General features: G+C 31.5%; 9 protein-coding genes and 1 long non-coding RNA gene across 12 annotated transcripts in view; 5 read left to right on the forward strand and 5 right to left on the reverse strand.

Annotated features, from left to right (window-relative positions):
• Positions 1-2,361, forward strand: part of LOC136981689 (uncharacterized) — a 6,541-nt gene extending 4,180 nt beyond the window's left edge. The window contains exon 2 of the mRNA XM_067278030.1: positions 2,231-2,361. Coding sequence (XP_067134131.1) covers positions 2,231-2,361 — 131 coding nt within the window. The remainder of the gene's footprint in view (positions 1-2,230) is intronic.
• Positions 2,362-32,708: 30,347 nt separating this feature from the next.
• Positions 32,709-36,448, forward strand: LOC136981690 (patched domain-containing protein 3-like). Its single transcript, XM_067278032.1, has 3 exons — positions 32,709-33,396; positions 33,472-33,786; positions 35,361-36,448. Exons 1-3 carry the CDS (start codon positions 32,709-32,711, stop codon positions 36,446-36,448), a joined length of 2,091 nt encoding a protein of 696 aa, XP_067134133.1.
• A 16,345-nt stretch (positions 36,449-52,793) lies between these two features.
• Positions 52,794-56,977, reverse strand: LOC136981691 (patched domain-containing protein 3-like). Its single transcript, XM_067278033.1, has 3 exons — positions 56,062-56,977; positions 55,669-55,983; positions 52,794-54,016 (listed from the first exon to the last, which is right to left on the reverse strand). Exons 1-3 carry the CDS (start codon positions 56,966-56,968, stop codon positions 52,794-52,796), a joined length of 2,445 nt encoding a protein of 814 aa, XP_067134134.1. The 5' UTR covers positions 56,969-56,977.
• A 29,894-nt stretch (positions 56,978-86,871) lies between these two features.
• Positions 86,872-238,436, reverse strand: LOC136981696 (patched domain-containing protein 3-like). Of its 3 annotated transcripts, none has more exons than XM_067278039.1 (3): positions 237,594-238,436; positions 237,201-237,515; positions 86,872-88,099 (listed from the first exon to the last, which is right to left on the reverse strand). In XM_067278039.1, the coding sequence occupies exons 1-3, from the start codon at positions 238,279-238,281 to the stop codon at positions 86,889-86,891; spliced, it is 2,214 nt and encodes a 737-aa protein (XP_067134140.1). In that variant the 5' UTR covers positions 238,282-238,436; the 3' UTR covers positions 86,872-86,888. The 3 variants fall into 3 exon arrangements, with proteins under 3 accessions (XP_067134140.1, XP_067134142.1, XP_067134141.1); XM_067278041.1 differs by lacking the exon at positions 86,872-88,099 and adding an exon at positions 173,983-175,186; XM_067278040.1 differs by lacking the exons at positions 86,872-88,099; positions 237,201-237,515; positions 237,594-238,436 and adding exons at positions 173,983-175,186; positions 177,830-178,144; positions 178,224-179,227.
• Positions 91,791-92,853, reverse strand: LOC136981697 (patched-related protein 18-like). Its single transcript, XM_067278042.1, has 2 exons — positions 92,112-92,853; positions 91,791-92,032 (listed from the first exon to the last, which is right to left on the reverse strand). The coding sequence occupies exons 1-2, from the start codon at positions 92,797-92,799 to the stop codon at positions 91,791-91,793; spliced, it is 930 nt and encodes a 309-aa protein (XP_067134143.1). The 5' UTR covers positions 92,800-92,853.
• LOC136981688 (patched domain-containing protein 3-like) lies at positions 131,862-150,334 on the reverse strand. Its single transcript, XM_067278029.1, has 5 exons — positions 150,250-150,334; positions 139,137-140,183; positions 138,743-139,057; positions 134,889-135,850; positions 131,862-131,990 (listed from the first exon to the last, which is right to left on the reverse strand). The coding sequence occupies exons 1-5, from the start codon at positions 150,332-150,334 to the stop codon at positions 131,862-131,864; spliced, it is 2,538 nt and encodes an 845-aa protein (XP_067134130.1).
• LOC136981687 (uncharacterized) lies at positions 209,408-210,148 on the forward strand. Its single transcript, XR_010881759.1, has 2 exons — positions 209,408-209,503; positions 209,838-210,148. It is a non-coding gene; the product is annotated as an uncharacterized lncRNA (long non-coding RNA).
• Positions 238,437-252,297: 13,861 nt separating the features above from the next.
• Positions 252,298-255,291, forward strand: LOC136981695 (uncharacterized). The gene is made up of 2 exons (XM_067278038.1): positions 252,298-253,366; positions 253,437-255,291. The coding sequence occupies exon 2, from the start codon at positions 253,628-253,630 to the stop codon at positions 255,143-255,145; it is 1,518 nt and encodes a 505-aa protein (XP_067134139.1). The 5' UTR covers positions 252,298-253,366; positions 253,437-253,627; the 3' UTR covers positions 255,146-255,291.
• LOC136981692 (uncharacterized) lies at positions 252,337-253,593 on the forward strand. Its single transcript, XM_067278034.1, has 4 exons — positions 252,337-252,577; positions 253,046-253,366; positions 253,437-253,496; positions 253,571-253,593. Exons 1-4 carry the CDS (start codon positions 252,337-252,339, stop codon positions 253,591-253,593), a joined length of 645 nt encoding a protein of 214 aa, XP_067134135.1.
• A 9,167-nt stretch (positions 255,292-264,458) lies between the features above and the next one.
• LOC136981693 (patched domain-containing protein 3-like) lies at positions 264,459-265,565 on the reverse strand. The gene has a single exon (XM_067278035.1). The coding sequence runs from the start codon at positions 265,563-265,565 to the stop codon at positions 264,459-264,461; it is 1,107 nt and encodes a 368-aa protein (XP_067134136.1).
• Positions 265,566-288,358: the final 22,793 nt, after the last annotated feature.

Raw genomic sequence — 288,358 nt, forward strand, 5'->3', positions numbered from 1 at the left:
CCAGAAACGGCTGCCGGTGGTCAGTGTTGTTATCCATTCAGCCACTGATAGAGCCGAGTTAATGATAACTTATTTATTGCATACTTCATAATTTTGAATCACCTAGAGTTAGAAATAACTTGGTTAAATAAGTTAAAATCTACCTTTCATAGTTTATTGTAATGTATTAATAAGTTTAAGTGCAGGCTGCACATAATATACAAAAAAAAAACCATAAAAACTTTCAAATGAAATCTTATTTACCATAAACATTTTCAGTCTTTCTGGTTCGTAATCACATGTCATTACTTTAACAGATAATTACAACTTCTAGTTCTGAGAGAATACTACAAAGTTCTTAAACTCTGATATTTTATTATTAAAAATACAAGTCAGAACCAAAATTTTACACATCAATATTTTCTTTCATTAAATAATCATGTTACATTTTATTTCTGTAAAAGTGTACATATTGATATATCTAATAAATTTCAGTAATTTCATTTTATTTCATCTATTGTAATTTCAGCAAATGATTATCTATTAAACATTTTTTGAAGATGTAGAGTTTTTCATTGAATTTGTTAATATTTAGGAGAAAGTTGTGAGATCTCACTAGAGCGCGTCGAAATTCTCAATGTAGAATTTTGTTACAAAAATATCACACAAGTCAATAATTTTAACTTTTATTTAAAGAATATTTATTTCTTTTTAAACAACTTTATTTTTTCTACAATACAAAACTTGATAATATTTGAATAAATGCAATATGATGAGGACTCCACTAAATATAGTAAATGTTCTGCAATATAACAAAGTTTATTTAAAGTACTTCAACATTTATAATTTGGTTTTATATCATAAATATCTGTCGCTCTGAAAAATGTCCAAACAGCAGAACTTATTTCCTGCTTTAAACATTAGAAGAGACTTTAATCTCACAGTTACTGTTCTGAATTGTAAAAAACCATCATCACCCAGAAGTGAATCCAATTGAATATCCACATAAACACTATCAAAATTTTATTAAATTACTTAATACGTTTTTTTTTTTGACCCACCAAGAAGACCTATGAAGCCAGGGTCATCCTAGCGGTTTTTATATTTTGAATACTGATGATGAAAATATACAATGAAGGTGATGTAATAAATAGAATAATGTATAGAGCAGTGTTTCTCAAACTTTTTGGACCACGACCCCCCTTATGCACTAAAAAATTTCAAAGGACCCCCGAAGAATAAGTGTTCGGGGGTCCTTTGAAAAACATCCCGGAGGGAGGGGCTTAGGCTCGTATTTAAATATTTATATTATTTTTATTATTTATATGTGCAATTTATTTAAGTAAAAATTATTTTATATACTTTTTATTTCTATTATTTCTAAACATGAATCCATAGTAAATTTACAAAATATTTGAAAAACTTGATCTGGCATCAATTTTTCAGCGACCACCCAAATATTTTTCACGACCCCCTTGGGGGTCGCGACCCACACTTTGAGAATCACTGGTATAGAGAATAGAGAAGAAATGGAAATTAGGATAACCGTTGAAGATAGAGACATTAATCAGTCCAGTGTGCAGTGGAAGTCCCCCAGCAGTGGCTCCCCGGCAGTAAGTCCCACCCTAGTGTTGATACCGCAGACCAAGTGCAGTATGGTGGCACCGACGGTATCGGGGCTTAAACTCCACAGGGGAGAAGGAATCGAACATGGGACCCCGCAGGGGAGTACTTAATACGTTAATTAATGTTACGCAAACAATCTACATTTAAACAGAAGTTATCTATACATATCATATACATACTGCGAATGTGTTGCACAATTAATCTGACTAAAAATGACCAAAAAAAATCTAGTGTACTATTTTGGGTTAGCTTCTCCTATACAGTATAAGTAAGAATGGAATAACGGTGACTCACTGCTATTAAGCTTGTTTTAAACTCAAATATATCAGAATATATTGAGTCTGGGTGTGAATGAAATAAAGGACTGTACAATATTGATTAAAACAAGACGACGACTTTAATAAAATCAACGATCAGGGCTAACAACAGTATGATTGACGGGTATACCACGTTTACAATAATAAACAATTATAATTAATACGATCGCTAATAAACAATAATACTACAGTATTTACAATAATACAATATTTTTACAGAATAATCAAACAAATAAATTATTGAAAATGAATATAACACGTCACAATAACAATCTTACTTCGTTGTATAAACTGTATACTGTCCATAGGTGCACACCACGAGGTCGAGGATGTCCTGTCTTCACGGATGGAAACGGATTCTCTTCACGACGAAAAAACCAGGAAAGAAAGGTCCTTCAACACGTGCGACGGTCCCTTTTATGTTACCCGTTATGCATGAGTGCTCCCTTCCTCACGTGACTTATCCTTGGCCAATCAGGCCACTCCGACTGGTGTATACAGGAACGGTGACAGTATACTATTCCGCGAACAAACATACAACAAGTAGATCCCGAACGATGTTTTTTTTTACATATACAATATAATTATACAAACAAAACAATAAAGTAGCGCAGCACTACATACCTCCCTTGCAAAAGCTACTTCCCAAAATGTAATTTGCAGAAGTCTTTCTTCCCCGTAAATTATAATGCCTCTCATTACTCGTTATTCCTTCCGGCTCAACCACATTATGTTCACCAGTATCATGGGAACGATTACCAATGCACTTACTCCAAACCACACGGTGGTCGGAGATCTCGTCCTTGTCCTCGGTTACAGTCTCTTTTATATTCCTCCTCCGCCTTAACTTCCTCTTATTAGGTTTTATCCACCCATAACAAGGTTTAATACGGTCTACATGGACCGTTTCTACATCCCCACGATTGCACCCCTCAACGCGATAAGTTGTGGGGCTCATTACCTTGGTGACCCAGAACGGCCCCACATAATTATCAGAGAACTTTTTCTTGACCCCGTTTCTTTTCACCCATACCTTCTGACCTACATTAAATTTAACCAACTTCCTCCCTTTATTCCTAAATTCGCGACTCTTCCGATTCTGCCCCCTTGCATGATATTCTGCTAATTCTCTCAAAACACGAAATTTCGTAGTAAGAAACGACCTACGCTCATCTGTGGTCATACACCTAGGGACGCTATCGATGTTCGGGGTCCTTGGGTCAATCCCAAATAAGAGGAAAGCCGGTGATTCGTTAGTGGTGGAGTGATAAGAATTGTTATAAGCGAAGCAAGCCGATGGAATTAGGTCGTCCCATTCGGCGCTTTCATCACTTGATGACTTCGCAATCATGTCAATTAGGGATTTATTAACCCGCTCACATATACCATTAGAACATGGTCTATAAGCTGTCGTCACATTACGTCTACTTCCCAACCAATTGCAACAATCCATGAAAAGTGATGATAAGAAGTTTGTGCCTCTATCTGATATTATTACCTCCGGGGCCCCATATCTACAAACAATCTCATCAAATAGTACATTGCTTATGGACCACGCCGTCTGATCTTTCAATGGATGAGCCTCCACAAACCGCGTGAAAATGTCTATGATAACTAATATGTAACGATTACCTTTCTTCGATGCACGAATGGGACCTATCACATCGACAGCTATCTTTTGAAAAGGGGCGCTAGCCGTTTCATTCTCTTGGAATGGGGCCTTGCCCTTGTGGATGTTATATCTTTGACACTTTGCGCAATCCCTCACTATCTCCTCCACCTTACGCTTTAAGTTCCTTATGAAATAATTCCTCTCTATATTTTTAACAGTTTTTAATACCCCCCAATGCCCCGAAAGTTGGTTTTCGTGGATCGCTCTCACTAGGTCCTTTGCTAAATCTTCCCCCACGCACATTTGATCAATGTGTTGGATACGGGACTTCAGGTATCCCCTTCTGTACAAACAATCATTTATGATAACATAGTCAGAAATCTTATCACCTAACTCACCGTTACCATCACTCCGAAGCAAGTCTCGTTTTATAGGACCAAATATGCTATCACAGTCCTGTGATTGGCAAATTTCATACTTGCTCGGGATCTCCTTTCTTTCATATTCTAAGTCTATGTGATTTACACCATTCACATTTCTGGATAAGAAATCTGCAACAGTATTATCAACACCCCTTATGTGCTCTACCTCAATTTGGTAGTCCATGAGTTCCATAACCCAACGAATTAGTCTTCGACTACCATTTTGAATATTGCCCATAAAAACTAGCGGTTTATGATCTGACAGTATTATCGTCTTATGCCCCAAAATTAAATATTTAAAATGCCTCAAGGCTAAGACTATCGCCAGGCATTCCTTCTCTATTGTAGAATAATTCAGTTCAGCACCCTGGAACCTTTTGCTATAATAGCCTATCGGGGCTAGCTCCCCATTATGTTTTTGTTCGAGGACTGCTGCGGCAGCTTTATCGGAAGCATCTGTGTGCAGATAGAACGGCTCCTTGAAGTCAGGATGGGTAAGAATTGGAGGGTTAGTGATAGCAGTTTTTAATTTCTCAAAGCTCTCCTGACATTCCTGACCCCATAAAAATTTCCTACCCTTCTTTGTTAATTCTGTTAATGGATTAGCGACTTCCGAAAATGAAGGAATGAAGTTACGAAAAAACCCCACTACACCGAGGAAACTACGGACTTCTTTAACGCTTCCCGGTGGTTTAATATTCTTAATTGAATCAATATTAGCCGGGTCTGGGGTCACACCTTTCTCATTGATTATGTGTCCCAAGTACTTCACTTCCTTCGCCAAGACTTGACATTTCCTTGGATTTACCTTTAAGCCCTCATTTTTCAGGGTTCTAACCACCTGTTCGAGTAATTCTAAGTGGTCATCTAAATCCTTTGAAAAGAGCACTATGTCGTCTTGGAAGACAAAGCAGTTATTTCCTACAAACCTAGCAAGGATTTTCGTCATTACGAATTGAAAAAAACGTCCACTATTTTTGCCACCCTGGGGCATCCTACATAGTTGATATTTTCCCCAAGGTGTTGAAAAGGCGAAGACGTGCCTAACCTTGGGATCTAAAGGTATTTGGAAATAACCTGCTTTCAGGTCTAAAACCGAGAAGAATTTATTACCTTCCAATTGTGACAGGATATCATCTATCCTGGCCATGGGGAACACTTGGGGCTCTGTGATTTCATTTATTTTACGTAAGTCGAGGGTAATGCGGATTTCGCCTGAGTCCTTGGGGACCACGTGTATAGGCGAGTTCCAGGCAGAGGAGCTTTCTTCACAAATACCGGCCTTCACAAGTTCGCCGACCTTTCTCTTAAGAGCAGGTAAGTAGTTGCAAGGGATACGGTACTGCTTTACATTCACTGGGTAGTCAGATGTTAATTTAACAGAATGCACATAATTTTTTGTGCCAGATATATCAGTCATTTCTTCTGCGACCGCGTCAGGATATTTCCCAAGCACCTCAGTTACTCTTCCCTTAATTCGTTCATCAAGGTGATCCAATTTCCAAGCGTTAACCTTTCTCTTGTTTTCATTAATATTGATATAAAACCCGTGGCTGCTACTCCTACTAGTCTCAAGTACCGGCTGCACCTCAAGTAAAATTTTCGGATACTGACTAATAATATTCATCCCTAATATTAAGTCATATTGTGCCCTTGTCGGGAATTTCACACTAGGAATCCTCAGTTCGATTTTGTTCTCATCACAAAAGCCACACCTTACTGCTAGGGCCTCGTCACTCTTAATGATTGCCCCTGACATCCCGCTAATGCACGACTCGTTCTGAACAATCCAACCCTTCCTCTTAGATTTTACCCACTCAGTGAGTTCACTACTAATAACTGTCCTTTCGGCTCCCGTATCTATCAACCCACTGACTCCTCGTCCCACTAATTTGCCGACGATGACCGGTAGCCCCCTCGTATTCACGTGCACATGCTTGGTCAGTTCCAAACTAGCCAGCAGGTCATTAGCCTGACCTCCCAAATGACCGCCAACTAGTTTAAACCTTCCCTCTTTTTGCATTGCCGGGCCAGGTGACCCTTCTCACCACACGAGTAACACCTCCTGTCTCCCCTCGAAATCCTATTTGAGCTCCTCTCTGCCCTGACATAATCAACCACCGAGGACATAGAGTCACTCAGTTTCTTTATCTGAGCCTCCAATTCGGTTATCCGGTGACCTAATGGTCTTGCTGCTCATTAAGACAACCTCATGTTCTACACTAATACATATTTCACTTGCTCCCCGCTTGTTGCATGCAGTTTCTATTTCCTCTTCTCCCTCAGCCTTAACTATTGCCTCGTCCAAAGTTCTCGGCCGACCTTGCATGACCTGCTTACGAATTTCGGGCATCAACCCTTTCATAAAGCAATCCTTAACAGTATTATCTCTCAGCATAGCCAAGTTGGGGTTACGTGTTACGGCACGCGAAAAAAGGGATTTCACCCGAATGCCATACTCACAAACCCTTTCCCCTTTCTTCTGGGATATTTTTAGTACTTGATCGAAATGATCCTTTTCCCTTTCTTTATGCCCAAAACACTTTACAAGCCCTTTCTTTATTTCTTCATATCCCTCAATCCCCTGGTCCCTTAAATCAAAGAATACAGACAAGGGCTCACCTTTCAGACGTGCCTGGACCACTGTCACCTTCACAGTTTCGTCCCAACTTGCTAATGAAGCTACGTTCTCCAAGTCTGAAAAAAACGGCACACGTCCAGCACATCCCCAGGTAGATTTGAGAAGCATGGAATCATGCCCATAAACCCGGTCACGATAGGCACATTTCCAACATCTACCACTCCTGATTCTTGTGAACCACTGGTAATTTGTTCTTCCATCTTTCTTTAACAATTAGTCGTACAAAGAATATGGCAATAGGCACAGTTTATAAGACTACAAAAATATATTACATACAAATTAGTACCTAGCCAATAATATCACAACTCACGTGAAAATAGTCCTTTTACAAAACGTCACCCAATTACAAAAGAACAGAACTAATCCTGTCGCGGACGCCAATGTTTTAAACTCAAATATATCAGAATATATTGAGTCTGGGTGTGAATGAAAAATAAAGGACTGTACAATATTGATTAAAACAAGACGACGACTTTAATAAAATCAACGATCAGGGCTAACAACAGTATGATTGACGGGTATACCACGTTTACAATAATAAACAATTATAATTAATACGATCGCTAATAAACAATAATACTACAGTATTTACAATAATACAATATTTTTACAGAATAATCAAACAAATAAATTATTGAAAATGAATATAACACGTCACAATAACAATCTTACTTCGTTGTATAAACTGTATACTGTCTATAGGTACACACCACGAGGTCGAGGATGTCCTGTCTTCACGAATGGAAACGGATTCTCTTCACGACGAAAAAACCAGGAAAGAAAAGTCCTTCAACACGTGCGACGGTCCCTTTTATGTTACCCGTCATGCATGAGTGCTCCCTTCCTCACGTGACTTATCCTCAGGCCACTCCGACTGGTGTATACAGGAACGGTGACAGTATACTATTCCGCGAACAAACATACAAAAAGTAGATCCCGAACGATGTTTTTTTTTTACATATACAATATAATTATACAAACAAAACAATAAAGTAGCGCAGCACTACAAGCTAATTCGCTTGTGCGTTTCCTGACGGTAAAGTTAGTTGTTCGAAAATATTTTATAGAAACTTGTTAATAAAGTGAACTCCAGTAAAGCACCTTATTATTTTATTATATTTACTAAACTATATAACCTATCAGAATAAATCCATCTGTTCTAATGCTAAAGAGGGAAAAGTTCTGTTTGTGGGTTTAAATTCGTGTGGGTTATTAACTACTGAAAGAATGGGACTATAATGCTGTTGATATAATACTACTCTAACTGGTGTATGCTCTGCAAATGCATCATTCGCCAACTGCAGAAAACCGCCTCTAAAAGTTTCAGAAAGTTCTTCTGAATTATTTACTGTATTTAAAAACATACCTTTACTAGACCTCATATCTAAATATATGTAAATTGGTCGATCTAATGCTATTGCGCAACTATAAATGGATATAGAATTAGCCCAAATATCTGTGTGCGAAATCGATGGATAATGCTGTTTTGCCACATTAAAAAGTCTATTGCTAACACTTATTCCGCGGGCCATATGATCCAAAGTTACCTGCATTTGATTTTTTTCAATCAGTAAATGCATGCTGCTTTTATATTTAATGAAATAATAAAGGGTGCATAATCTTATTAATTCAACAAAAGTATTATCGCCGAACAGAAGAACTGACACGGAAGAATAAAAACAATCACCGTCACCTAAAACGGAAACAGGGTGAAATTCAGTTAAAAATAAAGGGTGCAGTATCTTATAACTGGGATAATCTATTTTATATTTCACCTTATCAAAAGCACTAATCCTAGCATTTCGAAGTAATTTTATCATTATATTTTTCGAGACTTGCTGATACAGTTAAAGTACTAGTACATAGTAATTCTTCTAAAATATTTTTTGCATCAGTTTTTAATTCATTGTTTTCTATACTACTTTCTTGATTTTTATTATAAACTATATTACTTTCTATATTTTTATTAGGATAAACCTTATTTTTTAGTTTTTTCTTAGCAACTACATTATTTTTACATTCCCCAAAATTATATACATTTAATTTTTTAATCTTACAGGCAGGTTCATATTCTAATGACGGCAATTGCCTTTTTGCCTTTACCATTCCTGGATATATTTGTTTAATATGATGTAGGAATGTTTTAATTCTAAATCCAAAATTATTGATAAATTCCCCTTTTTCATTTTTAAAATACCTCTCAAAATATAAAAATGTTCCTAAATACTGATCCACCATTTCAGACTCATAACTACTGACATTACTCTTAACAGATCGCCAGTGACGTTCAATTGTGTTGGTATGAACATCTTTGTTTTTAGGGTGGACAAAATACTTTTTGTGGCAAACGGTGTAATGTTCCATAAACCCATACTTTTTTAGACCCTGATACACTCTAGCACTATCTGTAATAATTACGGACTGCTCATCCACATATTTTAAAAGGAGAGGCATAAGTGTGCTTTCCTTCCTATCTGCAACTCTAACTAAAAAGCTTTCCCTACTTTGCCTGCATATTCCTCCAAAAATCCAATCTTGTTCGGATATTAAACTCCTGCCTCTGTTGTACTTCCTAGTGCATAAATGTGCTTCGTCAACTTCTACTGTCAAACCTTTACCTCCAATTTTTTTATTTTCTAAGTTATTCATCATCGTTATTACACACACTTCCCTACAGAAACTGTACCAATCTATAGCTGTAGGTTTAGAAATGTTCGTATGTAGTGCAGCCTGTGTAACGGGTAATCACAAATAAAACAAAAAGTTACTTTTAATACTTCTAACACAGTTAATTTTGTCTCCGAAAACCAAGTGTTTTCTAAAACTGAAATTCTATTATTACATTTTATCCCATCTATTCTATTATTACAAAAGAATCTGTAACCAAATTTGGATGATTGATGCTTAGCAATTCTCATATTACCATCACATTTTGGACATGGTATAAGTAAGGTAGAGTCATGGAAATCTGGCATTAAACCAAGTTTAAAACATATTTCTATACAGTTATCATCATTAAAATTTTTACTAAAAGTAAAAAAAGTTAAACCCTGAAATATTGACTCTGCATCCATTATGAAATTCTAAATTATAATCCTAACTTTCAAAAGTTATCTACTTTTTTTGTAATTATAAATACAATTAAACTATAACTCTAAAAGAAACTAAATCATATATATTTTTAATCTAAACGTTATAAATCTTATTACTTATTCTATTTATTATAAATGTAACCACTAGTGTCTAAAAGATCGATTAAATTAAAAAAAAAATTAAAATAGATTAAATTAAAATATAAAATATAATAAAACAATTTAAAAATGTATATATTGGGTATTACTAATATTAATATATACTAAATTTAAATTATAAATAATATAACCACTATCTTATTATATTAAATAATATATAAAATCGTCGAATAATTAATCTTCAGGTTTCTTCACAATAATATCTGCAATAAAATATAGCCGATGTATCAAAGCACTCAATCCTTGGAAGGTGTAGGGTTTGGAATTCTCTAGGCAAGCGATTTCCGCCCTGTTTTAATATAACGAACTTTCATAACGGAAGAAACGTTATAAGGACCGTTAGGAAGATCCGTTAGAAACAGCCGTTATAAACGTCCGTTGGAAAGATCCGTTGTGTTTCAAATCGACGACAGACAGACGATTGGCCGGCGGAAAGTGACCGTTGGCGGCCGTTGGGGAAAGATTCGAATTTGATTGGCGAAGGGTTCGAACGTTGGACCCTATTTACGTAGTACGGAGCAGCCAGCATCTAGGGTAAAAGCTTTCGTCGCTGTATAAGTGAGATAAAAAAGGCGTAGGAAGGCTTTAACGACGAGTGTGTACTATATGCACACTGTTTAAACCCCTGGACGAGAAACAGTGAGGAAAGAATGCGTATAAAACGCAATTATAGCTGGATACCTTTTGCTTTACTTGTGATGGTCGTAGTACAGAGCAGCCAACATCTAGGGTAAAAGCTTTCGTCGCTGTATAAGTGAGATAAAAAAGGCGTAGGAAGGCTTTAACGACGAGTGTGTACTATATGCACACTGTTTAAACCCCTGGACGAGAAACAGTGAGGAAAGAATGCGTATAAAACGCAATTATAGCTGGATACCTTTTGCTTTACTTGTGATGGTCGTAGTACAGAGCAGCCAACATCTAGGGTAAAAGCTTTCGTCGCTGTATAAGTGAGATAAAAAAGGCGTAGGAAGGCTTTAACGACGAGTGTGTACTATATGCACACTGTTTAAACCCCTGGACGAGAAACAGTGAGGAAAGAATGCGTATAAAACGCAATTATAGCTGGAGACCTTTTCGTTAACTTCTGATGGTAGAGTACAGAGCAGCCGGATATCTGGGGATAAAGAGCTAAAGACGTTAATGTTGTTACAAACACGTGGAAAACTAAACTTGTTAGTAAATTTTTACTTTTGTTTTAATATATAAAATTTATATTTTCGTGTCAAGTATTTTTGTTACCGCACACGTGTGTGTAGGGAATTGTGGAAGTGACGTCACGCTCGACATGTTCCCCACCGGTGAGGGAAAATTTCCCTGCGTCAGTTGTAGCTAATGGCTGTCGTGCGTACGTGCGTTCGCGGGCTAACGACACTATTTTAGCATTTTTATGTCGCTTTCTCTCGTAGATGGAATGTATTATGGTGAATTAAAGTAATTCGTTTTGTTAATATCGATGAGTTCCTGCGTATTTCTTAATAAAGTTGTTCTTAAACGAAGCAAGTAGCCGGAAATAAAAAATCGTTCGTAACTTTTAAACGGTTGATCGTAAGTAATTTTTTTTAATACCAATCGATTCAGCGTGTCAAATAACATCTAAATATGTCTATGTCTATTCTTTAATATTTAGTTTAAGACCTTTTTTTAGCTGGATACCTTTTGCTTTACCCTAACTGAATTTAGACCAATTTTTACTAAGAAATATTTTATTTCCACTTTATTAAATACATCTGAAGGTTATATCGTCACGATATAACCTTCGAATTTACTATTTTACTGTTTCTATGCAGCAATCATACATGTGGAATAAGTTTGGAAAATATCCAAATATAAAAAAGTTTAAAGTCAATAAAATTTAAATTCAAATCTAAATGAATAATTAGTCATGTGTATAATTTAAAATGATTTAATATTTAACATAAAATTGCTTTGGAGAATTTATCAAGCACGTACACTTTTTTTGATGAAAAAAGGCTTTATATTCTACTTTTTTACGAAACAAAATTTACTTCGGATCGTTTGCCTCTCCATTAGTCATTGATTTATAATATGATAAAACTGAAATATTATCTATTGATAACTGCAGGAAGAACTAAGTACAGTAGAGCATCGTTAATCCGACCCCCGATTAACCGACTTATCGGTTAACCGACCGCTTTCTAGTCGGCAAATTCAAATGTCCGCTAGTGATGTAACGCTACAATATCTGGTTATGTCTTGGCTACTTTAATATTATTTTTGTTAAATTTTTGCATGTTTTAGCTGGCAGCACTGCCTCGATCATAAAAGGGAGGCTAGTGTTCGAACCAGGCCTAATACACTATACTAATAATGTATTTTTTTTATACTTTTCGGTTATCCGACTTTTCAGTCATCTGACCAACCCCAGTCTTCAATTAAGTCGGATAATCGATTCTCTACTGTATTTCTAAAACGTAAGGAGTATATCAAGTAATACTGTAAATTTAAAAAAATAAAACTTGCTTAAATATAGAAAAATTCGCAAACAAAAACTGTAAAACACTTGAAAATTTAAAAAAATAAAATATACGAACTGCTTTACTGTACGTTTATCAGGTGAGCCTATTTGATAAAAAAAAGAGTTATATAAATAAAAAATATATAAAAAATAGAAGGAATTAAATATAAAATTTAAAGAATATTTTGGAAATGAAATCAAATATTTATTTTAAAAATTTGTTTTGAACGGACACTTGAATCTGACTTTTTTTAATTTTCTTACTTAAGCGCGCTAAAGTTCTAAAAATATACAGTGATTCAAGTATCATCTCAATGATTTTTTTACTTGATTCCATTTCTGAAAATCTTTTAAAATTTTTTACTTTCTATTTTTTATTCCTTTCATTTCATTATGTATGTAATTTTATTTATAAAGATCGATTAAAACAAACAAGTAGTACGAAATAAAATTATTTTATGCAAATTTATTTAAGAAGTCTGAAACTTTTTCTGGGGTTTTTTTTAAAGTAGTTTTAATTCTGGAATACTTTACACAGTTTTTAGATCAAACTGTTGAAATATGAAATCTTTTCGACTCTGTTTTAGAAACTGCTTATCAGAATTTCTGAAGAGAGGTTCAAACCTGAAACACGTAAAAAATGAAAGAAAAAAAAACATTCCAAGTGATTAATTTCACTGTTTTAAAAATCTTTCTTAGTTCAATAATTGGTAAGTTAAAAATTTAAGAAATAACCTACAATAATATCATCTAGTTGTTAATTCTTACATTTGCTGATACTAAAATTAAAACTACTTTAGCAAATAAATTTTATATATTAACTTCGAACGAATAAAGAAAAACAAAAAAATATTCTTATTACATATGCGTGTTGAATTATACGTAATTTAGAATAAACAGTCAGACAGGTTTTCTATTAGGAAACTTTTATAGCTATTGAATAAAATGTAATTTTTTAAAATGTTGAATTAATTAAAGTTTGGTCTTATTGATATTCTACTCATTGCTCTCCTCCTTTTAAAAGTACAGCAAGGACAAATTATTGCTATACAGTTACAGATACATCATTTGTATGCACGTCCCAATAATTATTATCAGGAAAGTAGAAGGTAAGTAAAATAACATTAAAATAATTTTAAGTGTTATTTAACTTCACATAGTCTACTCCTCAATTAGTTCTATTTATAATGTTACTGCTGGGGGTCGGAGACGTCAAAAATTTGATTACGCAAGTTTAGAATAGGGTCCTGCCACCAGTTATGTTTTGTCGGACATCCCTCTGATTTAGACAAAAACAAATAGTTTAGGCGCGAGGGTGAGAGTCACTCCTAAGTCCAGGAATGAGCCTCTCAGGAGGATGAATGCAAAGTCAAATACAAATGAAAAAGAAGTTTATTATAATAAAAAAAAAACGTACTGAACAAGGTTATAAAATCTGATTTAGGAAATTGGCCTATTCTTATTTGTAAAACAGGGAGAAGCTAATGGGGGATATCCGAACTGCACGACTCATAACATACCAGGAAAAGAGTTTTCTTCTCCTATTTCTTTACGTCATCTTGTTCCTTTACTTGGTCCTCCACTAGGTCCTTCAGTGTGTCGGTTGTCGCTTGTCTGGTTAATCTTTTGTCCAGCCAGTCCAGTCAGTCTTAATCTTCTCTCACTCTTCCAATACTTTTTTACTCCCTCAGTTCATTTTCACTCTCAGTTCAGTCTCACTCTTTCAATTCATTTTCACTATTTCAATTATTTCTCACTTTGCCAATTTTCTGTGTTACTTTTTTGTTAATTTTGTCACTTCTTTCTATTTTTCTTTGTTTTCGAATAATCATGCTTTAGTTCAGGAGGAAGGTGAAGTAATTTGTAAAATGCATGACTGGTCATCTAGTTGTCTTCCTCCTCTCTTGTCAATGAAGAATGATGTATGTCCATGTGAGATGGATAGCATACCATCCGTAATATAACATTATCAAAAAGGGTGAAAGGACAAGCATCCCCTCATCTTCTCCTTCACATGTTGTGAGATTTATAACTATTAATTAATTATTTTTTTGTTTTATTTCGTTTCTCTAAATTATCTTAAGTCGATATTACAAAACTTTTGGAAAGGGGTTCTTTAAAATTGGAAAAATAGGTGAAATTCCTTTACACCTTTACTTGATAGATAAACAATTGATATATAAACAATTTCGGTGACACGTTTACATACGCATTGTCTCTTCGAGATGTGGGTCTCAATGGAGTCTTGTATATAGCTAGCTAACAGTTTCCCCTTTTTTATACGACTAGACAGAACAAAAAAAATATAAAATAAACAGAGTTTAAAATACAAAAACAAATATTTAACTGAGTAATTAAAGTAAATACATTATTACCAAATGGATTAAAATAAATTAATTAAAACTAAAATTATACAGATAATGTAGTATAAATGGCAACTCACAAATATATATTCCTAGCAGATAGACCCAGCGTTGCTCGGCAAAAGTAACGATAACGAAGATTAAGATTATTACGTTATAGTCAATCTTACTCTTTTCACAGAATGCAAGAATTGGGTCCCCCCCCTTTTCCAGACTAATCAGAGAACTTTTAGGTGGGTTTAAATATATGTTCAATTTCCCCGTAAAAACGAAAAAAACTGCATTTGCGCCTTGCACGTCGCTTTCTTTTAACACTTCCATTGTTACTTGACACTTCCGTTGTTACTTGACACTTCCATTGTCACTTAACACTTCTATTGTCACTTAACACTTCCATCAACAATGAAAGTGTTAAGACTTAATCCTGTCCCTCTCCCCCGTGGGAAGGAATTTCAAAAAATCCCTTCTTACTGAGCGTTCTCGTGATGTACCCTAATTATGTACCAAATTTCAACTTTCAACTCCTAACCGTTTAAGCTTTTATCATTTTCATTGTTACATGACACTTGCAATGTTACTTGACACTTCCATTGTTACTTGACACTTTCATTCTTACTTGACACTTCCATTGTTGATGAAAGTGTTAAGACTTAATTTTCTGCCTTTGCCCCGTGAGAAGGAATTTCGAAAAATCTCTTCTTGTGACTTACCCGAACTGTGTACCAAATTTCAACTTTTAACTCCTAACCGTTTGGGCTCTGTGCTGATTATTATTATGTTGGGTTAAGTGAGATATACTCGGTTAACACCGGTGGCTGTGTACTATGCCGGACCAAAGTCAAGGCATAGTAACCAAAACAGAAATTAAAGAAGTGTATCAGTGTGTGTGTCTGTATTCAGGAATTTTCTCACAATATGACATGTATTCAATATAGTGGCCTTCTGTAGTGTGATGTATGTGTTTCTATTCAATTCTAATGTGCCCAGGCTTTTCTGTAGTGTGTGTGGTATGACACCTGTAGAGGAAAGAACAACAGGTACAATAAGCACCCTATCCATCCTCCACAGATGCCTTATTTCATGGGCGAGTTCTGTGTACTTGCTAATTTTTTCAGTGCATGCGTTTTGTATATTGTGAGTGTTTGGAATGGATATGTCTATAATGTATGTGACTTTATTGTGTTTGTCAATGATTGTGATGTCTGGTCTGTTGTGGTAAATTGTTTTATCTGTGATTATGGCTCTGTTGTAGTACATTTTGTGCATGTTGTTTTCCAATACTGTCTGTGGAATGTATTTGTAGTATGGTTCGTGGATGTCTACTAATTTTTGTTTCCTTGCAAGCTCTTGGTGTATTATATTTGCTACTTGATTATGTCTGTGTAAATAATCTGTTTGTGCCAAGAGCTTGCAACCAGAGGTGATGTGTTGTATAGTTTCTGGCATGACGTGACATTTTCTGCATGTGTCATTTGTGAGTGTTGTATCTTTGAGTATGTGTATTCTGTAGTTTTTAGTATTTATGACCTGATCCTGTATGGCGATCATGAATCCTTCCGTCTCCCCAAAGAGGCATTCCCGAGCTAACCAGCTGTTTGACGCAGTTTTGTCAACAAAATCCTGGGCCAGATCATAAGGATGCCTGCCATGGAGTGCCTTTCGAGCCCACGATTGCTTAATGGTGTCTATGCTTTTTATATGTTGCTTTGTGTCCATATGATGTGAGTGTAAGTTTAATGGTGTGTTATTTGAGTCTGCTAGAGTTACTGCTTTATGTAATTGTGATGTTTCTTGTTTTTTGTAGAAAAACTCTCGCAGTGACTGTATTTGTTTGTAGTGAAGGTTAACTATGTCAATCAGGCCACGTCAGCCATCTTTACGTGGAAGGGTTAATCTTTCTGTGGCGGATTTAGGATGATGTTGTTTATGATTAGTAAGTGTAGTTCTTGTTTCCTTTGGAGTTGCTCGAGATCTGTGTAAGTCCAATGTATAACTCCAAAAGAATATGTAAGTACTGGAATGACATATGTGTTTATTGCTTTGACTGTATGTTTTGCATTTAACTGTGTTCTGAGAATAGCATTTAACCTACTTTGGTATTCTTTAATTAATCTTTGCTTTATTTGTGTATGTTCTGTTAGTTTGGCCTGTTGGAATCCTAAATACTTGTTAAACTCGCCCTCTTCGATGTATTCAATAATGTCTCCATTTCCAAGTGCAAAATCTTCTTTCTTCAGGATTCCTTTTTCTATGTGAACTGTTTTGCATTTATCTAGGCCAAATTCCATTTGTATGTCCTTGGTGTATGAATGTGTGATTTGTAGGAGTTGATGAAGTTGTTTTTGTGTGGATGCATAAAGTTTTGTGTCATCAATGTACATGAGATGTGACAGTGTAAACTGTGTTGTTTTTTTATGTCTGATATTGTAACTATATTGCATGTTGTTTAACATGTTTGATAATGGGTTCAGGGCTAAGCAGAACCAGAGAGAACTCAAGGAATCTTCTTGAAAAATTCCTCGCGTAATAAAAATTTGGTTTGTTTGTATGGAAGTGTTACTAACCCTGAGATGTAGTGTTGTTCTCCAGTGCTGCATAGTGTTTTGAAAGAATGCAATGAGTGATGGATGTATTTTGTACATGTGTAAAATATGTAGCAGCCAACTGTGTGGAACGCTGTCGAATGCTTTTCTGTAGTCTATATAAGCCGTGTGTATGTTTCTGTGTTGTTTGTGTGCTTGCCGTAGATTGACTGAATCTATGAGTAACTGTTCTTTGCATTCCCTGTGGTTTCTACGACAACATTTTTGCTGTTCTGTTAGAATGTCGTGTTCTTCAACGTGTTTGCATATTTTGTTTGTGATACAGGATGTCAATAATTTGTACAGTGTTGGAAGACATGTAATTGGTCTGTATTGTGTGGGGTCTGTGGTATTGTTGTTTTTAGGTTTCATGTAGGTGATGCCCTGGGTAAGAAAATTTGGCATGTCTTGTGGATTGATGATGATGTGTGTTAGATGTTTAGCTAGTTCCTGGTGCAGTGATGTAAACTTTTTGTACCAGAAATTGTGAATGTTGTCTACACCAGGTGTCTTCCAGTTGTGTGTTCTGTTAACAGTGTATTGGAAATCATGTATGCTTATTTCAACATAGGGCATAGTTGGTATGTTGTGCAAGTTTCTGTTTTTTTCCTTGATCCAGCCTGCATCAGCATTATGCGTGACAGCACTGGATTAAAGAGAAGACTAATATGTTGTGAGTTCTTCTTCTGTTGGTGTGCCACTGTGCTGTGTAACAGTGTTTGCTTTGTTATTGATTTGTCTGTAAAAGAGTTTTTCATTGTTTGTAAATAATTTATTTTGTTGTTTTCGTAGTGTACATGTTTTGTATCGTTTGAGTCTACGTGCATTGGCAGCAAGTTTTTGTTTTAGTGTATCAATGTATTCTGTAATGTGTGTGTTGTGATGTTCATGTTTTGTGTGTGTTTTTATTTTCTTGAAAATGTTTTTGAGCTGTTTCCTTAATTTGGGTGTTATGTTGTTTTTAGCGTATTGTGTCAGCCTGCCTAATTGCTGTCTAATGTCATTTATTTGTATTTCTATTCTTCTCTGCCAGGCAGGCTTGTGATAGAATTTTGTTTTCTGTGTGTTTGTCTGTGATTGTACTTTCAGCCCATGGTGTGTCACTACTGTGACTGCTCCAGCGTAAACTAATGTATGAATGTCTGCGAGTGTAGAAATTGAATGAATGTAGTGTGGTAGTAAGTGAGTGTTTACGTAATTTAGTGTTTTTCCTACTTCCTTTGATGTGTTGATTTTTGGTATTCGTGGTCGTTGTGTGGGATCTGTGCCTGTATATTTAGTGAGTGTTTCCTGAAATATATGTGAGAGCGTATTAACTAAATCCATGTCTATGTTATCAGTGATTGACAAGGAAGTGTCTGTAGTATCATTAGTGGTAATTGTTGTGTGTGTTCATTTACACAGTAATTTTATACGTGTATTAGCCCGATGACGACTGAATTTTTGAAAAAAAATGAGAAAAAACACACGCCTTGAAGCTCGGATTTTTTGTAAAATAATTTAAAATTGCCATATTTTTCGTAATTTTTGCGTTAGACACGCGCTCTCTTTTTATTTTGTTTACAAACACTTCAGTCTCTCTGATTATCGTATTTTTTTATATAATTGACAAGAAAAAGTTTTTTAAAAAGTCAAAAGTTCGACGTATTTTCATTTAAAAAAAATTAATTTAAAAAATTGTATTGTTTAACATACTGATTACAAACTTGAAGTGTTTTTACGTCTATCAAAACAAACCGCGTTATTCTAGCTGCAGTAGAAGGCCAGATGTTTACGTTCAAAGTTGTGATTTATGACAGGGGAGTGTCAAGTTACACGCGCTGTCATGGCGGCGGCTCCCCGCTGTGACAAGCGATACTTATTTTTTATTATTTTCAAATATGTAAGATTTAATAAATGTTCACAATAAAATTACTTGGATTGGCTTTTGTTCAGGTTGTCTGACTGTACACCAACAAATCAGTTCATCTCTAGTCAAATATTCCCGGGAAACCACCTTCCTATATTAAGTCTATGGGAGACTTTCTTGCCGTTAATTGGCTTTAAATTTCTTGTTTATACGCCTTTTACTCTCTAATTAGTCATTTCTATCATGATTGAATCTATATTAACCAATGAGCGTTCTCTCAGAACCGTCTATTCAGGATTTTCCCGCGAAGAACCAATGTCTTTCAAAGTCACGTGAGCGGAGTCAGACCTAAACAAACGTTGAGAAATAGCTATTTTCTTCATATTATTGCTGTAATTTTACTAGTTTTCATGTTATTTGACTTTATTTAGACCAGAAGATTACATATCAGAAACTTCCAGTCGAAAAATTTACTCATGACTTCCGGATGTTGCCTATTCTCTGGAAAAAATTTATTCATCGCTAATTATATTTGAATATTGTAATATTCGTTTAAAAAATATTTATAGTGTGTTTAACATATACTTCTCGAAGCAAAAATACGTTTAAAACTCGTTAATGGACTTAACATGACCTAGTTACCCCACCACTCCCCCGTTGAGTCAGGAAGTAATTATAAACTTTCAACCCCGGGACGCAAGAGACGAGCGTTTGTTTTCTTTGAAAGTAAACACATTGTTTGCGTTAAATAATCTCGGCAAATAAAAAAACGTATTTTAAAAATGCTTGTTTTGGATATAATCGTATATACTGGTAAAACTACAGAAATTGCTGATACATATAAAGCTTTTGGACATTCTGGAAGTGTAGTACTTACGCTCCTGGAGGATTATTACGGCAGAAACCATAAATTATATATCGATAATTATTACACTTCTCCTGCACTAATAGAACGATTAAAAATAGAAGGAATTCAATCATGCGGAACTGTCCGGCAAAACAGGAAGAATTTGCCAAACGATAGAAAAAAATTAGTCCGAGGAGAAGTGTCCGTTTTCCATACGGATAGTATGTTATATGAACGATGGGTGGATAGGAGAGAGGTGAGAATGCTAACAAACTTTCTCCCACATAAAATGGAAACTGAGGCATCAACTTCAACGTCTACAAGTACCACAAAACCACTTACAGTACTAAAATACAATGGAAATATGGGAGCAGTTGATAACCTTGACGCGGTCCTGAGTTATAACCAAACACCCAGGAAAACCGTCAAATGGTATAAAAAGTTATTTTTTCATTTTTTAGACATATGCACTTATAATTCTTACATCTTATATACAGATAAACATCCAAACAAATATAGACATTTTTCAGAATTCAGACTCGAACTTATACAGCAAATTGTCGATAAATACACTCCTTCATATGATTACTGTCATACAAAAAGTGGACGTCCGAGTAAATATGAAAATCCAAAGAGACTAAAACTAGAAAAACATTTCCTCTCTCTTATACCACCCACGGAAAAAAGCAAAAAACCATACAGAAGATGCCACGTTTGTGGAAATTCAAAAATTAACCCCAGAAAACGCGTTCAAACCCGATATGAGTGCAAGAAGTGTGATGTTGCGCTATGTGTAACTCCGTGTATGGAGATTTATCATACAAAACTTGTATTTTAGTTGTATTTGTATGTTTTTTTCTTATTTTTTTACTATTTTATATAATAAATAATTTTGTATTGTATTTAAAAATAATATTGTATATATTTTGTATCTTTTTTCTTATTTCTTTATTTTTTGCATTATAAATAAATGAATAAATAAAAAATAAAGTATGTTAACAAACAATTTTTTAAAATTATTTTTCGAACTTAAATTTTTATACACAGAAATAATTGTTAAAAGTACAATTTCAAAATATTTTATATGGTCTCAAAAAACAATGTTTTCAATATTATTACGTAAAAAAAACTTTGACACGCGCGTCACGCGTTACTCAGCGCGCGCCACAATAAAATAATTGTTTCTGTCACAGCTACTGTCCTTGAAAGACGTTGTGTACACGTGTTAAAGTTAATTATAGCTCTGTAAACACTAAGGGCCGATTTAGCGGTAATATTATCACGTACAAAAAGTTTGACAAGCATGACACACGCGCCGCGCGCGTCACGCGTCGCGTGGCGCAACGCTTATCGCCTGCCACAACTCCTGTCTCAGCTAGTGTCCTTGAATGACCGTTTGAACATTCTTAAGAGTTATTTTTAGCTCTGTAAACAGTGGGGACCGATTTAGCGGTAATAAATGTAATAAACGAACCGGAATTGCAGTTTAACAATTTGATACGCGACAAGGGACCATAAAATCGGTAATTAATTGAAATAAAGCAAAAAAATCATTCAAAAAACGTAACCTTAATAAGATTCCAACGAAAGAAGATTGAATAAATCGTTTAATACACGGTATCCTACCGCACGGCTTTATGCAAATTAAATAAAGTTTATGACCAGAGCCTCAGGACGTATGACGTCAACGGTTCTACGTCACACACGTGGCTTGAGGCCCTGGACAGATGTCGTCAACGGATTAAGAATACTTTCTATCGCCCTGTGGGCACTAAGAGGGCCTCTTTTAGTAGGCCCATTATGGGTTCGGCCAGGCCCACAATGGGGCGACCGGGTGGTGAGGGACGGGGCCCGACATATCTGAACGGACCACCCCCCGAAAAATTCCTGGGGATTATTCGACCCGTTCGGATTCGATCCCGGGTCCCCCAGAGCGGTAGGCTGCCACCTTTTCCGCTCGGCCATCCGGCCGTCTAAGTATGTGTGTTATTATCAATGCTTGTTGCTGGATTATCCTGACAGGTTACGTAATCTTCATTAATGTTAGATGTTTCTGTCTGTTGATGTATTTGATCAGCAACCTGTTGTTTGATAAGTTCAAGTGTTGTTTGTGGAATAAGGTTGTTGTGTATAATTTTTTTTTTTTTTGATCAACAACCCTTTGTTCGGTGACAGTGAGATGAGGATACTGTTGTGTGAATCGATGGCGTAGTTGTTGTCTGTATGCTGTCATGTTTGTTTCGAGTTTTGTGATTGTGTAATAAGTACGGATGATAAACTCATTCATTTCTACTGTCCATTTCATTCGTTGGCGTGGTTTTCCAGCCTTTGTGGTCTGCGGATGCATTGCCACAGAAACACCAAGGCTGGGTTGGTTCCTCACATCTGTTGAGGGCATTGCAGTAGCCATGCTTGGGCCGGTGCTGCTTTCGCCACCGGTAACCAAGGGAGACTGTAGCCTATTTTTCGAACGTGAGCCTCTGCCTAACCCACGAACGTGGACGTTGTTAACCCGGGCGACGTCCAAGCCGGTATCACATTTAGATCTAGTTATTACCATAATAAATATCTCCACAGAATGTGGGTGTGGTCACTCTTAGCTTCATTTTTCCCCATAGACCTTACTGGCATGGGTGTCTTTACCAGGAGCTTGTGCTCCAGCCTGCATTGTCTTATGGATCAGTAAAATTACTAGGCTCTCCCACCACGACCAGGTGGTGACCACGGGAGAGTTATTATTATTATTATTAACAACTCCTCTCGATTATATATATAGACATAGATAGATAGATAGAATAATAACAAAATTACAGGGAATATGATGAACTTTACATCACTTTGCTTTTTTTTTTTTTTGTTTTTACTGAGATCGTTCACAATCATCTTCTTGTCAATCACTTGTTATCGATGTTCAACAGTTGCTCGGCATTCTGAGATGGTTGGAATAGGAAGAACATGTCTTACAGAAGGAAATTTTCACAAAATAAAATACACAGTTTTTCTTTCATTAGACTGAAGTTTGTTGACTTAAAGATGAAAGAATAGAGTGAGAACTTATATTTTACAATGTATAAGGGTGTGCACTCTGGTAGTTGATCCTGCAATTTTTGATGACGTTCGTTCTTTAAATTTGATAGTTCAGGACGACGGAAAAAATTTGAATCTGAAAAAAATAGTCTAATAATCTTAGGTTTACATCACCTCGCACACACATCACAATTTAGAAAAGTTATATTTTATCGGTGAGCTGCATTTAGAACTAGTGGTGCGTATTGCTCCACTTCTGCTTTCTCTCACCCGTAGCAGTGGAATTTCTTCTCTGGGTTATGTTTCTCGCGGTACTGGTGAATTTATAATAGGGGTGATTATAGGTGTCGGGATTATCGGATTGGAATTTCTGGTCCTTGATTTACGTCTACCTCTAATAAGTACGTAAATAACGATAAAAGTGATAGCAACTATAACAGCCATGCTGACACCAATTACGAAGTTATGATTTTGGATGCCTAATTCACCTTAATCGCGCGGATGTGGTATTTCAGGTATCTCTTTCAATGTTTTTAACTGATCTTGAACATCTTTCAAAGTTATACTAGCTAATTCTAAAGGAAATCTAAAGTCATTCAATACGTTCAATTAAACTTTTCTTTTCATCTGACAAGTTATTGAAAGACTTTATCATTCAGTGTTGTTTAGTATGTCCATAATTGGAGGAACAACTAAATGTTTTTGATAGAAATCGAAAAAGTGGATTGCGATTGAAAGTGTGATGCCAACTGCACTCCCGCTACAAGTCCTGTACATGTCATTGGGAGGGTTAAAAATTTTGTATTAATTAATTTGATTATTTTAGAATCTGATTGTTGATTCTGATTTTGTTGACAGTCCACAACAAAAGTTAATGGAGTTGGAGTGGAATAAATCCATTTCCCTTCAGTATCAACTCTACAGAAGATTGGCACATGACCATGAGAAATACGATTTTGACAAAGTTCTTTGATCAAAGGGTCATAATTTGAATATAATGCATACTCGCATGTTTGATGCAGGGGTTTGAATGTCGGCGTTTCTAGAAAACAAATATAAATCAAATTTGGTTTGCATTTTTGCAAATCATGAGCTTCTAATAACATACAGGATTTTCTACTTTTTAACAATGCTACGTATGGATAATTTGTTTGATAGAATGCAAATATGGAAAAAACGCCATTGGAAAAAACGCCAGTAGACTAAAAATTTCATATAAATCAAAGATTCATTCTGCTGTCACTAAACGTTTTTCAGCAAAAAGACCTAATTTACTGGGCAGTGCTTCCGAAGTGACGGTTATTAACTGAGAAAATTTAAACAGATACTCTTCGAGAGGTGATTCGATTAACGCCACTGAAGTCGGAAAGGAATCTTTTACGACCAAAGGAGCCTCTAAGAGCACTTTTCTCGGGACTAAATATGAGCTGAGTCGTCCATGACTGAGAACATCAGTTTCTTTCATACCACTTGTGAGATGAGATCTGGATTTTGCAAATGCACTCTCTATAAATCTCTGTGGGAACGCCGGAAGGTAGGACGGAGCCATACCTCTTTTTTGTCGGCGTTCAGGTCGGTAAGACCCACCCCACTGTCAAGGATGGCTAAATTTTTTTGATATCCCGACTCGTCGGGATTGGGTAATTAATTGTCAGGTCAAGTGGAGGAAGTGTGTGGGGTCATCGATAAGAAAAGGCAATATCCGTAATAACAGGACAACACAGATAATGGTTTATTTGAATATAGAATTTACTATAGAGAAGCTACGCATTCTGTCCCTAATCGCGGGAGAGAGAGAGTTCACAATGGTTAGGGGCATCATACCTTGTCAATGTATTGATAGCGATCGCCGGTTGTTCTTCGGCGCTGGCGGTGGGTTCGGCGGTGGGCGGAGGGGTGGTCAGGCTCGTCTTCGGCGGCGTCAGCGTCTTCGTGTTGGCCTTCGCTTTCAACTCGGTTTCGACGGGACGTTTTCGTCGTCCTATGTTCAGCCACACCGTTCTCAGATATCTCCCCCCTATTTATACTTCTGATCGCGTCCGCTACGTTCACCAATCGCGACAGAGGGTGATGATTCGGGCTCCGTGACTCAGAAGTCGGATCTGGAGAGGAGGGAAGCGAGTTTGAGGGCGGAAGACTGTACATCCTTCGAATCTTGATCGTTATCTCTCGAGAAGTTTGAACGATAAAATTTTAACTTTTGATAATTTTCATTTATTAAATGTTAAAATCGGACTGGCCGGCTTAATTCTGTCCTCACATCTCAAAGACGAACCAGTATAGAAAGCATATTTAAATTATTGTAAAATGCCTTCTAAATGTTTTTGTTTCTCTACTAAAAGACTGATTCCCTTCGAATTATCCTTTAATATCTTAACTGTTTCATTTAAGACTGAAGTTTGCGCTTCTAAAATGTGTGTGATTTTCTGTTTTGTAATGTCTAGTGTGTCTATATACAATATATATACAGTATAGCATCGATTATCCAACTCCCGATTAACCGACTTATCGGTTAACCGACCGCGTTCTAGTCGGCAAATTCAAATGTCCGCTAGTGATGTGGGGCTACAATATTTAGTTATGTCTTGGCTACTTTAATATTATTTTTGTTAAATTTTTGCATGTTTTAGCTGTCAGCACTGGCTCGACCATGAAAGGGAGGCTATTATTTATAACAGGCCTAATACACTGTACTAATAATGTGTTTCTTCATACTTTTCGGTTATCCGACTTTTCAGTTATCCGACCATCCCCAGTCTTCAATTAATTCGGATAATCGATGCTATGTATATAATCGGTATATATATATATATACATACATCTAAGCAGAAGAGTTCCAATAGACACTACTACTCATTAGTTTTTATTGTACATTTAAAATAAGGTACAAAGTCCTGCCCTGCAGTGAGCGTTACAGGAGAATATTCGTTACATAGTTCTAACGAGTTACAGTATGCACTAATGAACAAAGCAAAAGGAAAGAAAAATTTTAAAATAATTAAAAATAATAAAAAAATAATAAAAAATAAAAAGAAAATAAATGAAATAAAATAAAACACAATGACAATTAAAGACCGAACAAAATATGCAGCAGCATGCTGCAGCATATTACAGATACTTATCAGCAGGAATATTTTCGCGAAAAAAGGTCACAGTATATACAATAATTCTGACAATAAGTGTTTAACAGCATTTATCCCGTGCAGAAAATTTGCAAGACAAAGATTTGAGAATCTTATGAGTCCATATATTATATGCGTACAAGTCAAAAACAGAGTCCACACAGCTAGTAATTGTAAGTATCAATTTCAACACTTTAAACCCAAAAACAGAGGAAGATGATGAAGCTTACATATTTCTTACGGTCAGCACACACAAATGTATATAGAGAAGCGATGATCTGCTTGTATCAGTTGGTGTGCTAAGAAGCAAAGGTAGTGTTATGAATTAACCAATTTGTGCTCTGTAAAGATTTCCATAAGACATTAAGGTAAATAGTCAGCTGTCTTAATATATAAGGCTTTTGCTTTAACGTAGAGTGGACACTCCTTATCCAGTGTGTTATGTTTATGTTTATCTAGACCGCTCCTCACACAATTCGCACATTTAGGCTTTTCGTTTTTCTTTGTACATGTCTTAAACAAATGATCATCACCACAATGGCTACAAACTTTCTTCGGTGATGGGCAACTTGCCTCCAAGTGTCCAAAAGCAAGACGTTTGTAGCACTGTCGTACAGGGAAAAAATCATAAACATTGCACGTTTTCCACTGAACATAAAGATATCCTTGCTTTTTAGCCATTGCCCTAACCTCCGGTGACATCTCTAACACCCATGATAAAAACTCATTTCTCTGTTTGATTGAAAATCAAATGTTTAAAACCTTTTTAAACTCTTCCATCGTGTACTTTAGTAAAAAATTGTTCTGTTCAAACAGGTATTCTAATAGGTCCTCTTTGGTGACTAAGTTGGAGACTAAAATCACTTTCATAAGAGGAAGACGCCGTCTTACGTTTCGTGCCTTTAATCCCTCTATTTTGTCTAACTGTTCTTGAAAATATTCAGCGTCCTCTCTGATAGGAAAACCAATAGCAATTCCACCCTTGTTAATCTTACGAATACGCTTAATAGGCATTTTATGCAATCGTTGATCAAAAGAATTAGTAAGAAGTGTCTTAGTCTCTTCTGATGTGCTCTCCTTATTATCATTGTAAACTAGAACAATATACGTTGGTAACGAGGACTCCTTTTGAGACTATGTATTCTTCAAAGAATTAACATCGTGTTGTAAAATATCTCTATATGTCAGAACAGTAGTCCCTTGGGACCCTTTCACTCCTACAAGTGAAGGTTTCTCTAAGACACAAATAGTCTGTTTCACTTCCTGAATAGCTTCTAAATTTTTGTCACTCTGAGGAACAAGCATCTGTTTGACATCTTCTTTCGTTGCCAACAAATCAAATTTCTGAAGCAGGAAATCTGATATGGAATTTTTCCTAATTACCTCTTCAGCGCTCATTACTAAGGTAATAAATTTTTTTGTAATAACTCTAATATGTTTCCCAGTACCCAATTGCCCTTTTGGGTTATTACAGAAATATCTCTTTAAATCCTCAATGGCTTGTTCAGATTCCTCCAGAAATTCTTCAATAATTTCAATCGCGATCATTGAGTATAATAACTTTTTAAATTAATAATTTCCAAAAATTAAAAATATTGTCTTATAAATATGCTTAATGTCTTCCTTATGATCTAACGATTCTAAAAATATAATATTACTATTTAACTATGAGGAGGAAGAAAGAAATACTATTTCTGGTGAAAATTCTGGAATCTTCTGTGGTAAAGGTTACTATGGTGACGGTTGTTGAAGAAGAATGTTGAAAATTTTCATAAATACAGTCGAGTGAGCATAAGGCGACACCCTAAGGGGAATTGGAAATGTGTCGAGTTATCCAATGTGACGACTAAAGCGAAGTTGGGAAAAAAACCACAAAACTACAATTAGGAAAATGCAGTAGTGCGTTACACAGTAGTATAGGTTTACAATACATTGTGTCCTCCATTTACAATTACTGTGTAGATGAAAAACTGAAAAATTCATTTAGTGTTGTTTGTTTTAAGCACTTAACTGTCTCGACTTTTCTTTTTCAACGATCATGAATGCCTTGAAAACATCATCTTCGCAATTGTCAATTGTTGGCAAGTAACGTCTGAGGATTCTTAATGCTGTCGCGTGAGAAAATTCGAATTTGGATTCTGGTGTGACATTGATGTAGATTGTATATTTTCTTTTTGTTTATCTGTTATTATTTTATACATAAAAATACATAAAATGTTAAGGCATTTTTATTAATATGTGTATTATACACATATTAATTATATATTAATAAATAAATGGACTCCTCCTCCTGTAAAAAATGAGTTCGCACCACACGTGCAGAGTAAATTCATTTTTTCAGGAGGGGTGATGACTTATCGGAGTGTGGGACAGCAAAAGTATGTCGACTTATCCAGTAGTGATGAGTTAAACGGTGTCGAGTAAACCGGAGTTTTTTAACTCCGGTTTACTCGACACCGTTTAACTCAAATTAGTGCCTATGTAAGTCGGCCAGGTTCACAGAAAAGGACTACTTAACCGATGGTGTCGAGTTATCCGGGTGTTGACTTATGTGGACTCGACTGTAGTAGAATGAAAATATTTTAAAACCTGTTGTAGCAATGAACTTCAAATTAACAAGATAATTTACGTCTGGTATTCTCTAAGAGATGGCTAAATATTGTTTAAAGCTAACAAGCCGGAAGCCCCGGTACAATCCACCGAAAATACACCAGAAGTGAGTGATAAATCCTTAAATTCTGATCCGAGGACCACAAATGTTTACACATGTATTCAGGTTATAGATGCGAGAGATTATCTATTTTTTATTCCAGTTAATCCGTGCTGAGAATCCGGTAAATCGAGTCCAAATATTCACAATTTTCAACAAAGAATAACTTCGAGAAAAATTATCTTAGGTTGAAAAACTAACAAATTCTTAGTCCACGCGAAAAATGCTATCCAGAAATATATAACACTTATAGCTTAAAGTAAAAATTTCAGCAAAAACTCAATTCGAAAACAGAGCAAAATTTTTCTGCATTTATTGACTTAACCGTTTAGCGCCCTCTCTGTCTAGTGTGTTTATTTTAGCACTTAATTCTGTAAATTCGTTCTGTTGCGACACGGAATAAAAATTTTAGCTCGTGACCTCCAGCATCAAATAAAGGGCGCTTAGGTCTAGTTATCATTATCAGGGATTTCAAGTTGGTCAATTTATTCTCGAATTCTCTTCACATTTGTTTCAAGTGTTGAACTTCTTGCCGTGAAATATCCCACAATGAGTAAATGGGATCACTTTCATTATGTCCGAAGTTTTCAGGATGTGTAGCAATTTGTTCCAAATACTGGACGTCACACCCAGTATTTGTTGATTGCTTTAGGTTAATTAATTGTTGATTGAACGTATCCATCGTAATGTCTATTACTAAAGTCCATGGACTAGTGATTAACAGAAAATTTATTACTTAAATAAAAAATAACTTATATTTCAAATATCAGGAGTCAAGGCAATCCACTTTTTCAAGTAAAAAAAACTACTGACTCACTATATATATGGAAATCGGATTTGCCAATATTCGAGGGTTGACTTCTCCACCTACCCAAACACCTGAAGTAATTTTAAATCTGGTCCGAAAGAAAATTGTCTTCTTAGGTAGTGGGCTAAATTTCAAGATTTTCTGTAATGCTGTCGCCGAAATATAAGAAATTGAAATGCGCAAAATACATCAAGAAAGCTTTATTTTCTACTTCTTCTCATCCTTTATCTTTTTCTTCATCCGGCACTACGGAGGGTCGCAGAGAAAAAAAAAACTACTTGGTTCAGAAAACTCAAATTTTACACAAGCGCTTCTCTTTATCGGTGAGAGGCAAGCGAAACTTTCCAGTCGATACATCAAAGTTCACAACTGTTTTCGTTAGAGCTAATTTAGTTTTACCGCTTAACTTTATGATTATAAAAATAAAATTACATGGAAACCAAAGAATTTTATTTAAAATGTTCTTGAGAATTACGTAAGGAGAAATTTATGCCAATTAAAACTTTTTATAACGATTTTTCTAAACGGCTAATGGAAAGCGTTGGTCTGTATCGCGTTCGGTTGGGAACGACCGAATTGTCTGTCATTGTCTTATGTTTTGGCGTAATAATACAATTATTAGACAAAAGTCAATTCATATCCAAAGAAAAACATCTGAGATGTAAAAAACTTACACCAAGTACAAACTTTTGACAATTTAGACTACAGTTAACATTTTAATTAAGAATTTTTCTTCCGTAAAGATAAACTTAGCGCTTCGAAGCTATACCCACAAGATCTTTAACTAGCGGCCGGATGGCCGAGCGGCCAAGGTGGCAGCCTACTGCTCTGGAGGACCTGGGATCGAATCCGAACGGGTCGAAAAATCCCCAGGAATTTTTTGGGGGTGGTCCATCCGGATACGTCGGGCCCCGTCCCTCACCATTCGGTCGCCCCATTGTGGGGTTGGCCGAACCCATAATGGGTCTACTAAAAGAGGCCCTCTTAGTGCCCACAGGGCGGAAAGAGTGAAAAAAAAAGATCTTTAACTGTATTATAGTTTCCTACATTCTGCTCCCAAGCATCAAGTTTGTCTTTACCATAAGAAAAATTATCACCGTTGTCTATATAGTCATAAATTTTTAATTGGCGAAATTCTTTACATTTTAGATGTTGTTTGTTTGGATTTCTTTTTTATAAGTTGTTTATAACTAATAACTATTAAATTATAATTTATTGCTTATGCTTCATAAGTCTTAACCATATTTATGTATATTTATTAATATAGTATTTACAAAATCAAATATCCGACAAATTGTATGCTTCTTAAGCGTGCAAAAATTGTTTAGTTTCTAACACCCAATTAACTGCCGCCATACTGACGTGTGAGTTTTCCTATTTCAGTCGCCTGTTTTACGTAATGTATACTTATATACAATAATTTAAAATACGTTATACTATACTCTCAGCCTCATCGTACCCTCGGCCGAATTTCTCCCGGTTGAAGTAAAAATGACCTTGTTAAAATGGCTTTGATAATGTCCACAGAACGGGAAAAGTTAAAAAACGCAATTATTGCTTTGTTTACCGATCGTAACAACTAAAATACTTTCCGCTGAGGCTAAAAATCTCATTTAGATTTCTGTAAGAGAAACGAAGTATTGCTATTGTTGTGTTATACATCAATAGTGTTCAAAATATATTGTTTCGTACGAAATTCTAAAAACTATAATGACAAAAAATACATGCTTACTTCTTTTGCAAGCATGACATATCTTTACTTGAAGATATTTGAGGAGTTAAATATCTCCGATTCTACATTTTGTCTTGTCTTCTGGGCACAAAGTTCTATCCATCATTTTACTTTTCCTGGTATTATACATATAACACGGGAAAGTATTGGAAACTTGTCAAATTTGAGCCTTTAAATTTTTTCAAAATCTCGAAGTCTTGAGATTACTATACCGTAATCCGTAATAAAATATCGATATAAACTATCTTGCAAAAGTATACATGTATATATGATTAAGTGTGTATGTGTATGTATGTTACTGAATGTGCAATTGTCTGAATATACTAGCTAATATTTACATTTTTGTTATAAGAATTGTTATATCTAAAATTGTCATTTTTCATACAAAACAATAAACAACTATAATCGTTGTAAAAAAGTAAAAAAAAATTCATACCATTCTAATAGTTTACAGGTGACAACCCCAGCACAATTAAATAGAACGAATTTATAATTTAAAAAAAACATAACAGACTATTAATGTCTTTACTTTTCGCCATGTCCAAAGGGATTACGTTTTTTAATTGTGCTGGGGTTGTCACCTGTAAACTATTAGAATGGTATGAATTTTTTTTTCTTTGCAGAAGCGTAGCCTCTAGAGAAAGATTGTCTTTGCTGTGAAAGACTTGTTTCTTGTGATGGGATATGGCGTAAAGTAAAAAAAAATTTAGTCTTTGTTACGTTTCTTTAAACTATTATTTTGTCGCTATCTGTAAACACACTTCTGATATTTTAATTATTATTTAATAATAATTATGTATATTATAACCTAAATATGAGTTTTGATCCTAAAAAATTGCTAACTGAAGAGGTATTTTTAAACACGAAATACATTTCACAAAATTATTATTGTGTGTTAATTTGTGATAAAGCATGAAAAATATCAAGGAAAACTTGCATAATTCGTTACTAGTTGGTTGAAATTCTGTTCATTTTTTGCAGATAAGCTTTCCGATAACCGTACTGCTCGTCAAAGACAACTGCAAAATGAAACTGGATTGCGTAAGAAAAATTTTTTGCCGTATTTTCAAGAAATTAGGAGAAACAGTTGGACGGCATCCGTATTACTTTATTATTTTACCAATATTTCTGTCCATTACACTCTCCATATTTATCAGAACATTAACTACCAGTAAGACATTTAACGATATAATAACTTCGGATACAGGAAAACTTTTCACAGTAAAGAAATTCATAGAAAATACATTCTCGTATAACTCATCTCAATTTTCTGATCAGCTAAGAACTCCTAATGTACCGAATTGTCTGCTAATATATTTGGTAAACAAAGACGAAGGAAACATGTTTGAAAAAAATGTTCTTTCAGAAGTAAAATTGGTCGACGAAATCATACAAAATATAAAATTAGAAACTGACGGAACGACAATACAATATACAGATCTCTGCCTACGTACACATAAAAATTGCTTTCAAAATCCTATTATCGAAGTGATATCAGAAGCGGGAATTGATTCCATACTACAAAAGAGAAAGAAGCTGAAGTATCCTGTGGATATAGATTTACTGTCTTTCACTTATAAACCCTATTTTGCAAATTTAGGTGGTGTTATTGAAGATAATCACAATTTTGTGGACAAAGTCAATGCTGTTTCGTTATTTTATGCAACTGATGATAAAAATGAAGTAAAAAAGAAATTATTTACAAAATGGTCGGCTCATGTTTATGAAACTATTCAAAAATGTAATTTTTCGTATATCAAAGCTGTCCCATTTTCTTTTCCTGCCGTGGAACAAGAGTTTCGAAAAACGTTTGATAAAACGAAACCTAAAATTGGAGGTTTGGTCGCAATTATGATTGTACTTTCGATGTTTCTCAATATGAGCAATAGCTGGGTGAAAAGCAAACCTCTTATAGGATTAGCAGGTGTAATCAACGCTGGCTTGGCTGTCTCATCGGCTTTTGGATTAATGGCTGTTTCGGGTGTTGAATTCACTTATTGGAATGCTACCATTCCATTTTTAGTTCTTGGTAAGTAAATCAATTTTGGCGCAAACGTATCTTAGCGATAACGCCGATATATTAAAAATTTTATATGCATTTCAGTGACCGAGATAGACGATGCTTTCGTATTAATAGCATGTTGGAGAATCACCGATCCCAAAGATTCAGTTGAAAAACGCATGGAAGTTACATATGGAGAAGCAGGAGTTTCCATTACTTTGACTTCACTAACTAATTTCATTTCGTACTGCATCGGGATGATGGCTCCTTTTCCCTTTATTCGAATATTTAGTTATTATACTGCTACTTGTATAATCTTCAATTTTATATATCAGATAACGTTTTTCGGGGGAAGCTTGGCTTTGAGTGGATACAGAGAAGAAAAGAATCTTTATTTCAGACAATTTGTTAGATGTGGTAAGTTCGAATTTATTTGTAAAAAATAACATTTTACTAAATTAATAATTTATTGTTTAATATATAAGATAATGTTTGAAAAATATTTTTAGATTAAGAAAGTAATATCTGTTGTCTGTATTTTTTGTTTCATAAATTTAGTTAGTTAAGTTATGTTCTTGCATGTGAATTGCATATGGAATATAAATGTGCACATGACGTTCTGCATTATATTACAAAAATTGTAAATAATATACAATTTATATTTTATTGTACATTTATTCTGCTAGATATATTTTTTATTTATCTATTCTGCATAGATTTCTTTGATGTCGGGAGCAATACCATCTCCCAAAAACAAATCACTTAAATACATAGAATATAAAATCACAAAGAAATATATACAATGAATTACTATATTAGAATTAACTTAAATTTAACATTAAAATTAAAATATGGGAACATCTGTTTAATAATATATGAAAAATAATACTAATCAATTGTTATATAAATTTTAATTATTAATAAGAATATTTCTTACCTATAAAAAAAGAGAATCTTTGTATCGATGACAACACTGACAGATGCTCCGAAAGAACACTTTCTTCTTTTTTTCGTCTTCGCTGGGTTTATACCGAGATTATAGTCTTAGTTCGCTTTTTTTCCGACTTGCGTTACCGTCTACCCAAGTAAATAGGCCTGTTCGTAAAATGTATCTCTCGAATGTATTCAAATGTTTTCCCAAGGAACATCAGCAACGAGACCAAATTTATAGCAGAGGAATCACACCTCGTGGAAAAAACATTACATCTAAATATGGCTGCACCGATTATTATTCTTTCATTTAAAAAAGGGTGAAAATTTACACTTGCTGTCTACATTGTTTACAAACCGGTGAACCTTGAGAACAGCTGGTGTCGACTTTCTTTGTTCGTTCTCATGTATAATGACGTATATAATAATAAACCAACATATTAAAAACAGAAATTTAATGCAATTGCACACTCATTACACGCCTATTACAGAAGCATGAGTGTGCTCATGCCATTTATATTATTCCAGTCGAAAGGCTCGATGCAGGCATCGCGACATATTAAATTAAAAATAAAAATAATAATATACTAAATAGTATACTGTAAAAGTATAAAATAAAGAAAAAAATAATTTATTTTGTTAATTTAAATTAATTTTAATAATAGATAGGGCGCTTCTAATCGCCATTTTTGGCATACCGTAACAGAACCCAGTTTTTCGGCTTTTTATATAGTAGTCGATCTACGGCTCGGAGTCGGCTTTTTACGTCGATCTTAGAAAAATAAAATAATAACAAAATAACTTTAATTTCGTTTCATTACTATTCATGTGTCAAGAATTAAAATATTCTTCCTTTTAAGCAAATACCACTTTTTTTACAGTTTACACAGAATCGGTCTACATCATCACCTTCACGATTTCCATATGGAGATATCAGCTTAAATTCACGAGCTAATAAAAATTTAGAAAAATAGCATAATAAATTTTACATATTTTACAAATTTTTCTGATTGTTCAGTATGCTTTCGTTGATATATAAATTTCGATCACTTTCTTTTCAGAACAAAGTGATGAACATAATAACCAGAATAATAACGACAAGGAAGACGAGTTTACTATGGCACATTTTAGAGATTCATTAGGAAAAGTAATTTCCAATCCAGTAGTGAAGATAAGTATTATCATAATTTACATCATTAATTTGTCATTCGGAATATGGGGCACATTTCACATGGAACATGGTATTAAGTATGAACATTTATTTGCAAAAGACTCTCTAATTACAGAAGCCAATAGAATTATTTTCAAGAACTTTAGACGTTATTCATATCCATTTCACATAATTATTAATGAAACGTTGGATTACTCAGATATAAATGTACAAAAATCGATAGAAAATCTGTTGACAAAATTCGACGAACATCCAAATATTGCCGGGGAAGAATTCACTGTGTCTTGGTTAAAATTCTACAAAGAATTTCAAAAAAGTCCTGTCGCAAAATTTTCGTTACAAGGATACAATATGTCAAACAAGCAGGACTTTATCGATGGACTTCGCAATGTGTTCTTTAATATCCGAGCCGCGCAGTCACTGTCTTATGACGTCGTCTTTAACAGTAACAATACTGACATCTTATACAGTAGGTTTTTTATTATGGGAAAAAATTTGAATACTTCATACTTAGAAAAAAATACATTAAGAGATTTATTAAAAATTGCTGAAGAGTACGACATTCCTGTAGTGGTGGATTGTCTTTTGTCAAGTGTAATCGAGCAAGGAATTATCATTGGACAAATGATTTACCAATTGTTTTGGATTACTGCTCTATTGATAACAGCAATTTTTTTATTGTTTGTACCGAATTTGTTAGTGGCAATTATTGTTGCAATATGTGTCGTGTCTGCAATGGTAGAAACATTAGGTTACATGTCTTTATGGGGCGTCAACTTGGATATTATATCAATGATGAGTCTCATTTTGTGTGTGGGATTTAGTGTGAATTATCCTTCCCACATTTCGTATGCTTATGTCATGTCACAAAGCAGAACACCAAACGAAAAATTAAAAGATTCTCTATATCGTATAGGCTTTCCCATACTTCAAGGATCATTGACCACAGGAATAGGAATATTGATTTTTATATTCTGATGTATATTTTCTGTTGATATTTGCGAAAATTGTAATACTTGTTGCTATCGAAACGGGTTTTCATGCTTTGTTTTTCATCCCTGTTATTCTTTCTATCATTTATGCCATTCTCGATATTAAATAATTAATTTGTTGCGATGTGGGAAATCTTCATCTCATATTAATTTTTAAAAATTGTAGGTAAATAGGTTAATGGTTGTAATATTTGTTTGTATAGCCTATTATTGTTAATATCTCAAATCATAAATTAAACAAAAAAAATTACACTTCAATTTATATCACGAAAAATTCGTTAAAGTTTCCTTATCGATGCATTTAATCGTTATATAAAAGTTGTGTATTTATTTCTTTGGTGATGGCTTATGTTTTTATTATTAATTTTTTCATATTCATAAATAATTGTTAACAAATATACAACTAATTACGATGAATGAAACAACTCCAGTAGACAATTTTTAATTTAATATAAAAAACAAAACATGTGTTCATTTTATTATTAGACTATTAGGAAAAATTTTTACATTAAATATTTTAAAAACCTCATTATAAATAACTGTTTAATTTATTGCTACATAAATTTTTACTAATTGATCGTGATAATGAGAGTTTAATTTTTTAAACCCATTGTTTATTTATCATTAAAAAAGTAATTGCAAACATAGATTTACTGTATATGTATTTATGTATGTAATCTATATAAGTATATGAAATTTTAAATTGTTACATTATAAAAATACAGTATTATTTCCAATGTTCACAATTGGTTCATAAAACGCTATTTTATGTAATTAAATATTTCTTATGATTAGATACAGGGAACAAATGTTACGCTATATTAACTATGGATTATGGATATGTGTAAAAAATTCCTTAACCCGTTGGGACTCAGGATTAATTAAATACTGTTTACTTTTAATGTAATTAAACATAAAAACGAAAAAAACAAAAGAAATGTGTTAATTTTGAAGAAAAAGCTTCAAAGTAAAATTTGCTTTGTCTCGCCTTTCCCCGAAATCTGACACAGATGAGTCATTGTTTACACAGCTGGATTACCTTGAGAACAGCTGGTGTTGTCTTTCGCGGGACATTCTGATAAACGTCTCAGGAGAAGAAGAATAAAAAGTAGGATGAATACTAGGTGGCGGTATATTTCTAAATATTTTTTTAAAATTACGATTTTAATTGAAATTCCCGACCCCCCGACTTAATTAAACGTATATATAATAAAATCTATTAATTAAAAAAATTAAAAAACTATTGGATGTTGTTTTTGACATCAGAAAATAGCTTTAAATAACTTTACCGAAGTAAAATCCACGCACTAGAACTTTAAAAAGATGAATGAAGTTCCATAAAAAAATCCCATAAAAAAATATTAAGCGTTAATCGCGCGTCATTAAAGGTTAATTAAAATCGCAATAAAATTTTTTCGCGCAGGTAAAAATTTTTCAAAAAATTTGGACACAGAAAACATCCGAAAAATCAAAAAAAAATTTTTTTAGGGGCCCAAAGTACGGATTGTTTGTAACGCTATGTAACTTGCCCAAGATAACTCGGGTTAAGGTCTTAAGGGTTAATTAAGTAAAATTACGTGGAACGAAGTTTGGCTGGACTCACACTTACAGAATAACAGCCCTGAAACCGTAAACTGAAAATCCAAAACCAAAAATTTTATGTCCCTCGCATGTAAAATTTTTAGAAAATCAACTCGAAAGGTGCTTAGTGGAAATTATTTTTTGGCCGTAAAATGTAGATGTTGATCAATGAAATGACATGTTTATGACGTCACTGACATCGCTGTTGTGCTGCCCAATGCTGAAAACGGGAAACCGCTTGAGCTGCCCAGAGGCCATTTTTGACACTTGTTGATAGTTGCATCACTGCATCAAAATCATGGAAACCTAGAAAGTAAAAGAGTCATACGTAACCAAAAACCATGTTTAGCTTGAATTGGCGAGATCCAAAATGAATATAGTTATAGCGCTGCTAGTAACACTTGCGAAAAGTTTGCTATTTTTTTCAGTTTTTTCATTCATTCACAAATTTATGTGCGAATCACGGAACTAACACTGAACGGAAAATTGCCATTACCGTTACATGAGCTTCTTTTCTCTGTTAGTGTGACCCTACCTTTACCGTTTTAACATTTTGTGACATTAAAGATATTTAGATATACAGGGATTCGACTCATTGGGCTGCAATTCGAAAAATTACAGACCATCTAAATTCTCACTGTCGTCTGTCTATGTGCCTGTCTTTTTTTCAATCTCGAGAATGGTGTTATATAGTGGAATGATGAGACAAGATATGAAAACCGTACCATGAAGACCATGCCGATAAACTGTACAGGAACTTACTTTCTTTCACAAGGTGTTAATATGGAATGTTCAGCACAAGTAGTCTATGTACTCGGAATAGCTTGTTTTTAATCGCTAGGAGACCGAAGTGCCAGTTTCATGTAGAGGAACTTCCGATGCTAACTGGATGTCATGTTATTTCAATTCAATGATTTACCCCACCCCCAAATGATTGTGAATTAAATAAATTTCAAATATGATTAAAAATAGTAGCTTAGCATTTTCATGATGTCACAATAAATAATTACTCGTTTCACTGTAATGATCTATAGACTTGTATAATAGAAATAAGTTTTTCACAGAATAGATATTTTTAGCTACTTCTGGAATATCACTATCATTCAGTCTTGTATTAAGTTTTTTTAACATTTCAATAATGTAATTTAATACTATTTATATAAATAATTAAAATGTTTATTTGTTGGTATGCAATAATTAAAAACAATAAATTTTAATAACGCTATAACGTTTTTTCAAATAATTGCCTTATAGCAATAATACAAAGTATTGCTACATGTTTCAATAATACTATGTGTTGTAATTTTTTATCATAAAAATAAAATTGTATTAATATTTAGTCACAACTTTGGTGGTTTTTGTAAATTTTCTTAAAAGAAATGGTCGAAAAATATTTTAATTGGAACGCAACGTTTTTGGAAAATGCAGTCCACATATTTCCAATATTTTAAGTAAAGATACACTGCAAAAAAAGCTATATCGTATTGTATATATATAGATATAGACAATACGATGTAGTTTTCTTCACATATATATATGTTACAGTCAAAACCCGTTTTTTTGTTAAAACGCATCCTAACTAATAACTGGTTTTGACTGTAACATACAGTAATTCGGGGTAAGATGGTAAGTGGGGGAAGATGCCTACTTTTGGATATTTTCAAATGGTGACGTCAGATATTGTCATGTGTTTGTGTGATGAATCGTTGGGCCAATATTGAGTGCAGAAAGCTGTAGTTGGCTACCGTCATCTCATTTTCTACATCTGAGAAGAATAAAAGCAAGATAAGAACAAACTTTTTCATGTAAAATGTTTCTAGAATCATTTTAAAACTAAAAGTTAAAGTAGAATTTATTAAAAATTGCGAAAAACAATTAATGTGTGATGTAGTTAAGGTTCTAAAGTTTCCATTGTGAGCTACCGCAGATCCCAATCAGACATGCTGGAACACGTTACTCCACTAGGCATCTTACCCCGACAAATGGGAAAGATGCCACATTTTTCTTGGGGTAACATGCCTAGTTTTTGTTTATTGAATTCTAATATGCCTATTTTAAATAAATTTTTGTTTTTTCATTTTATTGCAGAATATGCATAGAAATTATATAAGGACTTCTCAAAAAGATTTTTGGACTGAAAAGAGCTTTCAACTAGCTATAGAGCACGTTAGAACCGGCAGAAACTTAACAATACTTATACTGCGCTGTTATACTTACTATGAAGTACTTTGTACTACATATTCAATAAATTAAATTTGGTTAAAATATTCGAAAATTAATTTTATGCAATTATATTTGTTATCTTACCCTAATGGCATTTGGCATCTCACCCGGATACTTGGTGTGAGATGTCTAAAATGCCAGACATTAAAAAAGTCGTCATTGCAAACACAATATACAATTATTTTTCATATAATCCAAAGTTTTATTTGAAAAACATGCTCAAGAATATGATATTCTCGTTAGAGGCCTCCAAAACCCAAATTATCGCTATAATTTCTTTCATAAGCAAGATGTTAAGAATGTTCCGCCGAATCACTATACATAACTTTATTTATTTTCCCCAAACATATTTATGTAGCTAAAATTAATTTTAACTAATGTTAAACGTTAAAACTAGTTTTATCTAAAATCAAAACATGTACAGCAGTAAATTACTAGAAAAAACTAGAATTTACTGCTAGTCAAAAATGAATTTGAGTTAGAACTAGTTTTAACTAGACAAAACGGGTTTTAACAAAGACATCCAGTATAAACTAGTTTTAAGTAGTTAAAACGCGCTCTAACTAAAAACGGGTTTTGACTGTAACATATATGTGGAGAGCGAAACCCCATGGGGGGCCATCTGCCGACGAGACGAGACAAGACTTGAGGAGAGTAGCCAGAGGACGGTTAAAAGAAAAGACGGGAAAAAGATGGAAGATGAGTCCAGGCAAGACTTTTTCTTCTTCACTAAGACGAGACGATTCAATTTTAATGTTCAATGTTTATGCCGTTAATTGTAATGTTTAGTGTCACAATTAAACGTTAGCTTAGTAAGCAGTTAAGTGTCTTTATTGGGCTAAGCACGAGCGATGTTTCAAAATTAGAAGGCAAGACGAAAAGAAAATCTTACATATATCATCGAGATCGGCGAATTCAATGCAATTTAGGTAATTTTCTTTTTTATCGATAATGCTGTTATTCTTTAAAGTTGTTTATAAGTCATATAAACGATTATTTAACATATAACGGTTTGACTGTTGATAACTTTCCCGGACCGATCTATATGAGAGAGGGAAATTATGGCGGTCAGTCAAAGATGACATCCACGTTTTTCATATTTTCGCCTTAGAGAACCTCTAAACTTCGAGAAATGCAGAAATCATTAAGAATTTTATTCTGCATGTATGGATATTTTTGTGTGTCTGTGTTTATGTGTGTAGGGGTACGACTTTGTTTACCCTATTTAAACCTTAATAACTCCTGGGCTTTCCATTGAAAATTTTTGAAATTTTGCAAAGAGGTTTGTATATTTGCCCTAAAATATTATTATGGGTGAAAACTCGCCCAATCAAAAATTTAAAACTTTCTCATTACATTGAATTTCGTTTAAGGAAGTCAAAATTTCAGCTGTTTTTCATTTTTGTACGTGTGGAGAGGTCGTTAACAAGAAAAAAATTTTCATCCATACCTTTTTTGTTTTTTATAGTTTATATAAGAATGAGTGAAATTTCACCCATGATAGTAATAATGCAAGTTTTTTTTTATCGGTGACTTTTAATTACCATCACAATTAGTTTTTAAACACAAGAAAATAATATGTTTCAACTTAGTATATGTGTTCACTATTTAATAGACTGCTTATCGGATGGTTGTCACACTTATTAACGACAAAAACTGATGAAAAGTAAGTAGCAATATTAATCATGTTGATAGCAATTTTGTTCCTCAATTTTTAGTTATTTCAAGGTTCATTTTTTGTTTATAGTGTTTTCCAAATACAAATAAAAGAGTATAGAATACTCATATAAAGTAATTAACATTTTATTTACAAAGTACATAATCGAGATAAGGGTGAATTTTCACACATGATAGTTATAACTCTCAATGAAAATATGATAGTATTCTAGGTTTAGGAAGATTTATGCTATTAAATTTTGGTAATGAAATGTCGAAGTAGAGAGGAGATAAAAGAAGGTCGTGTGCATGTCGAGTAGGTTCACACTTCATAACGATTTTCCTTGTCTTTACCATTCACAATCTCTATAAAATCTGTCCCACCCAAATTAAACTTTCTGCCATTTTTTAAAAATTATAATTATAATATAAAAATTAAAAACCAAAACTTTTTAAAAATAAAATATTGTTGTCAGGAAAGCGGTTTGTGGCTAGATTTTTTCTTGTTTTTTTTCTGTTTTTTTTAATCAGAACGAAAAGTATTGTTATCTTTTAGATTACTGTATAATCTTTTAGTTATAAATTTCGTGTTTAACTCATTTAAAGGTGTTTTTGTGGTACAAACGATTCGAAGATGTGCTGCTAGGTGATGCTCGGCACTTCTTTAGTTGCTGATAATCTTATTTATAAAGAATTTATTTCAGCAAGCAAAAATGTTACTTCCCACTTTTGACTTTGTTTGCTGGAACACTCTTTCGCAATAGGATTGGGCGCAAACCTATTCGGCTTGAACTGTGCAGCAGTTTTTAGCCATTAGAGAAGTGTCCGTGCTCTTTTATTCATCATATTCGGCTGACCGTGCTTCTAATGAATTTTGCCTCTCTCCACTGCTGAAGATGCATACGTAAGGTAATCATTACATCAATTTACAAGACATTCAAATTAAAGTAACGCGAGATTTGAAGACGTTTACAAAAGAAGAATTTTCAAGCAGATTTTAATGATTTATAAATATTGTTAACATATCATCTGGGTGACTGGCAACTATTAAAATTCACAAAGATTAAACACTTTTCTATTCAATTTCAAATTTTTAGAACAAAATTTTCGAAACTTTTTGGACACACGAAGTATTAATTTCACATACTACTTTCGATTTATTTTAAGTGGTGTGAAATCATTTCATTTAGATTCCTTTTTAAAAAAACAGTAAATGTCTTATAATGCATATGAATTTAGCCAGCGACAAAGTAAGCACATGCATATTAAATTTAATTTTTAATTGTCATGTATTATATTATCAAGAAATTTTACTTTTGAAGGTTAGTTTTATAGAATGGCTATTTTTTACTTATAAATAAATTAAAATTGCAATTAACTAACAATTTCGTAATTGGTATTTATTTCATCAAGATTTCATTTAATTTATTTTGTTTATTTATTTATTTAATTAAATTTTCAAAAATACCATAATAGTAAATTAATTGTTGATTATTTAAGTAGTTTCACTCACCTTTAGCAAATGTAAAAACGAAGTTGTCATAAATAATTACGTTATTTTTGGAAGAGTGAATAAATCATCGTTTACACGTACATTAAACAGGTATATCGTTTACGTGCCGCATTGTGGAATTTCACGAAATATTTTAAATTATTTAGACGTTGCTCAGTTTATTATCACAGAGTATTTTCGGGTTTTCATGCACGATCTAATTGCGCTACATTTAATTGGTCGTACCGTATAATACAATTAATTTCTGGAAAAAACTTACTAGTAAAGTCATTTCTCAGACAATTGTAGAGAATCGGTGTGTAGCCTACTCATTTTCATACTTTTGTGAAGTTTTAAGATTCTGAATTTAGTTTCTTGTCATCTGTTTGGAAAATAGATGACAAAAAGCTAAGAAGCGTGCGTAACACTCTGTTTTGGCTGTAAAACAAAAAATCTTCTTTACAGCCAAGAAAAGGATGTTAAGCACGTTTCCAGTAAAAATGGTGTAACACATTACTGTACATTAGCTGAATCTATTACGATTCTACTGTAAATGTTTCTTCTTGTTTTTGTCAAAAATGCAGAGAGTTTTCTGATTTGAAAGGGTTTAATTAAATTGCGATTTACAAATTCAAAATATTATTATGTGACATTGAAAATTTTATATCACTTTTCGATTATTATATTATATTAATTAAACGAAGTTATTTAAATGTGCATCAATCGTTATAAAATCCATTAAATAAAATAATAATTTTACAGATTTTCTGAGTGTATTTGTTACGAATGAAAATTGCCATTATAAATGTTATGAAGAAGATAAAAGTATAGAGACGTATCTCACCACAAATATTTACTTTAATAACCAATAACGTTAAGTTTAAACAGTTGGTAAATTTTAGATAAAATATTAGATATTGATATTCAATACGTTAGGTATATAACAATCTATTTTACAAAACTATACAAATTGTATAGTTATCATTTATGTTGAAATTATAAAATCATTTGTAAATGATATTAACACATGCACATAAACGCAAAAGATAACGAAATAATTGTAATTGTAAAATATCAATATTTGTTAAAAGTTAATATCATTTATATTCAAAACTTGTAACGAGAAACTTGCAATGTTAATTGTTTCTGATATTAAAATACATAAACAGATTTTTAAATATAAATGGTTTATAAAAGTCATTTAAGACCATTTATAAATCATTTAAAATAACACATAAAACAGAAATGTTCGAAAAATATATAATAAACTGAGTAGTTTCTATAATTTGCATATTACTTATTTCCAATACTGTAATTTTTTAAACAATTAAACAAGTTATCAATGTATATTTGTTTATTAACGTAACAAACTTTTGTATTATTTGTATTATTTATTTAAAATCAATTGTTTATTCATATTTATTTAATCCAAATGAATAACACAGCCTCGAGTAAGCTTCACATCGACGTCTTGGAAAAATGTGGATTCCGTACAGAAGGTATTCCGTGCAAAGCGACATTCGGGTACATCAAAAAATTGTGCTGTATAAAAACTGGTTACCACTTAGCTGTTAAAATTTTATATAAATTCGATAAAAATTCTTCGAGAAAAGAGATCATTCTCAAGGCCGTACGTATTCCTAATCATTCCAGCATCATCAAGTTTATAAATGTCGAAACGAGAAAACAGTGTGTTGCTTTAATTAACACTTATATTATATTTGACCCTCTATAATATCAATTATATAAAATGTTTAATTTTAACAAAATCAGCTTTTTATCCTCTAAAATTTTGTTATGGATCTGGATTTTCGTAAGCATTTCAGATATGGAAACTTTTCTTGTGTTGATTTTTTTACAAAGAACTCATTTGTTCTCATTTAATACTGAAAGAGTTTTACAGCGTCAAATCAAATAATATTCAAGAAATTATAGCGTACAAAGCCTTTCAAATTTAATCTTATAGCTGCACGTATCAGGCAACATGAGTTTTACAAAGTACTAAAGGTTATCATGAATACGAAATATAATAAATGGTCTGGAATTAGAAGAATATTATTGTATATTTTTTCCTTTCCGGCCATTATATAAGTGGAAAAGTGTTTCGATGGGATAAAAGATGACTTCCTAAGATCTTTACATTTTTGATCTGAGGGCATTCAAAGGTCCAGAAATTCATGCAGTTTGGATTTTTCATTATATGTTTCGCTCAATTTGAAACTAAATAACTCTTGCTATTCTCGAAAATTTACGAAATTTTTCAGGAAGATTGGTGTATTACTGTAAAATTTCAAGAAATTTTCAAGAAAATCAGAGAACTGGAACGTCAGATATGGCTTAATATCTATCTGAAAAAAACTCAAAATTGAAATGTAGTGATAGCAACTAGTAGAGAAGACAACAAATAAATTATGCCGGAAAAGTCTAGCAACTATGTCCCCAACTTATTAGTTATTTTGTTATAAGAATTAATACGGTCACGTTAATTGTAAAAATAAATTAACAAATTAGTTGTTGTCGGCGTTTTGCTGCAAGATCAGTATTTATGTATCGTATTATCTTCATAATATAAACAGGTAGATCCACGAAATAACTGTCAAAAGGGTTTCTATTATGTACAGTACCATTGAAAAACACACGTTTCACGCAGGAAACAGGCATGGGGGTATATTTATATATGGGATATATATATAAAACATACGTACCCAGTTTATGTATACCCATTCAGTTTTTCAAATGTTCCGTAAATGTTCATAAAATGGTAAATGTTCTTATTTAAAATTGTAAAACATTAAAATTTTCAAAACACTGTTGAAACACGAAAGATCCACTTATGTCATGCATGTGATGATGACTGCACATTTTCCGAACGCATTTTCCTAATAATGAGTACTTTAAGAACATTTCTCGCTTTAAGAAACACGTTATATGTTTTGAATACGATCCTATTGTAATCCGTAAGTGTGCGTAGGATTTGCAGTGTAGTGTAATACGTTATATTAAAGTTTTCGATACTTAATCCAAATTTATAATTTTTTAGTATATTAAAGAAGAAATAACACTACACTTTCTCTCTCAGTGTTAATTTATACACCAAGCATTCGATATTTATCTTAAAGAAAAATGTTGAAATAATTTGTAATCTATTATTTATTGTGCCGGGCTTCAATTTTGATGATATTTTACTTTATTCAATTTAATATATATACTCTACCTCAAATTAATAGTGGCTTGCCCGTGTATATCATATATTTTCTTTAACAATAGAATTGTGCCGGTCATCTCTAACACCTTTCGGGAGAAATTTTTTGAATTGAGAAAACGTGACTTTCGTGTTGCATTAGAAATTCCTATATCTTAATCCGGGCCGCCTTTCCCAAATGATTTTCACGTCTGTTCCCTAATAATTATCAAAGCGATTATACCTGTCAAGATGTTTACAATGCAAGTATTTTTGTCGTTTTTTTTCGATTTTTTAAGATATTTTGTATTTTTTGTATGCGAAACAGTTTCCGTGACAGTCATTTACCCCTTTGCAAAATCACAATTACAATTATAAAGGATTATATTTTTTCCTAAGGGCTATCAACTGCAGCTTAACATTGATACTATTTATTCAGATTATCCGCTATATGAAACGGTATGAAGAAATGTTCTTGTAGCTCTCGACAGAAGACTTTTTCTGTTCAAATGAATAAATTCCTCTTTAAGCAATTTATTCCATTACTAGCAGGTAGGCCCGGCGTTGCTCGGGCAAAAGTAACGGTAGCGAAGATTAAGATTATTACGTTATAGTTAACCTTACCCGTTTTCACAGAATGCAAGAATTGGGTCCCCCTGTTTCTAGACTAATTAGAGAATTGTTAGATGAGTCTAAAAATATGTTCGATTTCCCGCAAAAACGAAAAAAAAACTGCATCTGCGTCTTGCACGTCGCTTTCTCTTAAGAACAATAATGGTCTAACATAAAGTAATAAATAGAGAAGTTTTCGTATACAAATTCTTACCGCTGTACTAATGTAATGATGTACTTTATAATGTAATACATATATTACAGAAAATCGTGGCTATTAAAAGATTAAGTTAATTACATTAGTAAGCAAAAATAAATACAATTCTGATTAAATAAATTACACTGCATAACAACAAAAAAGAGTTTTTGAATGTTTCCTTTATTTCATGAGTTAAATCTTACTAATTTTGAGGTGATAGAATATGACAAAGAAAAATTTTTATTAGCTCTAGTTTTTGTGATATACATTAGGTGGCAGCGTGTGATTTTAATGGCTTAAGAGAAAACGATACATTTTAATTACATATGCTAACAACATTGAAAGTGCTTTTGAATTTTTTAAAATTCAAAAGCACTTTCACATTAACATAATATTAACATTAACATCACATTAACATTAACATAAACATTTCATTAAGCCATTAACGTCACAGCAAACAACCAGATTGTTTTTCTTCTCAAAAAAGGAAGCAGATCCCTCTGACGTTCAGACCCTGACATGACGTTGGAGAAGATTCCATTGCTGTAGTCTTGACCCTAGCCTTATTCTTTGGTCTTGAGTCTTGAGTGAGATCACTCAATTCCACTTGACTCAGTTTGTGTGGTGTATCATCTTTTACTTCAAATTCAAGATCATGGAATGTGGAAGGCTTTACTGGGTTCTTCTCCCACACTTTCTTTATATTCTTCTTCAAGCTCATAATGTTGGGGTGGAGTAGAAACTGGTAAACTATCTGAATGTGAAATAAGTCGAATAGCAAATGGAAGATTTAGGTAATGAACTGTTCCTTTTTTCTTCATTGATAATCCTGTACAGATGGAGTCAAGCAGAAATAGCAGTCATCTGTATGATTTGTAGGCTCCCGCCAAACCTTAGGCACAGCAGAAGCTATAGATCGTTTTTTATTTTTCAGCCATTCTCGTACTATAACTGAACAAGAGTTGAACATATATTTGGAGACCTTCATATTTAAATAATGGTGATAGGCAGTCTTCACAAGAGGCGACTGATTGCATTTCTGTGACTAAAATGTTATTTCACTACAAATATAACAAAAATTGTTCACTAAATTTACACATTTTCGTGGCATTTTGGTATAACCAGAATTACACTTCAAAAGCACTCCAAAACTTGGAATATTAACCAAAAAAAAAAAAAAAAACAGAAGCAATATTAGACTCAGAGTCATAGCTACATTTATTATGTTTATAACCTAGAAACATATGGTGAACGTTTTGCTATGTCAGTTGAGAGGTGTGACAACTCCCAAAAAATAAATTTTTCCCAAAATACAAATGTAGACTCTAAAAAAATGACATCTTCACTGTATCTCCAAAGAAAGAGCTTATCGGTCATTTTATGGTGATTTTTGAATTCAGCAGGTAGGAATACATAAGAATACGCTAATTTTGAGCCCAAAACATTTTCATTGTTGTGCAGTGTTATTTATGTTTTGACTGTTTCTTGCAGCAAGGATTACACCCGAAAATATTAAAGAATCTTTATTTTCTCAATTAAAAATTTCTGACGGAATTAAATAAGTCTTAAAAAAGTTTAAATGATATTTTCATTTTTCTTCACTAATATAATCTCACGGCCGTAAGAGTAAATTAAAAAATCTCTATTTAATTAAAAATCGGAGTCAGAATGATCAATGCTTGTAGTAGTTCACTTGATATTTAAAAGAATATCAAATCGCACGGACCGACTTTATAATTCTGTCTTTTATAATACTTTAATGATTAAAAATAGAAGAAATTTAATAACAGCGAGTGAGTTTTTTTCATTGAATAACGCTGTTTCCCTATTAAAAAATCAATTTTCACTCCGACATTTTAATTAAAGGGTAAGCAATTTAAATGTTCTCTAAGCTTTTCCGTATGCATAAATGTATATTGTGTAAATGTGTATTTAGACAGAAACAATGCTTGAAAATGTTTTATTGGTACTTATAATATTAAAATGGACTAAATTCCAATTACCGTATTTACTCGCATGTAAGACGAGATTTTTATTGATTTATCACAGCTTCAAGTTCCTAGGTCGTCCTATACGAAAGATTCCTTGCGTTTTTGCAAATAATTTTTGTAAACCGTGTATTCGCATTCTTTATCCTCTTCTATTTGAAAACATAAATATTTTATTTGGGTCGTTTGAATCGTTCCTGTATATTGTGAGGAGTAAAGATAAATAGCAATAGGAAAAGCAAAGCTTTTGATTTGAATTCCAGTTTGAAATTGCAATATCACACGGGTAGCACAATATAACTTTTAATTCATTTCCACTTAAAAACAAATGATTATTCGGAAATCAGAATTCGGAGAAACTCATAACTGTAATCGACGGAGAGTGGATTCGACTGTTAAGAATTGGCAAACAACGGTTCCCGATTGTCCAGCTTTACATGAACAAATTCTGTTGTCCATTTTACAGTATTTTTCCTTAAAATTTATAATGCTAGTAATTTTTGAGGACAATGTGTGCATTTCGTTCATTTTATGATTTACTTGTGATTAAACGAAATAAAATTAAAATTGTATTAATAAATCTAATTTCCTTTACTTTGATCTTTAAAGTCATACCTCGTCCTATATGCGAAATTGTCTTATGTTCGAGTAAATATGGTAATTAAAAATCTTGAAGAACTTACAAATACAGTAAATTAATCAGAAATTCCTAACAATGGTTGTTTCATATATAAAAAAGAATATTTACTTATACAGATGTTTCCTATACTAAAGGGAAAATATGGCAAACGATTAAATAATAACCCATAATATTTTTACATTTTTGAACTCGGGACCTTGAAACGTTAAGGAATGAGAAACAAATTCGGATATTTTTTATGCATGTTGGTACCTTCGGTGTGTGTGGTATATGTGTGGTCCTATATTAAAAGTTAATAACACTTGTGATTTTTGTAGAAACATTCTGAAATTTTTCAGGAGGGAATTCTATTAGGTAGATTGATGCTGTTAAATTTTGGCGGTTAAAGGTGGAGTTTCTGGAATGATAGATGAGAGCATAATTCGAATAACAAATAGGGTCACGTTAAAAAAATTTACTCGTTAATAACATTTTAAAATTTTTATAAAATTCACATTTTTCCTCGAAATTAAACTATTTGTTAATTTATAATATTTAATAATATAAAAAGTTTTTTAAAACATAGTATTATAACAGATGGCGCTTTGCTAATTATACATGTTTTTGCCGAGAATGTTAACCAACTCTTTGCAAAATTTTTAGCCAAGTATTTCATGTTTGCTTTTAGTTGTCAATACTTCAAATATATATATTATATTTGTGTACTTTTTAAATTAATTTTTGTGATTCTTTTTTGTTATAATATTGTTACGTATCAGAATTTCGGCTGCATAATGAATGTGTGAAGTAAAAAATACACAAGATACATTTTTGGCACTATTTCCTAATTCCAAATATATCAGATTCAAAGATGCCAAGGCATTTAATTGACTTGTAAACTGTATTTAATTTAACAACAAACTACTTCCAACAACCTTTACTCTGCAGTTAAATTATTTCTTTAATATAACGTTTTCGGTTAGCTTTACTAACCCTCTTCAGGATCGACAAAAAACCGTTTTTTCAAAAAATGCCTTCGAAAAGATCTTTACAATTTAGAATCTAAATTGTAAATTGTAAAGATTCTAAATTGGATTCTAAATTATAAAGAATTTTTCGGTAGCATTTTTTGAAATAACGGTTTTTTTTGTCGATTCTGAAGAGGGTTAGTAAAGCTACCGAAAACGTTAGATTAATGTAATAATTTAACTGCTGAGTAAAGGTTGTCGGAAGTAGTTTTTTGTGATTTTAATAACGCAGTTTATATAGTAATTAATGTATTTTATTTCCATAATAAAAAATTATCGATCCTTAACAGAAATTTAAGAGAATATTTATCCGTTCTAAGAACTATTTTTCCTTCATAGAAGTTACGGTTTGTATGAGATATATTATAGACAGTCTTTTACTGTATTAATAAGTATTTACATATCAAATTCTAAATATTTGTAAATCCATCAAACAGCTGGTTAGCTCGAAAACGCCTCTTTGCGGAGATGGAAGGATTCATGATTGCCGTAAAGGATCAGGTCATAAATACTTAAAACTACAGAAAACATACTCAAAGATACAAGTTATACAACAGTCATGAATGACACATGCAAAAAACGTCATGCCAGAAACTATACAACACATCACTTCTGGTTGCAAGCTCTTGGCACAGACAGATTATTCACGTAGACACAATCAAGTAGCAAATATAATACATCAAGAACATGCAAAGAAACACTGCAAAGAAACACAAATTATTAGATATCCACGAACCCTACAACAAATACATTCCACAGACAGTATTGGAAAACAACACGCACAAAATGTACTATGACAGAGCCATAATCACAGATAAAACAATTTACCACAACAGACCAAACATCACACCTCATTGACAAACACAATAAAATCACATACATTATAGACATATTCATTCAAAACACTCACAATGTACAAAACACATTCACTGGAAAAATTAGCAAGTACACAGAACTAGCCCAGGAAATAAGGCATCTGTGGATGATGGATAGAGTGGTAATTGTATCTGTTGTTCTATCCTATACAGATGTGATACTACTACACTTGTACATAGCCACCGGTGTCAACCGAGTATAACTCACTACACTCAACATAATAATAATAATAGTAGTAACGATCAGTGCAGAGCCCAAACGGTTAGGAGTTGAAAGTTAAAATTTGGTACACAGTTAGAGTACGTCACGTGAACGCACACTAAGGAGGAATTTTCGAAATTCTTCCCCATAGGGGAGAAGGACAGGATTAAGGTTTAACACTTCCATCAACAATGGAAGTATTAAAAGAAACCGACGTGCAAGACGCAGATGCAGTTTTTTTTTCGTTTTTGCGGGAAATCGGACATATTTTTAGATCCATTTAAAAATTCTCCAATTAGTCTAGAAACAAGGGTACCTAATTCTTGCAGTCTGTAAAAACGGGTAAGGTTGACTATAACGTAATAAACTTAATTTTTGCTGTCGTTACTTTTGCCCGAGCAACGCCAAGCCTACCTGCTAGTTTTAGGATAAAGTATTATTCTTACACTAGAGTTTCAATTGCTATATTTCAGTTAATTCAACCGACATTAAAACGTATACAAGACAATAGTAAATTGTTATCATTATTTTATAAAATTACTGTTATGATGAATTTAATACACACATCTTTCGAAAGATATCAAAACGATTTTTGTCAGTTTGGGGATGGAAAAAAATCAATTAACTTCAAAATTCCGAAAGAATGTAAGTATCAATAAAATTATCATTCCAAATTTAACAAGAAATTAATTTCAACTTTTTGAAAATAGTATAAATGATGGAAAGAACGACGGGAATAAAGAGTAATGCATGAAAAGCAGTTTCTACAGCAACAAGAATTACAATTTTCGCAAACGTGCAAAGAAAATATGCATCAGAGTATAATATCAATATTCCTAATCCAGTGGTCAATGATCCTTGAAGTATGGGAAAACCTATACGATACAGAGAATCTTTTAATTTTTCGTTTGGTGTTCTGCATTGTGACATGACATAGGCATAAGAAATGTGGGCAGGATAATTCACGCTAAATCCAACACACAGAATGAGACTCATCATTGATATAATATCCAAGTTGACGCCCCATAAAGACATGTAACCTAATGTTTCTACCATTGCAGACACGACACATATTGCAACAATAATTGCCACTAACAAATTCGGTACAAACAATAGAAAAACTGCTGTTATCAATAGAGCAGTAATCCAAAACAACTGTTGAATCATGTGTTTAATAATAATTCCTTGTTCAATCATACCTGACTTTACGCAATGCACTAGTACAGGGATGTCGGATTCGTCAGCAATTTTCAATAAATCTCTTAATGCATCTTTATCCATGTGTGACGAATTCAAATTTTTTCCCATAATAAAAAATCTACTGTATAAAATATCAGTATTTTTACTGTTAAAAACGACGTCATTAGAGAGAGACTGGGCTGCTCGGATATTAAAGAACACATCGCGAAGTCCATCGATAAAGTCCTGCTTGTTTGACATATTGTAACCTTGCAATGAAAATTTAGCTACGGGACTTTTCTGAAATTCTTTGTAGAATTTTAACCAAGACACAGTGAAATCTTCGCCGGCAATATTTGGATGTTTCTCGAATTTAGTCAACAGATTTTCTATCGATTTTTGTACTTTTATATTTGAGTAATCCAACGTTTCATTAATAATTATGTGAAAAGGATATGAGTAACGCGAAAAATACTTAAAATTATTATTTAATGCTTGTGTAATTAAAGAATCTTCTGGAAATAAATTTTCGTACTTAATACCTTCCTCGGTATAAAATGTGCCCCAAATTCCAATTAATAAGTTAGTGATGTAAATTACAATGATAAATATCTTTACCAGCGAATTGCATAATGTATTTCCTAATATATCTCTAAACAGTACAATAATAAATTCTTTTTCGGTGTTATTATTCTCTTCAGGATATTCATCACTTTGTTCTGAAATAGAAAAAAGTTTGAATTTAATATACTAAGAATGAAATAATATAAAATCTGAAAGCCTATGTTAAATTAAATATAAACTTTGTTTAAAACTTATGTTTATGATCTGTGTTATTATTTTGAGAATAATCTATTTTTGCTCATTCTTCATATCATATATTACGTTATTGTTTTAGCCGTCACAGGCCTTGTGGATAAAATTATTGAAATTAGACTCTTTTTGAGAATTTCCTTGATTTCGGTTAAAATGTCTACTTCATCCCATAACTTATAAAAAATTTTAAAATTATTGAGGCCTGACAGTTGGTTGTGTCTGGCGTCTGACTATTTTGTTAGCTTTCTAGACGTTTCTTGGTTTCCATCACATGTCCGTACCGAAATAATAACTAGTTTCCTGTATAAAAATTTTCGGAGGGAATCTTACTGGCTGTTCTCCCATTTCTTGCATTGCCATAGTCATCAAACTAAACCTTTGAGTTTTTTAAAACTAATACTGTAAGACAATATACACGTATTTTTTCAGAAAGAATGTATTAGACATTGTCAAATTTGATCATGTTTAGTTATTAACTCTTTTCGACATAGAAATCAAAGAAGTTTTCTATACCGATTACGTATTCATCAGGACTCAAAGTAGGGTGTTGATGAAGAAACATCTTGATAAATCAGAAGCAGTTGGCTTACGAAGCGATTTCGACTCGTTGTCAACAGAAATAAAACACGCCGTGTTGACTCCATAAACTGTTCTGTCTGCAGTATATCAAGCAATTTCTCCAGTGAAATAAAGGTTAGAATTATACAAACGACAAATTTCTAGACTTAAGAAAATACACCATAAAATCTTTCGAAATTAGATTTGCAGCTATACATTTACCAAGAGACTGCATTGTAAATTGTGACGTCTGGTAAAGCTAACTAACGCTTTTACTTGACATTTTACTCCTTAAGAAAACATAAAATATGTTCTTGCAGGTATTCTTCATGAAATCGTCTACCACAACTGTGGAACTAATCTACAACGGAATTTCATTTCCCTGCGACTTGTCTTAAAGATTATTTAGCCTCCAATACTTTTAGTGTTTTCTTTCTTCTTTTGAGAGTGCGTATATGTAACGCTTAGCGAAAAAATTCGCATAGAACAAGAAATGCCCATCATGTTTACAGCTAGGTGTATGTTTACAATTTGATTAACTTAACTACCAACTTTCTTTCTTCTGATAAGAAATTTTCACTTTGAATAAATGATTTCCAATAAATTTGGAAATAGGCCTACTACCCAAATATTATTTTTTTCGATTGCTTTAATTTAATAAACGAATTTTACCATGTACATTAATTTTATACATCAGTTTACACTCAAAAGATGGATGCACGTTTAAATATAAATTTAATATTTGATTTTATATGTTTCTGTAAAATAAAATATTATAACAAAAAGTATTTTATTTGTGCTTGAGATAATCCAAAGAATTTTAAACGAAATTCATATCAAGCAATACCAAACATGAATTTTTGATAAACAAACATGACTGGTATAAAAATATATATACTGTATAAGTAACATTTACCGAGATCACCAACTATATACTCGACATGAAATAACTGAGTTATGAATTACAATCTTACGTAAAAAATTAATTTTAACTTACCACATCTAACAAATTTTCCTGAACGAACATCCTTATCTTCTCTATATCCACTCAAAGCCAAGCATCCTCCAAAAAACGTTATCTGATATACAAAATTAAAGATTATACAAGTAGCAGTATAATAACTGAATATTCGAATGAAGGGAAATGGAGCCATCATCCCGATGCAATAGGAAATAAAATTAGTGAGTGAAGTCAAAGTAATGGAAACTCCTGCTTCTCCATATGTTACTTCCATGCGTTTTTTAACTGAATCTTGGGGATTAGTGATCTTCCAACATGCTATTATTACGAAAGCATCGTCTATCTCTGTCACTGAAATAAATATGAAATTCTTATTATACATACCACACTATCTTTAAAGTATTTTTGAAGCGACAACGATTTATTTACCAAGCACTAAAAATGGGATGGTGACAATCCAGGAAGTACTTTCCACACTCGATGCAGCCATCAAGCCAAAAGATGAGACAACGGCCAAACCAGCGTTGATTACACTTGCCAAACCAAGAAGAGGTTTACTTCTCATCCAGCTATTACTCATGTTGAGAAATATCGAAAGTACAATAATAATTGCGACTAAACCTCCTATTTTTGGTTTTGTTTTCTCAAATTCATTCTGAAATGCTTTTTCTATAACTAATGGAGAACTTGGAACAACTTTGATATTTATAAAATTGTATTTCTGAATCATGTCATAAACACGAGTGGACCATTTTTCAAACAGTTCCTTTTTTACTTTATTTTTCTCATCAGTTATATATATAAGCGCAATGGCATTTATTTTTTCTACGAAGTTGTGATAATCTTCTGTAACCCCTCCTAGATTTAAAAAGTAAACTCTATAAGTAAAAGACAACAAATCTACATCTACAGGATACTTCAGCTTCTTTCTCTTTTGTAGTAAGGAATCTATTCCCACTTCTGATATCACTTCGATAATAGGATTTTCAAAGCATTTTTTGTGCATATTTGTGCAGACATCTGAATATTTTATTAACTTTCCATCAGTTTCTAACGTTATGTTTTGTATGATTTCATCGACCAATTTCACTTCTGAAAGGACATTTTTTGTAAACATGTTTCCTTCATCTTGTTTCAAGATTTGCATTACCAGACAATTGGGTAAGTTAGGAATTCTTATTTGATCAGAAAATTGAGAGGAATTATATGAAAAGGTATTTTCTATAAATTTCTTAGTGTTAGAATGTTTTCCTGTATCCGGACTTATTATATCATTAAATGCCTTACTTGGTGTTAATCCTCTGATAAAAATGGATAAAGTAACAGAAATAATCATTGGTAAAGTAATAAAGTAATATGGATGTCGTCCAACTGTTTTTCCTAGATTTCTAAAAATGTAGCAACATGTTCTTCTTATGCAATCAAGGTTCATATTGCATATTTGTGGAATATTTTTCAGGTTATCTGAAAATCATATAAATGTATAATTTATATTCAAAATAATTTGAAAAATCTTGTAAGTGTTATGACAATAAAGTTTTCTTCAAAAATTTTTAAATATTTTCTAACATTAAATAAAAATTCGATTCTATGCCTTGTATAAATTTGTTTAATTTTATAGTTAAACGTAAGAATAGTGTAAGAAAAAAACGTTAGTATAATCACAATAGAAAACCAATTTGGTGGTATCTTTGTGTCCACTAAAGAAGAACGTTAGTGAGGAATGTTCGAAATGCACTTAAGAATAACAGAAAAATAAACAGAAAAAAAGCTAGATGTTTTTCTTCCATCCACGCTACAAGTGTAAAGATTTTAGAAAGAGGAATAGAACACTAAGTTTAAAATATCTTTGTGTTATAATAGATTATAATCTGAAATGAAATTTAATTTTTGCTTACTTTATTGCTGTATAAATTCATAGCCTATATATTGTAAAACAAGAATCTAAACTATACGACTTTGAAATAAATGAAAAATAATATGGGGAATAATTATTTGAGGCAGCAATATAAATTATATCGGAGAACGTCTTCAAAAAAATGCTCTATAATCTTTCCTCATTTTAATATCTACTTTTTATGCAACTTGAACACCAACTACATAGTCTATTTACTCGGACACACTAATTTTTATTCAGTTGAATAAAAATTAGTGATGAAATTTGCCATGTGTCCGAGTAAATACACTATGTAGTTGGTGTTCAAGTTGCAGAATAAGTACCGGCACGATTTCATAAATACTAGATCTACTTTTTATCTTGAAGTAAAATTAAACATAGTCAAATTATTATATGTTATATAACTATTGAGTTTCTTTATAAAGGTACAAACAACTCTAATCATCATTCTGCTTTCGTGTATAAAAATTAGTGAAGAAAGTCTTACACGATATGTTGTTGATTAGATGTAGTTCCCGATCAATTTTAATTTTGAAATTGCTTGTTGTACAGTACAGAGGTAACACATAATAGCACAACGATATTTTTATTAGCTGATAATTTAACTACTAAAATATACTACGAAATGCATAGTATTTTTTCATAATTGTAAGCCCGAAAAATTACCGATTTTCGTTTTATTAAAGGCAGCCGTTATATTTTAAATTTTCAATATCAACATTTTCTTATATACTTGACATATCGACAGTATAACAGATACTCGAGTACTTGCTGTTGATATTCGTCCATTGATTTATTTATTTTTTCAAATCGCACCGAGTAAAATGGCATTGCAAAGCGATATTAGAAATGTTTATATTACAGTATTTTTAAAACTAGGTCAAGTACATTCGATGCTTCAGGCACACAGCAAATACTTTGTTTATTATTGTCGTTAAGATAAGACCGTTTATTATTCTTATCTCGTGTCAATTAATATAAAAAACTTAAATGTATAAAATTGTTTAATAGTCTTATTTTTACTTGGAAAAATTTTAAATATTTTATTGTGCACTTTAAATTCAGAGATGGTCGATTTGCAGTTTTTATGTTGTCTGATAGTGAAAATATTTCTGACTGTTTTTAGGCCTTAATTAAAAAATCTAAATTAATTAAGAGTTTTCTCGAAATTTAATAATTGTAAATATAAATTAATTTTGTTTTTAATTTTTTACGTATCTTAATTATATAAAACAAAAACAAATTTCCAGGAATATTTTTTATTTTCATCACTGACGATCTGGATAAATTCAAAAATTCAATTTATTGTAACAACGTCACGATGCCGAGCTGCAATTTATAATCGTATTTTTAATTTCTTTAATTTAAAATATATACTCTCCACCTTAAATTAGTAGTGTCTTGCCCTTGTACATTATACTTATCCTCTAATAATACAGTCATGCCGGTCATCTACCTAACTTCCGGTTTGTACCAGACGTTTCTATATAGTTAATCGGGGGCCTCCTCTTGCTACTAAGGATTACATATCTGGTCTTGAATATTATTTATTTAACACCGTTATCTAGATGTTAACCAGTGTTCCGCGATACACTGGTTAAGAACCACCGCGATCACTTGTGGTTCTTAACACTTCTGTATTATCGTATGTAATATTATTTTATTTGCAGACATATATTACTAAACACATTAGTTAATCAAACAGTTTAACTAATTATGAATATAAAAAAGAATATGTAAAGCGTGAAACGAATATAAATTAATAGAGAGTATGTTGCAATTATATATGAAATAAAGAGACTGGAAGAACAAGTTAAGATAAAAATGTAATGTTTTATAAATGCTTCTGGCCAAATTTTATTTGTAAAACTTACAATATTTGAGACCTTTAATGAAATTATTCGGTATTCTTTTTATAAAAACAATGAAACCGAACCTGTTTGGTTTTTGAGTATAAATGCAGACGGCATATCGTTAGTTTAATATTAAGTTGAGAAAACGAGGTCAAATATAGGTGAAATATCGAATCTGACAGTAAAAAGAATAAACCTAGCATTTCCTTTGCATAGCGATGGGCAAAGTTGAAATGTTATCTGGCACTTATTTCCTGCTACTTACTTAAAGAAAAATAAGTTATCAATCTACTGGCACATTTATGAATTTTATTTATTTCCTTTATTTACATTAAAAAATGCCGCTGGACAGCAGATGTCTTTTCTTCGAAAACTAACAACACCCATTGCGTAAAGCGCAAGTGAATTGAAATGCAGTAGAATGTCGCGATTACAAATCACTAGGAATTTTATAATAAACGTTGACAAAATATTTTATAACGTATAAAATTGACGTGAAGAATGCCTTTCACATTTTTCATGTTTCCGGATATGGATAGAAAAAGGATCTACGTGAAATAGATAGGCGGTAAAAAGGAGTAAAAACACAAGATGTGTCGTGTATATTATTTAGTTTATTTAATAATAAATATATCTTATCGAGTTTTCATAAAACTTTATTGAAAAGAGAAGGAGCTATTATAGACCAATCGGCAGGCAATCAGCGACAATAAATTGTACATTCGTAATAAAGAAAGAAACATTTTATGCTTCATTAAAAAACGAACAGGTTCGGTATCATTGTTTAAAAAGACATCGAAACGTTTAGTTAATTTAAACTATTCATTTACGGTCTAGAAAGAGTCAAAAATAATCAATTGATTGAACTGAAAATGCATAAAAACATTGACTTGATTTATATTGATTTTCTCTGTGACTACTCCCAGTAAAAGTCATACACTAAAGTGTTCAATAATTTTTTAAATAAATAAATGGCATATTTAATTTTTTTCTGTCTTAGGCTATGTTATTCGTTTCTGTTGAACGAATAATAAGTTTTCTTCCTCGTGTAATCAAATTATTTCAGAAAAGAAAAACAATAAATTTCCTATATTTGGAATGTTAATTAACTTCAGATTTCATTCTGCAGTGTTTATTAAACCCCTTATATTTAAACACCTTTTATATTTAAATATAAACCCCCTTTACATTCAAAGTTTCTTTAGGATATTACTAAGTTTTGTAGGGAAATGCTAATTAATTTGCTTCCACAGAAACTAAAATATTTTTATTATCAGACAATATAAAAACTGCAAATCGATCATCTCTGAATTTAAAGTGCTCAATAAAATATTTAAAATTTTTCCAAGTAAAAATAACACTATTAAACAATTTTATACACTTGAGGTTTTTATATTATTTGACCCGAGACAACAAATTCATGGCGACAATAATAAATGAAGCATTTACTGTGTGCCTGAAGCATCGAATGTACTTAACCTAGTTTTGAAAGTAAAATAAACACTGCTAATATCGCTTTGCAATGCTATTTTACTCGGTGCGAATTGAGAAAATAAATAGATAGAGAAATATCAACAGTAAGTACTTGAGTTTATATTATACTATTGTGAGTGAACCGAGAGAATCGGGCGGTGAGCGCGGCCCTTCTTACCGGCTTCGCGTCAACGGATGGCTGTTAGGAGGGCAAATCGTGGAGTGGGAAGGTCGTGAGTGAGTCGATAGATTCCGTGTAAACAAGACAGGTTAACAAAACAAGAAATTTAATAAAATTTAAAATTGGATTACATAAAGTTACAGAGCTATGGCTAAATATGGCGATTACAGGTGATAACAAGATCCTCGTGACAAAGATTTCTTATGCAACGCGATACGGGTCTGCTAATCTAGCTCTCGGTCGCGGAGAGAAAGTTCACATATATCTAACAAATTATCTCTGAGTGATCCCATTCATACGATATCAGCTGGACGATCGTGGATCTACTCGAGAGAGTGTCGGTCTATCGTCGAATTTCGTAGGGAAGAGGAGAGTTGGGCGGACTGAAGCCTCGATTACGGCGGGACATTTCCTGGTGGAGTTCGTCGTTGGTGCCTGCCGGAGTCCGCCCGGATGACTGGGTAAACCCCTTTTTATACGCTTTCTGCGTAGGAACTAGCGTAGCTATCTATGATGTAACCTGTTCTAAGTTCGAACTAGGTCCGGGTGTTGTTCATACAAACTGTCAAGATATCGGACGTTTTTCGATGAATTATTGACGCTTTCTATCCGGTATTAATCTTACTTCATAATCAAGATAACAACTGTCAAACAAACGGAGTTAATTACCGGTAGTCACTATGGTCCGCTATTAGGTTACAACCTTAGTAATAATTGTTGAAATCGGAGAGACATTTAATCGATCTTATCTGTTATGAATCGGGAGAAATAGGATGTGTGTTTCTTTTCCTCTCCATTTTCTGCGCCGCATTGAAATAATTCTTAATTATTAATTACCTCCATTCCCCCTTCCCTTAATGTCACATTATTGATATGTCAGGTATATAATACAACAAAGTGTTGATATTGGAAATTTAACGTAGCCTATAACGCTGAGACCGCCTTAACTAAAAAGAAAAATGATGATTTGTCAGGGCTTGCAATTATAAAAAGCTAAGCTATTTCGTAATAAATTTTAGTATTTAAATAGTAAAATTAGCAGCTAATAAAAATATCGTTGGACTAGTATCTGTTACCTCTCTACAATGATCAATTTTAAAATTAATATTGATGGGGAATCACCTCTAATCAGCAGCATGTCGAGTGAGACTTTCTTCATTTGCAATGGTTTTCATTTAAAGAGAAGCTACTTCAAATTTTTCTCTGTAATTCATTAATTGAACGCTGCTAAAAGGAAACGAATAGCTTCCTACTTTAACTTCTATACACCTATTGAATTTTTCAATTCCTTTTCTTATTATATAGTAAGAAAAAGTACATAAATAGTATCGTGTGCTCTCGACCACTTTCCAGCTTTTCACAAATGGTTCTAATTATCTTACTACGTAATTCTTGTAGCGACAAAAATGTAATGTGAGAAAAGCGAAGACAATATACCTTAAGGAACTGAGAGTTTAAATTAGAACAGAATAGCGTTAAAAATTACAGTATTAATTTAATTATATTATTATTTTACTCACCTTTCGGGTAATGAACTTCTCCCATATACAAAATTAATGTATCTGTAATCTAACAGCAACAATTTCCAATTACGATTGCGACAAAATGGACAGTTTTCCAGGAATGTAGCAGATTATATTCACTAGTAAACGTATTTTTTATTCATCTTTAGTATATTTGGTCTTTCGTTTTGAATAACATTTTTATAATTTTACGAATGGAATAATAACTACAATAACTGTCATTCGAAAAGTCAGATTATAATCAACATATATAAATCTTCTTTGATGAATGACACGTCGGTTTGTTTATTCTCTCAGAGTCTATAATTATATGTTTATACAAGTAAGTGATAAAGACGTGTTTTCATTACAAATCTATTATTTGCGTTAATATTTTATATATTAAATATTAAAACAGTTTTAACTGTAGGAATTTATATATTTAAAAAACTCGTGAAATTCACAAAAATTAGGAAGAAATATTAGATTCTTATTTTAAATTTCAACTCTTGATGAGGAGCAATGATATTGTTAATGAGGAATTAAAAATGAGTTTATTATATTTGAATAAAAAGTACTAAAATTTTACCTTTTTATTACGTATAATTAATAAACATGTTTTACATTATTTTATTTAACGGAATTAAAACATTAAAAATTAAAAAAGTACGTCGTTAGTATGATCGTGAAGAATGTCAAGATTTGTGTCGTATTATTTAAAATTTATAACAGGAGAAAAATATAATTTATTCGTCTATATAACGTATCGTTTCTGTGCTCTTATCAATATTACTTGAATGCGGATTGTTTTATAATGATTTAAGCAGTGAAGCTTGGTCGTTGCTGAATTTCGAATTTGAAAAATAACTTATTCTCCTGAAGGTCGTGAAGGAAAGTTGACAGGTTTGACTTAACGTGAAGAAAATTAAGAAAAAATAGAAAAGTCTCTTAAAATAAATTATAGAAGAAAAGAAAGTGGTTCCGGATAATTAGGAGAAATCGCGTTAAATTAGCATTAAATATTTTATCTTGTATACCGCTAAAAAAGGGTTCATAGACAAATGAACAAATTTGTTTTGTCCTTCTAATCCGAGTTGATAGATGACATACGGAATGACGTCGTATGTAGGAATAAAGGTAGAATTACGTGATGAGAGTTACTGTACAAACTCTGATCCGAAATGTATACAAATAAAAAAACCGTAAATTAAAATTATCTTCTGAGTGATTCTTGACCTCTGGTGAACGTCGGATTGAAAGGACAGAAGAAATTTGTTTATTTGCCTATAGACTCAGTTTTGCAAATAACCTGTTTCGTGGTATGCAAAGTAAGTGATTACATTCGACGAATATTGGTTGTTTTAGCTTTATATTATAGAATACTTATTTATATTCAGTAAAGTACAGTCGCTAGAATTTGATCTTCGATTTTCTTACCTTTTGTGTTATCCACTTATAGATATTTATTTGCATTTTATGCACAAGAAAAGTGCATAAAAATTCTCTATAGAAGATGCTATGCTTTAAAAAATCTTAACAATAAACGTTTACTTTTTCTAAACTAAACATTTTTTAAAAGTATTTAACAGCTCCAAATTTTAAAAATGTTTCTTTTTAATTTCATTTTTTAAAGGAATTTTTAGTTTTGGAGACAAAGTAGCTTACCAAAAATTAAAAAAAAATATCCAGCAACGAGTTGCTTAACTTTCACGGCAACATTTAGTAACGCTATCTCTTATAACATGTAATTTAAAAAAACTTTATATATTTTTAACTGTTATAAAATAATAATAACCATAATTTTGAGGATAGAAATGGGCATAATAAAAAAGTTGTACATCCCAATAACGAGTAGAATCTTTATTACGACCAACTCTATTGGAGATACACACGACCTTCATTTTAACTAAAATGTAATATATTAAACTTTTCATTAAATAATTAAAGATTGTTAATTTAAAACACGATAAATTTAATGGTTAAAAAATAATATAATACCAAAACAAAATTATTTCTTTATTTTTACATTACATTAATACATGTAGATAATTTTATTTAAGCTTATCCACTTTTTCATTCAGAAATCGTGAATAAATTGTTGGTCAATTATTTGCAACGAAAACAAAATCCCAGTTTAGATAGTCTTTTATTACGCGTAAATTTGTAGGCTTTAATCGTTTATCTTTAATTTTTTTAAATTCTAACTTATGCATGTATCGCTTAATAAAATTATGCGAAAGAATTTAAAATTCGGCGAGTTAATTGCAGTGAAGATATCCCGAAAATTTGATCAAAAATGATTCGTCTAACACCTAATATTCGCAAATTAAATCCCGTTTTGCGTATGTAATATGTTTTTCAATAAATGAAGTTGGGAATAAATAGTTATTCCACAGGAATTTACAATTTAACTTATCAGCAAATTCCGAAATGAATATGAAAGATCAATCGCTTCTTTGACTGACGATATCCCACTCAACATAATTTTTTAAATGACGAATAGTATAAACCTGAATTAATTTATTTGTAAAAAGGTTTTATTACAGTCGTCCTATAGAAGTACATAATTATATAGATTAATTTGTTAAGGATAATTACTAATTACTTAAATGAAGATTAAATTTGAATGATGGCAATAATTCGTTATTAATAACTGAGAAAAAATATAGGTATTACATATACGCTATTATGCAGAGAATACACGTGTATAATTAATACTCATTAATTAAACTAATAATAGGTTAAAGCAATAAAAATTGCAGTTGTTCAATAAAATCTAAATAATATATAAATTTTAAAATTGTGCATTTCCACTGTAGTAAAAGCTGAAGTTGTTTTGGAGTGATTCCCAGGAACTTCAAGTTTATTTTCATGCTATTTTTTTATGTTGTTTATTAAGTTATACAGGAAATATCCCTAATTATTAAGTGATTGCGTGACACGTAAGCAACGTAATGTCTATAAGATTTATACATAATTAATATTATGAAGATTAATAAATAATTAAACAAGTCATTTTTCACGCAAAAATGATTTAAAATATAATTTAATACTTCTGTAACTGTTTATAGAAAAGAGAATTCTACAATATTTTAATAAAACATTTAATTTTTAGAAATTTATTTATTGTAAACAAAGCTAAATCAAACATTATCTCTGTCGTATTAAACATGTCACTATTTATTCAATCTTATATTGTTTGTGTCACGCAATTACGTAAGAAATTGATATGTTTTCCAAAGTTCTCTAGTTTTCCTGCAGCGTAAGTTTATAAATAATAGACGAAATAACACGTGAAGGTCTTAATGAAAATCTTAAAAATTAGGTCAGCCCTTTAGCAGAAAATAAAAATATTAGTAATTATAGATTATTTAGATTTTTTGAAGAAATTTACAATGCTTACTGCGTCAACCTATAAAATAGATTAATTAATAAATATTACTTTTATATTTCTATTTTACGGATATAATCGAATACGCGAGAAGTATTTATTTCATGATAATTGTTAACCAGTTATAGCCATTTAAATGAAAAAAAAAAAAAATATTAGTGCATGACATCATTTTCGATACAACCTAGATAAAAATTAAATGTGACGACAAATTCACGCTATTTTCTGGTTCATGTTTGAGATCATGAGATTTGTATAAAACAATATATATATATATATAACAACGCTTTTCTTTCGATATTTTAAATAAATGATTTTTACATTATCATACAATACATTTTTTTTCTTTTCTTTTGCATGAGCTATTATTACAAATGACCTTGTTCTCTGTTAATCAGCGTGCCGTCACAAGGTGAAAGGTGTGACGTGAAGTTATACATATTCTATTAATTTCAAGTTTTATTTATATATTTTTGTCACAGTTGCTTTGTTTCTTGTGCTTGTATTTCATTCTCTTCCGCAGCACTATTGAATTAAGATGATGTTAAAGCAATAAACACATATATCGTCCCAGTACTCACTTATTCTTTTGGAGTTATATATTGGACTCACACAGATCGTGAGCAACTCCAAATGAAAAGAAGAAAAACACTTACTAAGCATAAACAACATCATCCTAAATCCGCCATAGAAAGATTAACTCTTCCACGTAAAGATGGCCTGATCAGAGATCAGTCAGTGAATATAGGAATAATACTGACGTGTGAGTTTTCCTAATTCAGTCGTCTATTTTACGTGATATATTCTTATATACCAGCTGTTCCCAACCAGCGGTCCGCGCACCACCAGTGGTCCTCAAGAGCTAAAATATCGTCCGCGAAAGATTTAAAACTTTTATTGATTTTAAATTATTATTCCCACATTGATACAAACTGAATTTAATTTTTTACCTAAAATGTTATGTTTTCTATTATAATAGTACTGTTAAAGCATGTTACTCGAGTTTAACGATTACTTATGTTATAAGTTTTGATTAAAGTTTGTTTTTCTTAAACCTTGTTGTCCCTGCTAACAACAATGAAATCAAAGTGGTCCCTGGTCAAAAAAGGTTGGGAACCACTGTTATATACAATAATTTAAAATACGTTATACTATACTTTCAGGCTTATCATACGGCCGGCCGAATTTCTCCCGGTTGAAGTAAAATTGACCTTGTTAAAATGGCTTTGATAACGTCCACAGAACGGGAAAAGTTAAAAAACGCAATTATTGTTTTGTTAACCGATCGTCGCAACTGAAATACTTTCCGCTGGGGCTAAAAATCTTCTTTATATTTCTGCAAGAGAAACGAAGTATTGCTATTGTTCTGTTATGCATCAATAGTGTTCAACAATATGTTGTTTCCTACGAGATTCTAGAAACTACAATGACGAAAATTACATGCTTACTTTTTTGCAAGCATGACATATCTTTACTTGAAGATATTTGAGGAGTTAAATATCTCCGATTCTACATTTTGTCTTGTTCTTCTGGGCACAAAGTTCTATGCATAGTTTTACTTTTCCTGGTATTAAACATATTACACGGGAAAGTGTTGAAAACGTGTCAAATTTGACCCTTTAAATATTTTGAAAATCTCGAAGTCTTTAGATTACTATACCGTAATCCGTAATAATGTATCGATAGAAAATTTTTGCAGTATGCATGTAAATATGAATAAGTGTGTATGTGTATGTATGTTACTGAATGTGCAATTCTCTGAAAATACTAGTTAATATTTCCATTCTTGTTATAAGAATTGTTATATCTAGAATTGTCATTTTTAATACAAAACAATAAACAACTATAATCGTTGTAAAAAGACTTACGAAATTACAATTTAAAAAACATAACAGACTATTAACGTCTTCACTTTTCACCATGTCCGATGGGATTTTAATTGTGCTCGGATTGTCACCTTTAAACTTTAAGACTGTTTTGCATTTTTTTTTGCAGAAAAGTAGCCTCAAAAAACTGTCGTCTCTGCTGTGAAAGACTGTTGTTTCTTGTGATTGGACATGGCGAAAAGTGAAAAATTTTTTAGTCTCTGTTACGTTTCATTAAACTATAATCTTGTCGCTATGTGTAAACACATTTCTGATATTTTAATTATTATTTATTAATAATTATAAATATTATAAATTAAATATTAGTTTCGATCCTTAAAAATTGCTAATTGAAGAGGTATTTTTAAATACAAATTGCATTTTACAAAATTATTATTTTGTGTTAATTTGTGATAAATCTTGAAAAATAATAAGTATAAGTTGCGTAATTGGTTACTACTTGGTTGAAATTTTTTCTGTTCATTTTTTTTAGGTAAGCTCTCCGATAACCGTATTGTTTTCCTAAGACAACTGCAAAATGAAACTGGATTGCGTAAGAAAAATTTTTTGCCGTATTTTCAAGAAATTAGGAGAAACAGTTGGACGGCATTTATATTACTTTATTATTTTATAGATAATTCTGTAAATTACACTCTCCATAATTATCAGAACATTGACTCCTAGTAAGACATTTAACGATATAATAGCTCCTGATGCAGGAAAACTTTTCACAGTAAAGAAATTCATAGAAAATACATTCTCGTGTAACGCATCTCAATTTTCTGATCAGCTAAGAACTCCTGATATACCGAATTGTCTGCTAATATATTTGTTGGAAAAAGACGAAGAAAACATGTTTGAAAAAAATATACTTTCAAAAGTGAAATTGATCGACGAAATCACACAAAATATAAAATTAGAAACTGGCGGAAAGACAATACAATATACAGATCTCTGCACACGTATACACAAAAAATGCTTTCAAAATCCTGTTATCGAAGTGCTATCAGAAGTGGGAATTGATTCCGTACTACAAAAGAGAAAGAAGCTGAAGTATCCTGTGGATATACATTTACTATCTTTCACTTATAAAGCTCATTTTGCAACTTTAGGTGGTATTGTTGAAGATAATCACAATTTTGTGGACAAAGTCAATGCCGTTTCATTATTTTATGCAACTGATGATAAAAATGAAGTAAAAAAGAAATTATTTACAAAATGGTCGGCTTATGTTTATGAAACTATACAAAAATGTAATTTTTCGTATGTCAAAGCTGTCCCATTTTCTTTTCCGGCCGTGGAACAAGAGTTTCAAAAAGAATTTGATAGAACGAAACCTAAAATTGGAGGTTTGGTCGCAATTATCATTGTACTTTAGATGTTTCTCAATATGAGCAATAGCTGGCCGAGAAGGAAACCTCTTATAGGATTAGCAGGTGTAATCAACGCTGGCTTGGCTGTCTCATCGGCTTTTGGATTAATGGCTGTTTCGGGTGTTGAATTCACTTATTGGAATGCTACCATTCCATTTTTAGTTCTTGGTAAGTAAATCAATATTGGCGCAAACGTACCTTAGCGATAACGCTGATATTTTAAAAATTTTATATGTATTTCAGTGACCGAGATAGACGATGCTTTCGTATTAATAGCATGTTGCAGAATCACTGATCTCAAAGATTCCGTTAAAAAACGCATTGGAAGTAAGATATGGAGAAGTAGGAGTTTCCATTACTTTAACTTCACTCACTAATTTTATTTTGTACTGCATCGGAATGGTGGTTCCTTTTACCTTTACTCGTGTATTCAGCTATCATACTAAACTTATATCGTTTTGAATTTTTTATATCAGATAACGTTTTTCGAAGGATGCTTGGCTTCGAGTGGATACAGAGAAGAGCGGAATTTCCGTTTCAGACAATTTGTTAGATGTGGTAAGTTGGAATTTATTTGTAAAAAATAACATTTTATTAAATTATTAATTTATTGTTCAATACATAAGACGATGTTTGAAAACTATTTTTAGGTTAAGAATATAATATCTGTTATCTGAAATTTTGAAATTTTGCACCTATAGTCATTAATAAACGTTGTTTAAATGCATTGTCTTTATACATTACACTGATGTGGTCGAAGGATTCAATAGTCCCCTTTATTTGATTTATTTTTCGTTTTTTCGAGCCTGTTGATAATTGATTTTCATTGCAGCCATTGTTAGAATAAAAAACACTTGTTTATCTTTACATCACAGAAAAGACTTCTTTTTATTGGAGGAATTTTGGCATAAAACTTTTACGACGTAAAATGTAGACATACTTTACTTTTTTCTCAGTTCTGTTTCAGCCAAAATTTCAGAAAAAAATTCTTTTTGTTTTATGCTAGTTTTTACGCCGAATTTTACGTGTGTATGTTTCTGGTTTAAGAATGCTCATTGAAACTAACGCTTAACTTTCTTCTGATTTCAGCAACATAATTTTAGATATCCGAACAACCAAATTTATATATTACTTTATTCGATGATAATATATTAGTCTGATTTATTATTAATTATTATATTACTGGGTTGCAATTTGAACGTATTGTAGATTCATAAATTCCCACTGCTGTCGTTCCATTCGACTGTATTACCTTAATCTCGTGAACAGAATTAAACAGATGAAATCCGAGACCAGATATGAGTATGAGAGGGCTAAAGAGGCCCGATCAGCTATATATAAACTTACGAAACCAGAAAAAAGTCGCGTTATTTCAATTTAAAATTTCACCTAAAAGCAGATGATTAGCACAATTCTATTGTTAAAAGAATATAATATACCGGGTCACGCCACTACTAATTTAAGGCGGAAAGCATATATTTTAAATAAATTTAAAATATGATTAAAAATTGTAGCACGGCATTGTGACGATATCACAATAAATAATCGCCTCTTATAATTTAATTTAATTTTCAATGAACTATTAAATTTTGGGACTATTCTTATATTCTAAAATTGAAACTGTGTTTTAAATGTCATCAAGAAACTGATTTCGGTAATCTATTTTAGAAATTTTATTTGTGTTATTAAAACTTTGGTTGGGCATCAAGTTTCCATTTTCAATTTTATTTAATATATTTAGATAATAAATATATTTATTTAATATATTATATAAAATATTTATATGTCCAATAAAGTGCATTAAAAATTCATAGTATGAGCACGCATTATAAATTCTAGTGAAAGTATTTTGTTATTCAGAATTTTAATAATACGTGATTAGGTGTGTAGTTTGACACAAAACATTTTTACTTTTATGGCTCTGTTATATATAACAGAGGGACAAAATTGTGATCGAGCAATAATATGATCGCTGAAGATTTTAAAAGTTTTGAAGCTCGGGAGACTTTGAAACGACTTTTTATTAGCAAATTCTTATTTCATTTTAGCCTTTAATTTTTAAGTAAATTTAATTATAATGTACAAATATTTGCTTTTTAAAAAAGCTTATATACAGCCGAATACTGTATCAATATATCACGTAACAACCTAATGCATCTAATATGTATATAAAAATATTTACATGTCCAATAAAGTGCATTAAAAATTCATAGTATGAGCACGCATCATAACTTCCAGTGAAGGTATTTTGCTATTCAGAATTTTAATGGTACGTGATTAGGCGTGTAGTTTGGCACAAAACATTTAATTTACTGGTTATTAAATTATGTCAAAAATAAAATATTACCTGAATATTCATACCAGATGTTTGAAAACCTTCAAACGTTTTAATAAATTATGCATAAGTAGATTGTTATTTAATCGTGATTTGGTAGATTGTTATTTGTTACCTACTCTCGGGAGTTAGTGTCATAAATCGACTAAGATCGTTTGTGCAAGTTGCATCTCTTTAATCAATGTTTGTAGACGGAAAACAATATGAGGTCCACTTTACAACACGGGATTTGTATGACTTGCTTTCTTAGCCCATGTAGAAAAATTGCACTCGTTTTTGGCTGGGATCTATTTGAAACCTGTAACTGCGAAAACTCAACTGGAATATTTGAAAGCATAAAATTCAGAAAACGATATATTCGAATAATTGATCTGTGTTTACGGCAGTTTGTAGTTTTACTGATTTGCCAAGCAATTCCGACTTTGAATAAATATGCAATTTGCACGGGATGGTTCGACATATACAAAAGAGATCGTATATTATTTAAAGTATTTTATATTCTTTTCTGCTCAACTTACTCTCTAGCTTTTACACTTATCAAAAATACCAAGTTCGATGTGATTGACGAATTAAAGCATGAATACTTCCGGAAGATGATGATTAACAGAAATTATGTCTTACGAAATGTTTCTCTATTGGTCGCATTGCTCTTAATAGGAATGAATGTTTTACTTGAGATTCCTGTTATTCAAATCACTTTTCCTCCAATGATAAAAAAGCAAAAATTTACCGGAGAAGCCATTCTATGCAGCTTCGAATTATTCCTTGAATCAACTTTAATCGCTGGAGGAATCGGTTTTGGGTTGTTGCTTGGAGCAATGTTGTTGTTTATCGCTCATAGAGAACACGATGAGCTCGCCGGTAAACTCTCTCTGCTGAAAAGAAGCGACTTGCATTTACGAGTAAAGCTGAATAAATTAATGTTTCGTCACGATGAACTTTGGAAATTTATTAACCAGTTCAACACCAAATTCAATTTCGTGTTTGGCGTTATCTATTTTGGTATCCTTTGGTTAACAAGCTTTTGGTTCTACGCATATCTATTTCTAGATCTGCCCGATTTCATGAAGAATCAAATGCTAGGAATGATCGCTGTATTCACATTCATTTGTTTAATATCTGGCTGCTTGTTGTGCTCTTTAGCATTCATAGTAATTCTGTTGTGATTACTCATATTACTAATTATTTTTCTGGGATTATATTTACTAATTTATTTCTCCTACTTAGATGCAGAATTCTTTTCAAGACATCAGACAAGTTGCAGGTTGTGCCGTTGAAGTGGAACGAAAAATAAAAGTATATTTTTTTTTGTTTAAAAATATACACTTTTTAACGAAAATAAAACAGTTATTATTGTTAACTGTAATGTTTTTATTTTTTATTGATTGTTTTAGGTTTTAAATTATATGAAAAGGTTCGGAAAAGTCTCATTGAGCCTTTCGATAGGCGGATTCTTGATCGTCGATAAGAAAATCCCATTCAAGGTACGATCATTTTAGTATTTATGCGATTTTAGGCACTTTCATTATTTAAGAATAGACTTGATAATTAATTAACTTTTACTTTTCAGATGGGAAAAACATTGCACTCCACTTTTTCGATACTCTTAAAAATAAATAAAATTCGAAATCAAGAGCGATATTGTGACCAAATATACGCTACCAATTCTACAAAATAAATTTTTACAATAGTCATTTCTGAGAACTGATCATAATTATTATTAAAAGTAGAATTATTTCAATTATACCTCATATGTGTCTATTTTATTAGTAAATATATTCTATATCTATTAATTGAAAGAAAATAAATTTAAGGTTCACCTATATTTGTGAACGAGAGAGAAAAACAAAAATGTAATGTAATAACCACAGAATTATTGTGAAATGATATTCAGTATTTACTATAATTATATTTGTTGCTCTTATCATAAAAGCGAATATTCTGGTTTTCATAGCAATTTGTAAGATGTAATTTTAAACATTTTATTGTAAAACTGTTATTGTGTAATATTTCATTACTATAATGTGAAATAATATGAAAATAATATTTTGAACTATTATACAGCAAAAATAATATAATTAGTAAGAAACGAATTTTTTTTAATATAAGATTAAACTGCATTGGATTTGATAGAAGGCAATTGAACACTCGGGCGATCTACCAAGGAGGACTTCCTCCCAAGAAAACACTCTATGAAAATTTATTCTTATTTAGAATTTAGACACGTTAAAATAATTCAGAAAATTCCACTTGGCTAAGCTGTTGAATGTTAACTCTTGAGTATTAAACTTCTATATTTGCAATCTTCTCTTTTGAGGAACTAGTAGATGAAAGACAAGTTATCTTTGTATTTCGAGTAATTCGTAAGGAAATTGAGAAACAATGTTTACGCAAAGTATAAATAGATTACTGTTGTTTATTTACCATTACATAATACTGTTAGAAAAAGAGCATAGTAATATTTTTTGTAGAATTTTTAAAAATAAAAAATAAATATTTTAGTAACACATCAATTTATGTTGTATATAAAGGTGTTTAAAACAAAATCCAGCATTCTAATTTTTTTAACTCCTTCTTATTCGATTCTTTAATTAATATTATTTGTATTATGGCTCTAACATCACCGTTTAAATATACTGAGGCAAGACAAGTAGACTAAAAAGAAAGCAAACTCACTCTCTTTCCTCATATATATATTGTATTTGAAGTGCACTTTGCAGAGAGTACCTTGTCAACCATTACATGAGATGGATTACAAAAAGCGAATGGACATCAAAATATTTTTTATTACTACTTAAAATTGAAACGTATTTTCAACATTATAAATACAAAATACAGAAACTTACATTACTTTAGAAATTTATAGAAATAAAGATACTGCATCGCTTTACAAACAATTCGATTAACGAACAACATTTTGCAAAACACCGTGTATGTGTATGAAAACTTAAATATGAATCTACACTAGAATGAGACTGTTAGAAAATTCATTGAACGTGTTTTCTCTCGTAACAACACCTCCATATGTTGCACGAGCTTTTGGTATTAGGCATAAATGTATCTTCATGCGCATGAGTTTAGAATTTGGGTTTTTCACGTTAAATTATTACTATTTTATTCATATGTATTATATGTGGCCATTTGACCAAATTTAGCGAAGTTTATTCCGTTCATTTTCTCTGCCGAAAGCGCTGAATACGGTAACTTTAACTGTTAAAAATTATGCAAAATGCACTTTATTATCTTTGGCTATTTGTAACTTCGTTAGTATACAACACCTCGTTCGGACAGTATCAACTTTTTCTAAAAATTTGTTGCGCTGAGAAGTATAAAAAAAAAATAATCAATTTTTACTTTTGTAAAGTTTTTTTTATAAGTTAACACCTTAAATCAACATAGAGACAAGTTAAATGAAATTCGATGTACAGTACTTTTAAAGACCCAAGCAATTAAAAAAACCAATTAAGTTATTTTAATAACTATTTTTATATAAATCTTTTAATTCGCCGATGACTCTAACAGATTTAAGAAAATTGGAGTTATTCGTTTGCCCATCGTTCATCCACGTTTTCTTACCCTTCAAAAGATGTTATAGTCCATTAAATTTCAAATCGTTTTACAAGACAACACCCTTAATTCAGCTCTTTCCCAAAATTGATTGTGTCTATAAAGACCAACAACTGCCGAATTATCGGGCTAGCAAATGGCTATAGTAATATTAATAATTTAAGTTAATTTGGTACTAGAGTTAGGCGTTAGGCGCCATCTCTTGCTAAAAATCTCTTGCCTAACTCTAGTACCAAATTAACTTAAATTATTAATATTACTATAGCCATTTGCTAGCCCGATAATTCGGCAGTTGTTGGTCTTTATATATAACGGGTTAGTTGTTGTTTATTTATATTGATTGTGTCGTTTCATACATAACTGTTTGCTAGGATTTAAGCTCCAACTGTTGAAATGCTAGGGAGCGTATTTTCCGCGATAACTTTCAGTGAGTTAAGTAAAGTAGAAACTAAATCATTTCTGATCATTAACTTTCTATTTTAGCTTTCGTTATATAATTATGTCATAGCATGGCGACTTGTGTTTTTTTTTGGTAAGAAAATAATATGTATCAGAATGCTGGATGGCAATTTTTAATTTTTAATTCGTAAAACATGCATTCTATTCTAGTTGTGTCATAATACTGTATATAATACTTTTCTTAATAACAGTAGAGTCATTTCGACTCTACTGTTATTAAGAAACTTAGGAAAGGTCATCAAACTTTCTATTATAGAGAAAATTTTGAGACGACTTCTGGTTTGGACTGGAAATTTATATATAGGTAATCATGGCTTGCTGTTCCTAGGCTTTCTAAATTTTATCTTGACTTTCGCGTACTGTACCGTACTTCGTGCTCCAGATTAAGGAAGGATATGCAAACACTAGTTAAAATTTATGTGTCTGTAATTTCAAAATTTCTGCCCAATTAACTAAAACTAGCAATGCAACACCAAACGTTAGAAAAAAAAAAACGATTGTAAATCTTTATTTTTATAAAATTGAAAAACTTCCACATTGAAAATATTACCATGTATTACACACTTAAACAAAAAATGTGCGATTTTTTTAATTATAATTTATTTTGATAGTAGAATGTTTACAGGAAATTTAATTACACAAATAATGTAACTCCTGAGTGATTAATATTATTTTGCTGCAGTGTTCTGTTCTCGCAAATAGGCATGTGGATTGACATGTGCAAAAAGAATGTGCTGGATATAAACAAATTCCTTGAAGCAAATAGTTCAATCAGGCGTTCACTCCATCTAAATCTTACCTGCTGATATATGGCACGAACGTCCATCATAGACAGCTACATGCGAATTCATATCACTTAACAATACAATCTTTTTATTTGCTTGGCATTCGTTCAAGATAGCCAACAGAACACTAGAATTTACCCTTCTCTTCAAACGCACTGGAATAAATTAGAGTACACACACCAGTACATAGTAATTCATGTATTGTTACTTGTATTATAGTCAGATTATGTTATCTCGAAATTATGAGCGCTACGAAAATAATTTTTGATATGATCAACTACACAGTAAATATGATTAATCTGTTATCATATTGTAATGTAACTATTTTTCTCAACAACTGTAGTTTATTATTTTTAATTAGTGAATTTAAATAAAGAAACTTATTAGACAATTCAAGTTTGAAAAAAAACGTTCGTAAAGTTTCGATAATGCAGTAGTAAACAAAAAAGAATATACTATTATTCTATATATTACAGAGATTAATTAGCTAAGAATATCTCTAATGCATTACGGAGATAAAGACTCTCTTACATATAACAGATTAATATATAACGATCGGTGAAAAATTACCCTTCAAGATTTTTATATTTTTGGACTTAGGGCCCAGTAGCGTAGCCAGAGACATGGGGATCTATCATGTCCCGGGTGCCAATTGCAGAGGGGCGCCCGAAGCATGAAGGTAATAGTAACTATCCGTAATATATTATAGATATTTTAAGATATGTACTACATTCTATTATTATTTGTATTATATCCTTATTACGAGTAAATTTTATATATTATATTTCTACTAGCAGGTAGGCCCGGCGTCGCTCGGGCAAAAGTAACGATAGCGAAGATGAAGATTATTACGTTACGTAAACCTTACACGTTTTCACAGAATGCAAGAATCGGGTCCCCCTGTTTCCAGACTAATTAAAGAATTTTTAAATGGGTCTAAAAATATGTTCGATTTCCCGCAAAAACGAAAAAAACTGCATCTGCGTCCTGCACGTCGCTTTCTCTTAACAATTCCATTGTTACTTAACACTTCCGTTGTTGATGGAATTGTTAACCCTTAATCCTGTCCCTCTTCCCCCGTGGGGAGGAATTTCGAAAAATCCCTTCTTATTGTGCGTTCTTGTGACGTGCCCTAACTGTGTACCAAATTTCAATTTCCAACTCCTAACCGTTTGGGCTCTGCGTTGATTATTATTATTATTATTATCAACTCTCGATTATATATATAGATATGTGTTTCTGGAGGGAAAGGAGCGTCAATAAAGTGTCGTGCTCCGGGCTCCAGTTATGTTCGCTATGTCACTGCAGGGCCCCTTGAAATGTCGAAAAATGAAAAATAGGCCGGTTTTTTTCTTTATGTATGGCTGTTAGCATGTGCATATGTGTAAGGCACGATTTTTTAAATCATATTTAATAGCATTTTCAATTCCTTTTATAAAACCCATTCCTACCCTCAAAATTAAGGTTGTTTTGCGATTTTATAATAATTGAAGATATAAAATTTTTATAGTACAATATCATAACAGATGGCGCCATCAAATGTTTCTGAAAAATTTAAGAAACTCGTTTCTGGATTTTTATATTTTAGTCCGTGTGAATAAAGATAATAAATCACCAAACGATCGCCTAAATATCGGGCTACTACTGTTTTGTGATTTATTATATACTCATTCGGGCTTCCGGACCTCACATAGTAGCAATAAAGATACTTTGATAAATCGAGTATTTATGTTCTTCACGTTTATATTTTTGCATGTTCTATGACTGCCTTTCACAACAAATAGAATAAATAATTTTGTCTAACGAAAACTAATCAAGCAGAACATACGTAATTTTTGCAAATATAACATCACGTTCCAGCTGTATTTACGTTTTGAATTCAGGTTTCGAATAGAAATTCTAGTTATGTAAACTCATTATCTCTGAACATTCCACTAAGCCATTAAATAAAGCAGTGGTTAAATCAGATTAAATCAGAATTTTTGAGTAAACAATGTTAAATATATTAAAAAGTTAAGTATGATTCTTTCCCTTCATAAATTCATCAATCCATCAAACATCGCATGGTAAAGACCAGATTAATTTTAGTTTTTAATTAGTTAAGTTTATATAACCGAAATATCATTGATTAATTTTAATAACTCAAATATTTTACCATAATCATTGAACAATTTTCTTGAACACTTGACTGTCATTTAATATTATTTGATATATTTTAATGAATTATTAGTTATAAAGGTTTAAGTGGAAAAGGAATAATTTTATCGAACTTTAGAACGTTTATTATTTTAAGCAGTGATTTCTGAAAATAATCCTATTTAAATTAGAAATTTACTTGCCGTAATTCATTCAAAATTTATAAATAAAACGTTTGTATAATCTATATATATAATCGAAACGAGTTGATAATAATAATAATAATAATAATAATAATAATAATAATCAGTGCAGAGCCCAAACGATTAGGAGTTGAAAGTTGAAATTTGGTACACAGTTAGTGTACGTCACGAGGACGCACACTAAAAAGAGAATTTTCGAAATTTCTCTCCACGGGGGAGAGGGACAGGATTAAGTCTTAAGACTTCCATCAACAATAGAAGTGTTAAGTAACAATTGAAGTGTCAACAATGGAAGCGTTACATAACAATGGAAATGTTAAGAGCCCAAACGGTTAAGAGTTGAAAGTTGAAATTTGGTACCCCGTTAGGGTACGTCACGAGAACGCACGCTAAGAAGAAATTTTTCGAAATTTTTCCCCACGGGGGAGAGGGACAAGATTAAGGATTATCACTTCCATTGTTGATGGAAGTGTTAAGTGACAATGGAAGTGTCAACAATGGGAATATCGACAATGGAAGTGTTAAGAGAAAGCGACGTGCAACACCCAGATGCAGTTTTTTCGTTTTTGCGGAAAATCGAACATATTTTTAGACCCATCTAAAATTTTTCTAATTAGTCTGGAAACTGGGGTTTCAATTCTTGCATTTTGTGAAAACGGGTCAGGTTGACTATAACCTAATAATCTTAATTTTCGGTAAAACGGTTAAAAGTTGAAAGTTGAAATTCGGTACACAGGATACCAAATTAAGTACCAAAGTGTTAAATAACAATAGACAACAAGAGAAAGCGACGTTCAAGATTTACGGGCGCTGGAGGAAAAAAAAAACAAAGAGTACTATGTTAGAACATATTCGATTTTCAAATTTAAACAGATTAGTTCGGTTTTTCTCGACTTTTCTTTTTTAAAGCATTCGATGAAAATCGAACGATATAATCAGAACACGTCGTAAAAATCGAACAATATTAGAACATTCGATTTTCAAATTCGACCTTTCTTTAGAAATATTTAGTTTTTTGATGAAATTACTCTTTTTCTTTTGTGACTATCACGTAATAATCTTAATCTTCGCTATCGTTACTTTTGCCCGAGCAACGCCGGGTCTACCTGCTAGTTCTAGATAAAATACATATTTCAAATTGTTATTGTAATGGACACTTTTATTACAGAATTTTCTTAGGATTTCATTAAATCTCTGAAATGTAACCTTAACAGAGAAGATTACAATTAAACTCTAACTTTTTATTATTGTAACAATAGAGTGAAGTTCTTTGTGGCTAGTGATATGCGAATGGAGTAACTTGTATTTCCCCGTAAAAGAATGATCATATTAGGTTTGTGATGTTTTATTCCATTCAGTTTGACAAAACCCACCTCTATAGACCTTAAAATATATTTTTAATGTTTCGAACAAAATAATAGAACAGATACAGAATAAATAAACTTGTATATATAACCCGATAATGTGGAAAAGCGTTTAAAAATTTAGTTTAATACAGTCGGTTTAAAAACCTATATAACAGTCATTTATCCCCTTTCTCCTCTGTTCCAAAAATCCATTTTTCCAAATCTGTTTCCAATTTTCCCGTTTTCTTTTATCTCTCTGCGACCTGCTGAAAACTGTGGAAACAGTCTCGCATCTCTGTATTGCTGACTTTCATAGGCGCTAGTTTGCAAGATGTTTCCACAATGGTCCATTATATAATTCCATCACTACCGGGACATCATAAACATTGCGAACTCTATGAATTTGCCGGTTTTCTATAAAGCGGATAAATGATTTGCCGTAATAAAAATAAGACAGAAAGATTTCGTGCCATCGAATGTACGAATGCATAAATTCATACATTCATCAACTTTTGTTTAAATAACTAATTAACTAACTAATTAATATATGATGTTTGACGTTTTAATTAATTCCTATATCAAAAGTTAAAATAATCAATTTTTAAATTTTCTTATCATAATCATCGCATAAATTTTAAATTTAGACAAACTCATTTTCTTTAATGGCATGGTGGAAATTCCATAAATAATAACTTTATGCTACTACCATTTCTAATCAGAACGTCATTATATTTTGTTTTGTGAAACGTGAATACAGAAGTACCATGAGCTACAATTCAGCGGAAGAAATTTGTATGAGCTGTCTCATTAGTCCCTGCTGGACGACTGCCTTGGTATATGGATTGGATCTACTTCAAACGTGTAACTGTAAATGCAAACTGAACGCATTTAAAAATATCAGATTTAAGAACAGATACATTCAGTTAATTCAACTGTCTTTACAGGCACATACGATTTTTCTCATATGGCAAACAATCCCAGGATTAGATAAATATGCGATTTGCCTAGGATGGTATGACGTATTCAAAATCTCTCCAACATTATTTAAGATACAAATTTCTGTTATATTTTTCGTTTATTGTATTGGTTTCAAATCAGTCGAGAGTAATAAATTTGATTTGGTGAAACAATTAAAAAATGAGTATTTTCACGAGAAGATGATTATCGAGAACAACATTCTAATAAGAAATGCTAATTTGCTCGTTTCTATATTTGTAATACTTGTTATATTTTTATATCAAATTTTCGTCAATTTATTCCTCTATCCTTACATTGAAAATAAACAAAAATTTATGGGAGAAGCCCTCTTCTGTAGTATCCAAGCTTTTTTAAATGCGTGTTTTCTTATTGGAGGAATCGGTTATACTTTATTCATTTTGGCTTTGTTGCTCCTCATCGCTTATAAAGAATATGAAAAATTGTCTTCGGAACTGCGTTCAATAAAAAGAATGGATACAGATATACGAAAAAAGCAAAACGAATTGATGTTGCATCACGAGGAACTTTGGAATTTTATGCAACAATTCAATAACAAGTGCAATTTAGTATGCGGGATTTGTTATTTTGGAATACTTTGGAGTACATCATTTGTATATTATGCATTTTTGTTCATAGATCTTCACTATATTGTAAAATATTTTATATTAGTATTCGTGGTAATATTGACAAGTATTTGCATAATAACTGGCTGTTTGCTGTGTTCACTCTCATTTACGGTAAACACATTTTATGCACTCTACCAATCTATTGTTCCTTCTGTTACTACTGTATTTTATTTATTCTTGCAGATGGAGAATACATTTCAAGATATCAGGAAATTTTCGGGGAATGACATTGAACTGGAACGAAAATTACAAGTATGTAGTTTTTTATAATACTTTAATAAAAATTTGTCTAACACTGCAAATGATATTTTCAGATTTTGAATTTCATGAAAAGATTTGAAAAAGTTTCTCTCTGTCTTTCAATAGGCGGATTTTTGGTCATAGATAAGAAAATTCTTCTCAAGGTTTTAATATTTACATTATTTACACATTTATATTCTTTTAAACTGTTTCTTCGAAAACATTTAATAATTAATCATTTATGTTTTTCAGATGGCAAGTACCTTACATCATATTTTTTTCTGGTTTCATAAAACTAAGAACAGTTTCGAACGGGAAGCATACTTGTTCGCAGATTTACGAAATCAATTCCACCAACAAAGTTTAGTTCTTCGAAAAATATTTGCTTTAAAAATACGTAAACAATGCCATAAACATTTTATTTATTGTATGTTACTTGTTTTTAATTCTCTTTCTGTATAATACAATTAAGCAAATGCCCTTCGAGAGTTGATTTCTACCATATTCTAACAATTAAATTCATATTAAAAACTATTACAAGCAATTAAACAATAATGAAGATAAAACAAAAGTAAAATATATAAAAATGGATAAAAATTATTTATGCTAATATAAAATGATTAGTTATTGATTTGTATATAGCATTCGTTTGCTGGCACTTTTAACCTCTTAACAGTGAAGGACGGAAATAGCCGTCCAAGGCGATCGAGTGGCAGTGTTAATTATGGCTATTCCATAAAACATTCATATTTTGGAAATGGATATACGATAATAGGATGTATGTATACAAGCCTTATTACGAGTTTTTTTTTCTTTTTATTAGGAACTCTCAGTCTAAGCCAATAGTTATTTGTGATTCTATTACAATATTTAAAGCAAAGTAAGTGGTCAAAATATTTTCCGACTTTTATTTGGTTAGGCATTCCACGTCGAATTCTTGCTGCTGCGTGATTATTAGTGTAAAGTAGGTTTCTTACTCTATCTGGAAGAAATTAAATGGGATGTGGCTGTCATTGGCCAGATTGGCAATCAGTAGTCATATATGAATTGGAAGTGTAGGGTATGGAATCGCCTAGGCAAGCGATTTCCGCCCTGTTTTAATATAACGAACTTTTGTAACGGAAGAACCGTTAGAAAGACCGTTAGAAAGATCCGTTAGAAGAACCGTTGAGTTTTAAATCGACGATAGACGGACGATTGGCCGGCGGAAGGTAGCCGTTGGCCGGCCGTTGGGGAAACATTCGAATTTGATTGGCGGGGGATTCAAACTCCGGCCTCTATATAAGCAGTAGATTTCGGCGGGAACAGAAAGATCGTGGTTATCGAAGTGCTGTCTCTCTCGTTGGACGTTACGGAAATCTGGTGAAAGGAAATGTGCTCTTAGTACAGAAACAGATGATATAGAATGAAATTTCATAAATTAAAACCTACATCATGCATAAATTTCTAACCACTCGGCTGTGTTCTATTACTAAAAGAAGTAAAACTTTCACAGTGTTCTAAGTTAAGTACTAAGTATTCAGAGGCCCGTTTCTCTAAAACGCTTCAGAAGTAGGTCCTATTATTTAGACAAAATGGTACTTGTGTTCATGGCTACCTGCTCAGCAAGTTTCGTTCGAAACGGAGACCTGAACGTCTGACCGTCTGCGTGTTAGTGATTGATATTTGAGACGTAACATTTGCAGTTAAGTAGTTCATACAGTTTTATTCAATTTTAGATGGCTTAAAACCTGTTTTTACCTTCCAGTTTAAATTCGAAATTTTGGATTTTTTAAATAATTATTCTGCTTTAAAATAAGAAATTTAAGTAATTTAGTAAAAAGACGTTGCATATTTTGAATTTCATAAGAAATAATTACAAGTAAACTTTGCATTACGACAATTAAAACACTATAAAATATGTTTTCTAATTGGGCTGCTATTTGAAAAAATTGTTGATTCATAAATTTCCACTGTTGTGTTTGTCAGTTTGTTTGTCCATGGGTCTGTCATTCCTTATGCAAAAGGCAATGAATTCCTGACGAAAAACTCACATAAACATTATCAGTATAAATGGCGATATTTTATAATTTCGTACATAAATGTATGTTGTGAGGGATGCGATGACGAGGGTGTCCCTCAACAGCAAAAAGGGGAATTAACGCGACTAAAGAGTTGTTGGACCGTCGTCCCGCCATTTTTTCCAATGCGGAATTATTGGAAAAATGAGGTTCAATGTTTGAGGTAAATATGACGGAAATAGCAATATCTGGCGTTAATTCTAAAATTTCTTTGGTTCAATTGTTTCTTGGTTTCCCATTTCTGAAATGTGTCATGTTCTTCGATGTGTACAGTTGTATATATCCACTTGCTTCATTTCATTCAAGAACCACTGAAAACCTGTTACCAGATTGGTACTGCAATCACAATATTTTTTATATTGTAATGGCAGTACATATCTGGTAACATGTTTTCATTGGTAGCATATAGTATAACTCGGAATGTATGTATTTTGTTCGGAGCGTATAATATGAATATATTGTGGTGATATTTATATTTGTTTTATATGCTCCCAACCGTGAATTTTTCAGTATTTTCTTCGCATCTCTCATTCCAAAATAGAGACTAATCTTTCCTGAAAAAAATTTTTTTGAGAAATCGTCCCAGTTTGTTCCATACACTTACTTGAATTTATTCTAACATAGTTTATATGCTAAAGTTCATTTTAAACCACAAAATCTTTGACGATATTTTTACATTATACATATGATTCTTGTCTGCATTTTCATCACATGTGTTCTTTAAATTTTGAAGAAATTTTAAACATTAAATTTTGTGTGTACTTATTCTGAAAATAATATGTATAATATAATGATTTCTTTTTATTATATACTCAGCACTGATTCCTGTATACAGAAAATAATTCGGGAGAAATTCAAATATTGTACTGTGTTGACAGTAGTCCATAGATTACATACAATTATCTATTCGGCTAGAATTATGATAAGATTTATCTGTTCATAATGTAAAAAATATGGTTGTATGATTTTAATTACGCATTTTAAATGTTTAGGTTATGGATGCAGGTAAACTACGAGAATTTGACTCACCATATTCATTACTGAAGAATGTAAATAAAACATTTTATAATTTGGTAAAAAATACAGGAATAATCTCAATGAATGAGTTGTATAGAATTGCCAAAAATATTTATTATATCAAGAAAAGTGTCGAAAGCACAAAACTATAAAACAATGGGTTGTCATCTGTCAACTTTTGTAGATTTTATTCTACTTTTTGAAAATTAACCCCGTTTGAGAATATGTGTTTAATGAAATAATCAGGAATTTCGGGAAATTTAGAATTGTTAGTATACAAAATTCGATAGTGTTAAAGAGATAAACTGTCATATATGTTCAGTATTATAGAATTTTATCAGCAGCTTTTTGAAAAAATGTTATTAGATAAAATAAAATTATAATTTATATTATAAAATACTATATATTACATAAGATAATATGTGCAGTACAAATGAAATTAAGTAATTCTCAATTTATTGCATTACTATTATCTTCAGTGATTAATATATAAAATCCATTAGAAGAACGAAATGCTAAACAGAAATGCTTTGTATATGAGATACAAGCCAAACTATTCCGGGTGGTATAATGCGTAGATTATAATCCATGCATTATACCCCCTGGTCAACAATGAAAATGTTTCGGGCGTAAAACTAGCGTATTCATGTGTGTTTCCATCTGCTGAATTCAAAAATCACCATAAAAATGATCAATTGGCTTATTCTTTGATCAGTGACATGTCATTTTTTATGGTTTTTATTTGTTTATCACTAAAGTGTCGTCACTTCTTCTGTTAGCTAAAACACTAAATTGTTATTATACTTTCATTCAGTATTCTCAAACTTCACAAAATTTTTTACATATCATGATGTACGGTACATCTTATATAATCTGTGCTATTTGTTTTCAATGTTAAAACTGACATTCAGTTTACGAATATTCTGTCAATTATTTACTGCAAACATTACACATACATTTTTATTATTTATTTATTATTCAATGAAATTTTACTTATACATACTTTTACACAATCTTTTATTCATTTAGTTACATTTTAATATGAACTTCAGTTTACATGAATGTTTTATCAAACATGAGTTCGAAACATTTATTGCCCATGATATTAACTTCACGAAGGTTCACGAAACCTTACAGTATTTAATATTTGAAATAGCACGCTATGTCGCGTTTATATTACCTGTAATATTTCTTAAATACGTTTATTCGTTATAACTTAATATTATCTGAAGTGTTATATTTTGTTTACGTTTTTATTTCTCTATAAATGATGAAACTAGAATTAATTTGTAAATGGACTATAAGAATAAAAATATAAGTGTTTTCCAATTACATTTATAATTCAACAAAAATTATTTTATTGTCGTGAAATTAAATATGTGAAAATTATCCTGAAAAATAACACTTGTAATATTTGATGATAGTTTTAACTATTGTTTGTTGATTATTAAAATTATTGTAATAATATGATACGATAATGAAAAATAGAAACAGAAAAATTGCATAATTGGTTACTACTTGGTGTAATAAGTTTATATTTACTTTTGTATTAATTGAGTAAATTGTAATAAAAATGGCTGGAAGTATACAGTATAATAAGTTATTAAGAATAACATGTATAGATTGAAAGTAACCATATAGGAGTTGGATAGATTGAACACAGACATTTGATATATTTAAAAATGTTTAAATGAAAATATTCGTCTACAGGCATTTCAATTACCTTACCATATTAGAAAACATATAAAATATTACGCAAATATTATAAAAGTTGTAAATATAAAATCAAGAATAAAGAATAAAAAATAAGAAATAGAGAAACCAATAAATTTATTAAATAAACACCAAAATAGAAATAATACTGATACGGTTATAGACGATAACAACGGAAATACATAAGATTAAAATTATAATAAAATTACAGGAAATGTTTACATAACTTTACCCCAGTTTCATTTTAACAACAAGTTTACTTTATCTTTTCAAGAATAACGTATATGAGAGAAAGAACAACTGGAATAAAGAATAGAGCATGAAAAGCCGTCTCTATAGCAACAAGAATTACAATTTTCGCAAATGTGGAAAGAAAATACACATCAGAATATAAAATCAGTATTCCTAATCCCGTGGTCATAGATCCTTGCAGTATTGGAAAGCCAATACGATACAGAGAATCTTTTAATTTCTCGTTTGTTGTCTTGCTTTGTGACATGACATAAGCATAAGATATATGAGCAGGATAATTCACACTAAATCCCACACACAAAATCAGACTCATCGTTGATATAATATCTAGGTTGACGCCCCATAAGGACATGTAACCCAAAGTCTCTACCATTGAAGAAACAACAGAAATCGCAACAACAATTGCGACTAATAAATTCGGTACGAACAATAGAAAAACTCCTGTTATTAGTACAGCAGTAATCCAAAACAATTGGTAAATCATTTGACCAATAATGATCCCTTGTTCAATTAGACCCGATTTCATACAATGTACCAGCAAAGGAATTTCGGATTCGTCAGCAATTTTCAGTAAATCTCTTAATGTGTCTCTTTCAGTCTGCGATGAATTTAAATTTTTTCCCATAATAAAAAATCTACTGTATAAGATGTCAGTATTGTTTCTGTTAAAGACAACGTCGTTAGACAGTGACTCAGCAGCTCTAATGTGAAAAAATACATTGCGAAGACCATCGATAAAGTCTTGCTTGTTTGACATATTGTAACCCTGCAATGAGAATTTTGCTACTGGACTTTTTTGAAATTCTTTGTAGAATTTCAACCAAGATACAGTAGATTCTTGTTCAGCAATATTAGGATGTTTTTCTAATTTACTGAACAGATTTTCTATCGATTTTTGTACCTCTATATCTGAGTAATCTAATGTTTTATTAATAATTTGATAAGGATAAGTATAACTCGTGAAATATTTGTAATGTATTCTAAAGCCTAGTGTAATTAAAGAATTTTCTGGAAATAAAATTTCATATTTAATACCATGCTGAATGTAAAATATTTCCCTAATTCCAAATGACAAATTAATAATATATATGATAATAACAATAATCTTCACCAATGGATTTGAAAGTATTTTTCCGAGTAAATCTCTGAAAACTGCCATAGTGAATTCTTCTTCTTCGGTGTTGTCATTGTTTTCACGATTTTCATTGCTTTGTTCTGAAATAAAAAGAATTTTTATGTAAAAAACATACAGGAAAATCAAACATTTTAAGTTAAATTTTTGCATGATTTTTTTTTCATTTCTAACAGGAAATAAATTAAAAAGATAAGATTGAAACTTATACAATGAAGAAGTTCGGTGTCTTGATGATGCTGACTCATTTTGAATAAATTGTAGAATATCGCAAAAAATTCCTGTGTTTTACTTCTCTTTCTATTCCATGTGATGACAAGGAAAAATTATTGAAATCATGTTTTTCTCCGCGGAGTCCGCGCTTTTCTTCACACCTACACATTTTAAAACCTCCTGAACTGAAAATAGTAAAAAAAAAAAAAATTCTGTATATATATTTATGTTTGTTTGTGTGTGTGTGTATGTGCTGGCGACTAATTTTTTAATATTTGGGAATGAGTAAATATTAAGAACGGAAATTTAGACCAAAACCTTGTATATATGGTGCATTGCTGCTGTTAAATTTTAATGAATAAAAAATATCAAGGGGGTGGAAAGATAGTGACAAGTCAGTCATCATATGTTGAGAGAGGTCTGAAATAATAAAGATTTAGCTCTTTATTAACATTTACACTTTTGTACAAAACTCATCTCTGTGTTTAAAATAATTTTTTGCCATTTCGTAATAATTAATAAAATAAAAATTTTTTTATTAACAAAGCCTTATAAAGGATGGTGCCAAACACAATTTTCATTTATTATGATTACAAATACAGTAGTTATATTTTAACAAAATCTCATAACAGCTGGGAAAGTTACACAACCCAATGCGGAAATTTTTCTTTTTCCTTTGAGAAATTTTTCTGTATACTACTGGAAACAGACTGTGCTATATATATATATATATATATATATATATATATATCAAGCAAGTTATTGACATTGAAAACTTTACCCATCGGTGTATTCAGGTTCCATTAGCAAGATTGTAAAGGTTATGCCTTATTACAGACAATTTTTTGGCATTTATTTAAAAAACGATTGTAAAATTTCAAACCTGTGTTTAGTGATAAATATTTACAAACAAACAATAGTTGGGAAGCGTAAAAACCAAGCAGACAATTACAGGAAATTGTTTTTATTAAAGTTAAGTCAGTATGGTAATTCAGTTTTCGTCTGATCTTTAACATTTCTACGTCTAGAAGGCATTACATCTCGAAGTTATACAAATATTGTTTGTAATTGTCATCATATGTTATCGATCATTGTATAAAATGGAAAATTTTACTTTCTCTTTAGCTAATTCTTCCATATTTAAACGTAATAATACCACTGCATTATACTGAAACAGGTGGAATTAGTTGCCGAATTACACAGGGTACTGATATATGATTGCCCACCAGTGGCCAAGCGTTTCCGTATCCTGAACACTGGAAGATTGGTCATGGATTCGCGCCTTGCCAGGACGGGATAGCCATGTAGAATTTCCCGGGTTTTCGTCAAGTCTTTAATGCCACAATAGGAGCCAGTTACCCTTGAAAAGATCTTTCGGAAGGCATGCTTTTAGGCAGATCGCCAAACTGTTGCGTTGCCGTAACTTAATAAACAAACAAACTAATATATCTTTCCTTCAAAGTCAAGTAAAATTTTCAAGTTGCTAATACATTGTCTCTCGTTTTAAATTCGATTTTAATTAATTTTCATCATAAAACGATATCACCAGTTCTGATTTTATTAATAAGAATTTGGCTGGTGGAATCGTTGCCAACATTTTCTTATGCTTACAAAGTATGGAGGTGGTTAAATCGAAAGTTCAAGCAGAGATTAAGAGTTTTACGCCTTCTAACGTCATTATAACTTGTTAAGCACATTAGGCAAAATAGAACACATCTGTAAATGAAGTTTATTTAAAAACACAAATAATCCCAAACTGAAAGAAAAGTTTCCTTTTGTGTTATAAATTCAAAAGTTTATCGATCAATTATTATGCCTTTGAGTCCTTATCGAATTTAAAATTTATCTTGTATACTAGTACTTTTTTATCAATTAACAGGACTTATTCTACTGGAATTATGGATGCAGATATTTAGTCTTACAGATCAGAAATAATATTTTTATTTAGTTCACCTGAACTAAATAAAAATATTAAACTGACAACACTTCAGAAAATACCTTAAATTATTAGCGCAGAAAACTGTATATCTTTGGTGCTGACCCTTGACACTCATAGTTAAAATACTTACCGGAAAATTCTTACAGGTTATTCCTCAATTACAAAATGAAACTCAACGATAATAATTGCAAAAGACATAATTGGAAAGTTGTTGTCAAGTTTCAATGTTTCTTGCACTTTCAATTATCTCTCGACATTTTCGAAACCTATAATTCGTTAGTCCTGGTATTCTTCTGCACTTCGGACTGGTAGTAAAAAATTTCCCAGAGTCAAGGAAGGATGCTTTACGTTTACAGATATTAACAGTCTTGTCTGTGATGTTGTAGATTGTGATCAAACTCTGCCACTGTTACAAGTGCTTATATGTAAAACATTTACCATTTGAAAGACACCATTTTATCATCACTTCTCCCTTTCATATGTAAAAGTTATTAATTTTAATGTAAATGTTTATAAGTTTCATTAAAATATTGATGTAAGTGATATAATTATTAGTAATTAAAGATTTTAGTATAATTATTAATTTAATGTGACTACATTGTAAACTAGCTGTGATACTTGAAAATCTAACTACTTTTGGTATTAAACCCCTGTTTAGGCACGAAACAATCGTTTCGGTTTTTTAAGAAGTGGTACAATATCATGGCCTCGATAACAGACATGCTATCGACCTTGTCTTGCCCTCTCTCTATTCTCGAGCAAACGGGCGCCCACGTGGCCAAACTACTTTACTAATTGTCCACTATGAAAAGTAGTTTTACATTTATTTAGTCATAACTCTTTCATTATGGCCTAAAATAAAACAGTTTGGAAGACTGTATCACCATTCATACACTACCTGTGTGCAAAATTTATTAAAATTGCTAAGGGACATAGATGTAGCCGTCCTTGTAAGTGGAATGAGGAGCAATTAGAAAGAGTCGTAGTAATAATTTACCGAGGTAAATTGAATTGCGAAAAAAACATACGAAAGAAATCGAGATCAAGGAAAAATCCTTCAATCTCAAAGAAGATAGATCACAACAGCAAGATTGAGAAAAAAAAAGGAATAACAGGATAAAATCTTGAGTGCGAAAACGTGTAGAAAATGTATGCGTTTATATTCATTCTCTTACTAGATTCTATTGAATGAGACTGTATGTATTTCCTGGATTCTGTCTAACTACAACGAGTGCTTGTATTGAACTAGGCGCATTCGTAACGTGTCACATTGATCAATGGTGAAAATGTTTTGTGAAGAACCTGTCTTTCGGCAATAACTGCTGATTTTATTCAATCGAGTTTACGTACTTAAAATACAAAATATTAAATATAATCGTTTTATATAAAAAATGATTTCAAGATCGAAAATTCGATTAACAGACATTACACCTTCAATCTAAAACAGTAAAAGTATTTTTCAAGCATGGTCTTATATACTTAATATCAAATAATTAAATTCCAAAATCATAAACATCGATTATAAAAAAATTTTATCTTACCACATCTAACAAATTTTCCAGAACGAAAAGCCTCCTTTTCTTCTCTATATCCACTCAATGCCAAGAATCCTCCAAAGAACGTTATCTGATATGGTATACAAAATTGAACATTATGCAAGTTGCACTGTAGTAACTGTATTTTCGAATGAAAGGAAATGGAGCCATCATTCCGATGCAATACGAAAGGAAATTAGTAAGTGATGTGAGCGTGACAGAAACTCCTGCTTCTCCATATGTTGTGCCCATGCGTTTCTCAACTGAGAGTTTAGGATTAGAGATCCTCCAACATGCTACTAATACGAAAGCATCGTCTATTTCGGTCACTGAAATACATATAAAATTATTAAATATTATTTTAGCGCTACCGGTACCATAAGTTTGCAGCAACAGCGATTCACTTACCAAGAACTAAAAAAGGAATGGTAGTATTCCAGTGAGTATTTTCTACACCCGATGCAGCCATTAATCCAAAAGACGATACAACAGCCAAACCAGCGTTGATTACACTTGCTAATCCAAGAAAAGGTTTGCTTCTCACCCAGCTATTGCTCATATTGAGAAATATCGAAAGTACAATCATAATCGCAACTATACCTCCTATTTTCGGTTTCGTTTCACCAAACTCTTTTTGAAATCCTTGTTCTACTTGTAACACGAAACTTGGCACAACCCTGATATGTGTAGAATTATATTTTTGAATTATTTCATAAACACGAGCCGACCATTTTATGAAAAACGCGTTTTTTACTTCATTTTTTTCGGCAGACGTATACACTAGCCTAATGACATTTACTTTTTCTACGAAGTTAAGATTATCCTCAGTAACACCTCCTAAGTTTACAAAATAAGCTTTATAAGTGTTAGACAACATATCTATATCTATAGGATACTTCAGCTTCTTTTTCTTTTGTAGTATGGAATCTATTCCTACTTCAGAGATCACTTCAATAATAGGATTTTCGGCGTATTTTTTGTGCATATGTAAGCAAATATCGCGATATCGTATTAATTTCCCGTCAGTTTCTAATGTCATGTTTTGTATAATATCATCGAGCAATTTCACTTCTAAAAGAATATTTTTTTCAAACATGTTTCCTCCATTATGTTTTAACACATATAATGCCAGAACATTCGGAAAATCAGTTATTCTTATTTGATCAGAAAATTGAGAAGAATTATAAGAAAAAGTATTGTCTATAAATTTTTTAATGTTAATAAGTTATCCTGTATCTGCAGACTTCATATCGTCAAATATCTTACTTGTTCTTAATGTTCTGATAAATATGCAGAGAGTAATGGACAGGATTAAAAGTATAAGAATAAAGTAATATGGATGCCGTCCAACTGTTCTTCCTAATTTTTTGAAAATACTGTAGAGAATTCTTCTTAGGCAATCGAGTTTCATTTTTCAGTTTCAATGTCGTTTCGGATTATAATTAGATTGGTTATCTGAAAAAATGAAGACATGTATATTTAACAGTTTGAAATACGTTTAAATGTTTAAATTGAGTTAAAAGTTTATCTGACAATAATATTTATAAACATTATTTATCAATTTTTTTGTTCTTTCTAGAAAATTAAACCGCATCAGCCTATTAAAAAAAAGATCTTCTATACAATTTTTTGAAACAAGAAGAAATGCAAAATGTTTCCGAATCAACTAACTACAAAAGTCAGAAAGTAAAGTTTTTCAAACATTCATTTTGTGTTTACTTTCGTTTACATGCCCAATTCTTTAAGTTACTAAAGTCTAAAATCTAATTTCAGACCTCAGTGAAAATTTATTGTAAATAAACATTATAATATTGTGAGAACCCGGACTATGTGAAAAAAAACTTTTTTCAGAAAACGAAAGTTATAAAAGAATAGGAATACAAATTAAGGGGGAAAACTCCAAACAAAGAGAGAAACAACTCCAAGATGACTTCAACCGCTGCTAGTGTATATTAATATCGTAACATGAGAGAGTTTCCACATACGCTTTCTCGACGTCAGAAGTGATACTATTCCCGCCAAATTTTGAAATCTCCAAGTTATTTTGCTGCTTCAATATACCATGTAACGGCCGATTCCGGCAGTTATCACCCATTCCGCCAAATGCTTAGTGATGTCACTGGTTGATTCAACACAAACTGTAAGTTATTTCATTACCTACAGTTATTCCTTTCGAAGACGAACTATCTGTGATTCAGAACTTTCTTAAACGATCCTAAACGAGGCAATTTTCTCTTAGTCAACGAGCATCAGACACCTTTGGAACTCCATCAAACCCAGTTTTTTATCAACTCGCGATCAATTGTATGCACTCTTTCTTTCTATCTCGCTTAATTTAAATATTAAAGTAGCTCTGTCATTTTGGGATAAGTATAACCTATACAGCATTATCTAAATTAATTTACTTTCTTATTTCATTTGTTTTTGTTTTGTTTTGATAAAATTATTATTATTATACGATATCACAACGAACGAGTAGTCAATTCTCTTGTATTCTTTGGTAGTGTGTTTATTATTTGTTTATTGATGTCATTATTTTACAGTGCCTCTACCATTTCGTATCAGACTGTTCTTATGACTTGGCAAGACGAAATGAGAAAACCTCAATATTTCAAACACGCACATATATGTCCTGCGGCTATATATGTGCTTGTTTTAACAGTTTGCTAAAGATAGTAGGCAGCAGGTCTTAGAAATGGGCGTTTTAAACGTAGTTGACGTTTATCTCGGTAATGACGTTCGACAGATAGAAACACACTAAAACCTGCGAGTTTTAAATTGCTTTAGACAAACTTAGAAGCAGATAACCACATTCATGTTTTTAGAATCAGCCGAAACAGCGGAACTCACATTCGTATTACCAAGAAATGCATGTATAAATGTCCTAAAGTCGAAACATAGTTTTTCCTGTACTAAAAATTTTTTTTTTAACTTGATATTTCAGAACGACTTACAATTGATAATCATAAAAAATTACTAATTTTGTGAGTCAATATAATCATTTATTTAACTACTTAATATATTCGTTAAAATTAAAAGTATATAAATGATAAGATGTTATAAATATGCTATTAATATGTTATAAATACATAATAATACAGATTACCTAGTAAAAATATTTATATAATTTAGTACAAAAGGAAAATAATTAGAATAAAATATGTCGAAACGAATTTTTTTTCGTTACTGTTTTTATTAATTCAGATTACAATTATCCTAATTCACAAATGATACTTTAATATTAACATGGAACAGGAAATTAACATTTAAGTGTAATGGAAATACAAGGATCTGTAAAATATGATATAAATAAATATATATCAGTACATTTATTTTTTATATATAAAATACATTACGTATTGAGATTCTTGCTCGCGTTCAGTTTATTAGTATTAAGTAGATATAAGTATTCCTATTAACAGCCATTTGGCACTATCTTCTACACTTCGCTATTCGTGGTAGCACTCAATTATTGGTGTTCGCTACACTCAGGTTTTCTTTTAGACGCTTCGAGGGACTACGGCCTTGCAGCCTAAAAACTGCATGCCAACATCAAACATAGTGGTTACAGTAGCAATACGTACGCCGTTCAGAGGGATCCTACCTTTCTCTACTATCTATCTCCTCTCCTTCTTCTTCCCCTCCCCTTTCCCTTACCCTCTTTTCAGCCGGCTAAACACTTCGTGTACGACCGACGTCTTTCATGTATGTATGTATGTCATTTCATTTGTATATTGTAGCTGATATCTTTTTCTATTTCTCAGAAAATAATTCAAGCTATGTCAAACCAGTTTTCAAATTACTTGGGCGACCTTAAATACAAATAAGTTGCTATTTTCCATATTATATTAAATAGTTTTATACGATGAAACAAAAATATAAATATAAAATAAATTTATTTTGTTGATTTTTACCAGTTAAGAAAATATTTTTCATATCGCCTCATTGTTTCTTGATTATTATTTCTATTCATTCACTTATTTTTATATTGTATTAGAAGTATATATTTGGCATGTGTCCATAAAATCGGAAAGACCAGGAATTCATCCTTGCGTGACCCAAGCTTTTCAGACATTTCGGCCAGTTACTTATACTGCTACAATACCATACAAAAATATATTTTGTCTTTTATTCCGATGCTAAAGAGTTTCTCCGCGTTTTCTTTAAATTATTTATTTCAAAGTTTCAAGTTTGAAAAATTCGAATCTGAACAAGCAAAACATTTTATATTACTTTAAATAACTCGAGAAAAACTGAAATTAAATAAGTAAGTTTACAATTAATAATTAAGAAATCGGAGATACATTCTCTGGAGAAATGTGTCTCCGATGTACTCACGTTTAATGTTTCTTAATACAATTGTTGACAGGCCAACCTACCTTTGTAGGCTACTTACCCATCGAAATTAAAAAGTTTTCTTTTAAACCAACAAAAAATTTTTAATTACAGAGAAATTTTTAAAAATTATTCTGATAACACAACATACAGCTTTATTTTCTTTCTTACAAGTTGAGGACTGTAGAGCTTCAAATTATGGTGAAAATTTACATTTTAGACCCTGCTAAAGTATCTTTGTAGAACGATTAAGATTCAATACTGCAATTCATTTGACAATGTTCTGCAAATATTCCACGTCAAAAATTGTATCCTGTAACAGTAAAAATGACTAACTTGTGACTTATTTCAGTAGATATTTCAATATTTTTTTTAATTTTAAACTTAATTATCATCCAGTGATATTCTACAATAATTAATTTTGTTCACAATGTTCCTTCTTCATTTCATCAAAAAAATTTTCAACGAATAAAAAACTCAATATTAATAATATTTTTAGCTGCATAAAAGATTATAAAACCGGTAATAATTTATTGTGACATTGTCACGATGCCGGGCTGCAATTTTTATTCATATCTATCTTTAATTTATTTAATTTAAAACTTACTCTTCACTTTAAATTAGTAGTTTTGTTTTTATAATACTTCTCGTTGCAAGAAAGTATTTTACAATCAAGTATTGTACAAGAGTAATCATACTTTTTCGTTAACAATCGAGTCCTGCCAGTCATCTATGTAATTCTTTCGGGGAAAAATTGTTGAATTCAAATAACGTGACACCGTCCTTGCAAAGGAGTTTTTTATACAGTTAATTGGGGCTTGCTGAACCTGTGCTTTTCATATCTCGTCTCTGCTTACAACTATCTTACAACGTTGTTCAGATCAAAGAAAGACAGTCTGACAGACAGTGGCAAAACACTGGGATTTATAGGTCTATAAGTTGCTGCTAATAAATTAATGCACACTTTTCAAATAATATAATAACAAAGACAAATACAAATACTTGAATTAATTTATTTGTAAAAAGTTTTTATTAGGCTCGTCCTATACAAGTACACATAAATAATATATAATTTTAAAACTTGTTCATTTCTGCTGAGGTAAAAGCTGAAGTGGTTTTGAAATAATTTCCGAGACCTTTAAGTTTATTTTTATGTAATTTTTCCTGTTGTTTCTGTAAGTTATGCATGTAAAAAACCTAACTATTACGTGTTTGCGTGACAAGAAAGCAACGTAATCTTTATACGGTTAATTATTTCTTATTATAGAATTCCTACTTCAGAAAAAATAATTAAAAATAAGACTTAATACTTTTGTGACTTTAAACGTGCCAAATTTTAAAGTAATTTCATATGTATAAGCAGAAAGATAATCATGCTGTTTATAGAAATGAAAGTTTAAAGATATTTTTATAAAACATTTAATTTTTACAAATTCATTTATTGTAAAACAAAGCTAAATTAAAAATTCTCTTTCACGTATTAAGCATATCCTTATTTATTCAATCTTATATTGTTTGTGTCATGCAATTACGAAAGAAATTGGGATGTTTTCCAATGTTCTGCATTTTTCCTGTAGCTTAACTTAATAGGGTACATCAAGAGAATGTACACTATGAAGGGATTTTTCGAAATTCTTCCTCCCCGCGGGGAGTGTTATACATTTATAATAGATACATTTTAAGCCACAGCAACGCGTGGCCGGGTACAGCTATTATATTAGTAAATGTAAAAAGAAAACAAATTATATTTCGGAAGTTAGTTTTAATATAAAATAATAATGACTAGTTTCAAAAACGTTTTGATGAGGAAACGAGATATCTCCGGTCAATCGGTCAAGCACGTGGCGACCAGAAATATGTGAGGAATAACACGTGACAGGTAAATGGGTTTTTTTCAAAGATTCGTTTGTCAAAATTCGGTTTAGCAACGTTTGCATTTCCAACTTCCCAACAAGCAACGCATGAGCAAATCTCGCACTATTGCCTGTTTGTAGTGAGTGTCGCCATTTTTTATTTTATTTTGACTCGGTTCTCGGTCCCCTGAGTACCTGCAAGTCTGGTTTTTTTTATGCGCACATGATTAAGACACCTAATACTCTGTGCCAAATTGCAACTCCTGACATGTACTCCTTCATACCTCTAAGCCGGTAAGCCAGCAGGCACCGCGATTTTTAAACAAGACATAGTTTTGTCAATAATAAGACGATGCGAAAAACATTTTCCAAAGTTAAAAAAAAATAACAAAATACTTGTTTGATATTTTAATTCGTTTTAATCATTTCAAAGTATAATATAATTTGGAAAATAGCAAGATTTAAGATGGATAAAGTAAATTGTGAACTGGATTGACATTGCGTGAAAAAATTTCTGAGAAATACAAAAAAAACCTAAGCTACAACACAAATATAAAACATAAAAATAAAGAAAATTTATAATTAAAAGGATATATTAATGTTAATAAATTTCAGCTGTAATTATACGATTTTCAATTTTTCTGTTTTAAGTTATTAGGTTGTAGATACCTTTTCTTATTTTTATGCAAAAGATTTTCTTATTTTTTGTAGATGCCTTTTCTTATTCTGCTTTTTTTTCCTACGTCCATCTTTCGTTTGTTATTCTCTAGAAAAAATTTATATAGATGAAAATAAATACCAGATGTGGTAAGCAAAACGGACGAAATTCAGGTTAACTATTAATATATACGATCTTCCAGTCAGTAACTGAAGTCTCGTAATTTATATTTAGAATTTTTACCTTACTATATACAGCGATACATGTGATACAGAATTGATCTTGACAATAAACTAAGATTAACGAGCGATTAATTATTATCGCACCGTCACACTGCTGAGCCGCAATTTTTGATCATATATTTTTAATTAATTTAATTTCATATATAGGCTATCAACAACAAATTAGTAGTGTCTTGCCTCTGTGAATCAAACTTTACCTGTTAGGAATGGAGTCGTGCCGGTCATCTAACTTTTTTCAAAGAAAAATATCTTGAAATAATATAAGGGTATAGTATAGATTACTCCCTATGAAATTTCGTGTGTTTGCGTATATATCTGAACTCAGGGGATCGAGACGAGTTCAACGATACTCTATTTTTTGACCGGAGACGAAAAATAAAAAAAGTTATCATACTTTTTTCCGGCAATCGCGCAATGATAGGGAGTCGCGTCGCTCTCCGCTAAGTCGGCCTCGCTAAAGCGATCGGGAGTCGCGTGCTTGCCGTTAAAATTGCCTTTAGTAGATGTTTCCCCCTTTTTTTACTTTGTTCAACAACTACCGTGAATTGATCACTAGTTTAGCACATGGCGGCGTGTTGTGGCTCCCATACGAGAGGTCAGTCGGGCCGCCATGTTCGCTGCCATAAGTACTCTTAACTGAAATGGCGATCGCGCGATGATCGGAAGTCGCGTCGCTCTCTCCGCTCTCGTATCGCGTGTTTAAAGCTCCGGGAGATGACCGTAGTCCGACGTCACGGTTTGCAGACTTTACCGCAAGATGGCAATACTAGCAACTACGGTGCCGTCTGCACGAGAGCATTAAAAAAGTATGGTAACTTAAAAAGTGTGATAACTTTTTTTATTTTTCGTCTCCGGTCCAAAAATAGGGAACCGTTGAACTCGTCTCGGTCCCCTGAGTTCAAATATATAATCAAAGTCCTGAAATTCCATAGGGAGTAATTTACAGTACACCCTAATATAATGTTATTTCCTTTTCGCACAGGAAGTTTTGTATAGTTAATTGGAGCCTCCTATCTTTTGGCTTTCCGTATTTGTTTTCGACTTTTCTCTATTTAACTCCGTTCCGGAGATTCACCTCTTAGAACCTCCTGTAATCTAGATTTAGTCATATAATAAATGCTTTGTTTATTTGATAAACCTGTCTCCTGTCACTTCTTAACACGGACACTTGCCGACTTGCTCACCTCACTTGCCACTCGATTTAAACCATCCAAACGACAAGGAGATCGGATCTTACCGATCCGTGCAGATTAAGTGGTCATTAGGGAGTTGCCCTGTGGCCCCCTGCTTATCTTACATTTGTCTATAATATTCGTTAAAATTTTTTATGATATAACGAAAAGGAAATCTGTCAATAAATATACTATTTTCTAATTTTTTTTTCCTCGTATATCTTGTGTTATAATGTCACATGGTTTCCTTGCTTAAAGTCCATGATTTAAAACGCCACGCTATGTCAAACCAGTTTTCGACTTACTTTAGCAACCTTCAGTGATACGAGTGGCTATTTCCTAAATTGTAGTTTATTATTGCATACGACAATACTCTTCAATTTAGAAAAATACTTTTATCACTGTCCCTTGTGATCTAATTATTTAATAATTTTTAACAAATAATTTAAATAATAATTATGGAACTATAACGCCACGTTAAAAATGATCATGTAAAGTGAAAAAATTAATTATTCATTTTATTTTTCATTCGTATTATTTTAATAATATAATATAATTTTAAAAATTGCAACTTATTTTTAGTGATGATAGATAAAGTACGATGAGAACTGGTTTGGCATTGCGTGATTGAATTTTCGAGAAGTGGAAAACTAATTAAGCTATAATATTTTTTGACTTTTTTTTAAAAGTACTACTTTGTAATTATAAATTTCGAAATTTTTCTGTGCATTTCTATGTTCTATTTACATATAATTTATAATAATATAACATATATTAATTAAAAGAAAAAAATGATACTAAAAATTTTAGGTTGTAATGAAAACTTAACAAATTTTAAATTAATCAAGATTTAATTATGAGTTTTTCTAAAAAATAACTAATTCATAAAGAAATATTTGATTTATTTAAACTTATTATTTATTTAATAATTAATTTTTACGACAAAAGTATACCTTATTTAATAGTGAGGATGCGAACGAAGTTTTCATCTTCGAAACGTGAACATCGAACGTGAAACGCTTGGCGAATCTTGTAAGCAGCATTCGATGTTCGACGTTCGACGTTCACGTTTTAAATTAAAGATGAAAACTTCGGCCGCAACCTCATTATTGTCGTTTTTCTTTTAAAATATGCTATAAATAAATATTCAGATTCATTTTTGACTAGCAGTAAATTCTAGTTTTAACTAGACAAAACGGGTTTAAACAAAGACATCCAGTATAAACTAATTTCAACTAGCTAAAACGAATCCTAACTAAAAAATGGTTTTGACTGCAGCGTATAGAATGATTCGGGGTAAGATGGTAAGCGGAAGATGATGCCTACTTTTTGATATTTTTAAACGGTGACCTCAGATATTGTCATGTGTTTATATGATGAATCGTTGGGCCAATATTGAATGCGGAAAGCTGTAGTTTGCTACCGTTATCGCATATTCTACATCTGAGAAGATTAGAACCAAGATAAGAACGAAGTTTTTGTTGTGAAATGTTTCTAGAATCATTTTAAAACTAAAAGTTAAAATAGAGTTCATTAAAAATTGCGAAATTAATGTGTGATGTAGTTAAGGTTCTAAAGTTTCCACTGAGAGCTACCCCGATCCCGATCGGACAAGCTAGAACACGTGACTCCGCCAGGCATCTTACCCCGACAAATGGTAAAGGTGCCACATTTTTCTTGGGGTAACATGCCTATTTTTTGTTAATTGAATTCCAATATGCCTATTTTAAATAAATTTTTGTTTTCTCGTTTTATTGCAGGATATGCATAGAAATTATATAAGGACTTTTTAAAAATGTTTTTGGATTGAAAAAAGCTTTCAACTAGCTATAGAGCACGTTAGAACAGACGAAAACTTAACAATAATTACACTGTGCTGTTATACTTACTATGAAGTACTTTGTACTACATATGCAATAACTTAAATTTGGTTAAGATATTCGAAAATTAATTTTATGCAATTATATTTGTTATCTTACTCTAATGGCATTTGGCATCTCACCCGGATACTTGGTGTGAGATGTCTAAAATGCCAGACAATAAAAAAGTCGTCATTGCAAACACAATATACAATTATTTTTCATATACTCCAAACTTTTATTTGAAAGACATGCTCAAGAATATGATGTTCTCGTTAGAGGCCTCCAAAATCCAAATTATCGCTATAATTTCCTTCATAAGCAAGATGTTAGAAATGTTCCGCCGAATCACTACACATAACTTTATTTTCCCCAAACATATTTATGTAGCTAAAATTAATTTTAACTAATGTTAAAAGTTAAAACTAGTTTTATCTAAAATCAAAACATGTTCAGTAGTAAATTAACTCCATATTTCTTGTCAATAGTAGCTGCGAGTAGTCGCTATAGAATAGTTGCTATAGAATTAGTAATACATTAGTTTTAACTAGACAAAACGGGTTTTAACAAAGACATCCAGTATAAACTAGTTTTTCAACCAGTTAAAACGCGTTCTAACTAAAAACGGGTTTTGACTGTAACATATTATATTATTATTATTATTTAATATTATTATATAATATTATATATAATAAGTCAATAGTTCAACATAATATATATATATATATTATGTTGAACTATTGATTGTTTGAGTAACTATTATGTTTTTAGCGTAATTATAAAGTTCTGCATCAAAATTCTCGCATGAAAAAAAACGTTTTTTTATTACTGTTGTATAAAAAAATGGTAATGCGAGCTTAGGTATATCAAAATGGCGGCACTTCCGGTCGCCATCTTGATTACAACTATCGGCGTAAATATTTATGGAAATTAGGCCTCGCGGATTATTAGAAACTAAATCCCTATTTTAAATCTATTTTATGTAAAAAGGTAATTATTAAATTGAAAAAACAGATTTACTTACATTAAGATGTTTCTTTTTCCTTTTTTCGACTCTTGTTTCCTACAACAGTTGATTCAGACAGACCGGTCTGATTTCGTTTCTTTTTAGTGGTTTTTCCGCTTTTTTTGTAACATCACATTTTTTGCATGTTTCCTTTTTCAGTTTTTTCTTATTAGTACAAACTGGAGCGGCAGGAACGGTCTCCGGTTCTTTCCATTCGGGAAATCTGCCAGATCCCGGAAAGATCATTCTTAAATGTTGTAAGAATGTATAAAACCTTTCGCCGGGTTTCTTACATGGTCAATCTAAAAACTTTTTGTACATAAATGCATACATGTACGAATTGGATAGATCGTCGGTATAATGCTTCGGCAGATTTTTTTTTATTTTTTAAATACCCCTAGTCTTTCAATATTTTGGGTGTGATCACCAGTAGTTAAATTAACGAAATTTTCCGAATGGTTGACTGTTCTATGTTCAATATCGATTCCATGCAGATCGTCTATATGCATATAGCCTTTCCACTCGTCGGTCAGGACTGTACTCCCTGAGTTAACAAATTTAGAAATTATCCAGTTTAAAGTGATTTCGGAGCGATCGTTCACTTGACAAATAAAGCAGTTCCTGTCTTCTCTGCATATTCCACCGACAACCCATTTCGTACTTTTCAACTTCAGTCCTTTTTCATATTTGCGTTTGCATATGACTGTTTCTTCTATTTCTACAGTTTTGTTTGGCCGCCAATTTTAAATGTAGTTAAATTATGCATAGCAACCATCATTACAAAACGGATGTGGTTTGACTAGTCTATTCCAGCTTGATTAGAAATACCTGAGGCTAAGGCAGCAGTTGTAGTAGAACAGTCTAATCCAATGTAATGCCACATAAACGAAAAAATTCGATTCCATGAGATTTTGCCGCATTTTCCTTTAAACGTCCCCTCAAAAGCTGAAGGATTACTTCTGCATGTTTGGCATCGCATAACACATGATTCTCTGTCAATTCGATAGATTATTTTACATAAATTAGAACACTTTTTACGCACATCCTGTACGTGCTGTATTCCTAGCGTTACTGCTAATTTAAAGCCTTTATCAATTCGGGTATCAATACCCAATTCGGAAAAGTCAGATTCGGACAATTGAAAAAACGATTGAGAGGTGCATTCAGCTCAAAATGCTTCGGAATCAATATTAAACGATCCCGTTTTTAACAAATTACTATTAATAAATAACTTAATTGAAAATTAGAAGTTTTAAAAAACTCAAATTTAGCATTAACGCAAAACGTACAATTCTCGTACCGTGTCTCCTCACAAGGGGCGTTTAAAAAATTAATTTGATAACACGACACAATCGTCAGCAGCTCCCCCTACTTCGCAAGTCATTTAGTCATTGCATTCGAGATTATCGGAAGTGCCGCCATTTTGTATACCTAAGCTCACATTAACCAAAAAAATATATAATATATACAAAAATCTTGCATACACAAACGTAAGCAAGATTTTTGGAGAATAAACCGGCTAACAACTATGAAGGAACCGTGAAGAAGTTGGTAACATCCTACCAAACACTGGCATGTAAAATATGTCACTTAAGGTGCATTTTCTGCATTTTCAGTTACATTTTTTACCTGCCAAGCTAGGAGAGGTTTCTCTTGAACGCTGAGAGAGATTTCATCACACTCTTTCTCTAATGAAAAAGCAATATATGGAAGGTTGAACTAGTGCATTTAGTGGATTACTTCTGGATTCTATAGCGAGATATTTCAGAAGTATATAAAAGGAAAAACATGTCATTAATTGTTTCAGTATTTAAATGTATAAAATTATAAAAAAGCTAGATTTAACATAAATTTATTTATATGTAGTTAGCCCATTAGCAATATGTGTAGCCAATAAATATGATACAGTAGTGAACCGGAAATCGGAATCAATTGGGGTCTGGGGTTGTTCAGATTAGGGATTTGTTCCGATGACCTATTATGTACGAATAAATATATTAACCTGTCCGATGTTCAAATTTTTTTTTCCGTTGCGTGTCGTTTCGTGTTGAATTTTCGTCGATTTTAAGCCTAACAAAAATTTTTATAATAATAATCGAGGCTATCGTATCGTAAAAAATTATTTCTGCATTTTGTACAAACAAAATAAATATATTGAAGAATATAAAAACATGAAAATTATACTTTAGAAGTAAATCTAGTATCAAAAACGTTCGATTCAGCACGACACAGTCCGACTGAAAATCGTGCCGATTACCGGCGATTCCGATTACCGGAATTCCTATTTACGAGTCTCTACTGTCTTTCAAACAGAATATGCTTTTCTTGATTAATTATACTTTTCTTAAAGTAATGGATATTATGCTAATTATGTTGCCGGATTTAGATATTTTACCATTGAAACTATTAAATTCATTGAAAACGTTCGTTCAGAGCAGAAATTTATTTTTAGTGTTTTTTGCAGAAAGTCGTTATTAATTCAATAGTAATTGTTTACAAAAAATAATATAAAAAATACCTCATTATTATTCCATTCATAGAAGTATATTAAATCATTTAATGCTGGAAAAATTAATTTTTTTGTAAACAGAAATATAAAAGTATTATTCTACAGACTCCATATTTCCTGCAATAGTAGCTGCGAGTAGTCGCTATAGAATAGTTGCTATAGAATTAGTAATGCATTAGTTTTGTATACGCATTGTCAGTAACCATAACCATAAAGGTAAGTAAAAATAATAATAAAGTATTTTTATGCTTTAATTTTTAATTCTCTTTTGTTTTAATTTACAAGATGGAATGGATAAAAAAAGTTGTTCTGGCTTTCCAATTATTTTGGAAAATTTATATGCAAAATATAAATTTTCTATCAGGAAGTCATACAATGATAAAAGACTTAATGCAAAAACTTTTCAATTTGAATAATTCTAATCTTAATTAATATTAAAATAAAAAAAAAACATTTGTTTTGAATTATTTTTTCTAATTATTCTCATTTCTTACCAAATTATAAAAATATTTTTACTATATGTAATCTGTATTATGTATTTATAACATATTAAGTAAATCTTATTATTAATATACCTTTAATTTTAACAAATATATTAAGTAGTTAAAATAAATGATGATGATGACTAACATAATTAGTAATTTTTGATGATTATCAATTACGGCTTAACCTAAAAACAATGATCGGCTTCTAAAATCTGTTTAAAGCAGTTCAGAAATATCGGGTTCTAGGGAGTTTTTCACGTCCAAACTTTTTACCGACAAATACGTGAAATACGTTTAAAATGCCCACATGTCAGACCTGTGGCCTACCTACTTTACGTCTATTAACCGGTTAAATCACGAACATATGTAACCGCAGGACAGACATGTTTGTGTTTTCAAATATTGAATTTTGTTACGATATCGTCTTCACAAATCATAAGCACGGTCTGATACGAAATGATAGAGACATTGTAAAATAACGACATTAATAAATATATCATGAACATATCACCAAATAATAAAAGAGTCTTGTATATTCGTTTGTGATAATATCGTATAATAATTATTTTATCAAAAACAAACTAATAAAAGAAAAATATAAATTAATTTAGATAATGCTGTTTAGAATATACTTAGCCCAAAATGATAGAGCCACTTCAATATTTAAATTAATTACTTCGTAAATTCTATCTGGCATTGTTTTAATAAGATTTTTCTGTTCTTTACTGTAATTTCAAGTCAACAATCAATTAGTTCTTCTTTTTAATGACTTTACTAATGTAAGGGGTGTCCACCATGAACCTGACACATTTCTTTCGACTACCATATCGAAGTGCAAGGCAGTAATCAGATGTCGTGCAATTCATCAGGCGGAAAAACTGTGGAAGTTGTATAGGAAATTTTGTAAACCTGCTAAAGTGAGTGTAGGTGTAGAAACAGCTTTTCATGCTCTATTCTTTATTCCTGTCGGCCTTTCTATTATTTACAAAATTTTCATTTATTGTTAAATAGGAAATAATAATTTCTTTTTATTGACCTTGTTTTCTACTTTTTCAATAAAAGTTTGTTCTCCACGAATGGACATTCATGAAAGTTAAACTTTTATTTAGATGTACAGGGTGTTTCAAAATGAATATTGGGGTTTAAGGCTTTGTAGCATTTATTACATTTAATTTACAATTATAAGTAATACATCAAATAAAAAAGCAACTTAAACAGTTTTTTGGGTACACCTGTGATGCACTGTTTCCTCTGTCATCTGTTAGAAATCGCTGGTAGCAAAGACGGCTACTAGCGAACAGAAAGCTTTTCGTGTTTTACAGTTTGTAAGGACTGAATCTGTAGTTATAGTGCAACGTGCGTTCCGTATTAAGTACCATTGTAATCCTCCAAGTAATGATAACATTCGTAGATGGTACCATCAGTTTGAAGATACCGGCTGTCTTTGTAAAAGGAAGAGTACGGGATAACCAAGAGTGACTGGAGAACGTATTGAACCAGTGAGAGAGTCGTGCGACTGACGCCATGCGACTTTTACTTTTGATTGTTCATAAAGGATCATGTGTATGTGCCTCCGTTACCAGCTGACCTACCCTACTTAAGAAACAAGATTGAAGCAGTTGTTGCAACAATTACTCCAGACACACTGATCAAGGTTTGGAAAGAATTCTCCTATTGACTGGATGTGTACCGTGTGACGAATGATGCTCACGTTGAACACTTGCAGGAAAAAACTGTTTGAGTTTCTCTTTCATTTGATGTATTATTTATAATTGTAACTTAAACGTACTAAATACTATAAAGCCTTAAAACTCCGATACTCATTTTGAAACACCATGTAAAATATAGAAATAAACATTTTTATATTTTTGAAGCTTACATGAATAAAACTGGTTGAAATTTAATTTTTATATGAAATAATGATTGCATTTTATCATATTCTTGTCTGTTTTAAAATTTTCCTAAGTATATAATATGCTTTTCATATATCTAACAAGCAAATAGTGATATCAAGAATTATCTTCTAACATTGAAAACATGCTCCACAGTTACATAGTTCAAAGTTTTATAAATTTTATAGTTTCTGGTGTCTTGTCAAACATTTAATCACGATTTTGATTTTTTTTTCTTACCGTTAGATCAGATCCTACTGTTTATAAAAGTATAATCAACTCTTGTACGTATCCACGATACATTTGACACGTCAAGCGACTTCATGCACGTCACACAGCACAATTCATTTGCGAAATCATCGTTAGTTAATAATCAGAAAATATTATTACTAGCAGGTAGGCCCGGCGTTGCTCGGGCAAAAGTAACGATAGCAAAAATTAAGATTATTTCGTTATAGTCTCAAAAGAAAAAGAGTAATTTCATCAATGAACTAACTATTTTTAAGAAAGGTCGAATTTGAAAATCGAGTGTTCTTATATCGTTCGATTTTCATCGAATGTTCTAAAGAAGAAAAGTCGAGAAAAACCGATCTAATCTGTTTAAATTTGGAAAACGAATATATTCTAACATATCACTCTTTTTCTGTTTTTTTTTTTTTTTTTCCTCTAGCGCCCGTAAATCTTGCACGTCGCTTTCTCTTGTTCTCCATTGTTATTTAACACTTCCAGTGTTACTTACCACTTTGGTACTTAAATTTGGACCAAATTTAAGTACCAAAGTGGGATTACGGTACAAAGGAAGCTGTGATTACGGTACAAAGGGAGCTGGAGACCGTTGTACCGAATTTCAACTTGCAACTCCTAACCGTTTTAGCGAAAATTAAGATTATTACGTTATAGTCAAGCTTACCCGTTTTCACAGTATGCAAGAATTGAGACCCCTGTTTCCAGACTAATTAAAAAATTTTTAGATGGGTCTAAAAATATGTTCGATTTCCCGCAAAAACAAAAAACTGCATCTGCGTTTTGCACGTCGCTCTCTTTTAACACTTCCATTGTTGATATTTCCATTGTTGATGGAAGTGTTAAGCCTTAATCCTGTCCTTCTTCCGTGGGGAGGAATTTCGAAAAATCCCTTCTTAGTGTCCGTCCTTCTGACGTACCCTAACTGTGTACCAAATTTCAACTTTCAAATTTTAACCGTTTGGGCTCTGCGCTGATTATTATTATTATCAACTCGTCTCAATTATATATATAGACAAGTAGAATATATCAGAAAAAAACTAAATATGTTGCAAACGCCTTTTGACCTTTACAAATTTAATCGATTTAATCGCTGTTTTTGAAAAAACTATCAAATATGCATCTTTTAAAACAAAATTTAAAAAAAACGCTTAATGCTAAGCTTCTATAGTTTTAAGACATTTTGTTATTATGTTATCTCTACTTCGTCATTTATAAAAATTCCTTGTAATCTATATCTGAGTTCTTTAGCGATGCCCGTTCTTATAATTTAATAATTTCTTCGAATTTCCAAAATTTCTTCTGTTCAGTTAACAATTTTTTGAAGGTGAATACGTAAACAAATAACATCGACCCATTAATTAGGTTAACAACGTTTATAATCAATATACAATAATTAATATTATCATCAAATATTATCAGTGTTATTTTTAAGGATATTTTTCGCATATTTCATTTCACGACAATAAAATAATTATTGTTCATTTATAAATATATAATAGAAAAATACTTAAAAATATTTTTATTTTTCTAATACTCCATTTACATATTAAATGTAGTTTTTTTATTTATAGACAAATAAAGTTACAAATAAAATATAACACTCCAGATGATAATAAGTGATAAATAATAAACATAAAACAGGAAATGGGAGTTACATATCGTGCTATAACAATTATTAAATACTGTAAGGAACCTTTGTGAAGTTAATATCATGGACAATAAACGTGTCAACACATCTTTGATAAAACATCAATGTAAACTAAAGTTCATATTAAAATATAAGTCAATAAATAAAAAATTGTTGTAAAACTACTTATAAGTAAAATTTTATTCAATAATAAATATATAATAAATATGTATGTATAATGTATGCAGTAAATGATTGACAGAATGTTAGTAAACTTATTGTCAGTTTTAATATTAAAAACAAATTGCATTGATTATATAAGATGTGCATCACGATATGTAAAAGAATTTTATGAAGTTCGATAATACTGTACGAAGTGAATATAATAATTTTGTATTTTAGCCAACAGAATAATGAATGAAACTTAGAACGCGTATTGTCAGAAGAATGTATAAAAGATACGGTACTAAATAGAGTGTTTGTTAAATAACCTGAAGTCTTAAATCATCTCTACATCGTGAAGTAAAACAGACAAACATTATGCAGCAATGAGTTGCTTAACTTTCTCGGCAACATTTAAAATTGAGTGTGGCTCTATCTGTTATGATATATTACTATGAAAAGATTTTAATATTTTTAACTATTATAAAATAAAAAGCTTAATGTTCAGGATGCGGACAGGTTCTATAATAAATTGTAAATGCTAATAATGAGTAAAATCTTTCAATAAGTCTGTTCCTATCGAGATATAAAAAATGTCGCCCTTTAACTCCCCACGTTCTCCACGTGTAATCGCTACTATAACAGAAACATCTCTACAAAATTCAAAAATCTCTAATGAAAAAGCACAAGTTTTATTACACTTTAAACGGGTTGAACAAAATCGTGCCTTTCACGTACACCCACATACACATCAACATTCATAAATACAGAAAAAACACCAGAATTTGTTTGCATTTCTGGACTTTTCATGGTCTCTTGAGTGCATAATATAAAAATCTTGCGCGGTTATTTTTTGACTGATCGCCAACAGAGCCGAAAAAGCGACAAAAGCACGATTTCAAGAAAACAAAAAGTAATAATTATTTTTAACGTGAAAGCTCAATACCAATCTCTTGTATATCAATCAACTTTCACTCAATTTTCAAGCAAATTCTCTAGAATATATTTAATAAACCCGAGCTTTCGTAAATAGCAGTGATAGTTCAGTATATACAAAGGAATACAAGTCAGCAATTGCTTTAAACCTTCGTATCTAAGTGAACTTTCACCTTAAACAAGCATTTATAAAAATTTACTAAAATATTTTTAATGTTGTGCTGGAATTTAGGATTATAATGTTTATTGCAAAAAACAAATTCCTAACTGTGTAAGCGAGATGAAGCCTACAGACCAAGCGTGGGCAAATGCGAGTTACATGCGGCTCTTGCTGACTGTTAATTTCTGTTTTATATTATTATTTTTATAATTTTGTAAAAATATGTTTATTAAAAAAATTCAATATTTGTTTTATATTATATTTATATTATATAATAAAATCGCGCGCCTTATTATACTATCCGCCACAACAGTACAGAACTGCGGCTGCCATGCATTTTGCAAATCCGATATTTCGGCTCCCACTGAACTCTTGCTTGCCCACCCCTGCTATAGACTGTGGTCAAAATGTCACTTGCCAAATGGGGTAATCTGTGTCATTGTTTCAGATGCAATAATGACCGTAATTGATCATGTTGACCACGAACAACGAGTGAAGCTTGTTATTTAGGATAATAAATGCATTCTTAAATTCCTCTAGGATATTGCTAAGATCTTAATGTAATTTTCCATAAAGTCTAGGTGGAGACGTAGGAATTCCTGATTTGCATCCCGTGTTCTGTGACTATACCCACATAAGAAAACAAACTCCACTCATTATGCAGGAATCATCGTAATTACTTCCAGTTATTATTGCATCTGAAACAACAAGTACAGTGATTACCCTTATTTGATGAGCGAATTTTTGGTCACACTGTATTTTACTTGGTTGCATACAAACTTGCACCAAATTATATCAGACAATTTCGATAATGTATGACGATTGGATTTTTATCAATAAGTATTATTGCAAGTTAAAATTTCAGCGCGATTTCTGCTTTGATGAGAAACATTTCTCAGTTTTAACAAACTTGAATAAACTGAATGCAAGGATTTTGCCAGCTGAAAAAATTGCGTAAAATATTATTAGAATTTGTTATTATTTCATTTTTATGAAGTTATTTTTCAGATATTTGAAAACTATACCTTCAGGGGAAAGTTCTTAGTGATATTGAAACAACCTCCTATAGATAAAGCCAATGAGCACTTTCCAAAACGTTTCATAAAATCCAGGACCTGTATATTTTAAGAAATGCATTTTAAGAATGCGATAAAATTTAAAATAAATTATAAATTATAATGATTTGTGAATGATTTCACTAGTATTAACGCAACTTACTTTTAACTGAAATTGTGGAGAAAGCTTGCACGCTGCAACCCCACGAATATCTTGAAAGGTGTTCTGTATCTGAAAGCAAACAATAATGTTACTTTAAAAAAATAGAAATAACTACAAGAAACTACTGTTTTCATTGAACATACCGAAAAAGCGGCATAAGACGCAAGAAATCCATAAATGATACAAACAAAAGTTAAGATAATAACTAAGCCAAGCATTATGTATTTGAGAGATTTATCCATATCTATATACAGATACATGTAGTAGCTGAAACTGGTTCCGAATGTGACAGCGGTGTGAATTACAACTATTACATAGTTAAATTTATTGTTCAGTTGTGATACATTACGCCATAAATCGTCTTGACGGGCCATGATTTCATCTAATAGGACTTGAACGTTATTTTGGTTTCTTCTTAACAATGTGAGTTCTGAGGACAGTTGTTGGAATTCCTTTACGATTATAAATCCACTTATTCCTGCTAGTATTAAAAAAATAGCAATTCCACCGATAACGTAACTAACCCATATTCCATATTCTATGCAACAAATGAAAGCTTCACTTTCAAATGTTGCTCCCATACGCCAAGCAGGATAAAACACAAACGAATTTACTATTGCCATCGAAGAGATCAAGAGAATTATTATTATACATATTAATAATGATACATTATTAACTGTGTGAAATGCCTTTTCATTCTGAAAAATTGGATGCCTCAACTTTACATCTACTTTAACCTTATTATGTCTAAAAAACGTGAGTATCGTTGAGCTAACGAATGATAAGATTAAGACTCCAATTTTAAATTCTGTTGTTCCAACACTGATTATAGAAAATATAGATTCACAGGGGCATTTAAAAATATGAGTTGGTATAAGCTGCAATATCGCCAACACAAAATGTTCCCATGAGAATATTTCAATTGTTTGAATGTAATATTTCTTTATAACTTTATGGAAATACGTCGAAGGTTGTCTTACTTGACAGTTACAAGAAAGGAATGGATCTATGCTAAAAATTATCGCAAAATTTAGACAAGGTTGTACAAGACAGTTGAAGCAAACCTCTTCTCTCTGTGTTGAAGACATGTTTAGTACCAAAACACATTAATTGATGGATTATCGATTTATTTATTTATTAAAATTACTTACCAGTAATATTTATTATGCAATTACTTTCTTTGTTATTCAGTCATGAATTTTCAAACAAATCTGCGTCGTAGCGTAAATTACTCTTATAAAAGGAATGAATATAATGCTATAATGAATGATACATAAGATTTTAAATGAATTATGACAGTAAACAAAGAATTAATAATATATGAACCAAAACACTTAAGATAATGGCCTATATAAAAGCAAATTCTTAATACATTATAATCTGCTATCTGAACGTACTTGCAGATAATTTATTGCTATATCGATTTAATTAATTGCTGTCCTGTTCAAGGTTCTTCTATGATTAATTTAACAACATTTATTCTTGATTTTATGATATTTTCGTGTGATTTATTTCTTAAGAGTGACTTTCCACTTACAGAAAATTAAAATCAGTGAAGTCAAATTAACTTTCAATGTTTCAATGACATGTGATATGCATCATTTGAATTTCCCCGATGAATTAGTATTTCTTAGCAGACATTTTGATATTTGAAATGTTTTCTAATTATTTTCACGTCTCTAATAATACATTAATTGATCATCGATCTGAAGAGAAAATTTCAGCCATAAAGTTTTAACCAATTTTGCTTTTAACATTCCAGTGTTCCATTACACATACGTTTTAAATGTAAATGTTACGTCTCATAATGCTTTACTACCATAAAATTAAATGAACGTGATGTAAAATATGAAAAACATTTCAACCTTATGAACAATTTTTAATTTCTATAATGTTTAATAATTTTTAATTGGATTTTAATCATTAATTTCTGTTCTGCGACAAGAAATCAATTAATAAACAACGCTGCTACTAGCACTATACGAAATTAACCGTATTTTAATGGAAAAATGAAACTGAGAAGAGATAAAGTAAAATATCAAAAGTATTCTAATTTGAAATATATTTCTTAAATTATTATCATTAGTTCGTTTGTGACTTCTGAAATGATCATTCTTCAATTGAGTGCAATATTAACGTTAACGTTTGAAAGAGGGGGATGTTCTGGTGTCACTCGAAAATATAACCTGAAGATTGAAAGTTTGGAAGAAAGAATGGAGAGTATGAAGAATAGAGGATGAAAAGGGGAACAGGATAAAGACGAGAACTCGGACGCCTGCATCGCATTTGTTAAAAATAAAGCAAACTACAAAAATATATACATAAGAACAGATATATACAAGTTATACAAAAACAGAAACAAGCTATATAGAAAGAGGTGGCGCAACAATTGGGATCTGTTGGCAAAACGCAAGCATAGCAAAACCGACATATAAGTAACCGACAGTAAATGGGTAAAACAGTAAAATGGCCGAGCAACAGGTACAAGTACGTGCTTTACAAGTGGTGGTAAAAAACCACCAGCGCGGTGCTGGGTTAAGACACAGCAGGAGTCTGCTATACAGAAGGGTATAACAGGAAAGTACATCTTGCGTAAATACAATCAGGCAATTGTCAACAGAAAACGTATGGGAATCACGGAAAACATTAATTGTAGAGATACAGATTGTACACAGGCTGTACACATTGACGAGGCCAGGAGACCCGCAGGAGAGTACTTACAGTTAGAGCTGGATTTTCGATGGTGAAAACACACACAGTAGTGACTGGAAGCCAGCGGAAGAAAAGTACGTTCACACAGAGCTTGTGTTACTGCCGTTGGTATTGTGTCGACTGTTCGGGGGGTCAAGAGCCGCAGTAGAGAAGAGTGCAATAGGAAAATTATCAGGAACACTCTGTATTTGAATAAAGATATGTTTGGCACTTTGATTTTATGAGTATAGGGCAATGATTTTCAACCGGGATGCCGCGGCACACTATATTGCTGCATAATATAGTTATGAGTACCATAACACTTTTCATGTATGTTGACGATATTTTGAGAGTCGTTTTTACACTGAAAAGCATCATGTTTCATTTCAGTTAGGTGTACAACAAGTAAAGCACTATCGCGCAGTGAAAGACTCAGTCTGAGTTGGAAGGTTATTGTTTTACTTTATTTAGAAATTTTATTGCTGTGATCCATGTGTCTCCCATACTCATTTCAGCCCTTTCATCTCACACAGACCCTTTCAACTCAGGCTAAGTCTTCTCCAACTTATGTCTACTCTTAGGCTTGAATATCCTTTTGGCATAGTTTATCGAAGCTTTGTATTAAATTTATTATATACTAGCAGATAAGCCTGGCGTTGTTCAGGCAAAAGTAACGATAGCGAAGATTAAAATTATTACATTATAGCCAATCTTACCCGTTTTCACAAAATGCAAAAATTAGGTCCCTCTGTTTCCAGACTAATTAGAGAAATTTTAGATGGGTCTAAAAATATGATCGATTTCCCTCAAAAAACCGCGTCTGCGCCTGTAAATCTTGCACCCCGCTTTCTCTTAATAAGTATATCATAAACATATCTCCAAATAATAGAGGAGAATTGTGTATTCGTTTGTGATAATATGGTATAATAATTATTTTATCAAAAAAAAACTAATAATAGAAAAATATAAATCAATTTAGATAATGCTGTTTAGAATATACTTAGCCCAAAATGATAGAGCCACTTCGACATTTGAATTAATTACTTTGTAAATTCTATCTGGCATTGTTTTAATAAGATTTTTCTGTTTTTCATCTGTAATTTCATGTAAACAATCAATTAGTTCTTCTTTTTAATAACTTTACTGATATAAGGAGTGTCCACCATGAACCTGACACATTTCTTTCGACTGCCACACCGAAGTGCAAGGCAGTAATCAGATGTCGTGCATTCCATTAGGCGGAGAAACTGTGGAAGTTGTATAGGTAATTTTGAAAACCTGCCAAAGTTACTGTAGGTGGCGTGGCAGTAGTCAAACGCAAAATGACTTCTCAAAAGCTGTGGGGTGGTACGCTGAAACAAGATACAATATACAAGCGACAAGTACTGTACAATTATAGCTACGCATTACTACGCTATAGGTCAATAACCTAGACTATAGGCGTTTATAATTATTAGCGAGGTTGAGGCCGAAGTTTTAAACGCGAAAACATGTACATCAGACGTTCAGCGCCGCTTTCCTGTAAGCCTATAAGTTTGACAATGGCGTTTGGAAAGTCAGCGGAATCATGCTCGACATTCCGAAAGCCATTGTCAAACTTCTAGGCTTACAGGAAAGCAGCGTTGAACGTCCGACGTAAACGTCTACGCGTTTAAAACTTCGACCTCAACCTCGCTATTAATATGGCTTTAACTCGAATGCTAAATGATCGAGAGAGAGTTTACAATCGCGATTATAATACCTCGCGGCTTTATGGTTCCAAATTCTTACTTTCAAGAATCATTTCGATTTTTATTTCTGACAAAGGCGTTTCAAAAAGACCGAAAAAATTTGAAATTTGAATTAAAAGGCTGCATTATAAAGGTTGGTGTGTTTCGATACATAATTAATTGTTAACAATATTTTTATTATCTTTGTTAATCAACGTCATAATATTCATTTTTATATTAATTTTAATTTTCACAAAAGGATGTGAAAATCTTTGACAGATCGACTGGCTAGTGTACCTGTAAACAAACGTTATACAAAATAAGAGAGAATAAAAACCACATTTCATTGTCATATTGATTACATCTTGGCTAAAACAAAGGAAATAAACTACATGCTGATTAAATGTGTTAGGTGCACGTAGGGAATAAATCATAAAGCTTGCAAAATTTTATATAATAAGGCAATACAACCAATGCTACTTTACGTAGCCTCTAGCTGGGGTCATGTAACTAGTAAATTACACTCTCTTCAAAGACAGTTTGCCATCAGAATTTCAAAGTGCTGCAGAAATGTTTCTACTAATGCCTCTCTGATACTAGCAGAGCTCCTTCCTTTGCCACTATGTATTGTAGAAAAGGTTCTAAACTATTACATCAGAACTACAGACATCAAGGCTTAACAACAGTCTCTACTCTTATCTATGGCTGTTTATAACCAAATTGCAATTACCCTACTCTCTCTGATCATCACCCTGTAAACAAGGTTTACCCCAGGGAAAATTTGGTGTCATTTGTTTCCTCCATGGATAACCATGCAACCATGCAACCATGCAAACATTAATATCTACACAGATGCAGAGATTAATATCTACACATCTGCCCCCTTCATGTTTGCTCAAGTATCTGCATCTTCTTCCAAACTGACATATTTTGCCAAAAATATATTATAAGGTACACATACCTCCCACATAACTCTTTCAAGCTGAGGAAGGTGCTGACTACCAAGCTGTTCAGTGGGCCACTTCACTACCAGACAAAACCTTGTCTGTCAACATTTACAGTGGTTCTCAGTCTGTCCTAAAAGCTCTATTAAATCCAAGTTGCAATAGCAATATATCCAGTACCATATTACACATATATCACATATATCCAGCATTATATTAAAAATCTTGTAAATAAGATAACTTTTATATTTTTTCCTGGCCATACTGACATACTTGGAAATGAAAAGGCCAACTTTGAAGCTAAGGAGTGTTTCACACTATGACCGACTGGTCCGACTTAAACTTGTGTTGCCAATGCAACAGCAGTTGGCCAACTGACTGGTCGTTCCAGTCGATCAGATTTAAAAAGTCAAATATTTGTAGCCGGGTCGGAGCAGTCGGTGAGCTACAGCCAATGAAAGCTTCGAAACTTACAACCAATTAGACTTTGGATATATAAAAACTATTAAATCAATCAAACATAACTTTAATTTATATATATTTTTTAAATTATTAATATTCTATAGCCATTTGCTAGCCCGATAATTCGGCAGTGGTTGGTCTTTATATATTTCTGATTTATTTAAATTTTTCCTTGTACCTTATTTCTTTCATAACCTCTTAAATTTTAAATGGAAACACATATGATTTTAATTTATATATTCAAAAACATTATCGACATAATGAGAAAAGATGGTATTATTTAGACTCTTCATAAGAATTTATAAACAAAGTAAGATCATAACTGCAAAGTTTAATCCGGTAGATTGCAAAAATACATGCTCCAACCCACAACATACTGAGTAACAATGATCGGTTGTTTAATCAACTCGACTACTCAAGAGAATTTATTAGAATTAAAAAAAACATTCAGAAATGAAAAAACCTGAGTATTTAGATTTAAAAAATTAAATACTAATAGGCTTTTTACAAAGTACCACTTTTGATTCCACCTGGGCAAGTGCTATATGCTACCTATTACAGTTATGGTATAACGCATCTATTTCACGCTATATCATTGTCACAGTAATTAAGTAAACATAATTTATATATTTTAAAATTATATCCCTTTTTATAGGAATAATGTTTAGATTATTAGGTTAAATTTTTTGCCAATAGATAGCGCGACGTGTAGATCAGTTATTTCAATGTAGATAAAAATTAATTGATTTACAAAAATCCATAAACTTTTTTATGGGCGAGATGTACAATATTGTTACGGTGCGGGTACATAAATAAAGGTGTGGAGTTTTGTAGCAATTGGTCGATCAGCCTAGAAGTGTATAGCAAACAAACAAACAAAGAAACACTTTCATTTACAGGGTGTTTCACAGCCTCTCTACAAAGTTTTTTTTTTGAATAACTTTTGATCCGCGCGGTTTTCAGCCTCAATGTTTTATAGGTGGTACTTTGTGCAAAAAAGGAATTGCTTCTATCACAAAGTCAGATGAGAGAAAGCATCGAGGGCATCATGAAGGGCATCTCAGATCAGAAATGTAGTAATGTGATTGCTACTTTTCAAGAGAGACTGCGCTACTGCATTTTTCGACAGAGAGCAGACATTTCGAAAATATCTTGCATTAATTTTCCTTTACGTCTTCTATCTTTCCTGAAAATTTCATTAAAAAATTCGAATTTTCAAAGAAGTTATTCAAAAAGAAAATTGTGCAGAGGCTGTGAAACACCCTGTATATATATATACAATAACCTTTTTGTATAAATGACCGAAAAATTTAAATTCGTCCATTGTGTCGAATAGAAATAAATATTAAATAACTGTTTTCCTGTTTTCTTAAAAAGATCGTAGTTTTTTTTATTTATATTTTATTGTTTTGTAATATGGGATCGAGCATTCGCTGTCTCCCTGTTCATTAAGAATTAGAATCTCCCAGCTTTAATTTAAAATAACTGAAATCAGCCAATTAAATCTAATATTAAATGTTTAGAGATGAATTTCTTCACAGGAAATAAATTTGTTTGTATAAAAAGCACGTTAAACCTTTTCTATTAATTACATTATTATATTTGAACATATTTAAACAATTACCATCATTTTATTTTGAAAATTAATATTCTTCTGTAAAGAAAATTAAGGAATAAGATTTAAAACAGTTTTTTCAATGTGTTTTTGAAATAGCTAAAAAAACAAAAATAGTCATTTTAAACAAGCAATTATGACATTATCACATTGCCAAAGTGCGATTTTTAATCATATCATAAATTGGTGATTGTGCATATTAAGGGAGTATGAATTTTTTTTAATTATGTTATATTAAAAAGAATGTATATTTAATAGTCGTTCGGAAAACGCATAACGTTTATCTGTCCGACCCATATATAAAGAGCTATAAACAAAAAATCATAGGACTACTTACCGATTGTGCCCCGTTCGAAACGCTATTACTTAAGCTCACTGTCGTCGTGGAGGTGCACACTGGACGGCGGATGCACGCGAAGCGTATTACGTGACCCAATTTCAACGTCACTCAGTCACGTGACTTGGTCTCTGACGCTTTTCCGGCAGCTTTTCTTTTCGCGGAATAATTTGTTCTCTTTGCACTAACACGTCTTAGAGCAAACCACGTTTTATTATTAACACGTGATTAACTCTTGTCACTTAGAACAGCTCGCGGACTACAGTTTGACAACTTTGCCTAGTTACGCTTTTCTAACATCGTAACTTTCTATATCCAAATCCCAGTTAATATTTGACATCGACGATTTATTTTTCGATGTTAACTCCGTAAAAACAGAACAAATGAAATAATAAAGAAATAATCGAATTACTTTAAAATTCAGATTAAATGCTATAAAACTATAAATGTAATATCTAAATTTACAAATACAGTCAAACCTGTTTTTATGCGGGGGATAGGAATTGCATTAAAAAAAAACGCATAAAAAAATCTCACGAAACTTTACGAATGGCTGTAAATAATAGTTTTCGCGACACAATTAAAAAATATTTTTTTTATGCGGTCAACAGGGACCGCATAAAAAAAAGTCTCACATAGAAAATAACTCAAAACCGTACGAAATAGAATTTATTGACAACAGATGTCAGCACTTGACTGCATCGTCTGGTCTATCGTCTGTTTTACATATTTTTATCCAGGTGGTGTTTTGTTGACTTATAAAGTAAATTATTTCATTTTTCGCATATTCATGCAATAATATTACTATAATAAGTGCATTTATGCTATAATAAGTTTATTTAGCTATAATAAGTCAACGTAAGACATGACGAATCGCACGAGACTAGTCGCCAACTATACCGCACAAATTAAAAATTCGCATTAAAAAAATCGCACAAATAAAAATCGCACATAAAAAGAGCGCATAAAAACAGGTTTGACTGTATATATGTCTTATATAACTAATCTCTCTAATTTTAAAATCGAAACTTATATGACAGTAATATATAAATTACTGTATGTAAGATGTGTGACAACACTACATAGAGACTTAAAATATTTTATTTTATTTCCAAACAATGTCTAGTCATGTATTATTTAATAATGGACTTGGTTGAAAAAAACTGTTTTTAGATTAACTTAAATAAAGCAGATATATTTTGTTGTGTTGACATTACAGTAGAGACTCGTAGATCGGAACCCCGGTAATCGGCACGATTTTCAGTCTGACTGTGTCGTGCTGAATCGAACGTATTTGATACTAAATTTACTTCTAAAGTATAATTTTCATGTTTTTATATTCTTCAATATATTTCTTTTGTTTGTACAAAATGCAGAAATCATTTTTAACGATACGATAGCTTCGATTATTATTATAAAAATTTTCGTTAGGCTTAAAATCGACGGAAATTCAACACGAAGCGACACGCAACGGAGAAAAATTTGAACATCGGACTGGTTAATATATTTTTTCGTACATAAACAGTAATCGGAACAAATCCCTAATCTGAACAACCCCAGTCCCCAATTGATCCCGATTTTCGGTTCAATACTGTAGTTATAATCGACATTCTTGAATTCATACGAAGATTTAAATTTTTTCAAATCTGAACTGATGAAAAGGTTATCCACAAAAATCATCAAAAAGAAGTATTATGTTATTTATAAATTAACTTCATTTTTTTCGATTTAGAATTATGAAGGTTCAATCATTAAACTGTTTCAAAATAATTGCAGACATTTCCTCTCGATGCAAAGGATAAAAATCAGGAGGAGGAAAGGAGTAATAGTTATAATAGTAGTCTACTCTATATGGCTAAGGAAAGTTGCTTAACGTAACCCGATCTGTCGATTTTTTTATGATAATAGGCAGACACAGAATCATAATGGCGCAAATTATTCAATTATTTATACTGTTTGTTTTTTGTAATTAGGAGCGCATTCCCAAATAACTATTCCGAATGTAATCTTCGGGTCTATACAGACCTTATAATTTATTGTTTTGCTATATTTTTAAGATAATTACACAATTTCTTAGATGCACCAATAAATCTGGTCATATCGGAAGTGTTTGTGAACATTCTAGTTTAAATTTATCATCCAGGGTCATTATTTATTGTCAGTTACTTCTTTGATATTATTATTGATTCCAAAATTCTCCGTTGCAGCTATGTGTTGTATTATCTCTATTCTTAAACAGTATATACCACATATTTCATTTTATCTTTATTATTAATTTATTGTTTATGATGCTTAATATGACGTTAATGATATATATATATATATATATATATATGGATATATGTATGAAAATGGCAATAAAAGTTTTTAGATTTAAGGATGACAAATAACCAGCCAAAAGCAATATGATGGTTTTTCAGTTGTTTATTTATTTATTGACTTGCTGTTGTATTAATTTACTGTATTTACTAAATAAATTTTATTAAAACAATTTTTGTAAATCTTCGAATAACTTTTATTAGTTATTTAAGGAACTTAAGAGATTCGAAATTAATAATATTCTGGTAAAAAGATATATTAATTGGCTTCAAAAAATAATTAATGCAGAAGATTTGTCACGTAAACTAATGTACTTATTATACAATAGATATAGAAATATAAACATTCAACGGAATTGGATAACTCAATTATCGAAAATTTTTAATGCTTACAGATTTTCGATAGAACTAGTATTTGAGTAACTCAAAAATAATGACCAACGAATCAGTCAATTACTATATAAAGCCATGGAATATTCAATAAGCCAGGATAATGAAGATATAAGAAGAAATAACTCACACTATAATATAATCCTTAACTACCCTTATATCAACAACTATATGCTTTCAAATCTCCCATTCAATGTTAAAAAGTTTTTCATTCAGTTAAGACTTAATCATAAAGGTCTAGTTACTATAAAGAAATAAATAAAATATAATCAATGTACCTGCTCCAAGTGTGGAAAAAAATTATCAAAACTACACTTAATCTACGGATGTAACGAAAAGGAAGAACAAGATTTAAATATTATCAAGGATCAAAGTCATAACCAAAAGACGGAAATTGATATGTATAGAAAACTAGATAAAGTCAATAGTAATGACATTTATGGGCTGTATAATATTGAGCATCAAACACAAGACCGTGTTATTTATTAAACACTTGGCACTTTTCCACTTCTATTAGTTGAGACGAGATTTTATTTCACTCGTTTCGGGCATTTCGCCCCTCTTCAGTCAACTAATAAAACAATATACAACATTTCAAGTAATATAACACACACTAACAGATACCACAAAAATTAATTTAAAACGTACCGTTAGTTCCTCGAACTCAAGGGTGCGCGTGCATAGCACAATTTGGACCTCAAAGTTACAGCAACAAATGTAAATGTTCTACGTACGGCTAATTAAATTGTAAAATTTCTTTTAAAATATATAAACATACAGGCTTATTTTATACATATCGGTATATTAAACATATTCGGTATCTTACTTTTTTAAAATCGAACGCAATAGATCTTTAATCTTCTTTTTACTAACTTTTTTCTTTTCTTCATTGTTGTTTTATCTTGACATAAAGCAATAAACGTTTGGACCTGGTGTTAACTAAAAAACTCACTTTTCGTCTAGTACTGGCTCATTATTACGCAGTTGTTTGTTGACCATTTGCATATTCTGCTGGTTATGACGATCTGAATTTACATAATTAACTGTATAGCCAAAAGTAGCCAAGTTAGGCTGGATCTGTTGCTTATTTTTTATATGATTATAATATTCTTAACCAATTCTTGTTTATATTTATGCTTAAATTTTTATTTATAGAATTACTGGACTTTATGATGGCCACGCTCTCTTTAAATTTTCTATTATAAGCGTATTTTTCTTTATATAAAATTTTTGTACCATCTTGATCTATATTACAATTATTAAGTAGGCAATGATCATGAAAAACAGAGTTTACTCGATTGTATTTTAAGTCGGCGACATGTTCCTTTAATCTGATATTTAACTTACGTTTCGTTTCTCCAATATAAATACTATTATTCTTACAAGTACACGGAATTTCGTAAACGACATTCTTTGTTTCTTTCGCTTCTGTTCTAGTTTGCTGTATACTCTTTTTATTTTTTTGCCGGGATTTAAGTTTCTCATATTTAGGTGCGAGTTTTATGTCTACCTTTCTTAATTCTTTATTAATTTCTTAATCCTTTTACATATAATCCTTTTACATATGGAAAACTAATATATCTTATTCCTGAGCCAACGAAATGCCCGAAACGAGTGAAATAAAATCTCGTCTCAACTAATAGAAGTGGAAAAGTGCCAAGTGTTTAATAAATAACACGGTCTTGTGTTTGATGCTCAACATATAAGAAAACACGGTTTCAAGAATTATGGGCTGTATAATATTGTCAATAGGTTATTAAGGCAATGTGTTAATAGTTAATTAAGCTTTATGGCTAATTAATAAATTGAGAAGGTATACAGTGTTAAAGGATACCTAAAATTGTAGATTATGTTATCCTTAAAAATCTCTTGTAACAGGCTAATGCCTACTACGCTAATAAACTTGATTGATTGATTGATATTAGTTATTTAATTAATAAGACTATACATTCGATTTATTATAAAAATCGAATAAATCCTTTTATTAAACAATTAATGTATATGTTGTTTTTATGTATAAGCTTTTAATTTAAAACTGATCGTTTACATTTCTTCATAACCACAATTGGATAAATATTTCTTCATTAAAAATATGGAGTTTTATTCAGCAAAAGATAAAAGAATTCTCAGTGGATAATACGACTACTTTCGAATAGCGACTGTAATTAGATAATTAGACTTGTAAAATCATTAGTTTATATATTAGCAATTATTCTGAATTATGCCACTACAAACAATGAGCAAACAATGAGCTCGAATTCGAGTCGTCCTCAGACGAGATACGTCCCGCTATGCTAACCCCCTCCGAAAAAACCGATCAGTTCGAGCGAAAGACAAAATTGCTTTGTCTTCGCCAACTGTTAGGCCTACACATTAGCGATCGTAGTGTAGCATTATTTTCGGAAGTTCCCTAAAATATATCAAAAATTGCTGAATTCCTTTTCCGCTACCTTCCCAATTAAGCGAAAAGTTGTCCCAATTAAATTATGTATGAGTTTATTAGTTTGCTTTTCGTAATTTGAGATTTGGCCCAAAAACGCGGCTGTCAAAATTATACTTTTTATTCTAGAAATTAGCTCTCTTTTTAAAGAGTAACTTTTTAGAAAAGTATTAAGGCTGCGATACCAGCAAGTAAATAGTTAATAGTTAACTGTTTTTAGGACTTATTTGAACGTGTTTAGCGACGATCCATCTTTCATTAACAGTCGGGAAAAATGTAATGGGAAGTTTGAAGATAAAGAATGCATTTGTAAAAATATAAAACAAAATCTTTGTAGATCTCCAGCACAAAATTTTTACTAAGTAAATGTTTTTGTAAAATTTAAACATTAAGAATCTGAGTAGATATCTAAAAAGTTTGTTATTCACTCTTTAAATACATTTCACAGGAAACTGTTGAAGTGTCTTTTAATAAATATTAATAAAATTTAGTTAATAATTACGCTAAAAGTATACAAACACCATATTAAATTTGTAATATTCACTAAAACTATTAATCAGGGTTAATAGCAATCAAATGTCATACTATTTTATATTAATTTAACATAAAAAAGCAAATTTTTAGTAGTGAAAGGGTCGTGGAGGAAGATAACGATATTAAATTTAGAATAAATTCTAGAATTTTCGAAAATGGGAGAAGACTTAAATGTAAATATTCAAAATTATATAGCAGAATTTAAACGTTTATGTGGTAATGTCTGGTCTACAGAAGAGATTTGTATGCCTTTTATTTTGGACATTGATAAACGGGTAGCTAAAATGCTTTTAATGCATTTACCGATATTTTAAGTAATTACGTAAGTAGAGATGACGAAGAATTTTGTCGGATGGAAGACAATAATTTGATTAAAGTTATTTCAGACGAAAAAAACACTTGTCTGCTTAAAGAAAAAGAAGTCGATAACGCAAACACCGACTGTGAATCAGGATATTCAAATGATTATGAAAAAGCTGATAAGAATATAATTAAGTTTACAGCTAGTGATTCCTGGGATGCTAAATTTAAAAAAGAATACAGATCAGTATCTCGTAAAAGTACAAAACTTGTAAATAGAATAGAGTAAAAGAAAATGATATTTTAATAAAAGCAACGCAAAATTCAAACCACAGTAAACAATTTATTGCCATCTTATTCGCGTAACCTTATATTCGATACTGATCAGTGTGGTTTTTTCGTACGAAATAATTTCACCAAAAACACTTTCGTATAAAGGAGATAAAATACTATTTGATTTGCACATTTTCCAAGTAATATAATTACACATTCCTACACTGTTTAATATTTAATTAATGCTAACGGACAAGTTGTAGTAATGTATTTATTTGCTTAAAGAGGATCACGGAACCTTCGGACCTAGAATTGAAAGATCGCTGCTGTTTAATGCCCCAAACGTTACTGTTACAGCTACTATAGTAATTATTACAAACTATGTAAAAGATATATTAGCTTCAAATATAACAGAAAACTCATTATTAATAATTGACTCGTGGAATGGGCAAACAAATATTAATATTTATAATACAGTATTTCAAACATCTATAAATCAAAATTCACGCGAAGTACCAATTAATTTACCAAAGTGTACGTCCTCCATCTTTAGATGTTGGATTTCATAGACAAGTAAAACTTTTAGCTAAAGAAATTTTAAACGATATACAATTATTTTGTAATGCCTCTTCGGTGAAAAATGGCATAATAAAATTACATTCGCTTTTCATCAATTATCAATATTTAATAATTTGATTAAATATGGATGGTTCTGCTTCTAGACTCATATGTGAAAAATGTGAATTTTTAAATGTAAAACATGTTTTTAGACACTGACATTTAAATTGTGTTGAGAATAATTGCCAAAATCTTTGATTTGTTTGTGCACGATGTCAACAAGTTCTTTATTTATTTATTTTGTTTTGTTGAAAAATATTACGTAAATAGTTGCCCATCTAATAATTTGTGAATGTAATCTCTTTTCAGTCAAATACATTCAATAAAATGTAATTACAGTAGAGCATCGATTATCCGACCCCCTATTAACCGACTTATCGGTTAACCGACCGCGTTCTAGTCGGCAAATTAAAATGTCCGCTAGTGATGTGGCACTACAATATTTGGTTATGTCTTGGCTACTTTAATATTATTTTTGTTAAATTTTTGCATGTTTTAGCTGGCAGCACTGGCTCGACCATGAAAGGGAGGCTAGTATTTAAACAAGGCCTAATGCAATATACTAATAATGTATTTTTTCATACTTTTCGGTTATCCGACTTTTCAATTATCCGACCAACCCCAGTCCCCAATTGAGTCGGATAATCGATGCTCTACTGTACTTATTACGTTTCGATTATTTTTTATATTTATTCTATTATTACTTTTATATTATATTTTATTGTTAAAAGTAGTATATATATATATATATATATATATAATATATATATATAATCTTTCATATAACATTTATTTGAGTTTATTCCGTATTCTACTCTGTAAATGTAATATCGTTGTCTTCCTCCACAACCTTTCCACTACTAAAAATTTGTTTTCTGTGTTAAACTAATATAAAATAGTATGCCATTTGATTGCTATTAACCCTGATTAATACTTTTAGTGAATATTACAAATTTAATATAGAGTTTGTATACTTTTAACGTAATTATTAACTAAATTTTATTAATATTAAAAGACACTCCAACAGTTCTCTTTCGGTTGACAATTTTTTGTTGATGGCGTTACTTTCAATTTCTTTCGATGCTGAATTATTTTTGTATGCTACTTAGTGTTAAAAGCTACAGGTTTTTTGTAATTTAAACCCTTAGTGTCAGCGTTGGTAAACCCTTAGGTATACCAACGATCGAAATCTGCTGACAAATGCATCTTTTAAAGACGATTAGGATCATATTTTGTTGTAGATTTCTCAATTGCTTTCGTCTAAACCAAGGGTCGCCAAACTTTTTTGATCGTCGACCCTCTACAAGTGTTCGAAATCTCATATTGACTCCTACCAAAAAGTTTGTTACAAGCAAAACAAAGCACTTACTATTTTAATACATTTCTTTTTCATTTATTGTAAATTTGTTAATAATAATTTTTGTAACTGACAATCAGTGAGACAGATAAGCTTGATAATTAGCTCCCCCTTATCCATAGCCTAAGCTTGATAATCGACTTCCTAATAATGTTATATCGACCACTTTGGCGACCCCTTGTCTAAACTGTAAAAAAATGCATTTAAACTCTTTTTATAATTATTTTTATTTAATTTCACAAAAGTATTAATAATTGATAATAATGCTACACTAATGTCGTGTAGGCCTAATGGTTGGCGGAAACAAAACAATTTTGTCTTTCGCTTGAGCTGTTCGGTTTTTCCGGAGGGGGTTAGCATAGCAGGAGGTATCACATCGGAATCCCGTCTGAGGACTAGAATTTGAGCTCCCGCCATTAGCGCTGTTTGCTGTAGTGGCAGAATTTATAACTATTTGCTAATATATCTAAACGAAGCTCGCTCAGGGGTTAGACGCTTGTGATCACTGGAAAAGTGTACTACGAATTTAAACATCGATTTCATTCTGAAATGGCCAGTCCAAGTTCTTCTATCTGCTCAGGATGCAAACTGCGATTCCACGAGGTCATGCACTTTTCGGACGCCCGAATAAAAGAGGAATTGTTACGCCACGGTATTTGGCGGGGGACAAAACCAATTGCGGTCGGTGTGACAATCCTTTAATTGCGGGAGAAAGTGGAAGATTTCGTTGTGGCAAGCTAGTCCGGCGAGGAAGGCAACGTGCGGCAAGTTGCAATTGGTCTAAATCGATTTGGTATGGGACATTTCTTGGAGGTACGCATCTTCTGCTCTTTACCCTGTGGAGACTTCTTAATCAGCTTGTAATCATGCCGCTTCCAAGACAAAATATTCTGCAACAAACACTCGGTGTTTCTTCGCATACGGTCGTGGATTGGACCTCTTTCCTCAGAGAGGTTTATATCCACGATATGATGACAACGTCTGAGAAAATTGGAAGAAAAGACCGAGTGGTGGAAATCGACGAAGCAAAATTTGGAAAGAGAAAATACAACAGAGGGAGAATAGTTCCAGGGCAGTGGATTTTTGGAGGGATTGAGCGGGAGTCTAAACGTGTCTTCTTTGTCTCTGTGAAATCTAGGGACAGCGAAACGTTGCTCAATGTGTTGAAGGAGTGGGTTCTTCCGGGCACAACAATTATCAGTGACTATTGGAGGGCCTACGATTGCCTCCAAAATGAAGGCTTTCGCCATCTAACAGTCAACCACGCATACAACTTTGTTGATCCCCAGACAGGCGCCCATACAAACACAATTGAAAGATTGTGGCGCACAGTCCGGTCAAATGTTCCTGTCAACTGTCGAAGACAAGAGCATATGTTAGGCTATTTAGCGGAACATCTTTTTAAAGCTAAATATAACAATTAAAGTGAGCGCTTCCACCATCTGCTTCTTGCCGCTGCGAAGCTTTATCCCCGGAATATTAGTGGAAGTTGCGAGCAACTACAGTATTTACAAACAGCCCTTTTCAGGGCTATCCTTTTGAGAAAAAAAAAATTATTTTGTTTTCGTAATTTAGATTACTGTATATTGAACTATGTAATATAATAAATGTTTTTCATCCTTTAATGCTGTGTTTGTATTTTATTCTTAAATATTTAAACTGTAACTGTTATACAGATTTTAAATTTCTTTCCTAAAGAAATAAGTAAAAATATTTTAAAGAATCGAACAAAAAAAATATTTTAAAATTTTTATGTATTAAAAACATTAATTATTAATGGTTCAGTCAGAATGATGAATTTATGTCATTTGAGTACTGAATCAAAAATTCCATTTCAATATATAGTTGACTCGTTAGTTATTTTTTATGTACGGGGCACAATAGCCGAATAGTTCCGTGTCCAAATAAATGCAGCAGAAACAAACTTTATTCTAATGAATGCACTACTGTGCCTTTTGTTTTATATTTCTCATTAATTTAACATTATAACCGAATTACTTTATAAGTCAGATTAAATGCTTATAGTTATAAATGTATTATCTAAATTTACAAATATGTATGTTTTATCTCTAATTTTAAAATGTAAAGTTATTTAACAATAATATAAAAGTTACAGTATGTAAAATGTGCGACAAATACTAATTACTGTCATATAACTTTAGATTTTAAAATTAGAGAGATTAGTATCATATAAAACATATGATGTTTGTAAATGTTAGATATTAATTTATAGTTTATAGCATTTAATCTGAATTTTAAAGTAATTCGATTATTTAATTATTTCATTTGTTCTGTTTTTACGGAGTTAACATCGAAAAATAAATCGTCGATGTCAAATATTAACTGGGATTTGTATATAGAATGTTACGATGATAGAAAAGCGTAACTAGGCGAAGTTGTCAAACTGTAGTCCGCGAGCTGTTCGAAGTGACAAGAGTTAATCACGTGTTAATAATAAGACGAGGTTTGCTCTATGACGTGTTAGTGCAAAGAGAAAGGATTGTTTCGCGAGAAGAAAAGCTGCCGGAAACGCGTCAGAGACCGAGTCACGTGACTAAGTGACGTTGAAATTGGGTCACGTGATACGCTTCGCGTGCATTCGCCGTCCAGTGTGCACCTCTACGCTACGGCAAGCTAAAGTAATGGCGTCTCGAACGGGGCACAATCGGTAAGTAGTCCTATGATTTTTTGTTTATAGCTCTTTATATACGGGTCGTACAGAAAAACGTTATGCTTTTCCGAACGACTATTAAATATACATTCTTTCTAATATAACATAATTACAAAAATTCATATGCCCTTAATATGCACAATTACCCATAAATTTACTAAAATTAAAATGCATGCTTTCCACTTTAGAATGGCTTGCCCGTGTACATTATACTCTTACTTTAACAAAATACTCGTTTCGGTCATCTATCCAACACCTTTGACAGAGAAATTTGAATTCGCATAACGTAGCTTCTGGTTTACAGCGAAAGTTACTGTATAGTTAATCGGGGTCAGTACAGTTAGTGTATAGTAAATCTGTACCAGTTAATCGGGGCTTCATGGCCATGCTGTTTCCATATTTTTCAAATCATTCATCTGTCTAATCGCATTCTCCAGATTAAGAAATGACAGACAGTGCGAATTTCCAGGTCTACAATTTTTTGCAATTTGCAGCCCAATGAGTCGAATTTCTGTATATCTAAATATATTTAATGTAACAAAGATGTGAGTTGATTTCACGTAAATTTTTTTATTAATTTTTTTCATAATTAATAATTCACAGTTAAACTAAACTGCTTAAATATTGTTTCTTCTGTCCATCCATAGAAAATGTTTGCTTACATATGACAGCATTCCATAAAGCAAATGTAAACAGCAGGAATATAACAGTACTATATTTTTTCGCATAAGAATTTAATTTCATATACTTACAGATTACATATATAAATACATATACTCATATAATAAATTTATAATTTGCAATTACTTTATTTAATTTTAAGTTTATAATTTTAATATATATATATATATATATATATATATTGAGTGTAATATAATATAATTGAGTATAATAATTACAGTCCTGTATTGTAAACTGATTGCTTTTTCAACATTAAGTAAATATGTATATAATATTTACAGAATGTTGAAAAAACAATCAGTTTACAATACAAGACTGTAATTATTATACTCAATTAGTAAAAATTTCTGTAAGCAGAAATTGATTTGCATTATTTATAATGATGTATCCAAATAGTTTCCTATAGGAATTTTTTTCTAAAAATCTAGTAATAAAATAAAAACGTGTTCGCTCAGCCATTACAGACATTTGATGAAAACTGGATAGACTTCCTTGGCGTCAGTAAGGTTAGATGGACAGCAAATGGCAGAATCAGTAGTGATAGCAAAACCATTTCCTATGCGAAAAATGACAGCAGCAGCATGGAGCTGTTCATAAAATAAAAAAATGAATTATATGAACAGCTCCAAGACGTCTTTGATAGTATCACAAATCATAACCTGAAAGTACTGATTGGGAACTTTAATGCCCAATTGAGTGGTTATCGTAAAAAACTCGAGACTGTAATTGGTGCTGATGTGCCTTTGACTATATGAATGACAATGGAGAAAGATTAACATCATTTTGTGAACACAACGTATTGTGTGTTGGGAACACATACTTCCTGACATCGGCTGATCCATAAAAACACCAAGCGGTCACCAGACTGGTGCAATTTCAATTAGATAGACTTTATCTGTATTAGTATAAAGTGGAGGTCAATAATATGAAATGTGAGGTTTAGAGAAGTGGAGATATTGGATCTGACCATTACGTAGTTAGGGCGGATATCAAACTGAAATTTCGTAATCAGAGACAGCTCAACGTAAAACGACGATTCGCGATAGAAAAATTAAATGATCCAATAATTGCTGAACCACTCACTCTAAAGTAGCTGAATCGCTTTGCCCTCATTGGAGATATGACAAATCATTTCTCCAACTAGGCGAAATTTCAGTAGTTTTGCAATAGAATATGCGCGAGACATCATTGGAAGACATCAAGAAAGACGAAAAGTTCAGTGAATCCAAGATCGCTCGTGGAAACTAATTGATGAAATAAAGTCCATAAAACTTAAAACTGACAAGGCTAGAACAATGACTGAGATGGAGAAAAGAAGCCAAATATATGCCAAGTTAGATAGACGTGTAAAGTGAAATTGTCTAAGACACAGGAAAGAATGGTTATAACGAAATTTCGGTGAAGCGCAGGAGCTTTCGATCGGAATGACTCCAAGACCCTGTACTACATAGTCAGTGAACTGACTTAGATATAGAGCAATTCTTGCGTTTCAATAAAAAATAAAAACGGGAAGATTCTGATCACTCAAGATAAGCAAAACAGGAGGTAATTATAACATTTACTCAAACGGATCCGACCGTTACAAACAATTTTGATATTCATGATACACTGGATGAGCTTCGGAATGGACACTGATGATATTATCCCTGAAAAAGTGAAGTTTGCCATTAAGTGCCTGAAGAATAATAGGGCAGCAGGTTTGAACGAAATTGCGGCTTACAATTTGAAGACCTGAGAGCAGCTCATGTTGGACAAGTTAACGCTACTGTTTAAGAAATATTGGAAATATAGGTAATTTACAGAGGATTGGAGAAAGGGTGCTAAAATCAAAATTCCTAAGGAAAGAGATGTATCCGAGTTTACCAACCGGCGAGGTATAACCATCGTTTCTGTACCTGAAAAGGCTTTTTCTGTGATCTTTCTTTGATGCCTACAGAATGCCTTCGATCAGCACTTTCAGGAGATGCAAGCTCATGCAGCGAGAAGATCTTCTTTCTTCGAAATATCATAAAACAATGCGTTCAGTATCGACGCTCAATGGTCAACAACTCCGTTAATTTCAAAAAGGCTTTTGACAGTGTTCACCACGTGTTCCTCTGAAGAATCCGGCAACTGTATGGCATTCCAGCAAACTTTTTCACTGTTTTCAAGACCTTACATTTGCATTTTAGTTGTTGTGTCAAAACTGAGATTGGCTATACAGACTTCTTAAAAATTAAAATAGGTGTTATTCAGGGTTGTATTCTGTCCCCTTTCGTCTTTCTTGTTGCCATCAATTTTGTTTTGAGACAGGCAGATGAGCCCAGTGCGCGTATTGCGGCCGGCATCCGCTGGTCTAACTAGGATCATCTTAGATATTTAATTTTTGTTGCTGATAGTGCCCTATTGGAAATAAATGAGACAATGGTACAGCACGCCACAGCCACATTAATTCGGGAGGTAGACAAAATTAGCTTCACGATAAACACTGCAAAGTCGAAAATTAAGCCTGTATATAACACTGCCCAAACGCATGGTATAATGTTGAAGCACAACGATTAGAAAAAGTCGAGAGTTTTATTCACTTGAGTCGTGTTATTTCCAAGAATAATAAGAAAAAGTGGATCAGAAGTGAGGGATTGAAAAGGAAGTGACTGTTCTCCGATAGTTGTATATGATCTGGTCTTCTACTTCCATCTCTTTGAGAACGACATTCTTCTTGTTCACCCCATCGTGATTTCAATAGCTATTTATGCTAGTAAATCTTGGAATGCCTCAAAAAATATCAATAGAAGTCTAGATGTCTTCCACATTGATTATTACAACGAATTCTAAAAATCCGATATTTAGATCATATCAGCAAAGGTCCCCCAAACAAGTGAGATGTGTAAACTTCATAAAATTGTCGCTTGTAGAAAAGTCAGACCAGCCAGACAAATTTTTGTATGGAGAATAATAAAATTCCTAATGCAGTCATGAATTAAATTTTCCTTGGTGAGAAACGACCATGCAGAGGCGCCATGTATATTTGGCATAAAACTTTTTCGAGAATTGAAGATTTTCAGTTTTACGTTGGGGAAAGCACTAGCCCTTGTCCAAGATCAAAATTAATGTAAGATAATTGCTGCAGTATGCTACTCAGCATTGGAAGAACTACTAATACTGGTACTACTACACATATATATCACAATCTTTAACCAATTTACCTACAATTTTTTAAAATTAGTATGAGATGAAAATTAACCACATGACAACGAATTAATTAATTATTTAAAATGGCATAAAAGACAGAAAGAATAACAGGAATAAAAAACAAAGCATGAAAAGCCGTTTCCATACAACAAGTATTACAATTTTCGTAAATGTGCAAAGAAAATATACATCAGAATATAAAATCAATATTCCTATTCCCGTGGTCAATGATCCTTGAAGTATGGGAAAACCTATACGATACAGAGAATCTTGTAATTTCTCGTTTGGTGTCTTCGCATCGTGACATGACATACGCATACGAAATGTGGGCAGGATAATTCACGCTGAATCCCACACACAGAATAAGACTCATCGTTGATATAATATCCAAGTTGACTCCCCAAAACGACATATAACCTAATGTTTCTACCATTGTAGATACCACAGACAATGCAACAGTAATTGCAACTAATAAATTCGGTGCAAACAATAGAAAAATGGCTGTTATCAGTACAGCAGTAATCCAAAACAATTGTTGAATCATTTGTCCAATGATGATTCCTTGCTCGATAAGACTTGATAAAAGCACAATGCACGAGAACAGAAATTTCGGATTCGTCAGCAATTTTTAATAAATCTCTTAATGTGTCTCTCTCTGAGTATGAAGAATTCAAATTTTTTCCCATAATAAAAAATCTACTGTATATGATATCACTATTGTTGCTGTTAAAGACGACATCATTAGACAGTGACCGCGCAGCTCGAATATTAAAGAACACATCGCGAAGTCCATCGATAAAGTCCTGCTTATTTGACATATTGTAACCTTGTAATGAAAATTTTGCGACGGGACTTTTCTGAAATTCTTTGTAGAATTTCAACCAAGACACAGTGAAATCTTCACCGGCAATATTTGGATGTTTCTCGAATTTTGTCAACAGACTTTCTATCGATTTTTGTACATTTATATCTGAGTAATCCAAGGTTTCATTAACAATTATGTGAAACGGATATGAATAACTTTTAAAGTACTTTTGATCAATTCTATAACCTTCCGTAATTAGAGAGTCTTTTGCAAATAAATGTTCATACTTAATACCATGTTCCATGTGAAATGTGCCCCATATTCCGAATGATAAGTTAATGATGTAAATTAGAATAATACTTATCTTCACTACTAAATTGAAGATTATTTTTCCCAATAAATTTCTAAAACTTGTCATAGTAAATTCTTCTTCTTCGGCGTTATTATTCTGGTTATCTTCATCATCAGGTTCTAAAATAAAAAAGTTTAAAATTTATATATGAACGAAAACATACTGAACAATCAGAAATTTTATGTAAAATTAATTTTTTTTTTTTTTTTACTCTTTCCGCCCTGTGGGCAATAAGAGGGCCTCTTTTAGTAGGCTTATTATGGGTTCGGCCAGGCCCACAATGGGGCGACCGGGTGGTGAGAGACGAGGCCCGACATATCCGAACGGCCACCCCCCGAAAAATTCCTGGGGATTATTCGACCCGTTCGGATTCGATCCCGGGTCCCCCAGAGCGGTAGGCTGCCACCTTTACCGCTCGGCCATCCGGCCGTCATGTAAAATTAATTATTCTGTAATTAAAAATTTTTAGTAGGTACTAAACTAAGAGATTATGATTCGAGATGGTATCTCTAAGTAGAATTCGTAGAAATTGGTGACGTAAGTCGATTCTGTGTAAACTGTAGAACAGGCATGTCAACGAAACGGCCCGCGACAACAATTTAATAATGCCATTTGTTTATTTATTTATTATCGTGATACCGAAGAAAATAAAGAAAATTGTTGAACTCAGTTATTATTGTTTTTATTTTTATTTTCATTTATTCATATTACTCAGAGATATTTACTTTATTTGATTCATTTTTGTGTTCAGTTTCTCGTGTACATTATATTTTTTCTATTTCTTGTTTTGAATTTCAAATTATAGTTCGTCTTGGCAAGATTATTTACTAAACAATTCTCACTATTTTACACATAAAATGCATATCTTCGCATATTAGTAAATTACAGTTTATCGTTTTATTTTCAGTATTGCCATCCTTATTTTCAGACTCGCTTTAGGCCTGTAAATTGGCCGAAAATGTTTATTCTGTGATTAAAGTCATTACTGAAAAACTACAAATAATGTTTTTTTATTTTATTGCGAAATCTCGGGTTATTAAAGAGGAATTTTTGAGTTGGCTACTTTTTGGCTACTTTTTAGGAAATTTTTGGTTACAAAATCTAAAAACATTTGGGTCACTGTCATACTCGAGACAAAAACTTGGCACTTAAGCAGTTTCAGTTTGACACCCTTGCTGTAGAAGGTAGCAGAAAACTGGTATTTGTTTCTTATTTAAATCAAAAAATTATTTCTTATTTTTTAACATTAAATAGTAATGAATAGAAACCAAAGTTATGTTGTTAATACTTTTGTTTTGTAATAAACTAGTGCTGAGTGTGCATGCGCATTAAAGCCTTTATCTTAATGTGTTGGCCTATTATCATCATATCCTCATTATTTACAGGCTTCTTTATGTTTGTTTAATACAGGAATTTTTTGTGTACGCGTGATGTAGAATAAGCATACTTATTTTTTAAAAATAATAATGCTTGCCGAAGTTTTAGACTTTCGATAACAATATCCAAAACACTGAAGTGAATATGATTTAATTGGAATACATGTAACAAAGCTTATTGAAAAAGGCTGATTAGGTGAATAACCGGAAAACGTTTTGATAAACACGTAGTATCCGAATCATATGATATGTTTCGTGCCACATGAAATTTTTTGACGTGCCTCTTCGAGCACCCATGAGAAAGGTTTTCCACTTCAGGTGTAGGCGATATTTTGTTCTTTCAGCGAAAAACGGAAACAGTTTACATTCGTTAGTGTTGTAGTACCAGAGCTAAGTGAAACTAAGAATATTTAAAAGCGGCAAAAAAATAATGCCCATTATCAATACAGCACTATAATACTTAGCTTAATCTCTCAGACAAATTTGTCAGGGTTTAGTCTGATCTTTTCCTTTAGGTTCGGTGAGGTTCATTCTATTATAAAATTTTATTTGTATAATTGTCTAGGCAAATGAATCACATTATTGTAAGAGTTCTATGAAAGAAGTTGTTACTAAATTCACGTAGACATCTCTGTTGGCATGGCAGATAAACATGTCTCATACCCGTAGGTATAGCTATAATTAAAAGTTTATAACACGAAAACAGAGAAATACATAGAAAAACCCGTAATCATTTTAATGATAAAAATAACGAAAAATATTTCACCTTAGCATAACTACTCAGAAAAGTTGGTAAGTAATTATATATTAAATATTTGACAAACTGGATACTAATAATTTATAGCTATTCACCAGCTCGCTTTCACTTATTCATTTATTCACTGTATTGTAAACATTTTATCATTTTTTCGACATGTTATGATTTCTATTGGACCAGCATTCCTGACGGTAACGTGCAAATGATTATTTTTCTGTACATTTTCATTAATGTAAGACAATGTACAAAAAGAAAAGTAATAAAAACGTTTACAACTAATTTGGATATCGAGATCGAGAAACAAACTGTTCAAACTTAATGTCGAAAGCAATATCAATGTAATGAAAAAGTGAAACGAAAATCGACCAAAAATAAATATCTGTTTGTAGTGTTCATGTTCTGCGTCGTGAAATTCTATGAAACTTCCTCGGATTCGTGTGAGTTTTACGAGTGTGCGCTTCTGCTCGTCATGTGGACATTGCTAGCGTGTCTAGTTAATAACTGACGAAAACGTCTACTAAGAAATACTGATTTTTTTCGGTTATTTGGTAAACTCATCGTATATGTTACTTGTTAGAATAAACATCTCAAACTACAAAAATTTATATCCAGCAAAATCAATGCACGATAAAATATAAATTTTATATTAATTACAACTTTGGAGTGTAATGCAAAAGACCATAAGAACATGAACATACTATATGTACTTCGGATCTGAGAACATGAAGTAACTACACTAAATTTACGTGACCAGAATTCAGATAACAGATATTATTTTGTAAAGTAAAAGTATTTTTCAAACTTCGTGTTATATATTCAGCATAAAATAACTAATTTAGTGAAATGTTAACTTTTTTGATAAATGAATTTCAACTTACCACATCTAACAACTTTACTGAAATGTAGATTCTTCTCTTCTCTGTATCCACTCATAGCCAAGCATCCTCCGAAAAATGTTATCTGATATACAAAATTCAAAAATACACAAGTTGCAGTATAATAACTGAATATTCGAATGAACGGAAAAGGAGCCATCATCCCGATGCAGTACGAAATGAAATTAGTTAGTGAAGTCAAAGTAATGGAAACTCCTGCTTCTCCATACGTTACTTCCATGCGTTTTTCAACTGAATCTTTGGGATCGGTGATTCTCCAACATGCTATTAATACGAAAGCATCATCTATCTCGGTCACTGAAATACATAAATAATTTTTAATATATAAGGAAGCGTTATCGCTAAGGTACGTTTGCAGCAACATTGATTTACTTACCAAGAACTAAAAATGGAATAGTGGTATTCCAGTAAGTGAATTCAACACCCGACGCAGCCATTAATCCAAAAGCCGACGATACAGCCATTCCAGCGTTGATGACACCTGCTAATCCTAGAAGAGGTTTGCTTCTCAGCCAGCTATTGCTCATATTGAGAAATATCGAAAGTAGAACCATAATTGCGATCACACCTCCAATTTTAGGTTTTGTTCTATCAAATTCTTTTCGAAACTCTTGTTCCATCTTTGTAACAGAAGTTGGAATTGCTTTCGTATACGTGAAATTATATTTTTGAATTGCGTCATAAACATGAGCCGACCATATTGAAAACAATTTGTTTTTTACTTCATTTTTATCATCAGTTCCATAAAATAACATAACGGCATTTACTTTATCAACAAAGTTTTGATTATCTTCAGAAACACCTCCTAAATTTATAAAATAGGCTTTAAAAGTGAAAGACAACAAATCTACATCCACAGGATACTTCAACTTTTTTCTTTTTTGTAGTATGGAATCAATTCCCACTTCTGATATCACTTCGATAATAGGATTTTGAAAGCATTTTTTGTGTATACGTGTGCAGAGATCTGTATATTGTATTGTCTTTCCATCAGATTCTAATTTTATATTTTGTATGATTTCGTCGACCAATTTCACTTCTGAAAGAATATTTTTTTCAAACATGTTTTCTTCGTTTTTTTCCAACAAGTATATTACCAGAGAATTTGGTAAATCGGGAATTCTTAGCTGATCAGAAAATTGAGATGAGTTATATGAGAATGTATTTTCTATGAATTTCTTCACGGTGAAAAGATTTCCTGTATCCGAAGTTATTACATCATTAAATGCCTTACTGGGTGTTAATGTTCTGATAAATATGGAGAGTGCAATTGACAGGATTATCGGTATAATGATAAAGTAATACGGATGCCGTCCAACCGTTTTTCCTAAAATTTTAAAAATATGGCAAAAAAGTTTTCTAACGCAATCCAGTTTCATTTTGCAGTTTGAATGTGTATTAGGAGATCGATAACCAAAGTTATCTGAAAAAAAAAGAGAAATCTGAGCAGTTATGCAAGTTTAGTTCTTATTTTTATTATTTATCTGAAATTAACACACGATAAAATTTTTCTAATATCCATTAAAAATACGTGTGTAGTTAGCATTTTTTAAGGATGAAAACTCATATTTCGTTTACAGAATTTGTAATTGTTAATATTTAATAATTAAAATATCAAAAACGTTTTTATGTCAATGACAAAATTACAGATATATATATTGTATTTTTACATGAAGAATGGAAGTATTAACTAGATTCTTCAAAGGGTAACTAGATTTTTCGGAAGAATACACGTTCAGTAACATACAAACACATACAAACACACACACATACGTACATCATATATATCCACAGAAACGTTTTATTGTTATTTCATTACGTATTACAGTATAAAGATCTTAAGACATCGAAATTTGCAAAAAATTTGCAAGGTCAAATTTCACACGTTTTCAATACTTCTTCCGAGTTATATGTATAATAGCTGAAATAGTAAATCTATGCATAGAACGTTGTGCTAAGAAGACAAAACAAAATGTAAAATCAAAGGTATTTAACTTTTGTACATCTCAAAGTAAAGATATATCATGCTTGTAAGAGAAGTAAGTATGTAATTTCTATCATTATAGTTTCCAGAACCACGTACGAAAGAATATATTGTCGAAGGCAAAAGTTATTAACTTATAATCAGGGCTGTGGAGTCGGTAGATTTTTACCCGACTCTCCGACTCCGACTCTCACTAGGGGCGGACTTGTTAACGAAGTAGGCTCCCGAACATTCTGACGTCATTACGTGATTTCAGAAGATTAGTATCAAAAAATATAGTTGTAATAATCTATCTTTAGAACGTAAGAACTTTTTTTTTCAAAGGCTAAAATATTTTTCTGAGTAATGAGTCAATACGATAATTTTTACTTTTCTGTTGTATATAACAGAAGAAAAGTGTAGCGATGGTTAAAAAAATTATTCCATTCCGAATTTTTGCACTTTTAGATTCAGGGCACCTCGAAATATCGAGATATGCAAAAGATTCTGGTTTTTTTCTGTATGTACAGTACGTATGCTAGACTGTATGAAAGACACTATTTTCAATAGGAGTCGGATTGTTTAACACAGGAGTTATTAAGCTTGAAAATGGTTGAACAATATCGGTTGGTACACATTCTAACATTCGTTTGTACTTCTCTATGTTTTCAGGCTTCCCCAGTCAAAAAGAGTAAAAATCTGAGAGTCATGTTTTGACTGATCGTCATTCTTTTCCTTTGTTACGGGCCTATACTGTATAACAGCTGGAAAAGTAATAATGACGAAGATTCTGATTATTTTTTTATAAAATACCAAATAAAACGATTTTAAAAAATTAATTAAACATTAAAATTTGATACGTCTACTGAATACATAAGTTCACATTTGTTGACTCGTTTGATGATGACATTGGTATTTGATAAGCATGTATAAATAGAAATAATAAATACATTCATATACAAACAAATTAGTTTAATAAAAATGTTGTATAAATAATATACGAGTATATTGGGTAATATATAAGTTACAGATATATTAAACTAAGTCAAAAATAAGAAATATAACATTTAGACTGGTAAAAGAAATATTGCTTATTTTGCCATGTTGAATAATTTATTATTTTTCATCTCTGTTATAAACTGAAATTATTCCATGGAATAAAAATCACTTCTATTAAGTCAGCATTCATTGAATCTCTTAAATCATATTTAATAAGTTTAAGAGCGAAAAATAAACGCTCTACCGAAACTTGGTTGGTGACAATGCTGTGACAACCAATGTTGTTTTTTGGATAATGTCTGGATAGTGCAGTATTGACGTTTTAACATTCCAAACTTGAAGAGTAGTCAATGTGATTTATTTTTTTCAGTGCATAGTAAATACCATTTTTAAATTTCGTAAAATCTTTTCTGTTTGTTTTCATATTAAAACTCAAGCTTATTTTTGAGGGTAGAGACGAGTTTAATATATATATAAAAAAAAACTAGTCTCTACCCTGTACACCTTTAATAAACAACCAAAATTTAATGACATTAATACACTTTATACGCACGCTGCCAAATTTTGTTTCTTAAACTTTACTCATTCTCAGATATTGTTTAATTGTTCAGAACAGAATAAAGAAATTAAACAAATTAGACGCTAATATACGCGCGTGGACGCGCGAAGTTTTTCTTATTATTTGACGTTTTTTGGGTTCGAGAGATCTCCAAACGTATAGATTTGCGTAAAACTAAGAGAGTCAAATATGACACGATTCAAATATTTTTGTTTTTTATACACATAACGAGTTGGGAAAGTAAAAAGGAGTCGATTCGCAAAGATTTTTGACGACTTTGACTTCACAGCCCTGCTTATAACAGTAGAGTAACAATATATCGATTTTCTTATAGGAATATGACGACTCTTTTACAGCAATCCGAATAAGACTTTTTGCATCAGAGAAAAAATTTCAGTTGATACAACCAATAAACAAAGCAGAAATTGCGTTTTTTAAACTCTTCTCGCTGTGTGAACACTCTCGAAGCCATTTAACAATGTCATTATTAGTTCAACGGGAAGAGATTGCGGAAGCCGGATGAGGAAGAACAAGAATATTGATACTACTTTTTTTATATATCCTGGCTATATGTATTTCAATTTAAGTGTTACAGACATCATAAATATGTTAGACAAACAACCGCCTTGTTTTCGAGATGACAAGAACAAATCGGCCGACGGCCGGATGGCCGAGCGGTAAAGGTGGCAGCCTATAGCTGTGGGGGACCCGGGATCGAATCCGAACGGGTCGAATAATCCCTAGGAATTTTTCAAGAGGTGGTCCGTTCCGATATGTCGGGCCCTGTCCCTCACCACCCGGTCGCCCCATTGTGGGCCTGGCCGAACCCATAATAAGCCTACTAAAAGAGGCCCTCTTATTGCCCACAGGGCGGAAAGAGTTAAACAAAAAAAGAACAAATCGGCCTACACTCTGGATAATGCAATTTGAATTCATGGACTGGTACATTTGTCTTTGGACATCACCATTAAAAAAGCAGAGAGAAACGAGAACATGCCTTCTAGCAGAGAGAAAAGTAAGCAATCTAGGCTCTTGTTCGTTTTTCTGGTTTTGTGCTTTCCTGTTTTGATATTCGTGTATTATCTACGTTTATCCAATTTAAATAGTTTCATTGCCTAGATAATTTACTTCTGTGAAGACATATTGATGAATGTTTATCCAATTGCTGGTTTAAATAGAAAAATCATATTATTACATAAAAAGTCACAAGCATGTACATATATAATATATCAGGATTGTTATTTACATGTGTACAGTTCTCAGAATTGACAACTGTTTAATTGTTATTTATAATATTTTAAAATCGTATTTTTTCATGTAATTATTTATTATCTTAATAATTTTATAAAATTGTTCTAATTGTTACAAATATTAAAATAACAACACTGAATCATTTATAATAATAAAAATCAGTCTGTAATTTCTAGCAGTGTAAGACAATAGTAAATATGTTATGGCCAAATCAAAAAATGGCCAATGACGCTGTAAATTTACTGGCCAATGTTTGATTTTTTTTTGATTTCGGCGCTTGGACACTCATTTTGAAAAATGGAATCAGCTGAGGTGGGAATGGGAGGATCAGAAGAAGTCGGAAGAAACAAGTCATGGTAGTTTCTGAGCTATAGAGGAACGTTCTCTCGTACAGGATGGTGGAGTTCCTGCTCTTTGAATTACACAATGGTTTTCACTTTCACTCTGGATTACGTGTTGAGTGTTGTGCTTTGTGTTTGGAGTCAGACACTCTTGTCTGCCTTTGGATTACTTGCAGAGACCACCTATTTAGCAAACCAGTCCTTTCCCATCCTCCTGGACTGCCAGTGATGGTTGGTGTCAACTCCAACACCTGTTGCATTCCAGGTAAATCAGACAGGTGTACTGTATATTTTGACTAGAATTCTAGTCAAGTCTTTTCAGCTGGAAGCCCTAGCCAAGCTGTGGTGTTCCTGAACACTCGTAGGCAGCTGTCTCCAGCACTTTCGATGTTATTACAGTTTTTGGACCATCTCTCTCTTTGATTTTTCCCTACAGTCTTCATCTTTAGCAACAAGGAATTCTGGGACTCTGACATTTATGTTTTCTGGATACCACCCCTACAGGTGTACTTTGCTGCAGCCTGCCTGGAGTTGTTTTGTATTTTTTTGGTTTACGCACTTCTGCCAGCTCTAGGCCTTTTGTGGTAATAGATACCTGTGCGATTGTATTTTGTGTACTCCTCTTTTGCTGAGATTGTCCTCAAGTACCTAGTTAGTAACCTTTTCTGCCACCAACTGGTTTTCTTTGATCTGCTCCAGCTAATCTCTGGTTCGCTGTAGCAGATTCTTCTTGGGCTACTGAACTCCCTTTACACATTATCTACTCCACTCTTACCAGTTAGTGTGTTACACGCTGTGCAAATACTTGCCTTTTTCGGTTGTTTTACTGTTCATGGCACAACAATCTGCTAGCTCTATGGGCTCTGTTTTGGGTGACAACAATGGTTCAATTTAGGCTGACTCTCCGGTAAATGCTAAAGAGAACATTGCCTATTCCTCTTTTAGGCACAAGGCCTATGTCATTTTAAAAGACCAGAAAAAATTTCTGAAACAACATCCAAATGGTCATTTGGGGAAAAGAGAAAATTCTGACTTCATCATCAGGCATGCTCATAAGATCATAGATGTTTTTGACAGCGTACAGGGCTAGCCATCAGATCCAGGAAATTAATCATAAATTTTCCGAACTTGCCACCAAGAAACATTATAAGGAAATGATCAGTCACATTTGTAATTGCCCAACATCACCTTACTATAGTATGAACATAAGTACCTTCAGTTTAGTTAACAAACCTAACAGTCATGCTACTCCCTCTTATAGAGATGCTCCCCTAAAGCCCAAGATCAACACCCATTGCCTAACCAAGGCTTCTGTCAACACCTTGTTGGTATATGGCCAAGATGAGACCAAAGGTTCTTAGGTTAGTAAACAGTTCATCAAAAAAAATATTAATCCGGCTAAACTTAAGGTAGGCCTAAAAGGCATTAAGAAAATAAGCAAAGGTGGTGTGGCAATTGACATCTCAGCAAAGCGAGATATTGAAAGCTGAGAATGGTATCACAGGAGAGAGCTCCTGACTTAAGAATCCAGGTACCTTCTAGAAGGAAACATAGGATAAGAATTAGCTATGTTCCAGGACATATTTCCAAAGAAGACTTAATCGATGCTGTACTTAACCAGAACGAGGCAATCAACGCTAACTTCAGTGAAGAAGACTTCTGCAGAGAATTTACTGTACAGATGCCAATCAAGGGAAGAGACCCTAATACCATGGCATGGGTAATTGATGTTTCACCCAGGGTGAGAAAGTTATTAATTGTCCTAAAACGTATTAATATTGAGTGGGTGTGCAACCCAGTCAGCGACTCGGTAGCGCACCCACTCAATATTAGCTCACTTCTCGATTATACAATGTTAGAAATGCTGCAAATATAGCCATATTAGTAGCCAATGTAAGCAGCAACACCCTATCTGTAGCCAATGCAGCAAACAACACCGCTTTAAGGAGTGTCCTAAGAAGAACAATGACGCTGCCTGCACCAACTGTACAAAACAAAAACGGAAATTATGCTCACAATGCCTTCAACAAAGAGTGTCCTGTACATAGAAAAATGAAATCACAACTTATTTTGAGAACCAATTATGGGGAGTGATCCAGGAAAAATTTGTATATACTGCAAATTAACCTTCAGAGGACTATCAACGCCACCTCTTATCCTCGCACTGTTATAAACAAATATGATCTTATCCAAGAGCCGTATTGTGTGAAAAACAGGGTTGCTTGCATCCCTTACTCTCACCCCATTATTCAGTCTAATAACTCTCACCCCTAATGCTGCCATTATTATTCCTAAAAACAATCTTCTAGTTTTATTCCATCAGCAAGTCAGCAATGACAAAATGGTATGGATTGAGACTAAGCTGGAGAATCACCCAATCATATTTGGGAGTTTTTATTGTCGAAAAGGCAGTGACTACAACTCCATAGTTAAAACCCTAGACAAATGAATCAAGAAATTCCATCATGCTGAAATCATAATGGGTAGTGACTCAAATGCCCATTCTCCCACCTGAGGAGGAAATATGTTGGATGACAAAGGTAGGGCCTTTGAAGACCTCTTGGCCAGCAATGGCATGCTCTGCATCAATGATCCCAATTTTTTTCCTACTTTCCAGAGACACAATGGTAGCTCCTGGATTGACATCACCATTGCCACTGCAAAGAGATCTAATTGATGAAATTTATCTTTGTATACTAGTACATTTATCAATTAACAGGACTTATTATACTGGAATATTATGGATGCAGATACAAAGTCTTACTGATCAGAAATAATATTTTTATTTAGTTAACAGGTTAACTAAATAAAAATATTATTTCTGATCAGTAAGACTTTGTATCTGCATCCATAATATTCCAGTATAATAAGTCCTGTTAATTGATAAATGTACTAGTATACAAAGATAAATTTCAGCTATTACAAAGAACACAAAGGCATAATAATTGAGATCTAATTGAATTCTTAACTGGCATGTTGCTGATAAAGTCAGTTTAGCTGATCACAATGCTATTGAGTTCACCGTGGGTTTCGGGGCTGATAAGGTTAGCAGAAATTACATCAGGTGCTATAATGCCAGAAAGGCTAACTGGGACAAATGCTTCAATTACTTGGACACTCACATCGCTGATCTTAACATGGTCTCAACAAAAGAGGCTGCCATCAGCATTACCAATAACACCATTAACTCTATCGACAGGGCCTGCAGCCATGCAATTCCTTTCCATAGGCCTAGCACCTCAGGAGTACAATGGTGGAACGATAACCTTGCTAATATGAGAAAGAAAAATAATAAATTATGCAAGATTTATCGAACAGTAGGGACTCTGAGAGGGATATCTTCAAGAAAAATTATCTGGAATTTCAGGTAACTTATAAAAAAAACAATTAAGGATGGAAAGATTACATCATGAAGAGACTTTTGTTCTTCAGCTTCTATAAACCTATGGGGTTTTGTGTACCACTTGTGTGCCAACAAGCTTAAACACCAGACTTGCCTTTCAACTCTTGACACTGGGGATGGTCACACTGACAATATTGATACCACCATTAACTCCATTCTGGACTCTGTGTGTTTGGGCGATAATCCAACAGAAGACTCTGACTTTCATAACGATATTAGGAACTGTACTCAAAATTTTATTGACACAGAGAATTTTCCTCCATTTATCCAGGCTGAGATTGACTGGGCTGTTAATAAACTCTTGCTTAATAAGGCTCCTCGCCTGGATGGGATCACTGCAGGCATAATGAAGAACATGTGAATCAATCGTCCCAACATCATTTCCAACCTTATGAACACTTGTCTTCATTTTGGGGTGTACCTGGACCCCTGGAAGGAAGCAAGAATTGTACCTATCCCAAAAGTTAAGAATTAGCCCATTTGCTCTCCCAACAACTATCGCTGCCTTTCTCTTCTTTTTGTTCTTTCTAAAGTCTATGACAGTCTCCTATGCAATCGGCTAAAATGGCGCCTAGAGGCCAGTAATCTTCTTAGTCCCCATCAGTTTGGCTTTAGACAAGGCCGGGGCACTTCTGACGCTATCCTTGCCATGACTGACAAGGTTAAACTTCTTCTTCACTCATACCCCTATGTTCTGGGGCTCAGTTTGGATATTAGTAGCGCCTTCAATGCCGCTTGGGGCCGCTAATTCTCTTGCAGCTGCGGCAGGCTTGCTGTCCTGCTAATATCTACCATGCTTTCTCAGACTAACTTAATAACAGGTATATTACTTTTATTTCAGGTAACATTGAAATCAAAAGAAAGACTTTTAGAGGCTGCCCTCAGGGTTCTATTTGTGGCCCTATGTTCTGGAATCTCCTCTTTAACAATTTTCTTTTTGATATCCAGGACTGTGATGGCATTTTTGCCTATGCAGATGAGGCTCTGATTATAGTGGCAGCCTCTTCTCGTTTTGGATTGGATTGTAAGGTTTAAAAAGTCATAGGCAATGTCTCTGAGTGGAGCAAGAAGCAAAAGTTAACGTTCAACGCCAACAAAACGAAGGGCATCGTGTTTACGAACTCTGGTAAGCTTCATCTCTTTCGTAAGCCACCTACTATTAAAATGGATGGGGTCTCCATAAAAACTACTACTTCTATCAGGTATTTAGGGGTCATCATTGACCACAAGTTAAATTGGGCTGACCATATTGCTTACATAGCCAACAGGACAAACCGGTTTTTCAACACTGTCTCTAGGGTGGCAAAGTCAAAAAATGGGATCTTTCCCCAGCTATTCTTTCTACAATCTATGACAGCGTGTTACTACTGATGATCTGTTATGCCGCCCCAGTTTGGGCTGGCTGTTTAGGCTGTGTGCACATTGAACAGAAACTTTGTAGTGCATAACGCAGGGCTCTTCTCTGTATTTGCCATGCCTACTCCATTTCCTCCACGGCTGCCTTGCAGGTCATTTCTGGTAAAATGCCTATTGACCTTGCTATTTCATTAGCTTCCAAGGGATAGCACTTTCGCAAGGGTCACAGCATCAGTCTAGCCAATCAATCTTTCACTTCTTACGACATTATTTGCCACCCATCCTGGAAAGGCCACAGAAAGGGAGGATTTGCTTCCTCTCTTCCTGCGGCCCCGAATTTAGACTTAGCCTCTGGATCATGAAGATCTGACCGTCTATACCGATGGTTCTAAATCTGACAACAATGTCGGTAGCGCGTATGTGGTTTACCAAGATGGTGTGGAATATCATGACAGGTTTGGTCATCTTACCTCCAACTGCTCACCATATCAGGCTGAGCTTACAGCCATCTTGATGGTCATTGAGTGATGCAATAACCACAAAAACAACAGCAGGATCAATATCTTCACAGACTGTAGGTCTACTATTGACACCATTAATTGTCACTTGCCAAAAACTCCATTGTCGTCAAAATCCAGGCCTGTGTCGCATTCTCCACAAACACCTTTGCCATCTCATGGATAAAAGAACACACAGGCCTGCTCGGCAATGAGAGGGCTGACTTCCTGGCCGGGAAAGCTGCCAGTCTCGCTTTGAATGAGTATCTTTAAGCCGGATGCACACATGCGGTGCGGCAAGGAAAAGCGGCAGAATGATGTCACTTTTTCTCGCCGCAGAGGTCTATTTCGTGCCGCTTTTCACGTGCCGCGAAAGTTGGTCGAATTCTATCTTTCGCGGCGGCCGCCGCCAAAACGCATTTCTATCAGCCAATAACATTTCGTCTGGCAGTCACGTGAGAAAATACAATCACGTGGTGTTTTAATGGCGGAAAGTTCGAAGTGGTTAACCGAAATAAATAACATCAGAATAAAGAGGAAAGAATAATAAATTTAACACAAATTCTACACAGATACAGTAATCACATATTATTTAATTCAAAGAACAAAACAAACGAATCTTACTCGAAACAGTATTCTTTATTGAGAGATCTTAATCGAAGAATTAGCCTATTTTGTACATCAGTTCTTTATCGATCCAACAAAATATCTCGGCAAGATTCTTGCCAATACGATATCTCTAATCCAAAATATTCATTCGAATCTTCGACAAAAACTTCTAGCTAAATAAAACGAGCCGTACAAAACAAAATTTGTAAACACGTGGATAGTGGAGTGTCGATATCGTTTGCCATCTTGAATACTGAACGCATGCGCCAAAATGTAAACGGATTGCCGCTTGTGTGGTCGTGCTGCCGCGCGGCGAAGACGCGTTTGCGTCACCGCTCTTCCTTGCTGCGCCGCATGTGTGCATCCTCCTTTACTCTTTCATTCTTGCCTCCTACATTAAATCTCTCCTTAAAACTGAAGCAATCAAAACCTGGCAAGAACGGTAGGACAATTGTCAGGAGGGAAGCACAACGTAGAACTTTTTACCCAACGTCCCAACCAGTAAACCAACCATTTACAGCCATGACACCCACCAGCTCACTCAATTCCTGACCGGCCATGGTAGGTTTAAGAGCTACCTCCATAGGTTTGGTCATTCTGATAGTGACTTGTGCCATCTCTGTGGTGTTCCAGATGGAGTTTGGCACTACATTTTCTACTGCCTGATGCTGGAGGACTTCAGAGAACCTATTTGTCTTCTTCTTCCTTTGGGCAGCAGCTAGCCCTGCCAGGAAAGCCTCTTCCTTCAGGATGAAAATCTGATTTTAGGCCTATTGAACCTTGCAAAAAAACTATTTACACAGCACTTCTATCAACTGAACAGTGCTTCAAGGGCTCCAATGCTTCTCTTGTTTTGTATGTTTCAAGGTATTTATTAGTGTGTTTATGTACTTACTCATGTATATATTTCTTTTCTATTTTATTTTACTTATGTTATTTAGCCATATTTCTGTGTGTTTACTTTATGTTCATATCCCATCCGTTGTATTTTAACAAGTTTACCCGATGAATATAGTTTATAAGCATTATTATGTATATAGCTCATTCATGGTATTCCTTCATAATGTATTTATCTTTTTTATTTTATACTAGCAGACCAGGCCACGCGTTGTTCTGGCTCAGAATGTATCTATTATAAATGTATAACACTTCCTTTATGGGGGAATTTCAAAATATCCTTTCTTAGTGTACATTCTCTTGACATACCTTATTAAAACGCAAAAAACCGCATCTAAAATAGTATAATAGAAGCCGAGTTCTTCACGGTAAACCTTAATTCTGTCCATCTCCCCCCAGTGGGGGGAATTTCGACATGTATATTATATAAAAACACGTGCGTATTTGAATGCAATGTTGCGTCAAAATTTCAAAGGAATTGGTAGGAACAAACGAACGTTATATTTTATTTATATAGATAGATAGAAAATGATCTGCTTCAGTCCATTCTCACAGAAAGGCATAATGCCTCACAGAAAAGCAAACTTAGGTCGTCGGAGTTAGCGCCATCTCTTGGACATAAAAGCCTTAATCCTAGGTGATATCTTTTAATTTATATGAATGTTTAACGGAATAATATATAGCCTATGTCCACTCTGAAGGTCCATTCTAAATATTGGTGAAAGAATTTTTGAAATCGGATGAGTAGATTCGGAGATTACCTGTTACAACCAAATTTAGTTACCTCTTTATATATTAGTATAGATATAGATTATATTATTTTATTTTTGTTTTTACTCTTAATCTATTATTCAATTTGAACTGTCTGATCTGTAACATGTAATTCTCATATACTCTATGTATTCTGTCACTGTCCCGGTTGTGCATATGCGGTACTGGGTTTGTGTACGTATCTCTGTACATAATAAAGAAAAGATTGATTGATTGATTGAGTACCGGATGGCGGCTAGCATCAGACAAGCATGGTTTCTAATATTTGCTGCAAGTGTCAGAACCTGTGAAAATACAAGCATGTTGGGTGAATAAAGAAAGTTCTGATTCCCGCCATATTTAGTCAATTAGTAGTGTTATTGACACGTGGCAGAAACTTTGGTAGTTTTAATAGTATATTGGGTGAACGAAGATGACATCTGGTTGTCATAGCTTGCCTGAAAATGAAAATAAGTTGTTTTTTTGTTTATTGTTGAACATAACATTTATTGTTCTTTAACTCGTAAGCCGGAAAACCCCTTACGCTTATTAACATATGTGGTAACCAATGTTTTGGTTTATGATGTGTCGCGTTGTACTGGACAGATATGTTGCGGGTTGTATCAGAAAACAGCGTTGCCGTTTGTACAGCCCTGGCCAAACTTTGCGATTTCCTGCCGCGCGAGCAACTGCAATAGCAACGGCTGTTCCCGTTAACTAGTAATTTCCCATCGAAAATTGGCGTGACTGCAACCACAACTATCATAGAAACAAAAAGTTCTACTCGCGCCGATTGCAAACGCGCATCCAATCAGTAAACGCCTTTGTACCACGTCATACGTTGACAACATTGAAAATAGTTCGTTTTCATGGCGGATAGTTAGGGGATTTATATTTTTACAGAATCGAGATTGATTGAGCTCATTCGGGCTCACGAATACCTGTGGGATTTTAATTCTTCGTTTTATCGAAAATTTTATCTTCTTGTGTATTCTTGCCAGCTATATCAAAATAATTGCCTTTTTTTATTTTACTCATTCCAGAAAAGGAACTGCTTACCATTTCAATAAGAAAAGTAGCTAAAATTTCGTAAATAGTATGAAGTAAAACCTTAAAATGTCAGTAAATTCACAGAAGTAGTCAAAAACAAGCTATTGTAATTTTATTGGTTTATTATAGGGTCACGTGTTTCGAGTTGCAACGTAAACGAACAATGTGTGACAACGAGAAGACGCGCGCGACTCGCGCTAATAAGACAGAAGTGTTACAGGTTGTATCGGAAACACTTTGAAATTAATAAAAATTATGTTCTCACAAAGTTTTTTTCTTTTATGTGACAATATAGGTAACCTACAGCAGAAGAAAAAAAACAAAGAAAAGAAAGAAAGAACCTATGCAGCTACCAAAGAACTGCTGGGGAAAAATCGTCTAGATAAAAAAAAACAAAAAAAGAAAACAGTAAATAGGCGTAAATCAGTTCAAGAAAAGAGATAAAACCAAGAGACTCAATACATCATCTGTGGTGAAACCTTCGGAACAGATTGAATTCAGTGTAGGATTTGTGAAGATTGGTGTCACGAAAATTACGCTAATCTTGAAGAAAATTATTTTTATCAATGTGATGTTTACATTACCGAAATAAATAAAAAATTAACACAAAATGCATTTGTCATTAATTTTAAAACGAATTGTTAAATTTTCAGACTAATAATTTTTAAAATTTTTTCACTTATACCACTTTGTTCTTATGTATTAACTTAGTTTTACGATCTGTAATTTGTACTGTTTTACATTTTTTAATAATGACTCTGTCTAATAATGAAACGTTGTTTGTGAAACAAAAAGTAATTCTTTTCTTGCAGATTTTTCTCATGTTTGATATAACCCTCTACAATTAAACTCTGTAAAAATATAATGACTGTAAAAAGTGTAAAAAAAAAATTATTAATATTTTACCTTAGAAAAATGAGTTTAAACAGGTGTTTTTATAAGACAATGAAGTTTTGTATAAAATGTAATCTGGACAAATTCAGATGTAAATTTTTTTATATTAAAGGAAAAGCTTAGGTGTCTGGTACTAGAGGACCTTTCCCTGTACAACCTCTCTGAGCAGATTTGAGATTCTCAGCCCAACTTTTGCTTTGCGGCCAAATATGGCTAATAGGGCGACTGCTGAATGCTTTGGTGAATAGAACGGTTTTTCATAAATTAAATAAATCGGAGACCCTTAGCCCAATGTGTTGATTTATTTGTCTGCATCCATGTCATTATCATATACTAAAAATTTTGGTTGGCACGTTCAATAAAATCTTATCTGTGGTTATGCCTCGGTTTTCCGTGTACTGGTTTCACTTCATGCCATAAGTTCTTTAGTCCATCTATAACTTGTTTCGTAAATTTTCTTCCATAATCTGATTGAAGCTTACTTGGAGCACCTATAGTGGTGAAAATATCCAGACACTAGCGCTCTTTTGCTTTTCAAAGATCGCAAGTAATTTAAACTTAGTTAAATGATCCTGATAATTAAGTATAAACTTGTACTTGCCGTCAGGATTTCTTTGCATGTCTGTAAGATGTAGTACTTGGCATATTGAGTTAAATGCATTAAAGTAGATCCTTCTTGGGATTTGACAATTTTGTCTGTCATGAGTTGCTTACGCTGAGGTAAAATGTTATGACTTTTTTGGTGACATTTTTCTACATAGATTGTAGCTCCTTTCCCATCCGTATGCGACTCCATGTCCAATTTTCGAGTGGGTATCGTTCAATATGTCGAAAAATTCTGCTGTATGCATATAGTACGAAATATCGCTATTGTGTTTTGTTATTGGCACAATAAGTGTTTTTTTGCCGTCAAATTCAATAGCATCATATTTACTTAGTCGATGATAGTTAACACTTTTTTTTCTGCTTTGCGTATACTTGTTTAATATTTTTTTATAAAAGAGCCGTATTCCCGCTATTATTTGCTTTTACTTGCAGCAACGCATTCAAAAGTATTAGAAAACCAGATTTTCTTAGCAAATGTTGTTTTCGCATTTACGTGTAGTCCAACTTCACCCAGCATATTTTTTTCATCAGATGTAGCCATGGGACAACTTATGAAATAACAATTATGAATATTTGAAATTGTAATATTGTTACATGGAATACAGCCCTAGTAAATTCTGTACTGTTGCTAATTTAATACGTTCCTATAGAGTTAAACGTGTTGTAGCAAGCAATCTTTTATTAACCTCAGCATAATTACTATATGCTCCTGCTTCCAGCAATATGTGTCATCACACATAACCCACAATACATATACGTGTTTTTTGATTTAACCACTGAACTCAACTAATTCATAGAAAATGCTATAGAAATACGAGGGATACAATAACACCGTTATGTGAAAATAATAATGGCAAGTCGCAGAAGCAGGACCTACTCCGAAAAGCAGTAGATAAACGGAATATTATCATCACAACATAGCACCTACATTGGTATCACGTGTATGGCACCGTCACATCGGAAGCGTAAGATGTGCAGCCTGCCAGACAGTCTTGCATCATCACATCGAATTTTAGCCAGAAATTTTTCGCCACTTCGAAAGATGGCCGGACAAATTAGTATATACACTGGGCGTTTCACGTACATCGGACATTTGCCACTCCTCTAGGCCAGAGTGCGAAATTGCCAGCCAATTCGAAGACTGTCCGAACTTCGGGCATTGGCCGTAACATATATATTTATATCACTTAAAATAATTAGTTTGTGCAAATCGTTTATTTAATTTAATGTGTTATTTATGATAAAAGTCAAAAATATTTTAACGTAAAGAAATCAAGTAAGAAAAAATATAGATCTTCTGTCACCTTGACTATTTTTTATTTAATATATAACAACATGAGAATATGTAAACCTACAAACATATGTATTTCATAATAAAACATACATCGCGTTTAAGATATTCACGATAAAATAAAATATTACATCTATTAAATTAACTTTTTAATTATTATAAAACTTGAATATTTAAAAATTATTTTTTATGAACATTTTTGTTTTTATTTGTTTAATTTAATCTTGTAGAGCAATAGATGTAAAAGTGTTGATTTTTCTTTTTAAATATATTTTATTTGTTTATATTCAAAGTTTTCTTAATAAATAAATTCTTACTACTCATACAGAGTAGTTAAATTTACAACATTCTGAAATAAAATTTTATTAATGTTAATATTATATTATAAACTATTTAGATTCAGTATTTTTTAATTATTCTTTTAAATAATATATCTAGGCCTATATTTAAAATATTAAAGCTAGGTTTAGGTCGTAAAAATTGTTATTAATTAAATGACATTATTATTTTATAGTCAAACATAATACATTTAATATTTTTTATATTTTAAAATTGTCATTTCTGTTTAATTTTTCTAAATTGTAAAACTGTGACATAAAACGTCAACTGCGGAGTAACAAAAGACTTAAGAATAAACAAAAATGATAAATGTAGAACATTAATGAACTTTTACATATATTCTTGTATATATTGTAGAAGCATATACTATTCATAAGAGCATATACATGTGTTTGGGCAGTAATTTGAGGGAAATAGTAGACCTATAAATTCTCACTGTCGTGTGTCTGTTAGTCCAGCTGGCTGCCTGTCATTCTTCAATATTGAGTACAAGGAGAAAATATAAAACCCGATAAAAGGTACGGAAACGACAATGTCAAATAGCCCCGATGAACTGTACCCGAAATTTCGTTTTATACCAGAAGTCACGTTATTAAATTCAAAAATTTTCCGCGGATAAGTGTTAGATAGATGACCGGAACGACTCTTGCTAACAGAAAAAGCATGAAGTACAGGTTTATGTCACTACTAACTTGAGGCGAACAGCAGAAATTTCAAAATAAATAAACTAAAAATATGATACAAAATTTCAGCCTGAGATTTTGATTATGTCACAGTATATAATACTTCTATAAATTTACATGTTTTGATGTTTTTATCAAATAATTAATAAATATGAAATATTGAAGGAAAGATATGATATGTATTTTTCCTTACTTGATTATTTCTTATTTACATTAAAATATTTCAGAGTTTTATCATAAACAGCACAATAAACTACAATTAACAATTTCTACAAATTAATTATTTTAAGTAATATAAATATATACTATTGTTCTAAATGGCGAAAAATTACAGACTGATTTCTATTATTTTAAATTACTCAGAGTTATTATTTTAATATCAGTAACTCATTACAATTAAAACGATTATATAAAATATATAAAGTTATTAAAATAACAAAATTTACATCAAGAAATAAGATTTTATAATATAAATAATAATTAAACAGTATTGACAGTATCACATTGAATTATCTTTTTTGTTGTCTATTATTGTTCTCATATACGATTTGAACATGTCTTCACAATCTTATAAACAGGTTATGGAAGGAAGTCCTTGAAATATTATACATCAACAGTTTGATGTAAAACTATAAATTAAACAGGATTGACAAAATCCTAAACAACTTAGAATTGACAACTGTTGACATCTCAGAGCGGACAACTGAACGACAAATATATTGAATATGTACATGTTTGTGATTGTTTAGTTAATAATATAATTGTTCTATTTAAAGAAGTGACAAGACAAACATTCGTTTATTTGTCTACACAGTAATAAATTATTTTAACGAGAAGACACTATGTAAATTATTTAAATGTTAGATAATAGACAAATATTAGAAGAGAAAATCACTAAACTAAACAAACGAAGAAGAAACCGGAATGCCTGTAATTTTTTCATTTTAATGATAGAGCATAAGCTACAGTATATAAAAATATTAGTTAAAATCAAGACTAGCAAGACATGCGAACTCAGTCCGACGCAATACATCAATACAAAGCCGAATTTAGCTGCACGTCACAGGTTGGGATTTCTACTGAACTTCCTTGCGCAGTTGCAGTAGTAAAGTTTAGAATCTACATAACGTTTGTATCAACCCAATCAATATATTACCAGTCAGAATTATTTATCCCTAGTTATTTCTTCTATTCTCTAATATAAAGTATCTCCGAAAAATGATTTAATTAGATCAGTAATACAACGTAAATTTCAGAATACAATAATAATATTAGAGCTTTTATTACATTTTGTAACTACTAAACAGTCATTAACATTTTAAACATATTGTCTAATGTTTAAAGGGGTCCACTTTTGATCGGGCAAGCTGACGTCCTGGACAATCGAAAGGTTTTACAAACCTAATCCGCTCATCTTTTTAGTTTATAAATAGAACTTGTTTAGTTAAAGTCTTGACTATAAAATTATATATAAAGATGATATTGTATCTATAAATACAAGCATTTACCGCATGTAACTCTGTAAAGCAATGAAAAAATAACCTGCTCGTTACATATAAAAATTCAAAACAAAATGAGAAAAAGAATATGCGAATTTAAATAACACTTAAAATTATTTTAGTTTTATTTTACTTACGTACTTTTCTTATAATGACTATCGGGACGTGTATACAGGCAATGTATCTGTAAAACAACAGCAACAATTCGCCTTTGCCGTATTTTTGGAAAGAGGAGAGCAATGCATAGAATATTAATAATACAAAACTTAATTAATTCGGCATTTAAAAAAATTACATTTCAATCAATGGTTAGAGATGTTTTCCGATAGAAAACCTGTCTTGCTGTTTATTCTTAATTATGATAATTATAAATAACATGTATATAGCTAATGGGAATATTTTTCCTGATTTTTTTCTGTTTTCTTTATTTGTTTGAAGCTAATATATAAAAATTTATTTAATAAAGTGGTTTTAATTTTGGTATCGAAAAATTATATAATTTATAAAAATTAACAAGTGAATATTATTATTGTAGAGTATTTCTTAAATTCGTCAAGTGAACAATTATTGGACGACGAATGGTTTTTAAAAAATTAATATAAATCACATTAATTTATTTTTTTTTGTTGTTTTCTTTTTGTACTCTTTTTCGATTTGGACATGTCTTCACAATCTTATAAACAGGTTCTGGAAGGGAGTTCTTGAAATATTATATATCAACAGTTTGATCTAAAACTATAAATTAAAATTAAACTACGATAAAAGCTTAAAACAAGGTAAATAAAATCAAATAAAATAATTTTATTTCGCAAAACTTATTTGTTTTTATAGATGTTTATAAATGAAATGTCATAAATAGTAAAATAAAAAAATTATAAAATAAAATATAAAATGTAAACAAATTTTAAAAGATTATGTAGAAATGAAATCAAGTATAGGCTACATATATAACATATAAATTATAATTATTATTATTGTGTTTTTTGAAGTGATACTAGAACTACTTACTTTTTCTGCATCTTTCATAAAGTAAGAAAGTGCAGAAAAACAATCAGTAATGCAATTATCGCTTTAAAATTTTTTAAAAATATATTGCTGATTTTATTTCTGAACTATTTATTAAATTTTAATTTTAATTAGTTAATTAATCTATTTATTTTTTATATACATGTAATCATATTTATCAAGTAGGTTCACCTTACAGTGTAGCATTTTACACCTGTTATTTTTTGAAAGTTATCATCTTTTTACCTATTTTATTTGCCAGATTTTTATATCTTGGCAAGTTTTAGCCTTTTAGTTTTCAAGTTTTACTTCTACGTTTTGTAAGTTATTAGTTCTTCCCGCAGTCAACATCAAATAGTATTAATATTTCAATTTTACCGTATTATACATTGAAGACTGATGAGAGGCAAATAGTCCGAACTAAATATCCGATTCTAAAAAATAAGAAATAAAGCTTTTTTCTATCAAAAATGCAATTTTATGCTTAATTTTAAACAGTTATAAATCTTTTACGTTATTAATTATTCATAAGACATTTACTGGCATTTTGATTAACTTTAATTCCTTCCATATTTGGATACTTACCAAACTTGTTTTATTCTCTATAAAAACAATTCAAAATCATATTTGAAGGCCATGCCGAGACGTTTAAATGTATTTAATGTAGTAGAAATGGAATATTTCTAAATAAAAATTCGTCTAGATTTTTTAATTTGTCCTGATACAATATAATCTTTAGTAAAAAATAATTTCATATTTCGGATTAATTCACCAACGAGTCAAATAAAAAACAGTTTTAAATAACCTCATTTACTTATATATTAATTTTCAAGGGATTATTTTATATAATAGCATCCAACAATAAAAATAGTACTACTGCTTACATATTTTTCTGGATGGTTTAATTATTTGATGTTGTTAGTTAATCAAAAATATCAATTCTTCCAAATTAATCAATAATTTACGTCTATTTAAATAAAATAATGAGTGAATTATTAGCTTAATCTGTGTTATTTATAGCTATCCGTTCACACTAAAAGTATTTACTGTATTGAATTAAATTTATATAATAGAGAAAATAAAATAATAATAATATAAAAAATATACTAGTATTTTTAAATTCTCTACGTTATTATTCAAGAAGTGTCGTTTGTATCATATCATTATAAATAACCTTGTTATGTGTAATTAACAATTCAAGTCATTTTCTGTTTATATCGCCGTGTTCTTAATTGTAGACAATAATTCGAAAATTTCAGCAGTTTTTAAAACTTTCGAAATTATTAAACTTTTTAAATAACTTTATTGTTTACGTCTAAATTTATGAAAGGTTTATTCGTTAATCAATTCTTACATTTTGTCGTTAATGCTGTTTTGCACGATATAACTCTTGTAAAATTTAGAAGAGAGTAAACAGTTTTTAATAATAATAAATTTAATTATGTAATGTGTTTATAGTAAAATCAGTAGTATTTTCTTTTTAATATTATATTAAACGATGTACTTTAGGTTTAAAAACCTAAAATACGTCGTTAATTTATAATTAAAATCTATATTAAGTGCAAAATTAATTACTTGTGTTTATAAACTGTTGTGTTTACGCTGCTATTACTTTAATTAAAGACAATTTTCTTTATTTATAACTCTTGTCGCAGGTGTCTATCAATTACAACGAATATCGAGTTCGAGTGTTTTTAAACGGTATTCGTTAAATATTTTTTTTGTGGAATCAGATCTGAATAGGTCAATAAACTAAGCAGTTTTATTTTAGTTAGATCCATTTTTGACAATTGTGAATCCTATAAATTAGAATACAAGGTTTTATCAAGGCATAATTTAACCTATTAATTACACAGTTGTTTTTATTTCTGCTTATGTCATGTACTGTACATTATATTAACTGTTTCGGCTATTATATATAATAGAATAAAAGTACGGCGATTGGTCAGAAAGTTGTTTACCTGTTGTTTACTGTTATCAAAAGTTCCTAAATAAAAAAATCAGCGACAAATAGCAGTTTAAATTTACGGTTTATGTAATTTATAATTCACTAGTTAAACTTAAAAACTTTATTTAAAATATAATCAATAACAGTTATTTTTGCGATCTTTTCGACACTGTTCTTATCATTATTTAAACACAACTATTTAAAATAGACACTTATCTTTCAATATTAAAATCGAATAGAAACTACTTACTGCTAACGAACTAATTTATGATATCTATATATTTATATAAATTTTATATAATATTTCATAAATTAATTATTACAGTAAAATAAGCGAGTAAATATAAGCAAACTTTAATAATAAGAATAGAGATTAATTTATTTAAATTTATATTAAATTTTTTATACATGAGTAAATAATTACACATTATTAATTAATTAATTAACGAACTGTGAAAGTACATTTTATTATAAAGATATGAACACGTAGTTTTATACATGTAATATTTATTTAGTAATAACCGATTAATTAATTATTAAAAATATTATAATAAATTTTAATAAGTAATAACACAGTATATGTTAAGTATTACTGCCGAGTATAATAAATTTTATATACACTATAATTAATAACGTATTAGTTGTTAATTAAATCAAAATTGAAATTCATTAATATTTATATTCACTTTTATGTTCCTGGATCTATCTCATTAAGAAAATTTTTAATTTTTTTGACAAGTAACTATTTTAAAAAGAAATGTTAGGCCGTCATAAAATATTCTGGAACACAAAGGTGGCATAAATTCTACAGACTTTGTCATTAATTTTGGTTTTAATAATTTAGCGAAACACTAAGATTTTTAATGTTTGAACTCGAAGGTGCTTGACACGACCAGAAATGCAAAAAAATCGGGATTTTTTCTGTATGTATAGATGTTAGTGTTTGTGAGGTGTTCAAACTCTCAGCAAGAACACTACAGTTATTACATGCAACAAATTAAAAATTGGCAAACGAAAATGAGATTACAAAATAATTAAGCGAAAATATGAATAAATAAATTAATAAAATGAAATAAAAGTAAACAAAAAATGTATGGATTCGTCGATCATGTTATTGGACATTATAATGTTGCTTACATAATTGATATTGATTTTATTTAACTATTTTTAGTGCGATATTTTGCTCTTTTTAACACTTTATACTATATATGAATCATGCATTTTCTCTTGTTTGTTCTTAATGTTAAATAATATTTTCAATGTGAGATATTAGATTTTCATGATTAGAGCTTAAATTTAGATTTTAGGTGCAGTTAAATATTTAATCCCATATTATTAAGTTTTATTTTAATCGAATTTCATTGTATCATTTATGAAAGTTAAAAATTTAGAAAAAAATTTTGATCCGCATCTGGTGATATTTAACCAGAACATGCTGTAATGTACTTATTTATTTTTCTCTCTTGTTATTGTTTCTATATAATTATCGTTTTGTTGATGTATGTTATTAATTTAAATCAGCTTCAAATTGACTGATTTTATAAAAATATATAAACTGATTATTTTAAATACAGGTACAGTACACTATCAATTTTCCAGCACCCGTGATTCGAAAACTTTACTAGAATAACCATTTTCTAACTTTATTCTCAATATTAACGAAGGACAGTCGGACAGACGACCTCCAAAATGCTCGTTTAATCAGAATGTCAAACCACACGGACCAACTCAGAACACTTGAGTCCCTAGAGATATATAAAGCGGGTTTGCACAACACATGCATCAACTACAACGATGCAATCAACATCTCGCAAGCCTGGAAATATTACTATGAAGGAAATGCGCACCCACAAATAACTTAATAGTATATTAATCCGTTTTACATTCAAAGATCGGCGAACGTAATAGTACGCATGCGTAGGTAACATCCCAGCTGGAGCATAATGTTCCATCTTATCTTTCAATTTCAAGATTCAAAAATTGGAATAGAATTCGCTTCGGTTTCTTCGTTCCATTCACTGGCATTTGAAACTATTTTTGTGCTGTGCCTGAAGAAGACCCCGACGGGGTTGAAAACGTTAGCAGTTATATAAACACCTAATGCTGGATTGTGAAGGTTTTACGTGGAAGAAAGAATTATAATTCATCCAGTTTACACTAAGAAGTATAGTTGAAATACCATACATTCGATTTTTTTCAATATTTTACTTTATCTTGGATTAATATGGTCTGGTGTTTTTGCATACTAATACTAATAAAATATGTACAGTACTTACTAAGTAATAAAGAACTTTCTACTTTTTCCAATATGATTGAATTTTTTAACATACAGTGAATGAGTTATTATACGTTCTTTTTTAAAATTTCTTGTAAATTATAAACTCAAATAAACAATATAGAATGTATTATTGTAGATGTAGTTTTTATTTAACGGCATATAAAGTGTATAAGATAGTATAGATATGCTATAATCGTTATCATTATTACAATTTTGCTATGATTGAGGAAGTTAATCGGTTTGGCAAATGAAAAACATAGAAACATCAAATTTAGTTTTCAGATTAGTGTACATTTTTATTAAAAATATTTCGCAAAAATGAATAATAACTATCCTGTTACTGTTACAATGGTTGTAATTATCATTTTGTTTAAAATGATTATTCATCAACATAAACGATGTCTTCTTTGCTGACGTCCCATTATGTCGGAGTGGGAGTGGACGGACGGTCTTGTGGGAGTGGACGGACTCACTATGACAGCTTACCATCAAAAACCGTTTAATAAACATAGAAATTTCATTAAAATTTGCTTTTGTTTGATAAGGTAGAATCACACAAAGCGCGAGAATAATTGTCCAAAAAAAAAGTTCGACAAAAGTTCGTGTCTACCTGACTTGTAGTCAGGGCCGGATTTACATAAGAGCATTTGGAGCCTGAGCCCAGGGCACCCACAAAACTGAAAAAAATTATGTTTAAACATAATTTTTTTTTCTGTTACCGCGACAGTCTAGTGTGGCCTAATCATGAGGGCAACAGGCAGAGAAAACAACACTCGGTAAAAAACCTATGAAACATCGGAAAATTTCGGGAAAAAATTTCACATAGGTATTTTTCAATTAAATTAAAATAATTAGTTTTACAGAATAAAATATATGTATGTTTACAATAACCTTATTTTTAAATAAAATTTACAACTTCCTAGTTCAAATCTAATTGAACTACAGTATTTTGTGTAAATTTTTTAAATTATCAAATTTGCCTACTATTAAAAAAGGAACCGGGGGACCCCCGCCGAATTTGTGCCCAGGGCCCCTGGATTGGTAAATCCGGCCCTGCTTGTAGTTCGACGTGGACGCGAAATATCCGTGGGCCCCGGGGCGTATGGCACGTCTATCGGTAGCTTCTCTTCGAGCGAACCGACGATCTGGAGATAGCTAGAAGACAGCAATTCACGAGTCTTCCTACTGGTCCGAAAAAAGATTCTTTTTTCCAATGTTTTTTTTTTTTTTTTTTTTAACTCTTTCCGCCCTGTGAGCACTAAAAGGGCCTCTTTTAGTAGGCCCATTATGGGTTCGGCCAGGCCCACAATGAGGCGACCGGGTGGTGAGGGACGGGGCCCGACATATCCGAACGGACCACCCCCCAAAAAATTCCTGGGGATTATTCGACCCGTTCGAATTCGATCCCGGGTCCCCCAGAGCAGTAGGCTGCCACCTTTACCGCTCGGCCATCCGGCCGTCTTTTCCAATGTTACGGAAGCACACACGACCAAGAGAAGAAACTCACGCATCCAAGAACCAAAAATGTCCTTTAAAACGATGGTTTTATAATGTGTTTCCCCCAAGTCGCTTTTCCATTGGTTTCTCATTGTCACTTAAAGCCAATTCGAAACCCGGTGGAGGGCGCGGGAGAGGTCAACGTCGCGACTTAATATGATTCCTCTCTCGTCGCGTGTTCTTCGACTTTATTCCTTTCCATTGTTTTAAATATTTCAAAAAAACTTGCATTGTGTAATTTAGATTTATAATTTCGTTCCTTTGCGTTGTAAAGTTTTAAGATCTTGTTAACACCTCTATTCGGATTTCCCAGTCAACCCCCGTTCGGGTCCTCACACGAAAGATACCTCATTTGACATTTTTGTACTATCAGATTTCCAATGCTCAATTTTCAGTGAACTATTAGTACTTAAGTACAAAATATAAATTTCCTTTTCTCGCCTTCTGTCGATACACGTGATACTTATCGAAACTTTTTTCAGTATTGCCAAATCTCGGTGCTTCTGCTTTTGTGTTGCCAGATGTTTTTTCCTTATTCGATACTTGCTTTATTTCTGTCACCGGTTTTCAAGAATTAAATCGTTGTGACCGTTACGTAGATTAAAAATTTTCGGTTAATAGGCTTAGTGATGACGACAAGAAGATTGTTTAATTTATAATAATATGTATCACTTCTTAAGAAAGTTTAAATAAAGCTATTTATCTTAATTATGAAAATATAATAGCATGTTTTTTAGAACCTAACTCCGCTTTTCGTACTAGTTCTTTGTTTCGTGTAACACGACAACTTTTTGGAACGAATCTCCTGTGTTATACGGGGGTTACCTGTATTAAATTTATTATAATATATAATTATTTTATTTAATTAATCGATAGATATTAATAGTAAATAAATTACAGATTTTTAGCAATACAGGTAATCCCCGTATAACACAAGAGTTACGTTCCAAAAAATTGCCGTGTTATGCGAATCCGTGTTATAGGAAACAAATAACTACTGCGAAAAGGGGGGTAAGTTCCAAAAATTAAAAATACATGCTGTTAAATCCTTCTTTAAAACGGATTTATGATTCACAAAAGGCCGATGCAGACATCGGGGCATACAAAATTACAAATAAAAATAATAATATACTGAATATTATACTGTAAAAATATAATAAAATATATAAAACAATTTATATTGTAAATTTAAATTCATTTAAATAATTGCTAGGGGCGTCCCTAGTGGCCATATTTGGCATACAGTGATATAATCTAGTTTCTCAGCTTTATATAGTAGATTTTTTTTATTGGTAAAATACTTATTTAAGTAAATATTTTACCAGACATTATTCATCCTATATGATGATCTCAGCATGAGAATCATCAACTGGTAACACTTTTAATACATTTCCCGTTGTACGAATGTTTTACCTAATTCTCGAACCGTGTTAGAGTGAACCCGTGCTATAAAAGCACCGTGTTATACGTAAGACGTTCTCAATTCTCGAACTGTGTTAAAGTGAATCCGTGCTATAGAAGTGCAGTGTTATACGGCGGTTACCTGTACTTTATTTTTTTTTTAAATTTTATTTGTATAAAATTCATTTATATATATTTATTTTTAAATGTTTTCATTGTAAACTATTATTTTACAATGAACTTTGAAGTTCTCATTTTCTTACAAAAAGTTTTAAAATTATAAATGATAGGGAAATTTTTCTTTGCCCTTTTAAGTACGTAAGATTTAAACGTGCGTAGTCGAATTAGTTGTGACATATGGGAAGTTGTAGAAACGCAACACCACTTCAGAGTCACGTGACTTTCGAGTGGTATCGTGTTTCGTGTTTTGTTTTCGTTACTATAAATAATAATTTCACTTATTTTTTATATTCTTTCATAAACGTTTCAAATGATTTTTTAAATAGATAGATTAAAAATATTTTCTATATAATAAACTGTAATTTTACTTATATAATTCATTACTGTGTAGATATTTTCGAAATAATAAAATATTTAAATTATTTAAACATCGAATTGGCTGCGTAATTATGATAATTGTCTTTTATTGTTATTTTTCACAAATGTATGCAAATTTATTATTAAAAATATATTTTATTTACGATTTTTCGAAATACGTTTAAATAATTCAAAGTATTTGCGATAGATGACGGGTCATTATTCTTATACAAAAATACTTTTGCAAAATATAAATGATTATTTCAAACGAAAGATGGCACTAAGGATTTTGAACTTGAAAACATATAATTATATCAAATTATCATTTTTTTTCGTGGAACACAGTTTCAAGTGAAATATTACATGTTATGTTAATTCAAATGCTTTTTAAATGTTTAATATTTATTTTTTCAATATTTATATATCTAAATTTAAATCTAAATCTAAATATATATATATACATATACTGTGTATCTATATATATTTAGAATTAGATTATAGATGTACAGTTACGTCATTTCGAGTTACGTAGTTCTCGATTATACGTCGTTCGTCAAAAAAGTGTATGGAAAAATAACAATCAAGTTTACGTCATTTTATTGGACTTTACATCTTCTGCCCCAAGTACTGATGTCGTAATATCACTAGAAAAGCGTTAAAAGCACGTAAAATCATATTAAAATATGCACATTTACAGTAAATGTTAATGTAATCATCATAAATCCTAGAAAAGGAAACATAAAAACAGCTGTGTTTCTGTGTTGTCCTCTTATTTAGAGGTTTTTAAGGTCTCATTATTTGCGTTTTCCACGGTAGTTCCAATATCTGCTGTTTGGCGTCGTTGTCAGCGCCACTCGATATCGGTAAATTTAACATAAATTAGTTATATTTCCTACTATCGCAAAATAATTTTAATAACTGTATTTGTTATTTAATCTTAAAAAATCATCTTATTTTATAATGTCTGGGAGAAACCACATTCACAATAAAGCATTCGCGATGTACTGCAAACATCACCAAATTGCAAACATATACATTTACAAGTATGTACTGTACAGTACGTACTGTTCATGTATTCTCAAATTTAGATTACTTTTTTCTGTACTATATTAAAAACTAAAATGTATATATATAATTAAACATATATATATATATTTAAATTATATATTATATATTATATATTTAGATATATTTTTAGATCAGGGGTGAGCAACCTTTTTAATCAACGGGCCAATTTAACTTTTAAAATTTTTTGGTGGGCCGCACATAAAGTAACACTTATTAATAATTTACAAAACTTTATTTATAATAAACATTAGAATAAAAAAATATAAAATTTAAAAAAAGTAAAGATTTCATATACAAATTTTAATGCAAAATAAAAACAAACAAGAAAAGAACAGAAAAACGAATTTACTTGAAATTTTTAATGAGAAATTTGGCACTGTTTTTTTCGATACAAGCTGATCAATATCAGCCGGAATTGACGAGGTAGCTACACGTACGCAGCTTTCTAATCGTGCATCACTCAGTCTTGATCGGTGGTCATTTTTGATTAATTTCATGGTTGAAAATAATTGTTCGCAAACATACGTACTTCCGAACAGAGACATCATTTGCTTTGCATTTTTCGTCAAAAGCGGAAATTTCTCAGGTCTCTCATAAGATTTATAAAAATGTTCGATGTTTACTGAGAAAAATACATTTTTTAAATCGGTATTATTCTGCATGTCAATCACTTCCATTTGAAAGTCTTCGGGAAGAACAGTATTCGAATTTTGCAATGCGTTCCCGAAGCGTTGTTTCTATGTTCTCGGACAAGTCTTCAATTCTCATTGCAATGGTGAATCTTGATAAACTAATGTTTGAAATAATATTTATTTTATCAGGAAATGCTATTTCTGCAACAGCAGTCAGACATTCTTTTATCATCTCTCCATCCGCAAAGGGTTTCATTTTTTTTGCCAGTATTTGACTGACAACAAAACTAGCCTTTACTGCCGTATTTGATAAAATAGCTTGATTTTTAAAAATAGCCTATTGGTTTCCCAAGTTTTTTTCCATTTGATTAAACTTATCTATCCGGAGTTGTCCTGTTGAGTTTTTATATTGTTGTTCATGTTTTGTATCATAATGCCTTTTTATGTTATATTCTTTTAATGTCGAAACAGTCTCTGAGCATATTAAGCATACAGCTTTATCTTTGACGAAAGTGAAAAAATAATCAAATTTCCACTTTTCATCGAAATGCCTGTGCTCATCCGCAACCTTCTGTTTTTTTGTTTGCTATTCCGACATGCTATTATGGATTAAAAATTTGAAAGTTAAAAAAAATTTGTAGGAAAACTTAATTTTGAATAAAAAAATACTCTAATATTACCTTTTTGACAATAATATTGCACTCACGCCTTTCAAGAAACACAAGAATTGCTAAAATTGCTAGTTAACAGCTTAACAGTCTGACTGATTGTGTGACAGAAACAAACACAAACAAGCACAAACGCGGCGCATTCGTATTGCATGTTTGAACAAGTCGTCGACAAGTGAGTAACTCGTCACAAAAAATTGTTTCGGTTCAGTATGTACTACCATCTTATTATAATTAATTTTATAACAATATATTGATGAAAGAAAGTCGATAAAATAAATTCATTTTTAGAAATGTTTGACGGGCCGCATATACATGTTTAACGGGCCGCGGGTTGCTCATCCCTGTTTTAGATTTATTATATATATATCTATTTTGAAAAAAAAAATATCCTGCAGAAAATCCTACAAAAAAGTGTAAATCACAATTGACGTCTTATTTTCCGTAATAATAATGTCATCAGATTTTTCTATTGTGCCTTCAAATGCTTCTTCAACATCAGAATCAAATTTGCACTATTAGCACTAGATTGAAGAAATGCTCTAAGTCAGTGTTTCTCAAACTTTTCTGTATGGTGGCACACTGAAATTATTAATCAAAATTCACGGCACCCCTATTATTATTATTATTTATTTATTTTATTTATTTATTTATTTTTGCTTATTTACGGTTAGTAAAGATATGAAGGATGAAAAGTCTTTGAAAAAATAAAAGTTTTTTAGAGTAAGTAAGTTTATTTCCAAACAACACAAAAACATTCAAAACAAAAGGTATTATTTTAACTTGTAATTAAATTTCATAATAAAATATTCAAGTTAATTATGTTGTTCAATATCATGAATATTTTTTTCATTAAAAAGAGAAAACGTAAAGATTCTGATGATCAAGAAATGGTTACTGGTAGCAAAGCTAAGAAATCAATTAGCACTAGTAAATCATAAAAAATTGAAAGCTCATTTATCACCAGATACCTTTAATAATTTATTTTTTCTTGTTGTAAAGAAGAAAAATACTTTTATATGATGCTTTTTCGTTATTGGCTGAACATATAACAATAATAAAAACAGCTACTTACTGCATTCAACGCATTTATATTGCACTTCTACTCGCTGCAGGAACAGAAAAACAGACAAGTGGCGAACGTAACAAGATTAGCAGAAAAACTCAATATTCAATTTTTATAATTGTTTTAATTATTTATTTAACTTAATACTTTAATTTCATTATTTTAACTAATTTTAATTTAATTATATAAAAATTTCGCGGCACCCTTGTGGCGTACTTGCGGCACTCTAAGGTGCCGCGACACCCACGTTGAAAACCACTGCTCTAAGTTAAAAATTTCCAATTTTGGATGACTTCATATTTAGTAAATTATCGACAAGTAATGTTAAATTACTTTATTATTATCAAGAAAAATATAAACAGAACTCTAAATGGGTCCTCTTTTAGCCTTCTGGATTGATCACAAAATCTTTATATCTGCCAAAATATGTTGTTTGTGTTATATACTTTATTTACATGTTGATTTTAATTTTTTTAAACCGCGATATCCCACTACCTTCGTTTTGTTTGTTTTGAATCAAAAATTTATTTAGTTTACGAATATTTGATTTAAAATATCATCAAATTTTATTTATTTTAATTTTAAAAATTCGATTTATTTATTCAGTGTTTTATTAAAATTCACATAATATGGTTATACATCATAATAAGTACATACTGTATATGTATTATTTTATTTACGTACATAATTTACGTTTGAAAATACAGTACTGTATGTAAAAACAAACACAATCTATAACTTGACTAAAATCTATGTGTTTGACATCATTTCAATTACAAGACATCACTTAAAGAAGTGAGTGATTTTTGTTTGTTAGCTTTTTGATGACTTCCTATATCATTTTTGATAACAACTGTATCATTGCCAACGCCACAACTAACCTTCAGAAGCGTTAAACTAAACTGCTTAAATATTGTTTATTCTGTCTATTCATAGAAAATGTTTGCTTACATATGACAGCATTCAATGAAGCAAATGTAAACAGCAGGAATATAACAGTACTATATTTTTTTACAAAAGAATTTAATTTCATATAGTTACAGATTACATATATAAATACATATACTCATATAATAAATTTATAATTTGCAATTACTTTATTTAATTTTAAGTTTATAATTTTGATATACATATATATTATATTAATGCTGAGAAAACAATCAGTTTACAATACAGGACTGTAATTATTATACTGAATTAGTAAACATTTCTGTAGGCAGAAATTGGTTTGCATTATTTATAATGATGTATCCAAAAAGTTTCCTATAGGAATTTTTTTCTAAAAATCTAGTAATAAAATAAAAACGTGTTCGCTCAGCCATTACAGATATTTGATGAAAACTGGTTAGACTTCCTTAGCGTCAGTAATGTTAGATATACAGCAAATGGCGGAATCAGTAGTGACAGCAAAACCATTTCCTATGCGAGAAATGACAGCAGCAGCATGGAGCTGTTCATAAAATAAAAGATGAATTTTATGAACAGCTCCAAGACGTCTTTGATAGTATCACAAATCATAACCTGAAAGTACTGATTGGGAACTTTAATGCCCAATTGAGCGGTTATCGTCAAAAACTCGAGACTGTGATTGCTGCTGATGTGCCTTTGACTCATATGAATGACAATGGAGAAAGATTAACATCATTTTGTGAACACAACGTATTGTGTGTTAGGAACACATACTTTCTGACATCGGCTGATCCATAAAAACACCAAGCGGTCACCAGACAGGTGCAATTTCAATGAAATAGACTTTATCTGTATTAGTAAAGAGTGGAGGTCAACAATATGAAATGTGAGGTTTACAGAAGTGAAGATATTGGATCTGACCATTACGTAGTTAAGGCGGATATCAAACTGCAACTTCGTAATCAAAGACAGCTCAAGGTAAAACGACCATTCGCGATAGAAAAATTAAATGATCAAATAATTGCTGAACCATCCGGTCTAAAGTAGCTGAATCGCTTTGCCCTCATTGGAGAAATGACAGATTATTTTTCCAACTAGGCGAAATCTCAGAGGATTTGCCATGGATAATGCGCGAGACATCATTGGAAGACATCGAGAAAGACTAAAAAGCTTCAGTGGATCCAAAATCGCTTGTGGAAACTAATTGATGAAAGAAAGTCCACAAAACGTAAAACTGTCAAAGCTAAAACAATGACTGCGATGGAAAAAGAAGCCAAATATATGCTAAGTTGGATAGACGTGTAAAGTGAAATTGTCTAAGAAACAGGAAGGAATGGTTAGAACGAACTTTCGGTAAAGCACAGGAGCTTTCGATCGGAATGACTCCAAGACCCTGTACTACATAGTCAGTGAACTGACTGGGATATAGAGCAATTCTTGCGTTTCAATAAAAAATAAGAACGGGAAGATTCTGATCACTCAAGATGAGCAAAACAGAGAGGTGGTTATAACATTTACTCAAACGGATCTGACCGTTACAAACAATTTTGATATTCATGAACACTTGATGAGCTTCGGAATGGACACTGGTGATATTACCCTTGAAAAAGTGAAGTTTGCCATTAAGTGCCTAAAGAATAATAGGGCAGCAGGTTTGAACGAAATTACGGCTGACATTTTGAAGCACTGAGGGCAGCTCATGTTGGACAAGTTAACGCTACTGTTTAAGAAATACTGGAAATGTGGGTAATTTACAGAGGATTGGAAAAAGAATGCTAAAATCAAGATTTTTAAGGGAAGAGATGTATCCGAGTTTACCAATTGGCGAGGTATAACAATGCTTTCTGTACCTGAAAAGGCTTTTTCTGCAATCTTGCTTTGATGCCTACAGAATGCCTTCGATCAGCGCGTTCAAGAGACGCAAGCTGGGTTTCACTGCACAAGATCATGCAGCGAGAAGATCTTTTCTCTTCGAAATATCATCAAACAATGCGTTCAGTATCGATACTCAATGGCCAACAATTCCGTTCATTTCAGAAAGGCTTTTGACAGTGTTCACCATGTGTTCCTCTGGTGAATCCGGCAACTGTATGGTGTACTGGCAAACTTTTTCACTGTTTTCAAGACCTTATATTTGCATTCTAGTTGTTGTGTCAAGACTGAGGTTGGCTATACTGACTTTTTAAAAATTACAATAGGAGTTAGGCAGGGTTGTGTTCTGTCCCCTTTCCTCTTTCTTGTTGCTTTCGATTTTGTTTTGAGACAGGCAGATGAGCCTAGTGCGTGTATTACGGCCGGCTTCCACTGGTCTAACTAAGATCATTTTAGATATTTGATTTTTGTTGTCGATGGTGCCCTGATTGGAAATAAATGAGACAATGGTACAGCACGCCACAGCCACATTAATTCGGAATGCACAAATAATTACCTTTACGATAAACACTGCAAAGTCGAAAATTAAGCGTGTATATAACACTGCCCAAACGCATGGAGTAATGCTGAAGCACAACGATTGGAAAAAGTCGAAGAGTTTTACTCACTTGAGTTGTGTTATTTTCAACAATAATGAGAAAGAGGGGATCAAAAGTAACGCATTGGAAAAAAAGCGACTGTCTTCCGATAGATGTATAAGATCTGCTCTTCTCCTTCCATCCGTTTGAGAACGACATTTTTGTTGTTCTCCTCCATCGTGATTTCGTTAGCTATTTATGCTAGTGAATCTTGGAAGGCTTCAGGAAACATCAGTTGAAGTCTAGATGCCTTCCACATTGATTATTGCAATGAATTCTGAAAATCCGATATTTAAATCATATCAACAATGAAGAGATCCTCCAAAGAAGTGAGATGTGTAAACTTCATAACATTGTCGCTTGTAGAAGAATTAGACCAGCCGGCCAAATTTTTGTATGGAGAATAATAGGATTCCTAATGCAGTCATGAATTAAATTTCCTTTGGTGAGAAACGATCATGCAGAGGCGCCATGTATATTTGGCATAAAACGTTTTCGAGAATTGAAGATTTTCAGTTTCACGTTGGGGAAAGCACTAGCCCTTGTTTAAGATCAAAATTGATGTAAGATAATCGCTGCCAGTATGCTACTTAGCATTGGAAGAACTACTAATACTAGTACTACTACACATAAATATCATAATCCTTAACCAATTTACCTACAATTTTTTAAAATTAGTATGGGATGAAGATTAACAACATGAAAACAAATTAATTAATTATTGAAAAATGCATAAAAGACAGAAAGAATAACGGGAATAAAAAACAAAGCATGAAAAGCCGTTTCCATAGCAACAAGTATTACAATTTTTGTAAATGTCAACAGAAAATATACATCAGAATATAAAATCAATATTCCTATTCCTGTGGTCAATGATCCTTGAAGTATGGGAAAACCTATACGATACAGAGAATCTTGTAATTTCTCGTTTGGTGTTTCGCATCGTGACATGACATACGCATACGAAATGTGGGCAGGATAATTCACGCTAAATCCCACACACAGAATAAGACTCATCGTTGATATAATATCCAAGTTGACTCCCCAAAACGACATATAACCTAATGTTTCTACCATTGTAGATACCACAGACAATGCAACAGTCATTGCAACTAATAAATTCGGTGCAAACAATAGAAAAATGGCTGTTATCAGTACAGCAGTAATCCAAAACAATTGTTGAATCATTTGTCCAATGATGATTCCTTGCTCGATAAGACCTGAGAAAATACAATGCACCAGAACAGGAATTTCGGATTCGTCAGCAATTTTCAATAAATCTCTTAATGTGTCTCTTTCTGAGTATGAAGAATTCAAATTTTTTCCCATAATAAAAAATCTACTGTATATAATATCACTATTGTTGCTGTTAAAGACGACATCATTAGACAGTGACCGCGCAGCTCGAATATTAAAGAACACATCGCGAAGTCCATCGATAAAGTCCTGCTTATTTGACATATTGTAACCTTGTAATGAAAATTTTGCGACAGGGACTTTTCTGAAATTCTTTGTAGAATTTCAACCAAGACACAGTGAAATCTTTACCGGCAATATTTGGATGTTTCTCGAATTTTGTCAACAGACTTTCTATCGATTTTTGTACATTTATATCTGAGTAATCCAAGGTTTTATTAACAATTATGTGAAACGGATATGAATAACTTCTAAAGTACTTTTGAGCAATTCTATAACCTTCTGTAATTAGAGAGTCTTTTGCAAATAAATGTTCATACTTAATACCATGTTCCATGTGAAATGTGCCCCATATTCCGAATGATAAGTTAATGATGTAAATTAGAATGATACTTATCTTCACTACTGGATTAGAGATTATTTTTCCCAATGAATCTCTAAAACTTGCCATAGTAAATTCTTCTTCTTCGGCGTTATTATTCTGGTTATCTTCATCATCAGGTTCTAAAATAAAAAAGTTTAAAATTTATATATGAACGAAAGACATACTGAACAATCAGAAATTTTATGTAAAATTAATTATTTTGTTGTTAGAAATTTTCAGTAGGTACTAAACTAATAGATTATGATTCAAGCTGGTATCTCTAAGTAGAATTCGTTGAAAATGAAGACGTAAGCCGATTCTGTGTAAACTGCAAAACAGGCATGTCAACGAAACGGCCCGCGACAACAATTTAATAATGCCATTTGTTTATTTATTTATTATCGTGATACCAAAAAAAAATAAAGAAAATTGTTGAACTCAGTTATTATTGTTTTTATTTTTATTTTCATTTATTCATATTACTCAGAGATATTTACTTTATTTGATTCATTTTTGTGTTCAGTTTCTCGTGTACATTATATTTTTTCTATTTCTTGTTTTGAATTTCAAATTATAGTTCGTCTTGGCAAGATTATTTACTAAACAATTCTCACTATTTTACACATAAAATGCATATTTTCGCATATTAGTAAATTACAGTTTATCGTTTTATTTTCAGTATTGCCATCCTTATTTCCAGACTCGCTTTAGGCCTGTAAATTGGCCGAAAATGTTTATTCTGTAATTAAAGTCATTACTGAAAAACTACAAATGGTGTTTTTTCATTTTATTGCGAAATCTCGGGTTATTAAAAAAAATTTTCGAGTTGGCTACTTTTTGGCTACTTTTTAGGAAATTTTTGGTTACAAAATCTCAAAACATCTGGGCGACTGTCATACTCGAGACAAAAACTTGGCACTTAAGCAGTTTCAGTTTGACACCCTTGCTGTAGAAGGTAGCAGAAAACTGGTATTTGTTTCTTATTTAAATCAAAAAATTATTTCTTATTTTTTAACATTAAATAGTAATGAATAGAAACCAAAGTTATATTGTTATTACTTTTGTTTTGTAATAAACTAGTGCTGAGTGTGCATGCGCATTAAAGCTTTTATCTTAATGTGTTAGCCTATTATCATCATATCCTCATTATTTACACGTTTCTTTATGTTTGTGTATAACAGGAATTTTTTGTGTACGCGTGATGTAGAATAAGCATACTTATTTTTTAAAAATAATAATGCTTGCCGAAGTTTTAGACTTTTAATAACAATATCCAAAAAACTGAAGTGAATATGATTTAATTGGAATACATGTAACGAAGCTTATTGAAAAAGGCTAATTATGTGAATAACCGGAAAACGTTTTGATAAACACGTGGTATCCGAATCATATGATATGTTTCGTGCCACATGAAATTTTTTGACGTGCCTCTTCGAGCACCCATGAGAAAGGTTTTCCACTCTAGGTGTAGGCGATATTTTGTTCTTTCAGCGAAAAACGGAAACAGTTTACATTCGTTAGCGTTGTAGTACCAGAGCTAAGTGAAACTAAGAATATTTAAAAGCGGCAAAAAAATAATACCCATTATCAATACAGTACTATAATACGTAGCTTATTCTCTCAGACAAATTTGTCAGGGTTTAGTCTAATCTTTTTTTTTAGGTTTGGTGAGGTTCATCGTATTATGGAAATTTATTTGTATAATTGTCTAGGCAAATGAATCACATTATTGTAAGAGTTCTATGAAAGAAGTTGTTACTAAATTCACGTAGACATCTCTGTTGGCATGGCAGATAAACATGTCTCATACCCGTAGGTATAGCTATAATTTAAAGTTTATAACACGAAAACAGAGAAATACATAGAAAAACCCGTAATCATTTTAATGATAAAAATAACGAAAAATATTTCACCTTAGCATAACTACTCAGAAAAGTTGGTAAGAAATTATATATTAAATATTTGACAAACTGGATACTAATAATTTATAGCTATTCACCAGCTCGCTTTCACTTATTCATTTATTCACTGTATTGTAAACATTTTATCATTTTTTCGACATGTTATGATTTCTATTAAACCAGCATTTCTGATGGTAACGTGCGAATGATTATTTTTCTGTACATTTTCATTAATGTAAGATAATGTACAAAAAGAAAAGTAATAAAAACGTTTACAACTAATTTGGATATCGAGATCGAGAAACAAACTGTTCAAACTCAATGTCGAAAGCAATATCAATGTAATGAAAAAAGTGAAACGAAAATCGACCAAAAATAAATATCTGTTTGTAGTGTTCATGTTCTGCGTCGTGAAATTCTATGAAACTTCCTCGGATTCGTGTGAGTTTTACGAGTGTGCGCTTCTGCTCGTCATGTGGACATTGCTAGCGTGTCTAGTTAATAACTGACGAAAACGTCTACTAAGAAATACTGATTTTTTTCGGTTATTTGGTAAACTCATCGTATATGTTACTTGTTAGAATAAACATCTCAAACCACAAAAATTTATATCCAGCAAAATCAATGCACGATAAAATATAAATTTTATATTAATTACAACTTTGGAGTGTAATGCAAAAGACCATAAGAACATGAACATACTATATGTACTTCGGATCCGAGAACATGAAGTAACTACACTAAATTTACGTAACCAGAATTCAGATAACAGATATTATTTTGTAAAGTAAAAGTATTTTTCAAACTTCGTGTTATATATTCAGCATAAAATAACTAATTTAGTGAAATGTTATCTTTTTTGATAAATGAATTTCAACTTACCACATCTAACAACTTTACTGAAATGTAGATTCTTCTCTTCTCTGTATCCACTCATAGCCAAGCATCCTCCGAAAAATGTTATCTGATATACAAAATTCAAAAATACACAAGTTGCAGTATAATAACTGAATATTCGAATGAACGGAAAAGGAGCCATCATCCCGATGCAGTACGAAATGAAATTAGTTAGTGAAGTCAAAGTAATGGAAACTCCTGCTTCTCCATACGTTACTTCCATGCGTTTTTCAACTGAATCTTTGGGATCGGTGATTCTCCAACATGCTATTAATACGAAAGCATCATCTATCTCGGTCACTGAAATACATAAATAATTTTTAATATATAAGGAAGCGTTATCGCTAAGGTACGTTTGCAGCAACATTGATTTACTTACCAAGAACTAAAAATGGAATAGTGGTATTCCAGTAAGTGAATTCAACACCCGACGCAGCCATTAATCCAAAAGCCGACGATACAGCCATTCCAGCGTTGATGACACCTGCTAATCCTAGAAGAGGTTTGCTTCTCAGCCAGCTATTGCTCATATTGAGAAATATCGAAAGTAGAACCATAATTGCGATCACACCTCCAATTTTAGGTTTTGTTCTATCAAATTCTTTTCGAAACTCTTGTTCCATCTTTGTAACAGAAGTTGGAATTGCTTTCGTATACGTGAAATTATATTTTTGAATTGCGTCATAAACATGAGCCGACCATATTGAAAACAATTTGTTTTTTACTTCATTTTTATCATCAGTTCCATAAAATAACATAACGGCATTTACTTTATCAACAAAGTTTTGATTATCTTCAGAAACACCTCCTAAATTTATAAAATAGGCTTTAAAAGTGAAAGACAACAAATCTACATCCACAGGATACTTCAACTTTTTTCTTTTTTGTAGTATGGAATCAATTCCCACTTCTGATATCACTTCGATAATAGGATTTTGAAAGCATTTTTTGTGTATACGTGTGCAGAGATCTGTATATTGTATTGTCTTTCCATCAGATTCTAATTTTATATTTTGTATGATTTCGTCGACCAATTTCACTTCTGAAAGAATATTTTTTTCAAACATGTTTTCTTCGTTTTTTTCCAACAAGTATATTACCAGAGAATTTGGTAAATCGGGAATTCTTAGCTGATCAGAAAATTGAGATGAGTTATATGAGAATGTATTTTCTATGAATTTCTTCACGGTGAAAAGATTTCCTGTATCCGAAGTTATTATATCATTAAATGCCTTACTGGGTGTTAATGTTCTGATAAATATGGAGAGTGCAATTGACAGGATTATCGGTATAATGATAAAGTAATACGGATGCCGTCCAACCGTTTTTCCTAAAATTTTAAAAATATGGCAAAAAAGTTTTCTAACGCAATCCAGTTTCATTTTGCAGTTTGAACGTGTATTAGGAGATCATAACCAAAGTATCTGAAAAAAAAAGAGAAATCTGAGCAGTTATGCAAGTTTAGTTCTTATTTTTATTATTTATCTGAAATTAACACACGATAACATTTTTCTAATATCCATTAAAGATACGTGTGTAGTTAGCATTTTTTAAGGATGAAAACTCATATTTCGTTTACAGAATTTGTAATTATTAATATTTAATAATTAAAATATCAAAAACGTTTTTATGTCAGTGACAAGATTACAGATATATATGTGAAAATTCGAACCCGCCGGAATTAAACTGTTAATAATAAAATATTTTATTGCTTGGTTCCCACGGAGAAAATATGAATCAGGAGGAACAACATTTGAATAGTGCTGGTTGGTGAAACGAAGAAACGTGACCGAGACGATAAAAGGGCGACGAAAGCGGGAAAAGGGGCCGGTTACGTAGTGTCACTTAGACTGTGTGTGTGCGCCGACGTCCTGGAAAAAACCCGACGGCAAACAAGATTTACTTTGACCTAGAGGAAAACCGACCCGGATCACGAGGTATGACCCAAATTCATGTAAACTCTTTCTCCGCGGATCCGAACTTAAGCGTCCTTCGCTCTCCTTTCTTGTAACAGTAGAGTTAGCATTAATAAAACGTTGTTGTTGTTATTATCAGTTGTAATGTCAGTTATTCGATTATTGCCGCCGCTCTACCGTCAAGCCCATCCACTTCCTCCACTCGCGTGACGCGTAACGCGTAACCCATCCGAACCGCCATCTTGACGTGGGCAGGTCTCACTGACCTGTGAGCCGAAAAAAAGAGGAACGAGACTCTGTCCATCTCCCGGCGCACCCACATATATATATTGTATTTTTATAAGAAGAATGGAAGTATTAACTAGATTCTTCGGAGGATTACACGTTCAGTAACATACATACACATACAAACACACACACATACGTACATGCATACATATCCACAGAAACGTTTTATCGTTATTTCATTACGTATTACAGTATCTTAAGACATCGAAATTTGCAAAAAATTTGCAAGTTCAAATTTCACACGTTTTCAATACTTCTTCCGAGTTATATGTATAATAGCTGAAATAGTAAATCTATGCATAGAACGTTGTGCTAAGAAGACAAAACAAAATGTAAAATCAAAGGTATTTAACTTTTGAACATCTCAAAGTATAGATATATCATGCTTGCAAGAAAAGTATGTAATTTCTATCATTATAGTTTCCAGAACCACGTACGAAAAAATATATTGTCGAAGGCAAAAGTTATTAACTTATAATCAGGGCTGTGGAGTCGGTAGATTTTTACATGACTGCGACTCCGACTTTCACTAAAGGCGGACTTGTTAACAAAGTAGGCTCTCGAACATTCTGACGTCATCACGTGACCTCAGAATATTAGTATCAATAAATATAGTTGTAATAAAGATAGAACGTATAAACTTCTTTTTTCCAAAGCTAAAATATTTTTCTGAGTAATGAGTCAATACGATAATTTTTACTTTTCTGTTGTATATAACAGAAGAAAAGTGTAGCGATCGTTCAAAAAATTATCCCACCCCGAATTTTTGCATTTTTGGATTCAGGGCACCTCGAAATATCGAGATATGCAAAAGATTCAGGTTTTTTTTCTGTATGTACGTATGCTAGACTGTATGGAAGACACTATTTTCAATAGGAGTCGGATGGTTTAACACAGGAGTTATTAAGCTTGAAAATGGTTGAACTATATCGGTTGGTACACATTCTAACATCCGTTTGTACTTCTCTATGTTTCGCAGGCTTCCTCGAGTCCAAAAGAGTAAAAATCTGAGAAAGTCATGTTTTGACTGATCGTCATTCTTTTCCTTTGTTATAGGCCTATACTGTATAACAGCTGGAAAAGTAATAATGACGACGATTCTGATTATTATTTATAAAATACCAAATAAAACGATTTTAAAAAAATTAATTAAACATTAAAATTTGATACATCTACTGAATATATAAGTTCACATTTCTTGACTCGTTTGATGATGGCATTGGTATTTGATACGCATGTATGAATAGAAATAGTAAATACATTCTTATACAAACAAATTAGTTTAATAAAAATGTTGTATACATAATATTCGAGTATATTGGGTAATATATAAGTTACAGATACATTAAACTAAGTCAAAAATGAAGAAATATAACATTTAGACCGGTAAAAAAGATATTGCTTATTTTGCCATGTTGAATAATTTATTATTTTTCATCTCCTTTATAAACTGAATTACTCCTTGGAAAAAAATCACTTCTATTAAGTCAGCATTCATTGAATCTCTTAAATCATATTTAATAAGTTTAAGAGCGAAAAATAAACGCTCTACCGAAACTTGGTTGGTGACAATGCTGTGACAACCAATGTTGTTTTTTGGATAATGTCTGGATAGTGCAGTATTGACGTTTTAACATCCAAACTTGAAGAGTGGTCAATGTGATTTATTTTTTTTAGTGCATAGTAAATATCACCTTTAAATTTCGTAAGATTTTTTTCTGTCTGTTTTCATATTAGAACTCAAGCTTATTTTTTAGGGTAGAAGACGAGTTTTATAAAAAAAAAACTAGCAGATGAGCCAGATGTTGCTCACGCAATAAGTAATGATAACGAACATTAAGATATTTGAATTATAGACGATTTTACCCGTTTTTACTAAGTGTAAGAGTCAGTTCCTCTCTCTTCCGAGACTAATTAGAGAATTTTTAGGTGTGTCTAGAAATATGTTCGATTTTTCACTAAAACGCAAAATACCGCATATAAAATAGTACGGTAGAAACGGAGTACTTCGGGGTAATCCTTAACCCTCTTCTTCTTCCCCCCGCAAGAGGAATTTCGAAAAATTTCTTGTTAGTGTACAGTACATTCTTATGCTGTATCCTCACTGTGTACCAAATTTGAACTCTTAACTGTTTGAACTCTTAGCTTATCATTATTAACCCATCTCGATTATAAGATTGTTAATGCTAATAATGAGTAAAATATTTATAAGTCCGACCAAACTGGAGATATGACACATGACCCCTTTTATGTTTCTACCCTGTACACCTTTAATAAACAACCAAAATTTAATGATATTAATACCCTTTATACGCACGCTGCCAAATTTCCTTTTTTAAAGTTTACTCATTCTTAGATATTGTTTAATACTTTCAGAACAGAATAAAGAAATTAAACAAATTAGACGCAAATATACCGCGTGGACGCGCGAATTTTTTCATTTATTTGACATTTTTTGGGTTCGAGAGATCTCCAAACGTATAGATTTGCGAAAAACTCGAAGAGTCAAATGTGACATGATTCAAATAGTTTTTAGTTTTTTATATACATAACAAGTTGGGAAAGTAAAAAGGAGTCGGAGTCGCGGAGATTTTTGACGACTTTGACTTCACAGCCCTGCTAATAACTGTAGAGTAGCAATATATCGTAGCAATATAGTAATATATATAGTAGCAATATTATAAGAATATGTCGATTCTCTTACAGCAATCTGAATCAGACTTTTTGCACCAGAGAAAAAAATTTCAGTTGCTGCAGCCAATAAACAAAGCAGAAATTGCTTTTTTAAAACTTTTTTCGCTGTGTGAACACTACAATATTATTATTAGTTCAACGGGAAGAAATTGAAGAAACCAAATAAGAAAGAACAAGAATTTAAATACTACTATTTTTATATATCGTGGACCTATGCATTTTAATTTAAATGTTACAGACATTATAACATGTTAGACAAGCAAACGCTTGATTTTCGAGATGAGAAGCACAAATCGATCTACACTCTGGATAATGCGATTTTAATTAATGGACTGTTACATTTGTCTTTGGACATCACCAAAAAAAAAAAAAAAAAAAAAAAGCAGAGAGAGAAGAACAAGCCTTTTATCAATGAGAGAAAACTAGGCAATCTGGGCTTCTGTTCGTTTTCTAGTTTTGTGCTTTTCTGTCGTGATATTCGACATATAAATGAATGTTTATCTAATTGCTTGTTTAAATGGAAAAATCATATTATCACATAAACAGTCACAAACATGTACAGTACGTATATAATATATCAGGATTGTTATTCACATGTGTACAGTTCTCAGAATTGACAACTTTTTAATTGTTATTTATAATGTTTTAAAATCGTATTTTTTCATGTAATTATTTATTATTATAATAATTTTATAAAATATATTTAATTGTTACAAATATTAAAATAACAACACTGGATCATTTATAATTAGAAAAATCAGTCTGTAATTTCTCGCAATGTAAGACAATAGTATATATGTTACGGCCAAATCAAAAAATTACCAATGCCGCTGTAAATTTACTGGCCAATGTTTGATTTTTTCTTGATTTTGGGGCATGGACAGTCATTTTGTGAGGTCGAAATGGGACGATCAGAAAAAGTCGGAAAAAAACAAGACATGGTAGTTTCTAAGCTATAGGAGAAGGTCCTCTAGTACCGGATGGCGGCTAGCATCAGACAAGCATGGTTTCTAATATTTGTTGCAAGTGTTAGAACCTGTGAAGACACAAGCATATTTGGTGAATAAAGAAAGTTCTGATTCTATCTATATTTAGTCAATTAGTAGTCTTATTGACACGTGGCAGAAACTTTGGTAGTTTTAATAGTATATTGGGTGAACGAAGATGACTTCTGGTTGTCATAGCTTGCCTGAAAATGAAAATAAGTTATTTTTCTGTTTATTGTTGAACACAACATTTATTGTTCTTTACCTCGTAGTCCGGAAATCTCCTTAAGCTTATTAATATATGTGGTAAGCGATGTTTTGTTCTAAGATGTTTCGGGTTGTATTGGACAGATATGTTGTGGGTTGTATTGGACAGATATGTTGTGGGTTCTATCAGACAACAACGTTTGCGGTTTGTATGAGACAGAGGTGTTACAGGTTGTATCGGAAACAGTTTGAAATTAATAAGAATTATATTCTCACGGAGTGTTTTTTTTTTTACGTGACAATATGGATCAACTACGGCAGAATAAAAAAAAAGAAGAAAAAGAAAGAATCTACGCAGGTATGAGAAAACTGCTAAGGAAAAATCGTCTAGATAAAAAGAAACAAAGAAAGAAAACAGTAATCTTTTAATCCGAACACAGAAGTAACAGCAGTAATGGTTTGAAAGAATAAACTTCTTAAAACAATATAAAAGTACGTAAAAATTCACAAAGTTAAAAATGATCCAGTGTCAGCCTGTTATTGAAAGTTCTGACACCTTTCTATTAAAACCACAAAGAGTTCTTTTCACACATACTGTCCTTATCCCATTTTTAACTGCTTCTAGCCCACTGGTGGTAGTACGTGTTACTTCTGTGGTCGGATTAAAGAATTTAAAGATAAACTCAAAAATATTTTATTTTTGTGAATAGTATAAACTTCAAAATTATGAAGAAAATATATAGAGTCAACATGAGTATTGTAAAAAAATTAACACAAAATGCATTTTTCATTAAAACGAATTGTTAAATTTTCAGACTGATAATTGTTAAAATTTTTCTCATTTATACCACTTTCTTCTCATATATTAACTTAGTTATACGATCTGTAATTTGTACTTTTATAAATTTTTCAATAATAACTCTGGCTAATAATGAAAACTTGTTTCTGAAACCAAGAGTAATCTTCTTCTTGCAAATTTTACTCATGTCCGATATAACCCTCGACAATTGAACTTGGTTAAAATGTAATAACTGTAAAGAGTGTAAAAAAAATAATTAATATTTTTCACTTAGAAAAATGAGTTTTAACAGGTGTTTTTATAAGACAATGAAGTTTTGTATGAAATGTAATCTGGACCAATTCAGCTGTAAATTTTTTTATATTATAGGAAAAGCTTAAGTATCCGGTACTAGAGGACCTTTCCCTGTACAACCTCTCTGCGCAGATTTGAGATTCTCAGCCCAAATTTTGCTTTGCGGCCAGACATGGAAAATAGGGCGACTGCTGAATGCTTTGGTGAATAGAACGGTTTTTCATGAATTAAATAAATCGGAGACCCTTAGCCCAATGTGTTGATTTATTTGTCTGCATCCATGTCATTATCATATACTAAAAATTTTGGTTGGCAGGTTCAATAAAATCTTATGTGTGGTTATGCCTCGGTTGTCCGTGTACTGGTTTCACTTCATGCCATAAGATCTTTAGTCCATTTATAACTTGTTTCGTAAATTTTTTCCCATAATCTAATTGAAGCTTACTTGGAGCACCTATAGTGGTGAAGATATGAAGACACTGGCTCTCTTTTGCTTTTCAGAGATCGCAAATAATTTGAACTTGATTAAATGATCTTGATAATTGAGTATAAACTTGTACTTGCCGTCAGGGTTTCTTTGCATGTCTGTAAGATCAACATGGCATATTGAGTTAAATTTTTTTAATATCAAAGGTTTAGAAATTAGATCCTTCTTGGGATTTAACAATTTTGTCTGACATGGCTTGCTTACGCAGAGGTATAATGTAATGACTTCTTTGGTGACATTTTTCTACATAGATTGTAGCTCCTTTCCAATCCGTATGCGACCTCCATGTTCAATTTTCGAGTGGGTATCGTGCAATATGTCGAAAAATTCTTTTGTCTGCATATAGTAAAAAATATCCCTATTGTGTCCTGTTATTGGCACAATAAGTGTTTCTTTGCCATCAACATCAATAACATCATATTTACATAGTCGATGATAGTTAACACTTTCTTTTTTCTGCTTTGCGTATACTTGTTTAATATTTTTCATAAAAACGCCGTATTTGTTTCTGATGAGGTTCCGCTATTATTTGCTCTTACTTGCAGCAACGTATTCAAAAGTATTAGAGAACCAGATTTTCTTAGCAAATGTTGTTTTCGCATTTACGTGTAGTCCAACTTCACTCAGCATATTTTACTCATCAGATGTAGCCATGGAACAACTTATGAAATAACAATTATGAATATTTGAAATTGTAATATTGTTACATGGAATACAGCCCTAGTAAATTGTGTACTGTTGCTAATTTAATACGTTCCTATAGAGGAAAACGTGTTGTAGCAAGCTATCTTTTATTAACCTCAGCATAATCACTATATTCTTCTTCTTCCAGCAATGTGTGTCATCACACATAACCCACAATACATATACGTGTTCTTTGACTTAACCACTGAACTCAAATAATTCATAGAGAATAGTATAGAAATACGAGGGATACAATAAAATTGTTTTGTGAGAATAATAAGGGTAAGTCACAGAGGCAGGACCTACTCCGAAAAGCAGCAGATATACGGAATATTATCATCACAACATAGCACCTTCATTGGTATCACGTGTATGGCACCGTCACATCGGAAGCGTAAGATGTGCAGCCTGCCAGACAGTCTTGCATCATCACATCAAATTTTAACCAGAAATTTTTTGCCACTTCGCAAAATGGCTGGACAAAGTAGGATATACACTGGTCGTTTCAAGTACATCGGATATTTGCCACTCCTCTAGGCCAGAGTGCGAAATGGCCAGCCAATTCGAAGACTGTCCGAACTTCGGGCATTGGCCGTAACATATATATTTATATCACTTAAAATAATTAGTTTGTACAAATCGATTATTTAATTTATTGTGTTATTTATGATAAAAGTCTGAAATATTTTAACGTAAAGAAATCAAGTAAGAAAACATATAGATCATCTGTCACCTTGACTATTTTTTATTTAAAATTTAACAACATGAGAATATGTAAACCTACAAACATATGTATTTTATAATAAAACATACATCGCGTTTAAGATATTCACGATAAAACAAAATATTACATCTATTAAATTAACTTTTTAATTATTATAAAACTTGAATATTTAAAAATTATTTTTTATGAACATTTTTGTTTTTATTTGTTTAATTTAATCTTGTAGAGCAATAGATGTAAAAGTGTTGATTTTCTTTTTAAATATATTTTATTTATTTATATTCAAAGTTTCTTTAATAAATAGGTTAATGTGAGGTGAGGTATACAAAATGGCGGCGCTTTAGGTAACCTCGACGGCAAGTGTTTTTAGAAAAAAAATGTAGATGGCGCTGATAGTAATGATACCTTCGTATGCAAATATCCATCAAAAAATTCCGTTCCGGAAACATGAGGAATAATGTGAATTTCGAATTTTGGTTACGATGTAGACGGATTATGTACGTTGTTAATTTTTTAAAAGTGTCTGTGTTTTTTTCAAAGTTTGTACAATTTACCCGAAGTCTAAAGTTATCGATCAGGAAAGTTTGTCAATGGTAATTAACATGATAAACGTGTCATTAATGTGTTTAATGCGTGGTAAATGTCATAAAAGTGTATTAAAGGTGGGTTAACATTGTGTAAGTGAGGTAAAAATTTTGTAAAGAATTTATATGTGGTTCAAATTTGCGTTTAAAGTCTGAAAATGTGAGGTAAATGTGTTTAAACGTGGTTTAAAGTGTGCAAGATGCTGTGTTAAACGTTAAATTTGTTCATAACCAAGGATAGGTAATAGTGATTTCCGGGCAAGATTCCAGATGTTTATGAGGGGGTCGAAACCTTGACAGGGCGTTAGAGCATATTAATAGGAACAAAAAAAACTTAATAAACTATGGGTGTACGGGCGATCCTTCGCGAGATATAGCTTTCGAAAGATGCGCCTACGTTCGTTCCGGCCTCGCTATCGCAATCGGGAGTCGCTTCGCTTGCCGTTAAAATTGCTTTTAAAAGATGTTTTCCCCTTTTTTTACTTCGTTCAAGAACTACCGTGATTCGATCACTAGTTTAGCACATGGCGGCGTGTGGTGGCGCCCGTACGAGAGGTCAGTTTGGCCGCCATGTTCGCTGCCATAAGTAACATTTATTTTTCGTCTCCGGTCCAAAAATAGGGTACCGTTGAACTCGTCTCGGTCCTCTGAGTTCAAATATATAATCAAAGTCCTGAAATTCCATAGGGAGTAATCTATAGTACACCCAATAGGGCTTGCTGCCTGTTAAACGCGCGATAGGCTTAGCGGAGAAAGCAGTGTCAGTTCCGACGTTGATAGTCATTTTGGGGGCCTATATCTCGCGAAGGGTCGCCCGTACACCCATGATTTATAAGACTTTTTTGTTTCTATTAATATGTTCTAACGCGAATTCAAGGTCCCGACCCCCTCATGAACATCTAGAATTGTGCCGAATCTTGTAATTTACTTCGTCCATGCATCGATTGAATTTATAGGTAGTATGATGACTTTTTTATTTTTCGTTTCTGGTCCAAGAGTAGGAAAAGTAACCAAAAGCAGGGGAAAAAGTAAGTAGCAAATTTACGTTTTAAAATTGTTTTAGTTTTAAAAAAGAATTAAATATAGGCGCGTTTATGTTATTGTCGACGGTCGCCATCTTGTTTGCACATTTGCGTGTGCAAGCAAGATGGCGACCGGAAGCGCCGTCATTTTGTATACCTAAGCTCACATTAACCAGTAAATATATACTCACTACTCATACAGAGTAGTTAAATTTACAACATTCTGCAATAGAATTTTATTAATTTTAATATTATATTATAAACTATTTAACTTCAGTATTTTTCAATTATTCTTTTAAATAATATATCTAGAACTATATTTAAAATAATTAAGCTAGGTTTAGGTTGTAAAATTGTTAATAATTAAATGACATGATTATTTTATAGTCAAAAATAATAAATTTAATATTTTTTATATTTTAAAATTGTCATTTCTATTTAATTTTTCTAAATTGTAAAACTGTAACATAAAACGTCAACTGTGAAGAAACAAAAGACTTAAGAATAAACAAAAATTATAAATGTAGAACATCAATAAGCTCTTAAATATATTCTTCTATATATTATAGAAGCATATACTATTCATAAGAGCATATACATGTGTTTGGGGAGTAATTTGAGGGAAATAGTAGACCTATAAATTCTCACTGTCGTCTGTCTGTTAGTTTAGCTGGCTGCCTGTCATTCTTCAGTATTGAGAACGAGAAGAAAATATGAAACCCAATAAAAGGTACGGAAATGACAGTGTCAAATAGCCCGATGAATTGTACCCGAAATTTCGTTTTAAACCAGAAGTCACGTTATTAAATTCAAAAATTTCCCCGGAAAAGTGTTAGATAGATGACCGGAACAACTCTTGCTAACAGACAAAGCATGAGGTACAGGTTTATGTCACTACTAACTTGAGGCGAACACCAGAAATTTCAAAATAAATAAACTAAAAATATGATACAAAATTTCAGCTCGAAATTTTGATGATGTCACAATATATAATTCCTCTGTAAATTTACATATTTTGATGTTTTTATCGAATAATTAATAAATATGAAATATTCAAGAAGTGATATGATATGTATTTTTTCTTACTTGACTATTTCTTATTTACATTAAAATATTTCAGAGTTTTATCATAAATAGCACAATAAACTATAATTAACAATTTCTGCAAATTAATAATTTTAAGTAATATAAATATATACTATTTTCTTAAATGGCGAAAAATTACAGACTGATTTCTATTATTTTTAATTACTCAGAGTTATTATTTTAGTATTTGTAACTCATTACAATTAAAACGATTTTATAAAATATATAAAGTTATTAAAATAACAAAATTTACATGAAGAAATAAGATTTTAAAATATTATAAATAACAATTAAACAGTTGTACATCCTGAACAACTCAGAACGGACAACTGAACAACAAATATATTGAATACGTACATGTTTGTGATTGTTTAGTTAATAATATAATTTTTCTATTTAAAAAAGTGACAAGACAAACATTCGTTTATTTATCTTCACAGTAATAAATTATTTGGTGATAAGACACTATGTAAATTATATAAATGTTAGATAATAGACTAATATCAGAAGGCAAAATCACTAAACTAAAGAAACGAACTAGAGACAGAATGCCTGTAATTTTTATATTTAAATGAAAGGGCAGTATATAAAAATATTATTTAAAATCAAGACTAGCAACAGATGAAGCTGACGAAGCACACTCGAACTCAGTCCGACGCTATACATCAATACAAAGCCGAATTTAGCTGCACGTCACAGGTTGGGATTTTCACTAAACTTTCTTGCGCAGTTGCAGTAGTAAAGTTTAGAATTTACATAACGTTTGTATCAACCCAATCAATATATTATCAGTGAGAATTATTTATCCCTAGTTATTTATTCTATTCTCTAATATAAAGTATCTCCGAAAAATGATTTAATTAGATCAGTAATACAACGTAGATTTCAGAATACAATAATAATATTAGAGCGTCTATTACATTTTGAAACTACTAAACAGTCATTAACATTTTAAACATATTGTCTAATGTATAAAGGGATCCACTTTCGTTCGGGCAAGCTGACGTCCTGGACAATCGAAAGGTTTTACAAACTAATCCGCTCATCTTTTTAGTTTATAAATAGAACTTGTTTAGTTAAAGTCTTGACTATTAAATTATACATAAAGATAACATTGTATCTATAAATACAAGCATTTACCGCATGTAACTCTGTAAAGCAATGAAAAAATAACCTGCTCGTTTCATATAAAAATTCAAAACAAAATGAGAAAAAGGATATGCAAATTTAAACAACACTTAAAATTATTTTAGTTTTATTTTACTTACGTACTTTTATTATAATGACTATCGGGACGGGTATACAGGCAATGTATCTGTAAAACAACAGCAACAATTCGCCTTTGCCGTCTTTTTGGAAAGAGGAGAGCAATGCATAGAATATTAATAATAAAAAACTTAATTAATTCGGCATTTAAAAAAATTACATTTCAATCAATGGTTAGAGATGTTTTCCGATAGAAAACCTGTCTTGCTGTTTATTTTTAATTATGATAATTATAGGTAACATGTATATAGGTAATGAGAATATTTTTCCTGATTTCTTTCTGTTTTCTTTATTTGTTTAAAGCTAATATATAAAAATTTATTTAATAAAGTAGTTTTAATTTTGGTATCAAAAAATTATATAATTTATAAAAATTAACAAGTGAATATTATTCCTGTAGAGTATTTCTTAAATTCGTAAAGTGAACAATTATTAGACGACGAATGGTTTTTAAAAAATTAATATAAATCTCATTAATTTATTTTTTTTTTGTTGTTTTCTTTTTGTACTCTTTTTCGATTTGGACATGTCTTCACGATCTTATAAACAGGTTCTGGAAGGAACTCCTTGAAATATTATATATCAACAGTTTGATCTAAAACTATAAATTAAAAAAAACTACGAAAAAAGCTTAAAACACGGTAAATAAAATCAAATGAAATAATTTTATTTCGCAAAATTTATTTGTTTTAATAGATGTTTATAAATAAAATTTCATAAATAGTAAAATGAAAAATAATAAAATAAAATATAAAATGTAAACAAATTTATAAGATTATGTAGAAATGAAATCACGTATACATATATATAAATAAATAAAATTTTTTTTTTTTTTTTTTAAGTGATACTAGAACTACTGACTTTTTCTGCATCTTTCATAAAGTAAAAACGTGCAGAAAAACAATCAATAATGCAAATTATCGCTTTAAAAAAATTTTCTAATATATTGTTGATTTTATTTCTAAACTATTTATTCAATTTTAAATTTTATATTTTTATATATGTAATTTTATTTATCAGGTAGACTCACCCGATAAACTTACAGTGTAGCATTTTACACCTGTTATTTTTTTACCTATTTTATTTGCCAGATATTTTATATCTTAGTAAGTTTTAACCTTTTAGTTTTACAGTTTCGCTTCTACGTTTTGTAAATTATTACTTATTCCCGCAGTTAACATCAAATAATATTTCAATTTTACCGTATTATACATCAAAGACTGATGAGAGGCAAATAGTCCGAACTAAATTTCCGATTCTAAAAAATAAAAAGTAAAGCCTTTTCTCATCAAAAAAGCAATTTTATGCTTAATTTCAAACAGTTTTAAATCTTTCACAGTATTAATTATTCATAAAACATTTAATGACATTTTAATTGACTTTAATTCCTTCCATATTTGGATACTTACCAAACTTTTTCTATTCTCTTTTAGGACAATTCAAAATTATATTTGAAGGCCATGCCGAGACGTTTAATGTATTTAATGTAGTATAAATGAAATATTTCTAAATAAAAATTTGTCTAGATTCTTTAATTTGTCCTGATACAATATAACCTTTAGTAAAAAGTGATTTCATATTTCGGATTAATTTACCAACGAGTCAAATAAAAAACAGTTTTATATAACTTTATTTATTTATATATTAATTTTCAAGGGATTATTTTACATAATAGTATTCAACGATAAAAATAGTACTACTGCTTACATATTTTTCTGGATGGTTTAATTATTTTATGTTGTAAGATAATCAAAAATATCAATTCTTCCAAATGAATCAATTATTGAAATCTATTTAAATAGGAAAATGAGTGGATAATTAGGTTAATCTGTGTTATTTATATCTATCCGTGCACACTAAAAGTATTTACTGTATTGAATAAAATTCATATAATAGAAAAAAAATCAAATAATGATAATATAAAAAATATACTATTATATTTAAATTTTGTACGTTATTATTCAACAAGTTTCGTGTGTATCATATCATTATAAATAACCTTGTTCTGTGTAATTAACAATTCTAGTCTTTTTCTGTTTATATCGCCGTGTTCTTAATTGTAGACAATAATAGAGAAAATTTCAGCAGTTTCTGAAACATTAAAAATTATTACACTTTTTAAATATTTTAATTGTTTACGTTTAAATTTATGAAAGATTTATTTATTAATCAATTGTTGCATTTTGTTATTAAAGCTGTTTTGCACGATATAACTCTTGTAAAATTTAGAAGAGAGTAAAGAGTTTTTAATAATAATTAATTTATTTATGTGAGGTGTTTAAAGTAAATTCAGTGGTATTTTCTCTTTGATATTATATTAAACGATGTACTTTAAGTTTAAAAACTTAAAATACGTCGTTAATTTATAATTGAAATCTATATTAAGTGCAAATTAATTACTTGTGTTTATAAACTTTTGTGTTTACGCTGCTATTACTTTAATTAAAGACGAAAAAGACAATTTTCTTTATTTAAAACTCTTGTAGCAGGTGTTTATCAATTACAACGAATAACGAGTTCGAGTGTTTTTAAACGGTATTCGTTGGATATTTTTTTTTGTGAAATCAGATCTGAATCGGTCAATAAACTAAACAGTTTTATTTTAGTTAGATCAATTTGTGACAATTGTGAATCCTATAAATTAAAATACAAAGTTTTATCAAGAGATAATTTAACCTATTAATTACACAGTTGTTTTTATTTCTGCTTACGTCATGTACTGTACAGTACATGGTATTAACTTTCTCGGCTCTTATATATAATAGAATAAAAGTACGGCGATCGGTCAGAAATTGAACACCAAGATTTTTAATGTTTGAACTCAAAGGTCCTTGACACGACCAGAAATGCAAAAAAATTGAGATTTTTTCTGTATGTATAGATGTTATGTGAGGTGTTCGGACTTGAGCAGAACACTACAATTAATACATGCGATAAATTAAAAATTGGCAAACGAAAATGAGATTACAAAATAATTTAGCAAAAATATGAATAAATAAATTAATGAAATAAAATAAAAATAAATAAAAAATATATGGTTTCGTCGATCATGTTATTCGACATTATAATGTTGCTTACACAAGTGATATTTATTTTATTTAACTAATTTTACGTGCGATGTTTTGCTTTTTTTTACACTTTATACACGTTTATCATACATTTTCTGTTGTTTGTTCTTAATGTTAAATAATATTATCAATGTTAAATATTAGATTTTCATGATTAGAGCTTAAATTTAGTTTTTAGGTGCAGTTAAATATTTGATCACACATTATTAAATTTTATTATGATCGAATTTCATTGTATCATTTATGAAAGTTAAAAATTTAAAGAAAAATTTCGATCCGCATCTGGTGATATTTAACCAGAACATGCTGTAATGTACTTATTTATTTTTCTCTCTTGTTATTGTTTCTATATAATTATCGTCTTGTTGATGTATGTTATTAATTTAAATCAGCTTCAAATTAACTGATTTTATAAAAATATATAAACTGATTATTTTAAATACAGGTACACTATGAAATTTCCAGCACCCGTGATTCGAAAACTTTACTAGAATAACCATTTTCTAACTTTATTCTCCATATTAACGAAGGACAGCCGGACGGACGACAGAGATAATGTATAGGCCTAAGTTTGCAAATTGAATACTGCGGCCCAATTAAATAAACAAATGGATGGAATACAGTTAGTTATACTATTAATAAATCAGTGAAACAAGATGATTAAGCAAAAGTTAAATTCAGTTAAAAATACCATACATTCCTTTTTTTTCAATATTTTACTTTATCTTGGATTAATATGGACTGGTGTTTATGCATACTAATACTAAAATATGTACAGTGCTTACTAAGTAATAAAGAAATTTTTACTGTTGCCAATTTGATTGAAATTTTTAATATACAGTGAATGAGTTACTGTATGTAGTTAGCTTTTTAAAATTTCTTGTAAATTGTAAATTGAAATAAACAATATAGAATGTATTATTGTAGATGTAGTTTTAAGTAGATGTAGTAAAGTGTATAAGATAGTATACATATGCTATTATTGTTACTATTATTACGATTTTGGTATGATTGAGGAAGTTAATCGATTTGGCAAATGAAAAACATAGAAACAACAAATTCAGTTTTCAGATTAGCGTACATTTTTTATTAAAAATATTTCGCGAAAATGAATAATGACTATTCTGTTACTGTTACTATGGTTGTTATTATTATTTTGTTTAAATTGATTATTCATCAACATAAACAATGTCTTCTTTCTTGAGGTCTCATCATGTCGATTTGTTTTTAAATTTATGTAAGAATCATGTTTAATAACAGTAATGAAAAAAATTATTTTGAGTTTTATCCATATCCATATAACGGGGATAACTTTTCTTTTTTCTAAAAACAACTGTAACGAAAATTAAAACAATCGTTGAATATTCCGCAAGTATACTTACTTTTGCGGCTGTTGTTCTGTAACTAACTAATTTTTTTTATTTACTTTTTGTGATGAAATAACATTAAATAATTTGCGTTATTTACAAAGCACTGATCAGTGCACACCACATCATTGCAATCGCAATGTGCGCTGGCGGATTAACGTTACAGTATGGAGTAAATTAGATGGTTTCTGAAATAAATAAATTTTTTTCTGATGGCCGATAAAATTTTGTCATTAAGTGATATTAATCAGTATTATTACGAATATTTTTTATGAATATGAAAAGTTACAAATATGTCAAGTGCTTTCAAACTAAAATTTAAAAAAACATACATGTGAAATTACTTAAAAATTTCGCAGGATTAACGATAGAAAAGTATTACATTTTATCCATATATATAAAAACGAATGTAATGCTGTTTGTTGTTTGTCTGCTGTGGGTTTGTCCTTCATGCATTACTACACCATTTATCCGATTGCCATGAAACTTTGGGAAGTTGTTTAATACACTCCCGCGAAGTGTGAAGACCACCATTTCACCCCTTCGAAAAATATCTTTATATATGGATTAAGGCTTTTATGTCCAACAGATGGCGCTAACTCTGACGACCTAAGTTTGCTTTTCTGTGAGAATGGACTAAAGTAGATTATTTTATATCCATCTATATAAATAAAATATAACGTTCATTTGTTCCTACCGATTCCTTTGAAATTTTGACACAACGTTGCATTCGAATACGCACGTGTTTTCTTGAAGTCTCATAAACTTAAATATTTAATCATATAAAGATTACGTTACATACGTGTTACGTAATCACTTAAGTTATTGAAAAAATATCTTTTATTATTATGAACAGGAAAATTTGCATTAAAATCTACTCGAAGGTCTTTGAAATCACTTAAAAACAACTTTAGTTTTTAGTGTAGCAAAAATGCAAAGTTTATAAAATTATATATTATTTAGATATCATGAAACAAATAGAATTTTTATTGCTTCAACCTATTATTAGTTTAATTATTAAATTTAATGTTACAAGTGAATTCTGTGCTTATTAGTGTATATACAATAAGTATATTTTTCTCAGTAATTAATAACGAATCATTTCCCTCATCTGAATAGCATCTTAAATTAAATAATTGTTAATTATTCTTTAACAATTCAATATTTTTAATCATGTACAGTACTTCTATACGTCGAGCGTAACAAAAGCTTTTTACAAATAAATTACTCGAGGTTTATTAGTTAAAGGTTCTTGTCAGGCATCTCGATGCAAATATGTCTGTAAAATCCCATAATATATACTATGCCATTGTTAGCCATATTACCATCGAGATTGAAGCTATCAAAATCGAAAGTTTTGCGCTTCAACTTTGATAGCATTAGAATAAAAAATGAAATATATTTATGTATAATCAAAATAATAATCAAGAAACAATGAGGCGATGCGGAAAATACTTTTCTAGATTGTAAAAATCAACGGAATTTATATATTTAATATTTTAAATAATTTTAGTCGTATAAAATAATGTAATATAATATGGAAAATAACTGCTGATTTGTATTTAAGGTCGCTAAAGTTGAAAACCGGTTTCACATTTCGTGAATATATTGCTGAGATATAGAAAAAAGATATAAGCTACAACACCGAAATTAAATGACCAAGAATAAATAAAAATGTGTAGTTAAGAAATCATTGCGGTTATGATTATAGAATTTTGGTGTATTGGCCTGCATTTTAAAAAATATTTAGAGCTATAAATTTCTCGCTGTCTGTCTTTGCTGAATCTCGAAAATGCAGTTAGATAGATGAATAACGTAAGCCAACTGACAAGCGCTACATGACATTCGAATACAGCAAAGCTATTACTAATTTTTTGGCACCCTCTTTTACTATTCCTGCTACTACTGACGAAATCTTGTTAAAATTGGGCGAGTGATTACTTTGAAAAACGTGTTTCAGCCATTTGTCAATTTATTCGATTTCAACTTATCTTGCTCGCATCGTTTTAATAATATATACTAATTAATTTACGAATATTAATATAAAAATAACAAACATATTGTAAAACGGAATGATATTAAAAGTTGTATAGTGTTGTCATGAAAAAGTATTTAATAATGTCAGACATACTATGTAATTTGGGGAAATTTTTAGTTTCAAATAAATATTCATATAAAAACGAATAATTAGTGAAATAATAATCAGCTGTTAGCCTATTTATTATTCCATACAAATAGAGGCGGATATAAATAGAAACTAACAGGGCTCAGGCTCTGGGCCCTAAGTGTCAAGGTCACCACAGAAATTAATTTATCATCATAAATATTTAACACTTTTTCATTAACGATTAGCACTTATCGTATAGTAAAAATAGTTAATATTAATAGCATAATACTATAAATTATTATTATTATTATTATTGTTATTTGAATTAACAAAAAGTAGGACCCGATCGCACTTCAATAAGCCCTAGGTCCCAAAAAACCTAGATCCGTACCTGCATACACAAAAGTATCATAAATTGTCTACTCTTGATACTAAAAAAAAGCAATAAAATAATTTTTCTGGTAAATAATTGGTCAGATGGCGCTCTATGTGCCGATACTAACTAAGAGTTATGGCTATAGAATTACTGTCATATTACATTTGAACACTTTATTCCAGTAATCATTAACAGAAAAGTAGGTGAAAATAATAATAGAATAATTTTAATGCTTTAATTTTTAAGTATAATCTGATGTAAATGAGAATTTATTTTTGATTGTAAATCTCTAGGTTTTAAATGTTCGGGAACTGTACTAAATCACGAATAAACGATACTATATTACCGTATTATACAACGGATATTATTAAATATTCTAAAAATTTACCATTAGCAAATATTAACAACTTTTAATTTAGATTTTTATAATTACGGGGAGATCGTATAATTTTATAATAAAGCTGGTACTTTAAAAGTACAACTGATATTGCTTATTCTTTCAACTGCAATTTTTGAATTGGCTAAATCGACTAGATATTTATGATAAGAACAGTTTTAATAATGATAATGATTACATGCATCCGGCTTTTAATGCAATTTACTATTTATTTGTTTCATTTAAAAAAATTAAATATATATTGTTTCCATATGCTGGAACACCTCGAATATTTCTTTTATTGTTGCCACGAAAAATGCCGCAATAATTGAATCCGAGATAATCGGAGTAAATAACCCCTGTGAAATGGGTGATCATTGCGAAAGATTTTCCAAATTTTTAACTAAATTTTATAAATGAGGTAAAAAAATGTAAAAAAAGTAAAAATTGAAGGTTTATTTAGGAAAACAAGATTATTCTTGAATTTTCATTTCTATATAAGGAGTACAGTTGATTCATTTAGATCGTACTCTGTTGCAATTGTGAGGATAACAATTCCCCCATACTTTTGTTTTTTATTATATAACTGTGTATGTATATTTTTCAATTATTATTAACATTAAAAATTTTATTTTAATTAATTTATTTTAATTTTAAGCTAATAATGTATTATCTTTGAACAATTAGTTGGACATTTTATTGTATTATAAGCTATATGTGTATCTTGTATCCATTTTTTGTTTTGTCTGATTGGTCATTAAAAAATTGTTAACTATTAGAAAAACTGCCTATTGCACACGCACCTCAATGTCCTATATGCCATTGCGATCCCGAGATTCATTATGTTTATCAAGCAACGTTATAAAGGAATTTCTCCTATTTTCGATTTTAGGGACCCCTTCTAAATTTTTTTTAAAATATCGATTAAAAATGTTTCAGAGAAACGAATCAGAATAAAATTTTTTAATTAATTGTTATAAATCTCAAAACATTGGAAAGAAAAGATGATGAAGATGGCGATCGTTTTTCTTTTTATCAATGGTGTTAGTTGACAGATGTTTCTATATCCATATAACGTGTACACGTAAAATTCATAATAGTCATGAGAGAAGGAAGTCTAAAGAAAGCCAAGCATGCTCAGTTTTTTAGTACCTAACTTCCTACAGAATGAAACCATGATTGGTAGAAAAAACGAAATAAATCAGTATAACGAAAATCAAACAGAGAGAGAGAGTGAAGCAAAAAAAAAAAAAAAAAAAAACACCGATGAAGATGACAATGCTTACAGTTGGAGAAAAAAAGAAAAATCCAAAAAGGACGGTGGGAAAAGTAAAGCGAAGATAACATCCAGATAATGAGAGTCAATAGTCAATGTCCTAAAAAAGAGGGCCAACACAACTGTAGAGAGCCGCACTAGAGAAGAGTGTTAAATCTGGAGAAAATAGTCAGCAAAATACGTACGAAAGAAAAGGAGAAAGATAGAGTACAAAAGGAACCGAAAAAGCGAAAACAAATCCTTGAAGAGAACATAACTCTTTCTCTTGTATCTTGTGAGTATCGAAGTTCCGAACCCCCCCCGCTAGGTTTTCTCTGTTTTACTAATAGAAATACGCTACTTCCAAAAACAGACTTTGTACTTAATATTAATTTTAACTAAATTCTATGTTATGTTAAGTTTTTCCATAATTAATCTTTTGTTTTATTTAAAGTTAGTTTAATTCATTTTCCCGTCGCTCTCTTGAGAGGATTATTCCTGAAATTCGCAGTATCTCTTTTAAATATCTGCCTTTTTAAAGTTAATTCGGAAATGTGTTTGAAAATACACACGTGGATCCCACCTTAAACTTCCAAAATACGACATCACTTAAGATAGAAGAATAATCCTGAATGATCAAACACATTGTGAATAAGTGTTTATCACTGATGGCTAACTTGTATCGCATTCTGTTTGTGAGAATCCCTACTGAGGAGGCCGATACAGGCGAAATGCATTTAGGGTTTGAGTATGGTGTAAAAGAAAAAACTTTTTTGTTTTGCTTTAAGTAAATGGATTAGAATCTTAGAAATTTTTAGCCTCCATAAGTCAGAAACAATTGGAGAATTATTTTTCCGTGTACTGGTTAATAGTACAAATAAGTAAAGACTGATTATCTGACTCCATTGTTTTTTAAATAAAAAAATATATATATATTTATTAAAAGCTGCGCCTACATGGGAAAAACTGCTCAAATAATTCAATTTTGTTGTAATAATATAAATTTCTGAATTATGACATACTTATTATTACATATCGACAATTTATATACGCAAAATTGATATGAATTAACAATAAATTTTAGATCTGTCCGGAGAAAATAAGATTGCTAACGCACTCTATAGTAAAGCTCAGTCACATGTGTAATAAGTGCTAAATTTGACCCTTAATATTTCCACGTTCAATTAATTTGAAATATTTAGTGTTCATATTAAGTATTCTAGATGAATTTAATTTTAAATAAATTTATTGGATCGCATAGGACTTAAACGATTGGCATTTTTTCATATAGATTTACAACGAGAGAGAATAAATGAAACTGAGCTACCGAACAATCTAGAGGAATCTGCATTAGTTTAATAGTTCTTTCGAGGACTGGCCGCTTCCTATTTGAGCTTTTGAAGGTTTTATTTAAAAATATTGAGTATTTATAAAATAATAGCGCATTAAAATTTTTTTAAACCTATTATAGTTCAATCAGTTATCTCTTGATATGACATACTGCAGGCTATCACCTCACTGTCAGGTGACCACAGAATTATCATGACACTTATAGTCACTTGACTATAGAAAACTGTTATATTATATTATTATTGATGATTCAAAAATACTTAAAATTCCATTTAAAAAAATCGGGTAATCTAGGGAGCCATGTGACTGACCACCACAGGGATGCCTACGGACTACTGTTTTTAGAGTTAAAGTTCCGAATGACCGGAAATGACGCCATAAACCTTTTCACGCGAATAACACGGGAATGTCACATCCAAACGAAAAACGGATAAAATTTTTTCTGTTGGTTTACGACAGGAAATCACGTGGTATGCTTATTGTACGGTCGATTTTGATCACCGTATATAATAAATGTACTGTACTAGTATATTTAATAATATTTCTGGGAAAATTAAAAACTAATTTAATTTTTGATTAAATAATTTATTTAATTCACTTAGGTTTTTCCACTTATGTTCGTGTTTGTGTGAATATTCGGATAAATGAGCAGATTAAATTAATAAATGCATTGGAATAAAAGACAGAATTAATTTATTCCATTTTCCAATGAAGTGCTGGAAAAAAATAAGTTATATGTCAATTTTTTCTAATTGCAAATATCAATATACTGTATTTATTTCGTCTACTACTAACATGTATTTTATATAATAACTGTTCACATATTTCAATGGAAATATCCTATGCAATTAATCGGGGACTTCGGTTTCTAAGCTTTCCAAAAGTGATTTTGCCTTTCATATATCTATCTCCGTTCTTGAGATTAAAGAAGGACAGACAGACATACAGCCGCCAGTGGAAATTTATAGGTCTGCAATTCTAAAATTGCTTTCCAATATGTGTTTAAAATTCATAACATCTATTTTATTAAAGGAAATTTTTTCAGATTTATTTCATTATCCTACTTATGCTACTTTGAATGACTAATATATTTATTTTTTTTAAACAATTTTTCATAGTATGATCATACAGTACAATCATTACGGCCGGATGGCCGAGCGGTCAAGGTGGCAGCCTACCGCTCTGGGGGACCCGGGATCGAATCCGAACGGGTCGAAAATCCCCAGGAATTTTTCGGGGGGTGGTCCGTTCGGATATGTCGGGCCCCGTCCCTCACCACCCGGTCGCCCCATTGTGGGCCTGGCCGAACCCATAATGGGCCTTCTAAAAGAGGCCCTCTTAGTGCCCACAGAGCGGAAAGAGTTAAAAAAAAAAAAAAAAAAAAACAGTACAATCATAAATAATTATTGCACTACAAAAGATGTAAAAATTTACCTCCAGACAATGTCTTATTATTACATGTGTATTAGAAAGTATGTACAAATTCTATACGTATTAACTAAGCACCAATAGTGACTTTTCTACTTGTAGTTAAAATTTAATTTTAAAATATTGGCTATTCAGTAACTACTTTCGAGTTTGCGACATTCGCGTAGTGGCGTTTTGTACTGCATTTTGGGAAAGGGCTATATTCTTTGTTAACATGTAGAATTGATGCTATTATCAAGTGTCGCCAGTGAAGAACATTAGCTTATTTCACCCTAGTGTTAACTTATAGTGTTATGAATTAGATTACATTTATTCATTCATGTATTTATTTACAGTATTTGAACGAAATGACAAGTTTTACGGAATGTCGAGTATCCGAGATTCTACTCTATTTAATTTTAGTAACTTTTTCAAACATTTTAAATAACGATTTTTGAAATAGTCGTAAGAAGCTTAAATCATTTTCTGCATACTAATACGGAGTGAATAAGACAATTTAACACTAACAGATGATTGCAGGTCACAGCTTTGTGGGAGGTCCACCAGTGGCCAAGCGGTCTTCGTACCCTGAACACTGGGAGTTTCCGTCGTGGGTTCGCGCCTCGCTCGGACAGGCTGGCCACGTGTACAGTTTTCCGGGTTTTTTTCTACGTCTGTAACGCCTCAATAGGGACCAGTTTTCCTTAAAAAGACCTCCCGGAAGGCATCCCACTAGGCAAATCGCCCAAGTGATGCGTTGCCATAACTTAACAAACAAACACAGCTTTGTTCCTGACCAACGGGCTAAGCTAAGTGGAATTTTACGACTCTCATTCACATGTCTTACACCTAAGTAGGACCAGTTTTCCGATGAAAAGTCTTTCGAGGCACCCCCTTAACAAGTCACTCAAGTACTGGTTTTTTTTTTTTATTCCATGAAACAAAGTTTTATATTTAAAAAATACAGTAATTTAATTTTTACGCATAATTAATCAATTATGCATAAAAATTATATGTTTGCTAATTGCTAATTGAATCAGTAATTGTATTTATACATTTTTTTTCTAATATTCACGCAATCACGGAACTTAATTAATAATTAAATAAACGTGAATGGATTGATTAAATACTCGAATAATTTAGTTGAAAATAAACTCATCTGTATCTCATATTAATTTTAAATATTTTTACTATTTACGTATTTAATACAATGCATAAAAACGTAATTTTTTTTTTTTTATAATAGTTTGATTTTCCGATGCTTAAAAATAGCTAAATCTCTTCGTATCGAGAGATATATTGTTTCTCCCTAAAAATTTTTGTTCTAGTAGTAATTCGTACATTTATTATTAAAATTAAATATAATAATATTGAAATTCAAGCTTGATTTTGTTATGATGTATCAAATACAAATTTAGATAATTTATATTGGTATGTTCCTATTCGTATTTATTGCGACAATGCTAATTTTGGATTATTATTATTGTACAAAATAGTTTTAGAAAGTTCATTGTATCATCATTAAATTATTCTTCGAGAACAATAAAATAAATAGTTTAAAATTATTTTTATTATTATTTTTTAATTTTATGCATATTAAAATTATATCTTTTTTTGCAGCAGGTAGGTGAGATATGAAGTTAGGAATCCGAAGTCAAATCTGAACAAACTTTTATCATTTCTCGTGGATAATCGGGATTTGATATTATTCTCTATATCACACGCTAAACTACTAAAAGATAAAATTGTGACCTATCAGACACGTCATTGTGCTTTGATGTCTCTCATAAAGAGACCAATAAATTAAAGTAATTATAACGTTGCTTATATTTACAAGTGTTAAATTGCGCTTATGCAGACGCGAGAAGAGGAAAAAAACATGCGAAAGAGAATTTTTGAAATGAGAATTCGCATTCGCAATGCAGTTTATGCAAAAAAGAGAAACGGAGAAATGCACCAGTTTCCCTCGTCCTCGAAATTTTAATCTGTTGAACTTTCTCTGGTATTTTTTTCCCTCTCTCTTCTCCTAAATTGGTGATCGCGTAGCAGTTCGACATCCTCGCTTCCGCGAAACGATGATAATAAAATGGCAACGATGGAGCACGCGGGCGATCTGTGATGAAAATGACCCGAAAAGCTGAAAAAATCTGGGAGACATATATAATTTGAAGGAAATGTTAAGATAGTAGTTTCGTTTTTTTTGTTATATTTTTATTTAACTTTATTTCGTTATAAAATTCATCAGACTTTTCCTTCCCTCTTTTGCTTGAACGCTACTGGCGATAATATTTGTCCAGATAACTTAATGATATTAGATTTTGCAGCTAGTGGAAGAAATACACTAGACGACTTTGTCCAAACGTTTTGTGAATTTTGTAAATAAAGGAGTGTGTTTCTAATCCCGTTTGTCTTCTCACTCGAATTCGTACCTCTACAGCTGTATAAACTTGGAACTAATTTCAGTTTTCAAATTTTTCAATTCACATAACAGAAATTCAAATATGCCTTCACTTGTTAATAAATAGGACAAGATGCAAACTTTGTCATCCTAAGGCATCAGCTACTAACGTATTGGTCCTTAAACTTTAAGGAGCTCTACAATTTTACAATACTCTGCTTCGTTCCACATGTGAGAAGCACCGATGTCATTCAAAGCTAAAACAAGGCAACAAAGGTAATTTTAAGTGTACAAATTTTTCTATCGTTTTTCCGTAGTTGAAAGATTTCTCCCTATTGTAGGGAGAATTGGACGCATTTTAGGCGTAGGGGAATTTTTTTTTTTTTTTTTTTTTTTTTGTTTTTGTAGTTAGTTTTATGAAACTTAGTATTCTTAGTATTTAACAGTATTCCCGTTTTATGTCAGAGACGATTTTGTGCCAAAATGTTAATATTTTTATTCAAATAATTGATTAATTTATATGTTTATGTCTAGGCTCAAAAACCGGTTTTTTAGTTGGGAAACCCCAGTTTTCAAATTATATAAATTTCTTCAAAAAACCGGTTTTTTTGAAGAAATTTGAAATTCAAAAACCGGCTTTTTGAAACTCGGCAAAAAACCGACAACTCTACTTGTGATTACGAGAATTTATTTGCGAGAAAAAGTAATATAATGATAAAATCCTAAACGCGAAATATCAATTTTTGCCTTTAAGACTTTATTATCCAAAATGAATTTTAGTAGAAAAGTGTCCAAAATGGCTGATATTTTGATGATATTTTTGTTAGTTCGAGAAAAGTAACAGAATCGGATTCTTAGAATGGAGAAATGCAAATTAACCTGGTGACCACCGAAGATTTCTCGGCGGTAGCCATAAATATAAATTATGAATGCCAATTCCGAAGAAGTTTACCACATGACTGAGCTGCTTCTTATGCATTTCTATACTGTATATGTTAAGCTCAAAAACCGAAATCGCTTATTGAGCGAAAAAACGACCACAACGCGTTGTGGCTAACTCAAAACGCGACCACAAAGCGAAATTCGTGTTGTGGCTTTCATGATATTTGACCACGACGCGTTGTGGTAATTAAGAAAAGCCATAACGCGTTCTGAACGTTGCTGATGCAACCACGATACGAAGGATAGGTTGTAAGTTGTCAACGGGCGCATTGCAAATACTTGCGGAGTTTGTATTGTGTTCATTCTTGACCAGTGCTGCCGTTTCTAGGGTAATTACCCTTTTCTAGAGTAATTTCAGCCTCTCAGCGTAATGTTTCTGGTAGTCTTATATTTAGGGTAAATCTAGGGTAAAATCACCCTGTGTTCAATGGTCTTATTACTCATCACGCCACAAGTTTCGCTGAAAAAATTTTTAGCCTAAAACCATTCTGTTTTTTCCTATAACTGCAAGGTTTTAGGATAGGACAACAGAAGCTAAAGAAATAATGCAGATTGATGCTACATGGGTGTACACTGTACTGTACCTAGCATCCTTCGTTTTTGTCGATAATCCGTTCGAAAACAACCGACGAAAATAACTCTGCAACATTCTCGATTCTCATAAAAATGACCGATTTATTAATAAAAGTTCCCGGCAAAGTAATTATTTTTAGTAAATTAGTTGTTAGAAAACGTTAACATCTCGAGCACCTCAACAGATTTTCCTGAATGATTAAATGTTGAAAAGTAGTAAAGTTACATTTCTGTATGTGATATATAAGTGTGTAAAAAATTATTCAAGATGATTGAAGATAAATAAATCATAATGAAAAAAAGTTTTATTTTCTTATCACCGCTTCGTTATTAGTTAAACATCCAGAACGTGTGGTGGCTTTTAACCATAATAAATCCGTGGCACAGTGGTTTTTAACTTTAGCAGCTGATTTTCATTTCATCGTGTATAATATATCAAGCACCTACAAGTATATGCAGTTAGACCTTTAGCACTTTTTAGCAAAACAAAAAATGTATGGAGAAAAATACATATATTTCTTTGAAATTTTTTTAAGTACAAAAATTTAATTTCTAGGAAAACTTATAGAACTAATGTTGTTCAGCATTAAAATTTGTAAATAAAAATGTTTCGAGGCTAGAATCCATATTTTAAAGTTACAAACCACTGTGCGTCGTATGATCCTCTATCATGGTTGCATCAGCTCAGAATGTTCAGAACTCATTATGGCTTTTCTTAAACACCACAACGCGGAGTGGTCAAATATCATGAAAGCCACGACACGAATCTCGTTTTGTGGTCGTTTTTTTCGCTCAACGAGCAATTTCGGTCTTTGAGCCTAACATATATACTCGAAATGCATTGTTATTTGCTAATATGGTCTATGGTCTTTACTTTATAAAATCCTATCCGAATTAAATAAGGTTCATCTAATTTTTGACAAACTTGCCAGTTTAACAATTACGGATTCTGGTGAAGAAGCCAGGGCTAGACTTAGCTTCCTCGATTTTAACCGTCTATTGTTTACTTTGAAAGAGTTTTAGTTTTTAAATATGTTAATGGTCATTTAAGTACGGAACATTTCACTCTCATATGTGCAATCTCGGAATTTCTCATGTTGCGCTTCTCCTCTTTTTTTTCTTTTAATTTGCTGACGACTTTCCTTCTGTGTGATATTAATTCTATATCCAATCTTGAAGAGTTTTATTTTGTGATTTTACTTGAATTAAAAAAAAATTCCTTACAACGAACATTGGCGGATTATTTACCTATCTCTTTTATTTTATTTATCCAATGCTTTTCTGTTTTCATTATTTACGTATTTTTTATGTGTTTTAATTTGTATATATTTTACAACATTGCTGTTTTAAATTAGATTTGTTATTTAATGTGGTTTCCTTACATTCGATCGATTAGCTTGACTTTATCGATTTGCAAAATATTACAATAAATATACATATATTTTACACGAGGAATTTATAATTTCATTCATAAGAACATTAGACATATAGCCTGAGTAATTAAAATTATTGTAATATAATTTATGAAAATATTAATTCAGTGAACAAATAATATATGTTAATATTCTAGGTAGCTTCTGTAGCAACATTAAAGTTAGAAAATATAATGCGAAAAATTTAATAATAAAATATTTAAAATGAGATATTAGAAAATTCTGTAAATAATTTTTTAAATTAAATTTAAATTTACTTTAATAATTTAATGTATATGATATTATAAAAATATAGCAAAAATTGTGATAAATTATATTTTCAGAAATAGTCTATTAAAAACTACTCATATTTTCCATTAAGAAATAATTATATATATAGTATATTACACGATAAATATTTCAATTCTTTCGTGAAAAGTCATTTTTAAAATAATTTCTTTCTTAAAAATGAAAACAATTTAAAAAGTCATTGCCTTCAATTATTTTAAACTCTTTCAATTATCAAACCGTGTTGTCTAAATGAGAAAAAAGAGGAAAGTAGACAAAACGTTGTAAATACAAGTACATGTATAAACTTCCTTTAGTTAATAAAAAATGGATCTTGACGTTTTTAGAGTTTTTTAAACATCCTATTAAAAGGTCTAATGCAGTATAAAATTCTATCTATCATTTAAAACAACGATTTTAATAAATAAAAACGTTATAGAGTTTTTTCATTCTGAATTTAAATTCTTTGAGATTAAAAGAACTCTACAGATATTATTATTTCATCCTTGTTTAAATCTAGATGCTCGATAACCAGGTTTTTAAAACTGTCTAAGTTTGGATTTCTATCCAATCTATTTCTAATAATTTTCGTGAAAAACACCTACTTAGGATTTTGTACTTCATCTCTCAGTCACATTCGTCGTCTCATTGAGAATTCCACGTTCTGATGAAGAGCAAATTAAAGATAGCCTTTAATAGATGATAAATGGCGAAAACCGTGTAGGAAATTTTAATGTAAATTTTTCTATATTCAAATCAGAATTTTATAACTAATACGATCTTCTGTTGGATTTGAATATAATCTAAACACTAGAAAAAAATGGGCAAGAAATATTAACACGAAAGTAGGTTAGCGCTGGTAAAAAAATGGGCGGTAAATATTGAAGAAAATAGCAAACACCGTGTCTTTCTCATTTTTATCAATTGTATCCGAAAATATAACAAACATTTTCTTCCGTAATAAACAAAATTAAAAATGTTTAGCCCAATGTACTCTTATCCCAATGTAATTTTATTTTCTCTAATTTTTGAATCTTACAGAATACAATCATATTTAATTTATTACGAAAATAATTATTTTATAATATAATTTTTCTACAGTAAATACAGTTTAACCTATAATTGAAATCATTAATTTATTACTATATAATAATAATAATAATAATCTTTATTCATAGTAAGGAGACCTTGTTACAGGAAGGGGGATTGGTTAATGTACGAGAAAAAAACAATAAGTACTGTACAAGCATTAAGTTAGTTGCATGTTAATTCATTACTGTATTATAAATTATAGTAAAATTAGTAAATTACGGTTAATAAATGTATTTTTTATTAGACTTAATTAAAAATAAGGTTCTATTTTTTTTATAATTTTAATATTCTTTAAAATGTTAAAGAGAAATTACTTTATTGTTTGTAATATTTTACATCATAATAATTCTACTAAAATGTGAATAAATAAATTTATTCATATATATCTATATTTTATACTTGGTTATGCTATCAGTAATTAAATATACATTCTAAGAATTATTTTATATTTTGTATTATCTACGGAAAACGAACAGAAACTTCAAATCTTTAAAACTTCCAGACTAATTAGTGCTTCATACAGAGTTGATACAGAGAACCAGCCATGAAGACATATATTGCTCCCATAATTTGCATCTTTTTTCTCTGCTTTTCTCAAGATTCAGCTCATCGTAAGTTACATTTCTAAATAAATTAATATTCTTTTAATAAGGTTTAAATAGTTAAAATAACTTTATATAGTAATTGTAATGGGTTTCCTTTAAGTCACGCAAAATTAAATTGATTATTGTGACAACATACACGTATATAAAATATTAACTTTCATTGGGTCTTAGTAATAATGCTATTGATAAGTCTTAAAGTCAAATGTATAATATTTTTTAACAAAAGTATGTAGAATATTACTTACATTTAATACAATTTTTAATAAATACTGCAGATAATATTCGTTTATTTATCATAAAAATTATCATTATGATACAATTATAACTTATATCGTTTCAGCATTAATTTGTGGTGAAGGACAAGAAATAGTCAATTGCATTACTCCTTGTGGACCTAGGAGATGCAATACGTATCTCGAAAACACCATACATCCGGAACGATGCGCCTCCATACTGTTGCCATTATGCACAATAGGATGCCAATGTAAAGACGGAAAATTTTTGAATAATGAAGGAGAATGCGTCGAACTTATTAATTGTTTCTTAGATTTTTCGAATATTTAATTTTCTTCTTACGTTTTTCATTTTAAAAATAAGTGTAAATCTAAACGATCCAATCCAATTTAAAAAGTTCTTAATAAAAAAAAAATTTGCAACATTTCAGAAATTTGTGTAAATTTTTATAAATCTTTTCAAAATTATTTGTTTATTTATTTATGTGTACTGACCGAGTACATTTGAAGAGGTCCAGACCAGAAAGGTACTGTACACTGGCTATAAACCTTTTATCAGTAAAAGGTAAAAGCTGATATCTTGAATTATATAATGTGTTGTATTATGTTATTATTATGAATTAATATATCAGACTACATTTGAATAAGATTCGGGTACGCATGTATAGAGGTTTTAACAAATTTAATACGATCTTCTTCTTCTTAGCGTTGTCTCACAGATGTAGGGTCCGCTATTCGGATCTTCGAACGCCATAGTTGAGAGAGTAGGCGTGTTGGCCGATAGTTGGAGCATTCTGCTGGGTCGCCCTTGTTCTTGAAGACCAGTACAGTGATACTTGTGGACCAGATCGTCGGAGGTCTGCCGGTGGCGACCACAGCATTGAAAAACGCAGTTAGCCAAGTTGTAGCTTCGGTGTGCAGATCCTTAAGCTTCCAGACGTCGGCTGGCAGGTCATCTGGTCCTGGTGCCTTCTAGTTCTTCATACTTATAATCGCCACAAACACCTCCCCAGCCGTGATCTGAAGGACCGGCCCAGAGCAAGGCAGACCTTCAGGAATCGGTAAATGTGGGAATTCGATGTTTGAGATTTCATCAAAATGTTTGCTCCAACGACTCAAGACTTTCTTCTTATCCCGCAGACGCCGTCCATTCTTATCCTTCATGCACATGTATACTTGATGTATCACGCAGCCCTCGTTCGCGCTTTCACCAGTCGATAGATGTACTTCTCACCTTCTCGTGTGTTAAGTTGCTCGTAAAGATCTCGATGGGTTCGGCCCACGCTGCAGCCACCGCTCTCTTGGCTTCCTGCAATGTACCGCTGCAAGTTTTCGTAGATCTTGTTGACGAACCAAGCTCTAAAGGCTTTTTTTAACCTTAAATGGAGCAGTCCATCCTTCCTGACAGTTCGTCAGGAGGTTGGTACTCCAACTTTATTCACGACCTTGCTTTGCAAGGGTTTAAATACATACATGCGGACGTAGCCGCTATATTATTATCCCGACATTGTTATCTAATTTATAATTAGATAACTAATGTTGGTTACGAACCATAGCTCTAAAGGCTATTTTTTTCCCGCAGCATTTGTTGTACTTCCTCTGTCCAGAGCTATGTCTGCTTATCGATGTGCCGACTACCTAAATTTTTGACGCCAAGGGTCGTCTTTGCAGCTGTGGTGATGAAGTCGTGGAGCGCATTCCACATGGCGTCAATTGACGATCCGTTGGCTTCGGGGAAGATAATGCTGTTGATCATGGCAGCTTCATGTTTCTGCAATTTCCACCAATTAATCGTCATCGGCCCTCTCATGCGGCCGCCCTGACGTTGTATGGTGATCTTCATGTCAATGATTAGCAACTTATGCTGCGGGGCCAGACAATCGGATGGAATAACCTTTACATCGGTGACACTATCGTTGAAGTCACGTCTCCGTGCCAGCATGTAGTCGATCTGGCTGCAGCTGTTTCCACTGGTGTAGATAACCAAATGACTCGTCCGTTTTTTGAAATTAAAAAGATACCAAAGGTACATAACCGGTGCCGTAATACATAACCGGATGAAATATAACAGAGTTACAATAAATATATGAGTTACAGATATGTAAATTATTTAACCAGAATAAAGCATAACATCAACTACAAATATAGTGACATGTAGACAAAAAAAAAAAAAACACAGAGCACAGAGCACAGAGCACAGACAATAACAAGCATAGCACGAACAATTTTATAAACTAGAGGCGTCTTCGCCGAGACGGTAAACTTGCAATAATTGTTTGTAAAATTGCGTCGTCTCTTTGCTGCATATGGACTTTCTTTAGCGTCAGTTCCATTTGGTCCAGTTATGTTTGCAGCTATTCGTACCTTTCTCTTCAATATTGACGTCAAATTCTACAATTCTATTTCATTCACGCATCTCACTATCGTTTTCGATGCGTATTTGACGTGAATGATTGTCACACTCTTGAAGCACTCTTGAAGTACTCTTGAAGCGTTCTTGAAGCACTTTCTTGGCACTTTTGTAGGACTCTTGTAGCTCTTTTAAAGTAGTTACTAAGTATTTAGATGTGAAGACGATGAATACACGGTGAGCTAGAGTTAACGAAATCCAGGAACACACAATATGGCTGTTGGCAAAGAATGAGATCAAATTGATTGATGATAGAAGTTAAGATAGAAGTAGAAGCAATGCTTCTACCTATATTGTATTGCAGGAAGCTAATTTAGTCTTAGGCTGTAATTCCATAGTCAGTTCTATTTATTAGATTGGTTTTGATTCTCGTGTATACCCTACAAGAACTATCTCTGGCATTATGCCCAGCCATGGTGTGTTCATGTCTACAGTTACAACATACCGGAGGTTGGTCTATATTTGTGCATTCGTTATAGGTATGTTGACCAGAGCAGTGGCTACATGTGGGCATCTCTTGGCTGCACATTGCTGTGGAATGGCCATACCGACAACACCGAAAGCATTGGAGCACTGGGCAGAAATCTGTTGTTTTACATTTTGACCATTGAATTGACAGTTTTTCTATCTTTAAAAGTTGATTTCTTAGACTAGGTGTTACCTGAATAACCCAATTGTTGTAATATTTATTTTTCCTTCCCATTCTGAATTTCGCCCTGAAAGCCTCGTTGAATTCCTCTTCCTTATATGTTTCACTGATAAGGTCATTTTGTCTGTAAATGTACAATGGTAGCTCTTCCCTAGTAATCTCAGTAGGAACTGAAAAAATGGCCACATGTGGCAGCAATTTCCGAGGCTTCCTTATCAATAATTGGGGAACTTCTGTAGCTATGTGCCGCTCAAGCTTAAGAGCGTTTTCAGGGTTCCCAATCTCTATAGCAACTCCTCCACCTCCAATGTTTCTCACTTTGTCAATTCCAATACCTAACTGCGATGGTTTGACCATCTCAAATAATATCTGCCGCACTTTATTGCAACTTTTCTCGCTGTCTTTACTGTATAGGAGAAGTACCTCCCTGTTTGTTCCTAAGTGTCTCAGTCTTTTATCAGTGTTAAAAAGCTTGCCGTTTTTCAGAGCTTGACTATAGTTTCTTTGTGGAGGAGTGTCTGTGTGTCTGTATGATGCCAAGTTCTCCAGTTTTTCTTGAATGTATGTCTGATTTTTAAGAATTTCTGAGATGGGGGCGTCAGGCAAGGCCGCCCCAAGGCCACTCAAATTCTCCTGAGTTGTCTTTAGAACAACTTTATCTTTTATATTAATCAGTTGTTCCTGCATATGTATTTGGTTGTTAATGATGTCAGAAATTGGGCCTTCGTTCCTCAGCTTATCAAGGCTTTCCTCAATTTTTTGAGCTTTCGTTAAGATGGAATCCACATTTAATTTATTCATAATTTTTGTAGAATGTTGAATAATTTGGGCATTAATTCGATTTCCAGTTTCTCTTAATTTATCTGTAATAACCTTATCTGTACTTTCTGTAATTTTTCTCTCTATCGCAGATATTTTCTCTAATACCTCTCTCTGTATAACTGCCTGATTCCCATCTCCTACAGTTTGAATGAGATTATGTTCAATTGCGTCCAGTTTTCTTAATATGGTACCCTGAATATCAGAAATTTTTCCTGTGTTAATCATTTCAGTCAAATCAGACTTGGTTGCCAATGTATTAATTCTATCTATAAAAGGCTCCATAGATTTCATTTTGTCAAATGAGGATTCGGCAGAGTCAATTAATTTTTGGAATTGATCTAAAATAAATTTCATGTGTGATGTAACATGAAATTTACCATTCGGGTTATTAATGGCATATGTTTTAACTTCGTCCATGATACGTTTTGCATCCTGCGAAAATTGTTCCCTAATGTATAATTCCATCCCAATATTAAATGTCTAATTATATCAATAATATAAAGTGCAATGGGAATAAATTAGAGCTAATAAGTAGGACTATAAATATCAGCTCCAATAAAGACTCGAACTTCCGGTTGTTCTTATACGCTCTATGGCAAAAAATCAATGACCGTAGCCATGACAACCAATGTTGAGTAAGATGTTGATAATTTATTAAATTCTAGAATCGCCATAATTTAAATTCTATTCGGTGGATTTGCTTAAAATTTTCAACACAGGTTACTGATCGTGTCCCCGAAGAAATGACCGGACAGAATTTGGATCCGTAAAGCCGGAAGCGTAATATCGGCGTTCAATTACCGACCGGAAGTATCGGCACTTTTCCGCTATCTCAGCGAAAAATGGTCCTAGGACCCCCAAATTTTGTGTCGAATAGTAAGACGACAATACGCGTTAGACGCCGTCTCAAATCCGGTTTACCGGATTGCCGAAATACCGGATAATCGAAAAAAGTACCGTTTTCGACCGTATTTCACAAATGTTCGATTTAAAAGGTCCTACTTGACAAATTATCGTCCGTCCTGTCTTACGAAAAAACTGTATACAAATTCCATCATGATTTATCACCAAAAAACCACATAAAAACAAGATTCCTCAGAGCACAAACAAAAGCAACATTCCATCATCTCGAAAAGTTGAAAGCCCTTAACGTTCTTATGTATAGGTGTAGGTAACCAAATGACTCGTCCGTTTTTTGAAAAAAGTGTTGCAAACAACCGTCAAATTCTTGACTTAGCTTATGCTAAGTCAAGAATTTGACAGCCGTCATTGTTTCGTGTACCATATCTAAATTTAATACGATCCAATCAAAAATTAAGTTTGTCCCAAAATGGAAATGTAGCGTTTTGTTCCGGACCTCCTCATTTGATCTTTTTACAAAAAATATCAACCTAAAAATATGTAAACTTTATTGTTTGAAGTTATAATCAATCCAAACGTAGAACATATGGTTAAATTACCTATATTACTTTGTATTCTGTACTAAACGTCTATGTACTGTACATAAGGTAGATAGAGGTCCATTAGATGGAAATAATATTACGGGGATAGTATTAGATAAAAAATGGTTTATACCAAATTGATACTTCAGCTGGCATTATAAAAAATTGGCTCCCTAGAAACGCTCTTCAAATAGCTACAACCACATTTACTGAAACCGTCATACCGATAAAGCTGTTTGCGAGAAATTGCTGGAAAATTATCTTTATTCGGAGATCAAGGGTTTAAGAAATGTTTCTGTGAAAAATCCAAGATACACTGCAAAACAAATAGATGTGCCTGTAAAAAAATAACGTCCTCTGTAACTCCAGGTGCCACAAATCTACAACGTGTTTCAATAAAAATAAATAAACTTGGCGTAAATAAATCTCTATCTTTTCTTATAAGTACTTCTTAATTTGTTGATTCGTTTTTTTGTCATTTCACGAAACCAGTTAAGAGATTTGATCAAATCACTTATTTTTTTTAGGGAAATGACACTATAGAATTGTCATTTTAACATCTTCAGTGAATTGATCAAATCCCTTAGGGATTTGATCAAATCCACACTTTTATCATATCCCTGCGACATATATATCAATTAATTTCTGTCTACATTTAATTGCTGGCTATACTCATAGCATCATCTATTGGCAAAAAATTTTAAAAATTAATTCTTACAAAAAAAAATAACATAATCTTAAAATATATATACAGGGCCCGCTCTAGGCGCGGACAACCCCGACATTTGTTTTGGGCGGCAGATCTAAAGGCGACATTTCGGTCGTGAATGTGACAAAATATTTATAAGTTAAATACTTAGTTAATCGAAATTTATATTTGTCGATTTTTTTCTATGGATACAATTACCATACAATTTTCTATGGCTACATTTTTTCTATGGCTACAATTACATTTCGTATTTATTATTTTTGCCTGAAAGCTAAGAAAATATTTGCATTCCTTAATTCCGAAGAAAACAACCATAAAAGAGGGCTTTTGGGCAAAAAGGAAAGATAAGCAACAATGTTAAATTTTGTCCCAAACCTTAGTGTCACCTTAAGAATACTGCCGATTATACCAATAACTAGCTAGTGGGGGAAAAGAGTTCTATAAATAAAAATTTAATTAAAAACTTTTTACGTTCCACTACCACGCAAAATCATTATAATAATTTGGGCATTTTGGCCATTGCGCATGAAACGGCCGATCAAGTAAACTTAAAAAAGTTAATAAAACGCAATTAAAATTCAAACATTCATACTAAGGATTCCTGTTAACTGGCAATTCGAAATTATCAGAAAATATTTCTATTTTTCTGCCAATTGATCGTCTGTTGAGAAGGGAAGTGAGAGTTAGGGGTACGCATTGAATGGTTTAAGAGTACGCGAAAAAAAAAATAAATAAATAGTAGCTAATGTATTGTATTCCAATGCTACATTGACCACGCTATGTCATTGGGTGCTCAGTCTTAAAAAAAATCTTATATATAAAATTCTCGTGTCACAATGTTAGTTACCTTACTCCTCCGAAACGGCTTTACCGATTTTTACCAAACTTTATATGCATATTCAGTAGGTCTGAGAATCGGTTACTATCTATTTTTCATACCCCTAAGTGATAAGGGTTGTTGACCCTTAACCTTTTTTTTTTTAGTTTTTGGACAAAATTTTTTGTTTTAATTTTTCTATAATGTGGCATTAAAAAATACGTACAACCCTAAATTTTTACCCTTTTATCACCAACCCCTATTTTTTAATAGCCATTTTAGTAATTTAATCATTTTTCATCCCGCTCGATAACTGATCAATTATCGTCTTTTTTGTATTCAGTTTCCGATTAGATTGGCATTTGCAATGACTATCAACAAATCCCAAGGTCAAACGATGTCTATTTGTGGCTTAGATTTGAGCACGCCATGTTTTTCACACGGACAATTATACGTGGCATGCTCTCGAGTGGGTATACCATCCAGTTTGTTTGTGTTAGCTAAAGATAGGCTAACAAAAAATATTGTTCACGCTATAGCATTAAGAAATTGATATAGTTTGTTAGTGTTACTGTCGTAATTAATTAATGATATATAATTTTAAGGAATAAATTATAATAACTTCAAAATAATAATGTTTGGCATTTGTTATTTTTATATTTCCTCATCGTTCACAGCGTTCCATGCCTATTTCACGCATATACCACATCCTTACACACTTACAATAAGTTAGTTATTTTTTGTCTACACTAGAAATTACCTGGAAATAATTTATATGGCAAAACAACGTTTGCCGGGTCAGCTAGTGTAATTATAATTTTATCACATTTATCTATGTTTTTCCTGCAAAAATTTTCGCTTTAACAGAAATGTTTTTTACATTTAATTGTACACTGCTACATAATTGACTAAGGCACTCCCGTTTGTCGATAATACGAAATACAACTAGAAATGAAGAAAAATACTTAAGGGAATGGCTGCCACGGGGCATGCATATAAAGAAAATATGGGAACTGCTGCTCTGAATCAATGTAGTGAAGTCGGATCGTTAATTTTTATGTAACCTACGCAATTTCTTCTAATAAACATAAGTTATTCAACTGCAACGAACATAAAAATGTCTTCTGATTGTGGGTCTCAAAAACTGCCTGGCCCCTGGATTGAGGGGAAAAATTGTTACGGCCTTGCTTTTTACAATTTTGATCAATAATATAACTACGTAACTTATATTTGAAACAAAATTTCATAGATATTTTTGTCATTTTCTATAATGCACACGATTTTTCCACGAATTTACCACTCACACTGACATTTTCTCGCAAATTTATTACTATTTTCCAATTGCAATCTGTTTATGCTTTCTATCGGACAATATGTGTACCACGACGTGTGTTGCAGAACGACATTCGATCACACTACTATTTCCAAACCTTAATCACGGTGTGACGTATTTTCCGAAAACTTTCGAACTCCAAACAGTCTGACGACGACAATTTTTTTTTCGTTTTCGGTAACATTCTGAAACAAAATTATGCTTTTGCCTTTGACCGGTGCATTTCCTACAAGTTTTTAACAGAAAAGACGTAAAATTATCGTTACGCTATTCCTTACGACGTTACGAACTGTAAACATGATTGAAATGTCACGCGCAGATAATCCCTGGTATCTGAATTATACGAAATTAAAAGCTTATTGAATATTTGTGATAATGACTTAAATGGTTTATCGTAAAAATTTCGAGGTAATAAGTGACGCGCGTGATGCGACATAATACTCAACGAACAATACTTTACAATTGTTCTTTTTCATATTGTTTTTAGATGATTTTTATTATTGTTTCTTTTCAGAGACTTTTCAGCTGAATTCCGTTTCGGAAGGTCTCACGGAAGTAAGTAATCCTTTGTTTTCGTTTATATAATTAATATTGAGTATAAATTCTAATAGAACATCTACCCGAAACATATTCGGGTCGATGTTTCGGGTCAAGTTTAGTTAATTATACAAATTATTGCTGAATTAGCGAGAGAGATTTACATAGAGATTTTTGTTATATTCGAGCTTATTTTCGTTCAATTTCTGATAATAACTCTAAAATTATTAAAATAAAAATGCGGTAAATGTGCAATAGTTTGAACAGGAATCAGTTCAATAAATAATCTTAGTTTTTTAATATATTTTATGTACATTATAATTTTCTATGCAAAGTACTTTAATTCCAAGATTTCTAAGCTATATTTCGTGTTTGATTAACAATACGAAGTACAAAAAACAAAAGAAGGCGTCTTCTGTAACAATGAGTAAGCAATGTTTTATTTAGTTAAATCTAATTTCAGTGCCGAAATCGAATAAAACAGTTAAACAACACTATCGCAAGGGTCAGTGTAATCAAATGATTTATAATATTAGCAGAATCAGTTAGGTAAGTTCTCATCTTTCCTCTTATTAAACTTTTTTCAAATTTTTACAAAAATATTACTTTCAGGTATCGACTTTAAAATTTAACTTGAACAATTTTCTTCCCAACACCAGACAGTAAAATCACGATAAGTAGCATGATTTTTACACCTTCTTTTAATTTAATATCATAATATTTAATTTAATGATTTCAATAAGTAATAACTGAGTTCTTTCTAATTCTAATTGATATATAAGCTGGAATTTTAGTAATCTTTAATATTCTAATTTCATATAACATTCACTCGATATACTTTTTAACAACTATATTAATACATAACATATATCTTAAATATTTGGCGCTATGATTACAGAAACCATTTGACCAATACACAAGCTTATTTCTCTTTTAAAAATATGCTCATAATAGGTAGATAACATGTATCTTAAATATTTGGCGCTATGATTACATGAGACATTTGACCGATACACAAGCTTATTTCTGTTTTTAAAATATTCTCATAATTGGTAGATAACATGTATCTTAAATATTTGGCGCTATGATTACATGAGACATTTGACCGATACACAAGCTTATTTCTGTTTTTAAAATATTCTCATAATTGGTAGATAACATGTATCTTAAATATTTGGCGCTATGATTACATGAGACATTTGACCGATACACAAGCTTATTTCTGTTTTTAAAATATTCTCATAATTGGTAGATAACATGTATCTTAAATATTTGGCGCTATGATTACATGAGACATTTGACCGATACACAAGCTTATTTCTCTTTTAAAATATTCTCATAATTGGTAGATAACATGTATCTTAAATATTTGGCGCTATGATTACATGAGACATTTGACCGATACACAAGCTTATTTCTGTTTTTAAAATATTCTCATAATTGGTAGATAACATGTATCTTAAATATTTGGCGCTATGATTACATGAGACATTTGACCGATACACAAGCTTATTTCTGTTTTTAAAATATTCTCATAATTGGTAGATAACATGTATCTTAAATATTTGGCGCTATGATTACATGAGACATTTGACCGATACACAAGCTTATTTCTCTTTTTAAAATATTCTCATAATTGGTAGATAACATGTATCTTAAATATTTGGCGCTATGATTACATGAGACATTTGACCGATACACAAGCTTATTTCTCTTTTTAAAATATTCTCATAATTGGTAGATAACATGTATCTTAAATATTTGGCGCTATGATTACATGAGACATTTGACCGATACACAAGCTTATTTCTGTTTTTAAAATATTCTCATAATTGGTAGATAACATGTATCTTAAATATTTGGCGCTATGATTACATGAGACATTTGACCGATACACAAGCTTATTTCTTTTTTAAAATATTCTCATAATTGGTAGATAACATGTATCTTAAATATTTGGCGCTATGATTACATGAGACATTTGACCGATACACAAGCTTATTTCTCTTTTTAAAATATTCTCATAATTGGTAGATAACATGTATCTTAAATATTTGGCGCTATGATTACATGAGACATTTGACCGATACACAAGCTTATTTCTGTTTTTAAAATATTCTCATAATTGGTAGATAACATGTATCTTAAATATTTGGCGCTATGATTACATGAGACATTTGACCGATACACAAGCTTATTTCTCTTTTTAAAATATTCTCATAATTGGTAGATAACATGTATCTTAAATATTTGGCGCTATGATTACATGAGACATTTGACCGATACACAAGCTTATTTCTTTTTTAAAAATATTCTCATAATTGGTAGATAACATGTATCTTAAATATTTGGCGCTATGATTACATGAGACATTTGACCGATACACAAGCTTATTTCTGCTTTTAAAATATTCTCATAATTGGTAGATAACATGTATCTTAAATATTTGGCGCTATGATTACATGAAACATTTGACCGATACACAAGCTTATTTCTTTTTTTAAAATATTCTCATAATTGGTAGATAACATGTATCTTTTAAAAATATATTTTTTTTTATTCAATCGATACCTAATAAATATCGTAATATTTTTCGTTCTAATTTATTTTTCTGTATAAAAACAGTTTCACTACACAAAAATTGGTTGCAAAAGGCTTAAGCAACAGCGTCTTTGTTACAATATAATAAGTTTTTAGTATATGTTTTATATGCAATTTTTATAATTTGTGGTTATTTATATTTTGAACATAATTTTTTATTCGTTGCTATATTTATTTGTAAATGAAAAATCTGTATTTAAACTTCATGTCCTTCAATAGGAAAGTTTGAGGAAAATGGCATAAAAATTAAATTTTCGTAGTGTATTTTAGTTTACCGAATGAATTGAATAGCAACGAATGTCCAGTTTTATTCCTCGATTGTTATTCTGTCGAGCAATCGGGGTCAGTTTCTGGAAATCAAAAAACTACCACAAAATGGGTGTCGCCTTGACGTGGCTTTGTGGCTTAACGTGTGAAAATTTTCTCGAAGTTCTAAAGAAAATTTTTACCACAGACTAAGAACACCCGACAGAAATTTGAAGTGTTTTTAAGTACAATTTTTTCAAACAGTTTTTTTGTCAATTACGCTAAAACACAAAGCAATAAATGTGTTGAATCTATTGCTTTATTTAGGTAAAAACAGAAACATAAAATGTATTGTATTAATTTGAGAAAGATCATGGTGGTATGATTAAGTAAACATTTTCCATTAAGTGGTGAGTAACTAAGGCTGCTCGGAATGCTGATGTCAAACTTCACAGCAGAAATTTATACGAATAAACGTTGCGTTGAAGTACTTCTTAATCTAATGAAATTAAATGAATAGTGACGCATGAATATGTATTCTGCTCGTGTGATAATTTGGGTAACGTAGATATTCATGTTTTAACAGTAACCAGTAGTATTGACAGGTGTAATTGAATTCACGTGGACGTTGATCCACACCAAATTTCTCGAATTTCCAGCATTATGTTGAATACCGTATATAATGAATGCACTATATATCTAAAAATAAAAAATATGGAAAAGTTAAGAAAACAAATTACAGAATCGACAACACTTCGTAAATTGCCAAATTTTTATGGTCAACCCATTATTTTTTTTTATTGCTTCATTTCATACAAAGAAAATATTTATGTCTAAACTATCAACAAAGAATTTTGATGGTTTCTATAATATTTTGAGCGATGTTAATTTTTAATATCAGGTGATCGAATTCTGCCTACCACACGACTGAATCACATAAAAAAATTAAAAATAAAATTTATGTTTAAAAATCTAACAAAGCCAACTGTTAAATCTTTAAGACAACATTCTTATAAGTAAAACGAAATGAAACGTTTGTTAATTAGTCGAGTTATAACCCAGAAAAAAGCATTTATCAATAGAGTCATAAAACAATTAACGTTTATTGTCTCTCGCAGTAGGGGTAACGAGAGGTCTATTAACAAATCTTTTTGCAGTAGCATTAAATTTCTACTAACTTCACGTGAATGAGTCATGTTTCTTCCCTATTTACGAACAAACCAGATGACGATCAGTGAAACGTGAGATAATTTACAGCCGAGTTGAAATATGCTACGTTTATTAATTGCATTTTTTCCATCAAATTACGTAAAAATAAATATTATAAAGGGAATTTTGTCAATACATAAGTACTTTATACTACTAGATAGAAAACAAAGCGCAGAATTTAACGTAGAAATTGTAGTTTTTTTATGCGATTGATAAAATTGAATAATTTTATAATAAGAACAGGATTCTGAGAGACCTTTGCGACTCAGGCAAGGGAAAATGTTGCGATTCACAAAGAATAATTAGCAACCGTTTTGAACAATGTTAATTTGTGAGAAGCAAAGTTGATTAGTATTAAAGTGCTCCACATTCATTTTAATCAATTCAAGAATGTTAACTTAAGTAATGAACGATAAGAAAATTTTACAAATTAAATTCACATTTCAATTGATTTTTGTTATGTAAAACAAATAGAAGCGTTCAATTAAACGAAATTTATAAAAATTAATACACGTTTAATTATAAATTGAAATATGCACTTAACAATATGAAATCACAATAAATTTTACAATTATCAAGACAACACAAAATTCTAGTTATTTGTATGTTTGTAACTATAATATGTTCAAAAGAGAACCCATTTCGCAACTAACATGCTAAACGCTTCGTTATGAAGTATTAACAAGTAGTTCGGAAGAATTTATCACTGAATATACTGTACATACAGTACATACTATTTCTCATAATTTACAAAAAAGTATTTATTAATTTTATGCGCGTTAATAATTTTTTACTGACCATTTTTTCACGACACGGCTTAAATATTTTAAATAAAAATGGCTCGCTAACCATTTTTGGTCAACAAACCATGTTTATTTTTGTTAACCAGTATTGGAGAATCTAAAAGAGGAACATTTCGGTTTTAAGTGTCATCCTTTTCGAACAGTTGCCAGAGTTTATGGGACCCCGAAATACGAGTATTAAAATTATCAAAATTTGTAACTGTTTATTGAAATATTTTATCGAAGAGTTATTTTTGAATTTTCACATAATGGTTTGTTCTATTTGAAAATGCCAAAAACAAAGGTTATTACATCGAATTTTAAACTGCAGTTACTTCCAAAGTATCGGGCTGGGTTGCCCACGCCAGAAACGAAACTAAAGAAAAACTTTTAAAATTTGAAACACGTGAGAAGATTACCTTGCGACACACTAGATGGCAGTATGACGTGCATTGCCAAAATGATGGATATGCAGCAGAAGGCATTTACGATGACTTTGTCTTCCAGCAGAGTGGGGCTCCATCTCATTAGCATACTGAGATGCGTCGATACCTGAACGTAGAACCCACCTGCAAAGTTTACGCAAATCAGCAATGATGGTACTCTTCTGTCATCAGAGAACGAGATTGGTATAAAAATGGATTGCTGGATGATTGTACACACAATTGTAGGGAATTGCAAGTGAAGGTATGGGCGGAAAACGTGATTTAACAGACTTTCAACATGGAATGATTATGGATGCTAGAAGTAGCGGAGTATCAGCAAAACTGCTTCGCTTGTCGCCCCTACAAGTGGTGTTATGGTCTGGGGTGTCATCACATACGATCACCATTAGTAGTAATGTGAAGCTTCGGAAATGGGTCTAGAATTTGTGCAAAAAAAGGAAAAAAATTTTTTTCTCATTGTTTTGGAATAGAAGCAAATAATAATAATTATTATTATAATAAATTTATGTTGAAAAAACTCATCAACAAGAAAAAAAGAGGAAAACGAAAAATGAATATTTTATGCCCATAAAAAGACATGTCTGTAGAGATTTCCGAGAAAGTCAGACTTCTCAGGTTAAAACAATAGATGAATTTGAGTACTTACATCGAACATCGTCGATAGGAATCGAATTGTCCGTCGATATTGACTCATCCAACGATCTGGGTTCCGATCTCGTTACAACTCGTAACGAAGGGGGGGCAATCGGAGAGCGGAGGCAAGTCGGCATCGACCTATCGGAGTGTTCGATCTGGGACTCAAAGAAAAGTTATAAAAAACCCTAAGAAAAAGGGGATGAGACGTTCTCGCAGTCATTAGTTCTCAGTTCAGAGTGCTCCGCTCCGGGAGTTTTGCTGCTATCCAGCGACGAAAGCTTGGACGACGTTTCGGGACGTGTCTTCGACATCCGCTCCCGGCAAGTTTCTCCCAGGTACTTCCCGTCGACGAGAAATCATCCTCTCAAGTTGTGCTGTGCGCCCCGGGGCCGACGCTCTCCACATCACTTTCGCCGGAGGAGGAATCGATCGTCGGATCACTCAATTGAACTTTTTGCACGGACTGGTTCACCCTTCGGATAGGCCTTACGTCGAACTTTAATAGTAGTTGTAAGCGCCATTTTTATATTTAATAAACGGTTTAAGATGGAAAGCCTGTCTTCGTGAATTTTTCCACTCCCACACGGCAGTGCTGTCCGCTAGGTTGTCGTGACACTTTCTCCCAACAGGCTAACCTCACAGTAATTTACGCGACCATGACAGCCCAACGGTATGTTAACGACACTGCAGCAACATGTGTTGCCTTTTATGGTGAGGCTCCCAAGAACCAAGGAGCTTTTGTTCATGTGTACAAAGAGTGTACTACCAATAGAAAAAGCGGGTCTAACGTATGGCAAGTGGTCGTCCTCGGCCGCTGGATGCTCGAGCTGAAAGAAGAGTTGCCAGGCTTAATCAGTGCAACAGAAGAGCAGCAGTACGTCAGATTACAATTGATCTTAGTCAAGAAATATTTCCGATGACCTCTGAACGAACTGTTCGCCGTACATTACATCATCTTGGATATGAAAGCCGAAGGCCTGTTCGAATGCTTTTTTTGTCTGCAGCTAACAAGATCAAATGACTCCAATTCGTACATGATCACAAAGATTGGACAGTAAATGACTTGAAAAGGGTAATGCGGTCCGATAGTTTTTAATTTCACCACGCAGATGGCAGAGTGCGAATATAGAGAAAACAGCATGATTGTATGGTCTCTAAGTGCATTGCCACAACACTTCAAGCTGATGGAAGCAATGTTGTAGTTTAGGGATGTTTTCCTGACATTGTTTGGGTTTTTTGCTTCGTGTGGAACAACATCTGAATACACATAGGCATTTAAATATTGTCATTGCCAAGTACATCCAGTTATGTTAATAGCCTATTCCATTGGAGATGGATACTTCCAGCAGAACAATGCTCCATGCTATAAAGCTCAGATTCTTCGAAGATGATTTAAAGAGCATGACGGAAACTTCACCTTGCTTAGTTAGCCTCCACAATCACTGGATCTTAATCAAATTGAACATTTGCGGGAAGAGGTAGAAAGGGGCATCAGGCAGCTGAATCCAGAACTATCCATTCTTAATAAAAAGAAAGTACAGCAGAGCATCGATTATCCGACTTAATTGGAGACTGGGGTTGGTCGGATAACTGAAAAGTCAGATAACCGAAAAGTATAAAAAAATACATTATTAGTATAGTGTATTAGGCCTGGTTCAAACACTAGCCTCCCTTTTATGATCGAGGCAGTGCTGCCAGCTAAAACATGCAAAAATTTAACAAAAATAATATTAAAGTAGCCAAGACATAACTAAATATTGTAGCGCCACATCACTAGCGGACATTTGAATTTGCCGACTAGAACGCGGTCGGTTAACCGATAAGTCGGTTAATCGTGGGTCGGATAATCGATGCTCTACTGTACTGTAAAACTCAAAGTCCAAAGTTTCATTTCTTAGAATTTAGTGAATTGTTTTTCTTTTAACTTTTTTTTTTACTTTATCAATTTATTAATATATAGAAATAAACAAAGCAAGCTTAAATAATAAATATATAACTTATTTATAACGTTATTTAATAAGATAATTGAATTTACTAACTATTCGGAGTATTCGAATATTTGAATTCGAGAAAAGTGATATTCGCATATCTCTAATTTATATAAATAAATTAATAATGAAAATCACTTAATGCATACCTATACTGTTTATTTTAGTTAAATCAATACATTTTGCGTGTGTTATATGCGGTCAAGATGCGTTCACTGGCTATTATGGGAACTGTGGATGCAAACCACTTCTTATGTATTGTTTTTATTAATAGATGTCAGTCTTGTTGTATTGGTGAAAACGGTTTATGTATGTACAGTAAAGTTGGAATTCAATTTTGTCAGTTTTGTACGCACAACTTTTCTTTGAGAGGTTTTAAACCGATATGTTTTGGAGAAACGTTTTTGTGAAAATAGAAATACTTTTGAAAGTCACCGTACTTTGGAGAGTGAAAATATAACGCCTAAATCAAGAATTAAACAAACTCTTAGCCCAAGAAATTTTTCCTCGAGATCACCTCTTTTATTTAGATAATAATTCAATAAAAGAAAGCAAATAGCAAATTAGAACTTTTTTAATAAAAAGATTTATTGTTTCATAATGAATAATACAAAACCGAAATAAGATCTGTAGTTATTCTCTCTTGTGACTGACTAGTGACTTGAATAATAAGTCACTAGGTCATTTTGTAGGAAATACGCATCTGACTCTATGATTTTCAAAACACTTCAAATTTTGATTTTTTTTAGCTTATGTGAAACATCTCCATGAATAAGTACGTAATAATGCACACAAATCTATAAATAAAAATATAAATTATAAATAACGATGTACATCATTCTAAGAATCTTATTTAAAAATTTTTACGATAAAAATAATCGATATTGAATCTTATTATATGTTTATGTACTGTACTTTAATTTTAAACAATTGCTAAATTTTTTAACTCTTACAGAATCTGATATTAATAAAAAATTTAACAACAACAATAATAATCTTTATGAAATAATTTAAGCAGTATCATGAAAATTTTAACATATAATCTGACATGAGAGACAATAAGAATATACAAGTAAGAAAATATTGAATATAATACTCTACATATAGTCATTATTGAAAAATTTGTCGGTTATTACTTAAGCTATTAGCTGTATTTACAATAACGAGGCCTAATACTTTTTAAAATTTGGTATTAGTAAACGTCTAAACAATCATTCTCTATTAATAGTGGAAAAAGAAAATGGAATAGTGATATAAAATTCAATGTGACTTAAAAAACAGTTGCTTTATGTGAATGTAACATAATGAAATGAGAGCACAAAGTTTAAAATTTTAAATGACAAGTGATCACATTAGACTCACAAAATTTGCCTATCCCTGACTGCAACTTAACATAAACAAATAAATCAAAATACACATATTCATATTATAAACAATAAACAAAGATGTAGACAAAACGTCAAGCATTATCTTTCTTCTGCTATTTGTTAGCTAAATACAAATGATATTTTTAGACTGTTGTTTACATTTATAAAAATCCAAGAATAATTAATTTGCAGTCGTAAATAAATAATAAGTATAATGAATATTTTATGAGTAATATTAAGTATGGTAAATATAATGTGTATATACTGAAGTAAATCTCTAGAGAATATAACGACTAAAATTTATCGGTAAACACTAAATATGATGACATCGTAGAAAAAAGATCCTAAAATCTGCAAGAAAATTATTTAGCAAGAATTGATATTTTATCCTAAGCTATTGCTAGTAAAATAATTGTTATAGATATATTAGTATAGTATTTTTCAATTTTATATTGTAGTAAGTTATTCCTCAGCCAGACTGTTCAACTTGTTTTTTGCAAAGTTATCATTTGCAAAAAACTTAACATGGACTGAGAAATTCTTTAAAATCTTAAACGGGTTTTTGTTATTACTGATTACAAAAGATAGTTTTTTTCTTTTTGTTTAACGTGTACGCAACATTAAAACATTGATTTACACATGTTCATAGGAATTCTCTGCACGTCAGAAAAAATTGTTAAAAGTAATAGGTTTTTCAATGTTGCACAACGTGCGCAGTTTTCTGTGCAACCTTAAACAACGACCTACTTCAAGCAGAAGACATTTACTGTTCCCGTTTGTGACGGTTGTTGAATCTATCTTTCCTTATAATCAATTTCAGCTCTTTCTTCGTGGCACACTAACATGACTATTGCCCGTATACACTTTCGGTTCTGCTAGGCTCAAAATTGAAGCAGGTTGAGAGAAACATGGCACAGTACGTTTGGGATATGCTCATGAAAAATTCAGTTGTTTGCTCATCCGAATTCGATGCCGGTTTCCCTTGGTCGTAAAGGTTAATTCATAATAATACTATAAGCGAATTACAAAATTTAAGGGGAAAGTTAATTTATAACTGTAAGAAAGCAGGAAAGACAAATTTTTATTAACGTCAACATCTTTTACATTTCCATTGATTCAGCAGATAATTTTGCTTAAATCAACAGCTGGTCCGAATATGGCCGCATCAGGAATAAACCCGATTGTGAATTTCTTATAAAAGTGGAAAGGCAACTTCACTAGAGACCGCTTTTAGTCATCTTGACAGCGATGTCATAATCGTTCCTGTCAAATCGTAAAGGTCTCGAAATTAGTACAATTCTCTAGAATATATCTATTGTTAAATAAATAGTTTACTTTTTATATAAAGTATTTGTCTTTCCTCCATTCTCCCGAAACGCCACGATCCCTCCACCACTCAAACGAAGTAAGAATTAGATCAGCCACTCGGATCTATTTAGTTATTAAAGGAATTGCGAGTTAAGACGCAAAACTTTATTTTAACTGGTGTCAGGAATCCTGATAAGATGAAAGGTCTTTCGATCTTCTTATTGCATAACATTAAAGCCATCCTAGACAGTGGGCGGATATCGCAAAAGCATATTTAGTACTAGCAAAACATAATTTTTATATTTCTGCACTATCAAAATCTTGAAAAATTTATATCTTAAATAAAGGTTTTATTATAATCCAAAAAATTTTCTGTCATTTTTTCACTTCCCAGGATAAAATTAAATAAGCACAGATGTCTCCATGAAACTAAACATAAATTGTATATAAAAATATCGACATTTCTTCATGCTGCACACTTTAAAACAAAAGTATTTTGTTCTTACGGATATAATCAGTTTTATATCTAACTTAACTGCTTTTTGTTTTTCTGAAATTTTTCGTGTACATTGGCATTGGTTCTAAAACGAAGTTTTAATCCTCAAACTTTACAAAGGTACTTCGTTTTTCCTTTCCTATACAAACGACTTTTATAACTTTTATTTATATTACATATTATTTTACGTCTGTTGAAAGAAAAATAATCGCATTGGAGATTTTTGTCATGGTGTATATACAGCGATAATTTTCTTTTAAATTTCCGGCAACATCTACATACGAACACTTTGTCTGAATTATTTAATGGTTGTTCATTCTTGTACGAATGAAGGTCCTTGAAAATTCTGCCACATTCCTAATCTTTGTTGCTTGTTGTCTTTTCAGCTTCAGAAATATCTTTGTTTGATGAAGTGAGTGTATCAGGGTTGTATTTCATTGATTCTGTCAATACTTTTATAACCAATTCGGTATTGTTGTTATTTAGGTCTGTAACATAAAAAGATTCAAATACAGTAGAGCATCGGTTATCCGACCCCCGATTAACCGACTTCTCGGTTAACCGACCGCGTTCTAGTCGGCAAATTCAAATGTCCGCTAGTGATGTGGCGCTACAATATTTGGTTATGTCTTGGCTACTTTAATATTATTATTGTTAAATTTTTGCATGTTTTAGCTGGCAGCACTGGCTCGACCATGAAAGGGAGGCTAGTATTTAAACCAGGCCTAATACACTATACTAATAATGTATTTTTTCATACTTTTCGGTTATCCGACTTTTCAGTTATCCGACCAACCCCAGTTTCTAATTAAGTCGAATAATCGATGCTCTACTGTATTTATAAGGGGTATGTCAAAAATTCCTCATATTTACATTATAAAAAAAAATTTTTTTACTTACCTAAATCTTTTTCTTCCGATGCTGTAGCCATTGCTGAATAATTCTGTATTTGGGATTTCATAAGTTATCAAAAATTATCATTTGCGATGAAAATTATCATATATCATTATTATCATATTGTCTATTTTTGCTGATATAGTTAATAAAAATTTGTCTGTCCTGCTTTCCCACAGTTATAAATTAACTTTCCCCTTAAATTTTGTAATTCGCTTATAGTATTATTATGAATTAACCTTTACGACCAAGGGAAACCGGCATCGAATTCGGATGAGCAAACAACTGAATTTTTCATGAGCATGTCCCAAACGTACTGTGCCATGTTTCTCTCAACCTGCTTCAATTTTGAGCCTAGCAGAACCGAAAGTGTATACGGGCAATAGTCATGTTAGTGTGCCACGAAGAAAGAGCTGAAATTGATTATAAGGAAAGATAGATTCAACAACCGTCACACACGGTAACAGTAAATGTCTTCTGCTTGAAGTAGGTCGTTGTTTAAGGTTGCACAGAAAACTGCGCACGTTGTGCAACATTGAAAAACCTATTACGTTTAACATTCTTTTCTGACGTGCAGAGAATTCCTATAAACATGTGTAAATCAATGTTTTAACGTTGCATACACGTTAAACGAAAGGAAAAAAAACTATCTTTTGTAATCAGTAATAACAAAAACCCGTTTAAGATTTTAAAGAATTTCTCAGTCCATGGTGCTGAAATTTTTAATATAAATTATGACAAAAAACACTAATCCTTTCTTACATGTTATAACGTAAGTCGTAACTCGCAAGAAAAAATAGATTTAAGTTTTATTTCAGTAGTTTTCTGCACGATCGAAAAAGACTTTTGTAAAGAATTTTTTAACATTTAGAGTAAAGTTTATTAAACACGTGAGAATTTAGTAGCTAAAGAAGCCATTTTGTCTACGATGACTACATTTTGTACAGTACATTATATTGTTCTGAACATTATTTTTAAAACAGTGGCCTTTGTTGAGAAATTAAAGCTGTAGTTTAGCTGTAGTAAACAAAAGTTTGAAATGGCTGTTTTTTCGTGATAATTCTATATTTGGTTCAAAAAAGTTTTTTAAAAAATTGCCGAGATTCTGTTGATAGTTGTTGAAATGTGATCGCAATTATAAGTTTGACTATAGTACAGGTACTCCTCACTTTACGACCTATCTGCTTAACGACCACTCGCACTTACGACCAATCGAGTTTCGACCTGCAATTCGGGGTGTCCCCTTTCTCAGGTTGAGTGTCGATCAGTGGCGATGGTGACATGCGCACTAAGCGTACTATAATAGGCTTGCGCGTACTATAATTGTTTAATAGTACTATAATAGATCTATTAGCGTACTATAATAGCCTTTTTATTAATAAATTTGAAGTTTTTTGCATAATTTGTATAATTTTATAACGATTCTATATTCCCAGCGCAAGCTCCTCGCTTATCGACCAATTCGCTTAACGACGTAGTCATCGGATTGGAACTCGATCGTAAAGTGAGGAGTACCTGTAATTGCGTTCAAAATTTTTTAAATTTAATGTAGTAAATTTAGCATAAGAATCTTTAGCCGAATTTTTTTTAAAGTTGTTTTTATTTAATTCCTGACTTTTCTTAAATAATTATTTATCTTTTAATGGCTATTTTTAGAAGAGAAAATGTGTGAGAAGCCGAAAGCCAACGGTTAACCCCTACTGAATACATACTCGGCAACAGTCTGCAAGGGCCACTCACGTTGTCGTTTCAGATGGCTCTTTATCGAGTGGCGTGGAAGGTGAACAAGTCGACAGGCATCCCCGAATAGACAGGAGACAGGTTTAACAATATAAGAAAGCATTTTTTGAATAATTAAATCTAGATTACAGGAAAATATAAGTTCTAAGGTTAAATGCAATTACGAGCCTACACAAAATTGGCGACTAATCTCGAAACTATGTCGCGTGCCTAATCTGCGTATCACAGAGAGAGTTTACAAAGTTTAGTCCCGAAATACTTCTAAGGACGAATACGGAGAGCAGTATTCATGCATGAAGGCGGTAGGAGTTTTCGATATCTTCCAACAGGTGTCTTTCCTTTAGCTGGATCGGGTCTGCTGTATGGAGGTCCGGGAGTCGAGGTGGCAGTATCACCAATCATAACTTCCTATGACGATCGCGTAGAGCTTCCGGTAGCTCTCTCGCTTTTATACTGTTGTCATGGGATAGGGATCACATGATCGTCAAATGTTGACTATGACGAAGCATTTTTGACAGCTAAGTGTCAACTTTCCTATTGACTTGTTATTCCAACCGGTGACGAAAATTTCATTCATGATACCAAAAATCATGTTTCTTGGTGTTATATTTTAAAATATCAAAAACTAGGACAGAAATTTATTGCCGATAATTCATATAATTTATTAAAGTATATACCGAAGGTGGGTCAGAACTTTACATGTATTCCTTTGGTAAAAATAAAATATACTAGAAAGTGTATTAAATCTATACCCCTCAGTTATCACAATATTCGGCATTGTAATGAATACATAAAGTAAACCATAAACAAATTATTTGACAAAACTCTTACAATCTTAACAAATCACGTTTTATTGCTTTAAAGAAGTAATGGCATAATAATTAATTTTCACATTCTTTTCTATGTTCGCATAAAACGGTTTGCCATTTTTGATTAAAAAGATATTACATAGAAACTTTTCCATTCTAATAATGTTTATCATTTGTAGAAGTTAACATTTTGTAGAGGATATGTTTTAGACAACCCTTTACTATATTAATTTAATTATTTCCATTTCAAATTGTACATATTTTTTAACAGATAAATTTGATATTTGGATTTCATTGTAGAGATGTTTTATGTATTAATGAAATGAAACGAATGTACATTCTGATAATTGAGGTATATAAAATTTTGCCAGAGCTATATAAAAATTTTAGTACATATTTTTACATATTTCTTGGTTGTGTATAAGCGCATTATTGTGTAATGGTTATTCTAGGATAAGCGTTATTTTAACATTGAAGTTTAAAGAATCGTAATTTAATTACTTCAGCAAAAATAAATGCTCCAACAGGAAAACCGCAAATATTTATCATTACCTAATAACGATAGAATACTTCGATAAATATAATATACATATCTTTCTAATGTTATCGAAAAGTTTATTGTCCATTCACAGATGTCGAGACGTCAAGTAGATTGAAATATGTAGATAAATTTAAATACTAATGAAATGATCACTTTCTATTTAACGAGAAATTAATTTTATCTTTCCGGATATAGCGTAAATGATAGAAAGAACGACAGGAATGAAAAACAACGCATGAAAAGCAGTTTCTATTGCAACAAGTATTACAATTTTAGCAAATGTGCAAAGAAAATATACATCAGAATATAAAATCAATATACCTAATCCCGTGGTCAAAGATCCTTGAAGTATTGGAAAGCCTATACGATACAGAGAGTCTTTTAATTTCTTGTTTGGTGTCTTGCATTGTGACATCACATAAACATACGAAATATGAGCAGGATAATTCACACTGAAACCCACACACAAAATAAGACTCATCATTGATATAATATCCAAGTTGATGCCCCATGATGACATGTAACCTAATGTTTCTACCATTGCAGACACGACGCATATTGCAACAGTAATTGCAACTAATACATTCGGTACGAACAATAGAAAAACTGCTGTTATCAATATGGCAGTAATCCAAAACAATTGGTGAATTATTTGTCCAATGATGATTCCTTGTTCAATTAGACCTGATTTAATGCAATGCACTAGTACAGGAATATCGGATTCGTCAGCAAGTTTTAGTAAGTCTCTTAATGTGTCAGTATCTGAGTTTGAGGAATTTAAATCCTTTCCCATTATAAAAAATCTGCTGTACAAGATATCAGTATTGTTGCTGTTAAAGACTATGTCATTAGACAATGACTGGGCAGCCCTAATATTAAAGAAAACATTGCGAAGTCCATCGATGAAGTCTTGCTTGTTTGACATATTGTAACCTTGTAAGGAAAATTTCGCTACAGGACTTTTCTGAAATTCTTTGTAGAATTTCAGCCAAGACACAGTGAATTCATCCCCAGCAATATTTGGATGTTTTTCGAATTTTATCAACAGACTTTCTATCGATTTTTGAACTTTTATATCTGAGTAATCCAACGTTTCATTAATAATTATGTGAAAAGGATATGAATAACGTGTAAAATACTTATAATTAATTTTGAAAGCTTTTGAAAGTAGAGAATCTTCTGGAAATAAATTTTCATACTTAATACCATGTTCAATGTAAAATGTACTACAAATTCCAATTGATAAATTAATGATATACATTATAACAATAATAATTTTAATCAGTGGATTTGAAAGTATTTTTCCTAATAAATCCCTGAAAAGTGCCATAGTAAATTCATCTTCTGTATTATTATTTTCAGAATATTCTTCACTTTGTTCTGAAATAGAAAAAAAAAAATGTAAAATTGATACATTCGAAAATCGAAAATATTATTACATGGATGAATCCAGCTGAAAAATAAACACCAGAATAGAGAACATTTAAGGATAATCCAGTATAATTATTCCACCAACATATTGTAATCATGCTGAATAAGACTTGCTTATACGTAACAATATATATATATATATATATAAAATATATTTACACACTTATATCCTGTATCATATATATAACATCTCAAAGTCCGATGAGTATACAATGAAATAATCAACGATCGCCTAAAAGATCGGGCTAGTCGGCTTGCACAACTGCATGTCAAGCAGAGGTTTGCAGATTCAAGCCCTGTCCCAAGTCAGTTCTTTTATTCCAGAAGGTTCTTTATACGTGCCATATCAGAGCATCGCGACGTCGGCGAGCACCTGACGCATGTTAATAATAGGTTACCTATTATTAACATGCGTCAGGTGCTCGCCGACGTCACGATGCTCTGATATGGCACCATAATATGTTAGTAACGCACCAAGGTGTATACTGGGGAAATTACAACCAGAGTGGTTCCCGGTTGCCTTCTCTGGATCGTGTTGTTACGCGAGGGAAAGAACGCCTTCCACGATATCTTATAAGAGAAACTGGCCCCTATTCAATTGTTACAAACGTGGAGTAAACCCGGAAAACTTCACGTGGCCAGCCCGTTCCAGCGAACCGCGAACCGCGAACCGCGAACCAGCGACCGAACTCCGAGTGTTTAGCGACAGAACCGCTCGGCCACTGGTGGGCCAGAAAGATTCTAAATTATTTAATAATTTATACAAAATTATAATTAATTTAGTTTAGAGATGGCACCTACCTCTAGTGACAAATTACTTTATAGTAATCATTTAATTAGCCAAATTCCAGCCCGATCTATCATGCGATCGTTGATTATTTTAATATTTATTAATCTTTGAATAAAGAAAATAGATTTTTCGCAACTACGTGATTATACCTCATATAAAATTATTCAGATGTGATCAAACTAACTAAATGTGAAAGCCAATATTCTTCAAGGTACAGTCACATTGTCATTTTATCCTCTTACAACTAGAAAGGAACTTTCGTTAAACTATATTAAAACACTTCGTCGATTATTTTCTGTAAAATTGGGTGTGACTGTCCTCTCTTTACTAGCGCCCGTGAAAGTGACAAAAGGTTTATTATTCTGTTCTTAGTACACAATTCTACTCTTCTCTAATTGCAAAGCTGAATTCACCCTGTGAAATTTCAGATAATGTAGAGATAAGTGGCATTTGATATGTTTATTTTTTTCTTTATTTCAATCGGATATCAAAAACGAATTGTCTCAGATAACAAGACATGGGTACACCACTACGACGAAGAGCAAGACGCAAAGCATGAAAAACTGATACTAATGATCTTTTGAGATGCGTGAGGACCTGACGGCGTTTCACATAGTGAAACAGTACAATGTATTCCGCATTGCTGCAAGACCAATTGAAACCTGCAATTCGTCAAGAACAGCTACTATCCAATGGACTACTATTGTTCAGTGACAATGTACGGCCGCATACAGTAATAACAACCGTACAGACTGCGCAACGACTTGGACTTGAAGTGCTTCCGCATCCCTTTTAAAGTCCCGATCTAATCCCGTGTGATTATCGTGTCTACTGCTTCTTGAAGGAATCATTATGAGGTATCAGATTTAGCTCGGATAGTGAGGTCCAGGAAGTGGTGCAGATGTGGCTCCGTGGGCGACCTAAAGGTTTTTTTTTGAGAAGGGATGAAGAAGCTCGTTGGACGATACCATAAGTGCTGCACTATGCAGTTATGGTATTGTCTATGCAGGGGGGACTATGCACAAAAGTGACATGTGAATTTGTTTTCCATCAGTAGAAATAATGTTATTATGTGGATATTGGCTTTCCTTTCTGTTCACTCTCGTATAGGATGGTGTATCAGAATTGTTATGCATCTCTTTAATAATACACTAAGAAAAATTTCTTAGCATATATATGCAGATAGCTTAGATGAGTGTAAACTATAGATTTTGTTTTAATCAAACTTTTTATAATACAGAAAAATAATAAAATAACAAATAGTATTTTATCTGTACATGAAATACACAAAAAGTACACTAAATTATTTTCAGCAAAAATATAACATCAAAAATTTGAAAAACAGACATTACTATAATCAATACTGCTAAAATTAAAATTATTTTCAAATATCGTCTTATATACTCATTAGGAAAAAAAATAAATTTGGAAAAAGTAATATTTCTTTATAAAACCTTTGCAACCTACCACATCTAACAAATTTTCCAGAACGAAGATTCTTCTCTTCTCTGTAGCCACTCAATGCCAAACATCCTCCAAAAAACGTTATCTGATATACAAAATTGAAGATTATGCAAGTTGCAGTATAATAACTGAAAATCCGAATGAAAGGAAAAGGAGCCATCATCCCGATGCAATACGAAATGAAATTAGTAATTGAAGTTAACGTGATAGAAATTCCTGCTTCGCCATATGTTACTTTCATCCGTTTCTCGACTGTATCTTTGGAATCAGTGATTCTCCAACATCCTATTAGCACGAAGGCATCATCTATCTCGGTCACTGAAATACATTTAACGTTGTTATTATATATGTTAGCGTTATGATTACAATAAATTTGCAGGAATGATGATTACTTACCAAGGACTAAAAATGGAATAGTTGCATTCCAGTAAGTACTTTCTACACCCGATGCAGCCAGCATTCCAAAAGACGATACAACAGCTAAACCAGCATTGATTACACTTGCTAATCCAAGAAGAGGTTTGCTTCTCACCCAGCTATTGCTCATATTGAGAAATATCGAAAGTACAATAATAATTCCAAGCAGTCCTCCAATTTTAGGTTTCGTTTTATCGAATTCTTTTCGAAAACCTTTTTCTATAGCTAACGGAGAATTTGGAAGGACTTTTACGTATGTAAAATTATATTTTTGAATCGTTTGGTAAACACGAGTAGACCACTTTTTAAACAATTTGTTCTTTTCTTCGTTTTTCTCATCAGTTAAATATAACAATGTAATGGCATTTACTTTTTCTACAAAGTTGTAATTATCCTCTGTAACACCTCCTAAGTTTATAAAATAGGCTTTATAAGTGAAAGATAATAAATCAATATCTACAGGATATTTTAACTTCTTTCTCTTTCGTACTATAGAGTCTATTCCCACTTCCGATATCACCTCAATTATGGGATTTTCGTAGCATTTTTTATGCATAAAAGCGCAGATATCACGATATTGTATTAACTTTCTGTCAGTTTCTAATGTTATATTTTGTACGATTTCATCAACCAATTTTACTTCTGTAAGAACATTTTTTTCAAACATGTTCCCTTCATCTTTTTTCAGCAGATGTATTAAAAGACAATTTGGTAAGTCAGGAACTCTTATCTGATCAGAAAGTTGAGATGAATTATATGAAAATGTATCTTCTATAAATTTTTTAATGGTAAAAAGTTTTCCTGTGTCCGGAATTATTATCTTGTTAAAAGGTTTACTTGGTCCTAGTTGTTTGATAAATATTGACAGAACAATGGACAGAACTGTAGGGAATAAAATAAAGTAATATGGATGCCGTCCGACCGTTTTTCCTAATTTCTTAAATACATAGGTAAGAATTCTTCTTATAAAATCAAGTTTCATTTTGCTGCTTTAATTTGTTTATGAAAAGTAATCCTGGCTTCTTTATCTGAAATGAAAAATATATATGCATATATATTTAATAAATGAATTCACATTTTAGCTATTTTGGGTATTTATATATTTTATTTCGAAATAATTTTACATATATGTTCCCGTTGTATTATCTACTACAACTATTAAGAGAGAAATGTTTAAGAGGGTTCCACATGGAAATATGACGAAATTCTTGAATTTGTTTGATAATATTACAAATTTTTACAATATTTATTTTGCTTTATTTTATAAAACAAATAAATACTTCATTTTGATTTTTTGTTTAAATTTCCCCTTTAACGATAGAAGAAATAAACAAAAATCTATTTTTAATGCGTTGCGATTATAATTAAATTAATAACTTGCAATATCGTGCTTCACAACAAGGACAGAATCAATCTGTTTCTGTTTTTTATCACAAAAATATCACACTTTACAATTGTTAAATTTGATACATAAAACAATTTTAAAATAACATCTTAATGTTAAATTTTCGAATAAAGTTTTATTTTAAAAACATGTTAAAAACATTCGATTAATCTCAGCATTTATAACGTTCAGATGTGTTTTCCTTCAAACAAAACATCCGAATTACTCTATAGCCCCGGGGTATAAAGTTATAGCTTTATTTACATATTGTTGTTAAGTATAGGCCTAATACTAACTGCAGGATAACTAGGTAAATTCAGGTTAAACGTATTTTTTGCTTTAAATAGTGAATATTATACAGTACTTACATATTGTTTAAATGATTTTTGTAATAACCGACTATATAATTAGCGAATAGTTCATTTTTCCACGCGATTACACGACCGAAAGTAATCAGATTGGCGGTAAATTTTACGGCTTGATGCTTCTGATAAGACACTTTCTAGTTTAAGTGAAATGAACTAACATGAAAATTACTGAAATTGCAGGTAGAAAAAATGAAAACAGCAGTTTTTTACGTTTGTTTGCGCTCTGACTTTGATTTCATGGCTTTGAAAGAATGTCGTTTTTCGCGGAAATATCCAAAACAGACTATTCTCAAACAATGCTGATTTATTAAACTACAGTCACTGTAATAAAAGTTACCAATTAAAGCTTAAAAGGCGTTTAAACAAGAACTTAATGGCAAGAAGTTCTCCCATAGACTGACTATAGGGTGGTGAAGTTGAGGAATTATTTATGGCTTAATATTTCTTTATGTGTTTGAAATAAATATAAATTTGATAATATCTCAATATTTCTATGCATATTTTTACTCATGTTAATTTATCTATATTAAAATTTTTTAAGTTAATTGGCCCTTATAAGCGTTATTCTACAGAAAACCTTGAATATCCTCTTGAGATCCACTACTAAAAAAAATTCTTTTTTTATTGAAGTTTTGCTATATTATTGACCTTTGGATGTCACTTGTTAGTAAATTATCATTTTTTTTCAATTTTTTTGTATTCGGTCATTAAAAAATGGTATGTGTCATATATGACACAATGGATCTCTACCTGTACAAAATGCAGACTGTTCTGTTCATGTAAAAATGGTTTATTTGACTGTTTTTATACAATAATTGACATTTTATATTTACATATGACATGCTTTGAAGCACTTTTTATTTGTCACAAGGCACAGATGGATTTTGCATTTGATACAGTACACTGTATCTCATACACTTTGATATCAGTGCATTTGGTTGCAGTGATTTTTGCCATTTGCAATGATTTCTGGCATGTGTTTTGCTCCACTTTTGCATTGTATTTTTCTGGGATGTAAAGTTGAAGTATTTTTTTATTATTTTCTTTTTCTTCGTCATCTTCACTATTCATTTTTTTAATTTTCTGTACTATCTGAATGTAATAGCCATTTTGACACTTTTACTTTAATTTCAAATATTGAAGTGGGTTATTTTTCTTCTGTTTTATTGCTCTGCTATCTCTTTTGTAGACTATCCAAAAATTGTTTTCATTTCATCAGCAGTAAAGTTCAAAAGTTTTTCCAGGTGAATCAGTGATATTTGATTTGTGCATGTCATCATCAAGCACTGACACCAAAGAGATTTTCAGGAATATAAATCAAGAAATATTCTTCAGACTCACACTCCTTACCCTTTCAGGGTTCTTCCTGAAATGCAGGAGCTGGTAGCAAGGGCTTAAATCTATTTGTATGGTGCCATGGTGGAGTCTGTTACTGCACTGATGTCAAGAAATCTTCCTCTATGTACATAGCTGAAGCATCATTTTCATCATCGTCAAATGTATCATCTAATGACTTACATTCTTCAGGACAATTTGGTTGATAAATGTTCTGACTGGTTTAAATGTTTGGTCACTGTCTTCATTACTGGACCTGCCTTCCAGTCCACACAAATTTTTATCAATATCAAGTGTCCTATCATGTTTCTTCCTTATTTCATCTGTTGACACTAAAAAATTTATAATAAATGTCAATGATTTAGTTTTAATATATGATTTATCATATTAATAATTTATAAATTTTTAACAAACAAAATCCTGCAGACCAGATAAATAACTATACAAAAACAAATCACAGAAATTAATTAATTTATTTATTAATAAAAATAAATAATTATTTTTATTAATAAATTAATTTAATAAAAAATGAAAATAAATAATAGAATACATATTGCTGACTAAATGACAAAATAACTATAAAAGTAAATAACTTGCCAATATGAAAACAGTTCATAGGCTGTAATGTAATTATTGTAACATTAAGAACCAACGTGTCATATACGACACATTCAAAAGTTAGCTCATCTCATGAAATACTGTTATTAATATAGTTTTTAAAAAATACTCTTATATAATCTTTATAAGTCTCCTAAACAAAATCACGTTTAAATTGTAAAATTATAATCAATAGTAATAGAGAAAAATGAATACTTACATGAAACAGTCATACTTGTGATCACTTCCAAAAACATGTGCTCAGACAATCACTCATATTTTCCTTTCTTTCTATCACAGTGGGATGCATGTAGTGTAATAAGCTTCACTAAACTCTACTGATGAAATTAATAACTAATATAATTGTTTAGGAAGCAAAAAACAAGAGCTGCTTCTCATTCTTTGGAAGAAAAATTGTGTGTCATATACGACACACGGCATCCCAAGAGGATATAATAAAAGTAAAAATAATATACATATTATCTTTAAAAGGTTAAATTAATTATTAACACAATAAATATATTAAAATATAATTTTATTCGTAACATTTTGATTAATAAATTTTAGATTTTTGCAAGGAAAAGTTAATTCCGACTTGATTAAAATAACGAATTAAAGTTTGGGTAATAAAATATTTAAAATGCAAAAAACAAAGAAAACGTAAAAAATCATTTTATAGTCGAATGTTGATTATATAATTTGACAGGAAAAAAATAAATTCTTGACAATTTAATTTCTGTTTAAACGAATATATACAACGTGCTTGTGGCAATGTTGGCAATTAAACCAGTTATCGAAGAAGGAAGTGAGATTAACAAAAACGTCTAACACTGAAATTATGTTTTAATTTTTGCAAATTTAGGAAAATAAATCATCTTTATTATATTTTCGAATAAGAATTATTTTCTAATTTTTCGGGTAAAAAAGTTTTTTTTTGTTTTTATTTTTTCAACAAATTTGAAACATTTTAGTTTTTCCTTTATTAATTTCATCGTTTACATCTTTTGGAATTTACAATAATTTTATTTTTAAATATTCATTGCTTTGTATATTATTAAAGGTTTTCTCAAGTTTTCCTTTTTTACGATAAACTTTTTCACTTTTTTGTGACTTTTTTTTGTGATTTAGATGTAATATATATCTTTTGCAAGTGCAGCCGTGAACTCAAGGATGATCCGAACTCCGCCCGCATCTACCATATGTAACATTAAATACTTAGTTTACTCTTTTGGTATCTGAAACACACCCACCTCGTATTTTCTACCATCTAGAGAAACCATTGTAAACAGATTCTAACCAGTTAATTACCCAAAATTTTCTTTAATAATATCAATTTGTAACCAATAATTAATTATTATAAGGACTGAAAATGGTTCATTAAGAACCGAAATTCATTTCCTCCAATAAAACCTATGTCAACAACTGCTCATTGTATGAATGTTACTGAAAAAAGCCAACAGCTTTTAATTCTTTAAAATCCACAACAAAACCTTAACTCTTCTATGCGCAACCTTTGTTACAGTAGAAGAAAACCTTCTATATATAACTTCAATAAATTCTAAAGTTATAAGCTCAGTTATTAATAACGCAAACGACGTCATTCTATAATAACCTCGATTATACATTTTAAATAAGAAAAGCGATGAAGTACGTTAAAAATTTCTATAATTTCTATGCATCACAATAATTTAATTTCTGTTTAAATTACTGTGGGAAATTAAACAAAATATGGTCTATATATTGGTAAATAGCATGTATAGATCCAAATAAGAAAATTTAATATAATAGTAGTAATACTTTCATAGAGAAAATTCGGTCAAAAATAAAAATGATGTTTTCTGATATAAATTAAACGTTCTAAAAATTTATTATTTAAAATATTTTTCCAGCGTTTATTTATAATTCAACGGGTAATATAACTGGTTCTACTGATATATGTTGTATACTTCTATTCGGAGTTTTGTGAACAAATCTAGCCCCGATGCAATTAGAGAACGATTATTAATAAAACATTGATTAAAGTCAAGAATTTGCTTTAATTATCTATCAGTAGACAAATGACAAATTCAATTGATTTTAAATTAGTTTGCATTAACTACAATTGCTAATAAAAACAGGAAAATTAAATTTAAAAAAGTGATAATATGTTAATAATCTTTTGAAGTTCGGACCCGTAAAGCCACTTTTGTATTATTATATTTTCGAATGATTCTGATTAATATAGATTTTAGATATTATCAGAGAACAAATAAGTATGTTATATGTCTAATGCTACATCTTGTTCTGTTTAAACAGTAAACATCAATTAGGGAGTTTCAGTTTTATAGCAGATTTACAGAGCATTTTCAGCCTTAATATTAATTGTTGTAAGATATTTATATCATATTACAATCATTAAATTTCTTGTTGGAATGCTGTAACTTACATATAGGAATATGTAAGTTGTGCACATATATATACGAGAGTCTATTTAGCGAAAAAAGGTACACTCGAAAGTACAAATCTTAATCACGAATGACAATAAAAAACAATTTAAATTAGGGCAGAATAACATTAAAAATTACAGCATCTAATTATTACATTTACTTACTTTTCTCGTAAAGATGATCACTACTCATAAACTCGTAACGTATATATAACTTTGTAGCAACAATTTGCATTCGTTATAAGTATAAAGTGGACATTATAGCTGTCATATAAACAATTTCACTTAACAGGAAAATTATTGTGTGTTCAGATTTATTAAATTTTCTCATTTATATTTTTCTGCGTGGAATAATAATTAGGTCAAACTGTCATTAAATTTGGATGAAAAAATCTGATAATAATCAATATCAAGAAAAGTTTCCTGGTAGATGACAGTCTGTATATTATCTATTAAGTCAATAGTGATAAATAATAAATCGTTTTTTCATTATAAATTTTTTTCATATTATTTCTTTGTATTTAAATATAAAAAAACCAGGTTCAGTTTTCTTTTATAAAATTGTATTTTCACAAAAATTATAATAGAATCCAAAATATCATCAATTGTCAAATTTATTTAAATTTTATTAATTTATTAATTTTTCGTGACAACACTGTGCAGTTTTTAATCCGGTTTTCAGTAAGTATTTCAAAATGCATTTATTATTTATATACTAAAATATTGCATTATAATTTAATATAAAGAAATATGAAGCACATTTCACGGCGTTTTTTTATATTAAAATAGAAATATCACTTTTAATTACTTTTTAAAATTCAAAATATGAGACACTTCTTCCAAAAGTTAATTAGATTTTTTTAAAGCAATTGTCTAAAAATTTTAAATCATTATTTACACATTAAGTACATTGCGACAGTTTTAAATGGACAGCGTAAAAATTACTTTATTGAAAATTTCACTTGAGAAATGTCTGACCTTAAACTAGAATCAGAAATATCGTTATTATTATAACTGTAAGAAATTTTTACTGTAAAATTTACTGTCATTTTCTATAAAGTAATATTCTATAATGTTTAGATTTTGTATTAATTTAAATTCATGACAGGATAGCAATTTAACTTGTTATATCCGATAGAATAAAAACTTATTAAATTCGAAATATCAATTCATCTATCGTGACAGTCACCAAGATAAGCGGATATTCAATTTGGCATGACATGATTGACGTTAAAAGATTGACTACGTGATAATTTTTAACATGCAATGTAAGGAAATAAGAATAAAAATAAATAAAAATGTATTCATATAATTTAGTAGACTGCATTAACACGAATAAATTATTCGAATATTCGACTTTCTTGTACTTCGACTTTCTCCAACCGCTTGTATACAAATTTTCATAAGAATCGCAAAATTTTAAATACATTTTCATCTTACTGACTCTTTCTCAACTTTAAATGCACTCACATAATAGCATAGAGATTATAGAAATTTTTAATGTACTTCATCGCTTTTCTTATTTAAAAAAGATAATCGAGGTTATTATAGTATGGTGTCATTTGAGTTATTAATAATTCAGCTTATAATTTTAGAATTTATTGAAGTTATATGTGGAAAATTTTCTTCTACTGTAACAAAAATTGCGCATAGAAGAGTTAAGGTATTTTTATTATCTCAACTGAATATCTATTACAGGAAATGAAGTAAAAGAATTTTGTTTTTACTTAATTATTCTTTAGTAAAATCTCAATTCAATTATACATAACTAAATTAAGGGTTTAAATTTACTTAAGTGTCAGATTGTAGTGGATTCGTAACCGGTTTGTAGTATATAAGACTATGTTATTGTGCATATAAAAATATCGAATCGTACGACTAACCTTGAGATTTTGTCTTTTATTAAAGCAATATATGTATATATAAATTTTAACTATAATCGGTTTATATAATATTAATTATTCTATTGGGATTAAAATTATAAACAACACTTGATAGATGCGTTAGTTACATGTATAAATATACAAATACCGTAAACATCGGAAGTATCTCACCAATAGAGGTATGTAACGTCTCACCTCTGCACTTCTTATTTTTCTTCAACAATAGAGTCGTTCTAGAAATCTATTCAATTCAAAAATTTCCACCTCTCACAGAAAAATTTTTTATTAAAATAACATGACTTTTGGTTTGCGTTGGACGTTACTATATAGTTAATAAAAAGTCAAATGTATTATATTAATAAACTAAATTGTCAAGAGTTACCTTTCTATTAACGATTTGTTTAAATGAATTCTTATATCATGGTATAACTGATTTATTGTATTTTTTGGAATTAATAAAAATCATAAAACAATATAAGAAAATAATATTAAATACACGCATGGAATACAGAAGAAATGTGCGTACAAAAGCAGCAATATTAAAATTACTAAATAGGCTATTTTATGAAAAAATTAAAACGTAAAACAGCAAAACATCATCTTAACTTCTCATACTTTTGAAATGTCACAAAATCTACCTTAAAAAAATATATAAATTTCAATAATATAAAGAAATTACTTAATACAATGCATTAAAGTAAATTATATATCGTGAAATTACCAAATATTATACGATTTTATCCTTATGCATTTATTTATAGAATATGGCTCTAGGTAATTAGTAAGATATATACCCACTAGTGATTGCAAATTTACCGGATATTACGTTACCGGTAATTCGGTAATTATATACGGAAGTACCGGTTTATCGGTAATTTACCGGTAAAATCGTATTAAAAAATGATTTAAAACGAAACTGAATTACTGACAGAATTATTGAACAATCATTTATTTTTAAGTTTTCTATCAGTTTAGACCAGCGGTTCCCAACCAGTGGTCCGCGAAAGATTTAAAACTTTTATTCATTTTAAATTATTATTTCTACATTGATACAAACTGAATTTAATTTTTACTAAAAATGTTATGTTTTCTATTATAATAGTACTGTTAAAGCATGTTACTCTTGAGTTTAACGATTACTTATGTTAAAAGTTTTGATTAAACTTTATTTTTAGATTGACACAGTTTATTTTTCTTAAATCTTGTTGTCCCTACTAACAACAATGAAATCAAAGTGATCCCTGGTCAAAAAAAGGTTGGGAATCGCTGGTTTACACAAACAATATTTTTATAATAGTAATTATTATGACATAACAGACATTGAAATAATGTTAATTATTAATCATGTTTTTCTTTATTTTGAAAGTAGGCTCTTAAAAAACATAATACATTTAGACTCTCGTCATCTAATCTAGATCTAATTTTCGTACAAATGGCAGCTGCATTAGAGAAAGCTCTCTCGGAATCAATACTAGTTGGACGTACTGTCATTAGAGCATTGAAAACGATTTTAAGATGCGTTCCTTGTACTTTTTGCTCTACAAAATAAATCATTTCTTTCTTAAGTATATTACTCTTACACTTTTAAATTTACTAATATTACTGTTATCAGTGTCTACGCTTGTTTGATGTTTAATGAATAAATCCAAGTTCTCTTTCATTGTTAAATTTGAGTTCTTTATTGTAGATTTTGTTCTCGTGTCGACGTGAGAAGTTGATGGTGTGGTAAGCAATGAACACCTCTCACCAGCATCTGAGTCTGAACTAATTTCAGCGACATCGACAGGTCATGATTCGTTTTCATTTTCTGATAAGTGCTTAAATATCTCTACAGTTCCATTTAAAATTGTATTTTTGTTAACATCATTGAATATTTCGTGTGACATATGTTTGTTTAATTGTTCTGGGTTATGTAGATACATTAAAATATCAGAGTAAATGGTTCGTCTCTCTTTCACATGAAAAATAATTTCTTTCTTTAGTTCGTTACACAGAAAAAAATCCTGCTTTGATAGTTCTTTTATCAGAAATTCTAACGTTAGATCTGCAACGTACAAATTTGTGTTTTCGCAACACAATGATTCGACTGCTACTTTTATAGGTTGTAATGAGTGTATTTTATTAGACAGCAATTCAAGTTCATCTTCAGAAAAGGTTATATCTGAACGAATATCAATTAGCCTTTTTCTGACAGAATTTCGGACCTCTGAAAAACGTTCCAGCATGGTCAACATACTGCTCCAACGTGTTTTTGAGTCTAATAGTAGAGATAATTCTTTTTCTAATTCAACTTTAATATGCTTCTGAAGAATGTCATTTTTGAGTGGTGATTTTCGAAACGTTTTAACTACATTTCGTATTTTCTTAATTAAAAGATTTAAAGTTTCATTTTGAAAAACATCCCTGCGAAACATAGCGTCATCAAGGCTTTCCTGTATTACTTCAAATCTTCCATCATCAGATTCATTGTCTGAGGTTTCGGAATCTTCTTTATCCAGTTTCGAATGTATGGGTTCAGTACTGTTTTCTTTAACATGGCCTTTTTTGTATAGAACTTTCGCTACTGCTAAGTGTAAGCCGTGAGCAAAGCACACTTGGCTGTTTACATTAATTAATCTTGACACTTTTTTCATCACTGCAGCTCTTTCCGTGACAATTAAAATTAGGTTGTTATAATCGACATTGAATTCTTTTAATCTAACATTTAAAATTTTCAACGCATTTTTCAGCACACATAGATCCACGTGCGCGAATCAAACCAAGATTCCAAAATTTGTTACTTGCATGGAGATTGACATTCATATATCGACGGTTGTTAAGTGATGTCCATTCGTCACAAGATATACTGAAAGATTCTCCTCGAACTTTTCGTTCCGATATATCTTTAATAATCTCATCCTGAATTTTTTTTCCAAATTCAGTGATCATTTTTTAATCGAATGAGGAGATTTAGGAAGATTCACATATCCGCTTGCAGAGAAAAGTCGTCTTAGGTCTTTCGATGTGCAAAATTTGGAGAATGGCAGTCCGTCAACTGAAGCCATACGAGATAATACTATAGGCAAAGACTCGTCATTTTCTTTCTTGAAAAACGTAGTTATTTTTTTATTATATTCATTTTGTGCACTTTTTCCGGCTGTCTCCTCAGATTTTCTTTTCAGTAAGTTTATATCATGACGTCGTATGAGGTGATTATGCAGCCCGCTAGTACTTCCTCTGACTGCTTTGATTGTTTTAAAGCACATTTCGCACACTCCAGCATCTCTTTCTGTTGTGCGATTGAAGTAATCCCACGGCAAGTTTTTACTCATTACTACAATAAATGTAAAACATACTGTATTAAGGAAAATGGTATTTTATATTTTTATTTATCTTTTTATCCATAACTATTTTTTTATTTATATTAATGCGTTCTTTTGTTTCTGTTTTAATTAATTTCACAATAAAGATTCCAATAACTGAATTTTACGAAATCTGAATCCAATGTGTGATGTTCATCGCGAAAGGGTACACACAAAGATACATATACAAAAAAAATATATATATCGTTATTTCACGTGATGAACGAGGTTCTTTGAATTGCAACTTCTTGAACTGAAAGTGCAACTTATACAAAATAAAACCGTTATGAAGAAGAATTTGTATCAAAATATTTATGTTTAGAGAACATCGAGTATTAATCAATATGATTGGTTTTTCAACAACGGTTATGACCATCGTTCTGGTAACCATTATCATAAAATGTATTCTTGCATGGAAACACAAAGTTGAAATGTGGATATCAAGTGTTTGCAGTATCAGAAATAAATAAAACATTTTTCGAATGTTTTGGCTAGAAAAATGACATCGATTTGTGAAAATATTTCTAAACACTTAAGTTGTTTTCTAATACAAATTCCGGTTATCTCGTCCAAACAAATATGTGACCGCATGATCGGTACCTCTTTGGTACCCTGTCAGGATGACACTACTGTGTCTTTATCGGATAGACACAGAAACCAAGATGGCCGCCAATCTTGTTACCGCGAGCGGTCGCGCTTGTAGGCTTCCAGATTTGGAATGGATGCAGAAGGGGATTATCGGAAGAAGTACACTCCACAAGTTAACATTAAACAAAATAGTTTATTGATGGATAGTGTTATTTACAGATTCTACATTTCAGAAGCTTAGAGCAAAGATTAGCAAGAGGGGGATAAATCTATCACGACCCTGACCAAGAGAGAGAGCTCACAGTTCGTTCACAAGATGATAAATATCTTAAATGTTCGAAGACGTTCGATGAGACGTAGTCCCTTTTTATCCTCGATTCTGAAGGTGGTAATCTTCATTTCCTCAGCTTCGGGGAATGGATTCTTGGGCGAAAGACGAGCGACAACGGTGGACGGCGGGTCGAACACACACACCGGTTTAGAAGATTAATGACATGATTGTTCTTACCCCCTCCGTTTTATTGGGGGGCTCCTCCTGGTGTTTTTCCATTTCTGGGCTACGAGAATTTTAATGAGTTTGGAACAATAGTCAAGTGTTCGATCGTAGTTCCGAGAGTGACACATTAATTGTGTCATTTTCAACAGGGAAGTAAGTCCATGGAAACAGTTCAACTTTAAATTTAAGTGAATTAAAAATGATTAATAAATCGAACAAAGAAGGTTTCTTCATTGATTCTTGGCCCTCACAAATATAATTATATTTCTGGGCGAATATCTAAACCTCCCTAAAAATTTCTTAAATTTTCAATGAAAAGCCCAAGAGTTATTAGGGTTCAATAAGGAAAACAAAATCGTATCCCCCCACACACACAACATACAAAAACATCCATACATACAGAATAAAACCCTTAATGTTCTTTTGCATTTCACGACACTTAGAGGTCCTTTGAGTCCAAAAATATAAAACACTTGGGTTTATCTTTCACCAATCGCCATACTGCCCTCTGTTATATACAGTATATCTCGGCGGATAAGACGATAGTTGAATCATAGAAAAGGGCCCCGAAAATCCGGGGTCGTCTTATAGAACACACACAAAAAATTAGATTGAAATTTATATAAATTAAAACCATTATAAAAAAACGGACAACCGTAATTATTTACTAATAGGGAGTAAGGTATGTGTACAAAATAGAATAGCCCATACCACGTTTTTGTGAATAGTCAAGGTCATTGCCTGAATGCCGAATCAATGCGAATGCTTGCAACAATCGCAAGGCATGCTGCCAGATGCAAGAAAATAAATTTATTCATTTGAAAAATTACAAATAGGACATAATTCCGTATACGTTATACAGTATTATTATTCAGATGATGATCGCTGATGTAAACTAAATTCATCCTTAGCCTGCCGTTTGCCACTCCTCCTTATTTCGTAAACCGGCCGAGGGCAAAATAGGTGAATCGGGTAATATTGCTTTAAAAATTCACCAAAAATTAAATTATTATTTTATTCATATGAAATAAATCAACTATATTTATCAATATAATTAGTTTTAAATACGACATTTTTCAATAAATTTTATTTCAAAAATTAGAGAAAAAAAAATTATAACTGACATCCAAACTTGAAAATTTGTTACTTTTTGTCAGATTTAACATTGTCTTGTTACTTCATTCTTATTGGCACTGAGCCAGAACGATGTAAAATATTGTTTTCTACAATTCGATATAACACTTATGCATGTATGTGTTTTTGTTGTGAAATTATCGCACATTATATCAAACATTTGTTTGAAATCAAAACTTTATTCTGCTATCAACTAATACAGTAGAGAGTCGGAAATCGGAATCAATTGGAGACTGGGGTTGTTCCGATTAGTCATTTGTTCCGATTACCCATTATGTACGAAAAATATATTAACCTGTCCGATGTTCAAATTTTTCTCCATTGCGTGTCGCTTCGTGTTGAATTTTCGTCGATTTTAAGCCTAACGAAAATTTTTATAATAATAATCGAGGCTATCGTATTGTTAAAAATTATTTCTGCATTTTGTACAAACAAAATAAATATATTAAAAAATATAAAAAACAAAAATTATACTTTAGAAGTAAATTTAGTATCAAAAACGTTCGATTCAGCACGACACAGTCCGACTGAAAATCGTGCCGATTACCGGCGATTCCGATTACCAGTGTTCCGATTAACGACGCTCTCACTATATAATTAACTAATATACTTTATTCACTTCATATTAAATGAGATTATATATTTTTGTAATAAATATATGATTACCAGTAGCAATACATGTAACATTTGCTGATATTTTCAATTAAAATAGAAATTAAAAATTAAAAAAATATATAAAATATTAGAACTGAAGGTCACAACTTAAATATTTATAACACGTTGACGTATTATAACTGAGTAAACTTAATATAAAATTAATAAACTTATTATAGAAACATTATTGCATAAATATGCTAAAAATGAATTAAAAAATTACCAGGAAATGAAAAATTAAGAAAAAAAACATTAATTTATATTTTTTAAGTCAACAAAACACCACCTGGACAAAAATATGTGAAACAGACGATAGACAAGACACGTGCGACTAGAGATCCGGATGGCACAACGCGCTGATTGGTCAGCTGAATGACGTCAACCCACTGAAATAGGAAATGCTGGTCGATTAGTCTAGTCTCTCATATTGTCGTGAGAGGGAACAGCTATTTTTAAATTGATTTTTCATTTGTGATTTTTCTTTTCAAATATACATATAAATAAGCGTGCATTCGAAATGTTTCCTTGCAACATTTGTGAAAAAGAGTACAAGGCAAAGAAAAGCTTAATTAGACATCAACGTCTTTTACACAACGTTGTGACATGTCAGTTAGGAAAAAATTTGCCTTGTCCATTTTCTTTAAGTGAGGAATGTTTGAACCTGGCATGTGTCTCAATTGAAAGTTTAAGACAGCACTGTATTGAAAAACACGGCTATGAAGAATGTGAAGAACAGCTAACGTTTAATGATATGTCAGGTAAGTTTTAAGTGTCAAACCATAATTTGAGTGTTTTTAAAGTAGTTCTCAGTATAGGCGATTCTTAAATTAATGGTATATCTGAAACATGTAATGTTAAAAGTGTATTTAACAGATAAAGTTTTGTAGTATGACAAGTATTAAGATTAAACACTGTATAACAGTGAATAGAATACTACTTTTTGGTAGAAGTTACTTTTAGTTAATTTATACCTACTTTTTAGTTTTTAGCCGGTTTGGATTTTTATAAGTTGTGTTTTATGTGTAGCTGCAAGACTTACTATAAATTACAGTTCTTACTTGTTTTCCTAAAAGTGAACTTTTTGTGGAGTGTCTTTGTTTAATTGGAGTAAATAATAATACAATTTTAATTTTATAAGTTACAATAAGCTGCTTAAGTTACAAAAAAGAAATGTATAAAAGTTACTCATCTGAGAAACTAATTAATATTGTACTTTCTCTCACTAGAATTTTTTGTCTGGAAAGATAAAGAAGAGAAGTTGGTAAAATCATCTTTTATATCACGTAATGGTCCAACAACACTTTCCGATGGCAGAATTAAAAAAATCTATACATGTCATCGATCAGGAAATTATGTTCCAAAAGGATGTGGGAAACGTCAAATAAAATCACAGGGATCTTGCAAAAGTGGAAAGATATGTCTTGCTTCTATTGAGGTTTTCATCACATCAAATTCAATAATAGTTAAATACCATAAAAATCACTGTGGACATGATCTCAGTCTTGCACACATCCATTTGTCTGATAGTGAAAAAGCAGTTATTGCAGGTAAAGTGTATTTTACTGGTTGATTTGCAAAAAGTAATAAATGATTAATTATCAATACTTTACTTTTTAGGAAAACTTGCTAATGGAGTCACCCTGCAGAGAATCTTAGATGATATTCGAGATTCTGCAAGTAATGAACTTTCTCGCATTCATCTTGTGACAAGAAAAGATTTGCAAAACATTAAGTGTGCATATAACCTTCAGGAAAAGAAGAAATATCATCCTGAAGATAAGATCAGTGTGCAGTTATGGGTGGATAAAATGAAATCGTTAGAACAGTCTCCAGTTTTATATTTTAAACAGCAAGGGGAAGTTGATGCTCAACAGAAACTTGGTAATGAAGATTTTATATTGATAATCATGTTACCTATTCAACAAGAATTATTAAAGATGCTAGGACAGCAGATGATCTGTGTGGACTCCACTCATGGCACTACTGCATATGATTTTTATCTTAGTACTATATTAACAGTTGATGAGTTTGGAAGTGGTCTACCATGTGCATACTGCTTAAGCAATCGAATAGACACAACTTCATATTCTTTGTTTTTTGCTGCCGTCAGAGAAAAGCTTGGAAAACTGGAAACCACTGTTTTTATGTCTGATGATGCCTCTGCGATTTACAATGCGTGGAAAGATATTATGGGTCCTGCTACACATCAGTTATTGTGCACATGGCATGTAGATAGGGCCTGGCGTAAAAAAGTTCTCTCATCTTTCCCTGATAAGGTTACACAAGCTCTTATGTACAAGATGCTAAGAGTTCTTCTTGAAGAACCAAATCCAGAAAAATTTGAAAATCTGATAAAGGAATTCATTCAATCATTAAACCAAAAAGAAACTAAAGAATTTCAAAAGTATTTTGTTCATACTTATGCTTCTCGTCCTAAAGTGTGGGCATACTGTTATAGAAAAGGTCTTGGCATAAACACAAACATGTATTTGGAGGCCATGCATAGAGTTTTAAAACATTGTTATTTGGAAGGTAAAGTGAACAAGAGGGTGGACCATTGTATTGATGTGTTGTTAAAGATGACTCGTGACAAATTGTTTGAACGCATCATAAAGATGTGCAAGGGGACTATTTCACACAGGCAAGCAAAAATACATAAAAGTCACAAAGAAAGTGAAGCAATAGCATTTTGTGATATTACCAAAGTCATTGACAGTATACAATGGCAAGTAAAATCACAAAGCATAACAAATTCTATATATGTGGTGGAGAAAAAAAATGAGAACATTGAAGACCATACTCAATGCAAGTTGTTATGTAACAAATGTAATGTGTGCGTACATGTGTATTCATGTACATGTCTGGATTACGAAGTGAGTTTAAACATGTGTAAGCACATTCATGCTGTAATCAAAATAGAAAAAGAAACTTCTAACAGGAATGCAACAAATGAATTATCTTGTGACATTTTGGCTGATGATCCGAATACACTTTTTAAGAGTGTAGAAAATTATCGTGTATGCATAAGTAAAGAAACTAAAACTATTGATCAATCGTCTGAATATTGTGAATTGGAAAAAAATTTAAATGCAGTTCATGCAATAGTGAAAAAAAGAAAACTCAATAAAATACAAATGTGTGAGCTAAACACTTTCCTTAATGATTGGTTGAGAAAAATTTCAGTGGAATCCTCATTTAACATTAATTCAAGCACTACCTGCAACAATATACCTGCAAATAAAAATATTACAAAGCAAACTAGATACAAATCAACTAAACAGAAATCCAAGAAGAGAGATTCAGCATATTCCATGAAAAAAACCTAGCGAAGCACAAAAGGAAAACATTCAGAAAATGATGCAGAATAAAGGAGAAAGTGTTTTAGAGATCCATACTGATAATGATCATGTATACTAGCACATTTACATTTTGCTTGTATTTACAGATATTAAATTGAACACATTTAATTGGATTTACTACCGTATTTGATTTATTTTATCAAGTAGTTTTAAAGATGGTAGACCTTTTCACTCAATCATATTTTAATAAAGCATTTTTGTACATTTACTGTAATAAAATCATCAAAAACAACAAATTTAAATTGCAAATTAAGTGTTTTGTACATATTTCATTAGACAATATATATTTTTAACCTTACAGAAAACTTTTATGTAATATTTTAAAAAATATTACAACAGAATGTCCTGACTGGAAAGGCAGATTAGTTAACAATTTAATATATATATATTTTCACCTAAACATAATTCATTCTTTTTAATGCATGATTGTTAACTTAATATTTAAAATGTTTTATTTTTTGTACAAATTCTGTAATCCATTGGTTTGCTTTTCAAATCAAATCCTGTGGAAACAAATATAGACACTGGATATCACTTCACTTTATATGTTCCTAGCAACCAGGTATACAGCACATATGAGGCATCTAGAAATAGTTATTCATTAGTATGGTAATATTATTTTAACAAAAAAAAGGGTTAAAACATAGCTTACTATGAAAATATTACAGTACAAATGCAACATTATTTTTTCCTGACATTCATATTGATATGAAATATGGAAATGTAAAATAAATATTATCATGATAATTTAAATATGAAGTATTTTATGGAAATTCTTATTTAGAACATATAACTATTATATTCAAAGAAATTTAAATACAGTATTATTGATTGTTCAACAATTTATACAGGAATACTATACTTTAGTCAAATTTGTATGACCATTTTTCAAATTAAAACATATTTACAGATATTATGGAACTAGATATATGAACTTTCTGTGAATTTAAAATGTGTTTTCTTAACCCACTGATTTTGAACTGACATTCAAAAGCACAAAAATATCTATTGACAAAAGAACTCAATCCTAACTGAAGCATTTCAAAAATTTTCTTTGATATGAGTTATATATGAAGAATAGTCTTTATTCAAAATTCTTCAATAACTTTTACATTTAAACTTTATAATTTGTTAAGCAAGATTTGTGAAAATTTCCTTCTTCAGAGGTATACAAAACTTAGTTAATTTTATTGTTTCAACTAATTAAATCGAGTGCATATGACAAATTCAAAAAATGGCTCGTCTTAATTATAAATTCCATCTTGTTTTGAACTTTTAATGAATAATAACTGTCACAAAGTATAACTTTTCTGTTATTTATTATCTGTGCACGCATACGAGGTATTTAAATTTATAAAAGTAATCACACTATTAAAATGATCTATTATGTATAATTTGGTTGAGAGGTGCATAAAGATCAAGTGTGAAGTTAAAATTCGTTCAAACAGAAATAAATAAACCTTAGTAATTTTTTTAAGTAAAAGTAAGCCATTTTAAAAACATTCCTGTAAATTTGTAAATTTAGCTTGCATGTTTTATTAATCATATAGTTAAAAAATAATAATTTAATGTAGTTTGCCAACTTATAAGTCAACACTTTAATAAAAGTACAAATATATTATTACTTTAAAGAAAATCTATTGATTCTGATATATTTTAAATGTGAACAAAAGATTTCTTTTGTATTTTTATAATGCACGTTATTAATGTTATATGTACTGTATTATACTCGCTCCATACTACAACTAAAGAAAACAATCTATTCCAGCATGACTTCGTTCTGAGGACCACAAAATATAATCGATCAGCATTTCCCATTTCAGTGGGTTGACGTCATTCAGCTGACCAATCAGCGCGTTGTGCCATCCGGATCTCTAGTCGCACGTGTAAGGACGCGCCAGTATTTGAACGAGACTTTTTTCCCATCGTGAGTGGTAAGTTTTGCTTGTTTTTCTGAGGTCTGTATTGTGCTGAATTGGAAAGTTTTGAGACTAGATTAACTTCCGAAATATAATATTTTTTGTTTTTATATTTTTCAATATATTTATTTTGTTTGTGAAAAATAAAGAAATAATTTTTTTTTTCGTTAGTCTTAACATTGACAAAAATTCAACGCAAAGCGACACGCAGCAGAGAGCAATTTCAACATGGAATAGATTAATTGGTTAATGTGAGCCTAAGCGGCGCTTCCGGTAACCTCGATGGCAAGTGTTTTTCGAAAAGAAATGTAGATGGCGCTGATAGTAATGATGCCTTCGTATGCAAATATCTGTCAAAAAATTCTGTTCAGGAAACATGAGGAATAATGTAAATTTCGAATTTTCGTTACGATGTAGACGGATTATGCACGTTGTTAATTTTTTTAAGTGTCTGTGTTTTTTTAAAGTTTGTACAATTTACTCGAAGTCTAAAGTTATCGAGAAGGAAAGTTTGTCAATGGTAATTAACATGTTAAACGTGTCCTTAAATGTGTTTAATGAGTGTTAAATGTCATAAAAGCGTATTAAAGGTGTTAACATTGTGTGAGGTAAAAATTTTGTAAAGGGTTTATATGTGGTTCAAATGTGCGTTTAAAGTGTGTAAATGTGTTTAAAAGTGTGTTAAACGTGTTAAATTTGTCATAACCAAGGATATGTAATAGTGATTTCCGACCCGAAAGACAACGTGAATGACACATGGAAGGCTTGGTGGCCGTGGATCGCAGGTGCCACCCTCTGTGGAGACGCTGCCTATCGTAGATGAAAAGGCGAGAGATGTGAATCGTAAGACTGCAGTTCTTAAGAGGAGTAAAATTTATGTACAATACAGGCAAATTTTGTTCGAACCACTAATGTATATAATCTCGTAATTCACTTCGTCCACGCATCGATTGAATTTATAGGTAGTATTATGACTTTTTTATTTTTCGTTTCTGGTCCAACAGTAGGAAAGTAACCAAAAGCAGGGGGGAAAATAAGCAGCAAATTTACGTTTTAAAAATGTTTTAGTTTTAAAAAAGTTTAAATATAGACGCGTTTAGGTTATTGTCGACGGTCGCCATTGTACCATACCTAGGCTCACATTAACCGATAAATTAAACAAAAGAAATTAACTCCTCTTGAATTTAAATTAACCCCCTCCCTCCTGGATGTTTTTCTACACATATTCTTCGGGGGTCATTTGAAATTTTTAAGTGCAAATGGTGGGTCGCGGACCATAAAGTTTGAGTAACACTGTGCTAGATTATGTGCTTGATCAGACTAATCTGCACGTACTGTACAAATCAATTCTATTTAACAGAGTACAGGAGTAATATTAAACGAGATTTATAAGAAAGAATATTTATATGTAAAACAATGCTTTTTTAAGATATTCTATAAAAAGTAAAATAATAATAATTATTATAATTTTGAAGAAATAAATAACGTTTGTAATTAATAATTTTTACATTATCGTTCAATACCTTTCCTTTTCTTTCATGAGCTGTTATTACAAATTACCTTGTCTTTTTTTGCAAATACTGTTAACGTTTTGCTGTCTTTCTTATAAATAAAGACATTTTCAGTGTTAATCCAACAATGTTTACTTGTAAGTTATTAGAGAGGTTGAGGCGCAGGTATTCAGCCCAAAACGTGAACGGCAGAGCGAGGAGCGCTGCAATCTGGCAGTTCTATACAGTGGATAATGCCGTTTGCTCTGTCTAGAATAGCAAGTAGAAGATCGGTTAAACTTCATTTTTTGGGTTGGGTTAAAATTATGAAATATTTTATTAAAATAAAGGTTATTTAAGCATTTACGAATAATATTGTAAAGAAACAGACGATTTTAAATGAAAATGAACTCAAACAAGCGGGATGAGACAAAATGTAAACAATTTGTAAAACGAAATCAGTAAAACAACTTTTCGTTCGTCTGACTTTCTCTTCAACGGATTAAGCCGATTTAGACCGGCTTCGTGTTTAAAGAGTTAATCGAAATACTCCTCAAATCTATTAAGCTTTCCCCTGAACCAGCGATTAGAAATTCTATAGGTGATTTTTGATTAGTTATCGATGCGATTGGACTTGGAATAGCCTCCATAGTATCTTGCATAGTCAAATATGTCGGAATAGTTTTAAAGAAATCTAATTCGGATTTCAAACAAGGGCACGAAAATGGATCCATTTTAAGAGAAAATGTCTACTTCTTTCCTCTTCTTAATATTCTTGTTTTACACTTTTTCTTTGACGTTTTTGTTTTTTACTCGAACCACTTTGAACTTTTTGAATGGCGTCATCTTTTATTTTCTGATTTCTTTATATTGCGATAAGGCAGTCTTTTAATGTTATCCTGCTGAGTAAGTCCGATCCGATATTTTTTGCCATATTTATCGCTTTATTTCCAACTTTTCTGTCCCGAAACTTTTAATATGGGAATGCCTTGTCTAAACACGTATCCAAAAAAATCCATATTTTCTTTGGATTGGGCAACCTTTAATTTATTGTTCTTTTCCTAATTGCTAAGTAAAATAACGAGTGTGTGGAAATATAGAATCAGCATTAAAAAAATCCTCCTGTCTGCAACCGATAATAAGCGATACTGTCCTCTGGTTTAAGCTTCATTTTATGAGCCCTTTACCCCGGACATCTTGTTTACGTTTATTTTGTGATCCCTCCTAAGGCAATATAGGTCAGTCAGGCGATATTATTTTAAAAATTCACCAAAAATCAAATATATCATTATATCTATATGGAAAAAAATCACGTATATTTATTAATATCTTTAGTTTTAAATACGATATTTTTAATGCATTTTATAAGAAAAATGTATAAGAAAAAAATAATATATATCAGAACTGACACACATACTTGATAATTTGTAACATTTTGTGAAAATTAACATTGTAAAGTTACCTAGTTGTTTGCTGGCACTGAAACATAAAGGCGTAGAATATTGTTTTGTACAATTCGATATAAAACTAATGCATGTACTGTACGTTTATTCGTTGTGAAATTATCGCACATTATATCAAACATGTGTTTGAAATCAAAATTTTATTCTGCAATCAACTAATATAATGAAATAATATGCTTTATTCGCATCATATCGAACGAGATTATATATTTTCGTAATAACCATATGATTACCAGTAGAAATACATGTAATATTTGCAGATATTTTTGATTAAAATAAAAAAAAATAAAAATATATATAAAATATCAGAACTCAAGACGACAACTTCAATATTTATAACACGTTGACTCATTATAGCTAAATAAACTTATTGTGGCATAAATGATCTTATTACAGTAATATTGTTGCATGAATATACTAAAAATGAAATTTAAAAAAAATTAACAGAAAGCAATAAATTAAGAAAAAAATGCATTAATAAAATTTTTTAAGTCAACAAAACACCATCTGGACAAAAATATGTAAAACAGACGCTAGACAAAACGTTGCCGTCATGTGCTGTCATCTGTTGTTGATAAATTTTACAAAAATCGATATTTACCAGAGTAACGATGAATCAATAGTTTCGAAGTTTTACTTAACAAGCCAGGGAACAGTCGGTGGCAAACGGTTAATGAAAACAGACTTTCTATATTAAGCCTCCTGTACACATACCTTTATTTACAATTGTGTTTCGAGCTTTCATGCCCCTCTTCAGCAAAGTTGCAATGGCTATCATTTTTAACTACAAATTAGTTTAAATTTACTGATAATTTTATTTCTAAAAATACTAAAATCAATGTATACAATATAAAAGGCTTAAGAAATACAAGAATTCAACGCCCGACAGTAATGGGCTTTTTGATGGATTTTTAAAACTGATACATAATCCTATCATATAGATTAAAATTATATATTGAGAACTAAACATCTTTCAAAAATTCTTAAGATACGGTTAAAGGGAGATGTTTTACCTTTACAACGTTCTGCTAGAACATACAATACTTTCGCGTGTTGAATGCACTATCGTTTTTACTTGCAGTCGTTATCGAGGATGGCTGCCCATGATTGGTTGATTATTCTGCCTAACTTATTGTTAATTTTATTTTTCTCTTTTCATATTTATGTGCTCGTATAATTGTCTTTTATAATTATTTGGTTCTCTTTTCTTTATTTTAATTGTATCTAATTTTATTTCACAACCATATTTATTAACATGTTCAACAACGACAGAATTTGCATAATTTCCTCTTATGGCGCGTATATGTTCCTTTATTCTTATTTCTAATTTACGTTCGGTTTCTTCGATATATGTTTTACTAGGGGTACAACTGCAATTGAAAGAATAAACTACTACTTTTTCATTCAATAAATCAACTTTTTTGTATGACTTATAATATAAATTTCTTTTAAACAAATTATTTCTATCTGGGATAAGTTTACTTTATCTTTTAGGATTTTTTTGATCCATTCAAATATTTTTGGATTATAAGCAAAATTTACTCATTTTATATCTTTATTAAAATTTCTAGTTTTAGTTTGATTATCAGTCAAACTAGAACGATTCCCATAAAAACTATGGTAAATTAACAATCAGTTACCGAACAATTCGGATAGCGAACAAAACTTGGAACGGATTATGTTCGTTCACCGATTACCCACTGTACAGTGGTGCCTCGTATAACGTACGCCTCGAATAACGGACGCTGCAAACAACGGACTTTCTGTTTGGCCGTTATGTGACTCGAGCAACGGACTGGCTGCGAACAACGAACTTTCGGCATAATCGGTGACTGCTCCATGGGTGCGTTCTTTAATAGCGGTCGCTCTGCGTCTCCGCTACTACGGGAGTTCGCTGCTGTTTGTAGGCATTTAGGAACGACGGTGAAAGAAAGAAAGATGGCGGCGCCCGCACTATCGATAGTATGGTGATGGAGGAATCTATAATTCTAAAATATGAGCTTTTAAAGGCAAAAGAAGGGTTTCAATTGTAAAATTTAACCATAAAATGAATTATTTGTTGAAAGAGCATTTAAAATAGCCACGAAAAAAATTAGAATGCCGGCTACCATTCGAAAAAAATTCGTAAAGACATTTACATCACCGCGTGCGCTATCTCGCGCTTTCACAATTTCTAAATTTTCATTCATAAAACCACATAATGGACACGGAAACAAAACTATCTGAGCCACGGAGGACGCCATGTTGCTTTCCACCGTAAACTACTGCTACAAGCGGCCGTTTTGCCCGTTCGACAACGCGCACTCCCACCGGAATTTAGGAACGCGTTCCGCAGGAATTTTTAAACGGATGTCGCTCGCGCGGAGTTACTCGGAGGAATAAAAGAACGCACCCCATGTTCATTTTTTTATGATACAGTACGGTTATTTTATGCTGTGGAACGAATTAGATGTTTTAACATGTATTTCTATGGGAAAATGCGTTTTGTATAACGGACGTTTCACTTGACGGACGTGCACCTGGAACGGATTAAGTACGTTATATGAGGCACCACTGTATATGATACGATATAGTTTTTTTAAAACGTAAATGAAAAGCGATGCATATTGAATTTAAATATTGAAATATGCCGATCTCTTTTTTCAGAAATGTTGCTCTACAATTAAAATATTTTCCGACCATTTCTTATTTAAAAAATGCACGAAGACCATTCATGTCTAAAATTAAATATTAATATATATTTTTATATTGAAAGATAAACAATTAGAATACACAGCAATGCTTTGAATGATTGCAATAACGCAATTGTTTGCAAGAAGTTATAGCGTTGTTAAAATATATTGTTTAATTGTTGCATTCTAATAAATGAACACTTTTATTTTCTATTTAAGTACAATTAAATTACATTATTGGAATGATTATAAAACTTAATACGAGCCGAGTGATTGCAATATTTCAGAAATAGCTGAAACACCTATCCCGTAAAAAACTTTTTTATAATACATGTCTTATAGAAAATTACAGTGTAACGAGTAATTATTTATTGTGACATCATCAAAATGACGAGCTACAATTTTCAATCATATTTTAAATTTATTTTGTATAAAATATGAGCTCTTCCATTTCAAAGTGGCTGCTGCCGGGACGTCATACTTTTTCTTTAACGATACAGTCTTTCCAGTCATCTGTCAAATATCTTTTGGGAATGGGGTAAATAATTGAATTGAAATAACATGACTTCAGGTTTGTATCGTAAGTTTTTCAACACTTCATTACGTGTCTCTGCTCCTTCGTTTTCCATATCTTGTCGGGTCATTCATACATATAACTCCGTTTTCGAGATTCCACAAAGACAGTCATAAAGCCAAAGAGACGACAGTGGAAATTTTCTTGTCTAAAATTGTTTAAATTTCAGCCCAATGAGTCAATTTCCGTATATATACAGGTATATCTAATGTCACCAAGATGTTGGAACAGTAACTTGGATCCAAGCAATTTTCATTAATGAAATTTTACACATTTTCATAAATCATAATTAACATAATGTAAATTTAGTTCGTTCTGTCGAATGATCAAAAATATTTGTGTACATAAAATCGCCTTTTATGAAACAAATGTGAACAGCGGAAATTTCATAGTACTGTATTTTTATAACATAAGAATTTAATTTAATATTTTCACAAGTCACAATTTAAATACATATACTAATACAATAAAGTGTATAAGCCCGAAATGCATTTGTAAAAGACAATAAAAGAAGTATCTATCTAACCTGAAAGCTGTTTAAGCTAGTCTGCCGAACGTAATATTTATTCGGATTGACGAGACATACATACACAGTGAGAAAAAAACAGCTACCATACTGAATATTGAATAAATTTATTTTATGTAATAACTTCATTTAATGTTAAAGAAACAATGAGATTTAAAACAGGACTCAATTTATTACAATCAAGTAATGAAAATTTCTGTCGAAATATTATTTATACTAAAGCTTTTAACAAGTTTCATTTATAAACTTTTTTTTTAAATTTAATAATAAAATGAAAGTCTTTTCATTTTCTATATTAGAAATTGTGTGCTTAACTTCGTTTATTGATCGTAATTAATTATTTTCTTCTATACAATTATTTATGCATATATAAAAAATTAAAAATAAAAACATAAACCATTACAAGAAAATTATTACAGAACTTCAATATAGTACATAACAGCTCCAAAAAGAAGACTACCAAACTAACTTTTTCTAATAAATTTTCAGACGTGAATTTATTTTTTAAATAAATGATTTAAGATATTAACAATATTAGTCTATACATACAAATATAATACCCTTTACCATATTTTCATACGATTTTTAAAAATTAACATGACAGAAATATTTTCCACACTACAACAAATTAATTAATTATCTAATATTGAAAATGGCATAAATGATAGAAAGAATAACAGGAATAAAAAACAATGCATGGAAAGCCGTTTCCATAGCAACAAGTATTACAATTTTCACAAATGTGGAAAGAAAATACACATCGGAATATAAAACCAATATTCCTATTCCCGTTGTTAACGATCCTTGCAGTATTGGAAAACCAATACAATACAGAGAATCTTTTAATTTTTCGTTTGGTGTTTTGCATTGTGAGGTGACATAAGAATACGAAATATGAGCAGGATAATTCACGCTAAATCCCACACACAGAACAAGACTCATCATTGATATAATGTCCAAGTTGATACCCCATAAGCACATATAACCAAATGTTTCTACCATTGCAGTTACGACAGATATTGCAACGGTAATTGCGATTAATATATTTGGTATAAACAATAGAAAAACTGCCATTATCAATACAGCAGTAATCCAAAACAATTGCTGAATCATTTGTCCAATGATAATTCCTTGCTCGATTAGACCTGAGAAAACACAATGCACCAGTACATCAAATTCGGATTCTTCAGCAATTTTCAATAAATCATTTAGTGTGTCTTTTTCTGCACGTGAAGAATTCAAATTTTTTCCCATAATAAAAAATCTACTGTATAAGATGTCACTTTTGTTGCTGTTTAAGACGACGTCATTAGACAGTGACTTGGCTGCTCTGATATTGAAGAATACATTTCGAAGGCCGTCGATAAAGTCTTGTTTGTTTGTTATATTGTAACCTTGTAATGAAAATTTTGCTACAGGACTTTTCTGAAATTCTTTGTAGAATTTCAGCCAAGATACAGTGAATTCTTCTCCGGCAATATTTGGATGAGTCTCGAATTTTGTCAACAGAGTTTCTATTGATTTTTGTACATTTACATCTGAGTAATCCAACGTTTCATTAATAATTATGTGAAACGGATACGAATAAGATCTAAAGTACTTGAAATTAATCCTATATCCTTCTGTAAGTAGAGAGTCCTTTGGAAATAAATGTTCATACTTAACACCATGTTCCATGTAAAATAAGCCCCATATTCCGAATAATAAGTTAATGATGTAGATTATAACAATACTTATCTTCATTACTGAATTCGAAATTATTTTTCCTAGTGAATCTCTAAAATATGCCAAAGTGAATTCTTCTTCGGCGTTACTATTTTGGATATTATCTTCATCATTTTGTTCTGAAATAAAAACGTTTAAAATATACAAATGAACGAAAACATAAAGAATCGAAATTTTATGTAAAATTAATAACACTGTATTCCTACATTTTCAACAGTAAGAGACTAAGAGATTACAGTTCAAGCTAATAGCGAAAAGAAAGTTTTTAACGCGAAAACGTGTAAGTCGGACGTTCAGCGCCGCTTTCTTGTAAGACTAGAAGTTTGACAATGGTGTTTGGAAAGTTAGTGAAATCATGCTCGACATTCCAAACGCCATTATGAAACTTCTAGGCTTACAGGAACGCGGCGCTGAACATCCGACGTACACGTTTTCACATTGAAAACATCGGCCTTAATTTCGCTGTTATCTCTAAATGTAATTTGTTGAAGGTGAGGATGCAGACGGATAAGTTGTAAATTGTAGAATGCAGCATAAAACTAATATTTTTTTCTTATTTAAATCGAAAAGAAGAATATTTTAATTCTTAAATCATTAAATAGTAATGAAATGGAATTAAAGTTATTTGTTATTACAGTACTGTATTTTAGTTTTTTAACATTGGCGTAATCACACAATATAGTTGGCACGAGCACACTCATGGTTGTGTAATGAACGTGTACTGAGTGTACAATTGCATTAAACCTCTGTTCGTAATGTGTCGGCCTATTATTATATGCGTCGTAATTAACACGTTTGTTTATTTGTGTAGACAGGATAGCGAACCTTTTTGTGTCTGCGTGACAAAGTAATCATGCTTATTTTACAAAATATTTATGCGTGAAGTTTTACACTTTGAATATTAATATCCAAAAAATGAAATGAATATGATTTAATACGAATACATGCAATAAATCTGATCGAATAAGGACAATCAAATAAAAAACAGGAAAAAATATTTGAAAAATATGTGATAATCTAAAATCACGTGATACAGCATCTTCCTTGCCACGTTAATTTTTTTTGACGTGCCACTCTAGAGACTCATGACATAAGTCTCCACTCCTGGTGTAGGATATATTTTGTTCTTCTCCAATTATCCTGACTTCATTAACGTGGTAATACCAGATCTAAGTGAAACTAGGAACATTTAAAAGTGGCAACAAAAATAATACACATTACAATACAGTAGTATATTACTTAGTTTAATCTCACAGAAAAATTACTTTGGTTCATGTGCAATCTTTCATTTAGATATGGTCAATTTCTTCGTATCATGGAGTTTTATTTGTATGATTGACTAGAAAAACAAAATAATATTATAACAGTTCTATGAAAGAAGTTCTTATCAAATGCACATAGACATCTCTGTTGGCATGTCAAAGAAACGTGTTTCATTCCTGTAAGCAGAGCTTTATTAAGTAGTTTATAACACAAAAACAGAGGAATACATCGAAAAACACAGTAATCATTTTAAAGAGAAAAATAACAGAAATTTATTACATATAGAGTAACCACTGTGAAAAGTTTATAAGTTTATAAGAAATATTCTTTATTTGTATTTTTCAATTACTGTTAGTACATCGAAGAAGTTTTATCTTCAGTAAGAGAAAACCATTCCAAAGCAAAAAACACCGCAAGTGTAATAATTTCGATAGTTTATTGTTTCAGAACTCTTGACACTTTTCTACTATCCAGATCCTTCAGATATATGCATTGTGACTACTCTGTTTTTATTTGTATACTCTGAATATATTTTTAATCTTAATTAGAAAAGCCTTACTGTCCTTAAAATTCTATTATTATTTATATTCGTCTACGTGGACGTTATTTATTAATAGGACACCTGGAACACCATACTCGATGACGTTATAAATCCTGGAACACCATACTCGATGACGTTATAAATAAGCATAGTTAAGCAACTCTATTATAACACGGTTGAATGGTGAAATGTAAAACCTTGATGTAAGTTTCTTCCTTACACATTATGGTCAAATTGTAATAATTTATAGTTTTTATTCATTGTGTTCGTTTAATTTTTTAATTATACAGCAAACTGTTTAATGGTAGAGCGTGGAATATCAATCGAGATTGGAATATGTATTTACACGTTACCTTTTACTGTAAAACGAGAAATATCCATTCATACTCGGAATTGGAATATGTATTTATAGTAGGTTTTTTAAAATTGTATTTTATTAATAAGTAAATTTTAGATTATATAGTAATTTATTTGTTTTATTGTTAATTTTAGTGCTTAGTGGTAATACTGCTGATGAGGGGCATGCTAGCCCGAAACACGTGTAATATGTGTACAGATATTGTTACTACAGGTGATATAATAAAGAAATTTTTCCTGAAGTAACTCTCATTACTGTGCCAATCTTTAAACACCAGTATAAGGTCCTATTAATAAATAACGTCCACGTAGACGAATATAAATAATATTTTTAATTTGTTTAAAAAATAAAGAAGCAAATTCTCAGTAATATGTGACAATCTAGATATTAAGAATTTATAGGTATTTTCCATTATGTTTTCATTTATTTATTTATCTTCAGTATTGTTAAAATTTTATCATGTCTCAAACATGTTATGGTTTCTCTTGAATTAATATTTCCGACGGGAATGTACAAAAGATTGTTCTTTCATACATTAACATTAATTTAAGGTAATGTACGAAAATAAGATTCGAAACAAATCCGGATGTCCAGAGCGAAAGACAAAACTTCTCAAACTCAATGTTCAAACTAACAGCAATAAAATAGAAGAAAAAAGTGAGCCGAAAGTCGTCAGAAGAAATGTATCCATTTTTACCTGTCCTGTATAACGGAGTTCTGCCATACTATTTTGGTTTCGTGTCATCTTGTGTGATTTCAACGAGCATTGCTAGTGTGTATCGCTGATAACTGACGAATACTTTATGTGAGAAACGTTTGGTCCAACAAAAAATATTGACTCTATTAGCTTTCAATTTCAGACGAAGTATTACAATCGTCAGTATAGTGACTAACTTTATACTTCTCACTAGATTTCAAAAATTGTTTTTGTATAACGTTGTCTCTCAAAGCAGAGTTACTGCATCACTATACATACACGTTGCTTAAATATAAATAGAATTATCCTTATCGCCATTCTTAAAGCCAGTTATAAGGAAACACGTTCCATTTTGGTAAACTCATCGCATTTATTACTTGTTAAAATAAACAACTCTTAACCACACACATTTATATAGGGAAGAATCTTTGCACGATAAAATATAAATTTTATATTAATTATATTTTTTATAATATAATGCAAAACTCCATGTGAACATTGACATTCCATACGTACTTCAGATGCAAAAATGTGAATTAAATGAATTTATATAAGAAATAATTTATATAACAGATATAACTTCTATAGTCTATAAATATATCTTTTAAAATTCTTATATGTTCAACATAAAATAATTAATTTAGTAAAATGTTATCGTTTTTGATAAATGAATTTCAACTTACCACATCTAACAACTTTACTGAAATGAAAATTCTTCTCTTCTCTGTATCCACTCATAGCCAAGCATCCTCCGAAAAACGTTATCTGATATAAAAAATTTAAAACTACACAAGTTGCAGTATAATAACTAAATATTCGAATAAAGGGAAAAGGAGCCATCATCCCGATGCAGTACGAAATGAAATTAGTTAGTGAAGTCAAAGTAATGGAAACTCCTGCTTCTCCATACGTTACTTCCATGCGTTTTTCAACTGAATCTTTGGGATCAGTGATTCTCCAACATGCTATTAATACGAAAGCATCGTCTATCTCGGTCACTGAAATACATACAAAATTTTTAATATATCGGCGTTATCGCTAAGGTACACCTGTACGTTTGTGCCAATATTGATTTACTTACCAAGAACTAAAAATGGAATGGTGGTATTCCAGTAAGTGAATTCGACACCCGACGCAGCCATTAATCCAAACGCCGACGATACAGCCATTCCAGCGTTGATGACACCTGCTAATCCTAGAAAAGGTTTGCTTCTCAGCCAGCTATTGCTCATATTGAGAAATATCGAAAGTATAACCATAATTGCGACCAACCTCCAATTTTAGGTTTCGTTCTATCAAATTCTTTTTGAAACTTTGTTCAATCATTGAAACAGTATTTGGAACAGCTTTCGTATACTTGAAATTATATTTTTGAATTGTGTCACGACACTAACCGACCATTTTGTAAATAACTTGTTTTTTCACTTCATCTTTCTCGTCAGTTGAATAAAGTAACATAATGGCATTGACTTTGTCCACAAAGTTCTGATTATCTTCAGTAACCCCTCCTAAATTTAAAAAGTAAGCTTTAAAAGTGAAAGACAAGAGATCTATATCCACAGGATACTTCAGCTTCTTTCTCTTTTGTAGTATGGAATCAATTCCCACTTCTGATATCGCTTCGATAATAGGATTTTGAAAGCATTTTTTGTGTATACGTGCGCAGAGATCTGTATATCGTATTGTCCTTCCGTCAGTTTCTATTGTTACATTTTGTATGATTTCGTCGATTAATTTTATTTCTGAAAGAATATTTTTTTCAAACAAGTTTCCTTCATTTTTGTCCAATAGGTATATTGCCAGACAATTCGGTAAATGAGTCATTCTCAGCTGATCGGAAAACTGAGATGAGTTATATGGGAATGTATTTTCTATGAATTTCTTCACTGTGAAAAGTTTTCCTGTATCCGGAGTTATTATATCTTCATACGTCTTACTGGGAGGTAATGTTCTGATAAATATGGAGAGTGTAATTGACAGAATTATCGGTAAAGTTATAAAGTAATATGGATGCCGACCAATTGTTTTTCCTAATTTTTTGAAAATACGGCAAAAAATTGTTCTAACGCAGTCCAGTTTCATTTTTCAGTTTGAATTCGTGTTAGGAGAAGCAAAACTGAAAAAAATGAACAGAAATTTAATCAAATAGTAACCAATTATGCAAGTGTTAGTTTTTTTTTTCATTATTTATCTTAAACAAACAAACAATGATAATTTTTAAAAAATCCGTTTCGGATGTAAAAATACCTCTTTAGATAGCAATGATTTTAGGATAAAAATTCATATTTAGTTTACAATATGTGTAATTATTACTAAATAATAAGTAATGTATGAGAAATGTTTTTTACATATAGCGACAAGATATCGAATATTCATTCTTTTTTTATATTCTTATAACAAGAATGGGGAAATTAAGTAGTTACTTCAAAGGATTACACGTTCAGTAACATAAATACATATAAACATATACTATACTTGCACGTATAACCACAAATAATTTTACCGTTTTGCTTTTTTACGGATCAAAGTAGAGAAATCGCTAGACATGGAAATATGCAAAAAATTTCAAGGGTCAAATTTGACACGTTGTTAATATTTTTCCGTGTTATATGCATAATAGCTGGAAAAGTAAAACCGTGCATAGAACGTGTGCTCAGAACACATAACAAAATGTAAAATGGAAAATATTTAATTAACTCCTCATTATCTCAAAGTAAAAATATGCCGTACTTTCAACAGAAGAGAGCATGTAATTCCTGTCATTATAGTTACCTGAATTGTGGAAGAAACTATATTGTCGAAGACTATTGACGTATAACAGTACAATAGTAATATCTCGTTTTTCTTGCAACAATCTGAATAAGATTTTCGCTCGTGCTAAAAATCGCTAGTGCATTTATTCAGTTGTTTTGGTCGGTATACAAAGCGAAAATTGCTTTTTTTTTAAAACTTTTTCTTCTTATGAAAACTATCAAAACTATTCAACAATGACGGTCATTAGTTCAACCGAAACAAATTGGGGCGGCTGGATGATAATATACTAATATTTTTTACTATACTGTTTTTTCTATGCTCTTTCACTTAAGTCTGAAGATTACAGACACATAAATATGTTAGACAAACAAGCGTTTTTGTTTATTGTTAAGTTTTTTTGTGTCTTTGCAGTTTTTTTCGCGAGATGCTATGTATCTGCTGTCACCCTTGCCTGTACTTTCACACGAAAGTTTTGTCGCGATGTTTGTTCATGTACGCGAATTTAGTAATGTATACTGTTGTAAATCACTTAAATAATTGTAATTTTCGCAATCGTATATCAGTTGTAGCATCATGCATGTAAAAACACACATCCTTGTATACTTCTACCTTGTACTAATGACAATAGGGTGCACTGTTTGCATCCTATTGTCATTGTAAACTGTTTGTTGCTTTTACTCTAAAAATGGTACACGACGACCCACCTGAGACCCTCTCAACCACTCCTCCTTTCTTTCCTTTTCTCTCTATCCATATACTTATACTCTTACCTCTTCTGTTTTTACACTTTCACCCTGACCATGCCTTATGGTTTGGCCTCTACTAATTTCCTAAATATAAATGTAAATAATTTTGCAGTTTTTTATGTCACAGTTTAAGAATTTGGAAGAATAAAAAATATTAAATTTACTATTTTTCTAAAAATAACGATGTCATTTGTAATTAACAATTTCTACAACCTAAAACTTGCTTAAATGTTTTTGATCTTTATAAGATTAATTATTTATTATTATATAAATTATTCTTTAGGAAAAATTACTTAAAATAAAATTTAATACTTTTGTAGCTTTAAACCTTACAAACCTTTAAGTAATTTCAGATGTATAAGCAGAATCATAATCATGCTCTTTATAAAAAAGAGAATTTCACAATATTTTTATAAAACATTTATTTTTTAGAAATTCATTTATTTTAAACAAAGCAAATTAAACATTCTCTGTGAGGTATTAAACATATCATTATTTATTCAATATTGTTTGTGTCACGCAATTGCTTAAGGAATTGGGACGCTTTCCAAGGTTGTGCATTTTCCTCCAGCTTCACTTAATAAATAATACTCAGGATCGCACCGAAAGTATATTTTAAGGTCTTACATGTGATGGCAAACTTTTAATTTAGCAGAAATAAAAAATATTTGTAATAGATTTGTTAGGAAGTTGTGAAAGTGACCTTTTACCCCTGTAATCGTCGCGCCCTCTCTTCTGCTATGTGGGAGTGAGTTGAGTTATGGAAACTCTGTCAAGGGGAGTGTCACTGTTACTCTGGTTGTTATGGGAGTTGAGTTGTAACGTGTGTTGTGTTCTAACGTGCATTCCTGCTTTTAGTCCCTTCTTTTATCTCTATATACCTTGTTTTAGTCCACTCTTTCTTTGTCTCACCTCGACACCACCCTTCATTATATTCATCTTCTGACAAGATTATTTAGATTGTATTGAAGAAATTATAATCCTTATTGGGTCAAATTTTTATAAAACATTTCATTTTTACAAATTCATTTCTATTAAACATAACTAAATTAAACAGGCTCTTTTACGTATTAATTAAACATGTCATTATTTATTCAATCTTATATTGTTTGTGTCACGCATTACGTAAAAAATTGGGATATTTTTCCAAAGTTCTCTAGTTTTTCTGCAGCGTAAGTTTATAAATAATAGACGAAATAACACGTGAAGGTCTTAATGAAGGTCTTAAAAATTAGGTCAGCCCTTTAATTTAGAAGAAAATAAAAATATTAGTAATTATAGATTATTTAGATTTTATTGAAGAAATTTATAATGCTTATTGCGTCAACCTATAAAATAGCTTAACTAACTAATATTACTTTTATATTTCTACTCCACGTATATAATCGAATATATGAAAAGTATTTATTTCATGATAATTGTTAACGAGTTATAGCCATTTAAATAAAAAAAAATAGTAGTGCATAACTTCATTTCCGATACAGATCTAATGTGACGACAAATTCACGCGATTTTCTGGTTTATGTTTGAGATCATGAGATTTATATAATACGATATTTATATTTAAAACAATGATTTTCTTTCGATATTTTAAATAGAATAAACTAAAAAAGTGATAATAATACAAAAATTAATAACGTTTGTAAGAAGTGATTTTTACATTATCATTCAATACGTTTTATTTCTTGGATGAGCTGTTATTACAAATGACCTTGTTCTCTATTGCACACAATTCTACAGAAAACCTGTCTATAATGATATCCTGTGTGTCCAAGCGATTCTTTCACAGTAGACAGGTTTCTGCACTATTTTTTTTTACAGACAAAAGTAACTATACAACTTCGAGACAAAAATTTTAGAATATTCACCTAACTGAAAGTTTAGTGTACATTTTCTCATGAACAACACAGAGTACGAAAATTATTTCAACACTACATAAACAATGTCTATGCATATTTATTTTAACCGTTAATCAGACAAATTAACTTAAACGTTTTTTTGTTACGAATGAAAATGAAATGACAAAAAAAACAGAATAACAGTTTGATTCTCACAAAATACTAGAACATTAGCGAAGTTAGTTAAATATAGAAAATACAACAAAATAATCTTAATATTTTGTGGCATCACTGTTGGCCATAATGACTGTTTGAAATCTGTCAGGCATGGTGGGGATTAAGTCTTTAAGGTGAACATTTAACTATATTTATGGCCAATGATAAAATCAAAGCCTTTGCAAAGAAAATAGACTTGTGGTGCTCATACTGCAAAAAGATTAATTTTGGCAGCATTTCCTACTTTAAAAAGTTTTGTTACAGAAAACAAAGTAAAAGTTAATCCAGTGATTCTCAAAGTGATTCTCAAGACTCTGACTTTCATAACGATATTAGGAACTGTACTCAAAATTTTATTGACACAGAGAATTTTCCTCCATTTATCCAGGCTGAGATTGACTGGGCTGTTAATAAACTCTTGCTTAATAAGGCTCCTCGCCTGGATGGGATCACTGCAGGCATAATGAAGAACATGTGAATCAATCGTCCCAACATCATTTCCAACCTTATGAACACTTGTCTTCATTTTGGGGTGTACCTGGACCCCTGGAAGGAAGCAAGAATTGTACCTATCCCAAAAGTTAAGAATTAGCCCATTTGCTCTCCCAACAACTATCGCTGCCTTTCTCTTCTTTTTGTTCTTTCTAAAGTCTATGACAGTCTCCTATGCAATCGGCTAAAATGGCGCCTAGAGGCCAGTAATCTTCTTAGTCCCCATCAGTTTGGCTTTAGACAAGGCCGGGGCACTTCTGACGCTATCCTTGCCATGACTGACAAGGTTAAACTTCTTCTTCACTCATACCCCTATGTTCTGGGGCTCAGTTTGGATATTAGTAGCGCCTTCAATGCCGCTTGGTGGCCGCTAATTCTCTTGCAGCTGCGGCAGGCTTGCTGTCCTGCTAATATCTACCATGCTTTCTCAGACTAACTTAATAACAGGTATATTACTTTTATTTCAGGTAACATTGAAATCAAAAGAAAGACTTTTAGAGGCTGCCCTCAGGGTTCTATTTGTGGCCCTATGTTCTGGAATCTCCTCTTTAACAATTTTCTTTTTGATATCCAGGACTGTGATGGCATTTTTGCCTATGCAGATGAGGCTCTGATTATAGTGGCAGCCTCTTCTCGTTTTGGATTGGATTGTAAGGTTTAAAAAGTCATAGGCAATGTCTCTGAGTGGAGCAAGAAGCAAAAGTTAACGTTCAACGCCAACAAAACGAAGGGCATCGTGTTTACGAACTCTGGTAAGCTTCATCTCTTTCGTAAGCCACCTACTATTAAAATGGATGGGGTCTCCATAAAAACTACTACTTCTATCAGGTATTTAGGGGTCATCATTGACCACAAGTTAAATTGGGCTGACCATATTGCTTACATAGCCAACAGGACAAACCGGTTTTTCAACACTGTCTCTAGGGTGGCAAAGTCAAAAAATGGGATCTTTCCCCAGCTATTCTTTCTACAATCTATGACAGCGTGTTACTACTGATGATCTGTTATGCCGCCCCAGTTTGGGCTGGCTGTTTAGGCTGTGTGCACATTGAACAGAAACTTTGTAGTGCATAACGCAGGGCTCTTCTCTGTATTTGCCATGCCTACTCCATTTCCTCCACGGCTGCCTTGCAGGTCATTTCTGGTAAAATGCCTATTGACCTTGCTATTTCATTAGCTTCCAAGGGATAGCACTTTCGCAAGGGTCACAGCATCAGTCTAGCCAATCAATCTTTCACTTCTTACGACATTATTTGCCACCCATCCTGGAAAGGCCACAGAAAGGGAGGATTTGCTTCCTCTCTTCCTGCGGCCCCGAATTTAGACTTAGCCTCTGGATCATGAAGATCTGACCGTCTATACCGATGGTTCTAAATCTGACAACAATGTCGGTAGCGCGTATGTGGTTTACCAAGATGGTGTGGAATATCATGACAGGTTTGGTCATCTTACCTCCAACTGCTCACCATATCAGGCTGAGCTTACAGCCATCTTGATGGTCATTGAGTGATGCAATAACCACAAAAACAACAGCAGGATCAATATCTTCACAGACTGTAGGTCTACTATTGACACCATTAATTGTCACTTGCCAAAAACTCCATTGTCGTCAAAATCCAGGCCTGTGTCGCATTCTCCACAAACACCTTTGCCATCTCATGGATAAAAGAACACACAGGCCTGCTCGGCAATGAGAGGGCTGACTTCCTGGCCGGGAAAGCTGCCAGTCTCGCTTTGAATGAGTATCTTTAAGCCGGATGCACACATGCGGTGCGGCAAGGAAAAGCGGCAGAATGATGTCACTTTTTCTCGCCGCAGAGGTCTATTTCGTGCCGCTTTTCACGTGCCGCGAAAGTTGGTCGAATTCTATCTTTCGCGGCGGCCGCCGCCAAAACGCATTTCTATCAGCCAATAACATTTCGTCTGGCAGTCACGTGAGAAAATACAATCACGTGGTGTTTTAATGGCGGAAAGTTCGAAGTGGTTAACCGAAATAAATAACATCAGAATAAAGAGGAAAGAATAATAAATTTAACACAAATTCTACACAGATACAGTAATCACATATTATTTAATTCAAAGAACAAAACAAACGAATCTTACTCGAAACAGTATTCTTTATTGAGAGATCTTAATCGAAGAATTAGCCTATTTTGTACATCAGTTCTTTATCGATCCAACAAAATATCTCGGCAAGATTCTTGCCAATACGATATCTCTAATCCAAAATATTCATTCGAATCTTCGACAAAAACTTCTAGCTAAATAAAACGAGCCGTACAAAACAAAATTTGTAAACACGTGGATAGTGGAGTGTCGATATCGTTTGCCATCTTGAATACTGAACGCATGCGCCAAAATGTAAACGGATTGCCGCTTGTGTGGTCGTGCTGCCGCGCGGCGAAGACGCGTTTGCGTCACCGCTCTTCCTTGCTGCGCCGCATGTGTGCATCCTCCTTTACTCTTTCATTCTTGCCTCCTACATTAAATCTCTCCTTAAAACTGAAGCAATCAAAACCTGGCAAGAACGGTAGGACAATTGTCAGGAGGGAAGCACAACGTAGAACTTTTTACCCAACGTCCCAACCAGTAAACCAACCATTTACAGCCATGACACCCACCAGCTCACTCAATTCCTGACCGGCCATGGTAGGTTTAAGAGCTACCTCCATAGGTTTGGTCATTCTGATAGTGACTTGTGCCATCTCTGTGGTGTTCCAGATGGAGTTTGGCACTACATTTTCTACTGCCTGATGCTGGAGGACTTCAGAGAACCTATTTGTCTTCTTCTTCCTTTGGGCAGCAGCTAGCCCTGCCAGGAAAGCCTCTTCCTTCAGGATGAAAATCTGATTTTAGGCCTATTGAACCTTGCAAAAAAACTATTTACACAGCACTTCTATCAACTGAACAGTGCTTCAAGGGCTCCAATGCTTCTCTTGTTTTGTATGTTTCAAGGTATTTATTAGTGTGTTTATGTACTTACTCATGTATATATTTCTTTTCTATTTTATTTTACTTATGTTATTTAGCCATATTTCTGTGTGTTTACTTTATGTTCATATCCCATCCGTTGTATTTTAACAAGTTTACCCGATGAATATAGTTTATAAGCATTATTATGTATATAGCTCATTCATGGTATTCCTTCATAATGTATTTATCTTTTTTATTTTATACTAGCAGACCAGGCCACGCGTTGTTCTGGCTCAGAATGTATCTATTATAAATGTATAACACTTCCTTTATGGGGGAATTTCAAAATATCCTTTCTTAGTGTACATTCTCTTGACATACCTTATTAAAACGCAAAAAACCGCATCTAAAATAGTATAATAGAAGCCGAGTTCTTCACGGTAAACCTTAATTCTGTCCATCTCCCCCCAGTGGGGGGAATTTCGACATGTATATTATATAAAAACACGTGCGTATTTGAATGCAATGTTGCGTCAAAATTTCAAAGGAATTGGTAGGAACAAACGAACGTTATATTTTATTTATATAGATAGATAGAAAATGATCTGCTTCAGTCCATTCTCACAGAAAGGCATAATGCCTCACAGAAAAGCAAACTTAGGTCGTCGGAGTTAGCGCCATCTCTTGGACATAAAAGCCTTAATCCTAGGTGATATCTTTTAATTTATATGAATGTTTAACGGAATAATATATAGCCTATGTCCACTCTGAAGGTCCATTCTAAATATTGGTGAAAGAATTTTTGAAATCGGATGAGTAGATTCGGAGATTACCTGTTACAACCAAATTTAGTTACCTCTTTATATATTAGTATAGATATAGATTATATTATTTTATTTTTGTTTTTACTCTTAATCTATTATTCAATTTGAACTGTCTGATCTGTAACATGTAATTCTCATATACTCTATGTATTCTGTCACTGTCCCGGTTGTGCATATGCGGTACTGGGTTTGTGTACGTATCTCTGTACATAATAAAGAAAAGATTGATTGATTGATTGAGTACCGGATGGCGGCTAGCATCAGACAAGCATGGTTTCTAATATTTGCTGCAAGTGTCAGAACCTGTGAAAATACAAGCATGTTGGGTGAATAAAGAAAGTTCTGATTCCCGCCATATTTAGTCAATTAGTAGTGTTATTGACACGTGGCAGAAAATTTGGTAGTTTTAATAGTATATTGGGTGAAAGAAGATGACATCTGGTTGTCATAGCTTGCCTGAAAATGAAAATAAGTTGTTTTTTTGTTTATTGTTGAACATAACATTTATTGTTCTTTAACTCGTAAGCCGGAAAACCCCTTACGCTTATTAACATATGTGGTAACCAATGTTTTGGTTTATGATGTGTCGCGTTGTACTGGACAGATATGTTGCGGGTTGTATCAGAAAACAGCGTTGCCGTTTGTACAGCCCTGGCCAAACTTTGCGATTTCCTGCCGCGCGAGCAACTGCAATAGCAACGGCTGTTCCCGTTAACTAGTAATTTCCCATCGAAAATTGGCGTGACTGCAACCACAACTATCATAGAAACAAAAAGTTCTACTCGCGCCGATTGCAAACGCGCATCCAATCAGTAAACGCCTTTGTACCACGTCATACGTTGACAACATTGAAAATAGTTCGTTTTCATGGCGGATAGTTAGGGGATTTATATTTTTACAGAATCGAGATTGATTGAGCTCATTCGGGCTCACGAATACCTGTGGGATTTTAATTCTTCGTTTTATCGAAAATTTTATCTTCTTGTGTATTCTTGCCAGCTATATCAAAATAATTGCCTTTTTTTATTTTACTCATTCCAGAAAAGGAACTGCTTACCATTTCAATAAGAAAAGTAGCTAAAATTTCGTAAATAGTATGAAGTAAAACCTTAAAATGTCAGTAAATTCACAGAAGTAGTCAAAAACAAGCTATTGTAATTTTATTGGTTTATTATAGGGTCACGTGTTTCGAGTTGCAACGTAAACGAACAATGTGTGACAACGAGAAGACGCGCGCGACTCGCGCTAATAAGACAGAAGTGTTACAGGTTGTATCGGAAACACTTTGAAATTAATAAAAATTATGTTCTCACAAAGTTTTTTTCTTTTACGTGACAATATAGGTAACCTACAGCAGAAGAAAAAAAACAAAGAAAAGAAAGAAAGAACCTATGCAGCTACCAAAGAACTGCTGGGGAAAAATCGTCTAGATAAAGAGAAACAAAAAAAGAAAACAGTAAATAGGCGTAAATCAGTTCAAGAAAAGAGATAAAACCAAGAGACTCAATACATCATCTGTGGTGAAACCTTCGGAACAGATTGAATTCAGTGTAGGATTTGTGAAGATTGGTGTCACGAAAATTACGCTAATCTTGAAGAAAATTATTTTTATCAATGTGATGTTTACATTACCGAAATAAATAAAAAATTAACACAAAATGCATTTGTCATTAATTTTAAAACGAATTGTTAAATTTTCAGACTAATAATTTTTAAAATTTTTTCACTTATACCACTTTGTTCTTATGTATTAACTTAGTTTTACGATCTGTAATTTGTACTGTTTTACATTTTTTAATAATGACTCTGTCTAATAATGAAACGTTGTTTGTGAAACAAAAAGTAATTCTTTTCTTGCAGATTTTTCTCATGTTTGATATAACCCTCTACAATTAAACTCTGTAAAAATATAATGACTGTAAAAAGTGTAAAAAAAAAATTATTAATATTTTACCTTAGAAAAATGAGTTTAAACAGGTGTTTTTATAAGACAATGAAGTTTTGTATAAAATGTAATCTGGACAAATTCAGATGTAAATTTTTTTATATTAAAGGAAAAGCTTAGGTGTCTGGTACTAGAGGACCTTTCCCTGTACAACCTCTCTGAGCAGATTTGAGATTCTCAGCCCAACTTTTGCTTTGCGGCCAAATATGGCTAATAGGGCGACTGCTGAATGCTTTGGTGAATAGAACGGTTTTTCATAAATTAAATAAATCGGAGACCCTTAGCCCAATGTGTTGATTTATTTGTCTGCATCCATGTCATTATCATATACTAAAAATTTTGGTTGGCACGTTCAATAAAATCTTATCTGTGGTTATGCCTCGGTTTTCCGTGTACTGGTTTCACTTCATGCCATAAGTTCTTTAGTCCATCTATAACTTGTTTCGTAAATTTTCTTCCATAATCTGATTGAAGCTTACTTGGAGCACCTATAGTGGTGAAAATATCCAGACACTAGCGCTCTTTTGCTTTTCAAAGATCGCAAGTAATTTAAACTTAGTTAAATGATCCTGATAATTAAGTATAAACTTGTACTTGCCGTCAGGATTTCTTTGCATGTCTGTAAGATGTAGTACTTGGCATATTGAGTTAAATGCATTAAAGTAGATCCTTCTTGGGATTTGACAATTTTGTCTGTCATGAGTTGCTTACGCTGAGGTAAAATGTTATGACTTTTTTGGTGACATTTTTCTACATAGATTGTAGCTCCTTTCCCATCCGTATGCGACTCCATGTCCAATTTTCGAGTGGGTATCGTTCAATATGTCGAAAAATTCTGCTGTATGCATATAGTACGAAATATCGCTATTGTGTTTTGTTATTGGCACAATAAGTGTTTTTTTGCCGTCAAATTCAATAGCATCATATTTACTTAGTCGATGATAGTTAACACTTTTTTTTCTGCTTTGCGTATACTTGTTTAATATTTTTTTATAAAAGAGCCGTATTCCCGCTATTATTTGCTTTTACTTGCAGCAACGCATTCAAAAGTATTAGAAAACCAGATTTTCTTAGCAAATGTTGTTTTCGCATTTACGTGTAGTCCAACTTCACCCAGCATATTTTTTTCATCAGATGTAGCCATGGGACAACTTATGAAATAACAATTATGAATATTTGAAATTGTAATATTGTTACATGGAATACAGCCCTAGTAAATTCTGTACTGTTGCTAATTTAATACGTTCCTATAGAGTTAAACGTGTTGTAGCAAGCAATCTTTTATTAACCTCAGCATAATTACTATATGCTCCTGCTTCCAGCAATATGTGTCATCACACATAACCCACAATACATATACGTGTTTTTTGATTTAACCACTGAACTCAACTAATTCATAGAAAATGCTATAGAAATACGAGGGATACAATAACACCGTTATGTGAAAATAATAATGGCAAGTCGCAGAAGCAGGACCTACTCCGAAAAGCAGTAGATAAACGGAATATTATCATCACAACATAGCACCTACATTGGTATCACGTGTATGGCACCGTCACATCGGAAGCGTAAGATGTGCAGCCTGCCAGACAGTCTTGCATCATCACATCGAATTTTAGCCAGAAATTTTTCGCCACTTCGAAAGATGGCCGGACAAATTAGTATATACACTGGGCGTTTCACGTACATCGGACATTTGCCACTCCTCTAGGCCAGAGTGCGAAATTGCCAGCCAATTCGAAGACTGTCCGAACTTCGGGCATTGGCCGTAACATATATATTTATATCACTTAAAATAATTAGTTTGTGCAAATCGTTTATTTAATTTAATGTGTTATTTATGATAAAAGTCAAAAATATTTTAACGTAAAGAAATCAAGTAAGAAAAAATATAGATCTTCTGTCACCTTGACTATTTTTTATTTAATATATAACAACATGAGAATATGTAAACCTACAAACATATGTATTTCATAATAAAACATACATCGCGTTTAAGATATTCACGATAAAATAAAATATTACATCTATTAAATTAACTTTTTAATTATTATAAAACTTGAATATTTAAAAATTATTTTTTATGAACATTTTTGTTTTTATTTGTTTAATTTAATCTTGTAGAGCAATAGATGTAAAAGTGTTGATTTTTCTTTTTAAATATATTTTATTTGTTTATATTCAAAGTTTTCTTAATAAATATATACTTACTACTCATACAGAGTAGTTAAATTTACAACATTCTGAAATAAAATTTTATTAATGTTAATATTATATTATAAACTATTTAGATTCAGTATTTTTTAATTATTCTTTTAAATAATATATCTAGGCCTATATTTAAAATATTAAAGCTAGGTTTAGGTCGTAAAAATTGTTATTAATTAAATGACATTATTATTTTATAGTCAAACATAATACATTTAATATTTTTTATATTTTAAAATTGTCATTTCTGTTTAATTTTTCTAAATTGTAAAACTGTGACATAAAACGTCAACTGCGGAGTAACAAAAGACTTAAGAATAAACAAAAATGATAAATGTAGAACATTAATGAACTTTTACATATATTCTTGTATATATTGTAGAAGCATATACTATTCATAAGAGCATATACATGTGTTTGGGCAGTAATTTGAGGGAAATAGTAGACCTATAAATTCTCACTGTCGTGTGTCTGTTAGTCCAGCTGGCTGCCTGTCATTCTTCAATATTGAGTACAAGGAGAAAATATGAAACCCGATAAAAGGTACGGAAACGACAATGTCAAATAGCCCCGATGAACTGTACCCGAAATTTCGTTTTATACCAGAAGTCACGTTATTAAATTCAAAAATTTTCCGCGGATAAGTGTTAGATAGATGACCGGAACGACTCTTGCTAACAGAAAAAGCATGAAGTACAGGTTTATGTCACTACTAACTTGAGGCGAACAGCAGAAATTTCAAAATAAATAAACTAAAAATATGATACAAAATTTCAGCCTGAGATTTTGATTATGTCACAGTATATAATACTTCTATAAATTTACATGTTTTGATGTTTTTATCAAATAATTAATAAATATGAAATATTGAAGGAAAGATATGATATGTATTTTTCCTTACTTGATTATTTCTTATTTACATTAAAATATTTCAGAGTTTTATCATAAACAGCACAATAAACTACAATTAACAATTTCTACAAATTAATTATTTTAAGTAATATAAATATATACTATTGTTCTAAATGGCGAAAAATTACAGACTGATTTCTATTATTTTAAATTACTCAGAGTTATTATTTTAATATCAGTAACTCATTACAATTAAAACGATTATATAAAATATATAAAGTTATTAAAATAACAAAATTTACATCAAGAAATAAGATTTTATAATATAAATAATAATTAAACAGTATTGACAGTATCACATTGAATTATCTTTTTTGTTGTCTATTATTGTTCTCATATACGATTTGAACATGTCTTCACAATCTTATAAACAGGTTATGGAAGGAAGTCCTTGAAATATTATACATCAACAGTTTGATGTAAAACTATAAATTAAACAGGATTGACAAAATCCTAAACAACTTAGAATTGACAACTGTTGACAACTCAGAGCGGACAACTGAACGACAAATATATTGAATATGTACATGTTTGTGATTGTTTAGTTAATAATATAATTGTTCTATTTAAAGAAGTGACAAGACAAACATTCGTTTATTTGTCTACACAGTAATAAATTATTTTAACGAGAAGACACTATGTAAATTATTTAAATGTTAGATAATAGACAAATATTAGAAGAGAAAATCACTAAACTAAACAAACGAAGAAGAAACCGGAATGCCTGTAATTTTTTCATTTTAATGATAGAGCATAAGCTACAGTATATAAAAATATTAGTTAAAATCAAGACTAGCAAGACATGCGAACTCAGTCCGACGCAATACATCAATACAAAGCCGAATTTAGCTGCACGTCACAGGTTGGGATTTCTACTGAACTTCCTTGCGCAGTTGCAGTAGTAAAGTTTAGAATCTACATAACGTTTGTATCAACCCAATCAATATATTACCAGTCAGAATTATTTATCCCTAGTTATTTCTTCTATTCTCTAATATAAAGTATCTCCGAAAAATGATTTAATTAGATCAGTAATACAACAGTAAATTTCAGAATACAATAATAATATTAGAGCTTCTATTACATTTTGTAACTACTAAACAGTCATTAACATTTTAAACATATTGTCTAATGTTTAAAGGGGTCCACTTTTGATCGGGCAAGCTGACGTCCTGGACAATCGAAAGGTTTTACAAACTAATCCGCTCATCTTTTTAGTTTATAAATAGAACTTGTTTAGTTAAAGTCTTGACTATAAAATTATATATAAAGATGACATTGTATCTATAAATACAAGCATTTACCGCATGTAACTCTGTAAAGCAATGAAAAAATAACCTGCTCGTTACATATAAAAATTCAAAACAAAATGAGAAAAAGAATATGCGAATTTAAATAACACTTAAAATTATTTTAGTTTTATTTTACTTACGTACTTTTCTTATAATGACTATCGGGACGTGTATACAGGCAATGTATCTGTAAAACAACAGCAACAATTCGCCTTTGCCGTATTTTTGGAAAGAGGAGAGCAATGCATAGAATATTAATAATACAAAACTTAATTAATTCGGCATTTAAAAAAATTACATTTCAATCAATGGTTAGAGATGTTTTCCGATAGAAAACCTGTCTTGCTGTTTATTCTTAATTATGATAATTATAACTAACATGTATATAGCTAACGGGAATATTTTTCCTGATTTTTTTCTGTTTTCTTTATTTGTTTGAAGCTAATATATAAAAATTTATTTAATAAAGTGGTTTTAATTTTGGTATCGAAAAATTATATAATTTATAAAAATTAACAAGTGAATATTATTATTGTAGAGTATTTCTTAAATTCGTCAAGTGAACAATTATTGGACGACGAATGGTTTTTAAAAAATTAATATAAATCACATTAATTTATTTTTTTTTGTTGTTTTCTTTTTGTACTCTTTTTCGATTTGGACATGTCTTCACAATCTTATAAACAGGTTCTGGAAGGGAGTTCTTGAAATATTATATATCAACAGTTTGATCTAAAACTATAAATTAAAATAAAACTACGATAAAAGCTTAAAACAAGGTAAATAAAATCAAATAAAATAATTTTATTTCGCAAAACTTATTTGTTTTTATAGATGTTTATAAATGAAATGTCATAAATAGTAAAATAAAAAAATTATAAAATAAAATATAAAATGTAAACAAATTTTAAAAGATTATGTAGAAATGAAATCAAGTATAGGCTACATATATAACATATAAATTATAATTATTATTATTGTGTTTTTTGAAGTGATACTAGAACTACTTACTTTTTCTGCATCTTTCATAAAGTAAGAAAGTGCAGAAAAACAATCAGTAATGCAATTATCGCTTTAAAATTTTTTAAAAATATATTGCTGATTTTATTTCTGAACTATTTATTAAATTTTAATTTTAATTAGTTAATTAATCTATTTATTTTTTATATACATGTAATCATATTTATCAAGTAGGTTCACCTTACAGTGTAGCATTTTACACCTGTTATTTTTTGAAAGTTATCATCTTTTTACCTATTTTATTTGCCAGATTTTTATATCTTGGCAAGTTTTAGCCTTTTAGTTTTCAAGTTTTACTTCTACGTTTTGTAAGTTATTAGTTCTTCCCGCAGTCAACATCAAATAGTATTAATATTTCAATTTTACCGTATTATACATTGAAGACTGATGAGAGGCAAATAGTCCGAACTAAATATCCGATTCTAAAAAATAAGAAATAAAGCTTTTTTCTATCAAAAATGCAATTTTATGCTTAATTTTAAACAGTTATAAATCTTTTACGTTATTAATTATTCATAAGACATTTACTGGCATTTTGATTAACTTAGTTCCTTCCATATTTGTATACTTACCAAACTTGTTTTACTCTCTATAAAAACAATTCAAAATCATATTTGAAGGCCATGCCGAGACGTTTAAATGTATTTAATGTAGTAGAAATGGAATATTTCTAAATAAAAATTCGTCTAGATTTTTTAATTTGTCCTGATACAATATAATCTTTAGTAAAAAATAATTTCATATTTCGGATTAATTCACCAACGAGTCAAATAAAAAACAGTTTTAAATAACCTCATTTACTTATATATTAATTTTCAAGGGATTATTTTATATAATAGCATCCAACAATAAAAATAGTACTACTGCTTACATATTTTTCTGGATGGTTTAATTATTTGATGTTGTTAGTTAATCAAAAATATCAATTCTTCCAAATTAATCAATAATTTACGTCTATTTAAATAAAATAATGAGTGAATTATTAGCTTAATCTGTGTTATTTATAGCTATCCGTTCACACTAAAAGTATTTACTGTATTGAATTAAATTTATATAATAGAGAAAATAAAATAATAATAATATAAAAAATATACTAGTATTTTTAAATTCTCTACGTTATTATTCAAGAAGTGTCGTTTGTATCATATCATTATAAATAACCTTGTTATGTGTAATTAACAATTCAAGTCATTTTCTGTTTATATCGCCGTGTTCTTAATTGTAGACAATAATTCGAAAATTTCAGCAGTTTTTAAAACTTTCGAAATTATTAAACTTTTTAAATAACTTTATTGTTTACGTCTAAATTTATGAAAGGTTTATTCGTTAATCAATTCTTACATTTTGTCGTTAATGCTGTTTTGCACGATATAACTCTTGTAAAATTTAGAAGAGAGTAAACAGTTTTTAATAATAATAAATTTAATTATGTAATGTGTTTATAGTAAAATCAGTAGTATTTTCTTTTTAATATTATATTAAACGATGTACTTTAGGTTTAAAAACCTAAAATACGTCGTTAATTTATAATTAAAATCTATATTAAGTGCAAAATTAATTACTTGTGTTTATAAACTGTTGTGTTTACGCTGCTATTACTTTAATTAAAGACAATTTTCTTTATTTAAAACTCTTGTCGCAGGTGTCTATCAATTACAACGAATATCGAGTTCGAGTGTTTTTAAACGGTATTCGTTAAATATTTTTTTTGTGGAATCAGATCTGAATAGGTCAATAAACTAAGCAGTTTTATTTTAGTTAGATCCATTTTTGACAATTGTGAATCCTATAAATTAGAATACAAGGTTTTATCAAGGCATAATTTAACCTATTAATTACACAGTTGTTTTTATTTCTGCTTATGTCATGTACTGTACATTATATTAACTGTTTCGGCTATTATATATAATAGAATAAAAGTACGGCGATTGGTCAGAAAGTTGTTTACCTGTTGTTTACTGTTATCAAAAGTTCCTAAATAAAAAAATCAGCGACAAATAGCAGTTTAAATTTACGGTTTATGTAATTTATAATTCACTAGTTAAACTTAAAAACTTTATTTAAAATATAATCAATAACAGTTATTTTTGCGATCTTTTCGACACTGTTCTTATCATTATTTAAACACAACTATTTAAAATAGACACTTATCTATATATATAAAAACGAATGTATAGCTGTCTGTGTGTGTGTCTGTGTGTCTGTCCTTCATGCATTACCACACTATTTATCCGATTGCCATGAAACTTTGGGAAGTTGTTTAATACACTCCCGCGAAGGTTTGTGGCATATGTAAAGACCACTATTTCCCCCTTTCAAAAATATATTTATATATGGATTAAGGCTTTCATGTCCAACAGATAGCGCTAACTTCTGACAACCTAAATTGGCTTTTCTGTGAGGCATTATGCTTTTGTGTTAGAATGGACTAAAACAGATCATTTTCTATCTACCTATATAAATAAAATAAAACGTTTGTTTGTTCCTACCGATTCCTTTTGAATTTTCACACAACGTTGCATTCGAATACGCAAGTGTTTGTATATAATATATACGTCTAAATTCCCCCTACTGGGGGAGATGGACGGGATTAAGGCTTACCGTAAAAAACTCGGCTTCTATTTATACTATTTTGCATGCGGTTTTTTGCGTTTTTAATTGCGTTTTAATAGGTTACGTCAACAGAATATACACTAAAAAGAGATTTTTCGATATTCCTTGCAGGGGAAAGGGACAGGATTAAGGCTTACTGTGAAGAACTCGGCTTATATTTATACTATTTTGCATGCGGT

This window comes from Centruroides vittatus, unplaced genomic scaffold (assembly GCF_030686945.1).
Source record: "Centruroides vittatus isolate TY-2023 unplaced genomic scaffold, ASM3068694v2 contig_788, whole genome shotgun sequence".
Classification (NCBI taxonomy): domain Eukaryota; kingdom Metazoa; phylum Arthropoda; class Arachnida; order Scorpiones; family Buthidae; genus Centruroides; species Centruroides vittatus.

Coding starts and splice junctions, on each gene's coding strand:
- LOC136981690 (XM_067278032.1), top strand. CDS start 32,709: ATGTTTGAAAAAAATGTTCTTTCAGAAGTAAAATTGGTCGACGAAATC. Junction 33,397..33,471: donor CATTCCATTTTTAGTTCTTG/GTAAGTAAATCA, acceptor TATGCATTTCAG/TGACCGAGATAGACGATGCT. Junction 33,787..35,360: donor CAGACAATTTGTTAGATGTG/GTAAGTTCGAAT, acceptor CTTTCTTTTCAG/AACAAAGTGATGAACATAAT.
- LOC136981691 (XM_067278033.1), bottom strand. CDS start 56,968: ATGATTATTTCTGTTACTTTATCCATTTTTATCAGAGGATTAACACCA. Junction 55,984..56,061: donor CATCCCATTTTTAGTGCTTG/GTAAATAAATCG, acceptor TATTTATTTCAG/TGACAGAGATAGACGATGCT. Junction 54,017..55,668: donor AGGAAAATTTGTTAGATGTG/GTAAGTTAAAAT, acceptor TTTCTATTTCAG/AACAAAGTGATGAATATCCT.
- LOC136981697 (XM_067278042.1), bottom strand. CDS start 92,799: ATGTTTGAAAAAAATATTCTTTTAGAAGTGAAATTGCTCGATGATATT. Junction 92,033..92,111: donor CATTCCTTTTTTAGTTCTTG/GTAAGTGAATCG, acceptor TATGTATTTCAG/TGACCGAAATAGACGATGCT.
- LOC136981688 (XM_067278029.1), bottom strand. CDS start 150,334: ATGACCAAACCTATGGAGGTAGCTCTTAAACCTACCATGGCCGGTCAG. Junction 140,184..150,249: donor GGGTGTCATGGCTGTAAATG/GTTGGTTTACTG, acceptor TTTTTTTTTCAG/ATAACTTTGGTTATCGATCT. Junction 135,851..138,742: donor CAGTAAAGTTGTTAGATGTG/GTAAGTTGAAAT, acceptor TTTTTATTTTAG/AACCTGATGATGAAGATAAC.
- LOC136981696 (XM_067278039.1), bottom strand. CDS start 238,281: ATGTTTGAAAAAAATGTTCTTACAGAAGTAAAATTGGTTGATGAAATC. Junction 237,516..237,593: donor TATTCCATTTTTAGTCCTTG/GTAAGTAATCAT, acceptor AATGTATTTCAG/TGACCGAGATAGATGATGCC. Junction 88,100..237,200: donor TGGAAAATTTGTTAGATGTG/GTAGGTTGCAAA, acceptor TTTTTATTTCAG/AACAAAGCAATGAAAATCGT.
- LOC136981692 (XM_067278034.1), top strand. CDS start 252,337: ATGTTTCCTTGCAACATTTGTGAAAAAGAGTACAAGGCAAAGAAAAGC. Junction 253,367..253,436: donor TGAAAAAGCAGTTATTGCAG/GTAAAGTGTATT, acceptor TTTACTTTTTAG/GAAAACTTGCTAATGGAGTC. Junction 253,497..253,570: donor TGATATTCGAGATTCTGCAA/GTAATGAACTTT, acceptor TATAACCTTCAG/GAAAAGAAGAAATATCATCC.
- LOC136981695 (XM_067278038.1), top strand. CDS start 253,628: ATGAAATCGTTAGAACAGTCTCCAGTTTTATATTTTAAACAGCAAGGG.
- LOC136981693 (XM_067278035.1), bottom strand. CDS start 265,565: ATGAAGATAAGTATTGTTATAATCTACATCATTAACTTATTATTCGGA.